Source organism: Micromys minutus (assembly GCF_963924665.1).
Source record: "Micromys minutus genome assembly, chromosome: 10".
NCBI classification, from domain to species: Eukaryota; Metazoa; Chordata; class Mammalia; order Rodentia; family Muridae; genus Micromys; species Micromys minutus.
This window is the reverse complement of record NC_137979.1, coordinates 52,643,175-52,931,532: the sequence shown is the minus strand read 5'-3', so window position 1 is coordinate 52,931,532 and position 288,358 is coordinate 52,643,175. Positions and strand designations below refer to the sequence as shown.

The 288,358-nt window shown below is 42.7% G+C and overlaps 8 protein-coding genes across 11 annotated transcripts; 4 read left to right on the top strand and 4 right to left on the bottom strand.

Annotated features, from left to right (window-relative positions):
• The first annotated feature begins 19,111 nt into the window (after window positions 1-19,111).
• KPNA2 (karyopherin subunit alpha 2) lies at window positions 19,112-29,982 on the top strand. The gene is made up of 11 exons (XM_080924259.1): window positions 19,112-19,250; window positions 20,694-20,791; window positions 21,345-21,482; window positions 24,269-24,357; window positions 24,812-25,080; window positions 25,432-25,526; window positions 25,611-25,874; window positions 26,013-26,246; window positions 26,615-26,797; window positions 28,813-28,962; window positions 29,645-29,982. Exons 2-11 carry the CDS (start codon window positions 20,717-20,719, stop codon window positions 29,735-29,737), a joined length of 1,590 nt encoding a protein of 529 aa, XP_080780385.1. The 5' UTR covers window positions 19,112-19,250; window positions 20,694-20,716; the 3' UTR covers window positions 29,738-29,982.
• A 22,281-nt stretch (window positions 29,983-52,263) lies between these two features.
• LOC308425245 (NADH dehydrogenase [ubiquinone] 1 alpha subcomplex subunit 11-like) lies at window positions 52,264-52,684 on the bottom strand (the record flags this gene model as incomplete). Its single annotated transcript, XM_080922466.1, is given in 3 exon segments — window positions 52,264-52,446; window positions 52,450-52,471; window positions 52,473-52,684. Coding segments are annotated over 3 exon segments (417 nt in total).
• Window positions 52,685-77,328: 24,644 nt separating this feature from the next.
• LOC308426639 (cAMP-dependent protein kinase catalytic subunit PRKX) lies at window positions 77,329-79,045 on the bottom strand. Its single transcript, XM_080924497.1, has one exon. It carries the CDS (start codon window positions 78,750-78,752, stop codon window positions 77,718-77,720), a length of 1,035 nt encoding a protein of 344 aa, XP_080780623.1. The 5' UTR covers window positions 78,753-79,045; the 3' UTR covers window positions 77,329-77,717.
• Window positions 79,046-92,676: 13,631 nt separating this feature from the next.
• Window positions 92,677-191,331, top strand: SMURF2 (SMAD specific E3 ubiquitin protein ligase 2). 4 transcript variants are annotated; one of them, XM_080923525.1, is made up of 19 exons: window positions 92,677-93,181; window positions 137,554-137,592; window positions 142,178-142,286; window positions 144,946-145,079; window positions 147,914-147,979; window positions 152,163-152,247; window positions 154,526-154,609; window positions 157,471-157,673; window positions 159,931-160,015; window positions 164,542-164,700; window positions 167,100-167,295; window positions 169,830-169,933; window positions 174,542-174,656; window positions 177,396-177,574; window positions 180,255-180,392; window positions 180,818-180,938; window positions 184,395-184,596; window positions 185,916-185,991; window positions 191,196-191,331. In XM_080923525.1, the coding sequence occupies exons 1-19, from the start codon at window positions 93,130-93,132 to the stop codon at window positions 191,206-191,208; spliced, it is 2,160 nt and encodes a 719-aa protein (XP_080779651.1). In that variant the 5' UTR covers window positions 92,677-93,129; the 3' UTR covers window positions 191,209-191,331. The 4 variants fall into 4 exon arrangements, with proteins under 4 accessions (XP_080779651.1, XP_080779650.1, XP_080779652.1 ...); XM_080923524.1 differs by lacking the exon at window positions 191,196-191,331 and adding an exon at window positions 186,234-188,885; XM_080923527.1 differs by lacking the exons at window positions 92,677-93,181; window positions 137,554-137,592; window positions 191,196-191,331 and adding exons at window positions 144,475-144,584; window positions 186,234-188,885 and having other exon boundaries at window positions 142,181-142,286; window positions 147,919-147,979.
• CEP95 (centrosomal protein 95) lies at window positions 190,717-216,566 on the bottom strand. Its single transcript, XM_080923528.1, has 20 exons — window positions 216,474-216,566; window positions 214,945-215,073; window positions 213,079-213,186; window positions 210,695-210,805; window positions 207,189-207,294; window positions 205,456-205,571; window positions 203,311-203,436; window positions 202,184-202,377; window positions 199,278-199,387; window positions 198,836-198,965; window positions 197,711-197,864; window positions 196,869-197,008; window positions 195,667-195,762; window positions 194,761-194,890; window positions 193,934-194,103; window positions 193,774-193,848; window positions 192,875-193,027; window positions 191,528-191,674; window positions 191,231-191,302; window positions 190,717-190,962 (listed from the first exon to the last, which is right to left on the bottom strand). Exons 1-20 carry the CDS (start codon window positions 216,490-216,492, stop codon window positions 190,771-190,773), a joined length of 2,478 nt encoding a protein of 825 aa, XP_080779654.1. The 5' UTR covers window positions 216,493-216,566; the 3' UTR covers window positions 190,717-190,770.
• Window positions 216,567-216,714: 148 nt separating this feature from the next.
• Window positions 216,715-223,994, top strand: DDX5 (DEAD-box helicase 5). The gene is made up of 14 exons (XM_080922375.1): window positions 216,715-216,836; window positions 217,374-217,558; window positions 218,705-218,870; window positions 219,064-219,160; window positions 219,249-219,382; window positions 219,483-219,548; window positions 220,004-220,145; window positions 220,242-220,402; window positions 220,476-220,648; window positions 221,030-221,140; window positions 221,365-221,426; window positions 221,526-221,585; window positions 222,848-223,072; window positions 223,284-223,994. The coding sequence occupies exons 2-14, from the start codon at window positions 217,515-217,517 to the stop codon at window positions 223,688-223,690; spliced, it is 1,848 nt and encodes a 615-aa protein (XP_080778501.1). The 5' UTR covers window positions 216,715-216,836; window positions 217,374-217,514; the 3' UTR covers window positions 223,691-223,994.
• A 1,972-nt stretch (window positions 223,995-225,966) lies between these two features.
• On the top strand, window positions 225,967-234,162 carry POLG2 (DNA polymerase gamma 2, accessory subunit; the record flags this gene model as incomplete). The annotated part of the gene is made up of 8 exons (XM_080924097.1): window positions 225,967-226,450; window positions 227,704-227,830; window positions 227,949-228,054; window positions 229,700-229,873; window positions 231,687-231,827; window positions 231,958-232,038; window positions 232,187-232,287; window positions 233,889-234,162. The coding sequence occupies 8 exons, from the start codon at window positions 225,967-225,969 to the stop codon at window positions 234,052-234,054; spliced, it is 1,380 nt and encodes a 459-aa protein (XP_080780223.1). The 3' UTR covers window positions 234,055-234,162.
• A 7,438-nt stretch (window positions 234,163-241,600) lies between these two features.
• Window positions 241,601-257,765, bottom strand: MILR1 (mast cell immunoglobulin like receptor 1; the record flags this gene model as incomplete). The annotated part of the gene is made up of 7 exons (XM_080922465.1): window positions 241,601-241,706; window positions 242,978-243,046; window positions 244,339-244,428; window positions 247,594-247,707; window positions 253,469-253,738; window positions 256,954-256,995; window positions 257,684-257,765. The coding sequence occupies 7 exons, from the start codon at window positions 257,763-257,765 to the stop codon at window positions 241,654-241,656; spliced, it is 720 nt and encodes a 239-aa protein (XP_080778591.1). The 3' UTR covers window positions 241,601-241,653.
• Between the last annotated feature and the right edge of the window lie 30,593 nt (window positions 257,766-288,358).

The following is a 288,358-nucleotide window of genomic DNA, read 5'->3' as shown; positions in this document are numbered from 1 at the left end:
GAGCCCCGTGGAGGGCTGTGAAGCCCAAAGGGCAGACGAGGAATCTAAACGTGCCATTTCTGAGCACAACCTTGCACTTGTGTGACTAGGACACAGTGTTACTATTGTCCCCAGTGCTATCTACCAGCTGTTTTTCAAGTTATTTATATGAGACTATCATATCTTCAGACACACCAGAAGAGGGCATCAGATCCCATCACAGATGGTTGTGAGCCACCATGTGGTTGCTGGGAATTGAACTCAGGACCTCAGGAAGAGCCAGTGCTCTTAACCGTTGAGCCATCTCTTCAGCTCCGTTGTCACAGTGTGTGTGTGTGTGTGTGTGCATGTGCGTGTGCGTGTGCGCGCACGCAGTGGTAAGCTGCCCCACGGGTGCTAAGAACTGAACTCTAGCCCTCTAGACCAGCAGCTTCTCCTAACCATTGAGCCATCTCTCCAGTCCCCGGTGTTGTTTTGTTTCCTCTTTTAAAGTAACTACTGTCATGTCTTAAGACTTGATGGTGTCACCAGCTCTCAAGAATACCGGTGGCAACTGTCCCTTTTCAGTGTTTATGTTTAATGTATGTAAGCAATAGATTTACCTTATTTTTATCAATCTTTCATTTTATCAGTTTTGTCTTTATTTTTTATTGTTTTGGTTTTTTGAGACAGAATTTCTCTGTGTAGCTCTAACTGTCCTGTAACTAGCTCTGTAAATTAGGCTGGTCGAAAACGCGGAGAGATCTGCCTGCCCCTGCCTCCCGTGTGCTGGGATTAAAGTTGTGTGCCACCACCCACCGCCACAGCTTTACTAATTGTGTGTGTGTGTGTACGTGAGTCCAGATGCTGGCAAAGTCCAGAGAGAGCGTTGGATCCCTTTAGAGCATGAATTACAGACAGTGGTATGCTGGTGGAGGTGGGTTCTGGAAGCCATACCCAGCCCTCTTAAGAGCAGCATAAATTCCTGACCTCTGAGCCATCTCTCTAGCCTGTACAGTTTTTTTTGTTTGTTTGTTTATTTCTAAATTGGAATCATAACGGACGGTGCTGAAGAAATGGCTCAGAGGTTAAGAGCACTGACTGCTCTTCCAGAGGTCCTGAGTTCAATTCCCAGCAACCACATGGTGGCTCACAACCATCTGTGATGAGATCCCATGCCTTCTTCTGGTGTGTCTGAAGACAGCTACAGTGTACTTACATATAACAAATAAATCTCTAAAAAAAAAATTTGTGATATGCAAGGCAATGAGATGGCGTCTGGGAACATAGTAAAGAAATGTGTATATATATATATATACATATACATACATATAAATATATATATATATGTATATATATATATATATATGAACAGACATACAGAGTCGGTGCAAAGCAGTTTACTGTTTACATCACACCTTGCCACGGTCATACGTCATGGCCAAGAAGTCAGCCTTGTACACGGAAGAATAACTTTACACTGTCTTCGGTTTTATTATTTTCTACTCTAGGGACTTCTTTTTTGTTCCAGATCCAAATCCAAAGTCAGGTAGGGTGGCACTCACCTGAAATCCTAGGACTTAGGAGTGAAAGAGGATCAGGCGTTCATTGGTCAGCCTGGGCTACGTAAGACCCTGTTGGGGAAGGGGGAGAGTAAACGAACAGAGACTGGGATCCAGGTGATCACATCTGCATTCAGAATACAAATAAGTTTTCCTTTTGGACAGGAGAGTGCAAGAGTTTATAGTTTTTCTGGATAATGGTGAACAAATCTTAAAAGTTTGAATTTGGCGCTGGAGAGATGGCTTAGCACCAACTGCTCTTCCAGAGGACTCGGGTTCAAGTCCCGTCTCCTACATGTGCTGCTCACGACCACCTGAAAAATCCAGTTCTGGAAATCCTGCGCGCCCTCTTCTGCCTTCCAAGAGCCCTGTGCACAGGAGGTGGCGCACACAAAAATAAATCTTTTTGTTTTTACTTGAGACAGGGTTTCTCTGTAGGTCTGGCTGGAGTCAGGATGAAAAAGGAGGGTTATGAACATAGATGTCTATAGGAAGCTCCAAGTGAAAAGGTCTACTTGTCAGTTTGTGTTAGGTTGTGTGTGTGTGTGTGTGTGTGTGTGTGTGTGTGTGTGTGTTTGCGTGTGCAGTAGTGAATTTGCTTTGTTTTTGAGCTGTCTCTCTGTGTAGCCTTGAAACTGGCTTTTTAGATCAGGCTGGTCTTGAACTCACAGAGATGAGTCTACTTCTGCATCTCTGAGTGCCGGGATTAAAGGCACGCGCGACCGTGCCAAGTTTGTTTTCTTTTTTTTTTTTTTTCCAAGTTTGTTTTCTATTTAAGCCTCAGGAATGAGAGAAAATAAAATAAATAAAAATCAGTATCAAGAAGAAAAAAAATGAATAAAATCTCTATATTATATACACATTATATATAATATATACATTATAAACGCTATATATAATATACACGATATATACACATTATGTATATGTTATATAATTTATATACATATTTGTGTATATATATATATACATTATACAGAGTTTTTGTTAATTATACCTCAAAGTTAGTCATAATTTTTAAAAGAACGGCCGTGCTACTAAAGGACAGTTTTCTTATTTAGAAGCTGTGAGTACTTTTTAAATACTCAGCAGCGCCTCCTAATTAAGATAGATTTCGAAACAATGGGCTTTTGTCGCTCTTCTTTTGTTTTAACAAAAGAGACTACCGTGCGACCCAGATGGGACTCGAACCCACAATCCCCAGCTCCGGAGGCTGATGCCTTATCCATTAGGCCACTGGGTCACCACGGGATCTGAGTTCTTACTCTCTCTTCTTACGTGATTTGCTCATCGTAGCCCCACCCTCCGCTCAGTAGCTTTGCGTTCTTAAGCGAGCGATGCCGAATGCGCTTGCGCATTCCCTCACAACACCGCCCCCTGGCTGGGGTCTCACTGCGCCTGCGCCACAGCTCAGGTTCACAGTCTGTTGGGATAGACTGACTTCGCCGCCTGGTCCAGCTTTGGAGCAGAGTGTGTCTGGCTTCCTCAGAGGGTTTTTTTTGGGGGACAAGCTTTCGATGTTAGCTCGTAGGGGGCCCCAGGGAAACCTTAAGACATCCCCGGCTGTGCCCTTCTCCATTCGAATTCGCTGGCCTTGGGCAGGACGCAGCGTCTGCGCTTGGCAAAGTCCTGGGTTCTTTCTGTCTCAGCCACCTTAAACTCCCTGGGCTTTCCAGTCTCTTTCCCCTTTCAGCAAACATTGACTTGGTTACCTATTATGTGCTGTGGACTCTTGGCATATTCAAGGGTAAACAGGCTCTTCCAGCCCAACGGAATTTCTAATCTGCCCTCTTTCCCAACACCCATCTCCACAGCCCTCCCCCTTCCCCTTAGACTAAAAGGGGGAAGTGAAGACAAGGTCTCTAAATACAAAAGAATACTTTTTATTTTTTTCGCCCTATAGCTACGTCTCGGATGACTATAAACTTTCTGGTTTTATGAAATTTGTTTGCTGCATGTAAAATGCCGCGTTGTAGATTTTAGAAATAACAGTCTCAGAGGTTTTTATTCATGGGTAGGAAATCCCTGTTCTCGGCAGTGTAAGAATATAAAGGTAATTCAAACGTGCTGGTTAGCTTTGTCGACTCAGAATCATTTGGGAGATGTGCCTCCGAGAATGTCTACAAGGGTTGCCTTGATTAAATACGTGTGGGAAGACTCCCAGGTCCGCAGTGGGCAGGAACAACCCAGCAAGCGGATCAAGAGAAGAGCAGCTCATAGATTCATCTCTGGTTACTGGATGTGGACGCCATCGCTTCCCCATGGTGATGGACTGACTGTACCTTGAACTGTGAGCTAAAACAAACACAGACCCGTTCTCCCTGAACTGCTTCTCTCCGGGTATTTCATCACGACAAATAGAAAATCAAAAGTGTTGTTAATTTTACCGCTTGAAGTTAGTGATGGTCATTCCCTCTTTTACTTCCTGTAGCCTGTGAGCCCCTATGCATCAGGGAAAGGGTCTTCTTACACACCAAGTTATTATTTGGTGGTTGCTTTTTTTGCCTTGATGATGGTGTGTGAACAGTAGTGGGTGGGACTGTCACCTCTGTTTCTGTGCTGGTCCTCTATCCGAAAGCAAGGCTTCACTTCAAGCCTTGGTACTTTTTTTCTTCCTTGTCTTCTATGCAGCCCTAGATATCCTGGTGATCGCTGTGTAGACCAGACTGCCCTCAAAGTGGCTTCAAACTCAACAATCCTACTCTGTGCTGTGTTTTATGAAAAGATAAAGAGAGGAAGAATATGTTTGGTGAATGTGCAGTTAGGTGTGGGGGAAGGGGGCGCCTCCACAGGCCCATGCTGAAGAATCCCTTCCCCCTGAGGGACCAGCCTCATACGTGATGGTATAGTACAGAATAGAGTGTATTCAGGGCATGGGGAAGGGAGTTGAGGGAATAGAGACAGAAAGACTGACAGAGAGAGAGAGAGAGAGGCCAGTCATGAGCATGTGGAGAGAGGGGGGAGGGGAATGGAGAGAGAGGGTTAAGGGACTAGAGGACAGAGCAAGAAGGCAAGAAAGAGAGGAAGGGGCAAGCAGCCACTTTTATAGTGAGTCAGGCACACCTGGCTGTTGCCAGGTAACTGTAAAACGGAGCCTAGACTAAATGCCAACAGTCCCCCAGTTTGGTTTAATTATAAAGGGAAAAAATTAGAGGTGATGGTGGAACAGAAATGGGGTCATTGTGATCTTTAGCTACTCCCTGCTGACTTTGAGGTGGCTATGTGTCTCTAGGAGAACCTAGGAGAATGAGAGTGGGGATGTTGGTTCAGTCTTAGGAGAGTTGACTGTTTCCTTGTTGTCCGGGAACCATCTAGGTCAGAAGGAACAGGTCCAGCCAGCTGTCCTGGATGTAGTAAGCACCAGGATGGCAATGACAAGATGCTCACTTAGGTCTTGGTGGTTGTGGGAGAGGCGAGTCCCAGTCCCAGGAGCAGAAGAGAAACCCAGCCGTCTATAGTAGGTAGTAAGTGGAACTTTAGGCTATTGATTAGTCGAAATACTCAGCCTTCCAGTGCTTAGATTTTAAGCCTGTCACATCACACTTGGCTAGGTCTCAAGTCTTTATTGTTGGTCTGATTTTAGGTAGAATAGTTGGGATAGCATTCTGCGTGCTTATGTCTCAACTTTTAAGCTAGTATTTTGACAAGGTAGGAAGTATACATAATTTACTTCTACCAAATACCAAAATAAAATGGCTACATGGCTAAGAGCACTTGTTGCTCTTGCAGACAAACTGGATTTGATTTTCAGCATCCACATGGTGGTTTACAACTGTCTGGAACTCTAGTGCCAAGATATCCAACTCCCACTTCTGACCTCTGCAAGCACCAGGCATAGGCAGCCCATGGTACATACTTAGGTAGGTAGGCACTCGTGAATAAACAGACCCTTAAAAAATGAGCAGAGTACAGAATTCTCAGACACATTCTCGGCTTCTGAAAGTTCTTCCAGAAATAATTTGCATTAAGTGGTAAAATTTGTCCCAACAGATAAACTCAAATTAATACATTGTTAACTAAAATTCATAGTTGACATTAGGGTTTGCTCTGTGTACAGTCTATGGTTGTTATAAATGTGCACAGTTATGTAGTTTCTTTTTGCAGAAAGTTTTCATGGCCTTAAAGATGCCATTTTTAGGCAGACAGAGGTGGTTCAGCCATTAAGAGCCCTTGCTGCACATGAGTTCTAGAGTTTTTTTTTTAGTATCCAAATAACAATCAGAATAACTTTGAAAATGACAAGAACCCTAGCTCTAAGGGGAGTGGAGACAGGAGGATTGCTGGGACTCACTGTCTTCCAGCCTAGCTGTAATAATGTGAAGCCCAGATCCAGGAAGACCCTGCCTCAAAGGAATAAGCAGAGGGTGCTTAAAAGGAAGACACCCACTGCCTTCTGGTTTCCACTCATGTGTGCGCGCACACACACACACCCACACCCCCCCCACACACACATGAATAATAAACAATTATTTTTAGACGTACTTATTTCTGTGTATGAGTGTTTTGGCTTCATGAATGTATGTGTAGCGTGTGGGATACACACGGAGGTCAGAAAAAAGCACCGGATTTTCTGAAACTGGAGCTGGGGATGGTTGTGAGCCAAGCCATGTGGGTCCTGGGAACTGAGCCCAAGTGCTCTTAACTACTGAGCCAACTCTCTAACCCAAATAAAACACAGTTTTTAATGCCATGATTTTCAGCGAGTGCATAGATAGCAGTGTTGACTGTGGAGTGACTTATTGGAAACTTAGTTATGCTCCAGTCGAGATTTAGAGTCTCTTCTTGCCTCCTCCGTAATGGTAAGTGTTGTAAATTAGATTTCTCGCCTAGGCCCAGACAGACCACACCAAACACGGTTCCACGTGGAGAGGTTTAATAGAACGGGATAGGGCAGGGGTCAAGGCCGGGCGAAGAGAGGAAGAGGAGAGAGAGGAGGAAGGGTTTCGGTCTTTTGTAGGGGTAGTGACGTCACTTGCTCCCAGGGGGAGATGGGATTTAGAACTGATGTCTTCTGGGAATGCTTTGGCTGTTTCCATGGCAATTGATGTGCTAGGTTCCTGTCACCTGTGGGTGGAGCCATTGCTGGGGGAGGGGGCTATCCTAATGCCAACATTCCTCCCTTTTTTCTTATATAAAGAGAGAGAAAAGGGGAGGGTAGGGAAGCCGATGGTGAAAAGGGAATAGGGGCGTCGGGTCTCTTAAACTGCTTCCTGCTGTCTTGGGGCGTCGTAGGGGTGTAGCTGGTTTTCGCCATCGGGTTCCACTTGGTGATCATTAACATCAGGATTTTCTATAGGCAATGGCTTGTAGTCCTGCAACAGGAACTGATTAATGGTTTGGTTAGAAATTTTTTGTATCTGTCGTTGAAGGAATGTAGAGACAAGATTGATAAGGCAGGGAGCAAATAGTAATGCTAGAAAGATGACTAGAAGAGGGGTTACGAAGGGGAGTATCCACTTCCATATAGGGTTTTCGAAGGTCCAGAAACTGGAGGTCTCACGTTCCCTGGAATTTTGTATGTCAGATTGTAGCTCTTGGATCTTATCTCTCACTATCCCAGATTGGTTGACATAGAAGCAGCATTCTTCTTGGAGGAACAGACAAAGGCCACCTTCTTTAGCTGTTAGAAGGTCCAGCCCCCGTCGGTTTTGAAGAACCACAGCTGCCAGGGAATCTATCTGTTTTTGGATGGTGAGCAGAGTTTCAGACACTTCTTGAAACCTGTTGTTGAGGGTGGAAGTGATCTCATTATATTTGGTCATGGAAGTAGTTATTCCTGCTATCCCAGTGCTAGTTCCTACTGCTATTCCTGCAGCTACCAAAAGTGGCACGACCTGAACTGCTCTCTTATGTCGGGCGGCTATCATATTGATGACTGGGATTGGCAGGGGCTCGTTTCCCTGGATTACTCCTAGTTCGGGGAAAAGGAGAACCAAAGTGCAGCTTCCTGACCAGCTGCCAGGTAAACGATGATATGCCTGCGTGCCACAGAGGATTGATGTATTTTGGATCACTGGGCACTGTGGCAGAGATGGGGTATCAAGGGTTGTGGTCATATTGCAGTCTAAGGAGCCTAACATTCCTACAGGATGTGTCCCAGATGCCTTAAAACAGTTTGCCATGCCAAGAAGAGAGATAGAGGAGAGGTAAGGGGTCATGGCAACATCAGAGTCGGGACAGCTGACGAAGGGTGAGGTAAGGTTATTGGGCAACATTACTGGAGAAGCTGTGAGCGGCAATTGTGAGTTTGCTCCAGGAGGAACACATAGCCAGCAGTCTTTAAAACGACCAGGTCGGGTGATATTAAGGAGCTTGTATGCTAATGTCAAAGTCTGAAGCAAAAGGCGGAAGGACAAGCTGGTGCCATTTATGAGGGGGGATGTTAAGGAAGTAAGGACCTCAGAGGAGTGTTTGATTATTTTTCCTACCCCTTCTATATCTAGGGGTTGGGCAACTGAAACATATTTTCTCTGAATTTTGATAGTACTCACTGGGGATCCTGGTTGGTTTTTACGGTAGAGCTTACCGACAACTCCAGTCTCCCACCTGGGATCCCATGGATCTTCTATGTAGAAAAAGAGCTTCTTGTGCTGTTGGTAGAAGAAGTGGTGGGGCCGTGATCCTAGCATGTGTATCTGGCAAGACCAATATGGGCAACCCCCATATTTATCTGGCCATTTCTTACAAACATCTGCTGTCTGGTCAAAGAGAAACAGGTAAAGAGATCATAGTACTTGGATGGGATGACCGACACAGGGACGACAGCGATTTGAATCGGTTCTTGACATCCAGCCATAGAGCAGTTTCCTGAACCTATTTGGAAGGACTGTTTGTTATCTGCAGAAGTCTCTTGAACCTCAAATCTCCAGATATATGGGCTTCCCTGGATAAAGACAAACAGTAAAGGGAAGATAAGAAGCCCATGTCTAATCCAGTGGTGTTGAATGTTGGTGGCAGGATGGGGTTTCATTTTCTGGAAGCGAGGGTAAGGTGGGTTGTCTCGACGTCCTCTGGAGCTTGACAGAGCACGGTCCTGTTAGGGTCGATGTGTATGAAGAATGTTTAGGTGGGGGAATAAAAGGTTTGAGATGGGACAGGTGGACCCAGTGAGGGAGTTCCTCCAGTTTGGCTGCTGTAGGTGTCGCGAGAATCACTTTAAAAGGGCCCTGCCATTTAGGGGAGAGTGATGAGGGCCGGTTGTCTGGAGGAGATAGAAGAACTTGGTCTCCAGTGTTTACAGGCAGTGGGCAAGGTTCAGTGTGTGGTCGGGGTAGATGGTGGTCAGCGAAGTTCCACAAGAGAGAGCGAAGGTGGCAAAGTAACGGGGTGAGTAGATGGTCTGGGAGGGGAGAGCATTTAGGTGAGAGGCCAGGAGTTAGGACCGGACGCCCATACATGAGTTCAAATGGTGAGACCTGAAGAGGTCGCTTGGGAAGAGCTCGTAGTCTGAAAAGAGCCAGAGGTAGGAGTTTTACCCAATCAAGGTGAAGTTCCTGTGACAGCTTGACAAGGGTGGTTTTTAAAGAGCGGTTAGTTCTCTCTACCTTCCCTGAAGATTGAGGGTGGTAGGGGATATGAAAATGCCAGGGGATGTCTAGAGCCTTAGACAGGTTTTGAGAGATTTGAGAGGTAAACTCAGGACCATTGTCTGATTGCAAGGAAGCTGGGACACCAAATCGGGGAATTATCTCTCGGAGGAGGAGATCAGAGACTGTCTGAGCCCTCTTGTTGGTTGTGGGAAATGCCTCTACCCACCCTGAGAAAGTATCTACCAAGACCAGGAGGTATCTGACTCGTTTGACAGTGGGCATGTGGGTAAAATCAAGTTGCCAGTCAGTTCCAGGAAGAGAACCTCGGGCTTGATGGGTAGGAAAAGGAGTACTACGATATTTTGAGCTAGGGTCTGACGCCTGGCAGATTTTGCAAGAAGCAGTGATAGATTTTAAGAAACTTAAGTTTTCAGGGGTAGGCTGCAAGTGGGTCTTAACAAAATAGGACAAGGCCTGGCTGTTAGGATGGAAGAGTTGATGAAGATAGGACAGAGTTTGGCGAATGTCCGGGGGTGAAGGTGGGATTGTGGGCTGCAGTGTAAGAATGTCTTGGGGAGGGTGAGTCGAGCCTAAGCCCCTAAGGGCTGCAGCCCTAGCTGCCTCATCGGCCCGGTTATTTCCCTTGGAAACAATGGAATCATCGGTCTGGTGGGATCTGCAGTGAATAATCCCAATAGCCGTGGGGAGATGGGAAGCCTTTAGCATGGCCATAATTTGATTTGCATTAGTTACTGATCCTCCTTTTGTTGTAAGTAGCCCACGTTCCTTCCAGATGGCAGCGTGGGACAGGAGGATATGAAAAGCATATTTAGAATCTGTGTAGACATTGAGGGATTGTCCCTGTGCCAGTTGAAAAGCACGGGTAAGGGCTATTAATTCAGCCTGTTGATTGGTGGTATGAGCAGGGAGGGCCTGCGCCTCTACCACCTCTGTGTCTGACACTATGGCATAGCCAGCTCTTCTGTGCCCTTCATGTAGAAAGGAGCTGCCATCTGTATACCAGGTGTGGGTAGCCTGAGGCAGTGTGCCCTCCTGTATGTGTGAGGGATGAGGTAATAGTTCATCTAAAGTTTCAGTGCAAGAGTGAGACAGGGAGTAGTTAGTATCTGGCGGAGGAAGAAGGCTGGAAATGTTAAGAGGTGGACATGATTGGAAGGTGAGCGTAGAGTCTTCGATTAGTGCTACCTGGAGAGAAAGAACCCTGGAAGGGGGCAGGGTCTGTAGGCCTTTGTAAGTCAGGAGCTGCGACAGGTTATGAGAAGAGAAAACAGTTATGGGCGAACCAAAGGTTAGCTTTTTTGACTCTCTAATGAGGAGTTCAGCAGCTGCTAAGGTGCGAATACAGGGTGCCCATCCCTGGACGGTTAGATCTAGTCTTTTTGACAAATATGCTACGGGTGCAAAAGATGGCCCCAGTTGGTGACCTAGGACTCCAAGGGCAAATCCCTCCTTTTCAGTTACATAGAGGGAAAAGGGGCGAGTCAGGTCAGGGAGATGTAAGGCCGGAGCCTTAAGGAGGACCTGTTGGAGCCTTCGAAAGGGCCTGGTAACAGGCTTGAGGGGAGGTTCATGGATGGAACCTGATGCTGCTTCATATAGGGGGCGAGAGAGGAGGGAAAAGGAAGGAACCCAGGAGCGTAGAAAGCTAGCTATCCCTAGGAATGATAAAATTTCTTCCTTTGCAGAAGGAACGGTTAGGGACTGAATTAGGTTTTTTCTATCTAAGGTAATAGCTTTGTGGGTTGGGGTAATTGTTAGTCCCAGATAGGTGACCTGAGAAGTGGACAGTTGGACTTTGGAAGGTGTCATCCTGGCTGATCTCTGAGGAAGGACTACAGAGAAGAAGGTCATCTACATAAAGTATGACCTTAGATCTGAGAGGAGGCAGAGATGACAAATCAGAAGCCAGAGCCTGGCCAAACAAGTGTGGGCTGTCTCGGAATCCCTGAGGTAGAACAGTCCAGGTAAGCTGGGTAGAGACATTGAGTTGCCCATTGGGAAGGTACAGGGAGGGGGCTACGGAGCCATCCAATCCAGCGTCCCAGTGGATGAAACTCGGTAGAAAAGTTTCGCCTATGCGCAGGGGTCACGAGTCGTCACTCGGACTCCTGGTGGCTTCGCCAGATCCTGGATCTGGCAGAGAGTGCCCTCGCCAGGCCTGGACTTCGGCTGAGTGAACCGGCTGCTAGAGCCCTGGGGGAAGGGAAAAAGAGTGAAGGGCACTCCCGACGAGCTTCTCAATGGTCAATGTCTGTCTCAAAACTGTGGCTATAGAGAAGTAACCCTCTTTGCCCGAAAAAGCTGGCCAGGCCTTTTTGGGAAATCGGGGATTCTCTCCACCAACTGAAGTGACAATCCCTACCAATTTGCCGATGTTTGTGCGGGAGCCTTAGCCACGATCTGGTATCAGGAAAAGTGAAACCGTGTGGCGTGTGGCTGATCTATCTCAGCAGCCCGCGTGGCAGGAGCTATTGGCACACGTGGCAGAGCAGTGGCCAGCAAGTGTCTAGAGCTTTAGTAATGGCGACAACTCACGTGCTGGAAGTCTGTGAGTCGGGCAGCTGTTGGTAGATCAGCTGTGGTGGCAGACGGGTTGCACGTGGCGGCGGCGGCGGCGGCGGCGGCGGCAGTGGCGGCAGCAGCAGCGGCGGGAGACGGTCACTGCGGCAGTCAGCAGAACAAGAGGCAGTATGGGAACTCGAGGCAGTGGCCTCGGTTAAGAGGAATAGGCAACCACAGTGCCCGCCATGCAGCTGCCGCTATGCCGAGCCCGATGGGGTGGGCCGGGGTGTGCTGGAGTGGCCGGCAAGGACTGGTCGCGAGAAAATCTGGCTCCCCGTACGGGCCACCAATGTTGTAAATTAGATTTCTCGCCTAGGCCCAGACAGACCACACCAAACACGGTTCCACGTGGAGAGGTTTAATAGAACGGGATAGGGCAGGGGTCAAGGCCGGGCGAAGAGAGGAAGAGGAAAGAGAGAGAGGAGGAAGGGTTTCGGTCTTTTGTAGGGGTAGTGACGTCACTTGCTCCCAGGGGGAGATGGGATTTAGAACTGATGTCTTCTGGGAATGCTTTGGCTGTTTCCATGGCAATTGATGTGCTAGGTTCCTGTCACCTGTGGGTGGAGCCATTGCTGGGGGAGGGGGCTATCCTAATGCCAACAGTAAGAATCCAAGCTTAGTGTCCGGATCTCCAGGTGACTGAATGTTCCTCTCAAGATACCAAATCAACAACAGTTGGGCCTCTAGCAGGAGAGGCAGGCAGTCCAACCTCCGTGGCAAGGAGTGCATGTTGTAGAACTTACGCTTCTGCCTGTCACCACGGCCAGGTATTTTATGGTCCTGTTAAGCAAGAGGGTGACGGACATACCACAAGGAGGCCATCCTGGTCACCCGAACCTTAAGCATTTATACCACAGGCTGGAGGGATGGCTCAGTGGTTAAGAGCACTGACTGCTCTTCCTTAGGTCTTGAGTTCAAATCCCAGCAACCACATGGTGGTTCACAACCATCTGTAACGAGATCTGTTGCCCTCTTCTGGTGTGTCTGAAGACAGCTACAGTGTACTTATATATATAACACATAAAAAAAAAAAAAAGAGTTTATACCACTATGGAGGCTTTTGGGTGAACATTCACATGACTCAGTTTTCCTCCAAGAGCCGTGGATTCTGAATCTGACAGAATCCCTAACCAAGTTGGCATCTTACCCCTGCACCCACTTCCCCCTGCCTACATATACTCCGGTTCTCTTGGCTCAAACTAGCCTGTTCATTTGCACCAGATGTGTTCCATGTGGCACTTGCCCCCTTCCCCCGTATCAGAACATTAAATAAAACCAACCTACCTGTCCGCTTTATCTCTACTGCTCAGCTAAACAGTGCAAAGGCTGTTTCCCTGAGTCTACTACCAGCTTCTATGTCCCAACACCGATGTCTTCATTTAGTTTGAGAGGTGGGGTTGTTAGCCACACACATGAAAAAAATCACCACCACCTATTTCTAATAAATTTGGTGGGGTGGTAAATGGAGGTCCCAGCACCCGGAGGTTGAGGCAGGGAGGAGTAGAAATTCAAGGGGATCCTTGGAAACCTCTTCCTTCTGTTTCCACTCAAGTCTAATTTCCAGCTTAGATTCTGAACAGGTGTTATGGATTATGGATATTCACAAATCCCCAGGCTGAAGCCCTAACCCTCCAGTGTGATATTTGGAGACCAACCCTTCGGGAGGTCATTAGGTTTAACTCAGGTCCTCAGGGTGGGGTTCTCACAATGAAATGTTGCCCTAGTGGGAAACACAGCAGAGCCTTTATACGTTTGTTTGCCTTTATTCTGCTCCCACTCAGAAGCCTCAGTCACCTGTCTGGAAGAGGTTGATATCCTCCCCTGGGTTCCTCAGTCGGCCTTCAAGGGACACACACCCATCAATGTATCTTAATTCCTCCACATTGGCAGTGGCCACCAGAGGTTCCACTGTCCAGAACAGGATGTTCAACCTGATGACCAAATGCCAAGTGTCTAGACTGTTGGGGGAGGAGGTGACTCACTCCTTCAACACCTTCCCAGGACAGTGTTTCTAGACCTGGAATCCACAGTTTGCAGTGGCGCCCTCCGCCAGCTCTCTCACCCTGAGCAGCTTCTCACAAACAAGGAAGATGGTGCCAGTCACTTTGCCTGTGCCTACTGTATCGTAGTAATGTGGTTCCCAAGGACAGTGGTGCTCCGTGGCCACCATAAAGACCAGCATGCTCCTCAGAGACTGTGGTCACATGCTTAGACAACAAGCAAACAAACAAACAAACCCCTCCCCCCCCCAAAAAAAAAAAAACAAAAAACAAAAAGTTCAGGCATCAGACTGGCCCTGATAACCCCATCTCAGGAACTAGTCAGGGTTTTACATAAACCGCACCAACTCCTTCAGGAGGCGAGACTCCTGTAACTATTCTCCTCCTCCAGTTAGGCCCCACACTAAGATTTTAGCACCTCTGAACATGGCCACAGTAGGAACTAATGTGCCAGCCCCATGAACCTTTGCAAAGCACATTCAAAACAGAGCAGCCACCAAACAGTTCTCTTCACCTGGCAGATGGATGGACAGGTTGGATTAGACCAGACAAGATCCTTCCATCATCAGCACCTAAAGTATAATAGAGGCAGGATGATTAGGAGTTTAAGGTCCATCTGGGTTTGGCTTGAGACATTGTCTCAAATACTAAAGACCCAAATCCAGAAACTATGATGATTAAGGATGACAGACATGTCTCTTGGTGGTGGTGGTGGCACACAGCTTTAGCCCCTGTACTTGGGATGCAGAGGCAGACAGCCAAAGCTAGCCTAGTCAGTCTACAGAGCAAGTTCTAGGACACCCAAGGCTACACAGAGCAACTGGGCCTCAAAAACCCCAATCTGGGCTGGGGTGAGGTGGGGTAGGGTGGGCTGGGGTGGTGGGAATACCGGTAGAAGTATTGATGTAATAAAACAAGGTTTTGGGGGGCTCTGAGACTTTCCCAAAACACACCATTCTTAGAATGTGAGACCCTAAAGACACAGAAATGGTTAAAGTCAGACTCAGAGATTTTCCAGTCATCCCAAGGCTATGAGATCCTGCTTGTGCCTGACAAATAAAAACAATGGCCCAGAGTAATTCTCAGAAAAAAACCACAGAATATACTGACTGATAGCCACCTGGCTTTCTAGAAAGCCCTAGATATGGTCCTGACACATGTCATAGTTAGCTCATGCTCTAATCACCCAATTCTGAGAAACAAAACAAGGACAAAAACCCCTCAAAGTTTTGAAATATATAAACAAGTTTCTGAAAATATAAAAAAGTTTTAGTGGACAGGTCAGGCTATACTGACCAAGCTGAGTTAAGACAAAACAAAAATGACTGCTTTAGGAACAGCTCCCCTACCCCTCCCTGTACTAAATTTCAAGGAAAATGCAAATTGTCAACAACTTTACTACCTAAATTTCTTCCGCCTTTCCTCCACCCTTCCTCTCCTCTTTCTGAAAATTATACTGCTGACCAATAATAAAATAGTAGTTCACCCCCTCTCACAAAAAAGTATAAAAGATGTATGCTTTTTGAGTTCGGGGTTGACTCTCCCTGTGAGGATGAGCAACCCCATGTACATGGAATAAAAACCTCTTGTTATTACAGCGGACTATCGTCTAATTGTGTTCTTAGGGTTGGCTCCTGAGCTAAGACTCCTCTGGGAGCAATAAGTACCCTTAACCACTAAACCATCTCTCCAGCCCAATCGGCGAATTCGATCTATAGGCCAGAACTCCAAGATCCACCAGGCTCTGCCTCCATTGTGCTGGGATTGAAGGTGTGCGCCACTGCTGTTTACGTGTTTAGAGTGGGGTGGGTAATAAGCCACATGTTTGCAAGTTCTCTTGGGCACCAGAACGGAGCATCAGTGTCTGGAGCTGGAGTTACAGTTGGTGTTTTGAGGCACCCCATGCTGACGCTGAGATCTGGATGCAGGCTGTGGCCTGTTCGTTACCAGATGTCATGCCGCTGCCACAGGCTGTGTTAACTACGGTCTGTGCTGCTACCGAAGGCCAGCTTGATGTTCCTGATCTCCAGAGCTGCTTCCTGCTGCTGTGGGCAAGGAAGCTCCCTTTGTAGGAACATCAGTGACTGTAGACTCACAGCTGAGAAAGAGAAATATTGAAGGCTTCTGTGACAAGCAAGACAACCGCCGTCGCCTCCAAAGAAACCAGTCAGACAGGAAGCTAATGAAGAGCGTCCTTAAACACTGATAGAGTTGGCTGAGGCGTTGCCCACATTTAATCCCAGTACTTAGAGGGCAGACAAGCAGATCTCTGAGTTTGAGGCCAGACTGGTTTACAGAGTGAGTCCCAGGACAGCCAGGACTACACAGAGAAACCCTGTCTTGAAAAACAAACAAACAAACCCAAACGCAAAAGTGTGATAAAGTTGCTGACACATGGCTCTTAGTTGTTGGCTTCTGGCTGTAGGTTGGGGAAGGATGCAGTTATCTCTAACAGACTAGCCACTCACTCGGACTTTGACCATGCTTCAATGAGTATTTGGGTAACACAAATTGGACTTGGTGTATTTTTGGGCGGGTATGAGGGCCCAAGGGTGGGAGGGTGGACCTGGGAGGAATGGAAAGGGAGTATGATATACAAAATTCCCAAGAAACTAATAAAAATATCATGTTTTGGGGAAAGATTTTTTTATTTGTCTATGCGGGGGAGGGTCACGTATGCCATAGGTACGCAGGTTCCTCAGGCATAAGAAGGGCACTGGAGTCACAGGCGCTGGTTATGAACCATTAATACAGATGCTGAGAGCTTAACTCAGGCCCTCTGTAAGAGCAGCCTGTAAGCCTAACTGCTGAGCCATCTCTCCGGCTCCTCCAGAGGCTCGCTATAAAGCGTGGGCTTGCCTGGAGCACACGGAGATTCACTTGTCTAGAGGCTGAAGCCTCTAGATTGCTTGGGGTTAATTACCCCACCACTCTCCGTTGTCAAGGCTACTTTTGACGTCATTCTTGTGTTTCAGATTCTTCCCAAGGGTTAGTTAGGGCTTGGTTCCCATTTGCCATTTGTTGTCTCTGTAAACCTGGGACAAATCACTTAAGACTCCATCCTATCTGTGACAATGGATACATGCTTAGCACTGAAACACTTTCGGGAACACAGTACTCACTGTTCTCAAGGGGAAGGAAGCTCAATTTAACTACAAAGCTAACATGCACCGGCTCACTAAACATGAACTTCAGAGATACACTGGCGGATTTGGCAGGGTATCGGTCAGAGTCCTCAATGTTTTTCTACAAGTTCCTTATTCAGAGTTGTAAGATTCATTCTCCTTTCAGAAGTTGTTCCCACCTCAAACTACTAAACAAAGGACATAGACTTCCCAAGTGGATGAATTTGGGTCATGTGTCTGCCCCTGAACCATTCACAGTAGCCAAGAGACTGCCTGGCAGTGATTGGCTGAGAATAGATTTCTTCCACATTCTTGCATTTAGCAGGTCAGATTGGGAGCAACTGCCTGTGAACTTCTCGGCCACACAAGAGCATTGGCACAAATGCCCTCGGGGACAGACAAAGCTTACTACTTGCATTTATTTGTACAAAATAAATGACCACAACTTTCCTAAAACATTCCTGTAAAGAACCCAGAAAAATTGTTAAAAAAAAAAAAAAGTGTAAAAAATGGCTCTCAATCCTCAATCCTGATGTTTAAAAAATAATAATTTTAAGAAATAATAATTAGACCCAAACATAAATATGCACTGATACTAAAATGAAAGTTGAATTTTTTTTTAAATTTGAGGGTTTGCAATGTGCTTATATAAGAGAATTTTTTTCTTTGCCTCCCCACATTCCCAACACACACACACACACACACACACACACACACACACACACACACACACACACACAGGGTTTCTCTGCATAGCTCTGGCTCTCTTGGAACTGGCTCTGTAGACCATGCTTACCTTGAACTCACAGAGATCTGACTCTCTCTGCCTCCCTAGCACTGGGATAAAAGGTGTGTGACAATGCTGTTCAATGTCTTCTTGTTCTCAGCAGATATACTATGAAATATTTAGGACTAAAGAGATAATTCTGAAACTATCAAAAGGAAAAAAAAAAGCCAGGGTTGGTGGCACATGCCTTTAATACTACAAATGCCTTTAATACAAGTACTTGGGAGGTTTTGGATCTCTGAATTAGAGGCTAGCCTGGTCTACGAAGGGAGTTCTAGGACAGCCAGGGCTACACAGAGAAACCATGTCTTGAAAAAAATAAAAAAATTAGAGAAAAGGCTAATGTGTGTGTGTGTGCGCACTATATACACATTACATAAAAAATGTGACAAAATATTAACATTTGGTAAGTCTAGGTAAAGGTTTGTGATTCTGTGTCCAGATACTTAAGTTTTTAAGAGTGTTTGAAGCTGGGCAGTGGTAGCATATGCCTTCAGTCCCAGCACTCCAAGGTATGTGGAGTTCAGCCAGGTCTACAGAGTTCCAGGATAGCCAAGGCTACATAGAGACACCCAGTACAGGGATTGGGGTGTCAGAGGTGGGGACGAAAAGCCAAAGTACAAATAACTAACTAAATAATGGTTTGGAGAAAGTTGGCATTGATAAGTCATTTGTTACCATATTTGCTGTTCCCACTGTCTTTATTTTCCAAGTAATCTAAAAAATGTAACACACAACCGGACAAAGTGGGGCATGTCAGTAACGCCAGAACTCACACTGAGGAAGGATTGCAACAGGTCCAAGGCTAGCCTGGGCTCTATTTCGAGACCCTGCCTCAATCCCACTTCCCATAATAGAAGTTAAACCATCAATAGATAGCATAAATAATAAGCGATACAACTAATGATTATCAACAGATTAAACAATCAACAAATACTACAAGCAATACAGTAATACGAGTAATGATTAAGAGCCACACAGATCCACTTTACTCTCTCCCAGTGACTAGTTCCTGCCGTAAACATTTTAAAATCAATATGTTTAATGGTAAGCTCTTTTATTATTTATTTATTTATTTATTTATTTAGAGACAGGGTCTTACCATATAGCTCTGGCTGGCCTAGCTAATATAGACCAGGTTGGCCTTGAACTCAGTAATCCCTCTGCCTACCTAGTGCTGGGATTAAAAGCCTGCGCCCAAACCGGCAGGCTGTCTTTCTTTTTTTGATAGCAAGTGTAATAATAATTTCGTTTATTTGCTTAAGTTCAGGCCCAGAGAAAGCAAACAGGGAACTGCCCCGTGCCCTGACTAAGTAGAGACGAAACTCAATCCTCACTGCTGTGTGAGGTTATCTGGAATCACCCTTCTGCAAGGCACTCTGGGATTGCCCGGCCGCTCCCTCATCTCGCGATGCTTCCCTTCTTACCGCCCTACCCCCATCTTTTTTTCCTAAGCCCTGCGTCCGCGTCCCACCCCCCACCTCCGCCTAACGTGTTTTTCAAACCTACCAATGAACGCACATCTTAGGCTCAAACCAGCCAATCGGAACGCGGCGTCACCGGGAAATTTAAATCGCGCCGGCCGGCCGGCAGCACGAGGCACAAAGTCTGAGGGCTGAGGGCTGGTGGACGTTTCGACAGCCGCCGACCCGCAGTTTGAGAACCCCCCGCACCGACTTTCGTGGAAGTCTGAGCCGGCTGTGCAGGTGGGAACGTAGGCCGGTCCTGAGCGGTAACGGCCGGACGGAGGGCTGAGTGGCGGAGGGCGGGAGCAGGCCGCGCCCGGGCGGGAGCTGAGGCTCCCTACTCAGAACAGGCCTCGGGGCGGGTTGGTTTCGCCATGCTGGGGTCAGGGCTGGCAGCACCGAGCGCTGCGGAGGGCAGCGAAGGCCGGGCGCGGTGCAGCGCGGCCCTGAGGGTCGGCGTGGGGGACCGGAGGGCGGCCGCAGTCGAGCGGACCTGGCATGCCTCCGCTTTCCTGATGCTTCTGCCCAGGGAGGAGATGAAGGTGGCAGTTAGACACCTAGTTAAGATCTGTGTCAGGGTCGAGGACGGACGTATATCAGATTGTCAGGGGATTTATCTGTCACTTCACGAGAATCACACCTGTGATACAGTCGAGCCCCAGAGATCACAGCTGATGGCATTCTGGTTGAATGCATTCGCTGGAAGTGTGCAAGATGCGGCGTTAATGGCATTGCTGACAGCGATGGTGATGGGAGGTCCTATAATGTAACGAACCGACTCTTTATGTAACTTGCTAGAAGGTAGTGTGGATCCGTTTTGGCCATCAATCAACAGAAAACCAGAGCTGCATTTATTGCCTTAAGGAGGTAGATTGTTAACTATAAGGCAGCCCGGGTTCTCCCACTTGGTGTTTTATTAACTAATGGAGTCTAGAATGTAGATCCCTGACTTAATACCGTGCTGGCCAGAGGCTTAAGAGTGTTTGAAAAGCCGCTAATCTGAGTTGAGATGTCCTGTGTGCTTAAACTACACGTAGGATTTTGAGATGCAGTATAGATGACATCCTGAGAGGGTAGTTTAACTATATTGGACAAATGTCTTAAAAATTAATTTCATTCGTTTCTTTTTACCTAGGGAGGGTTATTTTGTATTTTTTGAGACGGTTTTTCTGAGTAGTTCTCCTGGAACTCACTCTGTAGACCGACTAGGTTGGCAACTGACAAACTCAGATCTGCCCACCTCTGCCTGTTGGGTGCCTTTGCCAGGCTATGTGTGTTGTCTTTGTACTGACTTGATTATAACATTCTATTGCGTATTTCTGTTTCTTTTTTTTTTTTTAAGATTTATTTATTATATATGAGTACACTGTAGCTGCCTTCAGACACCCCAGAAGAGAGGGCATCTGATCTCATCACAGATGGTTGTGAGCCACCATGTGGTTGCTGGGATTTGAATTCAGGACCTCTGTAAGAGCAGCCAGTGAGTGCTCTTGACCACAGAGCCATCTCGGCACCCATGTTTGTTTTTTAAGATAGGGTTTTTCTCTGTAGACCTAGCTGGCCTGGAACTCAGAGATCTGTTTCTACCTCCCAGGTGCTATGATTAAAGCCATACATTACTATACCCAGCTTCTGTTGTATTCTTACTAAAAATTCTTTATTCTTATCCTCCCTTTCTACTAGTTTTCCTCCTTGTTCCTGCAACCATGTCCACCAACGAGAATGCTAATTCAACAGCTGCCCGACTCAACAGATTCAAGAACAAGGGGAAAGACAGTACAGTGAGTACCTTCTGTTGATTCCTGTTTGTACTTCTAAATGGAAAGGAGAGACGTTTATATAACACATTTTGAGGTATTGGGGATTGAATCTAGAGCTTCACACTCATGCTAGGTGGGTTTTTCTGTGCCCAAGCTTCATCTCTAGTCTTAGGTATTTAAGCTCTTAAAATGCATTTATTTATTATTTACTTTTGTGTAGGGGAGATTTTGACACCTGGTGCACATGCAGACAGTTTATAGACATTAGCTCCCTCTACGTGGTTCTGAAAGATTGAAAGCCTCAACGCTTAGTGGCAAGTGCCTTTATTGGATGAGTCATTTCTTGCTGGCCTTAGAGGGATTTAAAAAGAAATCAAAGCCGGGTGGAGTGGTGAAATGCCTTTAATTTCAGCACTTAGGACGCAGAGGCAGGTGGATCTCTGTGAGTTTGAGGCCAACCTCATCTACAAAATGAGTTACAGGACAGAGCTATGTAGAGAAATCGGGAGAAAAAGAGATGACTTGGCAGTAAAAGCTTGATGGGATAGATAAAATGAGGTGTTCTTTTCTCCAGGAAATGCGGCGCCGCCGGATAGAAGTTAATGTGGAACTTAGGAAAGCAAAAAAAGATGACCAGATGCTGAAAAGGAGGAACGTCAGCTCATTTCCTGATGATGCTACTTCTCCACTACAGGAAAACCGAAACAATCAGGTGAATTATATTTGAGCTCATGTCAACCTAGAAAATATGGATGAATGTCTCTTGGAAACACTTTTTCTTTCTACACTCCACTGGTAGTTTTCTTTTAGTTCTATCTTTCTTTCAAACGTCCCTGAACTTCTGGACACTAGCTAAGTACCTTGACTTGTCAGTTCCAATTGAAGAATTTTTTTTGAAATTATTTTTTTAATACTAACTAAGGTTCACAGCCTGTGTGTGATAGGCAAATAATTCTGTCATTGACCTATATCTCTGGTTCCGTTTTTATTTATTTAATTTTGAGATAAATCTTGCCGTGTAACCCTATTTGTTCTCTGGTCTCGTATTTTCTATATAGTCTATCCTGGTTTGGAACTTTAGTCCTCTCTCAACCTCAGGTGTATCCAGTCATTATACCATGTTGTACAGTATAAAAGTGGTTCTCAGTCTTCTTGAGAACTCTTTAAAAGTGACCCTTTAAAACACAACTTGTATCTTTGGATGTTTATACATGTATATAATGAATATAGTCCTTTTCACCTTGATTCCTGGTGTCATTCCAACTTTTCTGCTGAATCCCTTCTTCCCAGTGTTTTTTTTTTTTTTTCCTTCTTCCTGTCTTGTACTGCGTGAGAGTGGGTGGAAGCTTGTTTACCAGACCATGGATAGCTTGTCAGTAGCTGTACCCCTCCCTGATGGAAGTTCGCCTTTTTCCTCTGCCATTAACTATCTGTAGTTTCCCAGGAAGGAGTGAGCCTTATGAGCCCTTCCCCCCTTTCAGGGTGAAGTATTTAAATGCCTTATCTTCCACATGAGTGTCTATTTAAGTTTCTCTGTGATAAAACTCTGCAAACAAACTTGGGTGGAGGGTTTACAGGTTACAGTCAATTATCCAAGGAAGCCGAAGTAAAAACAACATTGCTTATTGGCTTAATCTCTGGCTTGCTCAGTTTAAGAGTCATAAATGTGTAAACTTGGCAGTGTGGAACTCACTATGTAGACCAGACTAGCTTCCCTAGTGCTTGCCACTGTACCTGAATCTGTAACCTTTCCTGCCTGTCCTACCTGCCAAGATGGCACCACCTACAGTGTGCTGGGCCTCCTATATCAATTAGCAGTCAAGAACTGTCTTACATTCTCATCTGGTAAAGACTTTCTCAATTGTCACAGTGAGTACAATTAATTGCTGTGTCATATCTGGATCTTAACTTTTTTTTTCCACTTCCCCTTCCACAATATTTCTTGAGGCTGTGTGTATGATGTAGATGTCTCTTACAGCTGAGCTCTTTAGTCTTCATTGACCATTGCCAAAAGAAGCTTCTTTGAGTGAGGCAGAGAGCTGCACTAATCTGTAGGTAGATATTTAAAAGGCAATATACCATGTCTGTTATTAGCAGCAAAAAATAGTTGGTTTTCTAATGGGGCTTATGACCCTAGGGGTCAGGTGTGCAGGAACAGGCATAAGATCCCTCCTGTGGAGCAGGTTTTCAATACTCTGTGCTGGGCAGGATGATATACAGTTATGGTTAACTTTACCCTCTAGAAGCCTGTATAGTATCTTCCAATGAAGGAAAGCTTTCAGGTCAGTTCCAATTAGATTTTTTTCCTTTTATGGCCTATAGCCAAAGTATGTAGGGAGTTTTCAGCAATGGGGTCTTAGCTTAAAGTTCTGGTGAGCAGCTAATAGCGATAACAGTAGTTTGATGTTTCTAGGGCTGCAACCTTCCCTTCTGTAGTGAATATAACATATTTACCATGGAAATTTATAGGTTTTTAAATACAAACCCAAGAAATTAAGCCCCGTGTGGTGGCACATGATTTTAATACTTTGCACTCCAGATCTCTTAAGTTTTAGGTTAGCTTGGTCTACATAATGAGCTCCAGGACAGCCAGGGTTACATGGATCCTGTATAAAATCAAAACAAAAGCCAAGAAATTGTCTTTAGCTGCATATAATTTGTTAAAGGTATATTTGAGTTCAAGTGATTGCAGCTAAGAATAATCTTTAGTTTGCCTTAAACCATTCTTAAGATGGTTCATGGCTACTCCTTTTTTGTGAAAAAGCTTAAGTGTTCTGACTTGAGAATCCAATGGCATGGTACAAAGTTTGAGAACTATTGTACATATAAAGCAGGATTTAGTAGTCCAAATTAAATGTAAAGCTTAACTTTTAGTAACAGACTGTACTGATTTGCTTTCTATTACTGTGGAAAATGACTAAAAACACTAGTGGCAGGAAAAGGTCTGTTTGGCTTATACCTTCAGGTCATAATTTAATTAATTATTTTAAAGATTTATTTATTTTATGTAGATGAGTACACTATCACTGTCTTCAGGCACTCCAGAAGAGGGCATCAGATCCCATTACAGATGGTTGTGAGTCACCATGTGGTTGCTGGGAATTGAACTCAGGACCTCTGAAAGAGCAGTCAGTGTTCCTAACCACTGAGCCATCTCTCCAGCCCAAGGACATAATTTATTAATGAGGGAAATCCAGCAGAAACATGAGGCAGTGGGCAGGGTGTTGCTACTTACTGACTGGCCCTCTGCTTGGGCTAGCTTTCCTATACAACATAGATCCACCTGCCTGGGGATGGTGTTGTCCACATTAAGCTGGACTCCCCCTAATCATGAAGGTAATTTCAATCATGACCACAGGTTAATCTTCATGTAGATTCTATCTTCCCTGGTGTCTAGGTTGTATCAAGTTGACAACTAAACAGCATAGCTATAAGGTATATCATTTGTATTTAATAAAAATAATAATTTGTGAAATACTGCTTTGTTTGTTTGTTTAGGGTACTGTAAATTGGTCTGTTGAGGACATTGTTAAAGGCATAAACAGTAACAATTTGGAAAGCCAGCTCCAAGCTACTCAAGCTGCTCGGTAAGTCTGTAGGCTCTGGCATGGCCAACCTAAGAAATTATTAGCCCTTTTAGATTGAGGGAGGTGTGGTGGAGAAACAGATAAGGGTGGATAAAGTAAGCCATACATTTCTGTTTTCATTAATTTTTACTTTATCTTAAAATTGTGTGTGTGTGTGTGTGTGTGTGTGAATCAGAATAACTTGTATTTGAATTCTGGGGATTAAACTCAGGTTTTCAGCTTGGTGGCAAGCACTTTTATCCACTAAACCATCTCACCATCTCCTTCCCCCTTTAAACAACATCTGATGTAGCCTAGGCTGACTCAAGTGCACAGTCCTTTTGTCTCATCATTCCCCATATTGAGACCATACATGAATCAACCACTGGCCAGATTTTTAGACACCTTTTCAGGGCAACATGAAAATCAACTTCAACTTTTGATTTTTCTCTCTCTCTTTTTTTTTTACTCTTAGGAAACTGCTTTCTAGAGAGAAACAGCCTCCTATAGACAGCATCATCCGGGCTGGTTTGATCCCAAAGTTTGTGTCCTTCTTGGGCAAAACTGATTGTAGTCCCATTCAGTTTGAATCTGCTTGGGCACTTACCAACATTGCTTCTGGAACATCTGAACAGACCAAAGCTGTGGTGGATGGAGGTGCTATCCCAGCATTCATTTCTCTCTTGGCATCTCCCCATGCTCACATCAGCGAGCAAGCTGTATGGGCTCTTGGAAACATTGCAGGTACTTACACTTAAAATTCCTTGGATTTGAATATGTAGTGACTAAAGAAGGTCCTTGACTTTTGTGTCAAGCTTTGCGCTTACTTTAGGCCCTTATTAGGAATGGAAGAGACATTTAAGAATGCTACTGGAGAAATACTTAGAGTAGGTCTGACAGTGCATTCAGTAGCTAACTATAAACATGAATGTTTGGGATAGTAGATTCATTATTCTTGCTTTTTTTTATCTTTTTGAGACAGTCTCTATGTAGCAGTGGCTATAGACCAGGCTAGCTTGAAACTCACAGAAATAGATCTTGGGATTAATAAAGGTGTTCACTACTGTGCTCATCCAACTTTGTCTTCTGTTCCAGGGGATGGTTCAGCTTTCAGAGACTTAGTTATCAAACATGGTGCAATTGACCCACTGTTGGCACTTCTTGCAGTTCCTGATCTCTCATCCTTGGCAGTAAGTATAGTTACTTAATAGTGGTTCTTATTTTCCCCATCTATTCAAAAACATGCCTTCTCAATAATTTTTCTTTTCCCTCAGTGTGGTTACTTACGTAATCTTACCTGGACGCTTTCAAACCTTTGTCGAAACAAAAATCCTGCACCTCCCTTAGATGCTGTTGAGCAAATTCTTCCTACTTTAGTTAGACTCCTGCACCACAATGATCCAGAAGTATTAGCAGATTCCTGCTGGGCTATTTCCTACCTGACTGATGGTCCAAATGAACGCATTGAGATGGTTGTGAAGAAAGGAGTTGTTCCTCAACTTGTGAAGCTTCTAGGAGCCACTGAATTGCCCATTGTGGTACGTGTTAGCCTTTTGATTAATGAGCTTTATGAGTACAGGAACATAATCAGTTAAGATACTGCCTGTTACTTTTGCAGAACTTTTTAGCAGCACTGGAAACTAATTAATCAGCACTACCTTTTATTTCCTTTTTAGACTCCGGCACTAAGAGCCATAGGGAATATTGTCACTGGAACAGATGAACAGACTCAGAAAGTGATAGATGCAGGAGCACTCACAGTCTTTCCCAGCCTGCTGACAAACCCCAAAACTAATATTCAGAAGGAAGCCACATGGACAATGTCGAACATTACAGCCGGACGCCAGGACCAGATACAGCAAGTTGTGAATCACGGCCTAGTCCCGTTTCTTGTTGGTGTCCTCTCTAAGGTAATGAGAGTTCAGTCAGGGTTTGATCAGATGTTAGCACTTGGTAAGAGTCTTAGGGTGACCTGGCACATGCTTTTAATTCCTGAGCTTGTGAGGGAAAAAAGCAGGAGGCCTGAGTTTGAGACCAACCTGATCTGAATAGTGATTGTCAGGACAGCCAGTGAAACAGCGAAGCAGAGGGATCTTGTTTCAAAAACCAACAGTAACAACTATTAGTCTAAACACCAACGTGAACTCCCTAAACCTTTTGTTAGGTAGTGGACAGTACTTCCTAATATTGGGTAGAACCAGTAGGTGGTTGACAATGATCTTTTGGTTTCTTGTTGTTAGGACTTCTAGATTAAAACCATTTTCTTCTTGTTTATCAGGCAGACTTTAAGACACAGAAGGAGGCTGCATGGGCTATAACCAACTATACCAGTGGTGGGACTGTTGAACAGATTGTGTATCTTGTTCATTGTGGGATAATAGAACCTTTGATGAACCTCTTGAGTGCAAAAGATACCAAAATTATTCAGGTTATTCTTGATGCCATTTCAAATATCTTTCAGGTAAGTTCTAACAAGGCTATGTTTGCTTAAACTTAAGGTTGATAGTTACTATTTGGGACTGGGAAGAGGACAGGCAAATTTGGTCACTAATAGAATCACAATTGTTTATGTGAGCCTCACTTTTAAGATTTTCTAGTGAATTCTTAGTCTGGCCATGCACACCTTTAATCCCAGCACTTGGGAAGCAGAGGCAGGCTGAGCTCTTGAGTTTGAGACCAGCCAGGGATACAAAGAGAAACTCTGTATTGGACCTCACTTTAGTTCTTTTGGTATATATGGGTGAGAACTGGAGTTGTGTATGGTTTGAGCAACCTATGTATACTGGGAATCAAACCCAGATTCTCTGCAAGAACAAGTGCTCTTAAATATTGAGCCACTAGTTTGGCTTTCTTTAAGGATAGTTTTTGTGGGTGTTGGTGGAGCAAGCCTCTCCAAGATTATGGTAGAGGCAGGCAGATCTCTGAGTTCTAGGCCAGCTTTGTTCCAGGACAGGCACAGCTACCCAATTTATTGATTTTATTTTTAATGACAGGGTGTCAGGTAGCCTAGGCTGGCTTGAACTTAGTTATGTAGTTGAGGGTATCTTTGAACTTTTTTTCCTGATGGTATTGCTTCTGCCTCAGATGTTTTCTACCTCACCAGTCCCACAGTTTGTTGTGTGTGTGTGTGTGTGTGTGTGTGTGTTATAAGAGATGGATCTGTGAAGCCTTGGTTCCTTTTAAAGTACTAGGCTCCTCTAGTGGTTGTTCTAACTCAATTGTATATTGAGATTTAGTTAAAATAACTTTTTCTAGCTCTGTCTCTACTTGATTCAAGTATGGTATTCTGTGATAGTAGTTAGTGATAGGCAAGCCCAGGTCATCAACTAATGCATTTCTGATTTTGCAACTTTACAAGTTGAATCTAAGCTGGAATTGGAAGCTCATTTCTATAATCCTAGCTAACATGTAGGGGCTGCCTTGAATTGAAGGCCAGTCTGGACCTCATACTGACTTCCAAGCCAGTCTAGAATACAGATTAAGATCCATCACAAAATAACTGAGTAAGGAACAGTAACCTTTTTATACCTGCATATAAATCTATTATCATGTGGCCAGGTTTCCTGCCCATCTTCAGCTGAATCCCTAAGTTGTTTGAGGCAAATTAGTTATTCAACCTCTTAAAAGTTAAGGATTTTTAAGGAATACTACTTTAAATGTAATTCATAGAATAATGGGATTTTTCTTTTTCTCTGTATAAATCTTGTATGTATGTAAGGGCACCACCTGCGTGCATAGCCTGGTCTGGTTCCTGAGGAGTTCAGGAGAGGACATTGAATCTGAGAGATTAGAGTTGTGTTAGGTATTTCCCAGTGTGTGTTCCCAGGTCCTCTGCAAGAACAAGTGCTCTTAACTGCTGAGCTATTTATAGAGATCTACCTAGTTTAACCACTGGGATTAAAGGAGAGTGTTCTCTTGCTGGCTGCTTTTAAAATAAGTTATTTCATGTTTCCATTGAGCAGTTTTTGAGTATGATGAACTTTGTGGATAACAATGGGAATTTTACGGTGTCATAAAGTTGGCCATCTTTGCATAGTTCACCTTGACTACTCTGGTCTGAGGTGTGTTTATATTACAGACCAATGAACTAGACAGTAGTGCTGCTTAGAAGTACTTGGAAATTAAGGTGAAGAGTTTGAGGCTATCCTGGGCTGCAATGGTCTTACTACAGAGAAACCTTGTCCCAAACAAAAATAGCAACCATAGTAGGTGGTGGCACATGTCTTTAATCCCATCACTCAGGAGGAAGAGGCAGGTGGATCTCTTGAGTTTGAAACCAGCCTGGTTCTACATGGCAAGTTCCAGGATAGCCATAAACTCAGAAATCAAAACCAGACAAAAATAGATCAAAATAAATAAAACAACTAAAGCGCCTTTCATAAAAATTGGTATTTGTATCTTAGAGATTAACACTAGATGTTTTATTAAAATAGATTGAAGTTACAGTAATAAACTTGAATTGTGTTTTGTTTTAAGGCTGCTGAGAAACTAGGTGAGACAGAAAAACTCAGTATAATGATTGAAGAGTGTGGAGGCTTGGATAAAATTGAAGCACTACAGAGCCATGAAAACGAGTCTGTATACAAGGCCTCATTAAACTTAATTGAGAAGTACTTCTCAGTGGAGGTGAGTAGTGGCCACATTCACAACTTGTGAAGTATGTAAGAAATCACAAGTATCTTCAAGCCCATAAGATTTTTTTTTAAAAAAAGGATTTATTTATCTTATATATATGAGTACACTGTCACTGTCTTCAGATACACCAGAAGAGGGCATCAGATCCCATTACAGATGGTTGTGAGCCACCATGTGGTTGCTGGGAATTGGACTCTACCTCTGGAAAAACAGTCAGTGTTTTTAACCACTGAGCCATTTCTCCAGCTCGAGCTCATTAGATTTTGATCCTTTGTATATGGTTCTTATATTACCCCATCACAAGGAACAAGCATCAGTGCAGCCTATACTTGCTGTGCGTGCGTGCGTGCTCCTATGGTATTGGCTTGATGATGGTGTATGAACAGCCTGGGGTACCTGAATATCCTGAGACTTAAGTTTATGAATATTCTTGTGGAAGTTTTTGGAGAAGAGGACCAACACTTTAACTCTTCCTGATTGATCTATTATGTAGTTGATAGGTGCACAGATGTCAGTTTTTATTGGTTATTGTGCCTCAGCCCATCCAGAACCTTCTCCCAGCACTTATGAATTATCTAAGCTTTGGCAGCCAGTTTTATTCTGCTAACTGCAGGCTTTGAGACAGGTTTCTGCTAGAGGTGTACCACATTTATGGTTATATCTTGTTTTCCAGGAAGAGGAAGATCAAAATGTGGTACCAGAAACTACCTCTGAAGGCTTTGCCTTCCAAGTTCAGGATGGAGCTCCCGGGACCTTTAACTTCTAATGTCCAGCCAAGGCACAAAGTTGTTAGCTATGTGCTGTGCTATGCCGTATTCACATAAATTTGTCTTACTGTTTCTCTACTAAGAACTCTTTTTAAATGTGGTTTGTTATTGTAGCACTTTTTACAAAAGAAACTATACTTGAACAGTTATAAACTGTACATAACTCTATGAAGCTGTCCTCTGAGTTTATTTCTATGTGGAATTTCGTACCCTGTCATGTCCTGTAAATAAAGATTAAGTTCCATTCTTTGCTCTGCTGTTTTCTTGAGATTACTGTTGCAAATGAAGGGTGACAAGAGATGGCCCTGCTTGTAGACACTTGAATGTGAGGCTGATATCACCAAGGAGAGCACTGGAGGCTCTGAGCTGGGCCCTCACACCCCCCCCTCCCACTGTGCACTGTTTCTCTCTGGTAGATGAGTTCTGATGGAAAGCCCACATTCACCCAGGAATCTGAGTGGAATTTACTCTTCTCAGCTTCAGCCTTACTACATGTTCACCCTGGGCAAGTTACCAAAGTCTTTTCAGAAACTTGTATGAGTTACTGGTCATTCTAAGCATAAGTCAATGTTAATTTTGAGTCTGCAAAATGCGCATCTTTTATTAGCTTAATCCATTTCTTTAGGATCTTTTTTTGTGGGTGTTTTGCCTGCATGTATAGTGTTCTCTGAGGCCAGAAGAGGAAGCCAGTTCCCTGAATTTGGAGTTATAAACCACCATTTAAGTACTAGAACTCAAACCTAGGGTTTCTGGGAGAGTAGGTAGTGCTGAACCATCTCTCCAGGCTCCCCACTTTCTGTCCTTTTCACCATGTGAGTTCCCAATGTTGCAACTTAAATCCTAAGTCTTGGTAGCACCTTGCGAACAATGAGTCTTTGAAGTACTATAGTCAGTTTTGCTCATTTGAGTGAAAAATTATAGACTTGCTTATGATAGTAGTCCCTTCCAAACTAGAATGGTACGGAACTGGAGAACTCAGGCTGACGTTTGAAGTACTCCAGTCAAGTGCCCAACATGAAACACCGCCTGAGCCAAGGGCACTTTGCTTGGAGCCTTGGATCACTAGGCTTTTTCTGTGAGGAGGCTTAGGAGATGGGGGTGTAACTTCTACAAGGACTGCTTTCCCTGCCCCTCTTTTTGGCCTTACTTTATGCAATACTGGGTCCGAAAGTTCTCACCTGGAGATTTGTACTTGACACTAGGTTTTTGCTGTAAGGTGGGCATTTAATGCCTTTAGAGGGATGAGATGTTGATTAAAGTGAGAGGCCTGGATGTGTTATAGGCATGACTCCAGAGTGAGGTCAGAACATAGCTGATATCTAAAACATTGTATACAAATAAATTAGCAGGGACTTTCCTCAGAAGTCCAAAAAGCATGTTGGCCCTCTGGGCCAAGCTCTGTAACATCGAATGGGTGTTACTGAAGCGCTGCACAGCCCCTGCCTCTGTCAGTGTCTGTGTCTAAGGTACAGATTAATTGATGTGCCAAAATGTCTTTGGTGACCATTTCTAGTTTATGCATGTGTTTTGTTTGGATGTGTGTATCACATGCATGCCTGGTACTACAGAGGGCAGAAGAGGGTTGTTAGAGCCTCTGGAACTGCCAGATGGAGGTGATTGGAATGAACTCTGTCCTTCTGTAAGAATAGCACGTATCAACCACTGAGCCATCTCTCCAGCCCTGGTTTCTTGTAAAGTCTTTTGGTTTTTTGAGACAAGATCTCTGTATTGTCCTGTCTTAGGTTTTAATATGCAGACCAAGACGGTCTCAAACTTATCATCCTGCCTCTGCCTCTCAAGTGCTAAGATTAAAAAATAAATAAGCTTTATTTTTATTATTTGTGAGTATGGTGTTCTGCCAGTATGTATGTCTGTGTACAAGTGTTCTTAGCCAATGAGCCACCTCTCCAGCCCTGTACATCTTGTTACATAAAAAGGATATTGCTTCCAGCACTTGGGAGGTGGAGACAAGTGGATTTATGAATTCTAGGTTACACAAAGCTACATGGCAAGCTGGAACATAGCTCAGTTGATTAGCATGGATAAAGCCTTGTGTTTGATTACCAGTACCATGCAAACTGGGCATGGTGGCTGTCCTAGTTGCTGAGATAAAACATCGTAACCAAAGGAATTTGGGGAGGGGTTTATTAAGCTTATAGGTTATAGAGAAGCCAGGCCAGGAACCTGGGGAGACAAAGCCTGAAGCAGATACAAGAACCATTTCCTGCCTTGTATCCTCTGGTTTGCTGGACAGTGGCCTTCCTCACACAGACCACAGGAGGCTGGCCTACCTGTGACAATGAGCAGTCAAGAAAATGTCCCACAGACACAATCTGATGCAAGCAGGCAACTGCTCAGTTGAAGTTTCCTCTTCCAACTTGTGTCAGGTTGACAACCATGATTAACTATGGTTCACACATAGGATTGGAGGAAGGAGGCAGGGCTCGTAGTCATCCTCCATTCTGTAGGAAGCTTAAGGTCAGCCTCACTGGATGAGACTCTCAAAATTTGACTTTTCTTAGCTTTTTTTTTTTTTTTTTTTTCTTGAGTTCCCAGAACCAAGTAATTTAAAAACCAAGCTCTTCACTGAGATGGTATTGTCTCTCTCCATCTCACCAAGCTCTTGGGTTTTGTTTATACGAAAGCCTGGGAACCCAGTGAGGCCATTAGGGACTATGACAACTGGTTATTTCCCTCACTTAGCCCTTGCTTGTATGAGCTCACCCAAACCCGGTGGACTGATGTGGGGAAACTTTTGGGTCATATCATTGCTGGGGCCTTATTTTGAAATTGGGTTGTTGACCTAATTGGTGACGTACAAAAACCTGACCAAATGATGTCATCTTCCTTCCCAATATCCCCCCAAAGTGTTAGTGAAAAGTGTTCTAGAACATCAAGGGGCTTAATCATGTTTTTTTGTAACCTCAGTCATTAAAATTAAAGTGACAAAAACCACCCAGCTTATCAAGTTAGGGCGTTAAGGGAGCAGCAGTACAGTTGAGTTCCAAGCATTTGTGTGTTAAATGCTGAGTTGTTGGCATAGTGTGGAAGTATCATTCTGATGTCTGCAAGCCCCTAGTTCCTTCTACATATTTGGGACAATGTCCTAGGACTGTGTGTGAATTGCATGCACTAAGTCCTCTGAACGGATGAGTTCTTACATTGCTCACAGTCTGCCCCAAGCCAGAGCTGGGAAGCACTGTGGTATTGTGGGATGGACTGCTGTTTGGCAGCTGTGTCTGCCTAAGGTTACGTTCGGCAATGGAATATAAATATAAGGAAGAAAGTAAGAGAACCTATGGCTGTAAAACAAATACCTCACCAGGTGTGGTAGTTTATAATCTCAAGGCTTGGGAGGCAGAGGCAGGCAGATCTCTGAGTTGGAGGCCAGCCTGGTCTACATGAGTTCTGGGCTATTCAGGGCTACCACCTAAGTCTGGTAAGATGTTTCCAACCCTTTACTGAGAAGGGCTTCCTTCTGTTCTTCCAGAGACCCCCATGCTGATGCATTTTGTATACTAACCTAAGTTTACGGTTTTTCCTGTTGTTTATTGTTAGACAGGTTAGCCTCAAACCTAGGATTACCCTGTCTCCAAATTCTGGGTTTACAGGTATATGTCACTTTGTCAAGTCCCTTCTTGTCAATCAATCATAGGTAAAAATTACAGCCCAGTGGCTGTGACACACACCTTTAATCCCAGCACTTGGGAGGCCAAAGCAGGAGCTTTGTACTTTTGAGGCCAGCCTGATCTGCAGAGAGTTCTAGAACAGCTAGGGCTACACTGAGAAACCCTGCCTCAGGGGTCAGGAAACTCAGTGGTAAGGGATTTTCCTGGTATTCTGGAGACCCTAAGTTTGACTCTCACGGAACACACACTAAATACTCCAGATTGTTTGTACACTCAATAATAGTATTTTATCCAAATGGTGAGTGTTTTTCAACCTCCTGTCCTTTACTTCTTAGCTCTCTATCCCTACCCTGGAGTGGGGGATTATAGGTGAGCCGCCTGTAATCCTGGCTCAGCACAGCTTCCTTAACTGAGCTATTTGAAGCTACTAGTTTGAGCACCATGGACCCCTTCCCCAGGCTCTGAATCGCTGTAGGGATCACAGCAGGGACCAGAGAAACCAGCTCAACTTTGGCTTAGTGCCATAACATGGCCAACAGGAATTTATGGCAGAGTAGTGGTCACCAGACATTACTCACAAACTGACCCTGAATGGTTGGCTGTCCCAGGTGAGTTCAATGTCTTCCTGAATCATTGTTTAATTCTGTTTCAACTGGACTGAATAATTGGAGTATTTCTTTATCTTGCTGGCCCTTAGAATCGTTGCTTGAGATACCCAGGTCCAGTTTGCTGATGATTTGTCTAGAAACTTCTTAGACCCCGATTTCTTCTCTGCTCGCTGCCTATGATGTGAACAGTTTTCTCTGCCACATAATCTCTTTCATTCCCATCCTGCCCAACCAGAGGCCCCAAACCACGAGCCAAAATCAACCCCTTAGAACTTAATCTCTGGTGTTTTGATAGTGACAGCTGACATTCATTCCAAAACTTTGATGAAACTCTAAAACTTGGAGCTGCCTCTGTTTCCTCAGAAAGAGGAGGTGTAGGGATTGGCTTCAGGCTCAGTTTCCCTGTAGGTCCCTGGGGGACAGTGTCTGGTTTCTCATCCTCCTGCCAGACAGCCAGGTCCCTCCTGGGCTGGAGAGATGGCTCAGCTCGCTGGCTGCTCTTTCCAGAGATCCTGAGTTCAATTCCCAGCAACCACATGGTGGCTCACAACCATCTGTAATGGGAACCGATGCCCTCTTCTGGTGTGCAGGTATATATCAGGTAGAGTACTCATGTACATTAAATAAATACATACTTCTTTTTTTTTTTTTTAAATAAGAGTTTACTCAAGCGTTACTGTGGGGTGGGAAGAATTCCTTCCTAACCATGTAAGAATTACAGAGCCAGCCTAGCTCAGGAACTCTCTCTCTCCTGAGGAAGTACTGCTTTTCTAGACCTGGTCTTTCCCCTGGAAGGTCCTCCGCTGGCTTTGCTGTGTTTTCTCATTGAAGGATTTATTAGCTAAGGTTACAGTTGGCTTCTGGGTATCTTAATCTTGTGACCCCCAACAATACCCTGGTACAGTTTTGCTTGGGAGACTCAAATTTGCTAGGGCACAATGCTTGCGAACCCACCCCCTGGAAGATTTATAGGCAGGCATGGAGAGAACAGACCTCTAGACATAGGAATGGGCCTCGAAGTTTCTTCTTGTGATATGTTTTAGAATGCCTAAAATGGAAGGGGTTAACTTCATTTTATGCCACTTAAAGTTAGCTCTGGCTGTCTTGGGACCAGGATGGTCTCGAACTCACAGATATCCACCTGCCTCTGTCTCTGGGAGAGACACGGGATCAGAAGTTCAAGGTCATGCGTGACTACAGAGCAAGTTTAAGCCAGTTGGGGGCTTTTTGACACTCTGTTCACCCCTCCCAACAAAACCTCCCATAAAACAAACAAACAAACCAAACCAATGAAACAAAAGTCTTCAGAGTGTGTTTTACACTTTCCACATTGACAATCTAAGCCTGCCCCTTTCAGGAAAAAATAGGGAAACATTTTCCTTTCCTTGTGGAAAGAAATTACTCATCATCTACTTCCTGGAGCTAATGCGGAAAGAGCTAGCAAGTTTCTAACATACTTCAGCTGTTCAGGAAATACTTTAAATAATTTTCTCCTGCAGAGGCTAGGAGGAAGGCCAGTCAACTGGAAAGGAGTGTGCATGCTCTCTGTCTGTCTGTCTGTCTCTGTCATTGTCTAGCTCTGTCTCTTTCTACCTCTGCCTCTGTCTGGCCTCAAGTGCAGTTCAGAAGGGTCTTTCACTGTTCACAGACACACTCTGCACAGTAATCCTTTTCATGTGGGATTTGTTTGTTTGGTTTGAGGCAGTGCTTCTCACTCTAGTCTTGGCTGACCTGGAACTCACTCTGTAGTCCAGGCTGGCCTTGAACTCAAGAGATCCACCTGCCTCTGCCTCCTGAGTACTGGCATTAAAAGCATGTGTCACCACCACCTGGAGGAATTGTTATTTTTAAGAGTGTGGCTGTGAGAATCCCAGTATCTTGGACTTCCGTTGTATTCTGGGTTTCCTGAGGAACCTTACAAATCTGAGTTAATTAAGCCAGGTAAATCCTCCCCACCATTACTGAAAGGCAGCCAGATCTAAGATAGACTGGCTACCCTGCACAACTATTCAAACAGTGGCCAGAAGGGAAGAAGGAGGCCCAAAGCAATGGCCAGGAAGAATGGAGTTAGACAATATGTAATTAATTACCTCCCTTCTTTGCTTCAGCCTGCAGCAGGCTTCAAATGGCTGGCATTTCCGGGTCATTGAAACTTTAGAGCAAACTTTCAGGTAAGTAATAGCTTAAGGAAAAAGAAAAAGAAACAAATCTAAGATTCTAGTCTATTTAAATTGTTGGTTCTAAAGGCAAATTTTATAATTCCCTTTCCCTTAGGAGAGACATGTCACAGTGTGGAGACATTTTTGGTTGTCACATGTGAGACAGGGCCATTTTACTGCCACTAAACATCTGTAATGCACAGGAGAGCCCTCAGTAAGGAGCCGTCCAGCCTAGGAGTGTCAACAGCTTGGAGGTTACAAACCCTTTGTTGTTGTTGTTTGCTGATGAGTGTAAACCCTCCCTCTGTAACCTGGTCTTGCCAAGATAGTACAGTAATGGCCCCTCCTTAGCTTCCCAGATGCTGGGGGATACAGTGTGTGTCTTCACAAGTGGCTGAGACCCTAGTTTAAAGATTCAAGAGACACTGCTTTCCTGACCCTTTAGGTACCCCAGGCTAAGCCAGAGTCAACCACTAGGGAACCCCCCGCTCGGGGGGATTTATTTGTTTATTTACTTATGAATTTAGTCTATTTTGAGGCAGGGTCTCGTAGACCCAGGCTGGCTGTTCGTCCTCCGCCTAAGAAAAGGTTTAAAAGCCTGGAAGTTCCTTCGATACTAGAAAAATGGCCACAGGGAGGCAGTAGAGCTTAGGGTGTCAGAGCCCAGCTCTTGACTTCCATTTGAGGTGCCATCCCGGCTCGACACCTGTGTGGCCTTCCGGAAATGCTTTAACTGCGATGGGCGCCACAGCTCAGTGAGATAGAGATAAAACTAGTATCTACTTCCTAATGAAATTATAAGTGTTCGGGTTAAAAATTAAAAGCAAATAGGGATGGACACAACTTGGTTTTGAATTCACTACAGCTGAGGATACCACTGGATTCCTGACCTTTGTGCCTCTGCCTCCAAGATACTGAGATTACAGTGTTAAGTGCTGAGTCAGTCCTTTTCCCCTCCCTCTCCCTCCCTCCTTCCTTCCCTCCCCTTTCCTTATCTCTCCCAACAAATCCATTTCTATTAGATTAAGTGCACTGCGGTACTGAATCACACTGGGTCTGTGTCCAGTGGCCTTTGAAGGGAGGTTTCTCAAGAATTTGGTCCAGAGCATGCATGCCATTGTTCCCACGGGCCCAAATTGCCTTTTTCCAGATTGTAAACTGGCCTTGAACTCAGAGATCCACCCGTCTCCGCCTCTGGATGCTAGGATTCAAGGTGTCTGCCCCCACTCTCGGCAAATAAATGAAACTTTTATTTATTTAATGCACTTTAAAGCGTTGAGGGTTTACCTGCATGTATGTATGTGGGTATGTATGTATACTGTGCTTTCTGTCAACAGAGGCCAGAAGAGGGCACTGGTTCCCTCTTGAACCAAAGTCACAGATGCTTGTGAACCGCCATATGTGTGTTGGCTTTGCTCAGTTTGCCACCAGGAGTCACTGTGGGGCTTCTTTTTAAAAATTTGTTTTTAAAAGTATGTGTATGCTTGTGTGTACATATGTACACGCGTGTGCAGGGACCTGAGGAGGTCAGAGGCACCAGATTGGAGTTACAGTGTAGCTGTTGGGAACCTAGTTCAGGTTCTCTGGAAGAACACAAAGTAACTGGACCAAGGCATCTCTCCAACTGCTATTTTGTTTGTTTTGCTTCATGTATGCAAGTACACCTCTGTCCGATGGCATGAATATCTGGATATCTTCAGTTTTAAGGAGCCTTGTGTTTTCTGTGATTTGGGACCTACTAAAAGCCTGTAGAAGTGGTCCTATCCTGCACCACAATCTTCTCGAGGAATTTTGTCCTTTTATAGTCAGACCTGCTTCCAGCAGGCTAGCCCAGGTGCAGAAAGAGATGTTTATCTTTTGCATACAATTTTAAATATATATATTTATTTATTTTGGCTAGGCATAGCTTTAACTCTAGCACTCGGAAGGCAGAATCAGGCATATCTCTATGAATTTGAGATCATTCTGATCTACATAATGAGACCCTGCCAAACAACTGTATTTTAAAATGTTTATGCGTGTGCCCCACATGCTTGTCTGATGCCTGTGGATGCCAGGAGACAGTGTTAGACTCCCTGGAACTGGTAATACAGAGGTCCTGGGTTTGGATCCCTAAAATCTATATAAAAATTGGGAATGGGACTGAGGGGGAGACAGAGGCCAGCTTGGTGTATAGAGCAAGTTCCAGGACAGCCAGGGCTACACAGAGAAAAACAAAAACCACTAGCAGCTGAATCATAAGAACCTAAGTTGAGATTCCAGCACCCACGTAACAAACTTGAGTGGATGCAAATCCCTGTGACTCCAGTTCTGAGGGATCTTCCTCTGGCCTCTGGTGTGCACAGGCACAACACTTGTACCTACACATGTGTACACACACACACACACACACACACACACACACACACACAACCAGACCACTACGGAGCTAGATGATTTGCTGAAGTATAACCAACTCATTTTCAAACTCCCAGGGGAGGGGCATCCCAGATCCTATCTATAAGGGATTCCTACTTCCTAACGTTTGATAAAGAATAGTTGCATCCGCAGAAACAGCCTCCCCCAACCCCCAAACAATCAGCAGAGCCCAGGGGGAGCAAGCTGGCTTCACCAAGCCAAAGTGTAGGGCATTGCTGTAGATCTGATGATAGCCAAAGGAGAAAGAACATGGGGAACCTAAAGGCACTGAAGAGTGCCTGCCGGTGAGAACCCAGGTCTGTCTCGCTTGGTTCTGTCTGCTCCCCATTTACTGAAGGGCCAATGGTGGTTTTAAGGTACAGCTTGACGTGCTTCCTTTCAGAATAGAGTCTTCAATGTGAAGCTGGGAAGGAGAGTAGTGTTTACCCCGAACCATGCCACTCTCTGCTGTGTAAACCCCGCTTCATTACCATGAGCACCCGAAAGCAGGAGCAAGAAGAAACAGGGTCAGAGAGATTAACAAAGCCTCCTACAACCACACAGTCAGACTGTCAAGGTGAGCTCCACACCCTTACTCCATCCTGTCAGGATGGTGCTGACTGCCAGGGTATAAAGTTTGGAAGACAAGGTTCTTCTTCGGGCTAGAGAGATGGCTCAGTGGTTAGAGCACTGACTGCTCTTCCAGAGGTCCTGAATTCAATTCCCAGCAGCCACATGGTGGCTCACAACCATCTGTGATGAGATCTGATGCCCTCTTCTGGTGTGTCTGAAGAGAGGGACAGTGTACTCTCATCTTTAACAAAAAAACAAACAAACAAACAAAAAAAAAAACAGGTTTTTCTTCTGTGTTACTTTTTAGATGTTTTCTGAGCCAATAGAAGACATGGGACTGGTCCCCCCAGTGACCAGTAGGAATGGCAGATGTGCCTGAGAGCTTTCTGATTCATAGCTGTGCCTTGTGCTTAGTCCCTCACAGATTTCCATGGCCTTGTAAAGAAGGAATCATACCCTGGACTGCTGGGGAAAAGGGTTCAGAGACGTTCAGATAGCTACCCAAGACCACACATGCTGCCCTGCCTCACCAAATGAGGAGCTCTGGGTAGACAAGGGTGGATGGGCTGCGTGTCGCTCCAGCCTCATGCTGAAATGAGTCACCCGAAAGTCCAAGAACCAGCCCCTCTGGACAATGACACAGGAAGCTGTTTTGTACATTAGGTGGAGCTGGGTCCAGATAATGTCGGCCTACTCAGAAAAGCAGCCTCTTTTCCAGTTGCTTTCCCTCTGCAAAACCCTTGGGAGCCGGCCAGGCCTGGTGACCTATGGAGGAGGTGACACTGTGTCCTGCTGTCCTGGCTACATGGCTTGGCCAAGTCTACTGGGCCTTTTCCAGCTGAGACACCCGTTTGTTTTTACCCTGCAATGTGAACCAGATGTGGGGGGGGGACCTCGCTCTGCAGGAGGCCCCCTGCCCAACCCTCAGCACTGGCCACAGGCTCATGGGAGGCAGCCGTGGCCAACCAGCCTCTCCTGGCCCTCTGCCTGCCTCGCCCTCATAGCCGGTCCTCAGACCCTGGACAAATGTCCAAAGTCCATATGTCCTGGAGGGTCTGTCTAGGAATTTTTTTGGGATGCTAGCTTGCTCCATGCGTCGTGTCCTTTCTACTCAAGACATGGGGGAGGGGAGACAATAAGTGAGGGCTGAGTATTCTTCATCTGTGGCACCACCTCACCCCAAGCTCTCGGACAGGAGACTTAAGTCTGAGCAGCCTCGTGGATTCCAAGGGCTCCAGCCCTGTAACTTCCACTGTTTACTTTAGCAATTGAATTCTTCCCGTTTTGGCCAGTGGAAACCTGTTCAAGCTGGTTGCTAGGTCTATTTTGCCACGATCCATCATTTCTGGAGCTTTCTAACACAAACTGTTCCAGGCTCCTCTGTCTTTTTTCCTGTTCTGGCCACAGAAGCAACCAGTTCTCTCCAAGGACCCTGGTTCTGTTTGGTGAAAATGATGTTTGGAAGTCAAGTTTCTGGTCACTGCATGTGCTCACTGATGCTGGGGTGAACTGTCCCCTGTCCTTAGCAGCCCAGGTTAGGGCCAACTGAGCATATGTGCACACACACTGTCCTTTATAACTATGTCGTTATTTTATTTTGTTATAATTTTTTATTTAGAATCTTCATTTTTATGTTTATGAGTACGCTGTCGCTGTCTTCAGACACACAGAAGAGGGCATCGGATCCCATTACAGATGGTTGTGAGCCACCATGTGGTTGCTGGGAATTGAACTCAGGACCTCTGGAGGAGCAGTCAGTGCTCTTAACCGCTGAGTCATCTCTCCAGACTGTTGTTATTTTATTTTTAACAGTTGTAGGGGGGAAGCTGGATGTTAAGGTTAAGTCACTGCCCTTTACCTCTGAGGCATCCCTCCAGCCCCAGCCAAGGCAACCCTTATAAAGGAAAACATTTAATTGGGGCTGGCTTACAGTTTCAGAGGGTTAGTCCATTATCATTATGGTGGGAAGCATGGCAGCATCTAGGCAGACATGGTGCTGGAGGAGCCAAGAGTTTTACATCTTGATCTGCAGGCAGCTAGGAGACTGTGAACCACACTGGGCACAGCTTGGGCATATGAGACATCAAATCCCGCCCCCACAGTGACACACTTCCTCCAACAAGGCCACACCTCCTAATAGTGCCTTTCCCTATGGGACAATGGGGCCATTTCATTCAAATTATCACACATGCCTTTTAAAAAACAAATCTAGGTTTTGCATGTGTGAGGAAGAAAATGATGTCTATAGCCTGTAGAATGTCAAAAAAAATGGAGTGTGTGTGTCTGTGTGTGGTCGTCTTAACTCTTCACAATATTTAGTGTTTGTGAAGTTGTTTATTAGTGATATATGTTTGTGAGTGGTTTTGTGTGTGTGTGTGTGTGTGTGTGTGTATGTGTGTGTGTGTGTGTGTGTGTGTGTGTGCGAGCGCTTATGCAGCATCATGTGAACTTAGAGGCTAAAGGACAACTTTTGAGAAAAGTCAGTTTTTTGGCCCTATGGGGGCCATTTCATTCAAACCACCACACATGCCTTTTAAAAAAATTAGATACTGCATAAGTGAGAAAAAAAATGTCTTTCTGAATCTGGATTATTTTGCTTAACATAGTGAACACTAGTTCCATTTTCCTCCCCCTCCTTTCTCCACCTCCTGCTTTCTCTCTTTCTCTCCCTCTCTCCCTCTTCCTCTGGCTGGCCTCAGCTTATTATGTAGCTAAGAGTGATCTTGATCTCCAGATCCTCCTGCCTCCACTTCACAAGGTCTGGATTATAGGTGAGTGCTGCAGGCTGGCTCCCCACAATGTATGAACTGCACCTCAGACTGTACTTAGGTCCCCCAGGGTCCTCCTTTTCCACCCCAGTATCTGAGCTAGGACGTGGTCACTGTGTTTCGTGGAGTGCTTAGGTCTCCTCAGCCTGTGAGTCAGGGATACTATTCTGTTCTGGTATCCATGATTAGACCAGAGAGACAGATTCTTGGGCAGAAAAACTGAGACGACCCCCCTCCTTCTCATTGCACAATAGCGTCCACTATCCGTGCCTGATGCCAGGGCTCTTGGGATTCCAAAGCCAGGACCAGACTGAGGTCACAGCAAAGGGAGGAATTAGATTTGGACCTGGGCCACTCTGAACTCTGCACCAGTTTCTTCAGTTGGAGACAGACAACCTGCTAGGGAGGGATGTGACGAAAGGTCTTTGCTATTAGATTGGAGGATGAAAGGTAGGAACTTTTTTTTTTTTTGAGACAGGGTTTCTCTGTGTAGCCCTGGCTGTCCTGGAACCCACTCTGTAGGACACGCTGGCCTCGAACTCACAGAAAACTTCCTGCCTCTTTCTTCCAAGTGCTGGGACTAAAGACATGCACCACCACTGGGTGAAAGGCTGGGCCTTTTCAGCCTTCATATTAGGATGCTATCTAAGCCTAGTCTTCAATTCTTTTAGTCTGACACATGCAGCAATGAGGCTTCTCCGTAAGAAAAGCCAGCAGGACCATTTTTTGCCCATTAGGGGTTGTCTGGTCTTCATGCTTCTAGCACCAGCATGAAAGATGGTCACACCAGGGTCTGATAATTCAAAAAGAGACCCGTTTTTCCTGAGATCTGGAAGTCACATCACCATCCCAGCCAGTGACCCCCACTCTTTGGACACCACTGGATGAGATCTCTCCAAAGGTACCATCCAGATGGAGTTGGCTCGTGGCTGCCAGAGAACCTGGGTCTCGTCCACTCGCTGTGGACTTCCCTGTCTAGCCATCCCACGGCTTTAGAGTTGACAATCCTTGTCCTCTGAGTGACACTTGTCCAGCATGTGTGCTTCATTAGACCCTCACTTAATTCAAAGAACTTAAAAAAAATTATCTTACAACATGAAGAAAAAAAAAAATCAAGAGCTCCTCATAAAGAGTCCAGATTTGGGGCTGGAGAGATGGCTCTCAACCATCTGTAATGGGATCTGACGCCCTCTTCTGGTGTGTCTGAAGAGTGCAACAGTGTACTCACAAACATAAAAGAAATAAATCTTAAAAATAAAAGAGTCCAGATTTTGGCTTCTCTGGAAAAATCAGATGCAGCAATAGGTGGTCGGATCTCACCCAGCCAGAGCTGAATGGTGGCCGTCCCCTTAGCTAGGACATATGTACTCCTTCTGCTCCGGTCTGAGTTGCACCCTAATATATTGTCCCCAGTTTCCCATTGCTTCTGTGTGCCTGGCATTTTAAAATGTTCACATCCACAGCTTGACGTATATTTATTCACTCAATAAACACTATAAGCTCTTCCCTGGCCAAGTTCTTCTTTTGGCTCCAGATCAACTCCACATTAATCTAGCATCTACAGTTGACCTTAGGCCTATATGTAAAGGTCATGGGAAAGTTGGCCCTGCTAATATGGGAATGTTGAAGAATGGTCCCAAACCTCTGGCCCTGATTGAACTACCTGTCAGCCATTTTCTCTTCAAGACTTTGTCTCTCTAGCTTTTTTTTCCATACTGAAGGTCAGCTTGGGACCTTGTGTATAGTAGGCAAACATTCTACCACCAAGTTATATGCCCACCTCGCCTTCCTATTTTTATCTTTTATTTTAAATTATATGCATGAGTGTGAGTCTATGTACACATGAATGCAGGTACCCATGGAGACCAGAGGCAAAGGATGTCCCTGGAGCTGGAATTATGGGTATGTGAGCCAACTAATGTGTGTGCTGGGAACTGAACTGTGCAGATCTGAACTCCTGAGCCATCTCTGCAGTCCCTAATCCCTTTATCATTTCTTAAATCCTGTTTTTTTTTTGTTTTGTTTAGTCCCTCCTGGCCTGGAACTCACTACCTTTCTTGCCACTTCTTGAGACACGGTCTCATGGCATCCAGGGTGGGTGTTCTGTAGACAAAGCTGACCTTGAAAACCTGGTCCTCCTGCTTCTAAGTGCTGGCATTTCGAGTGTGCACTACCATATTGGGTAATCTACCACCTCTTCCAAGAGCAGATCTTTGTGTCTGTCTTGGACTCTGGGCAGCTGTGTGTGGGTCAGGACGTAGTGGAAGGACCAAGTGGAGGAGGCTCGGCTGTGATATGAGATGTCATCAGGGCCTCGGGTGATCTCTGTCAGGAAGCCTGGAGCTTCCCTTCTTCAACGCTGGTGGCTGCAGTAGAAGGTGAGGTGACAAAAGGCCAAAATCTTGGGGTCAGAAGGCAGTGAAGTTCTTTACCGATTACCAGTTTAACCATCTTTGCTTGTTCTGTTCTCTGAGCATTTCTTTGTCTATAAAATGGGGACAAAATTGTGTATTCACAAGACCACCGTCAATACCCTGTGTGATATGTATGTTGCTTTCTGTTGCTTTGATAAAACTCTCACAGGCAGGGTGGTGGTAGCTCATGCCTCCCAGCAGTTGGGAGGCAGAGATGGGGGTGGTGGTATCTGTGAGTTCAAGCCCGGCCTGGTCTACAGAGAGAGTTCCAGGAGAGCCAGGGCTTCATGGAGAAACCCTGTCTCAGAAAACTAAGAGGAGGAAGAAGAAGGAGAAGGAGAAGAAACAAAAAGAAACCAACTGTTTTCTAGGACAGATGTTTCACTGGATGTAGTGGTGCTTGCTTGAAATCTCAGCACGTAGGAGGCTGAAGGAAGAGAATTAGGAACTCAAGGTCCTTATCAGTTATATGACAAGCTCGGGGCCAGCCTAGGCTACAGGAGACCCCCATCTTAAAAACCAAGTCAGGGATAGAGGATGGCTACTCCATTTTACATTCCCGGCACTTGCCTTCGTTGTTGGTTGGTTTGTTATTTGTGTTGATTATTCTGCCTGGTTAACTTAAAATGGACTGTCATCTGAAATATGGAAGTTGAAGGGGCTCTCCCTGCTTGTCACACACATGTTTATTATTAACTCTCACACGTAGAAGCCAAGTACTCGTCTGTTGGTTTGGAGATCTGAAGTAAACCTGGCTGCCTCTGATTTTTCAGGTTGGCATTGGGTCCTGCCAGGCCTTTGAATCAGCTGGGTGCAGGGAAGGGTCACCAGGAAATCCAGGCTGCTTGGACCCGACAGGAAGCGTGGGATGAAGCTGACTCTGGCTCCTGGTCAGCCAGGCTGGGGCCTGAGGCTTCCAGGCCGGCTAAGTGTGCAACGCCAGGAAACAGCCCAAGCTCCTGAAGTCTCTCCACCCCTCAAACAGAAATTCATAAGCGAGATAGATCCAAGCTCCTTCCTGTGTGAAATAGCATCTGAAAGCCTGGAATAAGATTACTTGTAGAGTACCGGTGACAGTGTGTCCTTCTGGCTCCTACAGTTGTGTTGGCGGCTTTGGGGTAGTTACCTGTAGAAGACCACTGTAGGTTCATTTTTCTTTTCTTTTTCATTTTTTTTTTAATAAAGGTTCACCTATGTGTATCAGTTTTTTTTTTTTTTTTTTTTGTGGTGTGTGTATTTATATGTGTACGGCATGCATACCTGATGTCCCTTGAGGCCAAAAGACGGCGTTGAACCCTCTGGAACTGGAGTTACAGGTGGTTGTGAGTTGTCATGTGGGTTCTGGGAACTGAACCCTGCAGGTCCTCTGCAGGATCAGCCAGGGCTTATAACCACTGAGCTATCTCTCCAGCTCCTACCGTGGGGTTTTCTACTGATGCTTGGATGCTTGCTGTAGTGACGGCCTTCTTACCCTTCCCCACAAAGGTGACATGTGCAGAACTGTTCTTTTCCATTTGTTTATTTGTTTTTGATAGTGTTGGAATTGGGTCTTGGGTCTCATACACAGTGTGCTGCTAGTACTCTCATGGGGGCTACAGAACTGTTTGTTTGTTTGTTTTTTCGACATTGCCTCTGGCTTTATTATTGTTGTTGTTTGGTTTAGGACAGGATCTTGTTCTGTATCCCTGATTGACCTGGAACTTGCAATCTTCTTGCTTCTGAGCTCTGGAATTTGAAGCAGTGTTCCGTATCTTCATTTATTAATATACTATAGTTTGTGGCTGTTGTTGCCTTTTCTGAGTCAGGACCTCACATATTTCAGGATGGCCCTTGAACTTACTGTAGAGCTGAAACAACCTTGAACTTCTGGTCCCCCTTCCTCTACTTCCCTGGGGCTGGGGTTACAGCTTATGTGAGCAGTCAGTGCTCTTAACTGCTAAGCCATCTCTCCAGTCCTGTATTTTAGCCTTTGAAGGTTTCTCTGTGTGTTTGACTGTGAATGTGTGCCTATATGGAGGTCAGAGGGCAACCCTAGGCTTTGAGTCTTGCACTCCACCCTGTTTGAGACAGGGCCTTTGGTTATTTATTGTTGTGCACATCGGGCTGACTGGAGTTCTCATGTTTCTACCTCCCATCTCACTGTAGGAGCTCTGGGATTAGAAACTAGTTTTATGTGGTTATGGGGAATCTGAACTCAGGTCTGCAAGCTTTTGCGGCAAGCATTTCACCCTCACCTTATTTAAAACCATTGCTATTGCCCATCTCTAGAGCCTTTTCGTCATTCCAGATAGCAACTCTGTACTTAATAATCTATGACTGAGGCCCTACGACCCTCTTCCTGGTTTCTATTAGATTCTTATGTCCCTATGATTTTTCTAGTTCCTCATCTGAACAGAGTCACACAAGAAATGTTCTTTCAAAGCTGGCTCATTTCACTTAGCATGATGCTTGCCCAATTCATTTTGTGGTGGTCTGTGTCAAATGCTCATTCCTTAGCTGGGGAGACAACTCAGCAGGGAGAGTACTTGCTGTGTAAGCATGAGGTCCTGAGTTCAAATCCCCAGCTGGCATGTAAAAAGCTGGGTGTAATTGTGTGGATACCTGTAGTCTTGGGGTGAACACAGCAGTGTTCCTGCCAGTCTAGCTCCAGGTTCAGGGAATAAGGTTGAATGGAGACAGTGAAGGACAGTTGATATCCTTCTCTGGTCTCCACATACATGGACATTCACATCTGTACACGTAGTTGTGCATACAACACACATGTACAGCAATTTCACAATACATGTGTGTGTGTGTGTGTGTGTGTATACAATTAAGTGACTAAATAAAAAATTATTTCTCTTAAAGCTTAAATAATATTCTAGTGCATGTTTAGATCTCATACACTTGGGTCGATGGGAAAATGCTGCTGTGAATATGAATGTATAGATCCCTCTGCGTTCTTTCAACTCTTTTTTAAAATTTTTTGTTTTTATGAAACAGGGTTTCCCTGTGCAGCACTGGATGTCCTGGAACTCACTCTGTGGATCAGGATGGCCTTGAACTCAGAGATCTACCTGCCTCTGCCTCCCAAACGCTGGGTTTAAAGGAGTAAACAACCATAGCTTACTCCTTTTGACTTCTTAAAAAGATTTATTTATTTTATGTATATGAGTACACTGTAGCTGTCTTCAGACACACCAGAAGAGGGCATCAGATCCTAGTACAGGTGGTTATGAATCACCATGTGGTTGTTGGGATTTGAACTGAGGACCACTGGAAGAGCAGTCAGTGCTCTTAACCACTGAGCCATCCCTCCAGCCCTCCTTGTGTGTCAAGCACTTTTACTTGCTGAGCCATCTTGGCTGCTCCATCTTTCAATTCCCTGGGGTTTACTGTATCCAGCCACAGTGAGCCATCTTGGCTGCTCCATCTTTCAATCCCCTGGGGTTTACTGTATCCAGCCACAGAGCTGCTGGATCATATGATGATTCTGTGCCTTACTTTGGAGAACAGGAGTGCCTGGACCACTTGACATGCCTCCTGGCGGTGCACATGGGTCCCAAATGATCAGTTATCTTTGGAAACATCCGAGTCCAGAGCGAATGCATACCCATTACAACAAACTCAAGTGGTACCAAAGAATCTAACGTTGGTTCAGGGCAACTCCATTGGACAATTGCTGTCTCTTCTACACACAATTTGTATGTTCCAGACGTCATTCTTGTTGCTATGCCCCATCCTCTGCACAGTCACAGTGGGCTTCTTAATACAAAGCAGAATTCTGCTCCCTTGGTTGGGGCCATCTATAGACCTCACTTCTTTCCCCCAGCGTCAATGCCAAGTTCAGACAGTAGACTTCATGCCTCTTCCTGACCCACATCCCCTCCTCACCTGTTCTTACACACGCTTCTTTGTTCAAACCAACCATATGGCTTAGTTGGTGGAGTTCCTTCTTATTATACATGAGGCTCCAGTTTCAACACCCAGCACTCACTGCATGAACCTGGGCGTGGCAGAACATGCCTTTAATACCAGCCATGTTCTGGCCTCTGGTCTTTGTAGATGCCCATACATGTGTGTCACAGCTGAGAGCAATAGAGGAAGGCACACAATGTTGACCTCTGGTCTTCATATGCACATGTACATACGTGCATATGCTCACGAATACATACATACTTATACACACAGACATGCAGACTCTATACCTATTACAGGCCATTTTCCTCACCTTTTCCTCCAGCTGTAGTCACTCACTCACTGTCTAGTGCTCTACATAAGATTTACCTGTCCCGACATTTCCCCCGCCAAGACAGGGTTTCTCTGTATAGCCCTAGCTGTCCTGAAGTTTGCATGCTGGTCTCCAGCTCACAGAGATCTGCCTTCCTCTATCTCCCAAGTGCTGGGATTAAAGGCACCTGTCTAGACATCTTAAACACACATGGTCCTTGTGTCTGGTTTCATTTCTCTTAGCACAATGTTTTTTTTTTTTTTTTTTTTTTTTTTTTTTTTTAGGGCCTTCCCTAGAAATATATCTCAAATGGGATGCCCTAGAATTAATTAATTAGAGATAGGATTTCTCTGTGTAGCCACTGACTGCCTGGAACTCATTCTTTAGCCTCTGTGCCTGGCTGGTTTGCTGTTTGTTTCCTTAATGGGGGCCTGAGGAATTAATTCTTTTGTTTCTTCTCAACCATTCCTATCATTTCATTACACCCTGGTTCAGAACTCTAATGTGGAGTGTATTATTATTTTTTGGACCCCTGTCACACATTGCCACAAACTTAGTAGCTTTAAAGAACACATTTATAACGGACAGGCTTGATGGTATATGCTGTAAATTCAGCATCCTAGGAGAGGCAGAGGCAGAAGAATTTCAGCAAGTACTGGTCTATATTGTGGGTTCTAGATCTCTCTCTCTCTCTCTCTCTCTCTCTCTCTCTCTCTCTCTCACACACACACAGGTTATCTTACATCTTATATTAAGGCAATTTGAAATGGGACTCAATAAGCTATTCAAAGAATCCATAGGGTTGTGTCCCTTCCTGGGGCTCTGGGGAGAAGGGGATTTCTTCTTCAGTTCTTAGGAGCTGTATGTGTTCCTTGGCTCATGGCCTCTTCCTCTCCAAGCCAGACATAATTTTGTGAATCTCTCTTGTATCTCTGCTGGGACACTGGACTTGATGCTTTGTCTGTGTTTAAGGATACTTAAGGCACTAAACAACCCAGGTTAATCTTTTTATTTAAAGCAATCTCATCAGCAAACCTAATCTAAAAAACTTGACTACTCTTTGCCATACAATATAATGTAGGCACAGGTCCTGGGGGTCAGGATGTGAACACCTTTGTGTGTGATGGGCTAGCCTATGCCCACACACACCAGTGAGCTCCAGGTTCAGTCAGTAACAGACCCTCCCTCCAAAACTAAGTTACAGAGCCAGCCAGATCTGAATTCAAATCCTGGGTCAACATGGTTGAAAGCAAGAACTAACTTCCAAAAGTCCTCTGAGTCATCATGCATGTTATGGTCCCTGCCAGCTCTGTCCCCAACACACACACACACACACACACACACACACAAAGTAAAAAATATATGCCATAAAACAAACAAACAAACAGAAGGGCAGAGAGTCATGGTGGAGGGCATCTGACATCAACCTCTAGTCTCCACACACACAAACACTTGTACACTTACACTCCCCTGACACTAACACTCATACATGTGCACTACACACATACACATGAAAAAAAATAACAAGAACCCCAAACATCCCTGCAGCATCCATGACCTCATCTCTAACTCACAGCAACAGTCATGACTGAGATGAGGACCAATTCTGATGCTCTCACCACAGTGCATGTCTCAAAGTGTTTCTTTGTTTTATTTTGTTTTGTTTGTCTTTTTTGTTTTTCAAACACAGGATCTCACTCTGTAGTTCCAGTTGTCCTGGGACTCACTATGTAGACCAGGCCGGCCTTGAACTCACAGAGATTCACCTGCCTCTGATCTCAAGGACTAGGATTAAAGTCTTGTGCCACTATGCTAGACTTTCTCAAGGCCTTAGTAAGATAATATCCCCTAGGCTTCTGGGGCAGGGGAAAAACCAGGAGAGATGGTTTTGATTGGCTGAGAGGTCATATATAAGAGATCTATTTAAACATTTCTATTTCTTTGAGTTCTCAGACGCCTCCCTCTATAGGTAATATACCAGATTTTCAGCAGCTCAACCTGAACATCCTGGCAGGATATTCAGGGAAGCTATTTTACTGTTATCGTTTTAACACTGGGTATTGACAGTCCTTGAATTTCTGAGATCAACCTTTATCAAGTATTTTATTGTTTTATTCCCACATGAATTCACTTGTCACATAGTCATTGGGAGTTCTTGGGGTGATTGCATGTTTGGACCTTGAAATTCTTTGTAGCTGAGGTCAGAGAGGTAGCCCAATGGTTAAGAACAAATGCTGCTCTTGCAGAGGACCTGAGTTCTCAGTATCTGTAGCAGGCAGCTTACAACCACTAGCAACTTCAGCACCAGAGGAGCTGACACCCTCTTCTGGCCTCCAAGGGCACCTGCACTCAGATGCACACATACACACACACACACATACACACACACAATGAGACACACATTCACAATAAAACACACACACACACACACATAATAAAACAATCTACAAGACTATACTTATCTCTCTTTATATACATATACACTATCTAAATTTTTATGTTCTTATATTTTAGCTAGCCCAAGAAGAATTTCCCAATTCCTAATTAGTTTTAAGGAAAATGTCATGACAACCATTTTGTTTTATTTTTAAAAAGTGTATGTGTGTTCTAATTTTCTTGGCCTTAATATCAATCTTTTTTTCTTTCCTTTTTTCCCCTTTTCTCTGTCTCTGTCTCTCTGTTTCTTTTTTGGTTTTTTAAGACAAGGTTTCTTTCTGTAGCCCTAGCTTTCCTGGAACTCTCTCTGTAGACCAGGCTGGCTTTGAACTCAGAGACCTGCCTGCTTCTGCCTCCTAAATACTGGGATTTTTGCTTTTAAAAAACAGTGTGTCCAGTTGTTTTTTTAAAGACAAGATCTCACGTAGCCCAGGCTGGCCTCAAATTCCCTATGTAACCAGGGATAACCTTGAACTTTTCATCTTCCTGGCTCCACTTCCAAAGTGTTGGGGTTACAGGTGTATACCATCAAATCTGGCCGCAGTACCCCTCTTTTCTAACCTCTAGGTCAGCTGGTCAGTCTTGGGTGCATTGTAGCACACAGAGAACTGGCTGCTTAACATGGTGCACAGGAGAAGTGGGTCAGGCTGTCAAGGCCGGGAATTGAAGTTTAGAGTCACCCACTGCCTGAAAAGCCGCCTGCTCACCTTCTCTGGCTCACTTATAATCTATTTGCCTCTAGTTGTGGCTATTGTTCTATAACTTGTAATATTCAAGGGGAAAAGAGGTTGTTCTCTTCCAGGCCTTGCAATTAAAGGATAGTCCCCGCCCCCTCCCAGCCCCCCCACCTCGATTTCATCTCCTTCCTTCCGGCTGAAATGGATCCTACAGGCCTGACCTATGTGAGCCAGACTGTAGGGATAAATGAGCAACAAAGGAGAAAGAGCTGGTGTTGCCAGGAACTAAGGAATGACGACAGAGAGAGACAACCTATTTTGTTTAAGCCAGTTTTAATTCAGTTCTGTTTACCAGTCAAAACCATTGCCTCATGTCACCACAGATTGACTTAGCTTCTTTCTTTCTCTCCCCCACCCCACCCTCTCACTATGCAGCCCTGGCTGTCCTGGAACACACTCTGTAAACCAGGTTGGCCTTGGACTCACCTGCCTCTGCTTCTCAAGGGCTAGGATTAAAGACCTGTACCACCACCGTCCTGTGTCCTGTTTAGCTTCCTTCCTTTCTTTTTTCCTCCTTCTTCTTTTTTTTAAAATTTTATTTTTATTTTTTACTTTTTGGGGGCATACAGCATTTATTTGCCACAGGGTTTTGGTTCACACTTTGTGGGTGGGAAACAACTCCCAGCCTTCCAGCTTTCCAATCTTGAACAGGGCAGCCGCGGTGCCCGTGGAGACACAGCTGATGGCTGCACATCCGTAGCTGTGAGTGTGCGCTCCGTATGTCAGGCCTCCTGCACAGCCTCCAGGGAAGGAGTTCAGGGGGTCGTATGGCTTCTCTCAGACCTGGGCACTCACACAGGTGGCCAAACACAGCTCTGTCAGCGGCTGCAGTGAGTGTGAGCCGGCCAACTCTGGCCACTGCTTCCAGGGTGGAATCCGCTGGGTTGAGTGTGACGCTGTAAGCAGAATCTATTAGGCCCCAAAGGCCGCCTAAAGCAGTGGTGATGTAGGCCTTGTGATGACACTGGCTGCCATCAGGGGCCTCATTGTAGGATTCGAGGAACCAATTGGTCATGCCTGTCCCTAATCGGGCCTGCTCTGCAGACCCTACGGCGTCTTGGGGAGCTCCTTCTTCTTTTAAGATTTATTTATTTAAGTACACTGTAGCTGTCTTCAGACACACCAGAAGAGGGCATCAGATCCCATTACAGATGGTTGTAAGCCACCATGTGGGTGCTGGGAATAGAACCAGAGTTCTCTGGGAGAATAGCCAGTGCGCTAACCACTGACCCATCTCTCCAGCCCTCAGCTTTATTTCTTGAAACCGTATCATTTCTTTTTTTTAATGATGTATTTGTTTTATGTATACTTGTGTTTAGCCTGCCTGTACGTCTGTATAACTGTGTTGGGTCCTCTGGAAGCAGAGTTACAGAATGTTATGAGCTGCCATGTGGATATTGGGAATTGAACCTGGGTCCTTTGGAAGATTAGGCAGTGCTCATAACTGCTGATTCATCTCTCCAATACGTATTATTTTATGTTTATGGGTGTTTCTGTCTGCTTGTATATCTGTTGTGCATCATATGAGAGCCTGGTAGTGCCCGTGGAGGCCAGGAAGGACATCAGGTCTCCTGGGAGTACAGTTAGAGATGGAGATGAGCTGCCATGTGGATGCTGGGAATTGAATCGTTAGTCCCAGCAATGGGAAGGCAGAGGCAGATCTCTGTGAGTTCAAGACCAGTCTAGACTAAAGAGTGAGTTCCAGCCCCCATCACCAAAAAAAAAAAAAAAAACCAAACCAAGCCTAGCAAAAATACCAAAACCCCAAAAACAACAACAGCAACAAAAACCCCAAACCAAAACCAACACCAAAACAAAACAAAAACAAGAGACCCTGCGTGTTGGGGCTACAGAGATGGCTCAGTGATCAAGCAAAGTAGCTGCTCCGCCTGAGGACCTGGGTTCAGTTCCCAGCTCCAATGTGGATGCTCACAGCTCTGAGTAAACCCAGTCCTAACGCCCTCTTCTGTTCTCTGAGGGCACTGCACACATGTGGTGCACAGATGGACGGACAGGCAAAACACCCATACACATAAAATCCAAAGAAAATGGAGTTAGAAGTGGCAAAACAAAAGCAATAAGGACAACATAAAAACCTTTGATGGGTGGATCTGGCTGCCCTGGGTTCTGGTCCTGGTTTATAAGGATTAGTTAGGGTGGGCTGCGAGCTTCCCTCACTGTGGGAGGTGGTACAAGTTAGCATCATAACTAAGTCTTCTAGAAGGCCCCAAGCAGGCCTTGCAAACAGGAGCTGGCATGCCACCTCCCTCTGTCCGTCTGCCCCTCCCCCCTCCATCTACTATTTCTTACACTCTCCTCTTTACTTTCGACTCTGCTGGGCCTTTCAGCGGGACTTGTCTCTCCCTCCTCTTACCCCTCAGTCGTTCATTGGCCTCCAGTCGTCTTCACCTTTTCTCTCCTTTGGGGCCAGTGGCTGCAGAGACATCTCTATGTCAGACATCTGTGACATCCGGGATATGGAGATGGCACCCTTGGTCACTGAGCTAGCCAGGACTATTGAGAGCTTTGATAAATGGGATCTTTGAAGGCCACCGACTCTTCTCGATGTTTCTCTAGGGTCTTATCTTAGGATTTGCAGTACACACTTAGTATTTCTTTGGGGGAATGTATAGGAAAACAAACAAACGAACAAACAGGAAAGGAAGTAGGAATTCAAATACCACTTATCCCATGAGGGAGCCCAGCCACAAGCTACCAGCCTCTCTGAGCAGTCGGGACCCAGGCTTCCTGGGGTGGGGAGCTCAGGTCTCGATTCTCAGGTCTAGTTCCTCAGGCTTGGGCTCCACCCTGGCTGCGAAGGCCCCAGACCACCTCGCCCCACCCTGAGAACTCGACCTCTTGTTCAGCCACATGAAGGTAACCAGCGTCTGGTGGCTTATGGGACAGACTTGTCAGGGACTTCCTGCCTTTGATGCATGCAATTCCCATGCTCTGTGTGCTGGGCTGGGCCTCTGAAGACGAGAGGACCCTTAGACATCCTGCGTGTCTCAGTGCTGAGACTCTTGGGGTTTGTGGTTAGAGGCACTGCTGTGAACATTGTGTTCTAAGAATGTGCCCTCTGGGCTGCAAAAAGCTGACAGAGTCAAGTTGACCAAGAAGGCCTGAAAGGCCCCTGAATTGACTGTTTTTAGCAGAGTGCAGGGCTATGGTGGGGGAGGGAGAAGGGAGTTGCCCAATCGCAGAGAATTGACCCCTAGACTCCTCCTGCTGGACTATTCTGTCTTTCACTCCAGATTCTCTCAAATGCAGGGGATTTCTCCAGCACTCACTACTACTACTGAGGCCTGAGACATGGCACTGTATTCCGAGTGTTCTCACAGATGGAGACACGGAGGCTCCATGAAGTTCAAGTGACTGTCCCAAGAACACACAGAGGTAGCACTGGAAACATGATGTGGCTGACCCCCTTTTCTTTGCCCTCCTGCAGGGCTTCGACAAAGCCTGGAGACATGGGACAAATGGGAGTGTGTGTGTGTGTGTGTGTGTGTGAGAGAGAGAGAGAGAGAGAGAGAGAGAGAGAGAGAGAGAGAGAGAGAGAAGGGGAGACGTTTTATGGGTGTTCTCTCTTTCTGCCTGTGGGTTTTGGGGATGGAACCCACTCAGATCATCCAGATTGGGGCAAACATCTTTATCTGCTGAGCCATCTGGTTCGTCTGTCTCTCTAGACAAGACCTGGCTACGATGGTGTTTGGCAGGTTTCTCCACCAGAAGATGAGTCCTTTCTGGGTCGTGTCCACCAAACGGATGACATTACACAGCACCCACAGTGAAGCTTTCTTGGTTCTGAGCCAAGGGAAGCACATTTACAGAGATGGCTCAGAATTCTTTCACTTTGTCCTCTGCCTCTACCTCCATTTCTTTCTTTTTTTCCTCGATCTTGTCTCAATCTTTTGTAGGAACTGGGGATCAGATCTCGAGCACGCTAAGCCCTCTACCCTTGAGCTACATCCCCAGACCCTCCATCCTTTATTGTCTTAACATGTATACTTTGGGGAGCTAGAGGGCTAGAGAGACGTCTCAGTGGTTAAGAGCACTGAATATTCTTGCAGAGGATCCAGGTTCAGTTCCCAGCACCCACACGGTGGCTCACAATGATCTCAGGAACCATAACATCTTCAGACTTCGGAAAGCGCTAGGCACACAGGCGGCACATAGACATACAGAAAATTATCCACACACAGTGTGCTGGCTGCTTTGTGTCAACTTGACACAAGCTGGAGTTATCCCAGAGAAAGGAGCCTCCCCTGAGGAAATGCCTCCATGAGATCCAGCTGTAAGGCATTTTCTCAATTAGTGATCAAGGGGGGAGGGCCCAGCCCATTGTGGGTGGTGCCATCCCTGGGTTGGTACTTGTGGGTTCTATAAGAAAGCAGGCTGAGCAAGCCAGGGGAAGCAAGCCAGTAAGCAGCACGCATGGTCTCTGCATCAGCTCCTGCTTCCAAGTTCCTGCCCTGTTTGAGTTAGTTGTTTTGTTGTGACTTCCTTTGGTGATGAATAGCAATGTGGAAGTGTAAGCTGAATAAACCCTTTCCTCCCCAACTTGCTTCTTGGTCGTGATGTTTGCGCAGGAATAGAAACCCTAACCAAGACACATAGAAACTAAAACTAAATACATCTTTAAAAAATGGTATGATGGCACAAGCTTGTGACTGCAGTTGTCCCCAGAGACTATAGATGTCAGATCCTCTGGAGCTGTAGTTACAGGTGACTGTGAACTGCCTGACATATGTGCTGGAAATGTCCTCTGCAAACGCAGATGTGATCTGAGCTTCTGAGTTCTAGGGCCAAGTATGTGAAGATGTCACTGATCCTGGTTGGCTGTGTCTCAGGCCCCTCCCACAGCAGTGGACTGAGCTTTGTGGCTTTTGTCTCTGCCAGCCTGGGCATCAGCCATGGCTCCTCTTTAAGTGGCTGTCTTCTTTCCATATGAATCCTCTGAGGATACTGGGCCTCAGGTGGGAATAAAAGTGACCTTCCCTCTGACCCCCAGAGAAGGGCCTGGGAATGTCTTTATTTGAATAAACTAGAGGTCTTGGGAAAGGTTGAGGCTGCCCTGGTGTTTGGAATGGCTTTGCAGAGTGGGGGTTACTTGCCACTCTCAGCTGGCTGTTTTTTTGGACAAATGGGTCTTACCTGCTTCCCAGCTGCCATCTCTTGTCAGGTGGTTGCCTCTGGGGTGGGCATGAGACTTGCGTAAGGCCAGCCAATAGGAGTCTCTGAAGCTACACGTTCTAGAACTTTCTAATCTGAGCACAGTGAAACTGTGAAGATGGGGTGCTCAACAATCCAGTTGGGATTGACGGTTTTCTCCTTATTGGGGTCCCAGGAAAAGGGGGAGCGTTGTTGACTTTCCAAGAGAGAATGGCTGCTTTGCTGTATCTCCAGGTAAGATGTAAGCTGTGGGAGACATGAGGAGAAACTAGAGTAGCTGAGGGAGCTGAAGACATCCAAGGGCTGGCATTCCTTCCCCTACTCGTCTGGACGTCTCACAAAGTGCCTGCCTTCTCCCCTGAGACAGGGTCTGACCTCTAAACCCACTATGTAACTGAGGATGACCTTGAACACATCTTCCTGCCTCTACCTCCCCAAATGCTGGGATTAAGGGGCACAGCTTCACATCCGGTTTATGCAGTGTTGGGGATCGAACCTGGGGCTGCATGCATGCTAGAGGAGCACTCTACCAACTGAGCTGGGCTCTGTGACTGGAAGATGGATCTGTTTGTGCTGACTGTGAAGAGCTAGGCTGATTAGGACAGGCTTGCTCAGTAAATCTAGAGCATGAAGGGTGGGTGCCTGCTTTGGCCCTAGGGGTCTCCATGGCTGATCTACTCTGTGCTACTTCCATTGCAGAGGAGCCCCTAATTCCCTGGTACACACAGGGTCTGTAGAGATAGAGTGACCACTGCAAAGATATTCAAGGCCAAATGTTTAGCCAACTCCCCTTTTTAATTTATGATTTATATTTTTAACATGCTTTGGTGTTTTGCCTGCATGTATGTTTGTGTGAGGGTGTCAGATCTCCTGGAACTAGAATTATAGATGGTTTTGAGCTGCCATGTGGGTGCTGGGAATTGAATTTAGGTCCTCTGGAAGAGCAGCCAGAGGTCTCAACTGCTGAACCATCTCTCCAGCCCCAAGACTCAGACAGTTATGAGCTCTGCTCTGTCAATAAACAAGCTAAAAGCCACATGTGAAAATGACACTTCCTGCTATCTTTATACTCTTATCAAAGGGCAGGCGTTAAGATGGCTTGCTTTGGATTTCAGGAAGGGATTCGAAACAACTGCAGCTTTTATTAGCATGATTTAAATGCTCATGAAAACATCCTCGGCTTTGAGCTGCCCACTGTGCTTCATCATAAACATAAAGCCCAGGGCCTGTAGGTAGATTTGTGTGGTTACACAGGGTGGTTTTCTGCTCTTCTGGAAATGAATTGATGTCTCTGCCTGTTTCCACTTGAGCACTGTGTTTTCAGTGCTGTCCTTAAGTGACCAACTTATTTTTCACCACAGGTTTCCTGGTATGTGTTTTATGACCTTACTGCCCTTTGGTCAACAACCAGAGTTTAAGCTTCAGAGCCCAGCAAGGCAGAGCTACAGCAGATCCCCTGGAAATGGAGCAGAGAGCCACTGTATGGGTGCTAGGAATCAAACCTGGGTCCTCTTTAAGAGTGTCAAGTGCCCTTACTAGCTGAGCTCTCACTAGCCCCTTGATAATATTAATTGAGGCAAGAAGATCCACTGTGGGTGGAACCATTCCCTAGACAGGGTATCCTGAACTGTATAAGAGGAAGCAAGCTGAGTATAGGCCTGCTTGCATTTACTACTCTTCTGACTACAGATCTGTGGGCTGATTTCCCCAAACTCCTGCAGCTGTGCCTTCCTGCTATGATGGCGGGCAACCTGGACCTGTGAGCTAAAACGAACTCTTCCTCTCCCAACTTGTTTTTACCAGGGTGTTTTTTTATCCTGTCTCAAAACACATCCCTGAACAAATAGAAAGGTTTTTCAAAGAGGTAATGGCTTTTGTAGGCTGTTTACCTCTGACCTCAAGCCAAGGAAGACAAGATGGCTCCGTAGATCTTAATCTCAGGAATACTTTCTTGCATCGCTGTTTCAAGCAGTTATGGTCCATGCCACACCAATTCCTACTGTCTTCTCGAGGGGCACACTTCCCACTCTGGGAGATGCTGGCACAGAAGCAGGACAATGGCACCACCCACCTTCTTCATTCAGCATCCAGTCACCCCAGCTGGGGACCCCAGAGGAGGAAGCACCTGCTCGCCCTGACTTGAAGCTGCAGACTGCCATCCAAAATGAGTCATGGAGGCAACTGTGGAGCGGGTTTAACTCATCCCCCAGGAATGGACTCTTGGAAGGCTCCAGAGGGACTAGCTTCAAGTGTTCTGTCTCAGGCACAGGCATTTCATCCTTCTCTATGTCTACAGTCACTTCCCCTCTGGATACTTCCTGTTTCTGGGAGCAGGCAGCCTGCCAGGCAGGGCTCAGTCTCAGAGCAGACGGGCGGAGACATCCTTCCTCTTATTTCTAGTACCGAATCTCATCTTCCTTCCCTGGCAGAGATATCCATCACAGCTCTCCACCCTTCCCAGGTCCCCGCACCCACCGTGGGATAGCACGGAGGATCGTGATTTTCATCTGCAACTCTGACCTTTGGCAGGTGCTTAGCAACCATTATTGATCACTGGCCTCTTGGGCACAGGTAATCAGGAAAAGATCTAGGGCAAGGGTCCATTCATTCACTGACTTAATAAATATTTGTTGAATGCCTACTATGTGCCAGACCCTGTTCAAGATGCTGGGCTATGGCAGTAAACTAGCCTAGACACCAATGTCTTCATAGCAACAACATTCCACTGGGAGGGACAACTGGGAATCTAAACAGAAATATAAAAACATCATGGCATGCAAAACAGCGATAAATGCCAAGCAGAGAGAATGAAGCTTAGAAGGCAAATATGAATTCTGGGTATAAGGAAAGTATAAATTATTGAATGGGAGAGGTTTGGGGAAGCTCTTGCTGCAGAGGGAATTTTGAGCCAACATTTGGAGGAGGAGAGAGGGAGCCAGGGTTGGGGGAGGTCAAGAGTCTTCTGGGAAAAGGGAAGAGAACATGCAAAGGTCCTGAGGTCGGAAATGTTCATGGGTGGACAGGTTGGTGAAAAAGAGGACAGGGAGATGCAGGAATTAAAACCAGAGAGCCTTCCAAATGGCTTTGGTTTCTACACTGCACGGAAGGCACCTGCTTTCAATAGAGATGTTGTTAAAGAGATTCTTGGAGAGCTGTAGTGACAGTTATCCGAAGAGGGTGAGAACAGGGTGTGGAATCAGGGAGACCACTTAGGAGGGGACTTTAGTAGTCTAGTGCCAGATTGGTGGCTTGGGCTGATGGTGGCAGCTGGAGTGATAGGCAGGGGATAGTAGGAGAGGTCGTAGGACCTGCTGATGGGCTGAAATGTGAGGTGTGTGGAAACACACAGAGACGAAGATGTAGGGACACTTGGGAGGCTGAGGCAGGAGGATCACATATTTAAAGCTATTCTAAACTACATGGTGAGTCCCAGACCAGCTCCGATTATAGAGTGAGACCCTATCTCTAAAAACAATACATAAGGGCAGGTGATCTGGCTCAGTGGGTAAAGTACTTGCTGCCAAGCCTGATGACCTAAATTTGAGCCCCCAGGGCCCACATGGTTAGAGGAGAGAACCAAGTCCCCACAGTATATATGCACTCTTCCCAACCCCCACCCCTCAATTTATATAAATAAAAAACCCCAATCAACAGCTAATATAAAAATAAGAAGAGGGCTGGGGATGAAGCTCAGGAGTAGAGCGTTTGCCTACCCTGTGTGAGTCCCTGGCTCATATCCCAAGACCCAAACCAGTAAGAACAATGCTAATTAGTGGTCACCTTTCATCACTAGAACAAAATACACGAGGTTGGGGCCTTAGGAGGCAGCTCAGTGGGCACACACAGAGTCCTAGGTTCAATCCCTGCCACCACATAAGTTAGGTGTGGTGGTGCACACCTGGAATCTCAGGACTTGAGAAGTAGAGGCAGGAGGATCAGAAATTACAGGCCACCTTCAGCTGCATTATGAATCCGAGACCAGCCTGGACTAGGTGAAGCTCGATCTCGAAAACCAAAAGGAAGCCTGAAGGCCAGTCAAAGAAAAGCACCCATGGGCTTGAGAGATGGCTCAGCGGTTAAGAACACTGGCTGCTCTTCCAGAGGTCCTGAGTTCAATTCCCAGCAACCACATGGTGACTCACAACCATCTGCAATGGGATCCGATGCCCTCTTGTGGTGTGTCTGAAGACAGCAACAGTGTACTCACATATATAAAATAAATAAATAGATCTTTTTCTAAAAAAGCACCCATTAGATCAGGTGAGACTGTGGAAGGAAGAGCAGCTCTGCATCTTGGGAAGCCTTTTATTCATTCAAGCAGGACTGAAGGGCTCTGGTGCTTCCTTCTCTATTGCATCAGGACGTGTAGGAGCAAGATGGAGTAGGGAAGGATGCTAGGCAGACACTTCAGATAGGGCTTCAGAACTAAGAAAAAAATGGAGTTAGTGAGTGGGGACCAAGGAGGCCATACCAGCAGCTTTTAGAGGAAGTAGCTGCCTAGTCTGGGGGTCTCCCCCAATCCTGTCTACACAGCGGGCCAGCACTGCTCCAGTTAAAAATAATAACAACTTCGTCTTCTTTTTTAAATTCGAAGATAATTTTTATTGTGGAAATTCATGGGCGTGCCGGAAACATAAACAATGAAGCAAGAAGAAATTTTACAGCTAGAATCTTATATAATTTCATTTTCTCGAAGAGATTAAACAGCACTTTATACATTTTTTTAAATTTTCTCAGAGAAAATAAAACATTATTTAATCAACAGTCAATTTTAGTTTTCTTATAGTCTTTAGACAATCAAATATTCAAGATGACTTTCTTTTTTTTTAAATTGGATATATCTTTATTATAATTCAAATGTCACCCCCCTTTTCTCAGTTTCCCCTCCACAACCCCCTAACTCATCCCCCTCCCTTCTTCTTCTCCGTCTTCTTCTTCATTGTCTTCTTCTCTGTCTTTTCCTGCCTCTTCCTCTCCTCTTTCTCTTGTAATATCAGAGATGACACTACACCTCCACTGCCCTCTCTGTGGATTGGGGGTAGGGACAGGAGCATTTGGCCCACATCTGCCTTAGGCTGCACTTCCCGGATGCTTTAAAGGGTTTCTTAAGCATGGATGACCCTCCTCCAGTCTGGTGTATCTTTTATTCCAACTGTTCACATACCTTGCCAAACAGCAATCAGCTTTCTGGCCTCTCCAAAGTAAATGCAAGCGATGTTAAACAGAGTGGCCCTTGTGTAGTTGGGAGAAGAGACTAGGGCACTTTTAGGTGTCTCAGCCTGAGGGCACACACAGTGAGTCAGCCTTGTCTCCCAGAAGAGGAGTCTCCTGTCCTGTCCACAAGTGACATACTTCTTTAATCACCACTTTGCCTAGGCTTTCTGGTCTTTCCCTTCACAGCTCTGTGGTGTCTGTAACCATCCCTCCACCGGCTCCTTCCCTCCCAAAACATTCTGGAATTTTCCAACCATGAGATCTTTTTCTCTGCCCCCCGCCCCATATTTGTGGGTTTACAAGCTTTTCTTTCTTGACTATCATTTTCATAAAGTCTCCCGAGGCAGAAAAGAAAAAAAAAAAACCCATGAGCAAAACACCGTTATTAAAAAGCAAAACTTTGAAAATTATGCTGATGTCACCGCTTCATGGAGAAGTTGGGGGGGGGAAGGTGGGAGGAATCAGTCATCCCACATTCCAGCAGAATCACCCTCCCTTCTGGGGTATGGCCATGTGACTCTCCTCGGTGCGTGTTTGCCGAATGTAGTCATAGTCTTGGTTTTTGTGAAGTTCATCTCCTTCCTGTTTCACTTGGCAAATTTTGTTGGAAGCATTTCCTCCCATGTTTTGACAGATTCTTTTAAAAAAAGAGGAATTTTTAGGCTTATTTATTTTATGTCTGTGAGCGTTTTGCCTCCGTGTGTGTGTGTGTGTGTGTGTGCTGTATGTGGATATCTAGGACTGGAGTAAGTGGATCCCCTGGAACTGGACTCATGGATGGTGGTAAACCACCATGTGGGTGCTGGGAATGGAACCTCAGTCCTCTACAAGAGCAGCCAGTGCTCTTAATGGCTGAGCCATCTCTCCAATCCTGACATGTTCTTCATAAATTTAGCTTGACATTCTTTTTTTATTGCATTTCTTTCTTTACTCGCTGTGTTGTGTGAACTACTGTGCCTGTGCGGAGGTCAGAGAAAAACTTGCAGGGATGGCTTGTTGCTTTCTATCTAACCCAGGTCCTGAAGCTTGGTAGCAAGCATCTTTACCGGCTGGACTGTCTCGCTGGCCCTCTAACTGTAGTGTGTGATATTCATCAAGGGAAATCATGAGAATGGGCTTTAATCAGACCTGTATAGTTGGCCTCTCTTACCAAATATTCAAAATATTCCTGGTATTGGCTCATAAATGCAGTTCGGAAAGGGAATGAGATAGAATGACTACATTCAGTCTGTTTTGTTGTTTGAAAGAAATATCATTTGAACGTTGACAGTGGAATTTTAACATATGATAAGTTAATGGACAATATTGATAATTAAAAACAGTGTAGGAGCAACTGAGTAACTATGGGGAGGGGGACTCAAATTCTTATCTTTGACGTGAATTCTAAATGAATTGGATATCAAAAGAGGGAAAAGAAAAAGGAAGCCTATAAAAACACTTGGAAAATTCATTGCTGAATAAATGTAAATTTCATCCAAGTGTGTAGCTAAGGCCAGAATCCATAAAATAGAAATGGTTAAATAATGATTACATACAAATATAATTTCTTCATAGTGGAAATCACAGTAAGTGAAGTCAGAAGACAGTCTTGGCAAATGTTTTTAAATCGAAAGACAGAAGGGACATTTTCCCCTAATGTACCCAAGGCTGCTATAAGTTGAGAAGGAATTTAGCTGATCACTTAGTGGGAAGTGGGCAGACTACATCAGACCACCCCTGAATGGGGACACAAACCTCTGTCAACACAAGAGAAGTGCTCCCTGCTGTCCTAAGAAGTGGCGCTCAGAGGAAAACTACTGGTGTTAGCTATCATGGCTCTGACTAGCAACGTTTAAAAAGCAGTTTAAACCTAAAATTCTAGTCCCTGTGAGGTAGAGGGAGAAGGATTGCCCTAATTCAGAGGCCAGCCTGGTCTATATATCTAGCACCAGGCCAAGTCTACATAGCAAGACCCTGTGTCAAAACAAACAAAACAAATCCACAAAATTGAGTGGTCTGGAGTCTGGACTTGGGCCTGGAAGACCTGTAGGAATTTGAATCCCAGATCCACTGCCTATACTTTGGGTGAATCCCTAAGGTCTAAGTCTCTGTGGAAACCAAACTATCCAAGGGTAAAGTGTAAGCCATTTAATTCAATATACCTTGTGTCTTCAAATACACATGAAATGTGTATATATTACATTCTTGATGAAGCGACAAAAGGCTTAAAAAGAAAGACTGACTAGGCCACCCAGATATGAGCAGTCCTCAGGAGGAGAGCTGGGCCTTGTTGTGAAGTTCAGCGGGAAGGGGGGCGGGGGAAGCTGGAGAAGTGGAGTGACATCCCTCAGGCCCCGCTGGAGCTGGAGGTGAACTTAGACCTCTGCAGCCGCTGCCACTCAGGATCCCCACCGGGCCCGAGGAGATTGAGGCAGGGGGTGGTCGGAACCCTGGCGTTATGTTTTATACCAGTTCCTCAGCTGAAAATTTCCCAGAAAATCCAAACCTGGCAAGCTGAATTGGAGGCGAAGTTTAGCGGGATGCGTGTAGTGTTCATAAGGAGGAGGATTCTGCGTAAGCCAACTGGAAAGACCTGTGTAAGACATTGGCAGACGAGCGCTAGACACACCGTGACTGACTGCAGATGCGCGCCTGCCATCCTCAAGGAATTAAGTGGTGGCTGGCGCATCAAGGTTCATCTGGACAGAGTGCAGCAGCAATGGTACCCACAAGATGGGGAAGGGTGTTAGTTTTTAATTCCCCGAGATCCAGTCGTAAACAAAATGACGACGTAAAGTGTGATGCACAGGTTGTTATCCTGGGCCAACAAGATTGCTCAGTGGGCAGAGCCTTGCTGCACAAGCCTGAGGAATCCCTGGGACTCACACAGTGGGAGGAGAAAACTGATTCTCAGAAGTTATCCTCTGACCTCCAGATACGTGGCATGGCATGTACATGTATGTACACAAATAAACGAATAAATAAATAAATGTTATCCTGTACCCCCAACTATATGTTGATGCTTGGATAGATGTGACCAGGTGCCTGACAGCCTCCTTCCAATGTGACCTTATGGGATAGCCACCCAGCAACTGTCACCAGGTTGGCCCCTTTGGAGACTGGCTGCTTTTCCCTTTAGAGAAAAGGAAGGTAGTGATGTGTCTCTAGAGAAATTTTAATGATTAAAGAACCTGGTCCTTACTTGGTCTCTTTCACTGAAGTAGCTGGGGGTGAGTGTGCTTAAATTATATGATCAGCAACTGTCTGCTTAATGATTTCTTGCATTGTATATTATTTATTTATTTATTTGAGTAAGATTTTAAGAAATGGGATGATAGAGTTAAAAAAAAATGAGGCTTGATGAAAATTGCACATAGCAATGGATGCCTGTAATCTCAGCATTCGGCAGGTGGTAGCTGGAGGATCGGATGTCAAGGCCATCCTAATTTACATAATGAGATTAGGGCCATTCTGGGCTAGAGACCTTGTCTCAAAAACCAATGCTCCAAGAACTGGAGAGACAGGTCAAGCTGTTTTTGAGTCGTTTCTGCTTAAAAGCATTGGCTGTTCTTCCAGAGAACCTGAGTTTGATTACTAGCACCCATATGGTGGCTTACAACTGGCTGTAATTCCAGGCCCAAAGGAGCTGATACCCTCTCAGGCCTCCGCTGGCACCAGCCACACACATACATGCATAGGCAAAGCATCCATATACATACAAATAAAACTAAATGCATGTATGTATGTGTATTGTGTCTTGCATTGTTGTATAGCTGTTTTCTCTGAGACTGAAACATTCCAATCTTCAGGGAAGCTTCTTAAATAGGAAAATGAACAACAAAAGAGTTTCAGGAAATCCCTGAAACTAACTAGACTCACTAGGCTCCTCCCTGCCACAGTAAGCAATAAAAACTGAGAGTCCCACTTAAAAGAGTGAAATCAAGCTGCAAAAAAAGAGACTCAAACCAGACCAACTACCTGAAAGAAGCAGAAACCAGCTGAGCTACCTAGAAGAGGTTTAGGCATCTGGAAAGGGTACATCCAACCTGTTGAACTGCCTGTAGGTTATGCAGTTTGCTCCAGGTTTCCAGCTTTGTGAGCTGTTAATCTATGACTTTGGTGATGCAGCTGTCTCTGAGTCATTTTTGCTATTGTGATCAAGACCTCAATCCACATTTCTGTAAGTAACCTCAATAAAAACTGTTTCACCAAGTTTAACTTTGGTGGTATCTACACTTTAGACTGCCATCGGTTCTCTGTCTGGGGTGAGTAGATGAGTGTTTTGCATCTTCCAGGAAAAGTTTTGCCACAGGCAAGTTGGAAGTAAGAAGGCTCAATGCTCAGTGCAACAACAACCTTCAACTCACAAGGTATGCCTGTCTCTGCCTCCTGCGGGCTGAGATTAAAGATGTACACCCACCACACCTCTGTGTGTGTGTGTGTGTGTGTGTGTGTGTGTGTGTGTGTGTGTATTACATATATAATGAAATATAAAAAAAATTTTAGACAAGATTTCTCTGTGTAGCCTTGGCTTATATCTACCTGCCTCTGCCTCCTGAGTGCTTAGATTAAAGGCATACGCCAGTACCTCCTGACTAGTATTAGATTTTAAAAATAATTTATTTAGTTTATATATGTATACTGTAGCTGTCTTCAGACACACCAGAAGAGGGCATCAAATCCCAGATGGTTGTGAGCCACCATGTGGTTGCTGGGAATTGAACTCAGGACCTCTGGAAGAGCAGTCAGTGCTCTTAACCGCTGAACCATCTCTCCAACATCAGATGTTTTATCAACCCAGAAAGAGCCCTTACATTAATTGGCAAGTCAACCATCCCAACCCAGCTGTAATCACTCACCTCCCTTCTGCCTCTATAAATTCACTGATTCTGAGCAATCCACATACATGGAGCCATGCAGTCTATGACTTTTTTTGTTTGTAGGCACATTTGTTTGGCCTAGACCTGTAATCCCTTTGCCTCAGCCTCCTAAATGCTGAGATTATGGCCATACATCACCACATCCAGCCAAGTGTGGGCTTTCATTAATGGCTTCTTACATTTAGCATCTTGTCTTCACGGTCCTTCCATAATGTAGTACATATTGGTATTTCTCTGCTTCTTGTGGTGGAGGAGGACAGTCTCTTTCCTGTCTATCAGCTCATCAGTTAGTGGGTTTGTGAGATGTTTTGATTGTCAGCTATTTGGGATGCCGCTGCCATGAGCGTTGTGAGGTAAGTGCTCTATTATACCAGGAGGCTTGGTCCACACACCGAGTTCCATGCTACACAGTGAGAGTTGTCTCAAAAATAAATAAGCAAAGAAACAAGCAATTAAATAAATAGATAAATAACCCACACAGATATAAAATTGGAGAGTGGTATGGCTGTATAAGTACTAAAACTATGGAATTCTGTACATTTTAGCTTATTTTTTTATGTATGGGTATTTGCCTGACGAATGTCTGTGGACCACATGTGAGCCAGAGACTGATACCTATGGAGGCCAGAAGAAGGCATCAGATCACCTGGAGCTGGGGTTACACACCCAGGTCGTAACTGGGAATTGAACCTGTGACCTCTGGAAAAGCAGCTTGTGCTCTTAACTGCTGAGCCATCTCCCCAGCCCCTTGTCTACTTTATTTATTAGTGTGTGTGTGTGTGTGTGTGTGTGTGATCTGTTCTGTCCTCACCCCATGGGCTCCAGGTATTGCGCTAGAGTCATCAGACCTGGATAGCAAGTGAACCCCCTCTCGGTCATCTTGCTGATTTCTATTTATTTGCTTTTAATGCTACCTGGAATTGAACCTAGAATCTCACACGTGTTAAACAAGTCCTGTACCATCCAGTCATATCCGCAGCCCCAAAACGCACACTTTCAAAGGATGTATGAAGATGTGTGGCATACAGCTCAATAAAACTATTACTTTTCCTTTTTAAAATAAAAGGTAGCTAATTCTATCAAACTCTGGCATACAGAAAACAGAGGCTGGAGGATTGCCTGAGTCCAGCAATGTTGTGAGAGCTTGGCTTAAATTAAATAAATAAGCATAAAATAGCAGCATATAAGATAAATTAAATATAAATTAAATATAAAGTAATGGCATATAAAATAAATTATCTTCCAGTGAATGGCAGATTTTTTTTTTTTTTTTTTTTTTTGAAAAATGGAAAATTCCTGAAGAAATGGAAAATTTATCTGGGAAAATCTAAATTACCAATGTTTGTCCACCCCCCAAAAAATATGAAAGAAACTGAAGGTGTCTTTCGAAAAATTAGTTCAGAAAAAAAAAAATCTGCTTCTGGAGAATTTTCCATTCTGTTCTGACTGCTTTTGAGACAGACACCGGGAAGGGACAGGGAGCGCGAGGAGGGGCAGGAATCTTTCTTCTGAAAAACTTTGACAGAGTTTGTTATACTTTGGTAAAGCCTTTACCCTGTGACCTCAGGCTAGCCCCAGGACCAGTGCTCAGTGTAACAAAGTGACCAGTGATTCTGAGCAATCCTTATAGACATATGCTGGTGAAGACTCACCTACAGCTTAAATGTATTAATAGAATGAACTTCTATAGAATACGATTCTGCTCTTTCAAGTACTGCTTAAGGGTAGGAAAGGGTCTTGTGCTAAAAGAGAAAAGCCCTGGATGTTGAACTGACTTTACAGGATAATCGTGAATTATGTAATTTTCTACATGTGACATCAAAACAAGTTGGACCTAGAGCATGTTGTAAGTGGTCGCATGTGAGCGTTTCAGAATTTCTTTGTGCTCTCCTGGGTTCCCATTTTTTTCTACATCAGGTGTGTATTACTCATTAATCAGAAAAAAATATTACTTAAAAGATATGTTTGTGTGGCATAAGGTTCAAAAGGAAACGTATTAAAATCATAAGCATGATTGTCATTGGGAATGGTAAAAAAAAATACACTGTGTTTGTTTTGTTTTTGTGTTTTGAGACAGGGTTTCTCCGTGCAGCCCTGGCTATCCTGGAACTTGACCAGGCTGGCCTCGAATTCAGAGATCCGCTTGTCTCTGCCTTCCAAGTGCACCATCAATGCCTGGCTAGAAAGATGTATTTTTAATGCATTTTTATTTTTCAGGTTTATTTATTTTCTGTGTATGAGGGTTTTGCTTGCATGTGTGTATGTGTACCGTGTGCCACAGAGGTCGGAAGAGAGCCTTGAATTCCCTGGAAATGAAGCTACAGATGGTTGTGAGCCACCATGTGGGTGCTGGGAATTGAACCCAGGTCCTCTAGAAGAGCAGCCAGTGCTTTAACCACTGAGCCATCTCTCTAACCCCCTTTTTCTGATTTTATAATGAACAGTTATTACTTTATGTAGTTCTGTTTTATTTTTGAGACACAATTTTACTGTGTAGCCCTCCTTGACTGACGTGAAATTTGCTGTATAGACCAGGTTGGCCTTGAACTCACAGAGATCCACCTGCCTCTCTGCCATGGGAGTGCTGGGATTAAAGGCATGCTCTACAATAACCAGCCATATTTATGATCATTTATAAAAACAATATCCGTAAGCTAGATAACACTTGATATTTTCATTGGTATTATCACTTTTTAATTTACAAATAAGAGTGTTTGTTTTGGTTTGGTTTTTATTTTTATTTTTTTGAGACAATGTCTTTCCTTCGGAGCTTTCCAATGAGTCTAGGATGGCCAGTCAGTAAGCCCCGGGGATCTGTCTCGATCAACTCCCCTAGTACGGATGTTACAAGTTCACATCTCCAACCATTTTCCCATGGGACTGGGGACTGACCTCGGGTCCTCCTGCTTACACAACAAACAGTTTACTGAGGAAGCTACCTCCACCTTTTTCATTTATGTGTCTTTGTCTGAGTCTGCCTGTGTCTGTGTCTACCACACAAGTATGGGTTCCTTTCCTAGAAGGCAGAAGATGTCAGATCCTATTGGAGCTAGGGTTTTATAGGTGGTTGTGAGCTGCCTGATACGGGAGCTGGGAAGCCAGCTTCTATCTTGTGCAAGAGCAGCAAGGACTCTTTACCACTGAGCCGTTTCTTCATCCCCTCCACCTTTTTTAAATTCAAGTTTTCATCTCAGTGGGAACTGGCTGTGTAACTAACGATTAGACTAACCCTGACCTCCAGATCCTCCTGTCTCCACCTCCCAGGCTCTGGGATGGCGGGCATGAAGCATCACTTCCAAGCCTTCATTGCACCAGGAACTCAAGTCCCTTAGCCACTCTGAGGCCTTTCTCCTGTACAGCACCCAGGCGTGCAACTGTTTTCATGTTTCTAGGACCCCGACTGCCCTGGGTTGAATCTGCGTAGAACATGTGAACTCAGGGGTGCTGTCCGGTCCCGTATATGCCATGGAATCCTCTGGCTTCACCCAGGAGTCTATTCCCACTTCAGTGATTCAGACTTGAGCCTGCTGTCAACTAAACGCCTAACATCATGTCCACTGCGGCCACGGTTAACTCATGTCTTCCTCGCTTCTACCGAAGCAGCAGATTTTCTGGACCCCGTTGACCTTGCTCTTGCTCTTGCTTTGCCACGGTGAGGGGCAGGAGGGAGGTCTGTGCACCTTGACTCGGAGAGAGGAACAGGGATTGATTGTGTGTGTGTGTGCGTGTGCGTGCGTGCGTGCGTGCGTGCGTGCGTGCGTGCGTGTGTGTGTGTGTGTGTGTGTGTGTGTGTGTGTGTGTGGTTTGTGGGCGCATGCGCATTCGCCATTCGGATCTCGTAGGAAGATTTCTCTGCTTTATTTAGGATCCTTCCACTGGCCTTCCCGTCCCCCCCCTCCCCCCCCCCCCCGGTTCTAGAATCTATAGCAGTTGATGATAATGTATGTGAATGGTTAGTTCTCACCTCATTCTGGATATCTAACTCAGGATCCTGTGCATTCTAGGCAGCTGAGGATAAAGCTTTGTGAGCAGAATGCTTTGCCTAGCAAGTAGGAAGCCTTGTGTTCCATTTTCCCTATATAGGCCAGGCATGAGGGCCATACATGGATTTGGCAGTCTTCAGGAGGTGGAAGCCAGAGGAGCTGATTTCACATCTCCAGCACCTATATATATGTCCTTGCCTGCTCTGAGCACCTTGGTGGGGTCCTTTCTCCATTTCCTGTCTCTGTCTCTGGGTTTAAGTTGCCCAGGTTGACCTTGATATTGGAGGGTGACCTTAACTCACAGTCCTCTCATGTGGACCTTCCAAGCAAGTGCTAGGACGACGGTGCTAATTATTATTATTATTTAAAACAGTCTCATGCAGTTCAGGCTGGTTTTGGACTTGCTGGGTAGCCAAGTCTGATCATAAGCTTCTGATTGTCCCGCTTCCGCCTCCAGACTGCTGAGGTTATAGGTGTTCGTCATGCTTGGGTTCATGGAGTGCATGTTAGGCAAGCCATTTACCAACCAAGATAATACCCCAGCCCTTGTCATTAATTGTGTGTGTGTGTTATTTGTAATCATTTGAGTAGGTGTGTACAGTTTTACGCACATGTATATAGAGACCAGAGGTCCATGTCAAATATCTTACTTAATTGCTGGGCCTTATTTTTTAGAACCTGGACCATACAGACTGGCTAGAATGGTTGGCCAGTGAGCTCAAGAAACCCATGTATCTTCAGTACCCCCCCCCCCAACAATTACAGCTGTGTGCTATCTAGCACTTTACTGTGCTGGGGAATTGAACTCAGGTCCTCTGCAGCAGACTCAGACCAACTGAGCATGTTGGCAATCTGCTAATGCAAAACAGGGTTTCTCTGTGTAGCCCTGGCCATCCTGGAATTCCCTCTGTAGACCAGGCTGGCCTCAAACTCAGAGATCCACCTGCCTCTACCGACCAATGCTAATTCTTAGTAGTTCACCTGTGTGGTTAATAGTTCCCCATTTTATGTTGTATATTTCAAATATGTGTGTGTGTGTGTGTGTGTGTGTGTGTGTTTCCCATGCATGCATGTCTGTGCACCACCTGCATTCCTGGTCCCTCAGAGGCCAAAAGAGTGTGTCAGATGCCCTAGAACTGGTGTTGCAGACAGTGGTCAGCTGCCATATAGATCCTTTTAACTTCTGAGCCGTCTCTCCAGCTTCTACAGTCTCTATATTTTCCACATTCATATCCATGCGTGGTCTTTATACCTGTGGCTCTCCCCAAGAACAAGCCAAGAAAAACCAAAGAACCTCTGCTTTTGGTGGATACTCTGTCCTTGGAGTGGACACTCACTTTGGTTTATCCAGAAACACGGAGTCCTTGCCCAACTTGGCAAGAGAAGAATGCCCTCCATATTCTTGACTGGATGTGGAAAGTGCTCTTTGAGAACACAGGGTGGACTAACTCTGTATGTTTTCCTGTTGCGAGGGTTTGCTCGGCAAGACTATTATTTCACCTGTATTTGGAGGGAGTTGCTTATTTTGGCAACCTTCCTTTGTTATGAGAATTCACAGGAACCAGATTCCACATTCAGAAGTGCTCTGGGCCAGGCTTCGTACTGTGCAGACCCACAGTCTGTAGGTTTCTGAATGGGCCCACCAGCTGGAACGGGGCACAGCTGTGCTCGACGGCTTTCCTTAGACATCAGATCCCAAATGTTTTAAACATCTAACCGCAGAGATGTGAGCGATAACATTGAATGATCTGAGAGGAATGCAGAAGAAAAAAAGCTTGATCAGTTTTTCTCGGATTTATTAAAATATATATCATTTAAAATATTTTCATTTATTGCATTAATTAATTTATATTTTGAATGGCTCACTATGGGGTACTGGCTGGACTGGAACTCACTATGTAGACTGTTCTCAGACTCACCTGCCTTTGCCTCCAGAATTCAGGCTTTATTTTTAACTATGTGTGTGTGTGTGTAGGGAATGTTTGTGCACATAAGCGTTGTACCCTTGGAGACCAGAGGAGCTTGTTAAATTTCCTTAGAGCTGGTCTCCAAGGGTACAGTGCTTATGTGCACAAACACCTCTTATACACACACACTTTTTTTTTCTTTTCTTTTTTTTTCTTCTTCTTCTTTTTTTTTTTTTTTTTTTTTTTTTGGAGACAGGTTCTCATACACCCCAAGCTCACTATATAGTTGAAGATAATCTTGAACCAATCCTTCTGCCTCCTCTAGAGGAATGGAATTACACAAGTGTCTCACAATACTTAGTCTATGGGGTTGGTACTGAGCATAAAACTCAGGGCTTCTTCAAGTGTGCTAGGCAACCACCCTACCAACTGATCCAATCTTCACGCTATTGTTTTAACAAGTACATAAGAATTATGATATTAAAAGGAAACTTCTCTTGGCCCCTATAAAGGTATAAATCATTCTGAAGATTTTTTTGTTTTGTTTGTTTGTTTGTTTGGTTTTTGAACCAGGTATCTTGTGTAGCCCAGGCTGGCCTCCAACTTGCTAGGTAGCCCAGGATGTCCTTAAATTTCTGGTCTTCTGGGCACACTCCCCCGAAAGTGGTTACATTATAGGATTATACTGCTATGCTCAGTTTCCATAGTTCTAAGAATGAAACCCAAGGCTTCCTGTATCCTGGGAGGCATTCTACTGAGCCACATCCCCAGACCCTCTGAAGAGCATTTTAACAGTGACCAACTTGATAATTAAGAGGAAATTCAATTTCTTTGAAGTTTATAGGGTTTGGCCAGTAAATATTTGTTGAATGAATGTAGACCTTATGTTTATTTTGCCAGCACAGTGGAAAGGGTGTCCCTGGTTGATTGCTATATGGAGTATGTTTTGGGGCAGGGCACAAATAGAGTGGGTGGAATTTTGTCTTTGGTCTTAAATATGTGGTTTTTAGATGTTCTCCTCTTGGTGGTCTTGTCCCAGCCTCAGTGTGTTGACCATGGAACTGTTTTTTTTTTTTTTTTTAAACTCTGTGGATTGAATCCATGCCCTTACCCCTACTTTGCACCATCTGCTGCTCTGGCTAAGTGTCCTTGTTCTTGTCAGGAACCTAGGTGATGTTGGCCATGCATTAGGTTAGCTCATATACCCCTTGAGCTGCAGATGTAGGAATACACACACACACACACACACATGTTTAATGTGTGTGCAAGTGTATCTAAACTTTCTGTGTATGTGTATGTACATGTGTGGCAGAATGTGTCAGCGTGTGTGTATGTACATGCGTGGCAGAGACTGATGTAGGTCACCTTCCTTGATGCCTCTCTACTTTGTTTCTTGAGGCAGGGTCTCTCTCTGACCCCAGAAGCTCACTGATTGCTTTTCAGCTTGTCCTAGAGATCTGTTGTCTGTTTTCCCAGAGCTGGGATTCTAGGTGAGCTACCATACCCACCCTGTTCTTTTCTGGGATTGCTGGGGCTCTGTACTCCGGTCATGTTTATATAACAAACACTTTTACCCACTGAGACAGCTTGCTAGCCACCAAGGGAGCAGAATCTTTACTGCTGATCAGTATAGTGTGTCAGAACATTAGGCTTCCTGGGAGGGAGAGTAGAAAATCCTTATTCCGTTTAATCCTTATTCAAAAAGTCCTTTTTTGTAGACCCTAGCTAAGCCCCAAGAGGTCATATGTATTTTCTCCCTCTATTCTTGGTATCCTGCCCAGCTTGCATGTGAAGAAGCCCAGCCTTGCCTGTTAGGAGATGAGGGTCCTTGTAGAACAATAGGTGGACCATTCCAACTGAGGCCCTCTTAGGCCAGGTAGTCCCCAGTTGACCAAAGAGATTTGGATGTTTCCAGCTGAGATGGGAAAGCTCAGCCCAAGTTGCTGACCCACTTAATTGCAAGCTAAATAAATTGTTGTGGCTTTGCTCACTGAATTACGAGTGTGTTTATTGCAAAGTTAAAGCTGAGTGGTATGCACTGATAGGGAGAGCGATTCACATTTGACTGGCTTCATTTGACGTGATGTTAAGACAGGTTTGGAACTCCTCTGTTCTTCCCAAACACGCATAGGTCTCCATCAGAGGTACCACGAGCTGGGTGGCCCTGGGCGAACCACTTTTCTCTCTCCAAATCTTATTTTCTGACTTGTGAAATATGGAAACTAGTATCATTTGAAATAACGTACCTGATATCCATTCTTAGCTCCCAGAGTTCCTAACAGACTGATTTCACTCAGATGATCAGGTCTCCTACATGTCAGTTAATCTTAAGAGACATAATCCATCCCACCATACTTATAATAGCCTTGAAAATAACCTGCCATTGCTAAGTGTTCTGATCTTCCTGCTTCTGTCTCCAAATGCTGAGAAAACCGACCATGTTACCACCAAGCCCTGTTTACAGCCTGGGCATTGAACCTGATGCCCTGTGCACGCCGGACAAGCAGTCTCCCAGTGGGGACACTTCTCTGGTGCCTCCGCTACCACTTCTAGTGCTTGGCTTAAGAAGGGACATATCAAATTCTAACGAAAAGAGATATGTGGGTATGAAGTTGCTTCTGGTAAGAGACGGAGGAAGCCAGCTTTGGAGTGTGTGCTTCTAACTCTAGAATTTGGGAGTTCAAGGAAGGAGGATCAAGATCTCAAGGTTATTCCTGGTTCATAGCAAGTTTGCTATAGGCTAGACATGAATCCCTGTCTCAAAACAAAAGCAGCAGAGACGGAGCTGTTTCTTCTGAGGATAGAGGTTTGTATATGAGGCTTGGTATGGAAGCTACCATCATGTGCTCATGGAGAGAGTTGATGAGGGCAAAGCCCCAAAGGGAGAGAGAGAAATCCATAGAACCTGAGCACTTGAATGAACTTCTGGATCACTGAAACTCCAACCAGGGAAAAACCCTGTCTAAAACCATAAATCAAAAATAAATCTTCTGTTTCCTTGTCCTCACTTGGGAATCCCTTTCCCCCTTCTCTCTCTCTTCTTCTCTCTTCTCTCCCTGGCTGCTCTCCTGTCAGGTCTTCTGTATCCTGAGATTTGCTACAGTTGAGAATGACCTTGAATTCCTCTTGCTTCTAGAACCCAAAGGTTGAATGAAATTACAGATGTGAGCAGCCACCATGCCTTCTGTGTTGCTGAGCATGGAAGCCAGAGTTTTGAGTGTGCTAGGTAAGCAGTCACTCCCCAGGCTACATCCTCAGCCCTAAATGACTTCCCTCCCTCTCTCTGGTTCACTCTGTAGATCAGGCATGGGCCACCACCACCCAGGATGATCTATCTCTTAATAAATACTTCTATAGTTAGCTTGAATTTTTTTCCTTCAAGATTAACTGGCTTCAGATTTTGTAGGTGTTAGAGAAAAAATGATAAACTGAACCTTATTGGCTATTTCTGGTTTGGTGCCTGTGTTTTTCTTTTGGTTGTAGTCCTTGTGTAGGGGTTGGCATGATATCCAGGGAGCCAAATTTAATCTATTGTCTGTTTGTGTGAATAGTTTTATTAGTGGGCTAGGGATGTATCTCAGTGGTAGCATACATGAGGTCCTGGATTAAATCTCCATTAACCCTTTTTCTTAAAAAAAAAAAAAACTATGTATTTATTACCTTTATTAGCATACAGCCATACCCATTCATACAACTACTTTAGCATTTAAAAAAACTAAAATTAAATTTAGTATGTGTACAGAGGCCAAAGGACATTTTGGGAGGGTTTGTTCTATTATTCCTTATTTTAGGATAGAGTCTCTCCTTTTTCTGTTACGGTGTGTATTCCAAGCTAGCTAGCCAGCAAACTTCTTGATGATTCTCCTGTCTCCACCTCTCATCTTGCCACAGGAGAGTAGGGATTACAGAAGCACACACCATTGCATCTGGTTTGTGTGTGTGTGTGTCTGGGGATTGAGCCAGGGGTTGATGCTTTTTGCCACTGAGCCATATTATTAGCCTGCATTTTTCATTGAGTATTTGCAATGGAGATGTTTATGGTGCTCATAATAGCAGGTTTATCACCTGGCTTTTTACAGGAAAAGTTTACAAACCTTGCTTGCTCCGAGCCAATGCTTTACCGCCTCGGTGAGGATTCACCTGGAACCTATTGACTGATGCAGATGCAATTATCTACCAGGGAGGCTGGGCTTTACTGGAGGGGGAGGTCAGGATGCTGTGGACAAGTTACTGAAAACATGACCCACACTTCATGGTGGTTTTCAGAATGGCCCAGAACAGGACCTTACATAGGATAATGGAGACTAGGTTTACTCTTTCTATCTTTTTTCCTTTCCATCTTTTCAATATTCCTTTTTTCTTCTTTTCTTCTTCTTCCTTTATTTTTTATCAAAATGCAGAGAAAGACCTTTAAAAAATGCACATATCTCACCAGGTGTTATTGTTTTTTTTTTTTTTTTTTTTTGCCTGCAAGGTGACAGATTTTTCAGAAAGCTTTGAAAAATGAACATGTTACAGGCACAACAAAGTGTCAAAATTTCCAGTTTGCACAATTCCTGTGCACATACGCACTAACAGTTATAATCACATGTGTCAAAATCAAACTTTAAAAGTTTAGTAGAAAAACAAACAAATAAACAAACAAACAAACCAAATTCACAACACAAACACAAGATACACGAAGAAGGAGAAAATCTACAATTTAGCAGTTTTTTTCGAAGTTTTCACCAGGCAGATTTCCAGTGGTTGAAATGAGGCTGGGTCCCGAGGATGATGATTGTGTGAACCTTGCTGGAACTTGCAGACACACACCAAACCTTCTATTTTCACAGCAAGAAACTGAAACATACAACAATAAAATGGTCCCGATCATCAGTGCAGTACACGCTTCTTGCAGACATGAGTTCTCATCCTCAGAAGTTTTTGAACGTCTCCAGGTCTTTGTCAGACACAGAAGGTGTCTTGTCCAACTCACCCTCTGGGTAAGTTTCAAAGTTGGAGGTGTCGCCATCACCGGATAGCTTAGGCACAATGGGTGGCTTCAGTTTTCTTTGTGGCACAGACTCCCACTCCACACCTCGGAACCACCGGTGCCGCTTGATGTCTTCTGCCCCGTTCTTCATGCTGCCCAGGCGCCGGGTCCTGTCCACCACCAACAGCTTCTTGATGAGGTCCTTGGAGGTGAAATCCAGTTGTCTGGGGAAATCGATTTTGCACGCAAGGATTTTCTGGTAAATCCCAAACGGGTTGTCATCGAAAAACGGGGGGAACCCAGACAGCATCTCGAATATAAGGATGCCCAGTGCCCACCAGTCCACAGCCCTTCCATGCCCTTTGCTCTGAATGACTTCCGGGGCGAGGTATTCTGGTGTCCCGCAGAGAGTCCACGTCCTGTCCACCAGTTTCTTGGCGAAGCCGAAGTCGGTGAGTTTGATATGACCTTCCCTGTCCAGGAGGATGTTCTCCGGTTTCAGGTCCCTGTACACGATGTCCTTGGCGTGCAGGTATTCGATGGCGCACACGATCTCCGCGGCGAAGAAGACGGCCGCAACGGAGGAGAAGCGGCCACGGTTACGCAGGTAGGTGAACAGCTCTCCGCCCGGCACGAACTCCATCAGCATGTACAGGAAGCGGCTGTCGTGGCCGGTCCAGAGCAGCTTAATGAGGAAGGGGTGGCTGACTTCCTGCAGGACGGCTTTCTCATTCTGCACGTGTTGTTCCTGCCTCAGCCGGATGACGTCGGGGATGCTCATCACCTTCAGGGCGCAGTAGCGCCGGCCGCTCTTCTCCTTCACCAGGGTCACGCGGCCGAAGGTGCCCGTGCCCACGGTGGCGACGGTGTCCCAATCCTGTAACGCCGTCCTGGGTTGTGGGTCCGCGGCGGGCGCCGAGATCTTGGCGTCCACGGGGTCCGGGTCTCTGCCCGCGGCGGCAGCGGGCGGCTCCATGGCGCGGGGAACGCACGGGGTGACGGTGGCACCACGGCGGCCTGCGCATCGGCTGCTCACACGCGCGTTCCGGGGCCCGCGGCCGGGAGGACAATGGCTGCTCACACGCGCGATCCGGGGCCCGGGGCCCGCGGCCCGGAGGACAATGGCTGCTCACACGCGCGATCGGGGGCCCGCGACCGGGAGGACAATGGCTGCTTACACGCGCAATCCGGGGCCCGCGACCGGGAGGACAATGGTGGCTCACACGCGCGTTCCGGGGGCCCGCGGTCGGGAGGACAATGGCGGCGACCTCAGCTGGGCTCAGGGCGGTGGGTGTGGCTCCCGGAAGCCGCCCGACGGCTCCACGGAAGCCGCCCGACGGCTCCACGGACGCGGGACCGCAGCCAACGGCGACGATCCTCATCCCAGCCGGAAGCCGGCTGCGCTTCTTTCTAAAATCACTTCAAAATCTTTTACATTTTATATGTATGTGTATTTTGCCTCTATGCATGTGTATGTATCGTGTATGTGTCTGGTGCCTACGGAGTCTAGAAGAGGACTGCAGAGCCCCTGGAAGTCCTAGAACTCTAGTCCCTGGAACTAGAGTTATGAATGATTGTGAGCCACCACGTGAGTTCTAGGGCTTCAACTGGGTTTTCTACAAGAGCAAATGTGTCCTAAACCACTGAGCCATCCCTCTAGCCCCTGTTAGCTAATTTTTTTATTGCTGTAATAAAAAAGAGAGAATTTATTTGTCCTTACGGTTTCAGGGGTTAGAATCTATGGTAGTGGGAGCAGGAAGTAGGCTTGGAGGCTGGGGCAGAAACCAAGATTTATTTTGAACAGCAACATAAAGCAGAGCAAGCAAATCCTCTGGTCTTAACTCTCAAAGCCTGCCTCCGGGAACATATTTTCTCCAACAAGACCCCTCTTCCTAAATGCCCCTAATAGTGCCGTGAGCTGGGGACCAGGCATTAAGATGCCCCAGGTTACGGAGGCTATTCCTCATTCAAAAAAAACGTCTCATTTTCTTTGTTGTTGACGCCAATCTCAGACAAGGTCTGACACCAAGGGCTCTAATGTTTGTTGTCCTAGTTTGTATCCAGTGGGAAAGAAGTTAAAAAAAAAAGTCATTGTTTCAATGTTTGCAGTAAACTAAAACTGGAGAATCACTTTGATAGATACCAGAGGCATTAAAAAGCCATTCTAAGAAGCAATAGATAAATGGACTGTTTTCTTCTTAACCTTTGTATACCAAGTTTGTTTGTTTGTTTCCATTGTGAGCCTAGGTCTTTCTTATGTTTGTTTGTTTGTAGCCCTGGCTGTCCTGGAACTCACTATGTAGACCAGGCTGGCCTTGAACTTAGAGATATGCCTGTCTCTGCCCCCTGAGTACTGGGATTATAGCCTTGTACCACCACCCTGCCTGGCTTGAAACAGGACCTTAAGCAGCTTAGACAGGCCTGACTTGTTAGCTAATGGTGGCCTTGAACATCTGATCCTCTGCCTCTATGTCCAGAATTCAGGGATTCCAAGTTGCACATCACTCGCCTGGTCCTTTGCACATTATTTATAAAAGATACATTAAAAATGTATACATATGTATATATATATATATATATATATATATATATATATATATATATATATATATGTATGTATGTATACATAGAAAAGTTACAGGAGAGATGGCTCAGTGGTTAAGAGCATGTACTGGACGTCCGGGGGTTCCAGATGGCTCACCTATAATCCCATCTCCAGGGAGATCTGATGCTTTTGGCCTTCACAGGCACCTGCCCTCAGGAAGATACTCATACAAAAATCATTGCAAGATAGAAACACTGTGTCTCTTTGGCGTCCTTTTTGGTTATTTAACCTTCTCTACTGATTACACACTCCGGAAACATTGATGAGAATCTCTTGTTCTTAGTAAATATCATTTTGAATGCATGAACAGAAAGTATATTCGATTAATGATGGGGTTTGAGATTGTTTTTCTCACACATTCTCTTTTCATATATTTATATTAGAAAGGCATTCCTTTTTGTCACTAAGGAAAATGAAACATGAAAACCTGCAGAGAAAGACTGCATGCCAAATTCATGATGGCTGTTTCCCCCAGGGAAAGCGAGAAGGGAGGGGAAATTTTCGGGTTTTTTTAAATATAAAAACATCTGAAGAAAAAAAAAATTTTGGGAACACGATTTTCCATGGTTGCATAATAGTTTATCATATGACTATGCCAATTATTTTTAAACCGATCTCCTTTTGTACATGTTTGTGTCTTTTTCAACTTGTTCTCCTATGCAGCTTCCAGATGAATAACCTTGTTTTATGCATACTTCTGATTGTTTCCTTAGACTCCGATTCCTAGACTGGAATTATAGGGTATAACGTGTGTTTTGACATCTATTTGTAGATTCCTTTTTCAATAAGGTCCAAACCAATTCAGTGGGTAGGGTTTTAAAGCCACAATAACAAGTTATAAAAAAAGGAATGGCCGCTGAGGGTTTAATACTGAAAACAATTCCTGAAAAATTCTAAGCTGGGCATGGTGCTCATGCTTGTAATCCCAGTACTTGGGAGACTAAGGCAGGAGGATGATTCCAGCCACCCTGGGGTATGTATCTAGTACTAAGCCAGCCTGGAGTATATAGCATGAGACGTTGTCTCAAAAGACAAACAGACTAAACATCCCTCCCTGAAAAAGCACCTGGACCAAAAAAAAAAAAAAAGAAAAAAGAAAAAAAAAAAAAACACTCCAAAACAACCCATCCCCCCCAAAAAGGTCAAATCAGCCAATCAACTGAAGGGAACCAGTTCAGTTCTAGTCTTGTTCCTTCTTTCTCCCCCTTTCTTTCTTCTCCCTCCCCCACCTGACTTCTTCTCCTCTTGAGGTATACTCTTGCTATGCTGTCTAGGATAGTCTTTAATTCATAGGCTTATACCCCTTTGGAGGTGAGTGACCCTTTTACAAGGCTTGCTTTAGACCATTGGAAAGCACAGACATGGACCTTACGATTCATAACTGTAGCAAAATTACAGTTACAAAGTAGCAACAAAAGTAACTATGTTTGGGGGTCGCCAGGACATGAGGAATTGTATTAAAGGGTTGCAGCATTAGAAAAGTTGCAAACCATTGTTCTAGGGTCTTAATGCCTCTCAGCAGGTAAGAAAACAGCTCCACAGTTACCCTGTCTACTGTTTCAAGAAGTGGATATAGTCTAGCATTTTTCTCTTGTCTTGCAAGAGATGAGATTACATTGTTTTGTAATGATATTAAAGGTCACTGAATCTGTTTTCAGTAGGGCTCTTTGCTTCTGACTCAACTGGATGTCAGGTAATGTGACTGACTGACTTCCGCTTCTAAGGAATTCCGTTTCCCTGGATCCCAGTGACCTTCAGCACACCTACCCTGTTTGCTTCCCATGTTGTCAGTCTTAACTTTCCATGCTGAAGGCACTGCCATTATCCAGCAAAGACAAGCCTAAACTTTTGGCGAGACATTTTAGGGGCGTTACCTTGAAGACCAAGTGTTTGCTATGTAGCCCAGGCTGACCTAGAACTCACCATCCTATGGTCTCATTCTTCTAAGTGTTGGTATTACAGGAGTGTGTCATGATACCAGGCTATGACTGTCTTATAAGATGACAAGGGCTGGGGAGATGGCTCAGTAAAGAGTTTGCAAAACAGGCATGAAGATCCCCCCTCCCCAACAGGCATGTTAAAAAGTCAGACAGGAAGCCTGGCATGGTGGTGCACACCTTTGATCCCAGCACTCAGGAGACAAAGGCAGGTGGATGGCTGACAGTTTGAGGCCTGGTCTACCAGAGTGGCTCCAGGGTCAGTTGAGAAACCTTGTCTCAAAAGTGAGATGAAGAGTAATGGACACCAGGGCTTAACTTCTGGTATACACATAGAAAGACAGGCAGGCACACACACAGACACAGATATAGACAGACAGACAGACACACACACACACAAATATTTGCTATTTTTAAATCTAAGAGAATGCAGATGGAAGAGGCTCTCTTGTGATTATCCCAATTAGCTACAATTAACCAAAATGACATACCTCTAAGAAATACATAAACAGACAAATTCACACTAGAATATTACTATCTATCTAGGAGTCAATTATATTATGTAAAAGATGCACAATCGGACCCTCTTTTCTGCTCTGTCACGGCACACAGACTGAAAGGCAGATATCTGAAGGTAAGAAGAGAAATGAGCCAGGAATCTGAAAGATGTGAGTCTTTAGGTAAAGCCGAGGAGAAGGAAATGGAGCTGAGGAGGCAGGCCAAGTCTAGGTAATGCCAGGAATACCACTCAAAACAGTTTGGGCGGGATCCAGAAGGCAAGAGCAGTCATTGAGGGATTTTTTTTTTTTTTTTTTTTAAAGCAGTGGTTTGACATTGACACATGAGCTTAGGAGTCATGTTGATCTCATTCTGGCCCACAGTCTCTGCATTACCCATAAAGACTGCATCGCACAAATATTTCCCCATCTCCTCCCCTGCCCTTGGAGAATTGTGTTGTAGCTACTACAGAGTGCATTCTGAAGATGATTGGAACCGACTTCCTTTTGGTCTGCTCATGTAGCTTGGTTGTCCAAAGTGGTTGCCTCGGAGTGATGCCCCGCTCCCTTTCCCTGGGGGCAGAGGCTGCTACCTCATCTCGAAAAGACGTGTTGCTTCATGGGATCGGCTTACAGCACAGCACGCACAGATAGCTCTGCAAACATTTCATTGTAATACTTCCATGCTTAAATCACCAAATTGGCTCTGGAAAATATGCAATCTCTTCAAATTACATTTTCTTTTAGCTCGGAATTCACAGCCTAACAAGCTAGCTCGTATACTTGAGACATTTGAAAATGGGTACGCAAAATGGCCTTGGGTTTCGTGATTCTCTGTTTGGGAAAACAAAACAGAATAAAAAGGCACAATATTGGGAATTGAGGAGATGGCTCAGCTGGGATAGGGGTAGCTACGGAGGCAGGAGGATTGGAGTTCAGATCTCTAGTACTCTTGAACAGTTGCACACAGGTAGCACTAACCTGCACTAGGGAGATGGACAGGCAGATCTCATCAGCTTGCTGGCCAGCCAGTCTAGCTGACAATGGGAGGTCTACATCCATCAAGAGTTCTTGTCTGAGAAAACACGGTAGAGAGCAACAGAAGAGGACAATTGATGACCTCTGGCTTCTTCCTGCACATGTACGAAGGTAAGTACATACATGTATACATCAGCTGTGCTGTGTGACCATGCCCTGTCACCTTTCTGGACTGTATCTGAGACAGTACAGAAGGGACTTAGCTTGTGTTGCTCAGTGCTTCCATGATAAAGTATCCAAATTGGATGGCATAAAATAGCTGGGATTTATTCTTCCACAAGTTCTGTCTCCCCCTGGTCCCAGTACTTGTGATTCCACCCAGGGCCCTGAGTATGGGAGGCAACTCCTACAGTTCTGAAGGCAGGAAGTGCAAAGTCAAGGTGCTCTGTGGTGGCTAATCTTGGCTGTCGACCCTGACACGTCTGTAAGAGGGCCCTCCATTAAGGAATTGCCTGCATCCGGTTGGCTGGCCTATGGATGTCTGTGGAGCATTTTGGTTGCTAGTTGTATGCAGGCCCAGTACCCTGTGGGTGGTACCGTCCATAGGCAGTTGGGCCTGGGACATATGAGGAGGGTAAAGAAACATGAACCTGAAAGCAAGCCACTAGGCAGCTTTCCTCCATAATTTCTGCTTCAGATCCTGTTCTGACTTCCCTCCATGATTGACTATGATTGGGAAGCAAAGCTGAAATAAACTGTCTCCTCCTCAATTTGGTTTTCAGAAAGTTGTTTTATTATTATCTTAAAATTTTAAAAACTTCTTTTTGGTTTATGTATATGAGTGTTTTGTCTGAATGTCTGTCTGTACAACACACATGCAGTGCCTGTGGAAGCCAGAAGAGGGTGTCAGGTCCTTTTGAAATGGAGTTACAAACAGTTATAAGAAACCATGTGGGTGCTGGGAATCAAATCCAGGTCCTCTTCAAGAACAAGAGGACTTGTTTTTTTTGTTTGTTTTTGTTTGTTTTTTGTTTTTTTGTTTTTTGTTTTTGTTTGTTTTTTTGTTTTTTGTTTTTTTGTTTTTTGTTTTTTTGTTTTTTGTTTTTTTTTGTTTTTTTGTTTTTTTTTGTTTTGGAGATGGGGGTTCACTCTTTATCCCTGTATACCAGATTGGCCACACACTCCCAGAGATCTGCTTGTCTCTGCCTCCAGAGTTCTGAGAACTAATGGCATGTGCCACTATGCTTGGCTAGTAGCCAGTGTTCTTATTAAACACAGAGACATCTCTTTAGTCACTGGACAATGGGATTTTTTTTTCAGGATTTATTTATTTGTGTGTACAGTGCTCTGCCTACATGTATGCTTGCAGGCCAGAAGAGGGCACTAGATTACATTACAGATGGCCGTGAGCAGCCATGTGGTGGCTGGGAATCGAACTCAGGACCTCTAGAAGAGCAGTCAGTGCTCTTAACCACTGAGCCATCTCTCCAGCCCTTTTATTTTGATTTCTTTTAAATCACAGCATCAGAAAGTGAGCTAGAACTTGCCCCCTTATTGAAGGCTCTAGTTTCTGGTGACAGTCAGCAATCCTTAGTGTTCCTTGGCATCCCTCTGTATCACACCGATCACATCATTCTTTCCGTGTGTTTCTAGCATTTTCATCTTTTTAAAGAGGTACCACTTTACAAAAAACAAACAAACAAACAAACAAACAACAACAACAACAACAAAAAACAAACCGAAAAAACAAGGAAACCACCACTCACATCAAAACAGGACCCATTCTGGTGACCTCACCTTAACTTGGTTGGGCTTGCCAAGATCCTAAGGTCATAGTCACAGGAGTCAGGGGTTGGGGCTTTGACACATCACTTCTGGGAACACAGGTCTACCCATGGCAGGGAGTTGTTTAGCTCACTTGACTCTTGGACATGACTCTGAAATACAAGGTCTGCTCAGTTTTAACACTTAGGCAGAGGGCATGATGGTCACTTTAAGGCCGAGCAAATGTAGGTGTGATAGGATTGGTAGTGGGTTCTTTGCAGAAGGTTTCTGTTGTTGTTGGTTTTTGTTTTTTTCCTGTCCTATGGTGAGAATGTTAGAGCTGAATTAAACTAGCTGTAGAAAGTGGTTGGAGAACCAGCTGAATCAGGTAAGGTCTTCTAAAGGGTTATACAGGCAAAGTCCGATGCTGGGAAAAATTTAGTGGGTGATGAACTCTTTTGGAAATCTATGGGTATTTGATTATTACCCCTTGATCAGCATAGTCAAAAATGCACACAAGTGACATTTGCCATCTCAGAAACTTTTAAAGTATTTATTCTGTATGCATGTGTGTGTGTGCATGTGTGTATATGTGTGTATGACACGTCCCAGAGGTCAGAAGAAGGCATTGGCTTCACTGGAGTTAAATGCAGTTGTGAGCCACCTTTTGGGTGTTAGGAACTGAACTCAAGTTCTCTGCAAGACCACCTCTCCAACCTCTCAGCTAGTTTTCTTATTCAGCCCAGGCCCACCTGTGTAGGGATGCTGCCTCCCACAGTGGTCTGAACACACCCCCATGATTCATCAACCAAGACAATGACTTACAGACTTTCCTACAGGCCACTGTGATGGAGGCAATTCTTTACTTGCCATCCTCCCTTCCCAGGTGGCTCTAGGATGTGTCAAGCTGAAAACAAAACAAAACCAACAACAAAAACAAAAACCCAGAAATCCAAGCAAGCAAACAAACAAAACCCCCAACCAAACAAAAAACCAACTAACCAGGACAGATATTTGGGGGATGAAATATAAGCAATACCTGGTTAGAAGTATTGGCAGGAAAGCTATCACCCTCTCCATCTCCTTCATAAGAGTTTAGAAGCCTGAGAGCTCCTCCCTGTCTGCCAGTCTGACCTACCTTCTCTTATCTATTTGAAAGGCCTATGGTTTTACAGTTGGCTTCATCAGCTGCCAACCCTATGATCTCTCAAGTCAGCTCCCCACAGCTAGCTCAGTCGGCTAGTGGCCAGCGTCCTCATCCCACAGTCCCAAGGGCAGAAAACCAGACTGGCTTCTTGCATACCATTTCCAAATCTGCTGATGCCCCACTCACCTACTGTAACCATGGCTACCTGGGATCTTTCCTTATGTTCTCATATTGTGTCCTCTGCTCCAGTAGCACTGAAAATGCAAATTCATGGCCTTCAACCCAGCGACTGAATTAGGATCTCAGGAGTAAAGCCCAGAGTACTGTCCTCCAGCCATCAGCTGGGTCGATTTTCTCAGAGGGGATTGTTTAGGGACTGTCAGTGAATATATCAAGTTAGAGGATAAGAAACAAATGCTGGGCATAGGGTCAGGGTGGGGGGATACACAGATCTAGAGAGATATTAGAAGGAGACCTGAACTGGTGACTTCAGTTTCCATCTTGGAGACCAGATTTGCTGGAAGAAGAGGCCATAAAAGAGTTCAGAATGTGGATTAACCATAGACCCTGTAGGAACAGGACTAGCCACGAATATTCCAAAGGCTGAAGCAAAGACCAGAGCACAGTGATGGGAGAAGGAGGCTCATGTTGACAGGGATAACTTCCTGGGGGCTGTTTTACCAGTGCTGAGCAAATCTGGACGCAGCCAGACTAGCCACGGATTGATTCACTAATAGCCTAGGTTGGGCATGATCTTGAGGTAATTCTCTACTCCAGTCTCATGACTGCTGCGAACTATTAGGTGGGTATTGTCCTGTCCTGTGACCACCTAACATTAAGTTGAATTCATAAAATTTTAAAAATGAAGGAAGCTAATTTTTAAAGCTTTTAAAGCTGACTACCTGATGCCTGCTTTTCTTCATGGCACAGATGCTGTAGGAAATTAGAAACTCACAGTATGAAAAAAGCTTTGCAGGAGTACCATTCTTAACATAACCATACTCCAGACAGTTTTTTTTTTAAAGTGGTGGAGACAATACCTCCATGTAAAAATATATTAATGGCTGGAACAGAAGAAATTCCAAGTCCAGATGGTAAGCATTTTCTTGCAAAGTCATATTAAATTTAATGTTAGCCCAGGAAAACAGAAACACGTTTTAAGCAAAGGATTTTAAATATTCTTATGACTGTGTGTAGATTTTTACCACTGGCCTAGGATATCGTTATAAAGGGTACCATGCGAAGTGATTAGTAAATATCCAATAAAAAGTACAAATCTTTTGGTTAAAAATGCTCTTCAGAACATGCTGTTATAATATCTCCATCTTTAAAACTTACATTTATTCTTATGTGTGGGTGTATATGTGTGTATGTTTGTGCATGCCAGAGGATACTTTCTGCCCCTCTTTCTGTTGTTTGGGGCCCCACGGTTCAAACTATGGTCCTAAAACTTGGACACAGTGCTATAATCTGCTGCTCCATCTCTCCCGCCATGTCATGGCGTTTCTGTTGAAATGTTCTGTTAAGTGATACTTATGGGAAAAGAATTTTTCGCATGTGTGTATTTGTGGTATGCACACATGTGGCTATATGTGATGTAGTACATGTGTATGCGTTCATGTGCTTATGAAAGCCAGAAGAGAATGCTGGGTGTCTTTTTGAAGCAGGATCTCTTGACGAACCCAGAGCTTGTGGACTTGGATCCCTAGCTAGCCAGCTTGCTCTAGGGATCCCTTGTCTCTGCCACCTGAGCTCTGGGATTGTAGGTGAGCATCAGACCCTCCTGGCTTTTATGTGGGCTCTAGGAATTAAAATTCTGGTCCTCACACTGGTATGCTAAGTGCTTTGGCTTCTGAGTCATCTCCTCAAACCAAAGATTGGTTTTATTGGTATGAAATTGGTGTTATTTTACTTGAGACAAATGCTTAAATCAATGATTCTATAAAAGGTTCACAGTACAATCCTACAGAGAGCAAATTAGAAGTCACAAGGGGACACAGTAGCTTTGGAAAGCTTTTTGCAGTTCCCACACGTGTCAAAGGTATGTGCTGATACAATTTGTATTGGAAATGGTTTCCAACTTCAGGGAGGAAGCAAAGGATGATTTGCTCAAGAATTGTTTTTTTTCTTTGTTTGCCCTCAAAACTGTTGTCTAAATTGTTGCTGTAAGGAACCCTGAGGCACATCTGATGATGATACTGAATCTAATGAGACTCAAGCTTCTCTTAGTGTAATTTAGATGGGGCAGGTGTTCTCAAAGCACTGTGCTGTGTTGAGCAGACCTGCATCACCTGGGCAACTGTCACCCAGGTTGACCAGATGGGTGGCTTGCATCTTCAAACCCAGTGATTTGAAGGCTGAAGCAGGAGGATTGCTGTGAGTTTGAGGTCTGCCTGGGTTCCTAGCAGAGTGAATTACAGAGTGAAACCTATTGCAATGAAACAGGGCTGGATATACTTCAGCAGTGGAGTGCCTGCCTAGTAGGCCTAGGGCCTTAGGTTCCTTCTCTAGCAAGGGGACTGGGTAGAGGGAAGGAAGGAAATAATGGGTCCCTTGGAAAGAGGCTCAGTAGGTAAAAGCATTTGTCTTGCAAACCAGATGCATTCAGTTTGACATAAAGGTAAAAGGAGAAAGAGCCAATTCTACTAAGTTATCATTTCTCTCTCACACACACTTCTGCTGCCCCCATACACACTAACAACGGACGAATAAATAAAGAGTAAATACCAGAGTTCTACTCTAGACTGACCCCCATAAGTTCCACCCCTAGGTGTGGGATGCAGCCATCTGTGTTTAGCAAGTCCTCCAGGTAATGCTGATGCATACTCAAGTTCCAGAAGCAATGGGCTGGTAGTTTCTAAGCTTGCTTTGGATCTGAGTGCCCTTGGAGCTTTTACAAACCACCCTCATTCTGACTGCAGGAAATTCTGATTCAGTGGACTAGGGAAGGATTTTAGCAATCAAAGTTAACAAGTCTTCTCCTCCCTTTCCTTTCTTACCTTTAGTAGTAGTACTACTACTAAACCTACTACTGATGCTATGACTTCTACTACTACGAATCGTATGTAGCCCAGGTTGACCTTGAATTCACCATATGATCAATGGTGTTCTGGATTATAAGGACATGCTGTATTGGTTTTCTTCAAGCTGAGAATTGAACCCAGGTCTGTGTGCATTTGAGATACCCATTCTAGCAACTGAGCCATATCCCCAGACTTCCTTTTCTCCTTACTATAACAGTTTTCTGCCATGAGACTGATCTTTTAGTATTATTATTATTTTTCTATCTCAGTCCAAGCCTATTACTGTGTATATACAAAGTTCAAAAATCATTGGCTGGATGAATGAATCTCATAGTAATATTTTGCTGTGGGGAGAACGGTCATTTCTTCCTGTTCAATGTTATTTTCTTTTTCTGAGAGTGTTTTTGGTTTTGTTTTGTTTACATTTAGATACATATAATTGATGTGAGCCTTAATCCCTACCTTTCATCTTTGTCCTTACCGATTTCTAGGTATCAGATGATAGTCCCCTGAATAGTTTACATATAATGTGTACTTTTGAAATAGCCAAGGGGGAGTGTGTATAAAAACTCTTTTTTACTTAAAGTTTTCTGGCTTGAACATTTCTGATTTGGGCCTACACTGGTAAGGCATCTTAGTCAAGAGATGCATTGGAAGTGACTTTCCTATTAACATTAGTCCTTCTCATTTTATTATTTTTATGTCTTTTAAAATCTTTATTTCATATATTAATTAAAGTCAATACTAAACATTTAAAGGTGTTAAGGAAAACAACAACAATAAAACAAATATCCATGTACCCAACTTTAAAAAGACTATTACTGGGATAATAATGGGTGGGGTGGTACGTTCGGATGGATCTCTGTGCATTTTCAGCCATTCTGATCTATGTAGTAAGTTACAGGCCAGAAAGGCTTATACAGTGAGACCATGTCTGTAAAGTGACAAAGTATTATTCTAAGGACTTCAGATGTTGCTCAGTGGTAGTATGCTTGCCCATCATGTGTAAGACATTGGGTTTGATTCCTAACATTACACAAACAGAGGAGGCTATCAACACATTGAATGCTTTTGTGTATTTTTTTTGTATTTTGAGCTTTTTTCATTTGTGTGTATGAGTGTTTTTGCTAAATGTATCTGTGCATATCGCATGCATGCTTGGTGTCCACGGAAGTTAGAAAAGGGGCATCATATCCCTTGGAACTGGAATTATAGATGGTTGTGAGCTACCATGTGGGTGCTGGAAACTGAGTCCAGATCATCTGCAAGAGCAACAGATACTCTTAACCACCAAACCATCTCTCCAGCCCCTGGTTTAAAAACATTATGCTTTGGGAAGTCTAAAGAAAATTGTCCGAAGATTATGTCTATACCCCCTTTTCTGAGCTGCCACATATTTGAAAGTATTGCTTAAAATTCACAAGTTTCTGCCCCCCAACCTCTGCTAGGTTTCCCAGCATTTTCTGAAATCTTAACTTCCATTTCCCATTTCAAAGCTACAAATTATGCTAGTGGGTGGTTGGCAACAAAGTGTGTGCCGTAAGAAGCAGGAGAATATGAATTGCATACATTGGCTTGCTCAGTTTAATGTCACAACCTAGCATTTGAAATAGTGATGTAGCAATTGTTCTCTACCCGCAGTTAACTTTTGTGTGACTCCTTTCCTGAGCCTTTCAGATCTTATATAACACACGGAGGTGTTTCTTAAGGGCCCTGTTCATTGCTTTGTGAATAATGGGAATAATAAACACTTAGCATTTCTTGATTGACTTTCTAGAGCTGTCCCTTGTATATTAAATCATACGGCTAGAACTTATGATTTTGGGATCACTTTAATCCGTAGGAGTGAGTTTAAGCAGATGGAATGCTTTTGGATTTCATCTGGAGAATGAAGTGTCTTAACTGATAGATTTAAGTAACAATTTACAATGTTTAGGATTAAAATGTATTAGACTTCAACGAACAGTTTTTAACGGCATTAATGTTACAATAGTCCTCAAGCAAAGCCAACATGGATACAAATCCACACTCTTATCCTTAGTTTTCATTGTGCGCACATACAACTTGTATTCTCCATTTAAACCCTGCATTACATATAGTCTTCCATGTTACATGGTTACCACAATTGCCATTTAGATGGCTGCATAAAAGTGTGTTGCCGTTGATGTAATACAATTCACTACAATTCACTACTGGGCTGCACTCTTACCCCAACCTTGTAAAACAAAACCCCCAAACACCTGTATTAATTGTTTTCCAGAATAAGTTCCAATTAGGGTAAGTTACCGCGTCAGGGTGACAGTCTTACTCGTTTTGTTTTTTCCTCCTAGGCAAAATACAGTACTGCGTGAGCTTTAAACACAGTATCCACCTATATTGTTCACAGTCCTTGGAGGGTGTTTGTATCGTCTCCCTTTGCTTGTCCTGCTGGAGGGAGAAAAAAGAGCAGGTAGGTAACCGGATCTGGAGCACCAGGTGAGCCTGTGGAGGTGGCAATTACAAAACTAAGAGCTAAGCACTCCTGGGAATTTGCTGGAACGTTCGATGTGGGAATAGCGCCTTGTCGAATTAATTCTTTGGACTCGGATCTAACTTTACTCTCGCCAGTCTCTCAGGGCGCGCAGTGGGAGTATTACTCGGGCATTCTGCCCTGTGGGGACACAGGCTGTCTTTCAGTGAGCTAGCCGGTCAGCAGGCCTCTCTGGTGCCACCGAGCCGGCGCCGCCGGGCGGTGGAGTTCCGAGCAGGGTCTGGGCCGGGGCGCACGCGCTCCCCGCAGCCTGCGCGGAGTCCGACCTTCCTCCGGCACCCCAGGCAAGGAGACCTCGCCTACAACCCCGCCCCCGAGACGGCCCCGCCCACCACAGCCCCGCCCCGCCAGTAGGCCCCGCCCCCGTCTCCTCTCCGCCCCCAGGAGCCGACGAGTGGCGGCGGCGGCGGCGGCGGCGGCCCCAGGACCCGGTTCCCTCAGACAAGAGGGCGGGCGGAGGAGGAAGCGGCCGAGCACCCGCCCGCCTCAGCAGACTTCGCACCGTCGGCTCCCAGGCCTCGCGGCACCGAGAAGGGGAGACCGAGGCGGGCCGCGAGGACAGGAGGCGGCGGGGCCGCGGGGCGGAGGCGGCGCGGCCGGCCGCGGCTGCCGCTTTGTTGTGCGGCCCGGGCCGAGGAAGCAGAAGTGGGAGGAGGGGGGAGCTCTGCGTCCCGCTCCCTCCGCGGCTCATGGCGGCGGCGTTCGGCACATCCGGGACCCTCCGGCCCTGGCGGCCGCGGCGCGGGCTGTTCGGACCCCGGCCCCGGCCGCTGTAGTGACTCCTCCGCGCCTCGCCGTCTGCCCAGCCCAGCCCGCCCGCCCTCCCGCCGGCCGCGAGCGCCGCCGCCGCCTCCTCCCCCGCCGCTGGGGACATGTCTAACCCCGGAGGCCGGAGGAACGGGCCGGTCAAGCTGCGCCTGACAGGTGAGCAGGGCGGGCGGCTGCGGCGCCTGTGGGCAGGCGGAAGGCCGGGGTCGCGGTAGGTGGTGGCGTTGGACGGGAATCCGGGCGTGGGAAGGCCTAGTTCAGGGAGTCATTGGAGAGCCACTTAGCTGGGGTTGGGAAATTCTTCAGAATGCCAAGTGTGTGGCCCGTGGGTCTCCCGTGGAGGGCGGATTTGAGGTCCCGAAGTCTCGTTTCCTGGGGTCACGGGAGCAGCCCCTGGGCTACTGCCCAGGTGGGGTAGTGAAGGGGATTACTGAATCCAGTTGCTGACTTCGCGCAGTAAACACTCCTTAAATATGGAGTGAGTGCTTAACGGGAGAGTGCGTGTGTTCCCGGGTTGTTAACTTGGACACCTACCTATGCCCCGGGTGTGAAACCTTTACTCTCCAGCTGCCAACCTCTGTGGCCAGTGCCACACACCTTTAACGCACGTCTCTGGGAGGGACTGAGACTGTGGTTGGCTTTTCCGGCGTGTCTGCCTGATCCCACGACTCCCGGCTCATTGTACACTCTGTGTTTTGGAAGTTGTTTGATTGTAGGGTAGCGTGTTTGGGGTTGTTCCTTGTAGGCCGCAGAACTAGTGGCTCACGTCTTAACTCCAGACCTGGTTTAGAATCACTTGGCTTTGAAATGTGTTTCTAAGTCTGGACTCATACAAACTTTTAAGCGAACTTTCACTGGTTCTCCTCACACTTCTCACTCCTTTCTACATGGAAAGGAATGCTCAGAGGGATTTGTTAAAGACCATTTATGTTCCCAGATGCAGCGAGTTGTTAACATATTACAAGTATAATTTGCTTACGATGCCGCTTCTAATATTCTTCCATGGTCACATCTTCCACCTTTAAAGAAAAAAATTGCGTTTGGTTTAAAAAGTGTAATTGAAACTACCCTCTGCTAGCTAGTCATGCCATTCACAGTAAGTAAATTGTCCACATTTATATTCAGATGTGTGGTGAAAAAGATGGCATTTTGTAGTTAGTTGGTTCATATGTATTTGCGCCAGCGAAGGATAAGCTTTAATTATGTTTGCCTAATTAACAAACACTAAACTTTGAGATTTATGTGGACAGATGTAGTTGAATGCTTGTGTTAAATGCCTGTCCATTGGCTGTACTTTCTAGGTATCTTTAAGTGAATTTGGTATTTGAGAATTTAGTTTGAATGTATGTTGGTTACAGCTTAAAATACTTTACGTTTGAGGTTGAAGTTAAGTATCCTGTTCTCTAAGAGGACCTGAGTTCTATTCCCAGCGCCCCCTACCCAGGTCCTTGGTTCACTACCACCTGTAACTCTAGCTGCAGGGAACCTGATACATCTGGCTTTCCACAAACACCTGCACTTATGTACACATACCACTTCTATCTCTAGTAATTAAAAAATATATACATAGTACTGACCTGAAAGGTTTCCCCTAAGGAAAATTACAAGATATTATTAATGCTAGGTTGGGGGGGGCATGCTTTGATTTTCATCTTTATTGTGTTCTTTTGGGGGGAGTCAGTGGAACACAGTGATAAAGGATCTTTGGTGTTGGTACTTTATATATTGATGTTCTTATTAGGCAGGACTGTATCAATAATTATAGAAAGAAATTGTGGGTGTAGGTGTGCCAAAGCCATCAGAAATGGGCTGTTATTTCCTTCTGGGATATATACATGGGAGAGAAAAGAGAGGTTTGGGTTTTCTTTAGATGAAATGAGTTCTGAGGTGGGCTGAAGAGATGGCTTAGTAGTTAAGAGCACTGTCTGTTCTTCCAAAGGACCCAGGTTCAGTTCACAGCACCCACATTCCAGTTCACAACTGTTTAACTCTAGATCTGACACACTTATACCGATGCACATAAAACTAAAACAAATGATTAAAAATGAGTTCTGAGGTTTTGTTACACTCATGTACTCTCTGTGTGTAGGTGTCTCATGGCCATGGGACGTGTGTGGTGGACAAAACAAGGTGGGATTGCCTTTTCCACCTTGTGAGTCTTCCCACTCAGGTCATCAGGCTTGAGAGAAAATACCTTCTTCACCCCTTCAGCCATCTTCCTGTTCTGAGGGTTAGTGTGATTGAGTTGATCTTATATTTATCTTTTTTTTTCTTTTTGCTGCATATGATAGTTTATAAAGATTTATGAGTGACATTTGTTAGGTGAACATGATAACAACCTCACTATGGAAACTTCCCCTGAGTGAAGTTTGAGAGGAAAAAGATCACACTGTTTCTGAGGAAGAGGATACATTAGACAGAATTTATAGAGTGATTTTGTACACTTAGCTTTTTCTGAAGAATTTTAAATATCTGTCCTCTCCTCTTAATTGTAAAAACAGTTTGTTACTTTCAATTTCCTAAAACTATCGGGAATTTGCCTGTGAATAGCTTTCACAAAGTCTAACAAATATTAAAACCATTGTTGTCTCTTTGATTATATATGGTGGAATCTCCTTTTTTGCAAGGAACATTAACTTACATTTTTTCATTTTTGTTCATCATTTACAAATTAAATAGTATAAATTTTAACAAATAGATCTTAAGAGCTGGATTCAATTAGCAGCTTTTTAGGACACAAACATAAAAGGGTTAGATGGAAAAGATTGTTTTGACTGACTGGATAAATGACAGGGCTGTGTTTGATGTGCGTCCAGGTCTTGGTCTGGAGCTGGTGCCCAACTTCTCAGTCCATCTTGAGAAGCCAAATAAAATATTTAACCTAGGACTCTCTTTGTTTAAAAAAAAAAGTTGATTCTTTGTTAAGACCTTAAGAAATGTTTGGCATACCTTTAGATTAAGTGTTTAACAGTTCATTTAGATCTGGATTCCCTAATAGAAGAAAAAAACTTAGCTTAAAAAGAAAATCCCACAGTGAACTTTTATTTGGTTTATAATACACTTGGGCTATAAGATGTTTTAAGATTACTGTTTTTTACTCTTAAGTTAAAGCTATTTAGAAATTTACACATATGGAAATACCTTTGATTCCACGGTACTTTATGAACTGTAGTTAATTCCTTAATGGAGAATCACCCAATGTTGAAAGGTGTTAACAATTCTTTCGTAGCCAGTCAGTCAGTCTTTGCCTGTCTCTATCTCAGCCACCGGTTCCTGTCCTCCTTTTCTGCCCACTATGGATATTTTCCACAGATTATTACTAAAATCCACCCATTAGTAAATTGTGATATTGTTGAAGAAGGTGAGACGAATTTATTATTAAATTGAGATTTCTTAAGCTATTGGTGAATATATATATGGTATGCTTTACCAAGTTACTTCTTTTAGTTTTTATGGCACATTAACATATGGTCATTAAAATGGGGTATCTGGGAATACTGTTAACTTTAGTTTGTGTATTTATAGTGGAGAAGGGATTGATTATATAAGTGTAATTTGTAGTGTGACACATAGGCTTTCCTACAACATTCAGAAAGGATTTAGGTTGAAAATATTCTATATATTTGGTTATAGTAAAAAAATTAGGTAATTTTTTATACTTTTATTGTTTTTGGAAATCAAATCTAGAAAATGCAACTTAATGTAGTTTCTAATATTTTAAATTCTTAGATATGGAGTAATAACAGAGTATTTATCCAGAACCTTTATTTTAGGCCTTTTTGTAAATGTAGTGGTTTGTATGCTGTTTCTCATTAATTTAAAAAATCCTTGGCAGTACAGAAGTTGACCTATATTTAAGGGAAATTAATTTTAAAATCTCACTTTAAATGTACTTCTATTTTAAATATTATTTCACTGAGTGCTTTATTTAACTCAAGACTTGAGAATTTTAAACTTCATTGCATCTTTCAGGTTCCCAAGCATGAATAACGCCAGTGGACCATAATGACTTCTTGAGGGCTTTGCTATTGAATGAAACTAATTCATTTTGTTGGTTTCTGAGAAGGAAACTAAGACGTCATAACTCTCTTTTAAGTGCTTTGTTGTTGCATTCTAGGTTTCTTTCAGACAGGCAGTAGTTTGGTTTTCTTGAGGTATGTGTTTTAAATCATGGCTTCTGTCTTCTTCATACCAACCTATTTTTATAATAATGTGTGCTTGCTAGTTTTATGTTAACTTGACTCAAACTAGAGTTAGCAGAGAGGAGGAATGTCAATTGAGAAAATGCCTCCATAAGATCAGGCTGCAGGCAAACCTGTAGGACATTTTCTTAGTGATTGATGGGGAGCCCAGCCTGTTGTGAGTGGTGGCATCCCATTGTAAGTAGGGGTATCCTTGGGCTGGTCCTGGATTCTATAAGCCGGCTGAGCAAGCTATGAGGAGCAGGCTAGTAAACAGCAAACCCAAACACCCCCAACCCCCAGTCAGCTCCTTTCTCCAGGTTTCTGCCTTGTTTGAGTTTCTGTCTAGACTTCCTTCACTGATGGACTGTGGTGTGGAAGTGTAAGCTAAATAAATACTTCCTTCCCAATTTGCTTTTGGTCATCATAGTAGTAGTAATAATCCTGACTAAGGTAACATTCTAACATCTTATTCAGCATGTTAAAATATCACACATTTAGGATATAACTCAATTTTCTTTTTTCATTTTTTAATAGACTGATTATGTAGTTTACTGATTTCAAACTTACTGTGTAGCTGAGGGTGACCTTGACATTCTGAAATTTCTGTCTTTATTTTCCAAGTCCTGGGATTACAGGTGTGTGCCACCATTCCCAACAAACTCAAATTTTAAGGTAAAATGAAGGTCAAACTTAAGGCACACAAAATTTTTATTTTTATTTATTTTGTGTGGATTGAGCCTAGCATCCTGTGCATGCCAAGCAATCACTCTTAACACTGAGCTATATGTCTGGCCCTACTATAGCTTACTTTAAAAAATAGATCATATCTTATAGAGTATAAAGGTCTATGATTCTGTGTAATTTTGAATGTAAGTTATTGTATTACTGTAATGTGTCCCTGGATAAATGATAGGTTGTTTATCTTTGTTCATGTATTTTTTTCCATTGGTCCTCTGTTATTTTCATATTTAAGACTGCTAAAGTCAGTGGGCGTGGTGGTGGAATACCTTTAATCACAGCACTTGGGATGTATAGACAGGCTGGTCTTTGTGAGTTTGAGGTGTGTCTGGTCTATATAGTGAGTTGCAGGCTACACATTGAGACTTTATTTTTTAAAAAAGTCTGAACCTTTAGGATTTACTGTTTTAATCAACATTAAAAATATTTGTGTGTGGATGTTTTGCTTGTGTGTTGTGTGTACATGGTTCTTTCTAAGGTCAGAAGAGAGATCAAATTTCCTGGAACTGGAGTTACAGATGGTTGTGAGCCACCATGTTGGTGCTTGGAGCCAATTATGGGTCCTTTGCAAGATCAACAAATGCTCTTAATAGCTGAGCCATCTCTCCAGCCCCATAATCAACATTTTCAAAAATTGTTTGGTTTTGTGAGACAAAACAGTCTTAACAGTGTAGATCAGACTGGCCTTGAACTTTAGTGATACTCTTGCTTTATAGGTGTATGACACTAATCCTTGTAATCAGCATTATTACATGTTTTGTATAATTGACGTGTATTAATTACTGGACACTGGAGCTAATGAGATGGCTCAGCAAGTGAAGTTTGCTACCAAGCCTGATGACCTGAGTTTAATCACTGAACTGCACAAGATAGAAGTCAGGAACTGTCTCTCAAAAGTTATCCTCTGATTTTACACTCATGACCTGGCATATTGTATACATTTGTGTGTACACACAAACACAAAGATAAAAAATTAAACACTCTCAAGTTTCCATTTGTTGTCACTTTTTGTTTGTACAACAGTTGTATGAAGTAGGAGGCTGAGTGTGTTTCAGAACTCAAGTTACCTGACTAGGGTGTGATAAAACTCAGTGTGAGTTATGTGGAAAACAATCATTTGGAGTTACTCTTACACTTTGTAATCCTAGCTTTTTTTTTTTTTTCCCCCTCAAAGATCACTGTTATTCTCAGAACATTCCCTGACCTATATTGGTTTCCTGTGACTCTAAGAGACCCTTTCTGTAGTTTAGAATAGGATCTAACACATAGAAGGCAATTGCTGCTATGATGTAAATTCCACAAGGACATGATCCCTGTGTCAGCATAAATTGGGAGCTTTGGACACTTGGCTGAATGAATGTTGGAGACCTATATATATAAAATTCTTTATGGTCCCACAGGTATTTGTTATGATTGCTGCATTGGGTATGAGTTAGCAAGAGATAGGAACCACTCCAATTAGGACCTTGATGTTCTATAGTGTTTAAAGATGATGAGAGCCACTGAAACACTTTATACTTGCCATTTAAAGTAGCCTGGCAGCAATAGGGAAGGAAGCTAGGGCTGTAACTGAAGCTATAAGGATTGAGTTTAGGAAAACCAGCTAAGAGGATTCGGTAGCAACCATTGTCAAGTTTCTTCTTGCTATTTGAGCCTCCCCCAAATTTTTATTATTGCAGATAATTACTGTAAGCATCTTAGTATAGATTACTTTTTTTTTTTTTTTTTTTTTTTGGTTTTCATTTGTTTGTTTGGTTTTGAGAATCATATTACCCAGGATGGTCTTGAACTCTGTGTAGTTGAGAATGACCTTGGACTTCCATTGTTCCTGCTTTTCCGAATGTTAGGATTGTAGGTATGTTTCATTATGACCGGCTTTTTGGTAGTTCTGGGGATTGAACCTAGAGCATCATGAATGCTAATGAAGCATCCTACCAAATGAACTACATATCAATCTTGAACTAAAAATGATTTTCTTGCCATATTTCAGGGTATGTATGGTGATACACACCAACCTATATCTGAGCATGTTTGAAGTTGTAGCAGGAAGATCATAAGTTTGAAGCCAGCCTACATAGTGAATTCTAGCTAGCCTGGGTTATAGGAGGAGACTATGGTTTTTTGGGGGGGGGGGCGGGGAGTATTATTGTGTTCGAATGTATTGAACCTTTTAAGATTTAAAAAAAAAAAAAAACGTTTTTTTTATTGGTTTTAAAACTTTTTTCATACAGCCTATTTTCTCCCAACTCTTTCTAGATCTTTCTCTCTCCACTTCCCTACCCACCCAACTTCACGTTCTTTTTCCTCAAACATAAATCAAAACAAATAAAAACCCCTCAAAAGACAAAACAAAACAATCACAAAAGAAGTACACAAAAACCATGGAGTCTTTTGTGTTGGCCAACCATTCCTGAGCATAGGCGTGCCCTGGTTGATGTACCTGGTACTCTTTCCACTGGAGAAAACCGATGTTCTCCTTCCTAGTAGATTATCAGTTGCAAGTAGCTTCTTGGTTAGGGGTGGAACTTTGTGTCCTCTTCTATTTCTCTGTGTTTAGATTTTTGTTTGTGCAGGTCCTGTGCATGCTGCCACAGTCTTTGTGAATGCATGCATGCACCAGATGTTTCCCTGAAGTCATGCACCACCACTGGATCTTTAAATCTTTCCATCTCTTCTTCCATATAGATCATCCCTGAGCCTTCAGTGAGGTGAGGTGTTTGATAGACATGGATTTCATTTAGGACTGAGCTCTCTAGAGTCTTTTCCTTTTTGCACATTGTCCAGTTGTGGGTCTCTGTATTAATCTACTGTGAGAAGCTGCTTTTTTGGTGAGGGTTCAGTGATACATTGATGTATGTGTAGAGCAGTATGTTATTAGGAGTCATTTTATATTTTCTTGCTGTGTTTATTTAGCAGAATAATTGTTAGTAGATTTTCTCCTACCAGTAGATGGAGCTCTTTCTATGTGGGTAGGTAGCTGTCAAGCTGAAGGCTTGTAAACCAAAGTCAAAATGAGTGTACTTGGAATAAATGGGATTAAAGAACTAGACACTGGGAAAAGCAACTCCAGCCTACAGTAAAACTCTACACATAATTTGGTTTATAAATATAAATTTAAATGCTGCATGTTGTAGAACAGGTAAAACTCCATTAAATTAGGACTGTTAACATGAATTTATTTTGTGTGATATTATAGGATCAGACTCTAATAACTGTCTATTGTTTTTTTTTTTTTTTTTTTTTTTTTTTTTTTGCCCTCTTTCCCCCCTTTTTGAGACAGGGTTTCTCTGTGAAACCCTGACTGTCCTAGAACTCACTATGTTGATCAGGCTGGCCTTGAACTCAGAGATCCACCTGTCTCTGCTTCCCAAGTTCTGGGATTAAAAGCATGTGCCACCATACCTGGCTTTTTAAACAACTTCCTTAGAAAGAAAGTTTGTAAAGAAAAAAAATGGATTGGTAAAATTGATCATGTTAAGTATAAAATATTTTAAATTTCTGAAAAAGTCATGAAGCATTTGATACATTCAGAATGCTATATCTGACAATACTTAATACATAGTTCATCAGTGAATTAAAGAAGGGTGGAATTGAAAAAGGTACAAATGTTCTTTAGGACTTCATTGGAAACAAGGATTTCTTTCCATGGTTTCACTATTGAATTAACTGGCATCTCAGGAATTTTGACATTAAGCTATGAAGGTATAGGACTGATGAGCTCTTTTGCTAATTTTTGACTTGATTGATAGGACTATTAACATCTTTGTTGCATGCATGTGACCCTGGTGGGTCAGAGGATAACTCTTGGGAATCAGTCTTCTTTCACCATGAGGGCCTGGGGATTGAGTTTAGGTCCTTAGGCTTGGTGGCAAGTGCCTTTGGATGCTGAGTTGTCTCTTTGATCCAGTTGTTCTGTTACCACTCTGCAAATTTTGCTCCATAGAAAAATAAAGATCTAGCTGATATTTACTAAAAACTAATTTGTGGAGTATCACTTAAGAAAATTTGCGTACATAGTCTCTCTGTAACAGGAAGATAATATCTGTTTCAGAGTTTTGTTAACTGAATGAGTAAAAATGTTTAAAAAGGTTATGTGACAAGCATACTTAAAAGGTCTGAGCTCCAGGGTCAAGAGCACTGCTTGCTAACCTGGGTTCAGTTCCCAACATCTACGTGACTGAAGCATCTGTGATTCCAGTTTTAGGGAATCTAACATTCTTTCTGACCTCAAGAGTACCAGACATACATGTGGTACATAGACATGTATGCAGGGAAAACATTCATATACATAAAAATCTTTTCTTAAAAGTCTGAGCTGGTACATTGACATACACTTGTAATCACAGCTACTTGGGAGGCTGAGGTGGTAGGATCTTACTTTTAGATCCAGACTAGGCAAAACAAACTTTTAAAAAAATGGGGACAGGGAATGGGAAAGGGCTTGGGTCAAAGTGCAAGCAGTGCAGACCTGGTGTCCCTTGGACCCTGTAAAAAGTCGACAGGTGTAATCCCAGCATTCCTATAGGAAATAGAAGGCAGAGACTGGAGAATCTCTTGGAAACTTGTGGACCAGCTAGTCTGGCATACAAAGCAACAAACAAAACAAAGCAAGGAAACAAATAAATACAGCAACAATGCTAGGCAGTGACAGTGCAGGCCTTCAGTCTCAGCACTCAGGAGGCAGGTGGATCTCTGAGTTTGAGGCCAGCCTGGTCTACAGAGTGAGTTCTAAGATGGCCAAGGCTACACAGAGAAACCCTGTATCAAAAAACAACAATAGAGAGACCATACTTCAAAAATGAGGAGGAAAGGTGAGGGCATGAACCTGCCCATGTTCACACATGTCATTCACACACATATATTCTGCATACACACACCATTGCATAAAGAAAGAAACCTCTTTTTTCCTCTGATACAGGATTTCACAGTCCTGGCTGTGCTAGAACTTACTTTGTAGACCAGGCAGGCCTTGAACTCACAGAGATCCACCTGCCTTGGCTTACAAGTGCTGGGACTATTCCTTGCTGGGAAAAAATTTTTTTTAACTCAATCATTCTTGGGAGCAATGTAATGATATATTAGTTCCAAAGAAAGTAAGTTTAGTAATTTTTCTTTGCTTAGTAGTTGATGCTCTGGCAATAAATGGCAAGCTTGTTTTGATAGAAGAAAGGTCCAGGGATTACATTAAAGGCTATAATAGAAAACCATGTTTAGAAGGATTATAACACTAGGCTCTGGATTATCTAGCTGTTCAGTGGTCAGGGTGAGAATATTCATTCCTCTTCCCTTTAGAAGAACCATGGTGCAAAGAAACCATATGTAGAGGGTGTAGGCTATTTGTGTGGATTCCGCAAAATGTATGCATCTCGATCTGTTCTTCCCTTTCCTCCCTCTTCCTTTCCTCCTCCCCCCCATAGGGTTTGTTTTGAAATACTGAAACTTTTAAAGATTAAGCTTGTAATTAAAAGATAAAATGAGGTGACCATTCCTGAGGGCAGCACATATCAGTGTATCTGCTATGCTAGTTCAACTTGAAATACTGAAAATTGTCCTGATTTCATAAGAAATCCTAGCTTTATAACCAGTACCTGCTTGTTGGACAAGTCATTTAAAATAAACCCAATGTCTTCTAAAAATAAGTTTTTGTTTGCTCTGCTGTCTTTCTTTTTGTATGTTCATTTTTAAGTTAGCATGTAAAGTGACAGGTTCCATTATGGCATTTTCACAAGTACATTACTCTGCTTTGTTCTAATTTATCCTCTTTGCCAGTACATTTAAAAAAAGATTTATTATATATAAATACACTGTTGCTGTCTTCAGACACCAGAAGAGGGCATCGGATCCCATTCCAGATGGTTGTGAGCCACCATGTAGTTGCTGGGATTTGAACTCAGGACCTCTGGAAGAACAGTCACTGCTCTTAACCACTGAGCCATCTCTCCAGCTCCCCATTTTGTTTTTTATTAAAATCATTTTAAATTCTGTATTGTGTGTGGGTATGTGTATGTCAGGGCACGTGCTTGTTGAGGTGGAGGCATTGCATCCCTCTAGAGCTACAGGTTGTTGTGACCCACCTGACATGGGTGCTGAATTCAGGTCCCTGCATGAGCAGTATACAAAACCTGTCCCTAACATGTTTTTCAAATTTCTTAACTATATAACAACTAATTTCTATCTGGAAAAATCACCCTATTGCTAGCCAAATAAATTCTTCTCCCAAATATTTGGAACAAAAGAGAAAAGAAAAAAAAAAAAAATCCTGTGATTTATATAATATGAAGAAAAATATATTTGAAAAAATTATATTTGTTATAGAAAAGGTTTTTGGTTTTTCTTTATAAAAAGTAACTCTGAAACTTGCTCTCCTCCCAACAATTTTATTATCTCATGGCTTTTGTGGGTCTGGAACTTGGGAAGAGGATCCATTGGGCACTTTTAGTTCAGTTTAGCATCTGTCATGTGTTTATTCAGAGGGCAGCTGGAACTGGAATAGCTGAAGGGTTCCCAGGCATTTCTTTCTCTACAGGTCATCTCCTAGCTTCCATATGATCTCTTCACAGACAAGTCATACTGCCAGGTAGCTTCAGGGCAGTTCCATTGCTAAGGAGGGACTGTTCAGGGAACAAAGTGAAAGTTGCATTTCTTCTTCTGCCCAGCCTGGAAAAGCCTTGCTGTAATCTATTGGTCATAAACAAGTGTGTTACAAGTTTTCCTAAATTCATGGGGAGGGAATGCAAATTTCCCTGTCTCTGGATAGAAGAAATGTGAATTTGCAGCCATTTTATCAATTGGATGTGATGGCAGTGGCAGCAGCTGCTGCTGTTGTTTGGATTTTTAGGTGTTATTTATGTTTGAATATTTATTTAAGTTGCTGGCATGTATGTATGTATCATGTGTATACCATGGAAGTCAGAACAGGATGTTGGATCCCCTGGAGTTACATTACAGGCAAGTGTGAACCACCATGTATGTGCTAGGAGTTGAACCTGTATGCTCTCCAGTAAGTGCTCTTAACTGCTGAGTCATCTCCTCAGCTTCTATATATGTTTCTGCATATATGTATACCAATCTAACACACCATTTTACAGCTTCTTTTTTCCCCATTTCTGTGACAGGGTTTTTCTGAGTGATCTGTGTGGCCTTTGCTATCCTGGAACTTGCCTTGAGAGTACTCCAGTCTTGAACTTAAGATCCAACTGCCTCTGCCTCCAGAGTGCTGAAGTTAAGGCATGGGTCACCATTCCCGGCTCATTTTTTCCAGCCTTCTTTGTCTGTGTTCTACCTCTGAAGTGTCCAGGAGTTTTACTATATCACCTGATGTCAATAGCCTCAAGAATTTATTATAATTTTTTATTGACTATAGTCCAAGGTTATTTTGTAAAGGACTAAAAAGATAAACAATGGAAAAAGTAACAGATTGGCAAAGAAGGAAGACAGACACATCTGAATGGAACAACTTATATAATGTGAATTTCTTTAGTTTTCTGTTGATTTTTATATTGAAAAAGCTTATACTACAGAGTTAAGAATCAAAGGATGGAGCTGAACGTTGGGCACACCTTTAATCTCAGCACTCAGGGGACAGAGGCAGGTAGATCACTATGAGTTTGAGGCCAGACTGGTCTATAGAACCAGTTCAGGACACCAAGGCTACACAGAGAAACCCTGTCTTGAAACACACACACACACACACACACACACACACACACACACACACACACAAGAGAGAAAGAGATGGGGGAAGAATCACAGAATGGGACTGGAGCTCAGGGGTAGGAGGAGCACTGGCTGTTCTTCAAGAGAACCTGGGCTTTATCCCCAGCACCCACACAATGACTCACAACTGTCTGTAATGGTTATGGGCATCCATGGGCACCAGGCACACATGGTTCACAGACATGCATACATGTAAAAACACCCATACATGTAAAATAAAAATAATTAAAGAATCAAAGAATGTTAGTGTTCTCCTAGAGTGTACTTTGTTTTTATCAGCCATTCCATGAAACATTTCTTTAGAGCAGCTTCATAAATTAGAAGAAAAAAGAGATTGAATTATTTCTACTATTGCTTTCTATTGTCTTAAGAATGAACTGTAGGAGTTGGATGGATAACTCAATGGTTAAGAGCACTGGCTCCTCTCCTAGAGAGGTTCAATTCCTAGGACCCACATGACTGCCCACAGCTATCTATATCTCAGGTCCCAGGAATCTGACACCCTCTTCTGACCCAGGCACTTCTGACATGGTTACTGCATGTGCATACATGTGGGCAAGACACCTATGTATACATATATACATAAATACATATGCACATATATAATTAAAAATGAGCTTAAATTATGAAGTTTTAAACTTACAGAAAAATTATGACATTAAGTTCCTATATTTCTTAAACTCTCTTCCTTATGTGTCAACTATTTTATTGTAGTATTACATATTTGTTAAAAGTGATGAATCAATATAGATAAAGTATTAATTGAATTCTGAAATCCACGCTATAATAATCAAGGTTCTCTAGAGTCACAGAAGTTATGAAATATCTGTGTATATTAAGGGAATTGGTTGTAAGCAGTTGAGTGCAAGCAGTTGAAGAAGAGAGGGTCTTCCATTTCTTGAACATAGGCTTCCAGTGGAAGGTGTGGCCCAGATTGAAGGTGTGTACACCACCCCTGGATTTGGAACTTGCTCTGTCCCAGGTTGGTCTTGAATGCAGAGATATACTTGCCTCAGTCTCCTGGGATTAAAGGCATGTACTACCTTGCCTGGGCATAAAGTTATTCAGAGCCACTGTGCCTAAATATGTGGGTCAAAAGCATGTGTCATTCCATGTCAAGATCTGGGTAAAGAAACCTGTGTCTTCCAGCCTCAAGATCTGGCTTACAGGTGTGCACAGTTGACAACCAAGAGTAGCCATCACACATACTTTATCCAGATTTAGATGGTGCAAAGGAAAATAGCAAGTCAGTACAGAATCCAGCCATGACACATCGCTACAAAGACAGGAGGCAGAGGCAACAGACTGTTCCTGTTGGTGAGAGGAAATCTTGGAAAGGTTCTACATTTCCTCTGCGTTGGGCTGGTGATTTTTTTTTCTCACCCTGAACAAAGTTTAAGTCTTACTTTTGAGAAAAGTTAACCCAGCTGGCTCCAGACCCATTGCCTGGTGAGAGTAAAAGAGAAATGCTTGTCTGAAAAGTGAGGGCTCTGACTGCAGCCTAAGTGATACATTTTCAGCCCCTTTCACTGCTCAGCTTCCAGAACAGTAGCAGCTAATTATGTATTTTATACTTTATGGACAAGGTTTTTCTGTCAGAATTGGACAGCCCCAGAGAAAACACTTGTGAATTTTGGAGTCCCCCAATGAAGTGGCTGTGTCACCTTGCCAGATGCTGTGTAAAGAGAGCCATCAGTTGCCAAGTTGGGGAGGAAGGACCTTTCATTCATTCACTTTTACATAAGAGAAGAATCAGAACTTCTAACAGCAATATCTTCAGCAAGAAGATGTGAGGAGGATGCCTTTAGAATTCTGAAGGAAGATGGTTTCTAGCTCAGAACCCAGTGATGCCCACAACTGAGAAGGCTGACAACTATGGGCATTCTGGAACTGCCAACTCTCAGAAAAAAATATTTTAATTCCTTACTATCTTAGAAAGCTACTGAAAAGGTATGCCCCACAAGTGCTCATACTACTGAAAGAAGAGTGGAAGGGTGGTTGTAATTCCACACGCAAAGAGAGAAGCAGAGAGAGGCAGAGTGGAGGAAAGTCCTGGAATAATGTGCAAGAGAGCAGACTGAAAGGGTGGGGCACTGACGTTCTGTGCAGCCTTGAGTTTTTTGTTTTCCCGTTGGTAGAGGGTCTGTTGTAAACTTGCTCACAAATGACCAAAACCCAAACTGGTAAAAATGTGTTATGCAAATATTTATGCATTTGTTCAGCAAAAAAAATTATAAATTTTTTAGTGTTTGACAGTTTTGTAGATCATAGAAACAGTATTTTTAAAAACTGTCAACTTTATTTTGCAGTAATTTTCACACTCAATAAACCTGTGTAAAAACACATACTCCAGTTATTAATAAGCTATAAGCCTATACTGGGCAGCTCTATCACCCCACCAACCTTGCTGTCACCCCCAGCTATGATACCTTGCCACGTGCAACTTTTCTGGCCACATGGTTCTGTAACATCTTTTCTTCTGCCTCCTGTTTTCTCTTCCCTCTCTTCCTCTCTTCTCTCCTGTCCCAGCCTTTTCTTCCTCTGCCCAATCACAGGCTCTAGCCTTTATTTGACTAGTGAAAACAGCAGAAGATTCACATGATGTCACCTGAGTACTTGTGTAACTGCTAGTCGGAGGGCAGCCCCTCCTGAGGAGGCAAAATTAGCATCAGAAAACAGCATGGGGCAACCCATAACTCGGGCTGGTATGATGGTGTGTGCCTTGAATCCCAGCACTAAGGTGGCAGAGGCAGGAGGATCTCTGAGTTCAAGGCCATCCTGGTCTACACAGTGAACTCCACAACAGCTAGGACTACATAGACCCTGTTTAAAAAAAAAAAAAAAGCATTATTTTGTTTTGTTGTAGTATTGTATTGAACCCAGGGCCTTTTCCTCTAGGTGAGTACTGTGCCACTGGGCTACACCCAGTCTTAGAAAAATTTAAATGATTTTACATTTATTTCTGTTTATGCACAAGAATGTGTGTAAGTCAGGACCGACTGAGGGTGTTGATTCTTCCCTGTGTGGGTTCCAGGATCAAACTCAGGTTTTCAGTCTCGGCTGCAAGGCACCTTGACCCACCTAGTCATGTCATCTGCCTTGGAAGAAATGATTTCTCTTACACATACAAATAGTTTTTGAATTTACTGAAAATGAGTGCCAGGGACATTTTTATTTATTGGATTGAATATTTGTTCTAAAATGTAAACTTTTCTTGTCTTAGTAACATACTTACTTTCAGAATCTTATGGTGTTACCATTTGTTATTGAATGGATTTTAGCATTAAAGCCTTATTAACATATAGGTTGGATATGTACTATAAATGTATAATCTTTAAATATGGAGATAAAAGTTTTTTATGACCCATCCTTTTAATAACTATTTTTTAAAAAGATTTGTTTACTTATTTCATGTATGTGAATACATTGTCATTGTTGTCAGACACACCAGAAGAGGGCATCAGATCCCATTACAGATGGTTGTGAGCTACCATGTGGTTGCTGGGAATTGAACTCAGTACCTCTGGAAGAGCAGTCAGTGCTCTTAACCGCTGAGCCATCTCTCCAGCCCTTAATAACTATTTTTAAATGTTATGTTTTGATTTCTTGGACTGAAACTTTGGGAACAGAGATTTATCTTCTGTTATTTGTACCAGTTGTATCAAGGTAATTCAGTGCTTTTTACTGAGTAATGAAGCCTGAGTTTGAGATGTCACTGTTTGTAACCCCAGTGCTTATAGGGAAGATATAGGAGCTTCAGGAGGCCAAGGTCACATTCAGTCATACAGTGAGTTTGAGGCCAGTCTTGGCTACACAAGACCTTGCCTCAAAACAAACAAGAATCCAGCCATCCAGGCAAACAATAAAATCTGAGTTTGATTCTATTCAGATGAACAGTTGTCCTTTAGTGTTTGTGAAAGACAGAGTTGCAGGAACCTTCACTTCAATGAGTGTTCAAGCCCTTCACATAAAATTTTGAATAATGTAATACTTCATAAACCACACATATACCCTCTCATATCATAAACTGTCTATACATAGTTTCTAATACAGTGTAAATGAATTAGTTAAATGATTAATGCACGAATTATTGATTTTTTATGTAAATAAATCAAGTAGTTGATGATGGTTTGAACAGGTATGGCCCCACATTCTCATATGTTTGAATGCTTAGTCCACAGGGAGTAGCACTATTAGAAAGTGTTGCCTTGTTGGAGGAAGTGTGTCACTGTGGAGGCGGGCCTTGATGTCTCATATGCTCAGGCTGTGCCCAGTGTGGCACATAGTCTACTGCTGCCTAGGGATCAAGATGTAGAACTCTCAACTCCTCTAGTACCATGTCTACCTGCACACTGCAATGCTTCCCACCGTGATGATAATGGAATAAACTTCTGAAACTGTATGCTAGCCCCAATTAAACATTTTTCTTTTGTAAGAGTTGTCATGGTCACGATTTCTCTTCAGCAGTAGAAGCCCTAAGACGGGAGTCAGAGGACAACTTGTGAGAGTTGGTTTTCTCCTTCCACCATATGGGTCCAGGGGATCAAAGTTTGGTTGTCAGGTTAAGTGGCAAGTACCTTTTCCTACCAAGCCATGAAAATTATCAGTAAATACTAGAAAAATTACTACCCAGACAGAAAATACCTTACATCTTACAATGTATTGTCACCTTTTTCTTTGAAAAAATTCATGGCCTAGAAATATGTTTTAATAGGGAGACTACTGAATTTAAAAGTAAAATTTTATTTATCTGCAATCAAGGAACCATCCCCCCTGTCCTTTTTTATTTGAAAGTATTTAGCTTTGTTGTTCAGTAAGTTGTTTTGGGATAGTGTTTGTCTTAAACTATGGAAGACTTATCATTTGAGTCGTGTTCTGTTAGGGTGATTTTAAAATGACTTCAGAAGAACGTTACTCAGTTTTTATGTCCTAGCTTTTAAAGAATTGAATAAGCTAAATATAAGTATGTATGGCTAGTTTAGTCTGTAGGAAAGATTGTACAATGTAAAGGTTAATTTGTCCTTTTTCCATTTTCATTTGTGTGGTGTACATGTGTGTATGCATTTTACACATATGTGGACACATCTATGTGTGGGTGCTTATGCATGCGGAGGCTTAAGGTTCATGTTGGGATCAACCACTATCATCTTGGATCATTATTTCACTTTGTCCATGGGGCAGGGTCTCAGTCAGCCCAGAGCTTGCTGACATGTCTAGCCTCACTAGCAAGCTTGCTCTGGTGATCCTTTGCATTTTCTTTTCTGAGGCTAGAAGTACAGGATGGCCTCTAAGCTGATGATCCAAAAACCCAGGGCAAATGTATTATCCACTGAGCAATTTCTTCAGACCTTTTTCTCTACTTTTTTTCCTGTCTTTTTTGTTGTTTGTCTAACTATGAAGCCTTGACTATTCTGGAATTTTCTAGAGTAGACTGACCTTGAGCCTGTAGAAATCAGTCTGTCTTTGCTACCCAAAGGCCATGATTAAAGGTGTACATTAGCACACCTGCTCTGCTCACTACTTTTCTAATTTGGCCTTCACATATAATAAATTACCAGCTTCTTCCTTACATTGTAAATTGCTAGGTGCTTACATACAAACTGCTTTTGTTCTTATTGGTCTATTCATTCCCTCCTCTTCTGGTCACTATTTTCTTTTGGGAGCCTCTCCTGTTCTTAGTTCAAGTAATGCTTGTGGGTCTATGATGACTCTCTAGACTTGAACTTTTCGAATTCACAAGTGGAGAGAGAAGCATGGGAAAGATTTAAGTATATAAGGTTCAGAGTTAAGTTGTGAAGGGGGAAGAAAAGGAACACCTGAGGTGAGGTTCTACTTGAATGGTAGACTGGGGCGTCTGGACTTTATCCAATGAGTAGTGTTGTATAACTGAGTCACCATTCTGTACATCCTAATTGCTAGGACCTACCTACTATTTGTTCTTTTTCTTGACCCATCCCTTCTTTGCTAGTCTGCTCATTCTTCTACCACAATTCAATCTTTTGATCTCAGACAGAGTGCTCCTGTCCTTCACAGATACGGTTTTTCCTTTTTCCAATAGCTCATTCTTGATGTCCGCTGTCAGATTATTTCTTCCAGAGCATCACTGGTCATGTCTCCTCCCTTCATGAAAACTGTTAATCTTTTGTGGATAGGATGGATTCATGCTCCTTAGCTTGTCAATAAAGACACTAAAAATTAGCACAGTTCATTCCTTAACCCTCTCACCTCTCAGATATCTTATCCTTCTCATCTTTCCTTATTTGTTTTTCTCAGAACATTCTTTCTGGGTAATTCTTTAGTTTCATTTGTGCTGGTTAAATCACAACCATTCTTATCATTAGAGTTTAGTTAAAATTCTACCTCCCCTATGCAATATCCAAATATAATTTAGGTTTTACCTTTTCAGTGCTGGGATTACAGACCTGCACCATCACACCAGTTTTGTGTGGTGCTAAGAATTTGAACCCAGGGCTTTTGATATGTCAGGCAAGTTTTCTACTAATTGAGCTACGTTCCTAGCCGCAAGCATACATAGTCATGTGAAGAATAAGTACAAATATAGCATTTCTAGAACTTATATTCTAGAAATTTATAGAAGTTATGTTTTGAAGAAATACAGATTCAAGAAGTCTTTTTTTTCCATTTGTACAAATACATAATATGAGCTTCTATCCCTTTTTTGTTTTGGTTATGATACTAAGGATTAGACCAGGGACCTTGTGCATGCTCTTCAGTTGCTCTGCCACTGAGTTATAGCTCCAGTTCTTTTTGTGTTTTTAAAGATAGACTCTCACTAAGTTGTCCAGGCAGCCCTTGAATTTGTGGTGCTCCTACATTAGCCTCCCAAATAGTTGTACCACCTCACATGACTAAGTTTTTGAGTTATGGTCTTGCTGTGGTGCCTAGGCTGGCACTGAACTCCTGTGCTTAGGAGTTTTATATTATCAATGTAGAGAGCCCACATATTAAGCAGCTTTCTAAGTAGTCCTGCTTAATATGAGGGCTTTTTATATTGATAATATAAAACTCCTGTTTTTTTAATTGCCTATGTTCTTAAGATTTGTTTGGCCTCTTGGGATCTTATTGTCTCTGGCATATTAAGCATATTAGGCATATTGAAGCCTCAGAATTGTAGGATAAGAATCTTAATGTCATCCACAATGCCTCTAATTAATTGAATTGTAAAATCATTCTCTTTTTTTCCTTTTTTAAATTATTCTTTCTTTTCTTTTTCTTTTTTGAGATGGGTTTTACTATGTAGCCCATCACACTTAGAGAAATTATTCATGTTATGTGCATAATAAATCAATGAAGGTAGTAGAGTCCAGAATTTAAGCTTTCATTAAAGTGACTATAACACATTTATTAGTTATTCTGTTGTATGGTAAATATTTGTTTAATATTATTTTTATTGAGCTAATGCAAACTTTTTTGGAATTTAAAATGATATTGGAGTAAGTAACAATGAAGATGCTAGTAAAAAGAATTTCATTTTTCTGCTTTTGTTTTTACACTTTATAGAAGCTTTGTCTACTTTTTAAATATAATTTTATTTTTTTGATATCTCATGTGCCCTGGTCTGGCTTTGAACTACATAGCTGAGATGGCATTGCACTCCTGATTCTCTGCTTCCCATGTGCTGAGATTATAGGTGTGCACCATCACTCAGGATTCTGATATCTGTATTAAGGGGCCCAATCAACTCTGAGTACCTGTAGAGAAATTTGCCATGAGCAATGATGCCTTTTATTCTAATAATTACCCTGTGGGCTGGAGAGATGTCTTAGCACACCAGTTCTCAACCTGTAGATTGCTACTGCTTTGGGTGTTAAACAACCCTACCATAGGGGCCAAATATATCAGATATTTATATTGTGATTCATAACAGTAGCAATATTGCAGTTATTAAGTAGTAATGAAATAATTTTATGGTTGGAGATCACAACATGAGGAACTGTACTCTAAAGACTTGCAGCATTAAAGAGGTTGAGCACTATTATTTTAGCAGGAAAAAACACTGGCCGCCAAGTCTGCAGACTTGAGTTTGATACTTACGTGGTAGAAATAGAGGGCTGACTCCCTTGAGTTGCTCTCTGACAGTCCAGTGCTTTTCCAGGTGCTGCCACCCCTCAGCTCCCCCTCTGTGTATTTTGTGCTTTCTATATTTTAAGTTCTTTAGCTAAAGCATTGCACTTAATCTTCAAGTCCATACTGCAAAGTAGATGAGTAAAAACATTACAGAAGAAAACACTTGATATCACAGTAATTTGTACACAGGCTCAAGCTAGGTAAGGCTTGGAGAGCTGAAAATTTGAATGGAGACAGACAGTCCTTACTCTAAGTTATGTTAGTCTTTCCAAATTGTTAGGTCTCCTGATAATACCCCCCACCCCCAGCAATTTGTTGGTTGGTTTTCTGTAAGAAGTTACTTTTGAGTTCATTTTCCCAGCTTAGTGGGGGGGGGGGGGGACAGGTAAAGTAGTTGTAGTTTCCTTTTGACTCAGGTTTTAAGTCAAACAGGTTGAGTGTATGTTTTGAGTTAATCAAGTTTCCCCCTCTTGCCTGCTCCTCTTGGCAGCTGCCTGAGTACAAGTCAGTTGGATGCATTTGGATGAACTGGCACACACTCCCTGGGTAGGCTATGGTTAGGAATATCATGGGGTGTGGGCAGTTCTTACCCATATGGTGTAGCTTACACAGGACTGTTTGGCTAGTCTAGTTTCAGACATCAGAGCTAATGGAGACATTTGGGATTAATGTGCCAACAGTTGAAGCTTCTGGAGATTAAAAGCTTTGTCTTTTTCCCATTTTTTTTTTTTTAAGACAGGCTTAGAATAATCCTGGAGTGATAGGGGTGGTTAACAGATAAGAGGCAGTGTGTGATGGTGAAGTGTGGATCCTCTCATCTTTAATTTCCTTCTGTAGAGTGGCTTTTAATGCTGTGAATTCAGAGATGGGAATGAACTAATCTACAGCGTGCTCTGTCTGGTGCCTGGGAAGTTCATGCACTTAATGAGAGTTGTTGCTGTTCACTTTCTTATTATAGTGTGTACACAGAAGGGCAGAAGTAGACCACAGAGTGCTGTCCATTGTTGTTAATTCCATAAGGAGGTGGTTAAGTACATTTTGTGTTCTGAAAGAGTGCATCCTTGGAGTCAAGTTGACTTTCAAAGACCAGTCAAGATGTGTTCATCTGTCAGAATCAGTTACTTTCCTCATCTGGACCCTTGCATACCCCTTTCCTCTTTTGTTGTCTCTCTGTCTCTCACTTTGAGTCCTGATATAGCCAATTTCTGTTAACGCCTTCTTGCATTTGTTTTCTAAAAACATTTCTGCCTTGTTTTTGTTTATGTGCAAATTCAGGCTTTGTTCAGACTCTGCTAAAGCCAAGGGTGCCATAATAGAGACTTTCTTGTTTACTTGTATCTCTAAATAAATGATTTATTTGTGTGTGTGGGGTACTGTGTAAAGTGTGCTTGTGGAGGTCAGTGGATGAGTTTTGGGAGTTGGTTTTCTTCTTTTACCATGTGCATTTCTCAGTCTTGGAGACGAGCACCTTTACCCCACTGAGTAATCTCACTGGCCCTGGTTCACCTGTCTTTACCTCACTACATTGTTTGACTTTGTTTTTTGTTTTTTTGTTTTTTTGAAGATTTATTTATTATATATAAGTACACTGTAGCTGTCTTCAAACACACCAGAAGAGGCCATCAGAGCTCATTACAGATGGTTGTGAGCCACCATGTGGTTGCTGGGATTTGAACTAAGGATCTCTGGAAGAACAGTCTACTTGGTTTGACTTATAGATGCTTCCTAGAGACACCTAAGAGCTTTTGAGTGCAGGTAAAAAGTATATACTAAAAAGGTTTCTCAACACTCATGTACAGAAAGTCCTTAACCAGGGCCTTCAAGAAGCATGTAAAATGCACTTGCCCAGCTCAGCTAATGGTAGGTAAACTCTGGGTAGTACTTAAAGTTTTCTAATACCCCACCCATGTTCAGAGTTGAGTAAGAACAGTTTAGAACCTCTTCGTTCAGTTCGTTTCAACACTGCATGAGTTGTCATTTATCCTCCCTCTTGCCATACCCATTCTTTAAAAAGAGTTTTAGGCTTGACAGTATTAACACAGTTCTCTAGCTGTTTGTACCCATCCTGTTGGACCAGTTTGGGTGGGGCAGCAGGAACTATTTGCATTTTGGTAGGTAAGCGCTCTTTATACTTTTAGAGCTGCTGGCTCCCTTCTGTGGAATTTAGTTTGAATAGGATCACATATTGATAGAAATTTCCAGTTGGTTGATAACCTCTCAAAATTATTTTCTTCTTCATCCAGGCATGAAGACTTTAGAAAACAAACAACACAACCTCTGGGAGGATTTTACTACTTCATGTGCTTTTACTATATACCTCACCTCTGCATCGGGGCAAAACCAGACGACATCTCCAGTCTCCTCAAGTGACTAATCTATTACTGATTGTTGTCTTGTAAGGCCATTTGTTACTTAGATGTAACTGGCAATACATTTCATAAATTTAAAATATATATATGATGTATATAATGTGCATGTGTCTGTAATATATACATGTACAAAATATATATACATGCATTCAAAAAATATTTATACATGCATCTCCTTCCATGATATTTGCTATTTGAGGGTGGGATTTACAGATAGTCTTGAGAGGGGCTCTAAGTACAGTTGCAATGCATAGTTTCAGGACTCTTAGCTTTAAGCACTTCTTTTTTTTTTTTTTAAAGGTTTGTTTATTTATTATATATGAGTACAGTGTTACTGTCTTCAGACACACCAGAAGAGGGCACCAGATCCCACCACAGATGGTTGTGAGTCACCATGTGGTTGCTGGGATTTGAACTCGGGGTCTCTGGAAGAGCAGTCAGTGCTCTTAACCACTGAGCCATCTCTCCAGCCCCTAAGCACTTCTTTAAAAACATTTTTTTTTTTTTTTCTGAGTTTTTCTGTGTAGCCCTGGTTGTTTTGGAACTTGATCTGTAAACCAGGCTGACCTCAAACTCAAACTGCCTGTCTCTGCCTACCAGGCTCTGGGACTAAAGATGTGCACCACCACACCTGACACCTGTTTAAAATAGTAAACAGTTCTTTCCAGGCACTTTTGTTACCTCTTTAGTGATTTCCAAAGTGTTCTAGACTCAGCTCATACTTGTTTTTTAGAGTTTTCTGTTTTTTTCTTTAGACCTAAGTAAACCTTTTTCTTTCAGTCTATGATCACATTAACTTCTTACAGAGTAGTTTCCTTTAAACTCTTGTAGTTTAAGTAGGCTTTTTTTGATGTTGGAAAGTTATCTTGCCTTTTCATTATGAGTGCTAGTCCTTGGTTCTCTTAGTTCCGCTGTCCTGTTTGCTTTGCATGGATATGTATGTATACATATCCACCCACACAGTACTGCATTGTGAGTATGTAAGTCAGAGAACCTTGGTACCAGTCCTTGTCTTCTATCTTGTTTGAGACAGGATCTCAAAAAGCTAGCTAGTCTATGACAGCTGGTCTGCAAGCTCTCAGGGATTCTCTCATGGAAGTACTGGGATTGCAGATATACTGTGCCTGCCTTTGTGCAAGTTTTGGAGGTTTGAACTCAGATCCTCAGTCTTGTATGGCAAGTTAGTTACCCATTGAGCCATCTTCCAATCCTGCTTTCTGTCTTTCTTCACTGTGCTACTCTTTAGATTGTTTTAGCATTCTCTGTCTGCTTTTTGGTATCAGTTTATTTTCTTGAGGCTTTCTTTCAACCACAGTGTTACTAGGAAGCAATCTTCTTTCTGAGGTTGTCAGGAATCTTTCTTTGTCAGTCCCTCTGGAAATTTAATCTCTTTAGAAGTTTGTGACTTACCCTGGGCTGGTTGTCTTTATAATTTTAGTGCAGTGATACTTGCTTTGCTGTAAGTGTTCTTCTGTATATATCTTTATAATCATGTTTTGGGGATAGATGAAACTACTATGGCAGATGAGGAAAGATACTTTCTTTGTTGCCCTTTAAGTAAGTAAACAGCAAAATACCATGAAACTGCATTTTTTTAATGCTGTGTACATATTTTGTATATGTGTACATTATAGACTCACAGTATATAGATCATATACATATTTGCATATTTAAAATTTATGAAATGTGTTGCCAGTTACAGCTAAATATGATTGCATAAATATAGTAGGGACTATGGATTCTGAAGTGAGAAATTTTATTTTAATCCTCCCTACAATCAGTTTTGATATTTTGAGTTTTAGTTTTCTTATGAACGACTTTGTCTTTAAAATTAAGAACAATTTATATGGAAAATATAAAGCAATAAAGATCTTGTTTTCCTCTTAAGAAATAGATGTAGCCCATTAAAGCAATACAAGTCCAAAATACTTCATTCATTCTGTAAAAGTATATTTGCTGAGTTACTTGATATGTGTCAGCACTGAGGTAGGATAAGAGGTACTTGGATATTGCCTTTGTTGTTAAGATGGCTTACAATGTGGTATTTCAGTATGCATTGGTAAGTCTATGGTAGAGATACACATCATATCTAGAGAAGACTAAGAAATGCAAACCTAATTTGACCAGGTCATCTGAACAGATGGCAAGGATCACTCTGAGTGCTACCCATTGATGTTTGTGTTTCTTTTATAAGGATTTATGCAGATAAATAAGCTGAGGAATAACGAAGGAGGCATTCTGTGTTTGAAGGAGACTGGTAGACAAAAGGTAGGGATTGTGAAAGATGAGGCTGGAGAAGATGGTGGTCAGGGACCAAGTCATAAAATACCCTGTGTGTTTAGGTGAGTTGGTGAGCCTCAAGGCCTTTATGCAAGCAAGTGATACAGTCTGGTTTTCATTTTAGAAAGCTGACTGTAAGAAGTACATGGATAATGGGTAGATGCTTTTTGCTTGTTTGGATTTTAGGGGATTTTATTTATTTGTTTTGGTAACTGTGTGGATTGGTGATGCTGTTAAATTTGAGGAGAGAGAAAAATAGTTAGAATTCAATACTGGGGACACCCCTTGAAACAGTTACAAGAAAAAGACTAAGACCAAAAATTGAGCACTGAAAAAAGTTTTACTGCCCTGCAGGGAACTTGATCCAACACAGAGTTTAATAGGCTCTGGGGAAGGAAAAATAGAGTAAGTCTTTTAAAGCTAAACAACCACAGAATGTCTCTTGTTTCCTCTTGGAGAAGCAAGGTCTCTGTGATCTGTTAGAGAGACAGAGAAACAGAGGTTTAGCCGGTAAGTGGACTGTGTATGTGACTTGAAATCGTGGTGTATAAGTCAGGGCCAGAGTCCAAACTGTTGTGTAAGGTGAGTGTACATGTTTTCGAACTGTACCATGTACCAGGAACCTAAAAGAAACAAAAACCATACCATGTTTGAACTAAATCAGCAGAAGAATGCTGTAACATTATTTTAAAGGAACACATTAGTCTGTTTTACAGTACTGTCTTGTGCAGGAACTATCTGTAGTCATCGGCTTGATCTGGAGTTCTAGGACAAGTTGTATGTTTCTCTGCTTCTGAATACTGTTGTTGGATTCAGTTTAAGATTAAGGACATAGACATCCATTGGTTAGAACTGGCAGTATGTTTCACATAAACCTTATGCACCAGTGCCTTGAAACTTGACTGTGGTAGCTGGTAGGAGGACTTGATATGGCCTTTTAGGTGCATTTCTTTTCTGTGGGGGAAGTTAATGTACCCTTTGGACATAAAACTGAATCAGCTGAAGAGTGATTACATGGCTTTTAATGCTACTACCAAAACCCGAGGTTAGAAAAACCTAGAATTTTCTGAAACTTCAAGTATAATATGAATGGTAGTTTCTATCTTGAGGATATTAGAGAAATTCTGTTAAACTCCTCAGTGAAAAAGTTTCTTGATATGATTTAACAAGTGCAGCGAGCAGAGTGCACACTTGAGTGCTACATGTGGAATGGGAGCTGCAGGGCTTTCATGGGTAATGCCTTTTCTTGTCTAATCTGCCTACCCACCTGCGCCCTTCTGCCCTTTCTTCCTTCTCTTCGTTCCTCTCTTTCATTTTCTTTTCTTTTTTCCCCCTTTCTTCTGCCTTTGACTCCTTAGTACTGGGGTTGTTCTAGTTGGTTTCAAACTTTCAATCTTCCTGCCTCAACTTCTAGGTTATAGCTGTGTGCTACCATGCCAGGAGCATTGTCATTTAAAAAATAAACCATTCAGTATTTAATCAGAGTTGACCAAAGGGGGAGTCTGTATGATCAGAGCCTGGAGATCAATTTGAACTCTTGATTGTGGTCAGCTTAATACATTTTTCCATGATGTTAGAAGCTTCAGGCCAAAGAGTACTGCAGTCTGATCTGTGTTGAGTTCAGTAAGCACAGGAAGCAAAATGTTTATTTGGTATAATTTAATCTTGTATATACCTTTCTGAGGTCACTGAGAATGTACCTTCTGTAGAACATTCAATTTGATAAAGTATCACAAAACCAGATACAACCCAGTAAAAGCTAGCAGAGGTACTTATGTTCTTTTCTGTTGAACTAATTAAAACTGGCAAAAGTTGTGAGACTGGAAGAGTTATAGGTATGTTAGAAAAACTGTTGTTATTTTGTTAGCACTTAGTGCACAGTTGGAAGGGATTTAAAGTAGAAATAGAAGTCTCTGTATCCATAACTAACTGGCCCCTTAACAGAAGATCAAATGTATATTGACTAATAAGAGCACAGCACACAAGACTTGCTACCAAAGTGCTGCTCTGCGTCTGCCATTCCTGTGTTTCTACCTGGCCAGAAGAGCTCACTCAGTTTTTAAAGACAGACTTCTAGTACTTTCTTTGTGTTTTCACTATTTTCTCTTATTATTCTTGCCTTCAGAGATAGAGATAGTGAGTAGTTGAGTAAAGTTGTTTAATTTGATGTGACATGATGATTTTTGAGATTTTATTGTTGTACTTTGACAATATTTTGTTATATTCCATCTGAATAACCTACTTGCCAGTTCACTGACATTTTGCTCACCAATATGGCTATTTCTGGTTTTGATTTACGATAGGGGACTGAAATGGTCCTTAGTGGTATTATCTAACATTTACCAAATTTTGTGTTTATGAATGATTTTGTTTGAAATTTGGACTTTTGTGCAGACTATTTTGGTAAGAAAATCTCTGGGGCCTTTTGCCCTTTGCCACCTGGAACATCAGAGATCCGGGGACACAGGCCTGGTGAGATTGCACTGTGAGTAATCAAAGTGCAGAGAGGGCAAGGGGGAGCTCGAGGAAAAGGTGCCCCTCCGGCACACAGTAGGGCTGGGCCTCTGGCTGAAGGACTCGGGATCAACCCAGAAAGCCCATGCTTTCGGACTAAATGCACAGGCCCACAGTAAGGCACAGATCTTTGCCAGTGAGAACCGGGGTCTGCCCGTGAAAGGCAGTGCTTGAAGTTCAGCTCTACAGGCCCTCATATGGCACATTGGCCCAGGGAGAGCACACCAGGAGTTCTCAGAGAGCAGAAAGTACTGTGCTATCTGGAAAAGGGTCCGTTTTGGCCTAGAGAAAGAGCCAGGTCCCTGCTAGTAGTACTCAGGACTTGTGGGCAGAGGGCTGAGCTCCCAGAACAGCCTCACAAGAGCTCCCACACCTGAGCCCACAAAGACAGAGCTGAGTCACTGCTACCAGAACTCACTGCTTGCCCACTAAAAGCCGAACACTCAAAAGCAATTTTCTTCCGGAGCCCACAGGCCCTCAGATCCACAGGAGAGACAGGTGCCAGTCACAGATAACAAGATGGCAATAGGAAAATGAAAGAACTTAAGCAACAGAAAGTTCCCAGCAACCACATGGTGGCTCACAACCATCTGTAATGGGATCCAATGCCCTCTTCCAGTGTGTCTGAAGACAACAACAACACACTCATATTCATGAAATATATAAATAAATAAATAAACCTTAATTAAAAAAAAAAGAAACTAGAGAGAGCACACACTAGCAACTTGACAGCACAGTTGAAAGCTCTAGAACAAAAAGAAGCAGATACATCCAAGAGGAGTAGACGGCAAGAAGTAAACTCAGAGCAGAAATTGACCAAATAGAACCATTTAAAGAATCAACAAAATCAAGAGCTAGTTCTTTGAGAAAATTAACAAGATTGATAAACCTTAGCCAGACTAACTAGAGGGCAAAGAGAGAGTATCCAAATTAACAAAATCAGAAATGAAAGTGGAGACACAACAACTGAAACTAAGGAAATTCAAGAAATCATCAGATCCTACTACAAAAGCCTATTCTCAACAAAACTGGAAAAACTGGAGAAAATGAACGAATTCCTAGACAGATACCAGATACCAAAGTTAAACCAGGATCGGATAAACCATCTAAATAATCCCACAACACCTAAAGAAATAGAAGCAGTCATCAAAAGCCTCCCAACCAAAAAAAGCCCAGGACCAAATGGGTTCAGTGCAGAATTCTATCAGACATTTATTGATGACCTAATAACCAATACTCTCCAAACTATTCCACAAAATAGTCAGATGGAACTACCCAACTCATTCTTCGAAGCCACAATAACCCTCGTTCCTAAACCACACAAAGACCCTACAAGGAAAGAGAACTTCAGACCAATCTCCCTTATGAACATTGATGCAAAAATACTCAACAAAATCCTTGGAAACCAAATCCAAGAACACACCAAAACGATCATTCACCATGATCAAGTAGGCTTCATCCCTGGGATGCAGGGATGGTTTAATATACAGAGATCCATCAACATAATTCACTAGATAAACAAACTCAAAGAAAGAAACCACATGGTTATCTCACTAGATACTGAGAAAGCATTTGACAAAATTCAACATTCCTTCATGTTAAAAGTCTTGGAAAGAGCAGGAATCCAAGGCCCATACCTAAACATAATAAAACCAATATACAGCAAACCAATAGCCAACATCAAACTAAACAGTGAGAAACTTGAAGCAATCCCACTAAAATCAGGGACTAGACAAGGCTGCCCATTCTCCCCCTACCTATTCAACATAGTACTGGAAGTCTTGGCCGGAGCAATTAGACAGCAGAAGGAAATCAAAGGGATACAAATCAGAAAGGAAGAAGTAAAAATATGACTGTTTGCAGATGACATGATAGTATACTTAAGTGACCCCAAAAATTCCACCAGAAAACTTTTACAGCTGATAAACAACTTCAGTAAAGTGGCTGGATATAAAATTAAACAAATCAGTAGCCTTCCTCTACTCAAAAGACAAACATGCTGAGAAAGAAATTAGGAAAAAGATACCCTTCACAATAGTCACAAATGATATGAAATACCTTGGTGTGACTGTAACTAAGCAAGTGAAGGACCTGTATGACAAGAACTTAAAATCTTTGAAGAAGGAAATTGAAGAAGATCTCAGAAGATGGAAAGATCTCCCATGCTTATGGATTGGAAGGATCAACATTGTAAAAATGGCCATCTTACCAAAAGCAATCTACAGATTCAATGCAATTCCCATCAAAATTCCAACTCAATTCTTGATAGAGTTGGAAAGAGCAATTTGCAATCTGAAATAACAAAAAATTTAGAATATCGAAATCTATTCTCAACAACAAGAAAACATCTGCAGGAATCACCATCCCTGACCTCAACCTATATTACAAGGCAATTGTGTTAAAAACTACATGGTACTGGTACAGAGATAGGCAGGTAGATCAGTGGAGCAGAAGATCCAGAAATCTCACACATATATGGTCACTTGATCTTAGACAAAGGAACTAAAAACATTCAATGGAATAAGGACAGCCTCTTCAACAAATGATGTTGGCTCAGCTGACATTCAGCATGCAGAAGAATGAAAATAGACTCTTTCTTATCTCCTTGTATAAAGCTCAAGTGCAAGTGGATCAAAGATCTCCACATCAAACCAGGTACACTGAAACTATTAGAAGAGAAAGTAGGGAAAACCTTAGAACACATAGGCACAGGGGAAAATTTCTTGAACAGAACACCAATGGCTTGTGCTCTAAGACCAAGGATTGAGAAATGGGACTTAATGAGATTGCACAGTTTCTAAGGCTAAGGATACTGTCAAGAAAAAAAAAAAAAAAAAAAAAAAAAAAAACAAAACGGCAGCCAACAGATTGGGAAAAGATCTTTACCAATCCCACATCTGATAGAGGTCTAATATCTAATATATACAAAGAACTCAAGAAATTAGACTCTAGAGAATCAAACAATCTTATTAAAAATGAGGTACAGAGCAATAAAAAATTCTCAGTTGAGGAATATCGAAGGGCTGAGAAGCATCTAAGGAAGTGTTCGACATCCCTAGTCATTAGGGAAATGCAAATCAAAACAACCCTTGAGATTCCACCTCACACCAGTCAGAATGGCTAAGATCAAAAACTCAGGAACACTCCTCTACTGTTGGTGAGGTTGTAAACTGGTACAACCACTCTGGAAATCAGTCTGGTGGTTCCTCAGAAAATTGGACATTGTCCTACCTAAAGACCCAGTTATTCATTCCACTTCTGAGCATATACCCCAGAAATGCTCCAACATACAATATGGACACATGCACCACCATGTTCATAGCAACCCTATTTATAGTAGCCAGAAGCTGGAAAGAACCCAGATGTCCTTTAGTAGATGATGGATACAAAAAATGTATATTTACACAGTGGAGTACTACTCAGCTATTAGAAACAATGACTTTATGAAATTACTAGGAAAATGGATCCATCTAGAGAATATCATCCTGAGTGAGGTAACCCAGTCACAAAATGAACAGACATAATATGCAGTCACTGATAATTGGATACTAGCCCCAGAAAGCTCTGAATATCCCACAAACAACTCACAGGCCATATGAAGCTAAAAAAAACCCCCAAAACAAACAAACAAACAAACAAACAAAAACCCCCAAAGGCCAAGAAGTGAAAGCCTCAGTCCTTCTTAAGAAAAAAAAAGTATATCACCCTCTCAGAGTGGGGTACACCTAGACCTTAAATTATTAATAATTCAAGAACTAAGAATATAGCTTTGTGGCAATTTTTGGTAATTAAAAATCATATGTTTAACCTTTACACACCAAGAAAACTTTGACTATTTCCATGTTACGTTTTGTTCTACACGAACTTTATGATTATGGTAACTAGTAAGATTTCAATGCATACTATCAAACCTTTAAAAGAATTAAGTACTGACAAAAATATGTTCATATAGTTTTATGCCAAAATGCTTTTAAAAAATCTGTATGTGTATCTCTCCTTTTAAAATAAAGTTGTAAGGAAGAAAAAAAAAGAAAATCTCTGGGGTTGCCCTAAGTGAGCTTGTCCCTTTTCTTTAGCTTAAATCAACAACTTCCTTTTCAGTAATGATAATTGATCTGTATTAGAGTCCTGATCTGGTGAAGGCTTTTGTAGTTGTCTTTTGAAACAAGATCTCACATGGTCCAGGCTGTCTTCAAACTTACGCAGTCAAAGCTGGTGTTGAATACTTGATCATCCTTCCTCTGCCTCTCACATGCAGGAATTACAAACATGTATTAGCATGCCCAGCTCCAGCCTGATTCTTGGAAACCATATTTAGCGAAACTGGTGGTTTATAAGTTTGTGATGTTCTGCCTGACCTACGTATATAAATGTCTATAAGTATTCTAAGCTCAGGAAACTTGAGTCTGCAGTCACTTAGGGCTAGAGTTTACAGACAGTAATGATGAGGCTTTAAGAGGACTTGTAATATTCCCAGCACCCCATAGATGGTGACACATGCCTGGAATACCAACATTTGGGAGATGGAGGCAGGATGATTAGAGATGACTCAGAGGTTAAGAGGTTCTGAGTTCAATTTCCAGCAACTACATGGTGGCTCATAACCATCTATAATGCTATCCAGTGCCCTCTTCTGGCCTGCAGGCATACATGCAGACAGAACACATAGTATACATAATAAATAAATAAATCTTAAGAAAGGCTCAATATCATATTTTATCTACATGGTGAGTTTGAGTTCAGCCTGGCTACACTAGACCTGTCTCAAAAAACAGCCAACTAAACCAAAATGACTTTGGTCTCTAATTGATAACTGTGAGGCTGTCTATCCTGAATTCGCTTTGCTCAACAACAGGAGAGGAGATAGTAACTTTAACTAAGGCAGGAAGATACAAGGAAAGGCTATTATGGAAGAAACGTCATGTGTTTATATGATGAGTTAGAATATTAGGATTCCAGAAGATGGACTAAAGGATGAACTTTGAAGGCAGGAAGTCAGGACAGAGAGCTGGCTCATCCAAGAAATACAGTATTCATGAGGCAGTTTAAGAAGGCAGAGTTTTGTTTTCTGGGTGTTATCTCCTTTTGTTCTGTGACACTATGTGGGGAAGGAGGGATAAAGGGCTTCACTGGAATTGCAAGTTCTTCCGAAGTACCCTCTGATTATTATGCCCTTGTTTATGGTATTAATATAGTATTAGACACACGTATAAATTTGGACATAATAGCACAGAAGTTATTTATAAAGGACTCCAGTAGGTAGTAGGGCTAAAAGAGATGGCGAAACAAATACAAATAATTTTGGGGCCATCTTGATTGGGATAAAAAAGTTTATTAGGTTAAGATTATGGAGTGAATTTCATTATTTACAACTTGTTTTTTTAAGGGGTGGGTTTATTTCAGCTTACACTTCCAGATGACAGTCGATTATTGAGGGAAATCAGGGCAGGAACCTGGAGGCAGAAGGTGATGCAGAAGCTGTTGAGTGCTGCTTACAGACTGGCTCCACTGACTAGTTTCCTAATGCTAATGCTTTGTTAGTGATTTTCTTAGGATTTTATTGATTTGATAAAATCAATTTGAGTGCATATTATATTTAAAATTATGTAACAACCTGTAGGTGATACATAAGTAAGCCACATTAAAGAAAAACAGTCTTCTGGGATAGAAGAAGGTAAGATAAAAGTGTCATATGGACTCCTAATGTATCACTGTGAGAAGGAACGTGGAAACAAATGGAGTTAATGTGTGTTCTTAGAGGCTCACAGGAAAGGAAAAACCAGAACCTGAAAAAGAATAGAGTCAGCAATAATTTGGCAGAGGATCTGGGTTTGGTTCCCTGCACCTGTGTCAGGCATTTCATAACCAGCTGTAATTCCAGCTCTCCTTGCTTCTGTGAGCATCTGCACTCACACGCACAAACCCACACACAGATATGTAAATAAAAATAAAATATTAAAAAGAAGAGAATTAGCTTTCCTAGAAGAGTTGTACACTTTCAAAATAGATGTATTTGGTTAGCTTGCCTGGGACAGTCTTGGATCACCCATGCGTTCCTTGGGATACGTCTTTGTAGGATTAAGGAAGTCACTATGACTTTTGATTAAAAGTTGAAAATTGAATCTAGAATTTGAGGGTAGAGGGAGGGGCAGACAGACAGTCACATACACATATGTATATACACATATACCAGAGAGACAGCCAGCCAGAACAGGTCTTACATTGAATTATAGTTTAATAAAGTAGATATAGTTTTTGGAGTTAGTTGGGATAATCACATTTGAGGTGGTAGGAATATTATGGATAAAGCTAAAGTAGAAAGGTCTTATTGTCTTATTTAGAAGAGACAAATAAGGGCTGGAGAGATGGCTCAGTGGTTAAGAGCAGGACTGCTCTTCCAGAGGTCTTGAGTTCAAATCCCAGCAACCACATGGTGGCTCACAACCATCTGTAATGAGATCTCGTGCCCTCTTCTGGTGTGTCTGAATATAGCTACAGTATACTTATATATAATAAATAAACAAATCTTTAAAAAAAAAAAAAAGAAGAGACAAATAAGACTGTGTAGTTGAAGAACTAAAAGGAGAACGAAAGATGGAATCACCGACATTTTAAAAGGAAAAAACGATTTACAGTTCTAATTATTTATGAGGTGACAGAAGGATGAGTTAAAACTATTATTTCTTTTTTATCACATATATTTGTGGGGTTTGTTTGGTGCATTTGTGCATGCCTGTGTATGTGTCTCAGGGCACATGTGTGCCACTTCTTATGTGTTGGTTAGAGGACAACATGTGGGAGTCAGTTTTGTCCATCCACCTCATAAACTCTGTGGCTTCTGGAGATTGAATTCATGTTACCAGGTCTGGTGACAAGTGCTTTTACCTTCTGAACCATCTTTCTGGCCTACAAATCTTGTTTCCATTTGTGTGCATATGTGAATGTAACTTACATGTTTGTAGCGTTCAGTCAGTATACTCTGTGGGGAAGTTTTTTTTGACACATTATAAAATATGCTAGTTATACATAAGTGAACACTGAAAATGAAAACACTAAATAGAGAGTTAGATATGGGTGTTTGAAAACATGTCATGCAGTTTGTAGAACTAGAGTGGTCCTAAGGAAAAAGGGAACTAGGGAAACTGATCTTGAATAAGTAAAATTTGAAGGGTTGGTGAAGTTCATAAGGAGTGTGTGTTCGGCAGTTGAAATTGGCTTGGAGATTGGTTGAGAAGTGAAGCTAGACATACAGATGGGTTTACTTGTCAGTATTTACTGGAAATGCAATAGAGTGCCCCTCCCCCATGCCAGTTCGTGTGTCAAGGCTTAATTGCTAAGGAATGCTATCTGTAGATAGAGCCTTTGGAAAGGAATTAGGTCAATGAAGATAGAACTTTCATGAATAGGATTAGTAGTAGATGCAAGAGAAAATTTCCTTCTTTGCTTTGCCAGGGATACAGCAAGAACATGCCTGTCTACACTCCAGAAAGAAGGTTCTCATCGGACACTCAGTCTGCTGGCACTTGATCTTGGACTTTACATCTTCCAGAACTTGAGAAATAGTATTTGTTGTTTAAGCCACCCAGGCTACAGTATTTATTTTGGCAGCCTAAGCCAAGATAAACCTCTTGTCAGATTATGAGAAGATTCCTTTCCTGCTAGTAAACAGATCTCTCTGGACATTTTAGAGGAAAAGAATAAAATAGCTAATATGTACTAAGCATTTGCTAAATTAAATATTAGTATTTTAAATATTTCATATATTATAGATCGCTTAGTTTTTTTCACAAAATATTAATATTTTATTTTGCTTTTGTAACAAGTACATGCTTTATTTGGTTACAATATGTGAAATTCATCCTTCTGGAAGGTTGTGCCTAAAATTTGTCAGTCATTAGGAAGCAGATTTATCAATGTACTAAATATCAATACTTCATGTTTTATTTAAAAGAGGTTGTTTTCATTGAACACAACCATCAGCATATACAAGAGAGCCCACTTAACCAGAACGTAAAATTACAGACTCAAAATACATGTTGTATTTACATTGGAAACATAAGTAATAACTAACTTTAGTGTTAACTTTTAAAAAAATTTTTATTAGATACTCTGTATTTATATTTGAGATGTTATCCCCCCCCAGCCCTGCTCCTATTCCCCTTCCCCCTCTATTTGCCTTCACAAAGGTGCACTCCCTCCTTATCACCCTCTCCGCCCCATTGCCTTGGCATTCCCCTGCATTGGGAAACCATGCCCTCCCTGAGCCAAAAGCCTCTTCTCACATTGATGCCAGACACTGCTATCTTTAGCTACATATACAACTGGATCAATAGGTCTCTCAAAGTGCGCACAAAGGTTGGTGTTTTACTCCATGGGAGTTTTGGAGGGTTTGGTTGGTTGATAATGTTCTTCCCATGAGGTTGCAATCCCTTTCGGCTCCTTAGGTGTTTTTTTTTTTTAAACAACCTAATTGGGGTCCCTGAGTTTAGACTGATTGTTAGCTGCAGGCATGCTCAGCTGTATCTGTATGACTCTAACATGGTCCCTGAGGAGGCATCTCTATCTTGTTTCTTCCAGTAAGTACTTCTTGGGATCAGCTATAGTGCTTGGATTTAGTGGCTGCATATGAGGTGGATACCAGGGTGAGGCGGCTTCTGAGTGATCTTTTCTTCAATCCCTGTTCCTCTCTCTATTTGACCTTGTATTTCCTCCCATGAGAATTTGTTCTCCCTTCTAAGAAGGACTGAGGCATCCCCATTTTGGCCTTTCTTCTTTTTGAGCTTCATGTCTGTGAATTGTTTCCTAGGTATTGGGTATTCAGAGCTTTCTGGGGCTACTATCCCCTTATCAGTGAGTGCATACCATGTGTGTTCTTTTGTGACTGGGTTACCTCACCCAGGATGATAGTCTCTAATTCCATCCCTTTGCCTACGAATTTCATCAAGTCATGGTTTCTAATAGCTGAGTACTACTCCATTGTGTAAATGTAACACACTTTCTGTATCCATTCTTCTGTTGATGGACATCTGGGTTTTTTCCATCTTCTGGCTATTATATAATAAGGCTGCTATAAATATGGTGGAGCATCTTTGAGGTTTATGCCCAGGAGTGGAATAGCTGGGTTTTCAGGTAGTACTATGTATAATTTTCTGAGGAACCACCAGACTGATTTCTAGAGTAGTTGTACCAGCTTATAACCCCACCAACAGTGGAGGAGTGTTCCTCTTTCTGCACATCCTCACCAGCATCTGCTGTCACTTGAGTTTTGGATCTTAGCCATTCTAACTGCTGTGAGGTGGTTGTTTTGATTTGTATTTCCCTGAAGACTAGGGATGTTGAGCATTTCTTTAGGTGCTTCTCAGCCATTCGCTATTCCGCAGCTGAGAATTCTTTGTTTAGCTCTGTACCCTGATTGTTTAGTCTTTAAAACAACATCATGAGGTAATTTATAGTTACCTCATGGGGCTGGAGAAATGGCTCAGCAGTTAAGAGCACTGAACTCTTCCAGAGGTCCTGAGTTCAAACACATGGTGGCTCACAACCGTTTGTAATGAGATCTGACACCCTCTTCTGGTATGTCTGAAGACAGCTACAGTGTATTTACATATAATAAATAAATCTTTAAAAAAGTTTCATTTTCAAATGAAGTCCTCTGGAGCATAGCTTCATTAAATATAGTGTTCAGGATCACACAGCAGTAAAATAGTAGCACCAGGCTCAAAGGCAGGCATTCTGACCTTGTTTAACTCTTGTGTGGTACTTGAAGCTTAAACTAAACCACACTCTTTATAGTGTTGCTAGAAATAAAGGTAAAGAACATTTGGGAGTGCCTAGGAAATGATGCAGACCTGTCTATATATAATGTTTAATTACAAATTACAAATAAGTTACAAGTACTATATACTTTAACTGTACAATGACACATCCACCTTGGTATTCTGAGGAAGAATAAATTATTGTGCAGTGTAGTTTAGGTATACTCTTCTATTTAAAATATTTTAGATTTAAAATTTTTTATTCTATGTATGTATATATGTTTGTGTACCAAGTGTGTGTCTGGTGTCTGAGTAGACAAGAGGAAAAAATTGGGTCTTCTGGAACTGGAGTTTCAAAATGGTTGTTAACTGGCATGTTGGTGCTAGGCACAAAATCCAGGACCTCTGGAAGAACGGCTAGTGTTCTTAGTCACTGAGCCAACCTCTCCAGCCCGTAAGTATACTCTTCCAACTTCTGGGACAGCCATCAGTTATGAGTTGGTCTGTTGGAAAGAATACATCTAGCAGTGGAAGTGGTAGTTCAGTTTTGAAGTGTCTTAGTTAGTGTTACTATTGTTGTGATGAAACACAATGACCAAAGCAACTTGGGGAGGAAAGTATATATTTGGCTTAAGTTCCTGACTCATAGTTCATCATCACAGTTCTTTATTAAAGGAAGTCAGGACAGGAATAAGGAGGGGAGAAACCTGGAAGCAGGAGCTGATGCAGGCCGTGGAGGAGTGCTTCTGACTGGCTTGTTCTTTATGGTTTACTGAGCCTGTCTTCTTGTAGAACCCAAGACCACCAGCACAGGGATAGCACCACTCACAATGGACTGGGCCCAGTAATCACTAATTAAGAAAATACCCTTCAGGCTTGCCTACAGTCTTTTCTCCTGGAGGAATATTTTTAATTGAGGTTTCTTCCTCTCTGATAATTTTAGCTTGTGTCAAGTTGACATAAATCTATCCAGCATAATAGTAACAGATGGAATAGTGTTTGGCCTGCAAACAGAATGCTCTTCCAGAGATCCTGAGTTCAATACCCAGCAACCACATGGTGACTCACTACCATCTGTAATGGGATCTGATGCCCTCTTCTGGTGTGCCTGGAGACGGCTATAGTGTATTCACATACATAAAATAAAATCCTTTTTGAACAGATAGCTTTGATAACTAAGTTACAGGAACAGAATTGTAAAAATTAGTTTGTTTTTGGTGGGTGAGCAAAGAAAAGTAGGGATATCTATTTTTTTCTCCTTTTCAAGCAGTTTCATTCCTCTGAGCATCATAATTGGAATGCAACTGTAATCTGAGGAACAAGAAATGTCAAGGATTTAACAGTTGAGAGAGCATTACTGAAGTTAAGCATAGACAACTATTCATTATGAGTACAATGGGGAAGAACAGCAGGGCACTCTGTTACTACAGCTGGGCATTGCATTGAGACTGTTAGAGATGTTTGCTTTATATAGGCAACTCCTTTTTAATCAGAAAAGGAAATGATTGACAACACCAGAGTATGATAGCAGCCCTTCTAGGAGTGGTTTTTCCAATTACTACTTCAAATACAATATAGAAAGGATTTGGGCACTTCTTTATAGAAGAGGTAGGTAGACTAGTTAGAACAACTTTGGGAAGTATAGATTTAAGAATACAAAATGCCCTCTTTTACCGAGACCCATCAACTGTTTGCACCAAGACTGAGAAGAAGGGGGCCTGGGTCATCACTGGGGGGTACTACATTCGCCTGGGCAATGACTTCCACACCAAGTGTGTGTGTGTGTGAGGAGATTGCCATTAGCTCCAACAAAAAAACTTGAGAACACGATAACTTGCTGTGTCACGTATCTGATGAAGCAGATTCAGAGAGGTCCCATGAGAAGTCCTCTGTCAAGTTGTAGGAAGAAGAGAGAGAGGAGATTATTGAGGTAGATCCTGACACCAAGGAAATGTTGACATTTCTGAGCTTTGGTAGTCTCTTTAACTTTCAGGTCACTGAGCCTACAATTGGGATGCATTTCAAAACACCATGTGAAGCTGTTTAATTTGTTATGCCATATTTTCAGTAAACTTGAAAACAAACAAAAAACCCAAAATGCTTGGAGAAATTCAAGATGAATATTAACATGATCAAAGTAGCATACCAGACAATCTATGCATCTCTAGCTCATTTAAGACATTGTCCCTAATGGACTGTATAGAAATAGCACTGTAGCATTAAAAGGCTACATTTGTAGTTGTCATTGGTCAAAATTAGCACCTAATTGGTTAATATCTGAAGCTAGTATAATGTGTTAATAAAAATTGGTGAAAATTTAATCAATAAGCATTTCTACCTTTCTGTATATATTAATTCCCATAAGAAGCTTACTAAATGTTAAAAGGGTTGAGGTACAGATGGATGGATGGAAAAAGTCTGACCTCTTCACCCTTTGTTCCATGTGGCACATTTACTTTACAAGTGCTCTCTCCTGCTCTTTTACTCTCAACATTGTATATACATGTCTCTTAAGAAACACTTAGAAAACCAGAATGAAACAATCTTGCTTATACTTTCCATAGTTTCTGTTACCAAAAATGAGATTTAAAAACATATAGACACATTCTCAGAAGTCCTTGATATATACCTCCTTAGGGGTAGGTTTGTTATAGTGGCATACTTATGAGTTTGTCATACTGAAATTAATGAATTCTTTGAAGATTTATGGAGTAATTCTCCCATAACTGATACTGAGGATGGAAAAAAAAAAAAAAAAAAAAAAAAAAAAGCAGAGAGCTGTGGTTCTAATCTCTGAAGCAGATTTCCAAGAAATAGAGCAGCACAGTGAAGGCTAGAGTATATGAAAATTATTTGTGCAAGTGAATAAAATTACCATTTTTTCAGATCATATATTGACACTCTTCAAAATTATGAATATAACTTATTGCTTTGAGAGCATTTATATATATATTATATATATATTAATATATATATTAAGCAATATATATAAAAACTGCTTTCACCATGTATACTTAATGCCATGAATACTAAGAATTGAGGAAGAATGTATTATTTATGCTGTGTGGTGTTTGCAACCTATGTAGTCACATTGTAAACGTTTATAGTAAAATGTGGTAATTCTTCATGGTAAGTCTTCTGTGAAAATGGAAGAGTTAAAAGAAACGTTCTAAAAAGCTTTCTTTCCTTTTCAGTTTGCAGAAATGAGTAGGTAAAGAAGCTTGGGTGGAGAGAGGGATGTTAAGTCTGTGGTCAGGTGAGAGGTGAAGCATCTTTAGGGCAGTGTGGCCAGATCTTACACTGGGGAACCTAAATGAGTGTTGTGATGATGAAAAATGAAGTCTGGGAGATAGACAAGCACTAGCTGTCTCTTTGAAGAGACAAAAGTTTGATTCGGAAGGTCTTTAAAGTCAGAGAAGGGAAATGAGAGGATGTAATCAGGGACCTGAAAAGATCTCTGTGGGTCTCTGTTGGCCCTGGAGCTGGTAAGGCTTGAGATAGTGATTCAGAAGGCTGTAGTAATTGCTGGTGCTGAACTGGCTGAAGAGAAGTAGACAGATGAGGACATCCAAGAGGTTTTCATGGAGCTGATGTTGGTTGAAAATATCCACCACCTTCAGCTGCTTTTTCTTTTCTGGGCAGGGGAGTACACCTAGGATCTTGTGTATGCTAATAAGCACTCTACTTCTGAACTTTACTGAGCCTTGCTTACAGTAAACTGGTAAGAAATAGTTTGGTAGGGGTGGGCGTGGGGGCGACAGAGGAAGAGTGATTTATTTGGGAGCATACTTAGTTTTGTAGAACTGAGACTTAGGAGAGTTTTAAAGGGTTTAGATGTTATCAGAATTGTAGAATGACAAAGACCTGAGAGAATATATGAAAAGTGGCTTTATATTTTTTTGAGATGGAAGAGTTTTATTCTGATAAACTAAGAATTCTTTTAGAGATGTAAGCTCTTTCTACAGAAAAATAATATTATTATAGCAGTTTATATACAATTTCAAGGTCAATCAAGATATGCAGCTTTTTTGAGAAAGGGTTTCTTTGTTAGCCTTGGCTGTCCTGGAGCGCTCTATGTGGACCTTGCTTACTTTTCATTCACTGGAGGGAAACTTGGATAGTCAGAGGAGACACAGGCCAGTGTGTCTGTCTATGGTGGCTTTCAAAATCCATGAGTGTGTGTTAGAAGCAGGATCTAAAGCACAAGCAGACACATCATCTCAGACCAAAGAGTAGATGGTAGGTCCAGGGATGAAATGTTAGGTCTGTGACAGGAAGTTAGAGATTCTCAGACTGTTTCTCTCAAGTCAGGTGTGGGCTTATTTCACTACATGAATCATAACACGAATGACAGTTTAAAAACCATTGCTTTATTACTGTTAAAGACTATAATTTGAAATGTGCATGTGTTGTACATGTGTTGATCCTAATGGCTTGGTTTCTGTACTGATAAGAGTTAGTGGGAAATATTTCTAAATCCATTTCATGATTTAGTACTTTTAGTTATGGTCTTAGTTTTCATGATTGAATTTTCATTTTTATAAACAAAATGGCCAGGTGTGGTAACACACACCTTTTATCCCTGTGAGTTCAAAGTCAGCCTGATCTACATAACAAGTTATAGGCCAACTAGGCCTACATAGTGAGGCCTTGTCTCAAAAATCCACAAATAATTTTTTTCTTGTAAGATGTTGCCTAAGGGGGACAAAGGGTCTTATGATTGTTAATATCTTTATTCCTATACTGATAATGTTTGTTTAATTTATTCAAAGTGATTAGTTAGGCTTCTTAAATGTATATTAAATGAATTTTATATGCTAAGCATCAATAATTTTAATAAACCTCAAAGACTGAGAAGTATGGAGAGATTTAGTCAAATATTATATTCATATCTTATATATTTAATTAAAAGCATATGAAAATTTGTAATTTTAAGTTTGAATTAAAGAAATTTATGAAGGCTGGAGAGATAGATGGCTCATTGGTTAAAAACACTGGCTATCTGGGTTCAGTTCCAAGTACCCACATAATGGCTTGCAACAATCCATAAATCCATTTCCAGGTATTCTGTGCTACCTTCTGGCCTCCATGGGCACCAGGCACAGATGTATATTCATACATTCATGCATGGAAACATACACACATAAAATTAAATGTAGTTTTAAAGTATTCAATTCATTGATGGGGGGTAGGTTCTGAAGAAGGTTGTACATGTATTCACATTACTTAGATACACAGATTTGAGATATTTAGTTTTTAATTTAATTTTTAAAAAATTATATTTATTTTCTGGTGTGTGTGTGTGTGTCTGTGTGTGTCTGTGTGTGTCTGTGTGTGTCTGTGTGTGTCTGTGTAGGTATGGAGGTCAAAGGAGACAACTTTCAGGTCCTTTCCTACCATGTTGGGCCTGGGAATCAAACTAAGGTTGTGAGGCTGGCAGCAAGCATTTTACCCATTGAGCTGTCTAACCAGCACATGGGAGATCCATCTTGTCACTGAACTGTTGATGATTTAGGGGAAGGCAGAAGTCTCCTGTAAGGTTTCTGTGTCATTTAGATAAGAGCACAGAATGTTAGTTTTTAAATATTGCATTATGTCAGGAAACTTTTACTTATGATCTGTAGAAAATTATTTCATCCTTAAATAGATATGCCAACCTGAATTTATGTTTATCTTCTCCTTAGAGTCATTTTTCTCATTACCACTGGGTTTCTTCAAACAAACAAACAAACCTTTTAGCTGGGTAGTGGTAGCATATGTCTTTAATTCCAACACTCAGGAGGCAGAAATAGGTATATTTCTGTAATTTGAAGCCATCTGTCTTAGGGTTTTACTGCTGTTTACAGACACCATGACCATGGCACGTCTTTTAAAGGACAATATTTAATTGGGGCTGGCTTACAGGTTCAGAGGTTCAGTCCATCACCATCAAGGCAGGAACATGGCAGCATCCAGGCAGACATAGTGCAGGAGGAGCTGAGAGTTCTTCATCTTCATTTGAAGGCTGCTAGTGAAAGATTGACTTCCAGGCAGCTAGGATGAGGGTTTTAAGCTGATGCCCACAGTGACACACCTACTCCAACAAGGTCACAATTCCTAATAGAGCCACTGCCTGAGCCAAGCATATACAAACCATCACACCATTCTAGTCTACAGAGCAAGTGCCAGACAGCCAGGGTTACAAAAAGAAACTGTCTTGAAATAACGGACCCCCCCAAAATAAAACCCCAAAGCCAAAAATAGATCTTTTAATTAGTTTCTTTGTCTCTCTCTCCTCCTCCCTCTCCCTACCTTTCTCTCTCTCTCTCTCTCTCTCTCTCTCTCTCTCTCTCTCTCTCTCTCTGTGTGTGTGTGTGTGTGTGTGTGAGAGAGAGAGAGAGAGAGAGAGAGAGTATGCACATGTGTTCACACACTCACTTCTGGAGGCTATTGGAACCCCTAGAACTAAAGTTGCAGTTATGAGCAGTCTGACCTGGGTGCTGGGAATTGAACTGTGGTCCTCTGAAAGTGCAACTGTTCTTAAGCGCTGAGCCATCTCTCATCATCTCCTTGATTAAAAATTTCCCCTCTAAGAATAGATCTTGATGGAAGATAGAATTAGGTCCTGATTAAAATGATCAGATTTGTAATCTCCTTCCTCTACTCTTACTGGTGATCGTTGCTAAGGTTACAGTCATTGATTGATGTAAAGCTGAAGGTTACTCAGCTGCTTCTGTAGTTTATGATCATATTTCGTACCTTACTGTAGTTAGGGTTTAATTATCTACATTTGGCTTATAAAATTCATTTAATATTTTTAAACATTTAAGTGTTTAAAAAGGAAGCAATGCAGTCTTACTATTTTAATTTAATTTTCCCATGTATTTGTTTTTGTTTTTTTACAGTACTCTGTGCAAAAAACTTGGTGAAAAAGGATTTTTTCCGTAAGTAAATGAACTTTAATACAAGTCTTGTATATCCTGTGTAGGTTTGGGGGAGAATTGTATTTTCAGAACTGCCTGGTTTAGAAGTTTGAGGCAGACTGCTTTGTGAATGCTACAGTTCCAGGTCAGTTGCTTCACACTTATCTAGAGGGCTCTGAGGTTTGTAAATACAAGTGTTAGAAATGTTTCTGAAAAAGTTTAAGAAGAAATTTAATATGCTTTTACTTTAACATTTTAAGGACAATTCACTCATGCATTCAGGATTCATTGGGAGAGAGTTGAGCCTGCTTGGAGAGTTTTCAGAGTCGTAGGAAAGAGACACTGCCAGTCTCAGAGAAGGGTTGACTGTGCCCTGTAGTCTTGCTTGTCAGTTGGGTGTAGTTTCTTGTTTTGTTTTGGGACAGGTTTTTGTTGTGTGGCCTAAGCTGGTCTTGAACTTACAGTTCTCTGTCTCTGCCTTCTGAGTGTCAGGATTACAGGCATTAACAATGCCCAGACACTGAAAAACTTGGTAGTTTCATTTAGGATTAAGTTTTGTGAGAGCAGATTGGGATGTTTCCTTGTATTTACTAAAAATTTTAACCTGTAATCTCTTTCCCTCTTCTCACTTTGTATTTTTTTGTTGTTTTGAGGTAGGGTTTCATGTAGCCCCGTCTGGCCTTGAGTTCTTGAGTTTTCTGTGTAGTCTTTGCCAGCAAATTGCTAGTATGAATTTTAACCTTATAATTTCATACTTTATATTAGCTATAAGTGTTTCAGTAACAGTCATAAGGTTTTAAGTAAAAACCTTTAGCCAAAAATTTTACATATAAAATATTTGAAATTAGAAATAACTTATCTTAAGTCCTGTCAGCTTACAAAAACAATGTGTTGAGTGTTTAATATGATGTTAGGTAATTAGATTGTTTAAAAGAGAGAGAAATTCTTAGGGCTGGAGAGATGGCTTAGCAATTAAGAGCACTGACTGATTATCCAGAAGACCCAGGTTTGATTTTTCTCCACAACCACATGGAGGCTCAGTACCATTTGTAACTCCAGTTCCCGGGGATCTGACCCCCTTTCTGACCTCTGAAGGCACTGCATGCAAGTGGTGCACGGGCATACCTGCAAGCAAAGCATTCACGTATGTGACCACAATACATTTTTAAAGGAATCAGTTTGACACATTTTAAATCCATAGTGAATTTCAATTACTTTCTATATTTCTACAGTAGAACTTTATTTTAAAGAACATTAGTTTGGGCTGAAGAGATGGTTCAGTGGTTAGGAGCACTGACTGTTCTTCCAGAGGTCCTGAGTTCAATTCCCAGCAACCACATGTGGATGGCTCACAACCATCTGTAATGGGATTTGATGCCTTCTTCTGGGAAGACAGCTACAGTGTATTTTATAATAAATAAATAAGTATTTTAAAACCATAATTTTTATAAAACTCTAGTTATGGAAGTTTATGGTATCGTGGTGTTTATATGGGTAAGTGTGAATAGGGTAACTTGAAGCAGAGGTGGGCAGTTGGAAGCAGCTTCTGCTTCTGTCCATATTCTGTTTACCCTACAAGCATTTCACAGGAGAGGGCCGTGGAACTCCCCAACTGTATCTGCTAACACCAATTTTATTCTTTACTAGGCTGCTGCCTAATTATACTTTCCTATCACTAATAACCTAAAGGCCCCGGGAATTTTTTGAAAAAAACGTTATTTAAGTTCGAGCTTTGTGATTTGTCTTGGTGAAGCTGCAGAGTATCAGGGAGGCTTGGATGTGGTGCTGACCAGAACAAAGCTGAGGCTCACTTTCAAGACATTTGCTCACATTTGGAAGATAAAATCTTCAGTTTTATCTTTCAGTTTTCTTTCCTTTTCAAATTCTTTCCTCAGAGCTCCATTTACAGCTTCTCTCATAAAACATCCAGATAGTCTTGTCTCTGTGTACCTCAGAAGTTGTTATTTCTTTGTAAGCCTCTAAGAATTGTCAGTGACACTTTGTAGAGTCTTTTTGTGCTTGAATAGTAGGTGAAAGAAAGAAATCCTATTTCATTGGTGTAGGCAGTAAAAACTTGAAGAATAATTTGAGTAATTAATAGTGTGAGCTTGCTTCAGGCATAAGGTTTAGAGGCAGCATAATTATTTTTAAAACTTAAAATGGAAGATACCTGGCAGATTAGATAGGGGAGAAACAAAAAGTCAACCTTAGGCCTTCCAGAGGAGCCAGCCAAGGATGGCAGTGACTTGAGGTTTACCTTTCCCCAGTGTTCCAGACTTCTGTAGGTTCATACCTGCACTTCAGGGTGTCTTTGACCTGTTTATAATAATTTTGTCTGTCCACATTTATCTTAGAGGAAGCCAGTAGATCTTAAATTCTATTATTGAGTATGTTTATTGATCAAAGTGGAGTTTAAAAAAAGATTTATTATTTTAATTTTATTTGCATGAGTGTTTTGCTCAGATGTAAGTGTACTGACTGAATCCCTGGTGCCCCTGGAGACTAGGAGAGGGTGCTAGGTTCCTGGAAGTGTATTTATAGACAGTTGTAAGCTATTATGCTAGGAAGTGAACCTGGTTTCTCTGCAAGACTAACAAATGCTTTGAACTGCTGAGGCATCTCACTAGTCCCTAGAATACAATTATTAGTGGTAAATATAGTTAAGTTTTTGTTTGTAATTTAAATTGTGTTAGGTGATTAAAGTCCATTTTAAGATGGTATATGGGTGCATGTGCCACTGAACATGTGAAGGTCAGGGCTCTGCTGCTTGTAGGAAAATTCTTCGTGCCTGTGTGTGCTCTGTATTCATCGCTCTTTCTTCCTGTTGACAGTCAGTCTGTTCTGGCTTTATGAGCTTTTCCTTCACTCACTCTTGAACCAAATAGTAAATGAGTGGTGTGTCAGTTTTTCATCACTGACAGAATACTTGAAAGAAGCATCTTAAGGAGAACCAAGTTTTTTTTGGTTTGGTGGGTTCTTTTTGTGTTTTTGGGCTTTGGCTCACTGTTGCAGTTCCTGTGGGCCTGTGATAAGGCAGAACACTGTGGCAGGGAGGACATGGTAAAGCTGCTTACTTCACTATGGCTGGAAAGCAGAGATGGTAGGGATGAGATGGAGTAGGGCAGGAATGAGATCTAGCACCAGAGTGATACCTCAAGGATTCAGTTCCTTCAATAGGGTCTCATCACCTCCCAGAATCGCCGTCATGTTTATGAATGCATCAGTGGGTTATTCTTGAGAAGGTCAGAGTCCTTATAAACCAGCCCTTTCCCAACTACCTTTGGGTTTTGCTGTAGTAGGGACCAATCTAACACAGCCTTTGGGGTACATTCCAAATATAATATAATATAATATAATTAATATAACATAACATAGCATAGTTGTAATCCTTAAATACAGTTCCTCTTGTTTTAGTAACCTCTAGCCATAAAATTATTTTCATTATTTTTCATGACTATAATGTTGCTATCCTTATGAATCATAATGTAAGTACTGTATTTTCTGATGGTTTTAATTAACCCTGTGAAAGGGTCCTTTGATTCCCCCCAAGGGGTCACAACTCACAGGTTGAGAACCATTGCTTTAGACTCTGTTCATACTTCTCACTGCTATGTGTACATTGAGCAAGTTATGATTTGACATTTAAATCTTTTTATTCTTTATTTGTAAAATAGGGATTGTCTTAGGGTTTCTATACCTGCATAAAACATCATGACCAAAAAGCAAGTTGGGGAGGAAAGGGTTTATTCATCTATACTTCCCACATTGCTGTTCATCACCAAAGGAAGTCAGGACTGGAACCCAAGCAGGTCAGGAAGCAGGAGCTGATGCAGAAGCCATGGAGGGATGTTACTTACTGGCTTGCTTCCCCTGGCTTGCTCAGCCTGCTTTCTTATAGAACCTAGGTCTACCAGCCCAGGGATGGCACCGCCCACAATGGGCTGGGCCCTCCCCCCTTGATCACTAGTTGAGAAAATGCCTTACAGCTGGATCTCATGGAGGCATTTCCTCAACTGAGGTTTCTTTCTGTGTGATAACTCCAGCTTGTGTCAAGTTGACACAAAACTAGTCAGTACAGGAATATCAACATTCATTTTTAGAGGATTATTGTAAAGATTTAAGACAAAGCATTTTGAATAATGTGTTTGCTGTTTTAGTCAGATAGCCAAGCATTTCCTTACTGTCGATTTCCTTTCCTTGTTTGATATTTTCATTTTCTTTTTGTGAAGTCTCTTATTACTTGTAGTCATTACTTGATAGCAGTTTTTAAGCTAGTTTGATTTTTCTGAAATTAATGTTCTATGTGACAACTATGTTTAACAAGCCCTTCAAATGGGCTACTAAGACAGTTGTATGGAAGAAAAGATGGGAATGTTTGAGCATTCACCTTCTGAGTTTAATGGCTGCTTACAGTCTTCAAGTACCCAGGCACCATCTAGATCATGATAGTGTTTAAAAGAATGCTCCAAGTTGGGAACCAGAAAATACATACAGTTTTGATATCCTCTGTGTGTGTGTGTGTGTGTGTGTGTGTGTGTGTGTGTCTGAGTCTGAATGTTAGAATGGAGAAATTTTTTAGTTTAAAATACTTCCCTTTTTTCCACAGGACTTCCCGATCCATTTGCTAAGGTGGTAGTTGATGGTTCTGGGCAGTGCCATTCAACAGATACTGTGAAGAACACGCTTGACCCAAAGTGGAATCAGCATTATGACCTGTAGGTATAAATGATTAATTTGAAATGAAACACAGAATTAATGTAATATAATCTTTGAAAATAATCGTGGAAAATGGTTTCAGCTTATATATAATATAGTTTCTTTTTCTTTTTCAAAATAGTACTAAAGATTGAGCCTTGGGTCTCAAACATGGTAGACAAACTCTGTCCTGGAACTATCCCCTGACCTCCTTTTTTTACTTGTATGTATTTTATCTGAGATAAGTTTTACTAAGTCACTCAGGCAGATCTTGAACCTGAAGACTTCATACTTCACCCTTCTAAATGAAGCTAGGATTGCAGGCATGCCAACACACATGCTCAGCCTTACAATTTGACATTTATAAAAGAGGAGCCAAACCCAGTGGAAAAGTGCTTTGAATTATTGATAAATAAGACAGGCAGGTAGACATCACAACACACACACACACACACACACACACACACACACACACACACACACACACAGTTAAAAGAAAGAAAACATATCTTGAGAAAGTTACAGCCATACTTCTTGGTAGGCTGAGTTTACCTTTTTCTGAGGACTAGTGGTGTTGACTATGTTTTCATGTGCTTGATGGTTCTTATTTTATGGTTGATATTAACTGGCTACCTAGGGAGGTCTTTCTTACATGTGGAGGGAACAAGATCTGAGTAACACTTGTTAAAACTTTTCATTATGTTGGGTAGGCATAGAAAGAATAACAAGTATGCTTTGGCCAAAATCTTGACTACATATATAATATTGTATTCTACATGATAATATTGTATTCCCTTAAAGAGACATTTTTGTTATGTTAGACCCTCTTAAGTTTTGTTTATAAATCTTATACTTGTTGGGGAAGTTGAGGTTCCAATAAAATAGAGATTTCTATTTAAGTTTAAAGCTGGGTGCAGTGGTGTGTGCCTATAGAACTACCTATTCAGGAGGATCATAAGTTCTCAGTCCCTTTGGACAACACAGCAAGACTTTTTCTTAAAAACAACACCACCAACAAAAAGCTTACAGGTTTAAAAGAATTCATTTTTCTTCTAACCATGTGTATTAAATTATACAAGTTTTCTTTAAAATGAAAATAGAGACTGGCCAAATGTGATTGCCAGTTAGTTTCTGACCTTGAAATATTTTGACAGGATGTTTTGACTTGTAAAACTTAAGTGCTTATAGTTATTTCAGAAGACCTATAATTAGGAAATTATTACCATTTACAATTTCAGATCTTTTTGTATCATAGTAAAAATAAAGAATATGTTAGTACATGTACTAAATAGAGTTCCTTAGACCAGTAGTGGGCCACTTAGGCCTCAAGAGTCACTATTTTAGAATAGCTGCAAACCAGTTAGAAAGCATTAGTAATTTGTGTGTGTGACGTGTTTGCTTTGCAGTATTACTTGTTACTATATGATATAACATGCACTAGTTACATACCAGTGTGTATCTGGTAGATGTTTTTGAAAGCTGATGAATGCCTCCTCTACGACAGTTTAGAACATCTCTTTTATAAGCAATAAACCCAATACAAACCAGCTTCATTTTAGAACCAGGTTTGATGGCCCACACCTGTAATCCACCACTTGAAGCAGAGGTGCAGGAGGCAGGCAGGTTGAAAGCCAATCTGGTCTAAACAAAGAATAGCAAAACAGGCCTAGGCATGTAACTTAGTTGTTAGAGTACTTGCCAAGCATGTATAGAGCCCTGGATTTGGTCCTATCATTACCTAAAACTGGTTATAGTAACACATGCCTATAATCCCAGCACTTGTTAGTTGAAAGCAATATCACATAGTTCAAGGCCAGCCTGGGCTATATTAGACCACGCCTCAAAGCAACAAAGCAAAGGGAGAAAAAAAACTCTTAGTTTTTATAATGCCAATGTATTGACTTGTGTCACAAGAATGTCAGGTATACAGACCACTCTGTAGACACACTGGACTTAAGCACATCTTTCACATTCCTTGTTTTTGTTTTATTGAATGATAGTATAAGATCAAGGTTGCTGGACCAAAAATGTGACCTCTTAGAATCACTGGAAGAAAGTTAGGTTCTGATCACATGATTATGTTATTAACCGTGTTTTTGCATGACTTGATGCCATGTTAATAATTGGCCATTTTAGAGTTTTTACATACTTGCAGGCACATACACAGACAAGTATAGTAACGCTTTTCCCTGCTCTGCTTGTCTGCAGGCAGTGAAGTGAGATCTACAAGAGTCCTGCTTGCTCAAGGCCTGCATATAGGAAAGAAGCAGGGGAAAAGCGTTACAACTTTTGTTCTGCAGCATTTAAAAATATAACAGGTAGGTCAGATTTTTTGGTCTATCAGCCTTGACAGTGCCTCTTGAAGGTGAACTAAGTATCTGAGGTAATAATTAAAGTATGAGTGTTCTTTCTACATCTGAATAACATTCCCAAACCCTAAAATAGAATTAAAAAAAAAAAAGTTTACCAACATGAGACTGGAAAAAAAGGGATTATATTAAAATTATTTTAAATGTTTTTAAAGTTTAAGTTCAGTACTTTGTATTTATTAAATTCAAAATACAGTTTGCTTCTTTTAGCCATATTCAGAAATATACTTAGGATGTTAGGATATTAAAAAGTTAAATTGTATACTATTTATAATTACCAAGTTACTCATGTAGCTGTTTTGTCTTTTAGGTATATTGGAAAGTCTGATTCAGTTACGATCAGCGTATGGAATCATAAGAAGATTCATAAGAAGCAAGGTGCTGGATTTCTTGGTTGTGTTCGTCTTCTTTCTAATGCCATCAACCGCCTCAAAGACACTGGTTGTGAGTATATTTATTTTAATTAGAATATATATGTGAGAACTTTTATATAGTAGGTGTCCAAAACGTGTGTTCCCATGTATATCTGAAACACTGATAAAAATTCCTGCTCTATATTTAAAAAAAAAAAAAAAAAAAAAGAAACATTTTGGGCAGGCAAAATGGTTTGGTGGATCAGCCAGCTGCCAAGGTGATAGCTCACTCTCTCCATTTCCTCTTACCCCCAGCACATGTTAAATTTTTTTTTCAGAAGTGGAAATCACATTTAAGGATGTGACTCTAAAGGTGAATCAGAGAGGACTGATATTTGGGGTTGTCTTAGACCAGATAAAGGCATCTCATCTTATGGGTGAGTGCAAAGACCCGAGGCAGCACAAGATGCTGAAAATAAAGGATGGTGAAGTCTTGACATCTATACAGGGTATTTGCACCATCCATTTAGGGTTCAGGAAACATTGAGGAAGAAGGTAAAATAAATGTATAAGGCACAGGATGGGGAGAGGGCCTCTAAAATGCCATCTGCTAAGCACAACATGGCCATAGCAACAATGAACTCACACTAGCTGTGTATAATGCACTGGAGGTCCAGAGGTTCAGTCGTCCTAACATTCAGTTGTGGAAGGAGAAGAGATTCCCAGGCCTAACACCCAGTGCTGATCTGTTTGGAAAAGAAGAGATCCTGAGAGAGGAGAGTAGACCCCAGTCACCTACACTGGTAAAACCACCAGACTCTCTTGGGTAACTCCAAACTTGTCAGCTTTGAACTGTGTGAAACACTTAAAAATCAACAAAGCAAAACTAGACCACAAAGTTGGTTAATAGGCAAAAGAGATTTGAGGGAAGAGAGAAGTGGGTGGTAGAACTGGGAAGGAAACAGGAGGGGAGAGTGGCCAGGATATATCACATAAGTGTATGAAATTAAGAGAGGTGGGGTGGGGGAGGTGACTGATATCCAGAAGGTTAGAAAGAAAGGTACCAATATACATGCCTTTAAACATTTTTAGCACCTCTTTTGGTAGACTTTTTAAAGTAGAAGTAAATTCTTATTTGGTGATAGTGATCAGGAAAAAAAAAAGACATTTGAGAATAAAAATAGTTATACCGACTATTTGACTATATAGTCTTTCTGTCCATCCTATATATTAGAAAACAGGCATTTGAAATAGTTTTTATAGTGGATTGGTGAGTGACTTACCATGTCTATCTCATGTAACCCTGGGACAATATAAAGTGAGGTCATGACTGCTCTAAGGTATGATTGAAGGGAAGGTTTGAGAAGGGAAGTTTTTGTTTGTGAAACAGGGTTTCTTTGTGTAGTTTTGGTTGTCCTAGAACTTAACTACCTCTGTAGACCAGGCTGGCCTCAAACTCAGAGATTGATCCACCTGCCTCTGCTTCAGTACTGGGATCAAGGTATGTGCGCTAACACCCAACTTGAGAAGGTTTTTATTGTAGGTAGGAAGGAGAGTACAGCCAGAGATATCTGGAAGAATCCAGAGTAGGAAGAGAAAGTAGTAGACTAAGAATTTCTAGTAGATTAAAATGGGCCATAAAAGGAGAAAAGGGGTGGTAGGCAAGAATAGAGCGCCACTAAGACAGGAAGAAAGAGAGGAGAGAGGATATTGCTTAATAGTGGTGTTATATAGGAAGGAGAAGCTGGGGAAAGGGAAGCCCTCAAGCTGGAGAAATTTAGGGTAGGAGATGGATTCAAAGAAATAAAAATCAGGGTGCCAGCATAGATTGTATGACAGGTATATGCTATGCTTAGAAAACCTGATGGCCAGCATGTGCTTTGGTATGCTAATAGGCAACATAGTAGTCATTTGTCTCTTTACTTTTGGACTGTCAGGGTTATCTTGCCATTGGAACACAGTTAATACTTTTTCAGCAAATGTTTTGTTTGTATATTTCTGTAGAAAATTTTAATATAAAAAATCAGTTTTGCTATGAATGCCTAAGCTAGTTAAGAAACATTTTATCTAAGGAAATTAGAAACAAAACCACTATAAGTTTAGCTTTGAATGCAAGATGTATTAAGAAATGTACAATGAGATGTATAAATATTGGCCTGTTACGGAAAAGGGTGATAACTATGTTACGCGTTCTGAATCAGAGGAATTTAAGCACCTAAGCCACTGAGAAAGTCTTAGCTCCTAGGTTGGCAGGGTAATAGGAGAGAGAGCTGGGTAGACAAGATTCTATATATGGACAGAAACTGCTGAACTGTCCAGTTCAGCGGGAAGATGTAATTTATAAGCTCAGCCAACATGTTGTAGGGACATTGTGCCTTATAACTTTAGGGACACGACAGTGTTGTTTTCTTCCTTCTCTTCCTCCTCTTCCTCTTCTTCCTCTTCCTCTTCTTCCTCTTTTTCCTCTTATTCTTCATCATCTTCCTCTTTCTTTTTCCTTCTTTCTCTTTTTTCTCTTCCTCCTCTTCTTCCTATTCCTCTTTTTCACTACCACCATAGGTTCTGTTACATATTAGAAAGCCAGGACTTGGGTTTAAGTTGCTTAGGACCAACAACTATTGAGAGGTAAGGTAAGCCAAGGCTCAGACTGAAGTGATCTGAAAGTTTTGGGGAGAACCATCCATTACCAATGTAGTTTACCAGCACTTCACGTTTTTGAAATCTGAATTTGTCAAAACTTGCTAAGTTGTTTAAATATGCTACATATGTAGTCATGGAATTTTAAACATTCATTTTATAATTAGGATGATTATAAAATGATTTAAAAAGAGAGGTCTAGTTTTCAGTGATCTGTGAAAATGTATCATTCATAGATTATAGATGTTAGAATTTCTGATACTAGCTTTTTTGTTTTCATTTGAATAGATCAGAGGTTGGATTTATGCAAACTGGGGCCAAATGACAATGATACAGTTCGAGGACAAATTGTAGGTAAGTGTGAAATTTAAAGTTTTGAACTTTAGCTTCTTTTAAACTGCCATAGGTCTGAGTACCTTTTTTTTTTTTTTTTTTTTTTTTTTTTTAAAGAGAGAGTGTCATATAGCCCAGGCTATCCTTGAACTTGCTGTCTAGCCAAGTTGACCTTAAGTTTTTGATCTTCATCCTGCTTTTGTCTCCTGAGTGCAGGTTTTGTGATGTGTTGGGAATCAAATCGAGGACTTTGATATGGTAGGAAAGTACTCTACCAACTGAGCCCCATTCTTAGTTGTCTAAATAACCTCTGAATACCTTGGTATTGGCATGAATTAAACATGAATCATATAAGATGTTACAGTGGGTTCAGGATACAGTCTAACTTAATTTAAATAAATAAGTGAATAAATAAAAAATGTAGGGATGAAGAGATGGCACCGCCTTGCTGTGCAAGCATGAGAGCCAGAGTTCAGATCCTGGTATTTATGTAACAGAAGTAAGCCCAGCATGGTACCAGCCCGCCCGTAACTCTAGTGTTGAGAGGAGCAGAGACAGGAGGGTCTCGGGGGTTTGTTGGCTGCCAGGCTTGTTGAGAAGCTGAGCTCCATGTTCAGGAAGAGACCCTGCTTTGAAGAAACAGTGTGAAGAGTGAGAGGGGAAGACACAGTGCCCATGTGTACACCCCATACCACAACTCTAGAATCAGACATACACACAGCCCACAGTCAAATACAAATAAAACACATACAAAATGTAATGTCAAAAGAGAAAAAAGCAGCATTTGTTATTGTAAAGAATTATTGAGACTTTAGGAGGAAATTCTCTTAGAAGTATTCAAATATAGTAGAGTACTTGATGATGTTACTAATTTTATGAAAATAATTTTGAAATTAATTTTTAAATAAGACAATATTTTGTTAAAAGTCATGCATAGCATGCATACATACACACACACACACACACACACACACACACACACACACACACACACACACACACATACTGACCATCTTCAGCTGACCTTGAGGGATTGGCTCCATTTTAGATTGACGGAGAGGCATGGTGAGGTAGGCTCTTTGGCAGATGGCTCTGGAGCTTCTTAAACTAAAATAAGTTACTGTTTCCCTACTTGAGGTAGAGCAGGATTTAGATTAAAATAATTCTAACTCTTTCAGAAAAGCATTAGTTCCCCAAAGTACAGCAAGAGTTTGGATCTGTGGATGGAAAGCTGCCGAGTAGCCACATAACAAATCCTGTGACACTTACTCTTGGAAGCATCTGTAGTACAAGACTACTGATAATTTCTGTGTTTCACCTGAGAAAGGGTAAAATACTTCAAATATAAATCCCTTCACACAAACCTTTTGAGTGTAATTTGCCTGCTCATTTGGTATTCTATGTGATGCTTGCTAGTTAGTAGTTTGGGGTAACAAAAGTAGTTTCACTAGCTATAAATTTGCATTTATAAAAATCTCAAACTAGGCACAGTGCTACATACTTATAATTCCAGCACTTGGGAGGCTGAGGCAGGTAGAACATAGGTTTGAGACCAGCTTAGACTTTCAAATACTTACCACCACATAGCAAACGTGACTTCATCACATATTGAAAATGTACTTATTAGGACAAGTGTTTTACTTTATGCCTATATATTTAATGTAAAGATTGTGTTAAACTGGATTTTATAGTATAACCATTATTAAGAACAATATTAGCTGTGTTTTAAAATCCTGTTATGTCATTCTAAAACATGGACATAGGGACTTAGACACACACACACACACCTATATACATCTGTACATATACATACACACAAATATATGTACATATACATGGATATGATTTTATATATATGATGTCTGTACAGTTTATTTGAAACAGGATTTTATTCTGTAACCCAGGTTGGTCTTGCACTCACAGTGAGTCAGCTGTCTCAGCCATCTCTGAGTGCTAGGATTATAGGCATGAGCTCTCATATCTAGCTAACGATAGCATTTGGGAAAAATGAAAAAAAAGCACTGTAAAAAGCTAACTTTTTTAGTTGGATGATGGTACACAGCTGTTACTGCAACATTCAGGAGGAAGAGAGAAGAGGCTCTCAAGTTGAGGATAGTCTGGTTTGTGGAGCAAAAGTTTTTCTTCTGGGGCTAGAGAGACAGCTTAGCAGTTAAGAGCACTTGGTGCTCTTTCAGAGAAGACCCAAGTTTGGTTCCCACTATCCACATCAGGCAGCTCTTAGAACCACCTATAACATTAGTTACAGAGAATTCCAGGCTTTCTTTTGGCCTCTATAGGCAGAAGTCCACACAAAGACATTTAAAAAAAATCATAAACTTATAGGCAAAAATAAATAATTAAATACCTAACCAACCCAAGCACAGTGGTACATACATGTGATCCTGGCACTTGAGAGGTAGAGGCAGGAAGATCAGGTGTACAGGATCCTCTTAAGCAACATTGTGAATTTGAGGCTAGCCTGAGCTACATGAAACCCTGTGTTTTAAAAACATTGTGGTAGGTTGTTGGTGCATACTGGCATCCCAATACTCAGAATGCCAGAGGCAGGGACATCTCTTAGTTCAAGGCCAGCTTGGTCTATGGAGAGATTTTTAGGACATCCAGGGCTATATAGAGAAACCCTCTTGAAAAAAAAAAAAAAAAAAAAAAACTAAACAAATAAATAAGCAGGCAAGCAAGACTCATTCTGGAAATCTCACTTTATTTTTCTTATATTTGAAAACTAAATAACTTCATTATTTTTTATAAAACATTTACATTTACTGAGGTGTATAGTATATTACCGTTCTCTCCTTTAAATTAAACTTAATATAAAGGAGATCTATCTTGAAATAATTTTTTCAAAATTTTAGCCAGGTGTAGTGGTTCATGTATATAATTCCAACATTAAAAAGGCTAAAGAAATAGGATTCCCATGAGTTTGAGGGCTGAGTGGGCAACATGATTAGTTCAAGGCCACTCTTTCCACACAATGAGACCTTTTGTCACACAGTGCCACAGAATGTCAAAAATGAGAGATGGCTCAGTGACTAAGAGGACTTGCTGCTCTAGCCCAGGACCCACTAGGTTTAGTTCTCAGCACTCACACGGTGACTCACAACCATCCATTATGTTCTAGGGACTTCTGACTTCCGACTAGGCCTTTAATGTGGTGCACATGTACACATGTGGGTAAAATACTTAGACACATAAAATAAATGCATCTTTTTTAGGAAACCTAAAAAATAGCACTCCCTCCAAATTTAAAGAGCAAAATTTTGAGAACTTTCTTTGAAAAAAAGTCCTCAGATATCATATTTTATGTTGTAACTTGGGAATTTTATAAAAAGAAATTTGGCTGTATCTCTTCTATCTTTGGAAAAGATGCCAAAAATAGAATTAAGAAAAAGTAGAATAAGGAAGATCTTCAGAGCTATCATGTAACCTAGCGTCCTTATTATTTAGTCTGGGATTATGAAAACTGGCACTGATTTAGGGGTTCTGGTGCAGCCTGCTTTATAGCTGCTCAGTAGTAGTTTCATACTGTCATGCTGTTAATACTCCTGGGACCCGACGTTTGTCTTATTGCTGGATCCAGTGTAATTTTTATAGCTGCTCAGTTTTTCAGGAATACAACCTAAGTTCATGGGAAGTTTCAGACTGTTTTCAGACTTTCTTAATGTCCTGTCTCTTTAAGTGCAGTGACTGACAGACTTTACATTGTCCCATTTTGATGTTGGAAAAGGCACTAGACTCTCTCCCAAAAGCAAGACAAAAATTGAGAAGACATTGATTTTTTTTTTAAAAAACATTACATTAAAAAAATTTATGGAAAAAGAAGTTACAGGTTTTAGTAGAAACCAAGAAATTCATTCTAAACTCTTACTTTGGTTTTTGCAGTGCTGGGAGCCTTATGCATGCTAGGCAAGAATACGCTCACTGAATTATATCTTCAGCTCAATTATTCTACAGTAGAAAAATAATCTAGATTTTATGTTACTTGGTTTTCTGAGACAAGGGCTGCACTTAAACTTGCTGTGCTCCCAGGCTGACATCCAACTTCCAGCGGTTCTTGTGCCTCATCCTTCCTTCTGAGTCCTGGGATTACAAACGCCACCACACTTGGCTTAAGATGGGCTTTATTTAGCTTGACAGAACTGGAAAGCACTGTCAAAATCTTAATTATGATTTTGTTTTTTAATAGTAAGTCTTCAATCTAGAGACCGAATAGGCACAGGAGGACAAGTTGTGGACTGCAGTCGTTTGTTTGATAACGATTTACCAGACGGGTAAGTGGACATCATCAGAGTCTTAGAGACATGCAACAGTGCTGCCCCCAACCTAGTGATAGAGGAGTTGCTGTTGATGATGCACCTGGAATTTCTATGAGTATAGAAATAGAACATAGATTTCTGTTTTACTTGGAAACTTTTAAGGACTTGCCATAAGTGGTGTTAAATTTTATTTAAAAAGAGTTTTGAAAAGGAAGAGAAGGAAATTTTTTTTTTCAAAAAATTACTCTGTACATTTATTTTTTTAAACAAAAAGATTTTTCATTAATTATCTAGAACAGAGTATACAAGTTAATTTAATTTAAATATTGCTTTTTTTTTAAGAAGGAAAAGAAAATTGAGTAATAATAATTGCAACATTATAACATTTGGTGAAGTATAATTGTGAATAACTGTGTCAAGCAGTTGAGCATATAATGTTATTTCATTACTGTGGCAGCAAAGGCAGTGTATAGTGACCACCTGGGTTCTGGTCCTTATTCTTCTGCTCAGTGGCACAACTCCTGCTTACCAAGCACAGCACCTCTGCAATTCTGGGGGCCTGGAACTCACCTGTACATTGGCATTAGATCCCATTACAGATGGTCATGAGCCACCATGTGGTTGCTGGGATTTGAACTCAGGACCTCTGGAAGAGCAGTCAGTATCGTAACCATTGAGCCATTTCTCCAGCCCATAAAAATAAACCTTAAAGACAAATCAGTGAGTGTTGCAGAAGTAGACCAGTGGTTAAGAACATGAGCTGCTCTTGGAGAGAATGTGAATTCAGTCCTCAGCGCCCTTGTCAGGCAGCCATGTGTAACTGCAGCTCCAGGTGATCTGATGCCCTCTTCTGGGGCACTACACATAAATAAAAGTAGATTGTAAAATCAGTTTAAAAAATTAATATAGGGGCTAGTGGAGATATGGCTTAGGAGATAAAGTGCTTGCCACCAAGCCTGACAATGGGCACCCCAGACCTACAAAGTGGAAGGATAGAACAGTTTCTACAAATTGCCCTCAGACCCATATACCTGTACTATGGCATATGCACTCCCACATATATTCAGGTAAATATAAACATATAAGTAAACATACATTTTTAATTAGTAAAAATAACTATAGATTGTTTTGGCTTTTAAAAATGTTTAAATTATGTGTAGATGTGTATGTCTGTGCATGTGTTTATGTGCCTATTGGACTCACACAGATAGTTGTGAGCTACCTGATGCGGGTGCTGGGAACTGAACTTGGGCCCTCTAAAAGAACAGCAAGTGTTCTAAACCACTGGGCCACTTCTCTAGCCCTTTGTTTTAACTGCTGGATTAAGTCTGTTAATTCTTTTTTGAAAACGAGGAAGTCTGTGGTGTTTTTCACAATGAAGTTAAAGATGAAGTAATAACTATATTAAGACAATATACCAATGTGAAACATAACCTGTCTTTTCTTGCTGATTATTGTTGTATTATAATTGTAGCCACAGGAGGGATATAGCTACATTTCTCTTGTCATTTGGGTATTTCATTAGATGAAATGGCATAAAGAGTTTAGGGACAAATGGCATTTTTATTTTTAAAAATTAGTTTAGAGGACTAAAGAGATGGCTCAGAAGTTAAGAGCACTGGCTGCTCTTCCAGAGGACCTAGCTTCAATTCTCAGCACCCACATGGTGGCTCACAACCATCTGTACCTCTAGTTCCAGGTGATGGGATGCTCTCTTCTAGCTTCTGAAGGCACCAGGCATGAACATGATGCACAGACAGACAGACAGACAGACAGAGAAGACATCCATGCATGTAGAATAGGAGATAACATTTAAATTTGAGTTTCAACAGCTCAGCTACTTTCCAGAACTTTTAGATCCTTTCCCAGGAGTTTAATTTTTTAATTATAAGGGATTAAAAATTTTTAGACTGGATTCTAATCCTTGATCATTTGCTTAATTGGTGTAAAATTTGATAAATTTTATGATTAATGTGTCAGTTCAGGCATATGCCACAAAATTCTTAGAAAATTATTGTCACCTTAAGTGTTACTAAGGTTTTTAAAGATTCTCATTTTGGCTGATAAGAAAAAATATGACCCCAGCAAAAATAGCTTGACGTTCTGTCAACACCGTGGTATAGTTCTAATACACGTTGAAAATAAAATAGCGGCTCTTTATGAATTGATCACCTGGGTTGTCTTCTAAGGTTTGTGATAGAAAAGCCTTTCTGATTTAGTGGTTGCAGACATTCCAAGTCTCACTTCTGACTGACACTTATTAATGAACTATTTCTCAATACTTTAATCGCAGTTGGGAAGAAAGGCGGACTGCCTCTGGAAGAATCCAGTATTTAAACCACATAACAAGAACTACACAGTGGGAACGCCCAACACGGTAAAGTCATTTTTTAAGTATTTTCTATGGTTCATGCTAGCCTTTTCTGGATTCCTCTTCATTCTCTGATTTTCCCATTGCTTTATGCTGGTACAAACCATTAGGTCTTAGAGTGAGTTAGATCATTGCTAAGTAAGGTATGATCAAAAAAACCATATGGAAGGTGAGTATCTGAGAGTGAGTGGTAGGGAGATGGTGGCCTTGCAAAGGAAAACTCTGAAGTAGATCTTGACAGGTGGTAGGTAGAGCCCTGTCTGTGGTGCTTCCTGTGTAGAGACATCAGGATGCAAAGCAGTTGCTGGAAACTGAAAAGGAGTGCTGTTAAAGCAGCTGCAAATGAGTAAGGTGCATGCTTCACCTCTTCTGTACTCCCGTTTACAAGTAAGACTCGAGCAGAAATGACATCTCTGCTAGTGTTTTATTGGCTCCCCTGGTGATTACTGCACAGGCCTGACACTCAGAATAAATTATTAAATGGTTTTCATTTGCTGAATCTGCTTTTGTTTATTGAGGATTGTTTTATTGAAATGAAGCTTGCTTGTTTGCTTTTCTCCCTCCCTCCCTCCCTCCCTCCCTCCCTCCCTCCCTCCCTCCCTCCCTCCTTCCCTCCTTCCCTTCCTCCCTTTTTTCCTTTGTTGTTGTCTTGCTCTCTGGTTCATGCTGGTCTAGAGCTTGAAATATAGTCCATCCTACCCTTAAACTCAAGGTCCTCCTGCTTCATCCTCCCAAGTGCGTGCCACCACACCCAGCTTAGAAAATGTTTTATTACATTTTGGATGTCTGATTAAAGCCTTGCCATTTTAAAACTTTTAAACAATTATTTATAATTTCTTATTTCCCTTTCTTTCCCCCAAACCCTCCCATGTGCTACTCCCACACTCTTCTTTCAAATTCACCACCTTAAAAAATGTTGATTTATATATATGTATATATATATATAATGTGTGTGTGTGTGTGTATAAAGATTCCCAAATAGAAAAATATGACCTACTCAGGCCATATACTGCTACTTGTACGTATGTTTTTAGGACTGACCATTTGGTAATAAATAGCCAGCTGATGTGCTTCCCTAGGGAAGACTATTTCTTCTGATATCAGCATTCCTTAGTTGCTTCGAGTTTTTTGTTTAAGCTGAAGTGAGTGAACTATCTTGTCATTTTAAGAAACATGCTGAGCTCAAAGTTATATTTATTTCTAAAACAAGCTGCCTAGGGTATCAGTTAAACCGAAGAACCTATTTTTTTAAAAAAAAAATAGCATAAATGAATTTATATCTATGTCAGTGTTAAAGTAAAGCCTGCTTTCTTCTAACTCACCTTTGATTTTCACATGTATGTTAATTTGAAAATGAGCTTTTGGGGCTGGAGAGATGTTTTTGATAGCATTCAGATCTGATTCCCAGTTACCTACATAGTAGCTCATGATTGTTTATCTCTAGTCCCAGGGACTCTGATGTCCTCTCCTGGCACTCATATGATACACACATGCTGACAAAATACCTACACACGTAAAATAATTTTTAAAAAGAGCTTTTAATTCAGGTGTGATGGCTTACAGTTCTAATTCCACTGCCCAGGAGTCTGAAGCAGGAGAATTACTATGAAGTGAGACCCTGCCTCAATAAAATAAATGAATTTTTGGGCTGGAAATACAGCTCAGTGGTAGAGAACTTGCCTAGCCTGAGTGATGCCCTCGGTTTTCTTCCTACTGCTAACAGATGAACTCTTCCATTACCTGTTGTTTCTGAAGGCTGCTTTATAGAATAGAAATTCCTTGATGAGACAGATTAGTTTCTTTATTTGATGACATTTATTAAGGTACTGTTATTCCTCACATGTTAGTAACAGGGTGTCATGGCTATTTACAATAGGGATAAGCCACCTAACCTTCCTGTAATATTGTAGCAGACAGTGAGCAAAGATGCAGGTGTGAATAAATAAGAAATACAAGAGATAACTGACTGCTGCATTGAGAAACTAAGGCAGTCAACTAATTCTTGACCTGATGATTGGGATTCTGTCCAATGAAGTTAAAAGTCAAAAGGTTATGTTTAATACGCATACTGTATTTCATGTAGTTTAGCCATGAGGTATGCTATAGAGCAGCCATTACTTACCTCCTGATGAGTAGCTGACTGGGAGCTGGACTTCGCTACTGTTATGTAGTTTGAAGATCTCTATACCATGTATATCACTCACTAGCCCTGGAAAAGATAAGTTTAAAGTGCACTTTTGACTCACTGCTGATGACTTTTGACTATTATAAGGTCAGGAAATGACAGGTTGAGAGCTGTGTGTGGTGGCTCATCATGCCTGCAGGCCTGGCTTGCAGGAGGCCGAGGCAATGGATTGTTGTGAATCACAGCCCGCCTGGACTACAGTGAGGTCTTTTCCCAATAAACAAAACCAACAAAACTTCTAAGTTGTACCATAAGTTGGGAACTATGTTTGCTATCAAATTGTAGGGTGAGTTCTTTACATTAGAACCTCTCCAAAGAGGTGATGTTTAAGTATAAACTGTGTTTTGAGTGACAAAGAACCATACCTAGCAAGAGTTACTGTTTCCAAGAACTAAAGGTCACATGACTTGGACAAATTAATATTGTGAAGGAACACCTACTTGTCAGAAGCCCTGTGGGAGGGAAAATAGTAGAAATCAGGTCTAAGTCCTTGTGCTTGGTGACCCAGTAGCACACATACATGTATGGATATTATAAAAAGTTAATTGAAATTGTGTTTCCTTTAGTCATCTCATTTTTTGCTTGATTTACTTACTGTATTTTCACTATAGTGTATATGTTGTCTAGAGACCTAGTTTTACTGTCTAAATTGGTGCCTTTTCCCCTTGTCACTTTTCAATAGACCGGCGTCAGAATATTGTAGTCCTGGCAGACCTCTTAGCTGCTTTGTGGATGAGAATACTCCAATTACTGGAACAAATGGTGCAACGTGTGGACAGTCTTCAGACCCCAGACTAGCAGAGAGAAGAGTCCGGTCTCAGCGACATAGAAATTACATGAGCAGGACACACTTACACACTCCCCCAGACCTCCCAGAAGGCTACGGTATGAGAACAGCAAAGGGAACATTCGTTTTGCTTTAAGAGCGTCAGAACTATTTGGGTTTGTTCTATTGAGACAGGGTTTCTCTGTGTCACCTTGGCTGTCCTGGAGCTCTCTCTCTGTGCACCAGGCTGACCTCCAACTCAGAGATCTGCCTGCCTCTGCTTCCTGGGTGCTGGGATTAAAGGTGTGAGTCACCACCACTTAACCAGAGAACTAACTTTTAAAAAGTTGTTATTGTCTGTTTTGAGATAGGGTCTCATACAGCCCAGGCTGGCCTCAAGCTCCCAGTATAGGCAGACAGTCCTTGAACTCCTGATACTCCTTTCTCTGCCCACTCACCACACTGGGGTTATAAGTATGCACCACCACACTGTACTTTAGAAAGTACGTCTGAAAGTTAATATGGCCTGGGGGTGCTAACATGATTAAGGCCCTGTGATCTGTGGAATGGTCATAGCAGAAACATACTACACTAGACAGTTTTGGGGGTGGGTAATCAGGGTTTAGGGATTCTGTGTTAGAGTAAATATAATCTCCAAATTTAAAAAGTCTGTAATGGTTAGAAGGCTGTCTAACCAACAGTTGGCCATAGGTATTTAGCTTGTATGCTCATTTATAATAAAATGTAGATACAAGTCACACAGTTATTATAGGAAGCTTATGGAATGAAACAAGACCCCCCCCCCCCAATACTATAGATGTTGTGATAGTGACACCTAATGACCAAAATTTGGAATTACATATTTTAAGTAATTTTATTTTTACTGTAGAATTTATATAAAAACTATTTTGCGAACAAATGATTATAGTTTTATTTTAAAATAAATTTCAGCCTCTTATTTTGAAAAAAAACGTTTCATTTAACTTCTATGCCCCATCAGTTGGCTTGCCCTGCAGTGAGTGATTCCAGTATGGAAAACAGACCTGGCTTTGCCTTGACACCGATCATATTGTAAACCCTGAGACACCCTATATTTATCTTCTGTAAAATGAGAGGAATAATAGTAACAGCTATGTAGGTTTGTTGCAAGAAATGACATATAGTCTCCAGTGAAGTGTCTTATGTTTGGTGTAAAAAGCAAGTTAGGAAAATGTGTCTATTGTTACATCATATGTTAGAGATAATTCCCATGGAGCTTATCAGCCAGGTTATTTGGAGTAAAGGTGAAATGTATTTTTACAGTGTGTGTGATTTGAGTTCTTTTGTAAGAATAAAAAGGGACTAAAATAGCTACCAGGGATGAAATTATTGTAGCTGTTGTCAGTGTTGGGTTTTTTCCTAAGTGTGAGATTGAAGGCAGGCACATAGTCAGTGAGCTTCTTCGGGTCCTTGGAGCCAGTCCTTAGGTGGAAGTTGTTCATTGACTTCATGGCAGATTTATAGATACAGTGTGCTCTGATGTCAGCAATAGCTTTACATCTTACACAGTGGCATTCTCACTGTATTTTGTGAATGTGTTTCCATTCAGAAGACAACTGAAACACAACACATTCTTTTCCTGTCTTTTCACCTTTCAGGCTTTTTTCTCTCCCCACAGTACATGAATTTCCATTATGCTTTAAAAATTAGTTTTATGACTATGTGATATGTTTCGTTTACATTAGGATCTCTTTATACCCTATATGGCCAGGAGTTTTGACAGGTAGCCCAGGCTAGACTTGGACTTGTTGTCACTGCCTCTGCCTCCTGAATGCTGGGATTGCAGGTTTGTGACACCTTGTTTTTGCAGTCCAGAAAAAAAATCTTGATATATCTTTCTTAGGAAAAGAGAAATCACAAAATTGGGTATAAAATTGCCATAGTGAAAAACATCATTAGCCTAGAAGTCTTTTTAAATTTTTAAAAAGCTCTGTTGAAACATTTTTAAAGTAGCTAGCCTTTCTTGTGAGTGGTCTGATCGATTTTGGGGTACTGGCTTCACCTCATCGCCATTTATGGAATTGTTTCCAGAGATTGAAGAAATGATTTGTTTTGTTTTGAGACAGGTCTCACCAAGTAGCTTAGATTGGCATAGAACTCACTATGTAAACCAGGTTTGGCTCAAAACTCATAGAGATCCGCTTTGCCTCTGCCTTCTGAGTGTTGGAATCTACTATGCCTAACCAAATAAATAATTTGTCAAACTTTTGTAGGGGTGGTAAGAAATTAAACGGGCAATTGGGAGATTGGGAGATTATTATCCTGTTAGAGTATCATCCAGTATAATGGTGTTTGATTGAATATGAAAAACTGAGTATGTTTTTATTGTCTTTACAGAACAGAGGACAACACAGCAGGGTCAGGTATATTTCTTACATACTCAGACTGGTGTGAGCACGTGGCATGATCCGCGAGTGCCTAGGTAAGAACATATCTTACATACTATTGTATTGTATTGTTTTATTGAGACAAGGTCTTACTATATAGCTTTGACTGGCCTCAAACTCATAATGATCCACCTCCTGAGTGCTGAGATTAAAGGTGTGAGCTACTACTGTTCTTGGCCTTTAAGTATTCTTCACAGCAACCATGACTATCCATTTCACCCAGGATTTTCTCATTAAAAAAAAATTAACTTCTAGTGGGAAGGGTCTATAAACAAAAGAAACAAACAAATAAAAATTAACTGCTAAAACCAGTTTATATAAAAGCTTGGTTCTTCCTGGCAGTGTTTCAGCTTATACTTAGTAGAAAGTCTAGATATTGTCTTCGGTCTCACCTTAGCTTTCTGCTAGTCTTAGACTTCTTTCCCGTTAGCACCCTTGCTAAAATATGTGGGCAAAATACATGTCTGTGGGAGACTGAAAAGTAATTTCATGAACAACGTGCAAGCTTACCCATTAAAAAAAAAAAAAAAAAAAAGCAGTAGGGGAAAGTGTTAGAAGCTGCACACCCTCAGACACAGTATAACACTAGCACTTAAAAGGCTGAGACCAGGAAGAAGAGGAAAGGAGGATCATGGGTAAGTCACTGCCATTTACCACCTTAACTGTTGTTTGTTCTGAGATGTGGTCCTTGGTTCTGCTTAGGCTAGTCATGAGTTCCTCTAATAATTCTCCCTCAGCCTGCTGAGTGACCACACTTCCCAGTGAGCTATTAATTTTGAGTACCTTTTTATTGCACATAATGAGGTTTTCACACATTAGTTATTTTGTTATTTTCTAGTGAGCCATATACTAAGTACCAAGTAATCTAATCTAGTTGAACCTACAAAAAAAAAAAAAAAAAAAAAAAGACCTGAATTTTAATTGGAATCAGCTCTGTGGTGTACAAACACATTTATGTAATGAGGTTTTATATATGATATACCAGTCAGATCCAAAAAACAAGGCAAAGCATTTGTGGGGGAAGTGGGGAGACGAAGAGCTCTTTCTTCCTAAAGCTTACATCCAAACCTCTATTATGTAGTTGAATCAAAAACAGATGGGACTGACTGGACTGGGGTTGCTTTGATCCTGTGTCTTATAAATAAAGTGGTTAAATAATGAAAACATTTTTCTTTGTTACACAGTTTAGAATTAGAAGTGTGACAACCCAGAAAATGTGCTGTCATTAATTATTCTACCAAGTTTGCCATTTCTGTGTCTCCACAATATAGTAGTGTTCTCTCTTCCTCCTCTCTTTTAATAAAATGAATAAATTTTAGAAAGCAGTAGTCGAGGGAGAGTTTTATATTTAAGTTCACTGACAGAAACCTAAGGACTTTAGAACTTAGGCTTTTGTGAAATTGTGAGCTCTTCTCCCCAAAAATATAAAATGTAGACAAAAGTCGAGCATGATAGGGTATGCCTTTAATTGCAGACCCAGATATCTATAAGTTTAAGGCTTGCCTGGTTTACATAGCTACATTGCAAGGTCCAGACTAGGCAGCTTTATAATGAGACTCTATCTCCAAAAACAAAACAAAAAAAAGCTGATCTTTTGTATTGAAGACCCAATGGAGTTATGATATGTATACATAATTCTAGCACTCAGGAAACAGAAGTAGCAAGATCACAAGCTTTAGGCCAGCCTAACATATATAGTGAGATTCTGCCTCAAATAACAGCATAAGTTTTATGAGGAGTAATGACACCTATATTTGAATAAGACCTTAAATTAACAACGCCCTGTTTTGTTTTGTTTTGTTTTTTTGTCTATATGCCCCAATTATCCTAAAAGTTGTATTTTGTCTTTTGTTTTGGAGTATCATTTAGCAAATGTGTCTCTTTTATGGGAGGTTATATTCCTTTTATATGCTTAAATCAGGCATTAAAAAGCCTAGACAAGTCTGCTGAGTCTCTTTAAACACCAGTAAAGAAGTATAGTGGGTTTCTTTAAAGAGCTTGTCTGTGGTGGATCTCCTAAATTCAAAGGCAGCTTGGTCTACAGAGTGAGTGAGTTCCTGAACAGCCAGGACTACACACTGTCTCAACAAAACCAAACCATAACAGAACAAACAAAAGAGCTTGTCTATGTAGTGTCTCCAGCTTAGCTCTGCTTAAAGATGCCCACAGTAGTCCAGGAGCCAGTGTCTTAGAAGTCCTGTGTGGCAGTGGTTTGCATATCTCTTTAATTCCTGTCATTCTTTCTCTTACACTGAAGTCTTGAAATGCAGACTTGAATTGTTTTTATGATGCTGTCTAACTTTTCATATTTTGTTAATTATTCTCCATTTTAGCATAATAATCATTTCTGGGGTTTTACCTTTTTAATTTATACTTTTAATTGTCACTACTTTTAATTTCCCACTACTAAAAGTTTGATCTAAGTAAAGGCACCTGTTCCTTTTAAATCTTTCCTCAATAACTCATCTTTGAAATTGTATGCCTCTTTTGTTATTTGTATTATTTTTTGTTTTTTAAATCTGCAGTGCCAGAGTTCAAACCCAGGGCTTGTACATCCAAAGCAAACCATTTTCTGTTTAGCTTTTATCTTCTGTTCTTTTTACATAATTTTTATGCTGTAGTTTAAAATTTTTCATTCATTTTGTGTATATGGATTGTTTTTTTGCCTGCATGTATATCTGTGTACCATATACATGTCTGGTGCCCATGGAAGGCAGAAAAGGGCACTGATTCCCATAGAACTGGCATTTCAGGTGGTTGTGAGGTACCTACCATGTAGGTGCTGGGGATCAAACCCAGGTTCATTGGGGGAGCCACCAGTGTCCTTAATCACTAAGCCACCTCTCCAGCCCTTGTTTAAACATCTTAAACATCACACCCTACATTCTCTTTATGGTCTCTTTTAGTTGAAGCTTTAATTTTTTTGCTTACCGTTTATACTAGCTGTCACATGTGGTCACTTCTAAAATCTTCATTGACCTTAGGTTGTGTGAAGTTCTTTCTTGGATTTGATGTGTTGTGTTGTATTGTTTTGTTTGATTTTGAGGTAGTTTCATTATGTAGCTCTAGCTGACATAGAATATACAGAAATTCACCTGCTGCTGGTGGTTTTAAAGGGTGTGTGTATGTGTGTGTGTGTGTGTGTGTGTGTGTGTGAGAGAGAGAGAGAGAGAGAGAGAGAGAGAGAGAGAGAGAGAGAGAGAGATGACACAGTCTTGGTCTATAGTCAGGCTAGGCTTGAACTTGCAGTCTATTTCCTCAGCCTCTGAGTGCTGGGATTACTGTCATATGCCACTGTGCCTGTTGTGTTACTTGATCTTTATTAGCTGGCATTCTCTGAACCTAAGATGGGCATTTGGGAAGGTCTAGAATTACTTCACCCTTTTGAGCTCTCAGCTTGAGAAGTTCAGTGCTTCTTTCCCAATCTAGGTGCTGACCTCCACCTACTCAGCTGCCTCTCAAGTCCCACTTGAGCTTGCCTCAGCAGGGAGTCATTTCTTCCTGGTTGTTGTGAACTGAATGTTCTCAGAGCTTTGCTTTGCCTCTTCTGTAGTGGTTTTTCAAGCTTTAGTTGTTCTGCAGCAGAGGAGTGTTCAGAATCAATCTTAAGCAGAAATTAGAATCACTATTTGAAGAAATCTCCAAGAGTTGGAAATGGCCTCCATGGATACTGTATATCCTCACTTGCAGCTTCCAGTAACCTGAACACTCTGGGATGGTCCCTCTTTGTGGAAGGTGTTGATCTAGCAGGACAGAGGATGAAAGTTTACAATGCTGTTGCTGGTTTGTAAGCCAGAAGGAAGCAGTACACATAGGACGAGGTTGAGGAGGGCTAAGATCTTCTGTCTCTCTGGGCACCCCACCCTACTAGCCACCTCAGTGTCTCCCCCTGTGTTCTGTGTGGTCCTTATGTATGTGATACAGTAGCAATGGTTCTTGTCTGTTAAAAATACTTGAGCTTTTTTTTGTTGCTGCAATAAGCCTTAAAGCATTCCTCTTAAGTATCCTTACCAGGTTTTTCTTCATGAAGTTTATAGACTTCAAAATTTAAAACAGCATAGTTTGTTTAAAAAAAAAATTATTTCCAGGATCAGGATTTTAGTAATGTTTCCAGTTTTGCTTTGTTGGAGAACATACAATCACTCCTTGTATGCACGTTTGTTTATACCAACTTTATATGATATAGTAAAGAAAGAAAATATTGAATAGAAATTTCTTATATCATTGATGCTGTAAAACAATATTTTCTGTCAAACAAATATTAAAGTGTAGTTTATGTTGGCAAGTAATGTGATTGCTCTGTATGAATTTAAAGTATTACATTAAAGCCCAGGAACTTTCTAAAAGCCAGAGTCTGTGATAAGTTCTGAGCCATTTAGGGATTGGGTGTTGAATGTGCAAGTTTGGGAAACCATTGGGAATTAAAGATTCCAACTGAGCATCTCAAGTTTCTGAAACAATACATTTTCTCAGACTTCATGGAATTGTTCTGTGTCACATACAATTGCTTGGCTCAGCAAGCCCAGTAATGAGGTATTTCTGTTGTATATTTGTTTTGCAGGGATCTTAGCAACATCAATTGTGAGGAGCTTGGTCCTTTGCCTCCTGGATGGGAGATCCGCAATACCGCAACAGGAAGAGTTTATTTCGTTGACCATAACAACAGAACAACACAATTTACAGATCCCCGGCTCTCTGCTAACTTGCATTTAGTTTTAAAGTAAGTTTCGAAGCAGCACATATAAAAATATTGTTCTAAACAAGAGGATATATATGTGCTTTTTATAATAAATGTGAAAGAATATGTGCTCTCTTAAATTTACAGTATTGATGTATATTTATGAGTTCTCAAGGGACAGTCCAGGCTGGCCTTGAATTACTGGTGTAGCCTGGCAGACCTTCCTGCCTCTGCTTCCTCAGTGTCGGGATTGTAGACACAACCACCATGCCTAGCTATAATTTACTTTTACTGACCAGAGTATATGAAAGAAAATGAGATGTTTTACTCTGAAGTAGTACGTATCTTACTTTCACTCTGCTCAAACAGGAAGTAGTACTAAAAATGTCAGGATAGGTATACATGAGAAGTGCTCAGGCAAGAAGGCTGTTTACAGAGGCTATAGCTTGACCAGAAGTTGGAACCGAGCAGGCTAATTCTTTCATTTCTAACTATTTCATAACTTATTCTCGTGTGTGTTATCACTGAGTTGCCTAGGCTGGTCCTGAACTCACTCTGTGGCTTTAGCAGTCCTTGAACTTGGGATCCTGTGCCTTAGGTAGCCTACATACACCACCAGGCCTAACTTGAATCATTGTTACCTTATTTGATAGCACTAATAGACAAGGTCTTAGAGGAGCCCACTGTGGTCTTAAACTTACTATGTAGCAGAGGATGACCTGGCTTCTAATATGGGGTACCATGCCTGGCTTATAATGTGGTTTTTAATTCCTTTGTATAATTTTTTTAAACCCCATATAGTCAGGGAGAGAAGAAGGGTGGGTGTCTCTGTGGCAAAAAAAAAAAAAAAAAGTTCTTGGAGTAAATGCTTTGACTGTTATCCGAATAGTAAAGTCTTGAAGTTAGTTTAACTATTATTTTTAGTTTTGGGGAGCTATTATGTATGGATTATGTATAAATTTAACAAGCATTTGTAGATAGATTACTTTGAATCTAAGTTTTTTTTTTTCCTGTTTCAACATTTTAGGAAGCGATGGGGGAATGTAGAGTGCTATACAAACCATGTGGAGGGCAATTAAGACAGGAAAATAGAGTAGGCAAGTTAAACTCTAGAGTGCAGTCTTTAAACTAAAAGAGTTGGAAAGGGAGAAGTTGTCTGTTAGAAGTCTGCAGTAGGCTTGTGTGTAGTGTACACATTGAGGGCAGCCTGCAGTTGTATTGTGGGTACCTGAACCTCCCTCAGTGCTCTCCTTCAGAGTTTCTCCTGAGATTCTGTAGTTATTCCCTGTAAAGGGATGTTTTTGATGTTATGCAGTTAAATTGTTCTGTGTTTAAAGCCTCACCATATAAACTATAAATGTCAGGATACAATATTATTAAACTATTGCAAAATATTGTCATTAGGACTCAGTAAATCACCTAGCCAAGGACACATATCCTTCGCCCAAACCCCCTGTTTGAAAAAGAAATAGCTTTTTGGGGAAAGAAATAGGGGATGGAGAAATAGCTCAGTGGTTTAGAGCACTAACTGCTCTTCCAGAGATTCTGAGTTAAATTCCCAGCAACCACTGTAATGGGATCTGATGCTTTCTTCTGGTGTTCCTGAAGACAGCTACTTATATACATAAAATAAATACATCTTAAAAGAAAAAAGAAAAAAAAATCCCGCTTGAAAAGCATACTTTATACATTCAGTCCTCTGTTTTTTTATCAGTGAGGAAAATGAAGCCTCAGGTAGTTTTACAGCTTTTCCAGAGGTGTATAAAAGGTGCTGCAGCTGGGCTTTGAACTCAGCCTGACTATGGAGGGTCTTTTTCCACCTTCCTCTTCCTGTTTTCACTGTTTAACACTATGCCTATTGTTTTTAATGCTATGACAGAAATTCTACCTTGTAATTAAAGGAAACTTTTCAAAGTAACCATGAACAAAGATTACAACTTGAATCTTTTCTGTTTGTCAGGCTTACTTATTTTAAGAAAATTATTTACTTGATAAGGACTCTGGACATTGTCAGAGGCCTTACAGGCAGCAGATTGGCATCCCCACTGTGTCCTGACTAGTGCTGACATCATTGCTTATATAACCGCCCCTTACATGCCCTAGCATAGCTGAGGAGACAGGCTGCTTCAAGGTCTCCACTGAGCTGCCAGTTTAAGCTTCTGTTTGGTTCTTCAGAAAAACAGACTCTAGATGACAGGGTGCTTGGCACCTGCCGAGCTTTAGGTGATGGATGATGTGGAGGAAATGGTATCTGATCAGTTCTTAGCATCTGCACAAGGCTTTATGAATAGAGCCTCAGTAACCAGTGTGTCAGGCTGATGATCTGCCTCATAAGGCTTAGACATTGATAGGTTTCTTTTAGAGACTGATGCCGATTTAAATGTAGAATTGCAATCTCTTATGTTGTAAAGTAGTTTGATAACATTTCTGTTTATTTCCAGTCGTCAGAACCAGTTGAAAGATCAACAGCAACAGCAAGTGGTGTCATTGTGTCCCGATGACACTGAGTGTCTGACAGTGCCAAGGTACAAGCGAGACTTGGTTCAAAAACTAAAAATCTTGCGGCAAGAACTTTCCCAACAGCAGCCTCAAGCTGGCCACTGCCGCATTGAGGTGTCTAGGGAAGAAATTTTTGAGGTAAATATATAAACCTTAATTTCAATTAGAATAAAATTAAATTTAGTAATTTGTTCTTTTTTTTTTTTTTTTTTTTTGTTTTGAGACAGTCTCACTGTGTAGCTCTGGCTAGCCTGGAACTGTCTATATTGACCAGACTGTTCTCAAACATCTTCCTCTCACTCCCTCCTTAAAGACTGAAATTAAAGGCATATATTGTCACTCTTTTTTATTATTTTATTTATTTATTTATGTGTGTGTGTGTATACACATATATACATATATATACACATATATGCGCACGCACACACATACACACACACATATATATTTAAATGTATGAGTGCTCTGTATATACAGAAGAGGGCATCAGATCCCATTACAGAAGGTTGTGAGCCACCATGTTGTTGCTGGAAATCGAACTCAGGACCTCTGGAAGATCAGGCAGTGCTTTTAACTGCTGAGCTGTCTGTCTCTCAAGCCCGTTCTACTCTAAGAATATCTAAGAATACACTTTTGGAACTCATCTGATTAGAGTAAAAGTATTCTCATTAATTTTCTCTTTCTCTCTCTCTCTCTCTCTCTCTCTCTCTCTCTCTCTCTCTCTCTCTCTCTCCCCTCCCCCCCCCCCCCCCCGTGTGTGTGTGGGTACGTGTGTTTCAGTCTCAGGTTTCCCTGTGTAGCCCTAGCTGTCCTGAAATTCACTCTGTAGACCAGGCTGATCTGAAACTCACAGAGATCTGCCTCCTGATGATCTGTCATTTACATTTCAAAATGATAAAAAAGCTTCTTCCCAACTGAAAACACTAAATAATAGTAGGTGATGCTTGTGCACTGGAAAGGTCCAGAGGTCCCTAGCTGTCCTGAAATTCACTCTGTAGACCAGGCTGATCTGAAACTCACAGAGATCTGCCTCCTGATGATCTGTCATTTACATTTCAAAATGATAAAAAAGCTTCTTCCCAACTGAAAACACTAAATAATAGTAGGTGATGCTTGTGCACTGGAAAGGTCCAGAGGTCCCAAGTTCCTGGTCTTGGGAGGCAAGTGCACTCGGGCCAGGATTATGGTCATGGTCACGGCTGCAGTCTTGGAGCTCGTGCAGGAAAGTAAGGCTTGAGCCAGTAGTCGATCCTGTCACCATTCCGGGCTTTGTGGTCAAGAACATAAAGATTGGGAGCTGGAGAAACAGCTCAACTGTTACAAATACGTGTTCTTCCAGAGGACTTGAGTTCAGTTACAGCATTTATGTCAGATGGCTCACACCCACCTGTATCTCAAGATCCAAAGGGTACAATGGCCTCAGTGGACACCAACACATGCACCTGAGTAAAGATAAAAATAAATCTTTAATAAGGGATTAGGCGGGGGTGGGGGAGATGAGGGAAGCTGGAGAGGCAGTTAAGAGCACTGACTGCTCTTCCAGAGGTCCTGAGTTCAATTCCCAGCACCCACATGGTGGCTCACAACCATCTGTAATGGGATCCTATTCCCTCTTCTGGTGTGTCTGAAGACAGCTACAGTGTACTCATATGCATAAAATAAATATTTCTTTAAAACAAAAAAAAAAATCAGTTCTGTAGCCGGAGATTCTTCCTCCCTGACCATCACCCTCTAAAAATAAATTCTTGGGGGTGTTCTGTATGATTAAGGTTTTAAAGATTAATAAGGCAGTTTTAGAAATAATTTTACACTGGCTAGTGGACAGATTCAAGGCATTTGTTGGCCATTGGAAACTACAGTGGTCACACTGATTTTAGTGCTAGATACACCAGTAAGATAGCCACCAGCATTTAAGCACTCATCATCTTAGATAAACTCCACTGTCTTGGTACACAGAACCTACCAAGGGAGAGAGATAATCAAATCCCATACTGTCCCAAGCAAGTTAACAGACCATGGGCTCAGAGTCACTGGTATTATCTAAGCACCTGAGTCCAAGAAGTTGTTATTGATGACCAGTATTGACCGTGGCCATCCTGGTCTGACTTTGATGACATCTCCAAGATCTACAGCTACCCCAGACCTCGAGAAACAAACTTGCTCACCAAGTCTTCCTATCAGAAACTATCTGATTATCTTATAATATTCATACTAGGGTCTTTGTACAGAAGAGCCAGGATTCAGCTGTTGGCTACCTTAAAGGGATTTTTATACAAGAAAAAGAAAATGAAGTAAACCCATTTTAAAAAGATAAAGGCATGTGACACCACATCTAACTATAGAATGGCAGCACTCAGAAACAGGTGGGTCGCTGCAAGATCAAGGGCAGCTTAGTCTACATAGCAAAGTCCAGGCCACCCAGAGGCCAATATTGTCTACATCGGGAATTCCAGGCCAGTCTGGGTTTTGTGAGAGTCTCTTGACCCTGTCCCCAATATAAATATGTGGTTAATATATGATTTTACTTATGTTCTTTTAGAACCATGCTTATTTTACTTTTAGTTTCTACTGGTACCTCTGACTTAGATTAGTTTTGTGAATTAGAAGAGTTGAAAAATCTTAAATTTGAGGCTAAAGTACCTTGATGATAGCATATTGAAATTATTTTTCAGGAATCATATCGACAGGTCATGAAAATGAGACCAAAAGATCTGTGGAAGCGGTTAATGATAAAATTTCGTGGAGAAGAAGGCCTTGACTATGGAGGGGTTGCCAGGTAAATACATGGATATCTATTTATTATTCATTCATTTAATCAATCATTTGTTACTTATTTATTTCTAGTTAATCTGTGTGAATATTTTGCCTGTGTGTCTGAATGTGTATCATGTGCATGTAGTGCCCAAGGAGGCCAGAAAAAGAAAATTGGATTCTTTGGAACTTGAGTAACAGACTGTTGTGAACCGCTCTGTGGAAGCTGGGAGCACAGCCCAGGTCCTCTGCAAGGGCAGACAGTGCTCTTAACTACCAAGTAATCTGTTTAGCCCTCATATGCATCTTTGTACTAGACCAAATTAAGATATGCCTATAACTTGTAACTGTTAAGAATGTTGAAGTATAAAACTCCCCACTGTTTGCAATACAGTTACAATCCCAGTGGATTTATTCACGAGATGAAAATAGCAGAAGTGTAGTTAATACTCAGAATCATGGAAGCCTTGCAGGACTGACTGGCCTGCATTTTTCCATCTTCAACATATCTTATTTTCTCTGCCTCACACTGTCAGGTTTAAATTGAATGCTGCTTTCCTCGCTAAACAAGGATGTATTCTGTTTGCTTACTCATACGCATGTTTCACAATGGTCCTTAAGACTATTTTAATAGAGAAGGTATTGTGTGCAGTTTCTGCTCTGTTCTTCATCATACATTGAATCCAAATTATTTTTGGTGGCGTGTATGCTGTTAGAATTTTTTCAGTTGTGATATTTACTTTACATAAATGTAGGAGAACCACAGCCCTGGACAGAACTATTGTAAGAGCTGTTACATAGTTCTGGGTCTCCTGTTCTAAACCCAACCTAAGTAAACTGTGTTTTTACCAAGTCTTGTAATTGTTAATGACACTTGGGTTTACCAGGCTTTACCTAAAAGTGTGCGTTTTCTACACTTCCTTTAGTCTGTAGTTCTTTCATAACTATTCTTTGTGTTTTTATAGAATTTCAATGTTTGTGTCTGTTTAAGTTATTTCTTTATTAAAACTTATAATTTAAAATATAATTACATTCCTTTTCTCCTCCTTTCTTCTCTCTAGCCCTTTTCATGTCCCCTCAAATTAATACCCTCTTTTTATTATTGTAATACATATTTATAAAAATGTATAACTATATAAGTCCAACACAGTGACACTGTTTAGTGTGGCTTGGGTGTATATGATTTCAGGCCTGACGAGTTTGTATCAGATAACCAGTTAGGCTCATCCCTAGAGAAGCCAGTTCTCCATCTCGGCCTTCATTAGTCACCTTTAGTACTTTGTGTGGGGTTAGACTTCCCTGAGATTTCCTCCTATGTCTTTTGATACTGTCATTCAGGTTTTATTTAGGCAGCCCTGTTGTAGTATCGTGGGTGTAGCTCCCCTGTCTTCTGGTCCTCTTCCTCTTGCAGTCTTCCTGACACCTCTTCTGAAATCTGCCTTGGACCTTAGGCGTAGAAGTTGTATTGTAAATGTATCTGTCCGTTGGGGTTGGGTTCCCTATGATCCTTTTATCTCTGCATTATGACCACTTGTGGTTTTCTGTAAGTCTCCATTTCTGTAAAGAAAAGTTTCTTTGAAGAAGGATGAGAGAGTTACACATATCTCTGGATAAAAAGGTAGATTTTAGAATAAAATTAGGAATTATGCGGATCTAGCAGAATGGTGGTAATAGGCACTCTTCTAAGATTTGTGACTTCTTTAGCCTCTGGTAGTTGGCTAGGCGTTTAGTACCACGCATGATTTTCCTCCTGTTGAGTGGTCCTGGTGTTTAATTAAGCAGCTGTTAGTTATCACTAAGACAGGCATGCCACTAGTGCATCTTATGCATATCTGGCTCTGCTGGTCATTGTTATAGTTCATGGTGTCACAGCTGGATTGTGACCATTGATTGCTTCCCTTCCTTGACCTTGCATAGTACTTTATGGGAACATGAAAGCAAGACTGTAAGACAACCACTTTTGGGTTAGATCTTCTGAATCCTTTGTCTTAGGAGTACAGTGTCTTCAGCTGTAGCTATAGGGGGCTTACCTTCAACCTCTTGAGAGGCAACCAAAGGCAACAACAATAGCTTCTATTATTTTGGAATTCACTTAGAGTACACTGACCAACAACTACAAGAGACGTTTGAGTGCCTGGTATTAGAGTTTTGATAAGGTACTCGAATGGCTTTTCTGAGAAACATTGTCAGCCCAAGGACATAACTTTATCTGCCTACTCCTGTGCTTATATTATTACATTTAATTTTAGGTAAATATAAAATATGATTTCTTGAAGTTGTATCAAGAATCTTTGGTGTTATTTATTCCACCTTCCTTTCCAATTACATCCCACTGAATTTTCCTTTTCATGTCACCTGTATCTTGCCTCACTCTCAAACCCTCCCCCACCCCTCGTGGCCCTTTTTCCTTTCCCAGTTTCTGCAATTACTCCAGGTTAAATATTTATATCTGAAGATTTGCAGCTAGGAATGACAGAACATGCAGTGCTTGTCTTTCTGGGTTTGGGTCACCTCATTCTATACAATCTTTTCTAGTTCCTATGGTTTTATTTACTCAGAAATAGAATTTGAATGTCAGGAAAACATTTATCTCCTAGTGACAGCTATTATACACAGCAGGTGAGTTGTCTCTTTGAAATTACCTCATCACTATAGGTGTAGGCAGGACAAATGGCATGTGAAAATGAATGAGTGAACTGTGCTGTCTGACCTTTAGTTTGTAGTAGATCTAAAATGGTCAGTTTAAATAGGTATAATATAAACACTTGGGGAAAAGAGCATACAGCACACCACACAGTACACAGCACAAAACAGTACACAACACAGCACATAGTACACATCCCACAGCACAGTTCACAGCACACAGCACAGCACATTCACCAGGTCTGTGCTGTGTAGTAGAGCTATGTGTGGAGACGCATATTCTAGTTTTGCTCTTCAGTCCATTTTCACTACCACATAATAGTAATTTGATCCACCTTTGTCATATCATTGAATTGCGAGACATTTTCTTTAAATTTGTTGTTAACAGTATTAAGTCCTAGAATAATTCTTTCATTGTCACCAAAATGACAAGTCATCTTTTATTGAAAAATACGAAGAACTTGATAAGTTGGCAGTAGTGCTGTTTATATTGAGGTTTTAAAAGCATCGATGTAGACCGGGTATGGTGGGAGGCAGAAGCAGGTGGGTCTCTTAAGTTTGAGGCCAGCCTGGTCTACAGAGTGAGTTCCAGAACAGCCAGTATTGTACAGAGAAACCCTGTCTCAAACAAACCAAACTAATCAAACAAACAAAAGCATTGACAAGAAAGGTTAGAAAAAGGGGTTAGGTTTAGAACAGGCTTTAGTGGCATCCTGACACTGCTTGAGAAGCCAAAGTAGGAGAACCACAAAGTCAAGACTTGCCTAGACTACAGAGTAAATCAAGACCAGCTTAGGCAAACAAGACTTATCCTAAAGAAACAGAAGGGGACTGGGGTATAGCTCAGTGGTAGAGCACATGCCTAGCATGTTCAGAGAGCTCTGTGTTCTATCTCCAGTATGACAGTGAGGAAGAGAAGTTGTGTGGGGCATGCCCAAAGAATGCCAGTGTCTACTTGCACCCATAGCTTTGGGATCTGGGTGTGCATCAGACATTATACAGGAAACGAGATGATGATTGACTTCTTACTGAAACAGTACCACAGAGTACCCACTGCCCAAAAAAGAAAAAATAAACTCATGTTGTGTTATGTGTCTTTGAGACAAGATCTCTCTCTATATCCTGACCTTCTTAGAATTTGATAGGTAGACCAGGCTGGCCTTGAACTCACAGGGATCTGCCTTCCTTTTTTATTTATTTTTTAATTTACATTTCTTTCTTTTTTATTACCATTTTTATTGATTAATCTCTGTATTTATATTTCAAATGTTATCCCTTTTCCCCAGGATCTGCCTTCCTAGTGTTTTATGTAACATTATGACTCTAGTATGAATCTGTCCTGATAGACAGTAGATGATTTATTATGGGTTATAAATCTTATATAACATTTAAAGTGATCAGACTAGAGGGCTACAGCATCTCATGAGCACCTGAACTTCTAAGCAGCAGTATCTTTATACTCACTGATGCAAAAGTATAATAAAGTTGTCCAAATTATGAAGAATAACTATGTAATAAGAAGTATTTGCTCTTTAAACACTCATTTTCTGTTGTGACTTCTATAGAACCACAGTAGTGTATTTTCTTCTAACTGAAAAGAACTGTGGAGACTGGACATAATGCAGCTCGCCTTCCCAGCACTTGAGGGACAGAAGCAGGTGGATCTCTGAGTTTGAGTCCAGCCTAGGTAAAGACCAGCAGGTTAAAGTGTTGGCCATGCAGTCAGAGTTAAGTCCTCAAACCACGTAACTGAAAGGAGAAAATCAACTCCATGAAGTTGTCCTCCCACTTCCATATGTGTTCCATGATGCAGCAGATTGAGACACATCGTGCCTACCCATAATAATAATAATAATAATAATAATAATAATAATAATAATAATAATAATAATAATAATAATAATAATAAAATTTAAAAACTAAAAAAGTCATTTATTAGTGTGACTAATGGCATACCTTAATTAACAAATTACTTTATCTTGTTTTCTAGGGAATGGTTGTATCTCCTGTCACATGAGATGTTGAATCCTTACTATGGTCTCTTCCAATATTCTAGAGATGATATCTACACGTTACAGATCAATCCTGATTCTGCAGTTAATCCGGTACGAGCTATGGTCACAGTAGTGTGAATGTGCTGTCATCTGCATTGTCAGTGTGATTCTCACAAGGGAGTCACTTGGCTTATCCTGGCCATACCCTCTGAGTCAGCAATTCCTCTTGAAAGTTGTCCCAGCAGTAAATAACTATAGCGGTGTGCAGCATTGGGACACCAGGCTATCTGCTGTTGATTATCCCCACTGTACACAGCACAGTTGTCCATGCAGAGGATTGATTAAATTATGACATAAAATGGTGTAAATAGTTGTTCTTGATCTGGATCTAGTAGTGTGTGCTTGGAAGCTGAGACTAGACTGGACTGCACAGTGAGACCTGTTTCAAAGTAAAAAAGAAAAGAAACCAACACAGATTATGAAATTAGACATGGAGTCTCTGGGTGTGCAGGCTTACACCTGATCCCAGGGCTTTCTAGGCTAAGGCAGCAGATCACAGAAGTTCTAGGCCAACCTGGCTCTTAACAAGTTATAGGGCAGCTTGGATTGTGGTATAAGACCCTGTTTTTGAAAACAAAAAAGATGTAGTATCATATTTGTATTATATAAGTTACTATCTTTGTGACTGTGGTATAGCTTGTTGCCTTAAACCTCAATTATTTTACTGTTAAAAATTAATAGGAAGAATTTGCACCTTAGAAAGGGGTTTTGAACCACTCTGGAAATCAGTCTGGTGGTTCCTCAGAAAATTAGGCATAGTCCTACCTGAAGACACAGTTATTCCACTTCTGGGCATATACCCCAAAGATGCTCCAACATACAATAAGGACACTTGTACCACAATGTTCATAGCAGCTTTATTTATAATAGCCAGAAGCTAGAAAGAACCCAGATGTCCTTCGGTAGATGAATGGATACAAAAATTGTGGTATATTTACACAATGGATTACTACTCAGCTACTACAATGACTTTATGAAATTCCTAGGATAGAGAATATCATCCTGAGCGAGGTAACTCAGTCACAAAAGAACAGACATAATATGAAGTCACTGATAATTGGATACTAGCCCCAGAAAGCTCTGAATACCCAAGAAACAACAGATCATATGAAGCTCAAAAAAAGAAAGACCAAAAAGTGGAAGCCTCAGTCCTTCTTAGAGAAAAAAAAAAGAAAAAGAAAAGCAACAAGTGTATAGCACCCACTCAGAGTGGGGTACACCTAGACCTTAAATCATTAATAACTCAAGAGCTAAGGAGATAGCCTTGTGGAAATTTTTGATATTTAAAAATCATTATGTTCAATCTATGCACACCAAGAAAACTTTGACTATTTCCATGTTAACGTTTTGTTTTACACGTACTTTATGCTTATGGTAACTAGTAAGATTTCAATGCATACTATCAAACCTTTAAAAGAATCAAGTACTGACAAAATTTATTTATATAGCTTTATGCCAAAATGCTTTTAAAAATCTGTACAGGTACCTCTCTTTTTTTTAAAAAAATAAAGTTGTAAGGGGGGGGGGGAGGGGAGAAAGGCATTGTGAGAATTACGAGACCCTGCATATAAAACATATAATTCTATAATACATTATTAAATACTTAAAAGTTAAGGTTGGGGCTGTTGCTAAGTGGTTGTGTTATTGACTAGTATCTGTGAGACCCTAGGTTTGATCCCTAGCACTAGCTTTCTGTCCAAATAGTAGTAGTTACTACTATTTTGTTACTTTCTAATTATCGCTGTTCTGTTTTCATATAAGGCCATACTATGAGATGAAGATGATGTGTGATCCAGATGTGTGTTTATTATATGTTAAGTGATGTTAAATGAAAAGTTATATAATAATGTGATACAGGTGTGGTAGATATTTATAAGAGAAAACATTAAGATCTACACCATAGATAATCATTTTGTCTGGGTGTTTGATGATGGGTAATATTTAATGTCCTCTTTACTTGTATTAGTTTTATCTAAATATTTTAAAGTAAGCATGTATTTCTTAAAATAGATATTTTAAAGATAAAACAAGTTTTGAAATTAAAGATTACTTATTAAATGGAAAAGCAAAAGAATTAAAACTACAGATATCTAACCAACCAAGCGATATGGTAAAAGAAGATTTGTATCTACCTGTGGTGACCAAGGTGCACTACAAAGTTATTTGTTAAGGTAGCTGCTGCTGGAGCAGCTCATTACTGTCCATCTGCCTGTCATCTGACCTTTGCTGGGTGCTTCCAGGAGTAGACCCAGTCCCTGGGCTTCATCACCTTGCTGTTCTCCTCACGAGTATTCTCTCTAGATACTGTCTTAATTCCTTGTGTGTTCAAATGTGGACTAGTCCCACAGGGACTAATTAATTTTTGTATAAACAGTAGTCAGTGGACTAATCCAAGTGTGATACCAAATCCATGTCTTAAATTCATGGTGTTCTGAACTTCAGTCTCTGGCTGGTCAAGGAAGCAATTAAATGATTAACAGCTTTATTTGATAATGCATTCAGAAAACCAGATGTGCAAGTAGCTTTGCAAAGGTTTGTCAAGGATCATTTCCTAAAGGGCCTTTGCCCTGAGAGAGATGTGGGCATGATGGCTCATCCCTGTAATCCCAGCAGTGGGGAAAGTGACTGGGCTGCAAGTAAAGCCTGTCTCAGAAACAAACAAAACCAGAAGGGAGGGAGGGAGATGAAGAAAAAAAATGGTGCTTAAATATTTTCTTTTTATTAAAACAATTTATTGAAGAGTTTCTAACATGAGTTTTTATGTCTTTTTTTTTTTTTTTTTAATTTCAGGAACATTTATCGTATTTCCACTTTGTTGGGAGAATAATGGGAATGGCCGTATTCCATGGACATTACATTGATGGTGGCTTCACATTACCTTTTTATAAACAGTTGCTTGGGAAGTCAATTACTTTGGATGACATGGAACTAGTTGATCCAGATCTTCATAATAGTTTGGTGTGGATACTGTACGTATTGTGTCTTATATCTGTTTATCGTCGTTATAGTTAGCATCTGAGCTTTTAAAAAGACACAAGCTAGGAGCTGGAGAGATGGCTCAGTAGCTAACAGTCCTTATTGCCCTGTAGAAGACCCAGTTCTGTTCCCAGGACTCTTCATCAGGCAAATCATGGAGTTCCAGGGGATCTCATTTTTCCTTTAGCCTTCACAGTCACCGGCACACACAACACACACTCTACATAGTCACACAGGCACACGCACACACACACACACACACACACACACACACACGCTTTTTTTTTTTTTTTAAATATCAAAACAAAGACTGCTGAGGTGGCTCAGCAGTTAAGAGTATGTACTGACTTGAGTTTGATTCTCAGCACCCGTGTCAGATAGCTCACAACTTCCTGAGCTCTAGTTCCAGGGCATCTAACCTGGTCTTTTTGGACACTTGTACCCATACATAGACACTTATGTACAATTAATAATGAAAGTAAATCTTTAAAATACAAGCTATATCTGATAGTCCATCCCTATAAAACCTGCTCTTGGGAGGTCTAGGAGAATCATGGCGTCAAAGACAGCCTCCACAGCACACTGAAAAATGAAACCTGGAGAGATGGCTCAGTGGCTAGAGCATGACTGCTCTTCCAGAGGACCTGGGTTCAATTCTCAGCATTCGTGTAGTGGCTCACAGTTGTCTGTAACTTTACTTTCAGGGCATCTGTTTTCTTTTTCTGATCTCAGGCAGTAGACACACACATGGTGCTAACACATACATGTAGACAAAACCCCCATACATGCAAAGATAAAATAATACTTTCTTAAAAAGCAAATAATAAAACAAGATACATTTAAAAACTAATGCGCTTATTTTTTTAATTTGAAATATGCACAGAAAATGTTAAGTGTGGCTTATGATAAAACCATGCCAGATTCCCTCTACCCCACATCCAGTCTACTGTTCTCTGCACATTTAAAATTCCTGAAAAGGAGACGAGTGTGCTAAGGATTTTACTACTGAGATATATCTCCAGCCCATGATATTACTTTAAAAGGTTTTAAAAATATTTAATGTGTGTGAGTGTTATGTCTGCATACATATATGTGTGCCATGTGTGTGCAGTATCTGAGGGTGCCAAAATAGGGCGTTACATCCCCTCAAACTTCAGTTACGTGTGTGTGTGTGTGTGTGCGCGTGCGAGTGTGCGTGCACACACACACGTATATATTACTAGTATGTATCTGTGTAGGATGGATTACTTTCGATTAGATAGGATTCCTCATCCCTGGAGAAAACCAGTTCTCCTCTCAGCAGTCATGGACTGTAGCTCTCTGTCTAGATGGAGAGCCTTGAGATAGTCCCCATCCTTGTTGAAATCACAACTGGTGTTGTCATTATACAGGTCTTGTTTATGAAACTATATTGTGGAATTGTTCTGTCATGAGACACTGTATCATGACAGGTCTTCTGGTCTCTGGCTCTTGGGATCTTTCTGATCTCTTCTGACATCTTCCTGGGCCTTGTGTGTAGGGGTTACACTGTAGGTTATCAAGTTGGGTTGGGCAACCCATGGTCTGCATTATGACTAGTGTAGATCTCTATAATAATTTCCATTTGCTGCAAAAAGAAGCTTCTTTGGTGAAACACTTACCAGGCTTGTCTGGTACACAGGCTTTGAGACCTGATCTAGGCCTTTCTGGGAGTCTCATGTTATTACTTTGAATAGGAAAGTTAATGTAGTAGAGACTCATCATCCTTATCTGAAGTCCTTGGGACTAGAAGTATTTCTAATTTTGATCCCCTTACTGGTTTTAGAATGTTTGCTTATCCTTGATATTTGGAGGGTGGGACCCAAGTTTAAACACAATTTATTTCATACACAATTTACATACATACCCTGATGGTAATTCCTAACGTGTTTTATTTTGAATTTCAGATTTCCAGGCTAAGAGTGCTTAACCTGTGCACTGTTTTAAACTAAAGCATTATATGTAATAGTATCCTAAGACTAAGGTGGATTCTGTCTCAGCCAGCATGGGACAGAACAGTAAATTGTAAATGCTAGTTCATGGTAGAACAGTAAATTGTAAATGCTAGTACACGGCAGTGGAGTTGCTGCAGGTAGGTTTCAGGACTGAGCTCAGGCTGTAGTCATGCAGTGAGCACTTTCCACACTGAGTGTGAAATAAACTCAGGTGCTCTGGAAGAGCAACCAGTGCTCTTCCCACATCTGGCCTGTCCTATTATTTCATTTTAATGAAGGCAGTGCTTATTGGATCCATACTTTTCAAGGTAAAAACTGCTAGCTGATTCTGCCTGGGAAGGTGCTGAGTTTCCTGGAAGTCACCGATCACTTTCTCACTGAAGGCATTCAAATGCTAGTTCTCTTGGGGGTGCTCATGATCAGAAGAACCTTTCATCTGGATACCAAAAAGAGTCTCTCTTTGACAAAATGCATTCTTGTTGCTCAGGAATTAAAATGCTGTCTGTATCTATAAGGAGAAATCTCTTTGATTTTCTGTGCAGGAAAAGATGGCAGGATAGCATGAGCACAGGTGGAGGAGTTTGGTCCTGTAACTGCTCCACTGCAGCACTGTCCTGGCCGAACGCCTCCCCTGTGCACACACTGCAGGAGATGTGAAGTAGGCTCCCCTGTTCATGTGTCTTTTTTGTTTCTTACCTAGTGAAAACGATATCACAGGTGTTCTGGACCACACCTTCTGTGTTGAACATAATGCATATGGTGAAATTATTCAGCATGAACTCAAACCAAATGGCAAAAGTATCCCAGTTACTGAAGAAAATAAAAAGGAATATGTCAGGTAAATGCTTAAAAATAAAAATAAAAAGCTCCAGGATATCATGAAAACATTTAAGTGTTTAGGAAGTGTTACTTACTGCTGGGACAAACCTCTGTGGGATTTTTTTTCATAACTCCCGGGATTGGAAGTTGGACAGAGAAGAACAGGCATGGTGTACTGAGTCCATTTGCCCCATTTGAAACCTTTTTTAGTCATTAGACTGTTGTTTTACCTTTTTTAGTGTCCTTTTTCTTTCAGGCCAGAAATTGAACCCAGGGCCTTGTGCCTATGAGCAGGACTTTCCAGCTTACCTGTATCTCAGCTCTCTTAGACTATATTTCTGATGATAGACACTTTAAAATGTAAAGTAGCCAAAGTCGATATTTATAGCAATTTCCAAATCTGAATTCATGCGGTCACATGACGCCCCTGACCAATTTTTGCAGACTTTACGTAAACTGGAGATTTCTCCGAGGCATTGAAGCTCAGTTCCTGGCACTGCAGAAGGGATTTAATGAAGTCATTCCACAGCATCTGCTGAAGACATTTGATGAGAAGGAGCTGGAGGTCAGTGTGTTACTATTCTGATCTGTGGTAGAACAAGTCTGGCAGCTCTTCTGTCTGTAGAGGGAAGTGGTGCTTTCTAATGCTTTCAGATTTTCATGACTCAGTCCTCTGAGAATTCTTACAGGAAATATTTTGGGCTTTGGAGTTTCTGTGGGTAAGCAATCTCTTATTTATGAGTATATGAGTGCATGCGTGTCTGTGTATGTGTACAGGGGGTCATGCACATTGCCACAGGTGCCCTCAGAGACCAGAGAGGTCAGATCCCTTGGAGCTGTAGTTACAGGTGAGTGTTAGCTGCCTGCCATGTATACTAGGAATCAAACTTGACTTTTCTGAAAGTACAGCAAGCCGAGCCACCTCCCCAGCCCCATATGGATACTCTTAATCTATATATCCTTTTCTTTCTTTTTGACTAGTCTGGGACTGTTAGATGAGGATGACCTTTAACTTCTGGTTTTCTGCTCCCCTCTGAGTACTAGGATTAAGCCCAGGGATTTATGCACTCCACCATCTAAGCTACCTCTCAAGTCACACAGACATTCTTCCCAATTAAATTTCTTCCCATGGTGCACATGTAGAGGTCAGAGGGGACAGCTTTATGATGTCAACTCTCTTTACGGATGTGGGTTCTGAAAGTTGAATTCAGGTTGCCATACTTGCTTGGCAAGTATTTTTACCCACTGAGCCATCCTACAGTATGGGCCCATTTCTTGACTTAACCGGCTTATTTAAATATATTACTTTGTCTCTAACATACCAAATTTATTTGAATAAAATGCTTAGCTCAACTAGTTGCTCATCTTTGCTAAAATGCATTTAGAAGAAATGAAACGAGATAAATTGTGTGTTTAATCATTCCTGGGCTTTTGCAAACACCCATATAAGAACAGTAATCAGCTCTGTATTGAACAGTTAACACTCCCTTCTGTATGAACCTGACCCTTAGAGTGCACAGTAAACACATCCAACTTAAAACTGAACTACTAGGAAAGGAGTTGTGAGGTTTGTTAGGTGTGGTGGAGCATGACTGCAATACAGCACTTGGGCTGAGACACAAAGATTGAAAATTTAAGGCCAGCCTGAGCTACATAGCAAGTCCTTGTCTCAAGAAAGGTAAGTACATAAAAAAAGTTTTATTCTACCAATGTATCCAGTGGTTAGGAAATAACAAGTATTTGAAGAATATAGATCATTTCTAAATTATTTTCTTTATTAGTATTACTGGCTTTTTCTTGCTTGTCTTTTTTTTAATCTGTTTTTATTATTTTAAATTATGTATAATTGCCTGTGTCTGCATGTGGATATGTGTGCAGGTGAGTACAGGTACCCAGGGAGGCCAGAGATTTTAGATCCCTGGACCTGGAGTTACATGGTAAACTCAGTTCCCTTGGAAGAGCAGCAAGTGCTCTTAACCACTGAGCCACCCATCTCTCCAGGCTTGCTGGTCTCTTTAATAGATGCTTACAGTCTCAGGGCTATCCCCCATTCCTTATGTGACTGAATAATGAAATGGCCAAAGGCAAGTCAGGAGGAGGAACACAGTGTTAAGTGGCTAGAGTGGAGTGGATCTGAGATGTGACCTTCTCTGCTTGTGTTGTGAATCAAGAGTTTCTGACAGATGGGATTTAGAAGGCACCTTTGGTGATCTGAATTCATTAATTCCGAGACACACTGTCTTAGTTAGGGTTCTCATTGCCATAAAAGACATCATGGCCAAGGCAACTCTTATAAAGGACATTTAATTGGGGATGGCTTACATGTCCATTATCATCAAGGTGGGAAACATGGTCCAGGCAGGCATGGTGCTGGAGTTGCTGAGAGTTCTACATCTTCACCCAAAGGAAGCCAGGAGCAGACTGATCCTTCCACTCTAGGTGGAAGCCCAGCCCCACAATAACACGCTTTCTTCAACACGGCCACTTCTAACAGTACCACTCCCTATGTGTCAAACATATTCAAACCACCTTTTTGGGAGGTAAATTTTATTTGGTTGGGGAAAGATTTACAGTGTAGTTTTATCACTATTGAAATAATTAAATCTTTAGAAAACAGGTAATTTTAATGTTATTCTTCATTTTCAAATTAAGTATGTGAAATCTAGAGTTACACACTGTCATAATTCACTGATAAACACTTGATTTGGGGGTCTGTCAAGATGATTTAACAGGTGAGGGCACATGTCAACAAATCTGATGACCTGAGTTCAATTCTCAGGCCCTAGATGGTAGGAGAAAAATGACTCCTGAGTGTTGTCCTCTGAATTCTGCCTGTATACTGTGGCATGTGTTCATGTGTACATACATACATGCACACAATTAAATGAATAAAGCAAACATGTTATATATATATATATACACTATATATACATACATATATAGGTTAGTATTGGACTCTGTAGAGATGTATTACTAGTATCAGAGTGACTTTGGTATAGTCCTTATGCATTGATTTTATCAGGATGTCAACTGGAATACTATACAGCAGAATTCATGCATTTTTTTTTTTTTATTTTATTTTTCAAGACAAAGGTTTCTTTATGTAGCATTGGCTGTTCTGGAACTTACTTTGTGTAGACCAGGTTAGCCTTCAACTCAACAGATCTGCCTCTGCCTCCTGAATGCTAGCCTTAAAAGTGTGTGCCACCATGCCTGGCCTTTGAGTATTTACATTTTAATGTAATTTCAAAGTTGATAAGTGAATTATATTACATACCCCACGTTTCTTGCTGTACACTCTGGGTCATTTTCACGGGTAAAATTAGGTAGTGGTGACTGTGGTATTAAAACCAAGAACACTGCAGGCTGATGATGAAATTGAATTGCCTCGGACTGCAAAGCTCACAGTGATAGAACTAATTTAAATCAACGCAGGCCCTACAAAGGCACAGATAAACCTGTAGTATTATTTCTTCTCATCCTCTTTTTGAGACAGAGTCGTAGCTCAGACTAGCCTCAAACTCAAGTTGATCCTCCTGCCTCAGCCTCTGAAGTGCTGGGATTATAGGCATGGGGTGTTAACACCCAGCTTGTGTTTACTGAGTCTTGATTTCTGTCTAATGTTTTAAAATTTTAGAATGCTGTCTTGAAAGTAGAATTTTTAGAAATCTTTGATCCTGTCAGGGTCTATTACAGTGCTTGTCAGACACTGTGCCCAGGATCTACAGTGAGTAGATGCTTTTGGAGGGTTAAAGATACAGACCTTTGCCTTTAATGCCGGTACTTGGGAGACAGAGGAAGGCAGGTCTCTGAGTTTGAGGCCAGCCTGGTAAAGATTCAGACCTGACTGCCAGCAGACACAGACTCTCTGCAGCATAGGTCTGTTGGGTCTTTTTTTGCAAAGCTTTCCAGATAATTCAGCTGTGTACCACTTGTGGGAATGCTCACTGCAAAGCTAAGAAGACTTGGGAGGCCCAGCTTTGATGTCCACTGGCTGACCACTCTGCAAATTTTTCAACAGCTCATTATTTGTGGACTTGGCAAAATTGATGTGAGCGACTGGAAGGTCAACACCCGGTTAAAACACTGTACCCCAGACAGCAACGTCGTCAAGTGGTTCTGGAAAGCTGTGGAGTTTTTCGATGAAGAGAGACGTGCACGGTTACTCCAGTTTGTGACAGGGTCCTCTCGAGTGCCTCTGCAGGGCTTCAAAGCACTACAAGGTGAGGTGTCATGGGATAGGCACACAGGTACCTGGCATACACTCATGGAGGGGTAGGGTAGGATGGGATGGGATGGAGTGGATTACAGTGTTTGGGGTATAGTGCTATTTTATAAGCCCTGTGCTTATAAAGATCTTCTTTGACCAGCTTACATGTGACTCCTTTCACAGCTCCTGGAGAGGCTTTTCTAACAGGCTTTTCGCTGACTGCAGTGGGTGTAGGTAGGAGCTATGAGCTGGTACTCTGTTTTGCACTTTCTGCTCACCTTGCTTTTGATTTTGTAGGGAAGGTCATCCACCTCCATGTTCATATCTCATGAACCTTTACCCACCTTCTTTTAACAGAGGGAGGCAGTGTGAATTTTGAAAGCCAACCATTTGGTCAGAGCACTTTTTTTATCACATGACTTCAGACCATTGACTTACAACCATCTTCAATTCTTTATAGTTGTTTTTCTATGGAATAAGCTGTTTGAGTTTTGGCTGAGTTGGTAACATTGCTGTGATGCATCATTCGGTGGCCATTGCCTCCTTCACCTTTAGCTCTTTGTGTTCAAAGCTGCTGGTGAGGAGGGAGAATCCGCAAAGTGAGACTAGTACAGAATTCATCTGCAGTTGCCCACAGCGCTCAGAAAGCCTGGGTAAAGCTACCTAAAGTTGTGTCCCCTTCCGTATTTGGGGAGTGTGGTGGTGTCTTCTCTTCTGGGCTTGTTTGGGGCATGTGTGCTAACTGAAAGTATATCCTGTAGACTGTTAATCTTTGCTAAGCTCAGTTTAAGTCATAAGCCTAAATTTGCATTAGGTTGTCATCTTCTTAAATATCATTCAAATGTGCATTTTAAGCATAATAACGTGCTTGTAATCATAGTCCTCTGGAAACTGAGGCAGGAGGATCTTCAGTTGATCTATCTTGAACTACACAGCAAGATCCTATTTTAAAATTTAAAACGAAAAAGAAAAAAGGTGAGGCAGGCAGTGGTGGCACAGGCTTTTTAATCTTGGCACTTGGAAGGCAGAAGCCAGTCTGGTCTATGGAGAGAGTCCCAAGACAGCCAAGGCTACAGAGAGAAACGAGGGGAAAAGCAAATCAAATGAGTTCCCAGTTAAGCCTTTCTCAGACAGTGATGCTGACGTTACACACCTTACTCCACACATCACTTACAATATCAAAATCAGGCCACTTTTCTTAGAAGCCCTCAAGTCAGTGTGTGTGGATACAAGGTGTTCCTCAGTTCCTGTGGATTATGTTCCAACTTATTCTGAGGCTTTGGAAATGGATGTGTACCTGCTGTGATCTGACCCACATTCCTTCACTGGCAGGTGCTGCAGGCCCACGGCTCTTTACCATACACCAGATTGATGCCTGCACGAACAACTTGCCAAAAGCCCACACTTGGTGAGTTATTTTTGTAGCTTTTCCTCTGTCATTGTAAGTAGGTTTTAGTTTAAAAGAAATGAGTGCTTCCTTTAAGTGACTTACAAACTAAAGTTATTCAAAAATCAGTAGGCAATCTCAAGGTGGTGATCTCTGCTGTAGAGGATCACCAGTGTCTAACTTTCTGTGTGAGACAGACCGTGTAATGCTCGCTTGCTGCACGTGTTGTGAGCAAATGATCAAGTCTGATTTGTTGTTCACAGCTTCAATCGAATAGACATTCCCCCCTATGAAAGCTATGAGAAGCTCTATGAGAAGCTGCTGACAGCTATTGAGGAGACCTGTGGCTTTGCTGTGGAATGATGGGCGGGCGCCAAGGACTCACAGACAGCGCTTATTTATCCTCTGGCCGGCAGCCTCCTTCAGCGCTTCAGAGAACGCTGGATATGGATACAGGACAGCCTCCTCCCCTGCTCCTTAGATTATAGGACACTGAGGGGAAGGGACAATGTTGAAATTCCTTTTCAAGGAAAAATAAAGGTCTTTATGCTTTGCCATGAGGACACACTCAGCTGCTATTTAAAAATTAATACCTTGAACCTAAAGAATGCTGACCCCTGCATCTCCAGAGTTAGGCAGTATTCTATACTTAAAAGACTACTACTATTTTTATACAAGGTTATCTATCCAAATCGCTTCTCAGACTCGTGTCTCTCTCGCACAGCAAGACAACTCCAGCAGTCGGTACAAGTCACATTTCATTTTGATTGAACACATGATTTTTGAACAGCTCCTATACTTGCTCTTTGTAAGAAAGTAAAGTTATTTTGGATTGTTCCACCTTTGTAAACAATCGGCTGAAGGGATCATTACCTTTATGAAATTAAGCCATTTACATGTTTAGTTGTGTTTTTCTATAGCAGAGTGTTATATTTTGCATTATGTGGGTCACTGTAGCTTAAGTGGGGTTTTATATTTCTCAAGTGTGACTTTCGTGGAAATTCCTAACGCAACCATTTAAACTGAGTTTATTTGCTACCCTCCCTGTTTTTAAGAAGACTTAAAAAGAAAAAAAAAGAAAAAAACAGAACCTCATGTTCTTGAATCAAGAAGATCAGGTATTTTGGATTTACTTTCATCTTAAATTGAAATACTGCATTTTTATAGCTTCTCAGTATGTGATGGGGTGGGATTTTCATTATTTGCTGGGTCAGCTTGTCTTTTATATGCTATTTCTATAAACCAAAGTCTCTAATAAGTACATCTAACTTATATTTTAATTAAGTTTCTAAAAGGAAAATTTGTGCTCTAAAGATCATTTAGCAAGCTTAAAAGAGCCCTGCTTTTACCTCATTGGATGAACTGGAGATGGTAGTGGGCATGGTAGACCAGGAATGTCATACATGAGTGAAGTCAGTGTGGTCCCCCATTCCTAGGAAGCTAGGGTGGGGTGTGGGGGGGCAGTTCAAGTTTGAGGCCAGCCTGAGTTACATAGCAGATCTTGCCTCAAGTAAGAGTGACTCTTAAGTCAGTCATACAATTTACTCTGAAGCTGAAGAATCCATTAGAAGTAAGGGAGTGGAGGCCAGGCTGCCACACTGCTGACTTCAAGTGTTGAGGTTAAGCTTTCAAGGTGTGTAGCTCACCTGTGATCTAGAAGGTAACAAAAATTCTGGGGTGAAAGGTTGCAACCATTAAAAAAATCACATTGGATTTTAAAATTCAACCATCAGAACAATGCACTATTATTTTTAAACACTGATGTGAAATAAGAATAGCAAATTTTGCTGAGCTTGGCACAAGGTCTCGAGGAACACTTGACAAAAAGTATAACTGAGCCTGGGGCTGACACTGTGGAGGCAGAGGCTGAAGGATCAGCATGTTAAGGCCAGCCTCACCTACACAGTGGGTTTGAGGCTGCTTGAGACCATGTCTCAGAGGGGCGAGGACCATAACTGACAGGGATGCAGCAATAGTGAGATGCTGCTTTCAGTGGTTTTCCATGCAGTGTAACGCAGGCAAATCCCACCGCCTTTTGAGTGCCTTTTAACTTTATTACAGTGACTTGACAGAGCTTTAAAGGAAATTGCCCTATGTAAGTCTACAATAGCACATGACATCCTAAAACATGACTTGGATTCCAATTTCAAAATTACATTACCTGATTACTTCCAAATAGGTGCTAAGCAAACAAAAATCTCCAGTGTCACAGAACCTTGACTTGCCTTGTGTTTAATGTGAATATTTACCTGTCCCCACATATCCTTCCTCCAGTCACTCTGTTCCATCAGAAAAGCTAAATTCTGACCAATGGTTACTTTGTGCTCATGTGCAGTAAGAGGCCACTATTTCCTGGCACACAGTTTTAAAGTAGTGCTATGTATCCTGTGCATTTAGTTTGCAGTTGGTTGCTCTGTATTTACAGTGTTCCCCACCCCACCCCCACATTTACAGGCCAGAGCACAGGTGTCTCTTCTCCAAAATCCACTGTAATTTGCTTTCTTTGACAACACTAAATCTGCTCTGAACTTGCAATGCATTGGACAGACGGCACTGATGGGTGTTAGACACTTCCAGTGCCTGCAGGGTCAGCAGCACAGCGCCTTGCCCTTCAGCTGCAGCTTACTGTCAGGGCCACGTGTGGTGGTTAATATTCTCACACTAGGATGATGATTGTACCAAATGCTGAGTTGCTTATTCTAGATGTAATTAGTTCACTTTATGTAATATTCTTCCTTTCTCTAAACTGACTTTAAAAGCAAAGTTTTATCATTTCCATTGTATTTATTACAGAATGTTTTAGCCTTGATATTCTTTGTAATTTCACTCATTTGTTACATGAGCTTTATCAATAACATCTGTATAAATGGTTTTTAAAAATTAACTATGTATGTATGTATGTGCCCATGCCGAAGTTGAGCAATAAAATGAATGCTGTTTGCACTGTAACAGCAGCCAAGTTTTTAAGAATATTGAGTTTTTACTTGTTTTGAAAAACACGATTGGATTTTCACACGTGATAGCCTTGAGTAGAAAAGAGGACTGCTTTTCTCCAGGGCTTAGAGGCTAGAGCAGGAGTTTCCAGTGGTTGTGGGGGAGGATTGTGAGGTGGTGGGACTTCTGAGAGAAAGACACTTCTCTACAACCAGGTGTGTCTGGGTTCTGGAGGGCAGCGCTGTGGTTGGTAGATGGCCTAGCCTTTGCCAGCATACCTTGGTGCTAAACAGCAAAGTCTTACAAATAAAGAGATGACTTAAAGCTCTGAATGCCAGTTGACTGAGTACAGTGGGTCCATTTTTCACTCTAGTGTGGTCTGTGACTGCAGCAGAGGCTGCACAAACAGAAGAGCTGTAAACATGACAGGTCTAGACAGTGTTCTGTAGCTAGTTCTATTCTTTCCTAGAGGACGAGGGAAGCCCACAAACTCTCCAAGGCATGCTCGTTCAGTCTGGAAAGGTTACTGCAGTGGTGCAGAGCTGCCCTCCAGTGATACCTCATGTCAGCACCTATTGGAGGGCTTCTCAGTAGCATGCCCCTACACACAGCCCCAGGAAACTCTGGCTCATCTAATTAGGTTGATTTGCTTGTTGCCAGTGTCCTGAGATGAAGAAATGTTTGTTCATGTCTCTCCAGCAGGTGGACATTCTGCTTCATGTGTCTGTTTACTGGCTGTATCAAAAACAAAGTTACAGCACATAAAGATCTTTGGTATTTAATAGTATATAAATCAAACCACTTTGATTGGATGCTTTGTTTTGAAAGTAGTTCTGCTTTGTGGTAACCAGTAGGTTGTGGGTAAACATGTTCTGATGTTTGGGTTTTCTACCCAGATAATCATAGCAGGATACATAAAGTCAAGAGACTGGTTACAGGATAGATGGAAGCAATTACACTAGAGGGTTATTATTACCCTTTTACGTTAATACTCTAAACTGGTCTGTCTAGTTAGGTAATTTCCCTGACAGGTATGATGGTACAAGCCTGTGATCCTGCACTCAGGAGCCTGCTAAAGAAGTTTGAGGCCAGCCTCAATTACAATAGGAATACAGGCCTGTCTCAGAACAAAACCTTTTTTCTTGCTTTTTTCGAGTAGTGCAATGTCCCAGTGGGCTGTGCTGAGCTGATGGCTTTCACTTGTGCTGGGATAAAGGCATGTGCTGTTACACTCAGTTCACCACCAGCCTCTCAGCGCCAACTCTAGTCAAGCAGGAAGAAGACAGTCATCCTGAAGAGATGACCTCTTCTGGCCAGGAAGTAGATAAGGCTAAGGAAATGGAAGTCAGCTCCCGCCTAGCAGACGATGACTTAGCTCGTGAACCCCAAAACAGCAGCCATTATTGGCTTTATCCACAGCCCGTTAGATCCTAGTCCTAGTCCTGGGTTTCCTTAGCAGTCAGTAACTTGTTGACCTTTATCCACAGACTTTACAAGTGGCCTTTATCCCTGTTTTAGGTTATAAATTCAAAAGCAGTAGGCTTTAAGAAAAAGTTTTTATGGGACTGGAGAGATGGCTCAGCGGTTAAGAGCACCAACTGTTCTTCCAGAGGTCCTGAGTTCAATTCCCAGCAACCACATGGTGGTTCACAACCATCTGTAATGGGATCTGATGCTCTTTTCTGGTGTGTCTGAGGACAACTACAGTGTACTCATATGAATAAAAGATATAAATCTTTTTTTAAAGTTTTTATTTCAAAAAAATCTAAGTTTTAACATGAATGCATAAATAAGGCATATTCTGGTTTAGACTGTTTACTGGCTCAGGTCTAGCTCTGTTCATATTAAGGTGTCTAGAAACTTCACCTATGAAGTTTGGCCTCTTGGGGAAGGGTTTTTACTGTACTGGAAGGAAGCCAACTGCAGTCGAGCTTTGAAGCGCTCGGCTTCCAGTTCCCGGAAGAAAGCATCGTCGTCATTCTGTGTTACCATGTGCTGCAGTTGCTCGATTTCCTTCTCCATCTTAGCTCTCAGCTCCCTCTTCACCTTGTGTAACATCTGAAAGAGAACCCAGTCAGTCTGAAGCTGCGACTCATATCCAGGCTCCTCTGTTCTCATCCTCTAACCCCCATTGGCCTGTTCCTAGCAGGTTCCTCCACAAAATTTAGTAATTTTATTGGCTCCCTTCCAAGACCAGAGCTGGCAATATTAGAATTGGGAGCAGAGAGGGATTCTCTTTGTGCTCTCTCCATGCTTTTCAAGTTATAATACTATTTTCTCTTTCCTTTTAGGAATAATTCCTAATTCCTGTCCTGTTTATTATTACCTGAGCCTGGAATTTCTGTCTTGCTTTGAGTTCCTGACGTTCCTGTGAGATGGCTTCTGCCAGCAATGAAAACTAGGGGAGAAAAAGAAACCAAATCTTTCATCACAATGCAATTATTAATACTCCATCTTAAATCAAAATGGAAATAGGGCAACACACACTGTACAGTTTTAAATACTGTCTTAAATTTGCTTTAGAAACAGTCTGGCCTGTTCCCTGCTGCAGAGCTCCGTGCTGTTTTGCATACTAGCCAGCACCGAGCTACGCCGCGCTGACAGGTGTTGGGATCGAGCCCACCTGGTCCTTATAGTAGTTTTCCATCGAGTCCAGCTCATTCTGGTGCTGTCTCTTTTCTTCATTGCGTTTCTCTTTGGCGTAGTCTCTCAGGTCTCGTAGTCTTTGTTTCTGAATTTGTAAACCTTCTTCAAACAGTTTCTTAAAGATCTGTTGGTTATTTAATCATAAGTCATATCGCATTCACAGAGGCTTTTCAAAATAACAGCTTTCCTCATTCACACACAAAAAATTAACTCTTAGTAGACTCAGAATTGTGTAACCCACGGTCAGCACTACTGTCCTCCTCCCTTCCTGTTCTGTGTCTGTTCTGAACACAGCCTTAACCCGGCACACTTCGGAGGTCAGATCCCATGCAGACAGCTGTCACTTTGTCACGCTACTGTGGGAATATAAATTTTTACACATTCTTAAACGGAGAGGCATGGATCCTTTTTAGCTGTTTTGGCTGTTATGTGGGTACACATACACACACACACAATTATCCCTATCCAGCATTCCAGTAACCTTCAGAGAAGTTCTGCCAGACATTACAAAAGCAATCAGACCACCCTACAAGCCCACCAGCCCTGCAAGAGTGTCCCATCCCCGTGGGTGTGAGTAGTGTTGGCTGTGATTTTCATTTGTACCTTCCTACTGATAAAAGGTGCTCAGCACCCTCTCGTGTACCAGTACTTTTTACTGCCCTCAGGAAAGATCTCTGAAGCATCTACGTATGTGAGACAGTGAGACAAGACGCAAACAAGCATTTCTGCTCCTCACTGAGCACTCAGTTGAAGGAGAGGGTCAGCATACATAAAACAACTGCTACAGGTCTTCCTTCATAAGGTGGAATTCTGGATAAAAGACTGCTGTTCACAGCGTGCATTTGTTACCTCTTAGGCAAGTTGCTTGACTTCCTAAAGCCATAGCAGTATCTTCCTTAATCCAGTTTAACTAAGATCAAATTTTAACTGTACAAATAAATTATGAGTAATTTGGGGGTTCTCAAATTTGGACTAGGCTAGGACAATCAGTGTATCTTTGGGAACGGCTCACAGCATGGTAATCCCTTGCATGTCCTTCTGCATCATGGCATCATGCAAGCACACCTTAATGTCTGCTGTCTGAGGTGCGCTCCCAAGCCCTTAGAGCAGCTGTGCTGCCGAGCGTGTGTAGGTCGGACCGTGCGGACTCGCCGGGGTGCACACTGGGCATCATGGATGTGAATCACCATAAGCACAATCTGATTGCATGTGGGACTTGGATTTGGATTTTGGATCCAAACTGAGGTAAGAGTTGTAGACAAAGAAACTAGTATAAAACACAATTCCCCTGAGCAGAGCTCGACAGATGGACGGGTACGCATACCATTTCTTCCCGGGTTCTCATCCTCAGCATTTTTGCACGTAACTGAACTCTGTAATCATCGTAGTATTTTCGGGCACGAACACTTTGATGATGGTGTTCTTTTATCTTTGATTGGGTCAACCTTTGTTTGTGAATTCGGTCCTTGAAGTCTTGCTAGGAGAGGGGAAGAAGGCAAACAGAAGGCCAGCTTGAGCATTCATTCTCCCCTCAGCTCCCCACCATGAATGATGTCACTGGCCCACACAGTTTCTTCAGCCTTTGCAGCTCTATCACCACAATCTGGAGAGCAGCACTGCTGGTCCCACTGTGCAGAGTAAACGGGGCCCTGAGTACTAATGAGCCAAGGTTCCATCTCCTGTCTTGTCAGGCCAGACATTCTTGACTCAGTGAAGAGCCACAGGCAATTTTGGAAATGGTTTTTTAGAAACTATTACAAATTAGTATTTCCATAACATAGCCCTATTTCCAACTAAGGATTTTTAAGTAACTTTGACAGACTGACTTCTGCCATTTCCTATAACTATATTAACTGGGGTAATAGGGTCTGAGACGACAACACTAAGCTCCTATTCCAGGCACCCACATGGGCTGTGGGGAGACAGATACGGGGTAAAATTTCAACTCTGCCTTTTGCTCACCAAAGAGAAAGCCAGGCAATTCACATTACATCTGAAAGCTTAGGTTTTCATCTCAGAAAATAACATCTCTAATTTGTTACTATAGAGCAGGGATTAAAAAGAGTTCCGAAGCCAATTGCTGGGTGTGTTTTTAGGTCTGTGTCCGTGTAGTGTGTGATACGTATTCTCCATCGGTTGAGTTAAAGCTCAGATACCCTCTCCCACAGGCTGCTTCGTTGGTACCAATAAAGAAAACTGTACTACTATTTGCTCTTGACATACCAGTCTCTTGTTGTGGTCATACTCCTTCTTGACAAGGGCAGTAAGGAGGTCATGCCTTCTCAGGGCTTCTTCTATCTTTTCGGGGAACACAGAGCAAGGATGTTAGTCATGCTGTTGAGGGACACGCACTCTGTGTGTATATTCACACGCTCATGCTTACTTCATCCTCAAGTCTCTTCTTGGATCGGTTCTCTCTCTGAGCTTCCCTTTTGAGCTGGTCAACCTGTGCCATCTGCTGCTTCCACATTTTGGTCAGTGTTGGGTCAGAAACATAGAGAAATGGAAGCTGTTCCAGCATCAGGGGCAGCAGACTGTGTTCATTTATTTTCACTGTGAGGAAATGAAAGATGCTGTTAATCTGACCAACCCTCTGAATTCTCATCCTCACCTGCCTACTAAACTAAGCTAAGCTCAGGGCTGTGGTGCTGGTCCTAATGGAGTGCACTTGCTAGTTCTGTATTCCTACTAGTGAGGGTGAAAAGCTGAAAGTTCCCACTGTAGTCCTGAGGAGCCCATCCACACTCCTTAGCAGTCTCAGGGCCTGCAGGCAGATGCTTCCTGTGTGTGAAAATGGACGCCACCTCAGCTTGCTTGCAGGCATATGGTTAGTCGAGAAAGGTCCCTGATGGGTAATGGTTGGGAGCCTGGCATTTCACCTGACCTTGTTTCCTTGCAACAAGGCTCTACCTCAGGAGGACCAACTGTCAGCATGGAGGGGCTGAGCAGGCCATCTGCTTGCTTGGAGCATCACTTGCCTTCTACCAGCTTTCCAAAAACAAATGGAGCAACCAACAAAAAAAGGGTGACTAGAATGAGTGGAGAGAGGCTTCAGTCAGAGCAGCAGAGTCCTGGCCATTCTTTTGACTATAGGACGACTGGTTTATAGTCTGGCTCTGGTTACAGAAACCCAGCCTATGGGAATAACACAAGAAGGGCTTTTTTGCCCAGAGGCTGCCTGCTGGCACCACGGACATCAGAGGCTCTTACTTGGAGATGTCTTGCTTGACTTCAGGAGACCACCTTTGAGACTTGGAGCTGCAGTTTTTCTGGAGTAAGTCTTCTGGACCTGACTCTGTTTTGAAGTTCCTTTAGAAGAGGCTTCTCTGTATGACTTTTCCTTAGAGGCAGATGAAAAGGACAGAGGAAAGAAAGGCGCTTTTATACAATCGTCTCAGACAACATACTGACAGAACAGCTGACTACCAACCACCTTCTCAATCTTTGTTTTTTCTCTCCTCCACAAACTGGCCTTTTCTCCAGCTTTAGTAGCCATAGTCCTATATCCTAGATACAACTGCTAGTGAAGTTTTTATGTGCTGGTTTCTTTGACAACCTTTTCTAAGTATTTTAAAAGAAACTCAAGCAATTCAAAGCATGCTCTTACATCTCCTGCACCTCTGCCCTGCTTTCGTTAGAGCATCAGCATTTCCCACTTCCAGTTTGGAAACCACTTGTTTTTGGTTGTTTTTCTGTTTATTTGAGACAGGGTCTATTTAGTCCTGGTTATCCTGGGACTCAATATATAGACCAGGCTGGACTCAAGCTATAGATATCCTCTGGCTTCTGCCTATCAAGTCCTGGGATTAAGGAAATGCACCACCACACCCAGATGGCAACCATGGTGCGGTGCAGAAAGCAAGGACTTGGGTTTCCACAATCAGTCACACAATGCATGGGATCCTGCCTCCTCTTCAACAACTAAATCTAATTTAACTCTTTGTGAACCAGTATGCAAGAACCTTTAAGGCTAAAGTTTAGGACTTAAACTTTAGTCCTCTTGTATGTGAGCTGGAGGAAATCTTGTATCATGAAATGAAGCCCTGCCTTCTCCTAAGAGCCAATGGCTATCCTTCTCACTCTTGGCTTTCATTGCAGATGGAGACTTTTACCCACTGTTTCCTCTTCCTCCTCCTCCCTTATCCCTCGAAGTCCAACGTTCTCTTGAACTTTCTTTTTCCTTAGTTCCCGTTCAAATGCTTCAGCTAATGCCTGCAGAGAATAAGGTCACACATATAACACCACTGTCAGGAACATTCCTCCAGATTCCAGTTCTAAAAATACCAAGTTCATTCACATTTTCCTAAGTTCCTTTCAGGCTGCTTCATAAAAACACATTGTGCTAGCAGACCCACAATTGGTATGTAAATGAAGCTGAAAGCAGTGGAAGTCACAGGCTGAGAATAACTGTCTGTGGGTGTGTTCCTCGGTCTCTCCCCACCTCATGGTCTGACACAGGGTCTCTGACTGAACTGGGGATCAGACTCACACTTGTGCTACCAGCCCTCGCCGCCTCCCTGGCCCCTGGGATATAACTGCTTTACGTCCTCTGAACTAACTCTAGTTTTCACCATTTGAAATACATTAGAAAAACCCATCATGCCAGGCAGGAGTAGTGCTCACCTTTAATCCCAGCACTCAGGAAGCAGAGGCAGGCAGATCTCTGAAACCTAGGCCAGCCTGGTTTTCAGATCAAGTTCAAGGACAGGGCTACAGAGAAAACCATCTCAAAACAAACTAACAACAACAAAAGATAAAAACACTACTACAGCAAACAAGTTTCCTAAACTAATGCATTTAAAATCTGTTCTATAAGACATTTCCCTGGTAATGATACCAGGTTTCTTGCCTGTGTGTATATCTGCGTACTGTGTGTCTGTCTGCCTGGTACCTGCGTAGACCACCGGAGGGTGCTGGGCCCACTGGAACTGCAGTTACAGACAGTTGTGAGCCACCATGAGTGCTGGGAATCAGCTGAGTCCTCTGGAAGAGCAGCGAGTGCTCTTAAAAGCTGAGCTCCCAGCCACCTCCTCTAATAAGTAACTGCCTCGTCCCATTGTATCTTTACTGATTTTCTTTACCTCTGACCTCTGTCTGAAAAGAGCAGGCCACACTGACCTCTTTTTCTTCATCCACTGGACACTAGCAGGTGATTTCCTGATGATTGCACAACTGTACCTTGTAAGGACGTGCACTATGTTTTACAATCCCTGTGAATGCACTTTAGACTTTTGGTCAGTGGTGTGTGTGTTGGCTGTAACGTCCAGCTGAGAGAAAGGGTGTCTGTCTGAAGCGGAACAGTCAAGGGATGGGTGTACCTTGGCTTGGAAATGGCGTGTGTCCGTCCCTTTAGATTTGTGCTGCTTTTTTCTCTCTTTCTCTAATTGTCTGTGTTTGTTCACTGAAGATGGAGACAGCGAATGGGACCTGTGAGGAGCCTTTCTGTAGGTAAAAAACCCTGCAACACAGAAAAGTCATTCACCATTAGTTCCTGACAGCCAGAAATGTTAAGCTGGGAGCTATTAAATCTTTAAAAAAAAAAAAAGGGTGGTGAGCTCCTGTGCTAAGTGTATCTTCCCTCACGTGCTGTACTGTGTGGTAGAAGGTAAACACTGAGTCCTCTCTACTGGGTAGTAATACTCATGCTATGCTAATGGGGCCACTGTGGATTCAGCTATACAACCGTTCAAATGAGTGAACTGGATCTTTAAATATCAATAAACATTTCCTAATAAGGTTAGTATGTTAAAGTTACAGTATACACACACACACACACACACACACACATATCATACATTTTAAAAAGAAAATAATGCATATTTAAATAAGTAAAACATAAGCTGTAACATACAAAAATTTCAGTAAGAAACAATACTAGGGCTGGAGAGCTGGCTCAGTGGTTAAGGGCACTGACTGCTCTTTCAGAGGATCCTGAGTTCAATTCCCAGCAACCACATGGTGGCTCACAACCATCTGTAATGGGATTCAATGCCCTCTTCTGGTGTGTCTGAAGACAGCTAAATAAGTAAATCTTAAAAAAAAAAAATACTAATTTGAGTTTGCTATTATTTTTTATCGTTCTATAAAGTGAAGATTAGCACATGGAACTCCCTGAAAAGTTGTCATAGGCGCCTCATTCTAGGCCTGTCTGGGTTTGTACCTGGCCTAGGCTTCCTTGGTCCACACTCCATGACGCTGTCACTGTGCTGCGATAGCATCTCCTCGTCCCCACTGTGCGCCTCTTCATCTCTAGCTGCGTCATCTTTACCTTCAGTCTCATCTGTTGCTCCATCACCCAGTGCACTTTTTAACATCTATGGAGAAATCCTTTCACTGTCTGTCCTTGACTTCAGCAGAAGTCTAGTGTACACAGTGGAGAGCAGGCCTTCTAAAGTTCTTTGGAGAGACTTAGGTGTGTATCCTACACGCCAACAGCGTTACTTCATTTACTTTATGTAATGAGATTGGATTTCTCTGTGCCAACCAAGCAGGCCTGGAACTCACGATGTTCCTACCTCTGTGTCCTCAGTGCTGGGAGAAGAGCACAGTGACAGCCAGCTTTGTATTTAATATTTACAGCATGGGTAGACACACTTGATCTCAGAGGCAGGAGAATCATAGCAAGTCCAAGGCCAGCCTGGCCTACGTAGGAAGTTCTAGACCATCTAGTGAAGCTCGGACCTCACTTTTGTTTTGTTTGTCTTTTGAGCAATCAATGCTATAGACACACTCAACCTCAATAAATTTTCCAGAAAGTCACACAGACTTAATGTAGTCATTCAATGTAGTTTACCTCACTATGAGATTCCATTCACCAGTCTTTGGGAACAAAGGTGTATAGATGTAACTAAAAATAAATGGCTTAATAGAATTACATTAGGTGATTCCATTTTTATCAGGACTTGATCAAATTTAGATAAATCTATGCCATGTTTGGTTATATAAGGAAGGCAGGGTGTCATTGTTTATGTCCTTCCTGCTTGACTTGTGAAACGTGTTTGGTTTTGAGGGGGGATTGCTCTATGTGGCCCGGGCTGTCCTGGAACTCAATCTGAAGACCAGGCTTGCCTTGAATTCAAAAGATCTGCCTGTCTCCCAAGTACTGGGATTACAAAGCATCCTCTACTACCACCAACCTGACTTGTGGAACTTTTTAATGGAGCCCAGAACACAACTTATCTCCTAACACCGAAGCCTAGAATTCATTTTCTGCTGGAAGAGCAGTACCTTCCCCTGAAGGGCTAACCACAGAAAATCTCAACCAAGATGAAAAGACAAGCCTTGCCCAGTCTAGTTCAGAGAGCCGCTGAGAGAGTTTCTCCGACACAGCATGCAGTTCTTGTTCGGTTAACCGCTTCCTGGCCTTCTGAAGGAAAGGTGGACCCTCTGAGGGGGTCACAGCTCTGTTTTCATATCTATAAGAAAGTGGTCATATGGTGATTAACTTGACAAATATACACTACTTATTCAAAATGACTAATGAACACTTTAATAAATATTTCATTATGGCTCCCAAAAGCTAAAAATGATTTGATATTCTTTATTTTTAAAAACGTTATTGGGGAGAATGACTTGCCACAAGTTACCTTTACATGGATTCCAGGGATCCTTGCCAAGTTACCAGGCTTGGGCAGCAAGTACTTTACCATAAGTGATCTTACCAGATCCTTCACTTTTCAGATCCCTTTACAACAGACTGTAAGCACTGAAACCCACAGCAACATTACCTTTCTCCTTTAGAAAGCTTCCTTGTCCTGGGGCTTTCAGTCTGAGTCAGACATGTTTCCTGATCATCATCTTTAGAGAAGGTGGAAGTTAAGAAAACATCATCTGGTTCCTATAAACAGAGAAAAAAAGTTGTTTGAGAAATCAATGAGATGGTTCAGGCAGTGAAGTGCTTGGCACACAGTATGGGGCCTGAGTTCAGTCTCTAGCACCAAGAAGCCAACAGAAACTGTCCAGAAACACTCTGGGACGAAGCCCTTCGAAACAGAGATGCTTAAAATTTCTAATAGCTTATTTCTTAACTTTAGAGGGACCCACCTAGAAAATACTTTGGTTTTTTTTCCCCGTTTGGAGATTGGGTGTCATAGCTGGCCCTACACAGACCCCTCAAGCACTGGAAGAAGGATGCTTGTTACCATACCCAGGCTTTTTTTTAAAAAACTGGATATTCTCTGTATCTATATTTCAGATGTTATCCCCTTTCCCCCAGTCCCATCCCTCCTTGCCCTCCCATTGCCTCCATGAAGGTGCTCCCTCTCCACCTCAACGCTTTGGCATTCCCCTACACTGGGAAAACAAGCCTTCGCTGGACCAAAGTCCTCTCCTCTCGTTGATACCCAGGCTTTATACTCCCATTTTTTGCAAACCTTTTTAAAGTAAAATGTGTGTCTCCCATTCACCATCACCCAAGGGAAGAAACAGCATGTTACCAGAACCTCAGGATTCATCCCATCAACCCCCAAGTCTCAGATAAAGCTAAGTTTCCTAGCCCCATCCTTCCTCCTCCCTGAGCAGAAGCAAGTGTAGACACAAAGAGCACACAGGGCTAGTTCTCTTTGTACTTTTCCTGCAGTGTTGGCCTCTCCCTCCCCTTCTGTGAGCCAGACTCTGTGTCTCTACTTAGCCCAGGCTGGCCTAGAGCTCACTATGTACGCCCCAGTGGTCTTAAACTAACAGACCTAGTTTATGTACCCCTGAACACTGTGACCATATATACCCCTGAACACTGTGATCATATATACCCCCTGAACACTGTGATCATATATACCCCCTGAACACTGTGATCATATATACCCCTGAACACTGTGACCATATATACCCCCTGAACACTGTGATCATATATACCCCTGAACACTGTGACCATATATACCCCTGAACACTGTAATCATATATACCCCCTGAACACTGTGACCATATATACCCCCTGAACACTGTGATCATATATACCCCTGAACACTGTGACCATATATACTCCCTGAACACTGTGACCAAAGGTGTGCGACCCCACACCCAGCATGGCGATTTGCATTTCTTCATAATGAGGTCATTCCTTATAGCTCTACCTCAGCACACATGTCTGTGTTTTCCAGAAAGTTTAGGGACAAGATGACAACATGAAAAAAAATTTTTTAAGCAAAGAAGAAACAAATAGGCCAAGTTATATTAAGTCCTTTTATGCAAAATAGTGAGACTAAGTGATTGTTCGTTTCTTTATAATTTGTAAGTATTTAATTAGGAATATGCAGCTTAGGGCCAGACATTTACACTTGAGTTTAAATTCTGATTCTACAATTGCAGTATAGCTTCTAACAAGGCATTGACTTCTCTGGATTAGCTTTCCCTCAGGATTCAGTATCTACTCCACAACTGACTGAGAATTAATTATCCAACACCTATAGAGCACCTAGAACTGTGCTTGCCAAAGACCAACCGTCCTGTATGTGCTGGTTCCAGTCTTCCTTGAGCGATTCTCATCCCTGTCTGACTAGAATAAGAGGATACAAGGAGATACAAGGTTCAACTTTTTTTTCTTTTAATTTAAAAAGTATTTTACTGCTGGAAGGTGGTGGTGTCTACTGTTAATCTCAGCACTGTGGAGGCAGTGGCAAGTGGATCTCTGAGTTTGGGGCCAGCCTGGTCTATAGAATGAATTCTAAGACAGTCAAGGCTACACAAATTCCATCTTGACAAATCAAAATAAGTTACTTATTTAGTTTATTATTTTTACTTAGTTTATTATTTTGTTTATACAAGTGCTTTGCTATTGTGTATGACTATACACACATATCTTTACACAGAAGAGGGTGTCTGATCCCCCGAGACTCAAGTTAACAGAAGTTGTAAGTTGCCACATGGGTGCTTGGAATCAAATCTGGGTCCCCTGGAAGAGAAACCAGTGCTCTTAACCACTGACCCATCTCTCCAACATTAACTTGTTTTAAAGACAGGGTTTCTTATAGCTGAGGATGAATGCAGTTTTCTAATCTTCTTGCCTCTGCACCCTGAGGATTGGGTTTACAAAAGGTTGGGGATTTGTGTATTATTGGTGAGCATTCTATCAATTAAGATACATATCCAGTCTACTGAGGTAAATTTTAAGTTGGATGCAACATTATTCCCAGCACTGGAGAGGCTGAAATGGGCAGATCTCTATGAGTTGAATGAAGGCCAGCGTAATCTACAACACAAGTTCCTGGCTGGCTGGCCAGGACTACACACACAGGAAGATCATGTCTCAAAAAAACGAGTAAGATACTTTGATTATTTATTTGAATTGTTTGTTTAATTTATATTTATTTAGTTTACATTTGTTTTCTGTTTATGAATGAGAGCAAGGGTCTCAGTGTATATCCCACTTGGCCTCAAATTCCCAATGACCTCATCTTAGCTTCCAGAGTGCTATGATTTTGAGTATGTGTCACTGTGCCTGGCTCAGGCTTTGATTAATATACCTGACAACCATTCCAGCAGAGGCCTCTGAAGCCCCACATGGGCTTCTGGGCTGGGGGTACAGATCAGTTGGATTGTGTATGCTCAGCATATTTATTCAAGGCTCTAGGTTCAATCACCAGCAGCAAAAATAACTATATGAGCTTCTAACCAATTATAAGAAAACCTTTCCACTTACCACAGAAGGTGCCGTGTGCTCTCCAGAAGTCAGTGTAGACAAGTAGTGACTTGACCAGAGGTATTCTTTGCCTATGGGACAAGGTGCTCTAGGCTCAGAAGGATGGTAGGGAGGATGTAAAGGAATGGCAGCTCGGATCGGCTCGCCTAGTTTCCTGGCACTTGGAACCATGCTCATAGGAGGAGTTTCGGCTGCTAAGAGAAATTCAAGTGGGTCTTACAATGGAATTCCTGAAAACGAATGGTTTTACAAACACGCACATACAAGCATATTCACACATGCTAGGGGAATTCATGTGTGAAGCACAGAAGATAGAGCCCAGGCCTCATGTGCTCTTCCACTGAGCTATAGCCCCAGACCACAAATGACTATATAAATATATAGTTTTGGTTTCACTCTGTATTTCAGGCCGTCCTGAAACTTTGCACATCAATCCACCTGCCTCAGCTTCCCAAGTGCTGGAATTATACTATCAGCCACCAGGCTCAGTTTAGGAATTGTGGTAGTTTGAATTTTCATGGCCCAAAGAGTGGCACTATTTGGAGGTGTGGCCTTGCTGGAGTAGGTGTGGCCTTGCTGGAGTAGGTGTGGCCTTGCTGGAGTAGGTGTGGCCTTGCTGGAGTAGGTGTGGCCTTTTTGGAGTAAGTGTTTCACTGTGGGCACGGGGGCTTTAAGGCCCTTGTCCTAGCTGCTTAGAAGCCAGTCTTCTCCTAGCAGCCTTCAGATGAAAAAGTAGAATTCTCAGCTCCTCCTGCACCATGCCCGCCTGGATGCTGCCATGCTCCCCCCTTGATGATAATGGACTGAACCTCTGAACCTGTAAGCCCAGGCCCAATCAAATGTTGTCTTATAAGAGTTCCCTTGGTCATGATGTCTGTTCACAGCATAAAACTCCAACTAAGACAGGAATATATTTTTAATTTCATTAAAACAGGCTGGCAAGATGGTTCAGCAGGTAAAGGTACTTGCTGCCAATCCAGACGGTCTGAGTTCAACCCCCAAGACCTACAGTAGAGAGAGACACCTAACTTGTGCCAGCTGCCCTCTGACCTACATATGGGCACTGCAACATGTATACACACAGTGCTGCAGGTTGTATGAAGAACCAAAATCCCAGCACAACTCACCTTCTTCACAGCTTGGCCCATTCTTGGGGAGAAAACCTGACGAGCCAGGGTCCAACATTTCCTCAGGTGGCTTAATGCCTGAAGTCGAGGCTTTTCTAGACCATAAGTCCATAGAATTTTTAGCACCTTAGAAAGAGATTATTAAAGCTAAAGTTGGTTAAATATATTAGAAGCTAAGAGGAATAACATGTTCAACGAATATAATATCCCAAATGCTCATGATACCAATTACCTATAACAACTGTGCTGTAGTAAGGGGCAATGCTCCACAGCCTAAATGCAGTCTTGGTCAGTGTTGTGTACTTTGCTTTAGGAAAACAGGTGCCAGAGATGCAGAAATGCTGTTTCAAACTGGGTTGTGGCCAGTGCCATTACCTAAAACAGGGTTTGGGACCGAAGCCCAAATCATGTCTGTGAGGATGTATGACTATTATCTGATATATTCAGAAAAATTATCATAGTACCCCGGCAACTCCCTACCTTTTTATGTTTCATTCATTTTTGTGCATAGGATACCATGGTGGCCATATGAAGGTCCGAGGATAACTCAGGAGTTCTGCCCTGCTGTATGGGTCCTTGGATTAGAAGTAGGGTGGTCAGACTTGGTGGGAAGGTGCCTTTAGTGGATGAGCCATTTGACTGACCCAGGCTGAAACTTACCACTTACAGATGTCAGTCCTCACAGTGTCAGGTTTTGCAGTTACACATTTTTCCTGGCACAACCCATCCTGCACTTCAGCCCTTCCCTCCTGTCTTTGGTCTGCTGCTGGAATGTAAGACTTCCCTCCAATCAGAGTGTGAACGCTGACAGAGACTATAGAGATGGCTTAGTCCATGTGTCTCATTTCATACCAATAAAAATCGAACTCAAAAGAGGGCCTTGTCCAAAGTCACAAAGCCAATAGTTATGGAATGAAGCCTCTTGATTCTCAGTTTATTGTGCCTATTTCCACAATAGCCTTTCATTGTTCCATCCAAAAACATCCTTATTGTGGCCTTGAATTTTGCCAGGTTTTTAGACTAAAATAAACCAGTTTTACTGTCCATTTTACAGTCCGTCCTCACACACAGGCTGAGCACCGTAAAGGTGGCTCTGTGGCTTCTCATTTCCCATTGTATCACTAGTGCCCAGATGGGCAAGTGCAACCTGTCTCCTTTTCTAGAGCTCAGAGTTTACCTGAGAGACTGTAATTTTCCATGCTGTGTATGAATGCTGTTACAGAAATACAGAGAAGGCACGGCACAGGTAAGGAGGCTGGGCGCTGGAACATGAGCTTGCCAGTAATAGATGGGGCAATGTGCTGGCTGAGGAGTTCCAACTGAGAGCAGGGGTGGAACCGGGTAGAAGAGCTGGATGAGGACCCAATGGGAGCACAACGGGAGTCTGAAAGCACTCTGTCTATAAGCAATAGACTGGACACAGGCCTGAAGCATACTCCCAGGGACACGAACTTTGTTAGTACCCACCATGAACAAAGTGAATGAGCTAGTTCAGAAAATTAAATACTCCGAGGGGTAACCAAGCTCAAGGCTGCATCAATATTTTGTACGTCATTTGTCTAACAGATTAGATGACAGCTCTGCATGCACTGACTTGCTTTCATTTACCTGTCTTAATTAGGGTTTTACTGCTGTGAACAGACACCATGACTAAGGCAAGTCTTATAAAGGACAACATTTAATTGGGGCTGGCTTATAGGTTCAGAGGTTTAGTCCATCATCATCAAGGTGGGGGCAGGGCAGCATTTAGATAGGCATGGTGCAGGCAGAGCTGAGAGTTCTACATCTTCATCTGAAGGCTGCTAGTGGACTGACTTCCAGGTCCAGAATGCTAGGACAAAGCCCACACCCACAGTGCCACACCTACTCCAACAGGCCACACAACTCCAACAGGGCCACACCCTCTAAAAGTGCCACTCCCTGTGCCGGGCATATACAAACCATCACACCTACATACAGCCCTTGCTTCTCACACAGCTAGAATGTCAGATAGCTGTTCATATATTAGTGGGCAATGGTGATATTCTGTGACGTCATTGAGAATGCGTAACTGAAGCTCTATTTATCTTACCTTAAATTGTATGAGTCTATATTTTTGTACTTATATGTTAAATGACAGTTGATATTTAAGGTTTGTCTACTCACCGTTACTTCTCAGGGAAAAGGTATGTGCAGTGTCTCCAAGCCTAATAATCTCTCCTGTGGATTCAGCTTCGTCTTCATCCCAGGTGGGGCCCAAAGTCTCAGATGATAAGGAACACCTGAAAAAGGTCTCACTCTCTATGGCCTGGTTTGACTACAGAGAGAGCTAGTCAAACAGGGGCTTACAGGTATTCAGGCTGCTCATTCTTAGGTGCATAAAGACCAAGGCTTTGGTGTAACCCAGTAGTTCAGCACTTGCCTATCATCCTTAAAGCCCTTGGTTTATGCCAGCACAGAAAGGGAGTGGGGTGGGGACATGAAAGGAAAATTTCCTTTTGCTGTTTTTCCATTTGGTTTTGACTGCTACATGCAAGGTGGAAACAGCTTCATGTGTCAAGAATTAAAAAACAGCAAACCTGGGGGCTGGGGAGATGGTTCAAAAGTGAGCACTGACTGCTCTTCCAGAGGTCCTGAGTTCAATTCCCAGCAACCACATGGTGGCTCACAACCATCTGTAATGAGATCTGATACCCTCTTCTGGCCTGCAGACTTACATGCAGGCAAAACAGTATATATTTTACACAATAAATCTTTTTAATAAATAAATAAATAAAAACCTCAATGAGTCTAAGACTTTCATAGCAAATATTCTTAAAGGCTGAAGATAGAGTTAGTGGAGTACTAGTATCTATCTCTCTTTCCTTCCTTCCTTCCTTCCTTCCTTCCTTCCTTCCTTCCTTCCTTCCTTCAGGGTTTCTCTGTGTAGCCCTCCCTGTCCTGAAACTCACTCTGTTGACCAGGCTGGCCTCAAACTCAGAAATCTCCCTGCCTCTGTCTCCTAAGTACTGGGATCAAAGGTGCATACCTTTGATCTGTGAGTTCCAGGCTAGCCAAAGCTACATGGTGAAACCCTGCACAGACAAATAGATAAGGAAAAGATTTAAATGTTGGTGTGTTACCACATGTCTTTAATCCCAACAGCTGAAAGGCAAAGGCAAGAAAACTGGAAATTCAAGGCAGCCAGGGGCACTTAGGAACATCAACAGTCTAGTGTGAAAAGGGAGTGAAAGCAGAGATGGGAAGACAGGGGATTCAAGGGCTCAGAGGGCAGATGTTGGCTGAACGTGGATGAGACCCTTGTGTTTGACCCAATACCACCATAAAGAAAAGGAAAAAGAACAAAGCATCAGCAGTAAAGACTAAACTGCTAACAGAAGCTAATGGCATTTACCTCTGAACACTCAAGCTCATCTCTCTAAAGATCTTTCAAACATTTCTAGGCCAGGCAGCAGTGGTGCAGACCTTTAGTCCCAGCACTTGGGAGGCAGAGGCAAGGTTATTTCTGAGTTCAAGGCCAGCCTGGTCTACAGAGGGAGTTAACAGGACAGCAAAGGCTAGGAACCCATCCCTCAAGCACCCCCTAGAAAGCATTTCTGTAACATTCTGTGTCCAGCTAAGTTGTACTCAGTTACACACTGAGTTCGAGGCCAGCCCAGGCTACATAAGACCTGTCTCAATTAGAAAAGTTGATGATCAAGGGAAAATTAAAAATCAATAGGTAGTTAACATTGAGAATTAGCTTTAAATTATTAGAATATAGTTCAATGTTCTAAAAAGTCCCTCAGAAGGTATAAAATGTTCACATTAGCTTTTGGAGGACATTGGAGTATGCTGGACTTAATCTCTCTTAGTGAAAAGCATAACTTGTCTGATGAAATTCAAGTATTGCACACTACCTCATAAAAGAAACTTTTCTCCATGATGACTTGGAGCCCTTCATACTTTCTAGCTCTTCCACAGGTTCTTCTCCACGAGAGTCTTTACAACACTGTTCAGTTTCACCTGTTTAAAAGATAAATATGATGGCTAAGTTGATACCCAGTCTGTCCTGAGCCAGTGTGATGACGAAGAAGCAAACCAACCACACCTGCAAGTGAGCCCCCGGAAAACAAGAGACAGTCACAGGCTCTCAGGCACTGGTTCATGATTTCCCTGTGTCTGCACACTGGGGGATGGGGAAGGCGGCGGGATACCTGTACAGGACCCAAGTGTGGAGGTCAGGGGACAGCTTCGGGGAGTTGTTTCCCTCCTTCTCTGTGGGTTCTGGGAATGGATTCAGGTTGTCAAGCTTATGAGGCAAATGCTTTTATTCACCAAGGCTCTTGCAGTCCCATCAGCACAAAAGCATGATTGTGCCAACATACCTCAGGTTCCAAGACAACCATGCCTTACACTAGAAGACCACACCATGGCTTAGATAAAAATCTCCAGCTTTTACTATTCACTGTCATCAGTGTCAGGATGAATCCAGGAGACAGGAGGCCTCTACCACCAGATCTCTCTCACCTCTGTATTCTGCATGTTCCCTGTGGAAGCATTCAGCCCACTTCTGTCTGCCTGCACATTCCCAGAGGGGTGTTTCAGGACCATTGTTGACACTCCTGTGCACTTGTTCTTCCCTAACTACTCCCACTTCACAACCTTCAGAAAATACAGGCTGAGAGCTAGGTGTAACGGGGCACACCTATAATCATGGGCAGACCAAGGACTATCAGGAGCTGAAGGCCAGCACTGGCCATTCAAGGCTCTGCCTCAAAGAACAAAGAACAAAAGCTTAGAGAACGTTGGCAATACAGCAAGAAGTAGAACCAAGTACTACTGATCTTCAGTGGTTAACAATAATGCTAGGTCCCAGGTGGAAGCTGCCCTATACAGATCATGTGATTAATGACAATAGACATTTGTTTCCTGTTACTGTTAACTGGAACTTTGAAGAATACGATCAGCTCCAGGTAAAAGTAACAAATAAATACACTTTGGAACTGTAGAAGTGAAAATCGAACCTTAGAAATTGTCTAAGGTGTTTTCACAGAGAGGGGCTCAACTCCACAACTCAACTCACTACAAACTTCCCCTGGGAATATTTGTATTTCCATTATTACACACTCACATGAAATTCTCAGTTCTCTCCTGCTCCCTCCATCCCTGCAGTGGGATGAGTAAGAATGGCCCCAGAGACTCATATAGCCGAATGCTTAGTCACCACTGAGCGGTGCTATTTGAAAGGATTAGAAGGATAAAGAGATGTGTTCTTGGGGGGGGGGGGGGGCTGGAGAGATGGCTCAGTGGTTAAGAGCATTGACTGCTCTTCCAGAGGTCCTGAGTTCAATTCCCAGCAACCACATGGTGGCTCACAACCATCTGTAATGGGATCTGATGCCCTCTTCTGGTGTGTCTGAAGACAGCTACAGTGTACTCATAAAATAAATAAAAATAAACAGATCTTTAAAAAATATACTTGTTTAAAAGAAAGAGAGAGAGAGAAAGACAGAGATGTGGCCTTGTTGGAGAAAGTGTCACTAGAGGTGGCCTTAAGGTTTCAGAAGTTCATGCCAAGCCTAGAATCAGTGTCTGCCTGTCTGTCTGTCTGTCTGTCTGTCTGTCTCTCTCTCTGCTTATGGATGAGGATGTAGCTCTCAGCTACATCTCCAGTACCTCCTGCTGCCATGGTAATAACAGAATAAGCTTCTCTAAAGCAAGTCCCTAGTTAAATGCTTTCGTTTGTAAGAGTTTCTGTGGTCATGGTATCTCTTCACAGCAACAGAGTAGTTATTAAGAAAAGTCCTCACTGCCCTCATCCCTACTCCCTTCGATCAAGCATTAAATTGTAAAAGTGCTTCCAACATTTGCCTCACACTCAGAGACCGCCCTGCCACTACTTCCAAGTGATGGGACTAAAGGTGGGCCATGCCTGACTACTCTTACCATTTAACTTATCTCAATCTCTTTACTTAAGAGTTTCTACCTCTAACCTTGTTACTTTTTAGAAAAGAAAAAAAAAAAAAAAAAAAGACCACAGTGGGTCAAGGTACCTCCTGCCAAACCTGCCAACCAGAATTTGGTCCTTGAGACCCACATGGTGGGAGAAGAGAACCCACTGCACTGTGGTAAAGATGCCCATACACATATGCACCTGTACATATGTGAAAAATAAGTAAAAAAGGATGTGGTGAAAACAATTGAAAAAGATACAGCACACTCAAGTACCTCCTGTTAGCCCTGGGTCAGTGAGCTCCACCTGCCATTCACTTTCAGCATTCTTCCCAACTCCTTTTCTGTTTTACACATTTAGAGCGCTTTCCCTGATTAAGTACAGGATTCTTTGAAACAGAAAACATGACACGCAGCTCTCAACTTCCTGAAGTACACGAGTAGCATTTCACAGGATTCAAATCCCTGAAATAAAGGCACTTCCGGCGTGCCACCCCTTTCCAGGCTCCAACAGCTTTTCACCTTGTTAGCCACTGAAAAGGAGAGTAGGACCCTCTAGCCAGACTAGAACACTGCCTGCAAGGGCCACTCAGGTCTCACTGGAGCAGCTGCAGAATGTGGAAGGATGAATGGATCCAGGCATTTTGTTTTAACATGTATTAGAATTCATGTTTATTACTATTTCTCCTAAAACTTTCTGTTTAATTTTGCAGGTTATGCACTATTCTACCCAATGTCAACAGAATAGTTTACTCTTAAATTGTTAAGCAACAGCTTCTTGCAGGATGTGGTGGTACATGCCTGTAATCCCAGCACTAGGGCAGAGGCAGGTGGATCTCTGCGACCAGCCTGGTCTACAGAGTGAGTTCCAGGAGAGCCAGGACTACACAAAGACACTCTGTCACAACAAAATTAAGTTTAAGATTAGTTTGGATTACATAAAACCCTGTTTATCCAGCTCTCACATACACACAAAAAAAATATAACTTCCTTTTCCATAATTACTTCCTTAGGGTAAGTTCCTAGACACAGAATTTATCAAAGGTGAAAAAAATGAATTTAAGCATGACAGTAATTTCTTCACTAAAAAAATTGGGTTACTTAAAGAGTAACATTGTAAACATTCAGGCTGTCATAAAATGCCAATTGAGGTCAGAACCAATGATGTACCAGATTCTCCCCGCTGATGCCTCAGTGACATCCACTCTTAACATGTGATGGCAGGTCTGACAGGAAATCTGGAACAAGAGATTTTGTGTAATAGGACAATAAATAATTCAGCTAGAAACATAACTTTCTGTTATTGATTGGTTGTAATTTAAGAGCCACATCCAAGTTGGCTAAGAGTATAATGGGAGTCTAGGATAGAGTTTCTAACCACTGAGAACAGAAAGAACTAGAACTTTACCCTTACATGCACCAGCTGTTTTGTATTAGAGATTCTGAGCTGGCTGTCCAAATTTAAACTTACTTTTGTTGTGAGACGATTCACTGACGTGTTCTGTCAGATACTCCAGCAATCCATCAAATATTTCTAGGAGATTCTTGATAGATTCCTTATCCCCTTTCACTATGTTTTCTCCTGAACACAGAAGACACAGACTTTAAGACATATAATGAAGAAACCGGAAGGCTTCATAAACCTTGATATGAATATATATGGGTGTTGTTTGGGAACACAGGTATAAACTAACCAAGGAAAAGTAATAATAAACTACCAAAAACATCCATTTCCTGTTGTCTGATTGTATCTGAAGAAACAAGGGGTAGGGGAACCTGAGTGTGTTATTTAATCACTGGCTGGCATGGTCCTTTTTCTAGCAGTTGAGTAAGTGTCCCCAAGGAACATCCTCTGGGAGAGCCCCACCAAAACAGGAAAGAGCAGGAACTTTAGAGTAGCTACTCAAAGAGTGGTAGGACTGAGACTCCTGCTTCTCCAGGCTAGCTGGGAAAAGTTACAGCAAGACAAAATGAACAACTATTTACTTTGTAAAGGTCAAACCATTTTTTTCCTTTCTTGAGATAGGATCCCAAGTATCTCAAACTGGCCTCAAACTTTCTATGCAGTAAGGGGTGACCATAAATCCTTCCTCCTCTTCCTCCACCTCCTAAGTGCTGGAATTTCAGTCATGTATCAGCAGCATACCTGGTTTAAGATGGTACTGGAGAGCAAAGGCCTGCTTCCTGCATGCTAGGCAAGCACTCTCCCCATTGATTTATGCCTCTAGCTCTCAGAAGTTAATCTTTGGAAAGGCTCTAGCACATTACCTGGCCATAAGAGACCACAGATAAGCGTCAGGTTGGAATGCTGAATAGAGGTGGGCTGGTAAAACATGTATGCTTGGTTTGTTTACTATCACCTAAAACGGACTCTATTAAGTCGGAACTTATCTTCCTGTACAGTCTGCCCTTGGGAAAATCATGCCTATCATTCCAAAAAAATACAGCAAAAGCAGACTTGAAACCTTGTCTTTGAGAATCCAGCCCATCCACTTTAACCATGACATAAAACAAACCTCTGCTGCTGGTAAAAACAGACTGGCGTTTGACAGGCTTTTTAATTTTTAAAATAACACACCAGGAACCATGTTTTCAAGTGCTGTGTTTTTCTGGCTTAAAATATGTAATTGTGTCCCAGGGGCACACTCAGACTTCTTGGTTTCCAGGACGGGGAGCACAAGATACCAACCAGCCAACCAGCGACTGATGTCAGTAGAGTGTAGGGCTCTGTGGTGGGAGACAGTGCTTTAAAGGAGTGGATAAGAGCTGCTCTGCGGTCAGCCTGAAGAGGTAAGCAGACCTTCAACTTTTCACTGCTGTGCTATCAGGGCAGCTCTATACTAAAGACCCTTACAAACAGGTGTTTTTATAACTTTGCTCTGGGACGTTTAGTGAGCACAAATACCAAGCCATTCACAGCAACGTGGATCTACAACCCCCACACTAGAGAATGGGATAGGAGGACTGCTAGGAGTTTGAGGCCAGCCTGGGCTAATTAGTTAGACCAGGCTACAATTTGGGAATCTGGCTTTAAAAGAAAGAAAGAAAAGAAAGAAAAAGGAAGAGCAAGCAACCTGGATGTGGTCACGCACAGCCTTAATCTCAGCAGTAGGGAGGCAACTGGATCTCTGTGCTATGTATTGTCACCAGAAAGACAGCTTTTCCTACTGAAGTATACACTGGAGATTGTTTTCTGTATTGTGAAAATTGTATATTAAGAGTATCCTCAGGTCGGAGAGGTGGCTCTGTGGTTAGCAGCACTGGCTGCTCTTCCAGAGTATCCAGGTTCAATTCCCAGCAACCACAGGCAGCTCACAGCTGTTCATAATCCAGTTCCACATGACCTGATGTCCTCACACAAACACACAGGCAAAACACCAATGTACATTTATAAATCAACAGTAATTTAATTAGTCCCTAACTGTGGACATTTAGGTGTCTCTTTAGCTACAATATTCAGCATGATGCTTTAAAAGAAGCATGGTGGCTCATACCTTTTTGGGGGGTGGAGGGGCAGATTTTTTTCAACACGGGGTTTCTCTGTGTAGCACTCAGGCAATCTGAGTTCTAGGCCAGCCTGGTCTACAGAGGGAGTTCCAGGACAGCCAAGGCTACACAGAGAAACCCTGTCTCAAGGAAAAAAAAAAAAAACAAAAAAAAACAAGCAACACATACAACACATCATTTCCAACTCCATGTTCAGTTTTCCACGGCTCTCATGGTGTCATGGTGGCCTAACACATTGATTGTTGTGGCTCAGTCTTACGGTTCTCTGCTTGGACTTGACTAAACAGCACCTCAGATTCTAACATTTAATAAAACATGTCATTATCTGATGGGTAAATATATACTAACCTGTTATATGAGACAGGCTGACCTGAAGGTAATCCAAAGCTAGTGAATCAATTACTGCTTGCACATTGTGAGCGTCATCTTCTTGATTCCTGGGAATAACTATGAGGTCTGTGGGGTGGGAGGGAAAGTCACACTGTTTTAGATCTTTGAGGAGCCAAGTTTTGAAATATAAATACATAAATTTATATTTGTCGTAAATAATCTGTGGCTAAGTTTCTGACTAAACTCTACTGCTATAAAAGCAACTCAAACAAACAAACAAAAAAGAACTTAAGGAGCCTAAGTACTGTGCACTAGAGTCTGTTGATTTGAACTTGTTTTTTCAACACTCTATATATATTAGTGAGATTTTTTTTCACTCACTGTATATTTATAGAAGCACCATGAAAAGAAATAAAGAGATCCTTATAATCAAGGCAATAAGATGGTCTAATAATAAAAAAAAGGATGTGCCTGATGACATATGTCTATAATCTCAGCACCAGAGGGGCTGTGATAGTATTATGAGTTTGCAACTATACTTGTCAATAAAACAATACCTGTCTCTAAAACTTAACAATCAAAAAGATACTTAACTCCCTAACTATGATTTACTTTCCTTGACAAAGTAAAGCAAAAAACTAAATCCCAAATCAGCTAGACATGGTGACACATGCCTTTAATTCCAGCACTCAGATGGCAAAGTATAGCCTGGTCCACATAGCAAGTTCTAGGCCAACTGAGGCTACACAGTGATACTGTCTCAAGAATCAAGAGCACCAGACCACAGCAGGTACTCAAGTTGGCCTCTTCAATGCCATTACAAGCATCTTCTGGGAATCGCTGGCATAAAAGCGAAAAGAGACATGAGAGAATGTGGAAGCAAGCCACGTCTCTCTCTGGTTGTGAATGTGGGCCCTGTGTGAGTGGTATATGCCTTTGATCCTGGTGTTCTGGAGGCAGAGGCAGGTAGATTCTCTTGAATTCAAGTCTGGTCTACAGAGTGAGTTCCAGGATAGCCAGGGATATATAGTGAGAAAGACCTTGTCTTAAGTATTAACAACAAAAAGATGAGCTCTAGACGGTTGAAACTAATATCAAGCTACCACAACTCCAGGCCACACCATTATTCTAGAAAACGTGGAGGACACTCATTCAAGCTAATGGTGGGCAGGTCAGAGGATATGCATTTTATAGTAACTCATGTTTATCAGTTAGAGCCAAAGGAAGGAACAGTAAGGATAAGGAGTCTGTGACATTTAATAGAGTAAATATGCAAATCATCTGGCACCTAAAAGAAAATAAGCAGTCACAGTAAAATCACATTTATTGGCACTTTTCATTTACTCGATCTGTGGACCAGGCTGGCCTTATCTCTGTGGAGACATCTAACTCCCTTCTAGCTCCCCAGTGCTGGGATTCAAAGCATGCATCACTACAGCATGAGTTAGCCGTCTTCCTGGTAAATTAGGTTAACCAAATACAAACAGCACTTTTTTTTCTTTTTTGGAAACAAGGTCTATGTAACTCTAGAATTCACTATGTAGACCAGCCCAGCCAACACACCCCACTGTAATGTTAATTCTTATCTATAATCAGCAGTTAAATAAGTTCCAACAAATTTCTAAGACCCATTCAAATTTAGAATCCTAAAGGTAGTAACAGAAAGGCATGAATGAACTGTATGAGATTGAATTAAATGGGAATTAACTCAAATAACTGCCAAACTATTTAATCATGGCTAGTGTTATGAAGTCCATAATGTACTCATTAAAGCAACTTGTGCTGTATCTGAATAGAAATAAGATGTTGAAAGGGAAACAAAATTCTATATCAAAAGAAACCTGTGACCTGCATAAAATTATTCTCACTTTTCAGTACCCTTACCTGGTACCTTTTCTCCCAAAATGGATTGATAAAGGGCAATAAAAACATTAGCATCACAGTCTTGAAGTTCGTGTATCCTCAGGTGTATGTGACATTTAAAAAGAAGGTTATTGGCAATTGTTACCCATTCTGTTGGGGAAGAAGCAGGGGAGAGTCTTCAGTAGCAATAAAGTCATACGTACATTTAAAAACCACTGCTGCACAAGAATATAGATTGATAACTGTAGGACTTCATCATGAAATTTCAAAGATTCAACCAGGCAAGTTTTCAAAAGATGCATTTAATTTTGGGGATGATTTCCAGTGCTAGCTAGCTCCTATACAGTCAAAACTATTCTGCCAACCCAACTCCTACTCTTGCAACCTAAAACCCTATTTACCAGTACTTTTATACTCACATGGGGGTTTTTAGTTGCAATAGATGTATAGGTAAACAGGAATATCCTAAGACAGCTGTAATGACAATCTAAAAGTTGCTAGAAACTAATGGAGGTGGCGCTGAATTCCCAATAGTTTTAGACAGGTTTTTACCCAATTATCTTGTGTAAGTTATGATCTCTCAGGTGCCCAAACAAGTGATTAATTTAGGCTGTTAGGAACTTGAATAATGACAACACCGACACTAATGCTTTTGTTAGTTTTCCTTTTTATTATGTTTGATGTACACTAATGCTTTTGTTAGTTTTCTTTTTTATTACGTTTGATGTATACGAAGGTAAAAATGAAAGAAAAAAAGACCAACTCTCTAAGCTCTAAATTAGCACATTAGTAATACTAATCAAACTCCCAGTAGTTCTTTTCCAAAACAGCTCTTGCCCTCCCCTAGATGGTGCAGGACTGAAGGTTTCATCAACAATTCTGAAAGCTTCAAACACCTGTATCCTGAAATGACTGGGCATTAGAAAGTATTTTATTACTGGCCACATTTCCAGTATGGACAGACCTTTTCTGAGACAACATTTTGAATATGTCATGCCCATTATGCCCTCCTCCGGATGCCCTTTTCGCACAACTGACCAAGCCATGACAACCATTTTGTATGCTGTCTTGGAAAGAAAGAGGAAAGCGTCCTAGACAACCGAATCAACTGGCTTTTCAAAGGCAGTACTAGACAAAGCCAGTTACTCTAGAGGACATCAAAAGATCATGAGTGCTGTCTCAAAGGGGAAAAAAAATCAATATAAAGATAGGTTCCGCCTTAGTACACACAAAGCTAGGGGATGGAGAGACAGTCTGTGGCTAGATATCCCACAGAAATTCGGATCCTAGAAGGATCCTGACTGCTCTGTAAAAGAGGATTCGGGTGTCCCAGCCTGGTCAAAGAGCTCCTGTCTCATTCCAAGTCTCAGTTCCACGCCTGGAAACCGCAAGAGGCTGCGACCCTAAATTCAGAGACCCCCTGCGACTGCCAACTAGTGTCCGACAGTCACGAGCTTCTCCAGCAGCCCAGACACGGTTCAGATTCAGCCCGAGGCCTGCAGAAAGCTGCAGTACAAAAAAAACCACTAGGGCTCCAGGCCGAGACTCACCAGCCTCTGAGCTGGCCATAGTGCCAAGAGAGATCGCGGACAGACTCCAAGACGAGAGCGCGGGCGACGGTGTCCTGGAGGGGTCGAACTCGGTAGAGCCTAAGGGAGTAGGAGGGGGTAAAAACCAGAGAGCGGAGAAGGAGGGGTGGAAGAGGGAGGGACGTTAAAACGGCTTCTCGCCGCTGATTGGTCATCAGAGAAGCACTTCCTTTCGCAGCACGCGCTTAGGCGGCAGTTTGCGGGCTCCAGATACCATTCCCCGCGGTCAAGATCCCGCTTAAGGGTTCTCAGATCGGCGGGCAGGGCAGCCAGGTCACCCAGCAGCCCGGCCGATCTCCCGGGGGCGTGGGAGCCGCGCTTCCGGTGAGTTTGTGGTTTTGTATTCCTCCGCCGATACCAGGCGAGAAAGTAGTGCGATACGCCTTGCCCAGGGTACAATCACGTGACAACGCCAAGCTCCGCCTCCCCGTCTTCTTTGGTTATGGGCGTGGGGGAGTCTGTGGAGACGTAAACATCTTCAAGTAGGGACTGTGGGATGGCTGGTGCTGGCCATTTTAATGACCGGCTGGCCACAGAGAAGCAGCTTGTTTGAGGTGTAGCAAGACGGGAAGGTGGTGTAGCCAAAAGGGTGTGGGACGAGGCATGCTAGTGGTGTCACCCAGTCGTGAAGCGAGTAATAAACGGGCCCCTGTGAGGGCGCACCCGCGGGGGGAGGGGCGAGAACATGGCGGATTCCGGAACGCCAGCGGGCGTTGAGGCCTCGGAGCCAGGGGGCGGGGTGATTAGGTCATAGAGCGGCTCCCAGCACCCTTTGCGGCGAGGAGGCGGTCCAGACTATAAAACCGGCTGCCCGGACGTAGCCGGCACCTCATTCATTTCCATCGGTCCTTGGGTGTACAGCTCCGGCCCTCGTCACCGCCGTCCCTCCGCTGGTGACGCCCCCGCAAAGGCTTCGCCGTCGCCGAGGCCTCCTCTCAGCGACTCGTCGCAACTGGATTCTCTTTCACTGGGTTCCTCCCGCACACCGCAACCATTGACGCCATGTCGAGTTATTCTAGTGACCGAGACCGCGGCCGGGATCGAGGGTGAGTAAAACAAGGGACCTGTCAGGGCGGGGTGGGGGATGGGAGAGCGGCGCGGCAGACTCTCCTTTCCAACCGACCTTAAATATTTTTTTATCTGGAAGGAGGTCTTGCATTTTCTCTCATACGGTTAAAAGCCGTTAAAGACGACGATTCTGGCAATTGGGTTCAACCTTGGTTTTTGTTTGGGAGGACCGGGACCCGTGGCGGCCCGAACGACCTCGCGGCTGTTCTGGAAAGCCCGGAGGAGTGTTTTAGGTAGGGAAGCGCCGCGCCTTTAAGGCGTCTCCAGGCGTTGTTTGCACAGCTTTCTGCTGGGGATTTTAGGGGCCCACGGTATCCTCCGGAAATAGAAGGGGCGCTTTCGAGGCCGTCTGTGCCCGGTAATGTGGCCTACGCCAGCAGATTCAGCCATGTGGCTGAGCCGCAGCCACAAAATGCCGGCCTCGGACATGGCGGCGGCGCCTTTGTTACCCCGCCCGGCGGAGGAGCTCAAAATGGCAGCGTCGAGAAAATGTGGCGCAGAGAGAAATGCGAGACAAAGAAGGAAGCGCCGCCCCAGCGGGAACGCCGCCCGGGCCGGGACTCCTCCCCCGGTTGCTGTCGACTCCTCCTCTTTTTCTCCCTCGCGTTATATAATTTTGTTACCTTGATTTGCAGCCGTTCGCGGCGTTTCCCTAAATGCGTCTCGCTGGCGCGTATGCCCCTTTTACCGTGCCCGCGGTGCCATCCTCGGCTGCTCGCGTTGCCTGCGCGGTCCCCTTATTTAAGATCAGGTCCTTTGAGGAAAACAGTGGCGAAAATAACCTTGTTAAGCTCCTCCCTTCTTGTTCAGCTCCTAGACACTAATTCCTAAGCTCTGTGGGAAGAGAAAGAAGATGGAGCCTCTAGCTGTTGTCCTTGTAATCTGAACTTCCGAGGTTTGGGCAGTTTGCGACCTGATAAATCCTCGCTATTTATTTGGCCTCAATAGAGTGTTCTTAGGACTTGAGAAAAGAAACGCTGCCAGTTGTGGCTGTCGGCAGAATGACAGTTGGGAAGGATTCCAGAAGCACACTTTGGCTCATATCAAGAGACCTTAAGTGAAATGTGGAGACAAACCTGTTCATGTAGAGCTCTTTTTACAACGTACCTAACATCTATTTGTAGGTTTGGTGCACCTCGATTTGGAGGGAGTAGAACTGGACCCCTCTCTGGAAAGAAGTTTGGAAATCCTGGGGAGAAACTAGTTAAAAAGAAGTGGAATCTTGATGAACTGCCCAAATTTGAGAAGAATTTTTATCAGGAACACCCTGATTTGGCAAGGCGCACGGCAGTGAGTACTTAAATGTGGCTTCCTCATAGTGTAACTCAGTAATTGTATCTAGTCAGTTACTTACTTGTGGTACGACTTCCAGAGATTTCATTATGGATCCAAGTTTTTAGAAATGAGTGTTGCTGAGCTATAGGGAACTTGCTTGTCAGTATAGCTGGCCAAGGTCTGAGACTGGGATCTTTTTGTTTTTCAGCAAGAGGTAGATACATACAGAAGAAGCAAGGAAATTACAGTTAGAGGTCACAACTGTCCAAAACCAGTTCTGAATTTTTATGAAGCAAACTTTCCTGGTAAGGCCTAATTTTCATCTTTACCCCTTCTATCCCCCCCCCCTTTTTTTTAACCTATAAATTTGTTAAATGGTATTGTTGGTTGCAGCGAATGTCATGGATGTGATTGCAAGGCAGAACTTCACTGAACCCACTGCTATTCAAGCTCAGGGCTGGCCAGTTGCTCTCAGTGGATTGGATATGGTTGGAGTAGCTCAGACTGGATCTGGGAAAACATTATCTGTAAGTTTAGGAAAACTTGATAAATTGTGGGAGAGGTGACTCATAGGTCACTGTTTAAAACTATTTTAATCCAATTTCTATTGTTTTCATACTTCAATAGTATTTGCTGCCTGCCATTGTACACATAAACCACCAGCCATTCCTAGAGAGAGGTGATGGACCTATTGTAAGTATTACATTAAGTTTCTACCCTATTTGCTAGAACTCCTTTGACTGTTCTATATAGCTGGAAAATGGGGCTGCCATTTTAAATTAGCTATTTAAAAGTAGTGTCCAAAGACAGTAAGTTGGATCAGCCAATAATAGATAGTTGTCATGAAGCCTGATGTCCTACCAAGACAAGCTTCCAAAAGTTGCCCTCTGGTTTCTACATATGCTTCCACACACAAAAAGTATTATCAAAGACTTTTTTTCTTAAACCGGTGTTTCTTTATCCTAAACAGTAGTCTATGCTTATAAATTCCAGTACCTGGGAGGTTGAAGCTGGGGGATACGGGAGTGGAGGGCAGTTTCAAAGACAGGAGACCCTATCTCAAAGGGGGTGAGGGATCTCCTGGCCATCTAATTCCCAACACACAAAAGTAAACTGGTTTATACTAAACACTATTTTTTCCAACTTAGTGCTTGGTGCTGGCACCAACTCGAGAACTGGCACAGCAGGTGCAGCAAGTCGCTGCTGAATATTGTAGAGCTTGTCGCTTGAAGTCTACTTGCATCTATGGTGGTGCTCCCAAAGGACCACAGATTCGTGATCTGGAAAGAGGTATGTGGCCATAAAGGGAGCTCTTTGTCACTGGTGGAGATAAAAGTTTTACATATTACAGTTACATTTACTCCTTTTTTACTTATTTTATTAAAGGTGTGGAAATCTGTATTGCAACACCTGGAAGACTGATTGACTTTTTAGAGTGTGGGAAAACCAATCTGAGAAGAACAACTTACCTTGTCCTTGATGAAGCTGATAGGATGCTTGATATGGGATTTGAACCCCAAATAAGGAAAATTGTGGATCAAATAAGAGTAAGTGTCATTATATTATACGATTAATTAAGATTGCTCTTAGGGTTGAAATCTAACTTCCCCAAATCTTCAGCCTGATAGGCAAACCCTAATGTGGAGTGCAACTTGGCCAAAAGAAGTAAGACAGCTGGCTGAAGATTTCCTGAAAGACTATATTCATATCAACATTGGTGCGCTGGAACTGAGTGCAAACCATAACATTCTTCAGATTGTGGATGTATGTCATGATGTCGAAAAGGATGAAAAGTAAGTTTTAAGTTTTTAACAATTTGGGGAAATTTTGCTTATATAAGAATGGTCAGTTTTGAAAATTGTCTCAAAGAAAAATAAGGTATTGTGCTATATGTTCTTTTTTAAATCGGGTTGTGGGGATATGGCTTACTGGTATAAAGAACTTGCTTGGCTTGCATGAAGAGAAAAACAAGTTTTTTAACTTAGCCACTGCACATGCATTCACAAGGTGGTACACCAATCTTTATGAAAATCTGTGCTTTGAATGTTGTGTATCTGGTAGTTTAGTGGGTTTGTCATTTTGACTTAGGTTGTTTACATATGTAAGCACAAAAGTGGGGTCATTTGTGGTTTGGTTTTTGTTTTATCCTTTTAAAATTTTCTCTTCACCTTTAGACTTATTCGTCTGATGGAAGAGATCATGAGTGAGAAGGAGAATAAAACTATTGTTTTTGTTGAAACCAAAAGAAGATGTGATGAACTTACCAGAAAAATGAGGAGAGATGGGTATGTGGTTTCCTGAATCAAAGCAGACTTGAGGGAAAGTACTTGGGTCAGAATTGGGGAATCATGTGCTATGATACAGGCTTACTTATATGGGTCATTTCCCATAACAGTATTGTAGGCTCGGGGTTGTAATGCTTAGTGGGAGAGTACTTGTGCAGTGGGGATAAATATTGGTAGATTTTGACTAGAGTTTTAAGTTACTGATAATTTAATTCTTAATACAGGTGGCCTGCCATGGGCATCCATGGTGACAAGAGTCAACAGGAACGTGACTGGGTTCTAAATGGTATGTATTCCAAACAAGATGTGATTAGTTTGTAACTTAATAACATGTGCTTGCATTATTAATAATGACAATAAACATTATTCCTGTGTGTCTTTATAGAATTCAAACATGGAAAAGCTCCTATTCTGATTGCTACCGATGTGGCCTCCAGAGGGCTAGGTTAGTACAAACTCGAATTCATGGCTTGGTTTCCCAGAAGATCTCCATGTAGTTTTTTTAAAGAAAGTTTATTGCTTTCTTTAACCTCTGCATTTTTTCTAAGTTTTTTTCACATAAAGGTGCAGTCTTTGTGGCAAGGCCTAGGCATGACAATCGGAGGACTCGAGGGGGATGGAGGACTAGTGATCGGCTGGCTGCTTCCAGTCGATTAGAGAGGTGAAAAGCTGAAAGTGTGCCAGTAATCTTCAAAGGGCAGAACATACCACCTCTGCCCCATAAACTGTTCTCTCCGGGGGAAAAAAATGGAAGTTACCTCACAGTTCACTGCCGTGGTATTTCATCTGTCCCATGCTTTGCATGATTGCCATGGTACAGTATTGTTTGAAACTGTTCACTGTGATCTGTGGGTCTTTGAGTTTCAGTGAGTTTGCTGAAATGTCGAAGAAATATTTCCAAACTTCAATGTTCAATGAAATTTTTGTTCAAGTTTGAAATGGAGAGATCAGCTTTAAAAGGTACTAAGCCTTTTACAAATTGGTGAGTACTGGCACATGAGACCTAGAGCAGGACCAACTTCTCACACATAGTCAGTGGGAAAAGAAAGTGCCTTGAAAGTTCCTCCCTCACCTACACAGTAGTCGTCATGTCGAGACCTGCCAGAGAGAGACACATTCTCAAGTGAATCCTGGCTTCTTGGAAGCGCTTGCCTAGACGAGACACAGTGCATTAAAACCACTTTTGGGGGACAGGTATGTTTTTCTTGCAGCTGCAGTTGTAAGGTCTTGGCAAGACAAGCAGTGTGGCCAGAATTTTGAACTTCTGATGAGTGTAAAGCAAAAGGACCTTTACCTTTTTGTTAAAAGGTCCTCAAAAATGAGCACATGAAGAGATTGCTGTGAAACTTTTAATTGGCCCTACTGCGCAGAAGCATTCAGATGTCACTTGATGATCTGTAAGGGGACTGTCAATTTGGGAATGTGCTAAGGAGAACACACATTCCCTTGATAGGCTGTCAGTGGGTGGGTGTTGAGACAGCTGACATGTGCAATTTTTTTGTTTTTTGGCTTTTTTTTTTTTTTTTGTCCTGCCCTTTTTCTACCTCAATGGTGTTCCTACAGGAAATGGATAACCATTTTAACTGTATTTTTTTCAGCCCGTACCTTCTTGGGAATACAATTGTCTAACTTTTTATTTTTGGTCTGGCTGTTGTGGTGTGCAAAACTCCGTACATTGCTATTTTGCCACACTGCAACACCTTACAGATGTGGAAGATGTGAAATTTGTCATCAATTATGACTACCCTAACTCCTCAGAGGATTATATTCATCGAATTGGAAGAACTGCTCGCAGTACCAAAACAGGCACAGCATACACTTTCTTTACACCTAATAACATAAAGCAAGTGAGCGACCTTATCTCTGTGCTTCGGGAAGCTAATCAAGCAATTAATCCCAAGTTGCTTCAGTTGGTCGAAGACAGAGGTTCAGGTAAGAATCTCCTGTAAGTTAGGGGTTGTTGGCGGTCACCTCTTGTCTTACAAAAATTGTCTACAAAGTGGATTGGAGGAATGAGTAGTTTTTATTTTGAAACCATTAGAAATCTAAAAGCACTTAAGCTCTAGCATAAATAGAGCTAACTTTCCTATCTTAGCACATTTATGCCATAGATTAAAATGATTTCCACTTATTTTCTTGACAGGTCGTTCCAGGGGTAGAGGAGGCATGAAGGATGATCGTCGTGACAGATACTCTGCAGGCAAAAGGGGTGGATTTAATACCTTTAGAGACAGGGAAAACTATGACAGAGGCTACTCTAGCCTGCTTAAGAGAGATTTTGGGGCTAAAACTCAGAATGGTGTTTACAGTGCTGCAAATTACACCAATGGGAGCTTTGGAAGTAATTTTGTGTCTGCTGGTATACAGACCAGTTTTAGGACTGGTAATCCAACAGGGACTTACCAGAACGGTTATGATAGCACTCAGCAATATGGAAGTAACGTTGCAAATATGCACAATGGTATGAACCAACAGGCATATGCATATCCTGCTACCGCAGCTGCTGCGCCTATGATTGGCTATCCAATGCCAACAGGGTATTCTCAATAAGACTTTAGAAGTATATGTAAATGTCTGTTTTTCATAATTGCTCTTTATATTGTGTGTTATCAGACAAGATAGTTATTTAAGAAACATGGGAAATGCAGAAATGACTGCAGTGCAGCAGTAATTATGGTGCACTTTTTTCGCTATTTAAGTTGGATATTTCTCTACATTCCTGAAACAATTTTTAGGTTTTTTTTGTACTAGAAAATGCAGGCAGTGTTTTCACAAAAGTAACTGTACAGTGATTTCAAATACAATAAATGAAGGCAATGCATGGCCTTCCAATAAAAGATATTTGAAGACTGAATTAAGTGGAAATTGTACTTTATTTTACATATATAATGTCATGTAAAACTTGGCTTAGATAGTATGTTTTTGGGGGGATTTTTGTTTTGGTGTTTTGTTTTTACACAAACAACTAAAGTTGACTACTTCCCATTCCTTGATTTAGGGAGAGGAACTCAGAAGGCCCTTAGGATGATATCTTTGTATGGGAAGAATTAGAGACAATGGATTTTATAATTCTAGATTAATTGCATAAAAGCTTTTGTCAGTTTTCCGCATCAGGGAAGTAAGTCACTTAATAGCCTATTCCTTAAGAGTGAACTACAGTACAGGAACTATACATAAATAACGTGACTTCTTTTACAAAAGTTTTAAGTTTGCTTTATCAAAATTTTACTCCATTTCTTGGCTTTATTGTCAACTGCCAAAATGCACAAAGCTGAAAGACTGTTAGCCCAAGATTTGTGCACTGTGTCCTTAGTGCAGGTTACCTTATAGGTTCCTGGTTCTCACAGACTTCCTAGAATGCTTATAGCCACAACTGGAAGTCAGGGTCTTGAAACTGTAGGAAGAAAACCTCAAAATTAACCATTAGTCAGGCAACATAACCAAAAGCACAGTAAAAAGTTTCTTGGTTAGGTTCAGTGTGGGCTTACAGCTAGAAAGATGGGAAAAGCTTTAGGTTTAAGTGGGATCACCAACAAACAGCTTTATTTCACAGTGGCTAGAATGTCTTCCCAGAACATAGTTTGGTTTTGCCCAGGACAAAAGTCTTAAGTTCGTTTAATTTTTGTTTTCTAAAAGTGGGCTTTGTTGTTAATTGCCTTATTTATAATTGTTAAGAACAAATTAAGAATGTGCTGGGGGTGGGAGCTGGGCGTGTTTTCCAGGGCTGATAACATTGAAAACTGGTTCATCCACTAGTACTTGAGTGGTTTTCAATGGCATGGCTAGTCAAATTCATGATTTTTAAGTATAGGTGTAGATTGGAGCATTTATTACATATTTTACTGTTCATTGTCTTAATGTGGACCTTTTATTTTGTAAATAATTATGGAAATGATTGTGGGGCTTGGAGAAAATTACCTTTGAAGTTTTAAAAGACAGTCCACTTTTTAGCATGTGTGTTGTGTCCAGCCTGTGGTTGTCTTAACTAATAAATGTGATTTTTCTCCCCACTCTCTTCATTCATTTATTTGCGTAGAAGCCTCTTAACCTGGGATTTCACACCATCCTCACCTTCCCCACTCCAGCTATCCTGGAATCTGATACATAGGCCAGGCTAGCCTTGGAGTCAGAACTTGTCCTTTTTCAGTGCTCTAAGTGATCTTACCACAACAATCTGCACCTACCTCATAATCCCTAATACCATTAGCTTGACCTTGTTTAAATAGGTTAAGATGTTAAACTAAGTTTATAAACAAACCACCCCTTTGTCCTAGTCAAGTATTTATTGCCTACTTCCCACTAGATTTACCGATCTTTCTAAAAGAAGGAAATTGTTTTAAGGAGGTGGTTATTACATCGAATTCTGGGAAGCCCTTTTCAAGACCTAGACCAAAGCCACACCCTATCTGTCCGGCCACACGGAGTTGAAATGGCCACCGCCGGCAGTGTTTGCCACCATTAGAGACTGTCCAGTTAAAACAATTTTTTAAAAACGGCATACAAAAGTGGAGATAAACCCATTTCCCATGGGCACTGAAAGCTTAGGTTGGGGCGGGCAGATGGGAAAAGCATGTTTCTCTCCATAGTAACAGGGTGGTGGTAAAAATTGAACTAGCCCGAACGGAAAATCCCCAAGATAGTAAACAAGCTCGGAGGCTGGGATCCGCCCAAGGCGACTGCGCCTCAGCAGTGGGTGACGCTTTTTCCGGGGGCGTGGTCTGCAGCATGTTCATTTCCGCCGCGCCTGCGCCCTAGGCTCTGGTGCTAGTCTAGATTTGAGGCAGGCCTTCCCACGTGAGGCGCTGCTGTTCCCAACTCCGGAAGCGATGTACTCGGGTGGCTCTTCTAGGGCCTGCCGCAGGGCCTGCAGGCGCTGGCTGTCCGTGTATGCGGGTCCCACAGATGGGACGCAGCAGCCTGCCGACCCCGAACGCGAAGTGGCCCGCGAGGCGCTGGTAGACCTCTGCCGGAGGAGGCACTTTCTCAGCGGAACGCCACAGCAGCTCAGCACAGCTGCTCTCCTGAGCGGATGCTGTTCAGGCTTTGGACCCTTGGGTGTAGAGTTACGAAAGAACCTAGCCTCTCAATGGTGGTCCTCTATGGTGGTGTTCAAGGAGCAGGTCTTCGCGGTGGACTCCCTCCACCACGAACCGGGCTCTTCGCAGACCAGGGACAGTGCCTTCAGGTTAGTTTCTCCAGAATGTATACGCGAAATCTTGCAAGACAAAGAGCTGAGTAAGGAACAGCTAGTGGCATTTCTTGAGAACTTATTAAAAACTTCTGGGAAACTACGGGAGACTCTTCTTCACGGTATGGCTCTTCGCATTTCGTGCTTCTGAACAGATTTGGGGTGGAAAGGCAGTCTTGCTGCAGGAGTTTGGAGACAGCAACGGCCCTAGGCTTCCATCAGTGATCCACCTTCAGGCAAAGGTCCGTGGCATCTTTCCTGGGGAAACGGGTAAAGCATTCAGTTTAACCAGCAAACCTAAAACTATAGAGGTGTAGGACCTCAATTCAGTCACATGCTTGAACTTCGGTTGACACTGAGGCATTTTCAAAGACTTCCTCTACTCCAGTTTTGTATACAATTATTGACTCATGGCTTTTTTTCCCCCTTTTGGCTAGATGAGGTACACATCTTTATAGTCAAATATAACATGATACAGAAATTCTAAAAGTAAATAAATATGAGCAAAAATCCCACAGACTTGTTTTTCGAGACAGGGTTTCTTTGTTTAACTCTGGCTGTCCCGGAGCTCACTGTGTAGACCAGGCTGGCCTCGCCTCGAACTCTTTAAGAGATATGCCTGCCTGTACCTCCAGGTTTAAGGAAATAATGACTGAAGATGTGGAATCAAAAATCAAGTCCATGAACCTTACTTATGAGCAAGAAAAATAAAAACTGGTTGGGGTGAGGATTAAAACAAAAAATACATCAGGCATGTGTTGGATGGTAGTCTTAAATTTATACTTTAATAATGGTTACAGGGAATATTCCTAGGAAACATGTTTAGTGTTTAGAGTGAATGAGGGAGAAAAGAACCATGGCAAAATGATAATTGACAAGTCTAGGTGAAGAGCATCTAGATCCTTTTGGTGGCTTGGGAGTGGGGCTTTCTTGGCTTTGTTATTTGAGACAGTGTCTCCTGCCTCAGAAACTGACCTCAAACCTACAGTGTAAATGAGGATGACTTTGAACTCTTGATCCTCTCGTCTCTACCTCGAAAGTGCTGGAGTTAAAGGTATATTGCCCTGCACCTGGCTTTTTTTTTTAAAAAGTGATGGACTATTCTTTTGTCTCTGCTTTTGAGACTGGATTTCTTTATCTCAAGTTGCCTTTGAAATCATTGTGTAGTCTTGACTTCCTTCAAAGTGTCAAGAGTCCCATTTTATTTTTTTTCTTCTTTTTCTTTTCTTTTTATATATTCTAGGAAAGATTAAAAATTTTTCAGTGTCAGAGGCCTCTTTCCTCAGCCCCTGAGGACCAGGATGCTAGGCTCAGAGTTCACTGACGTTACCTATGTGAAATAGGTTCGTATGATGATTGGTTTGTTTCTTGGCAGGTGCCTTGGAGCACTATGTTCATTGCCTGGATCTGGTAAACAGAAAGCTCCCTTATGGTCTTGCTCAGATTGGAGTGTGTTTCCATCCTGTTTTGGACACTAAGCGGGTATCCAACAGTGTTACAAGGTACAGAATGTGACACATAACCTGGTTTGCTACTTAAATAATCAAATACTCATTTCCACTTTGTGATACATTATATAATCTCCATTAACTTTCCAATTTTTTTTTTTTTTTTATAAAGAGTTGGTGAAAAAACAGAAGCTTCGTTGGTATGGTTTGCTCCCACAAGGACTTCGAGCCAGTGGCTTGATTTCTGGTTGCGTCATCGACTTCTGTGGTGGAGAAAGGTAATCCAATAATAATTTCAATAGTTAATAATTGAACCCTTACTTTGGTTTTAGTTTCTGAAGCTGGGCATCATGTAACCCAGGCTAGTCTCAAGCTCCATAAGTAGCCTAGGGTGACCTTGAACTTGCTGCCTGTCTGAGCTCTGAGATTATGAAGAGAGCTATCAGCCCCACAGTTTGGGGATTTCCTTGCCTAAGGCTCCTAAGTGCCAAGCTTACTAGCAGACATTCTCCACCACACTGGGCTTATAAATAGAATTGATTTAACTGTGGTTTTTGTGTTTGTTTTAGTTTTACGGTTTTTTTTTTTTTTCTTAATTCCACGTTCCATCTATTATTTACCCTTATCTCTGAGCCCTTTTTTAAAAAAAAAAATTTATTTTATGCATGTAAGTACACTTCAGACACACCAGATGAGGACGTCAGATCCCATTACAGATGGTTATGAGCCACCATGTGGTTGCTGGGAATTGAACTCAGGACCTCTGGAAGAGCAGTCAGTGCTCTTAACTGCTGAGCTATATCTCCAGCCCTAGTTTTAGTTTCTTTGAGGGAAAAAAAAAAGATTGTGTAGCTGGAAGAATGGTTCAGTGATCTTCCAGAGGAGAGATTTGGTTCCCAGCACCCAAGTTAGGCAGCTAACAACTGCCTGTAACTTTAGCTATAAGGGGTTTGACTCTCTTCTTCTGGCCTCTGAAGGCATCTGTAAATATACAGCACATAGACAGGTAGATGTAAATAAAATAACACCCCCTCCAGGTTTTCTCTAGGCCTGGTTGTCCTTGAACTCACTTTGTAGACCAGGATTGAATTTACAGAGATCTGCCTGCCTCACAAGTGCTGGGATTAAAGCATGTACCACCACCACCTGGCAAAAATAAATCATTTTAAAAAATGTTAACTGCAGTGGGGGATCTGGGGGATTGAGCCTGACATGAACTGCCGAACACAGTTCTTGAACAGGCAGATGTGTGGAGAACAGAGAGCAACTTTAGGGAGTTAGTCTTTCTTTCCACTATGTGGGTTCTGGGATGCAACTCAGATATTCAGGGCTTAGCAACAAGTCCTCTTACTGAACCATCTCAGAGGCCCTAATTTTATCTTTTTGAGACAAAGCATCCTTCTAACCCAAGCTGACCTGGAATTCACTTTCAGCTCAGTGTGACCTACAGTGGCTTGTGGCAATCTGCTTAGTGTAGACGGGATTAAAGGTGTGAATCTCCAGCCAGTTTATTGCGGTCCTGGATATAAAATAGAAAGCCTTAATTGTGTTGGGCAAGCACTCTGTCCTGAGCTACACTCTCATGATGCTACACTTGTGATAGATACAGACAGAGCTCTTGAATGGTGCTTATTGTTCCCGCAGATGTCAGTGTTCTCCTGGTACAGATGTGCTGAGCACTGATACCATTTATCTGGGACTTACCTGCTTCCAACCTGTTGCTGGATAAAAGTCTCAGGCAACCTTAAACCTCAGAGAGAACTGTGGGATTAGAAGTAAATGAATCCCAGCATTCAGGAAGCAGAAGCAGGTGGATCTTTGGCCAGAAGAAGCTCCAGGACTACATAGAGACCCCCCCCCCTTCTCAGGGAAGAAAAACTAAATTAGCATTTCACTAAATCAACAAGACACTTTGTTTTTCAGTTCGCTATGAGTCCCTCTAACTTCAGCAGCACCGACTGTGAGGATGATTCTGGACGAAAGGGAAGCAAGCTTTATTACAGCTTTCCCTGGGGCAAGGAGCCAATAGAAACCCTGTGGAATCTAGGAGATCAAGAACTCCTGCACATGTATCCTGGAAATGTGTCTATGATACAGGTGTGTGTTACCCTGAGCTCCCATATGTTCTTCACCCAGATTCTCCGTTTTCAGAGCCACTGAAGGATAATTATGGGGTGTCCTGGGAACCCCTAACCTTATGTCCATTTTATTTAGGCACTGCCCAACTACATAACTCATGACTACAGCCATCCAAGTCAGGAAATTAACAGTGACCCGCTGTGATCGTCCCTCCCACAAGGCACGGGAGATGTAATTGAATATCCAAGTAATAGGCCTCATAGGCCCAGAATTCAGCCCAGACCACGGTGTTCCATGGACCTGTCCTATCTCTCTTCTCTAGCTGAAAAGTTTCTCTTATCTTTCCTAGTCTTATGTCCCTGACACTTGAAAAAGTTAGTTCCTTTGCAGAATTAGCCTGTGAGCAGTTCTTTCTGAAGTTTCATGATTTTTATATTTGTGCCATGCCAGGAATATGACAAAGTGGATGTGCCATCTCTGGCTGTTAGTATGTTACCTTATATCTCATGGTTAAGATGGTGTCCAATAGGTTTCTCCAGTGTACATCCATTTATTTTTTAATTTATTTTATTCTGTGTGTGGGTGTTTTGCCCGCATGTATCTCTGTGGCCCATATGCATATAGTGTGGAAGAGGTCAGATATAACCCACCATGTGAGTGCTCAGACTAGAACCCAGGTCCTCTGCGAGAGAACAATTTCTCTTAACCCTGAGCCATCTTGCCAGCCCTGTGCAGTGTACTTTTATTTATATCTTGGGATAAAACCCAAGTCTTAGTGAACGTAAATCCAGGAACCAGTCAAGTAATTCGTGCCTTTAATCTCAGAACACCTGAGGTTGAAACAGGAGATTTTTAAGGTGAGACTGACTTAAAAAATAAAGCAGGAGGCTGGAGAGATGGCTCAGTGGTTAAGAGCACTGACTGCTCTTCCAGAGGTCCTGAGTTCAATTCCCAGCAACCACACAGTGGCTCACAACCATCTGTAATGGGATCTGATGCCCTCTTCTGGTGTGTCTGAAGACAGCTACAGTGTACTCTCACACACACACACATACATATATGTGTATATATATATATAAAAGTCTTTAAAAAAAAGCAAAAATAAAACGGGTTTTTGACAAGGGTTGGCTGGTAAAAGCACTTGCTGTGGAACATAACAACTGAGTTCAGTTCCCGAGGCCCCTGTGGTGAAACTAACAGATGGTTCTGTGAGTCAGATGCACTTGTAACACCCCCCTCCAGTAACACACACAATAATAGTAAAGGAACTGTTGAAACAAATGTTCCCTTTCCAGCCGGGTAGTAGTGGTGTCAACATTGATCCAGCTGGCGGGGTCGGGGTTGGGTAACAGCCAGGTGGATCTCTGAGTTGGAGACCAGCCTGGTCCACCGATCAAGTTCCAGGACAGCCAGAACTACACAGAAAAACTCCTCAAAAAACTAAAACAACAATTGGGGGGGTGGTGTTCCCTTTTCAAACTGTAGGCTTCCCGCTAGGTTTGATATTTTCAGATGAATGAACTCCCTTGAGAACTGAAGACAGTGTTATTTTTGGACCCAGTGCTCAGCATAGTCCTGTCATGGAGTAGGTGCTTTATAAGATGAATCTGGTTTATTCTGATTGCCTGAGTCTAAACTATATAACTTTTCTAAGAAAAAGTTCTGCTAGCTAGTCACAGGGGCACATTAAAATCCCGGCCCTTGAGAGGCAGAGGCAGGTGGATCTCTTGAGTTCAAGGACAGACATAGCTACACAGTGAGACCCTGTCTCAAGTCACAAAAAATAAAAGGTTCTGCTAAATGGTACTTTATGTTGTTGTTTTCTATGAAGGGTCGAGATGGGCGGAAAAACGTGGTTCCTTGCGTTCTGTCTGTAAACGGGGACCTAGACCTGGGCACACTGGCTTATCTCTACGATTCCTTCCAGCTCGCAGAGAACTCCTTTGCAAGGAAGAAGAGCCTCCAGAGAAAGGTGCTTTTGCTATTTCACACAGAGTCAGAAAACTAAAGTTATGTGGGGTTTTCTGTTGGTTTTGTTTTGTTTTTTATTCTAATATATTAACTGTGCTTTTCATCTTCCTCTTGTCTCTTAATTGCCTCAGGTGCTTAAACTTCACCCTTGTTTAGCCCCAATTAAGATCGCTTTGGATGTGGGGAAAGGCCCAACAGTGGAACTACGACAGGTGGGTTGCCATGACTTTTTACAACTCTGTGTGTGCACATGTATAACGAGTAAAGTGTTCAGTGTGTAAACTATAACATTGTATAACCAGTTTACAAGTTTCACAAGCAGTTTCCTTTCATATTTGAAATCTCTTTTGTTTCCTCTAGATTTGTCAAGGGCTACTTAATGAATTATTAGAAAATGGAATTTCTGTGTGGCCTGGTTATTTGGAAACTGTGCATTCCTCACTAGAGCAACTCTATTCAAAGTAAGAATTACCGTTCTTCTCATTGTTTACTTTGATCATATGTTTCATCATACAGAAACAAATCTCTCCTAAATGTAATCTGGAAAGTAAGGCAGGAGAGGGACTTACTGAGTGTTTGCTGTTCTTCCAGAGAGCTCAAGTCTGGTTCCCAGCATCCATGTGAGGCATCTCATAATCACTCATAACTGCAGATCCTCAGGGATTCAGCAACCCACACGAGGCATGCACACACATACACACGTAAAACATAAATCCGTAAAAATAGTAAATAATGGAGGAGCCCAGAAGATCAGAATGTGGCTCTCAGAACAAGAAGCTGGGTCTGGAGAGATGGCTCAGTGGTTAAGAGCACTGACTGCTCTTCCAGAGGTCCTGAGTTCAATTCCCAGCAACCACATGATGGCTCACAACCATCTGTAATGAGATCTGATGCCCTCTTCTGGTGTGTCTGAAGACAGCTACAGTGTACTCTCAAAATAAATAAATAAATCTTTTAAAAGAAACAAGAAGCTGTAGCATTGAAGTTGCCTTGGAGACCCCTAGTTGTACCACAAAGCTTAAGAAGTATTTACATTCTAACTCTTTATAAAGTACATATACTTCTCCCATAGAGATGGGTTCTGCTGACTTACAAACAATGCTCTAGATAAGGGTCTAGGAGAAAGACTGAGGGAGTCAGGATTGGCCTGGCCCTAAGAGAACAGATTGCAAGGCATCACCAATGCGCCCTTTTTCTCATTCCGGAAGGAAGACATGTAAACATGTTCCTCCTGGTTCTCTAGTGCTTATCTGTATGTACAAGGATCACACCCTGGGCTGGCCTCAAACTCAATACTTAGCTGAGGACTACCTTGAACTTAGATCGTCCTGCCTTTCTGGATGTTGGAATCATAGGCATATAATGCACAGTGCCTAGTTTTTAAAAATTGAATGTTTGGGGCTAGAGAGATGGCTCAGTAGTTAAGAGCACTGGCTGTTTTACCAGAGAACACACATTTGGTTACACATTTGTGGCAGCTCACAACTGTTCACTAACTCCAATTTCAGAGGATCCAGTGCCCTCTTCTGGCCTCCACAGGCACCAGGCACATGCATGGTACAGGAATTATGTATTCACATGTATAAAATGAAAATAAGTAAAATGTTTAAAAATTCATGGTTAGTCAAATTTGGAAAGCAGGAAGGCCAGTATTTTATTCAATGATTAATGAATTAGGGAAGTAAGTAGTAGCATATGGAGTCATAAGTGGAGTATGAATTTGTTATGATCTGTTGTATACCAAATCCTTATTTTAATATGGTTTATTTTAAGAGACTTTAGTGTGCAGATATTCTTTCTATTATTAAGTTAACTTCAAAACCTGAGATCATCAAGAGATTCATCTATAGTACCCCTTCAGGTGCCTTAAGTCTTAGTTTTTCTTCTGACTTATACCCAGCACAGTAAGTCCAAACCTTCACTTTGAGTATGCTTCAGAACTGGGAGTGGGGTTGGGGCATATTGGTCCCTTTGTAAAGGGACCTGTGGGAGGTGAGAGTGACAGGCTCTGGGGTGTCGGATGAGGAGAGCTAAAGTCTGCATTTCGTGTAACTGCCTTCAGGTACGATGAGATGAGTATCCTCTTCACAGCCCTCGTCACTGAGACGACACTGGAGAACGGACTGATCCAGCTGCGAAGCAGAGACACCACGATGAAGGAAATGATGCACATATCCAAACTGAGAGACTTCCTACTCAAGTACCTAGCCTCAGCCAGGAATGTGTAGGTCTCCATATTCTGTAATGAGTGTTCTCTATTGATTTCATGAACTGACATTAATACGGTTTGGGCCTTTTTGTATTTATAAAGTAGACATTTTTGGTTCTTTCTTTGATTCATTCTTTATTATCCTTTTGATATGGTCCATTTATACAAATCTAGCCAGGGGTAGTGGCGTGTACCTTTAATCCCAGCTGGGGGTGTGTTGGGAAATCAGGCAGATCTCTTGAGTCTGAGGCCAGCCTGGTGTACAGAGTGCATTCCATGGCAGCCAGGGCTACACAGAAAAATTCTGTCTTAAAAGAAAATGCAAATCCTGATGGGGTGTGTGTATAAATATACACAAGCAAAGTTCACATACAGCAGGTGTACATACGTGGGTGTGTGTTTGTGTGCATGCCCCAGGGCATTCCAAGGAACCTTCTGTTTTGCTTTCCTGGTGCTAAGATTACAGCTTGTGGCACAGAGCTTGGCTTTCAGTGGGTGCTGGGGGTCTAATTCAGTAGTCCTTGCCTGCTCGACAAGCATTTACCAGCTGTTGGGCCTCCCTAGCCCAGTCTCAACCTTGTGGCTTTCCCGCCTCTTGGTGCAGGAATCATATAGGCCTGTGCCACCACCTTTGTGTGTGTCATGCACTGCTAAGCAAGCAGTCTGTCCACTGAGTTACACCCTGGTCCTCAGCTCTGTCTTTCGATTTTTGTTCTTGTTTTGTTCATCTTCCCTTCTGTAGTAGCAGAAAGGGAACAATACTGATGAAGACATGGTTTTGGAAAAGAAAAAGTGGACTTTTGCATGTATATCTGACAGTCCACTTACGTGCTTTTATAAATACTGTAAAACCTGGGGCCACAGATGCTTTGCCACGAAACAGTGTGAAAGGATCCTTTGGGGAACAGAAAGAAACTAAAAATAGGCAGTCCTGGGTCGTACTGCTCAGGCAGAGATCTTCAGGAGAGTTCACAAGGAGATAGATTTCCCTTTTTCTAGCTGCCAGACTTTCACGCAGCCTCAGCCACAGGCTGACTAGCACGCCCTTTAGTGATGGGTCATTTCCTAGCAAAGCCTGTTCCTGCCTGTCAGGACCTAGTTCTCTTTCTCAATACTGGAATTTGTGGACAAAATAAAATGTAACCTAGTACATGCTTTTCTCAATAATCTTCCTGGGCTGGGCTTTTACCTCAGAGGCAGAGGGATCAAATAGCTTGCACAGTGCCCTGGGTTTGATCCCCTGTGACACACTGGGTACACTCAAAAACAGCACAATTGCTTCTCTATTCATGACATATACAGAGTGAGTGACCTTGAACATTTACCATTATGTGTGTGAGTGCTTCAGATTTCCTCTGGCAAGTCAGCCTTCTGCTACCAAAAAGTTTGACCACTCGATCCCACTAGTCACTGAGGGGTACCCTGTAGTCCTAAGCTTTCTCACGCAGTCTAGCTGTGCAGGGGGTTAGAGCACTTTACAGAGGACCTGGTTCAGTTCCCAGCCTCCACATCAGGAGGCTCACAGCTGCCTTTAACTCAAGTTGCAGGAGATCCAACACCTTCTGGCCTCTGTGGGCACCTGCATAAATGTGGGGTACATACAAGCTTACACACACACAAATACACATACAAACAAATTTAAAAAACAACTTGTTTTTATGAGAAATAATCTGGGAACCAAGAGAAAGTGCTGACTGGCTTTTGTCAACAAAGTAGAACCTCTTGAGGTCCATCAGATTGGCCCATGAACAAGTCTACGGGTATTTTCCTGATTAATGGTTTATTGGAGGGCCCAGCACACTGGGTGGTACCACCCCTGGGCCGGTGGTCCTGTATTGTATAGAAAAGCAGGCTGAGCAAGCTGGCCATTAAACTGTGCTTTGCTTCAGTTCCTGCCTTGAGCTTCCCCCTGCCCCCAGCTTCCCTCTGTGATGATGGATTGTATAACCTGTAAGTCACATACCCCAAGTTGTTTTGGTCAGCAGAAGCTGATACAGGAGATCGAGGTATTGTGATGGACCGGCAGTGTTAGTTTGGGGGAAGATTGTGGAAGTGTTGGAACTTTGTTCTGGAAAAGCTGTCTGGAGGAACTTGGAAGCTAATGTTGAGAGAGAGGCCTGGCTTGAGGCTTCTGAGGGATTATAGGTGTGCACAGTCACAGACAGTGTATAACTCACCAGTCATTTTAGATGACAACCTGCTGCAGTCCCATCCCCCGTCTCAGAGAGAACCCCACAGGCTCTGTTTCAAGTCCTTCCTTTGGAAAGCCTCGGTGAAAGGATATACCCTTACACTTCTCGATGGTTTGAGTCTTACATGAAGTTGACCCCTATAGCTGCCACCCCTCGGTGCTGTTTCTGGAGAACACTGTCAGGAGGAAAACAGAACTCAGAGATGTAATAACGTGTGTTTGATTTTACTTACCTTGGGCCAGCATTTCATTGTACTGTGTTTGGTGATACTTTGTGTAGACAGCTGTGTGACCCTGACATTGCTGGTCAACAGCTGTGTGACCCTGACATTGCTGGTCAACAGCTGTGTGACCCTGACATTGCTGGTCAACAGCTGTGTGACCCTGACATTGCTGGTCAACAGCTGTGTGACCCTGACATTGCTGGTCAACAGCTTTGTGATCCTGACATTGCTGGTCAACAGCTATGTGATCCTGAGCAAAGGTGCAACCTTTCCCTCTTAAAAAGAAAGACCCAGGGACAGGAGAGATGGCTTAGTGGTTAAGAGCACTGGCTGCTCTTCCAGAGGTTCTAAGTTTAATTCCCAGCAACCACATGGCTCACAACCTTCTGGAATGGGATCTGATGTCCTCTTCGGGTGTGTCTGAAGACAGCTACAGTGTACTTATAAAATAATAAATCTTTTTAAAAAAAGACCAAATCCCCACCCCCAACAAAGTTGAATCCCCTATATTTGGATTTCATTTTTCTTTCTTTGCTGTTATTATTAAATTCTGGTTGTCCTAGAACTCCCTTGTATACCAGGCTGGCTTTGAACTCAGAAATCTACCTGCCTCTACCTTCCAAGTGCCGGGACTAAAGGCGTGTGCCACCACTGCCCAGCTAATTTTCTTTTTAAAAATTGCACTTAATTAGCACGTGCATGTGTCTGGTCACTGGCATTGGCTTACATCAGTGCTGTGGAGGTTTTGCCCAGCCTGAATGAACTGGTGCTTACTGGTCCTGCCATCCAAAGTGAGCACAGGTCCTCATGGCTGACTTAAGTCAAGAGAACTTATGATGGCCTAATGGTCAAGCTTCTGCCTGGGAGTGCCCTTTCCTTCCCAGCCACGTCGGCCTGGGCCCTGGGAAATGAGGGACTGCTGGGACTTTGTTTTTGTTTTTTGTGTATTTATTTTATATTTTTATTTTCATTTCTTTATGTGTGTATCTGAACTTGAGTGAGTGTATCTAGAAGAGGAACTTGGATCCTCTGGAACTGGACTTACAGGCAGCTGTTGGCCACATGATGTCAGTGCTGGAACTACATACCAATGTAGGAAAATAGAGACCCAGCACAAGTATATGTACAAACCTTCACCTGAGAGCTGGACTTTGACAGGGTTTCAAAACAAAACCATTGGAGCAAGGGACACAGCCAGAACCCAGTCCTGGTTTCTAAATACAGGGCTCCTTGAGACAAATGCTAGATAAACCTAAGGCACACAGTTACACCAGGTCAGGACCCGTCCAAAGAATGACAGCTACGTGTCACAAGAAGAGGATCAAGGTTGGAGGAGACCCTGGTGGTCAGTCTAAGGCAGCTTAAACACCATAATAAATTATACTAGTCATGGATTATAGCATCCATGAAATAGGGATATAGTCTCATATTGATAAAAATGATAGAGAAAAGTGATGTCATACTCCAAACTGATAAACAGTGTAGTTATATAATTTCGGGAGCAGAGAGATGGCTCAGTGGGTAACACACTTGCCTCACCAGCCTGAGGACCTCCGAGTTCAAGCCCCCAGACCTAAACAGAGATGGCAGAAGAAAACTAAGTCTCAGGTTTCAATTAGAGCTCCTATACACAAAATAGCAGTTATACTAGGGAAACCTGTAGTCAGGGAATCACCAGGTATAGGAGCAACTGAAATTACTCACTGCTTGGCAGGATACACCAAGAGCCAGGCACACTCCGTGATATTCCTGCCACTAGCGTGGGCTGGAGCCCATTTATTTGTTTCTTCATGCTGAGTCTTAATCCTGGGACACATTGGGGACGCTCAAAGTGCAGGATATTAAGACATGAGTGGCCTGTTATCACTGAAATTTGTCACCGAGAAGGGAGGACTTAGCATGTATCTCAGACTGAAATATGAAACAGCGAATGTGTCCAGGTGCTAGGAGAAGGGTGCTCCTCAAATCCATGGGGACAGAACCTGTCATTTCTGGCTCAGTCTTCTACTACGCATACTAGAGTGGTCAAGAACCTACTGTGTACACCAGGCTAGCCTACAGCTCTATCCACCTCTGCCATGTGAGTACTAGAATTAAAGACATGCACCACCACAACCAGCCACAGAAACGCCTTGGAGAGTTTGGGCTTCTAGCAGAATAGTTACTCCTGCATCCTTGATGAAAACCAGACTGTCTCTGCCAGGGGAGATCTTTGACCAAGTATACAGCTTTGGGAGGGAAGAGAGATGGTGAAGGTGACTCCTGCCTGCCCAGCCAGATCAACATATTTGAGGACAGAAACTCGCACATTCAGGACCCTCTAGCCTTTTTGGATTGACTCTACTGTAACTCAGGCTGTCCTTGCACTCCCTTTGCAGCTGAGGAGAACCTTGAACACATGATCCTTCTGCCTCCACTTCCCACACAAGTGTAATGACCCAGCTGAGGCAGAGGCTCCTTTTGTGCTTCAAAAGGTTCCAGTGAGATCGAACCCCAATTGTCACAGCACAGGGACAGCTCTGGTTCACCCATTGTGTAGCCTTTTCCTCATGCTTGCTCCCTGAGGGCACTGCCACTGTATGTAGTAAACTCAGAAGTGGGTATCTCGGCTTCTGCTTTCAGATCTAATCTAGGGTAAGTCGGGAGTGCATCCTCGGGGGGTGGGATTGCTCCTGTAGAAGAAAGAGCAACAGGACTCAATAGCCAGTGACCAGCAAGCTGTGAGGACACTTGCCATGTCTTGGCTTCCTAGGTACTAAGGCGCTCCTTTTGGGGGGAAGGGAAGCAGTGGCATACTCACTGGTGACATCACTTGAAAGACTGGAAGCAGGGGTATTTAACTGTAGCATTGCTTGGCCTCTATTACCTGCATTAGAACCCATTGATTAAGGACAAGCTGGGAAAACCGCAGGCTTCCTCAGCTCCGTTTACACATAGCCATACTTCTCTAGCCAAGGGGTGGGGGAGCACTGTGCTGAGAACCAAGCCTGGGACTTCATCACAGTGTAGTGCAGACACTAAAGGACAGAAAGGTACACCCAGTTGGGAAGAATATACCTAGGGATGTGCACCTTTTTTTTTTTTAAGATTTATTTATTTATTATATATAAGTAGGCTGTAGCTGTCTTCAGACACACCAGAAGAGGGCATCTGATCCCATTACAGATGGTTGTGAGCCACCATGTGGTTGCTGGGAATTGAACTCAGGTCCTCTGGAAGAGCAGTCAGTGCTCTTAACCACTGAGCCATCCCTCCAGCCCCGGAGAGATGTGGGCATGCTTAGGTCTCTTGGTCCCTCTGGATAGGTAAAACCCATTTCCTACCCTTGCTTGGAGGCAGCGTCCTCCCTTTGTACCTGTAACATCCCGCAAGCATGGTGCACGAGGCTGATGCTTTACTGTGCTTGTGTTACAATGAAAATCAGTACAGTTTTAAAAGATTTGTTTTCTTTTTAATCAGGCGCCTGTGTGTTTCTGTGTATGTGCACAGCGTGAGTGCAGGTTCCTGAAGAATTCAGAGAGAATGTCAGATCCCCTGGATTGAAGCTATAGGCAGTTGTGAGCTGCCTGACTTGGGTATAGGAGCCACCTGAGGTCTTCTGTCAAAGCCGTATGGGCTTTTAACCAGCCACTGGGGCATCTTTCAACCCCAATACTAACTTTCTGAAGCATTATAATATCTCCTCCTCACGAGTGCGCACACGCAAACTCACACATTCACAGGTCTGCTCCTCCATACCGCAGGGACCCCAGGTGTGTGTAGCCACCCCTGGCTTTTTACCTGGGTGCTGTCTTTGGCACTCAGGTCCCTGTGTTTGCAGAGCGAGTACCCTCTTGACGAACCATCTCCTCAGGCCCTCAGACACATCTTCAAGGTCACCTATATTTAGACATGGATTGTGCCTTGTGCCTCTATTGTTGTTTATTTGTGGTGGCTTTTTCTTGTTTGTGTGTTGAGACAGGGTCTCCTTATGTACCTCTGGCTGTCCTGGAACTCACAGAGTTTAATTGTGCTTGGAGGGTTTTGTGTTTGAAACGTTGATGGACGTGAAAAGGGAACGTGAGTGAACGACACTCATTGTAATACCTTTACATCCACTCACAAACAGCACTGCTACCTAGGATTAACTTTTTTTATTATTTACTTCTAGATGAGCTTGGGCACGTTCACAGGTTCTGATTGGTTGTTTGTTAGAGTTGTGCCTGTTAGAGCCCTGTCGCTTGCCAAAGGGTTGAGCTGTTGGGAGGGCTTATCTAGAATACTTGTTCTTAGGGTAAAACACTTTTTTAAAAAAAAACTTAGAACCTTTTTTTTCCTTACAACTTTATTTTAAAAAAACAAAGATGCATGTACAGATTTTTAAAAGCATTTTGGCATAAAACTCTATGAGTATATTTTTGTCAATACTTGATTTTTTTAAAGGTTTGATAGTATGCATTGAAATCTTACTAGTTACAATAAGCATAAAGTAAAAAAACACCTTTTTTATTATTTATTTTACATATTTTACACTGTCTTCAGACACACCAGAAGAGGGCATCAGATCCCATTACAGATGGTTGTGAGCCACCATGTGGTTGCTGGGAATTGAACACAAGACCTCTGGAAGAGCAGTCAGTGCTCTTAACCGCCGAGCCTTCTCTCCAACCCCAGCGTAATTAATTAATTATGTGTTTAGGTGTGTCCTTGCACATGAGTGTAGTGCCTGCAGGTGCCAGAAGAGAGTGAAAGATCCTTTAGAAACATTATTATTGGCAACTGTGAGCTGTGGGGTGTAGAATCTGGACTCAAACTCCCATCCTTTGGAAGAGCAGTGTCTGCTGAGCCACCTCCTCTGCCCCCAAATAATTCCTTTTAAAATTGTGTTGGAAAGGGAAAATGGTGGAAGGCCATAAAACCTAAGTATTTTTTAACTTTATCAAACCTGGCTACTTTGATGGCAAGATCAGATGCCTAAATTAGCCAAAGGACTAGTGTCCAGATGTGAAAAATACATCCACTTTAGGTGACCAGGTTAAATCTTATTTGATTTTGTGTTTTAAGACAGGGTCTTGCTATGTAGTCCCAGCTTGCCTCGAACTCAGGATCCTTTGCCACAGCCTAGGGTGAAACTTTGAAGTGCCAGGTGAACTTCCTGTCTCTCCATACACATCAGCTTACTGGAAAATCTTTTACACTGGGATATAGTCAGTTTCTTCACACTTTAGTAGGTGAGTTCAGAGTAGACGTAATCAGCTTTTCTATCCACAAGTCCTTCTGAAATTGAAGGGGGTTAATAACTCAGTAATCTGCAGCAATGAAAAAAGAGTCCCCATTTCAGGTGTGTTGGCTTAGGGGCCAATAGTCCTGGCCACCAAGCTCAATGACCTTAGTTCTGTGTCAGCGTCCCATCTGGTGGAAGGAGAAAGCTGACTCCCCAACTAGTCCTCTGACCCCCAACCTCACCATCTCAGAGGCCCAAGCACAGCCACACACAGCCTTTTGCACAAGAGCTCAGAATCCAAACTCAAAACCTCATGCAAGTGAGGCAGACAAGTAAATGCTTTTAGCCCCAGAACCATCTCCCCAGCATTGATTTCTTCTTGAAAATGTTTTAGCAGTGACCCTGCATCCTCTGTTAGAGATTTTTTTTTCTTTTTTTTTCCATGGTGGTAGTGGTGATGGTTTGTTGTTATTGTTGAGATTTTATTATCTGTTTGTTTATGTTTTCAAGACAGGATTTCTTTGGGTAGCCCTGGCTGTCCTAGAACTCTCTCTGTAGACCAGGCTGCAGAGATCTGCCTGCCTCTGACTCCCAGAGTGTTGGTATTAAGGATGTGTGCCACCACCATCTTTCTGAGTTGGAGGCCAGCCTTGTCTACCAGGGCTACACACAGAAAACCCTGCCTTGAAAACCTCAGAAGAGGGCTGGAGAGATGGCTCAGAGGTTGAGAGCACTGACTGCTCTTCCAGAGGTCCTGAGTTCAATTCAGCAACCACATGGTGGCTCACAACCCTCTGTAATGGGATCCGGTATGTCTGAAGACAGCTACAGTGAACTCAGACATAAATAAATAATAAATCTTTTTTTTAAAAAAAGAAAACCCCAGAAGAAGAAAAAAGATTTTATTTTAATTTTAATTAATGTGTTAATTTATAGGGAAGGCATGTGAGCATAGGCACCAAGGACACAAATGCCTCTGGTGCCTAAGTTACAAGTGGTTGTAAGCCAGACTTGAGTGCTGGGATGTGACCTCGGGTCCTCTGGAGCATAGAACATGCTCATAAATGCCAAGCCATTTCTCAGCCTGTCTTGGAAGTATTTAGAGACTAGGCCCCACCTTGCTCTCCCTTCCACCCACTTCTACATTTGTCATTGTGACTACATTACAGTTACATTAACCACATTAGCGGGAACTGTGATTGGTTACTGTTGACTTGCTGGGAGCCTGAAGCCCGAAAACTCCATCCTCAGATACAAAACCCCTACTCACAGTGATGTCGCAGGGACTCTTATGTACCACCGTCTCTTGTCCCACACAACTTACCTTGTTCCTTGGGAGCCACCTCCTTGAAGACAGGAATGGTATAGTGTACTTCCTGGGGTTGTTCTGCCCCTGGGCAAAAGACAGTGCATATGTGTTACTGAGCCAGGTCTTGGATCCTCTGACCATGGGAGGGTGGTGGGCTAGGGCCTAGACTGAGCACTTGCCCTTTGGGGTTGTGGAAACGTTGCTGTCATTTCCAGTCTGACCCAGGCTCCCTCTTGGCAAGATGGAAGTGGCAGAAACTAGGAGCTGGTGCTGGCGTATCAGAGCTTACACAGTGCTCAGAGTGTGCCTAGGGCTCCGAGGAGCTGAGTAGATTGGAGTCGCTTGTTATCTGGGCCCTTCTACCTCGAAGCATCTGACACACAATGTCTGCTTTGAAAAGTGACTGTGTTATACAGTTAGGTGACTCTAGCTAATCAGGAAGTACTGCAGCCTTGCAAAGTGCTGAGGGAGCACTTTGATGGATTCTCGTTTCCTCCAGCACTTGGCTGGCATGGGTGGAGCCCTGGGTTTGATCCCAAGCATTGCAGAAAACAAACCAGCAAACAAGGATTAGATGGCTCGATTCTGCAGCGTACAGACTAAAATGAAAGGACAGAAGATGTTCATATGTCCTCCATGCAAAGATGACATGCAAATTAAGTCACACTGATAATCCCAAGACATGGGAGGATTGTTAGGATTCTGAGGTCATCCTGGGCTACACAGTGAGTACAAAGCTAGCCTAGGCTAGATGCTAATATAGTTTTTATTTTATTGTCAAAGTAGATAGTTTTAAAGAGTGTTTTGTTGGACATAAGTATAGGTCTGTGATCCCAGCACTCAAGAGGCTGAGGCAGGAGGATTGCAAGTTTGAAGCCAGGCTGGGTGGGCTAGCTAGCATGACTCTGTCTGAAAAGAAAACAAATGGACAATATAAACTCCTCTAAAAGGTGATGGTGAGAGACTTCAGGATAGAGCGTGGGTCATCCCAAACTGAAAGACAATCGTCTCTAAAATACGATACATGAAATTAAAAAAATCAAAGGATAGAACGGCCCACTGGTGGCAAGTTATGTCTGGGAGGGGCTCTGAACACTGGCCCCAGACCTTGGACTAAAAGATGGGATGGGGGGGTAAGAGGGGGAGGGGTGAGAGGGGGAGGGGATTCCCTATTATTTTGCTTCCTCTTTTTTTTTTTTTAAGCCTGTGTCTCTAGAGAATTTTGTTTTGTTTTAAATTACCAGCGCTGTGTAGAGTACTTGTCTATCATATGTGAATACCTCGGGGTCAAGCCCAGCACCACAGCATATACATACATGTGTATGTATTCACCCCCAACCCAACCAACCAAACTGCTCAGCCAGCAAACCCTTTACCTGTTCGAGTTTCACAGATGTTTTCGTACAGTTCACCTTGTGTGGGTGCATCTCCAGAACCCTTGGATTCGTTCTTTCTCAGAGTCTTCCCTGCCCCCCACAAAAAAAAAAAAAAAAAAGAACCCAAGACATATAATCGTCATATTGAACCAGTTTAGACATGTTTTCCCTGTCTTCTCTGCCAAGGAGAAGAAGCTCTCATAATTCTAAGTGACATACCAGTGGCCTCAGCTAAAGAGAGGAAAGATCACAGGCTTGCATACAGCACTGGCTGCTCTGGTCCAGGGTCCTCCTGACCAGGCCCTGGGAGGCCTTAGCCTATGTATCAGAGTGGAAATGGATACATTTTCTTTCTTCTTGAAAAAGGAACAGTTGGTAGAAAGCCTTGAGTTATCTTCAAGAGATGAGTAATACAACCAAGTTCTATGTTGGCAGGAATCAAAAAATCACTTTTTGTTTGTTAGGTTGTTTTCATTTTTTTCTGAGACCGGGTTTCTCTGTGTAGCCCCTGGTTGTCCTGAAACGCACTCAGCTAACAAGGCTGGCCTTGAAATCTCAGAGATCGGCCTGCCTCTGCCTCCCAAGTGCTGGGATTAGCAGCAAGTTCCATCATTGCCTATCTGAAATCAAACATCTTAGTGCCACTTTGACATTTTGATTTCATTGTTGAGATGTTTGAGAAGCTGGGTTAAGTAGGGCGTCTGTTTTCAAGGGGTTTTTAGGGTATGGGTTTGTCCTGGAGTCTGTTCTGGGTGTGAAAGCTAAGCAGAGACTAGACCACAACTGTGTCAGCTGAGGGCTACCCTCTGTGACCTTCATCGTGTAGAGACAGGGAGCACAGGGACATCTGTGAATGAGTCTCACTGATTCAGACAGTATCTCCAGTCATATTGTTGACTAGGCTCCACCCCACAGTTACCTGGCAACAGTCAGGTGTGCCTGACTCACTATAAAAGGGGCTGCCTGCTCTCTCTGCTCTTGCCTTCTTGCTCTCACTCTGTCCTCTCCCCCCTTTCCCCATTCCTCTCCTCCTCCTCCTCCTCCTCCTCCTTCTTCTTCTTCTCTCTCTCTCTCTCTCTCTCTCTCTCTCTCTCTCTCTCTCTCTCTCTCTCTCTCCCCTACCCTCCCAACTCCCCTCCCCATGCCCTGAATAAACTCTATTCTAGGCTGGTCCCTCAAGGGGAAGGGATGCCTCATGCCTCAGCATGGGCCCGTGGAGGTACCCCCTCCCCCCACACCTGACTATACCTCCTCCAAACATATTCCTCCTCTCTTTGTCTTTTTATAAAACACAACACCTGTTCCAGAGGCCAGAAGGCAGACAGAGCCCCAAAGAAACAAAGGCACCAGGTACCCAACAGCCCTTGCTTGGCACAACTGAGATCTACGCTGGCAGGAAATCAAAAATCACTTTTTGTTTGTTAGGTTGGTTTCTTTTCTTTCTCTCTCTCTCTTTTTTTTTTTTTTTTTTTTTTTTTTTTTTTTTTTCTTTCTCTGAGACTGGGTTTCTCTGTGTAGCCCTAGTTGTGCTGAGACACAAATGGTATTTTGTGCAAATCTAGATATCTCTCCACACCTGTGTGCCCAGTGAAATCTTTACCAGAGAAGGGCTTAGAGTTGAGCAGGGAAAGCCTTCTACCCAGACAGTGAAGGGTTTGTTGTCGCTATGGTAAGTCAAGTGGGAAGACAGAGACATTCGCACTCAACTTCACACACCAAACTCCCAGAGGGTAGCTGAGAAGTGGAAGTCTCTGCCCTCTGAAGGGGCTTCTGCTTTGGACCAACCACAGGCAATGCAGTGAACTTCAGAAGCCTCTTATTATAGATGCTGTTATCTTATTATAGACACAGTGGCACTGTTTACAGCAGTTGGAAGCAACCCAAGCATGGGGTCCCGGGGTGGGGAAATGACATGAGGCTTTCATGCAGGTCAGATGGTTCCCCAGCATAAAAAGGAAAGATATTCTGATATGCAGAGGAAACCAAACACCAAAGGACAGCCCCTGGGAGTGGAGCACAACAGGCAGAGCCCCTGCCTAGCAAGCAGGGGTCCTGAGTTCATTCTGCAAGACTGTATTCCAACCCCTCAGGAGGACCAGAAGTTCAAGGTCATCCCCAGCTACCTAGTGAACTGAAGACCCGCCTGAGATACAGGAGACCCTGTCACAAAATAAGACAGACACTGCAGGCTTTCACCCAAATGAAATCCTAGAATAGTTCTGTCTGTAGAGACAGAAAGCAGAATATGGCTGCAGAGCAAGAGAAACAATGAGGAACTGTTTCCCCGGCTTTGGGTTTCAGTCCTGGAAGCTGACAAAGGGTGGGTCCCGCCTTACTAATACAGAGATAAGGACTGAATGTCAAACACACAAAGGAACTAGCTGAACTGAGTGTGAACTGAGCTCTCGATTAGCACAGGACAGGGCCTCAAGCAGTAAAAGAAAACACAAAGTTGGGGGAATAGAATAGCAAATGTCACTGTGTGTATATTTTAGACAGTCTGGGGCTCAGTTGGTAGAGTCCTGCCTGCACGGGACTCTAGGTTTTGTCCCTACTGACACATACATTAGATGTAGGAACATGTGCTTGTGATCCTGGCCCTGGGTATGTGAAGGTGGGAGGACCAGAATTCAAAGCTATTCTCAAGTTCATGGTGAAGTCTGAGGCCATCCCTGGCTACAAGAGGCCCAGACTCAAAAAAAAAAGAAAAAAGTATAAGCTGGAAATAGTGGTGCACACCTGTAAGCTCAGCATTCTCGTGTTGAGAGGGGAACATCTGTGAATTCAAAGTCAGCCTGGCAAGACTCAATCACAAAATTATCAATGACTTTCAGATGGCAGCTACAGAATTCTAATCCAGTCGTGGGGTTGGGGGCCGTGGGGCTGCGTGTATAAGTCAGTCCCTGTGAGGCTGGCTCTCCAGACAACCAACTGTACATCAGAAGGAACCTGAAAGCAGTGCCCATGAGATTCATGAAGTCTGTCTTTTTACCTCTTAAATTCTCTCTTCTCTCTCTCTCTCTCTCTCTCTCTCTCTGGTTTTGATCTTGTGAGACAGGGAGACAGGGTCTCTCTGTGTAGCCCTGGCTGTCCTGGAACTTGCTCTGTAGGGTAGGCAGGCCTCCAACTCAGAGGTCCACGGACCCCTGCCTCTGAGTGCTAGGATTAAAGGTGTGCTCCACCACCACCAGGCTTCCCCTCCCCCTCTGCCCTGCCGAGTCTGAACCGCACAGGAACATACCAGAGAGAACCTACCTTTTTTATATTTTAGATGAATCAAAAAAGCCAGAACTAGGAATATTACCAGTAGCCCCAGCAACACCCCAGGGAGCAACAGTGACAGCAGACATGAAGGACAGTTCTCATCTTCTTCTGTAAGAAAACAGGGTTCACAGGTCACCACTGGCTTCCTTTTTCTAGGACACTGACCTAAGCTCTCTAGGAAAGGCATGGCTGTCACCTGTGTTCACTGTGTACCTGGTTCTTCAAGTCATACCCTTGTGCCTCCCTTCCCCATGGGCACCACAGAGCAATCCAGCACTTCATGGTTGGATCTCTCACAGCACGGCTAGGACCCCGTAAGACAGGCACTGGTGCTTACCGTGCAATTCCTAGTCACCGCCTCTTGATACCATCCCACCGGGTCCTCAAACTCCCAAACAATACCAACCACTGCCCAACCCCTTACTGCGGCTCATTAGCCTCAAGGTGAATGACCTGAGGAGCCACATGCACAGCAGCAGGCCAGGCAAATAGCTAACCTGACTAGCCCTGTGCAGTGTGGCACAAGCCAAGTGCTGAGAAAGCAAGGGTTGGCGGTGGAGAGGCTGTATCTTTGCATTAGGGAACTGATGGGCAGGCTTCATGGTCTATTATCTTTTCTTGAAGTAGTAGCTGAGGCTAGCCTTAAACTTCGGATCCTCCTTTTTCCAATGCTGGGACTACAGATGTCTGTTTATATTTATTTATTTATATTTTTTGAGACAGGGTCTCTCTCTCTATGTAGCCCTGGCTATCCTAAAACTCACTCTGTAGACCAGGCTAGCCTTGAATTCAGAGATGCACCTGTCTCTGCCTCCCAAGTATTAGGATTAAAGGCATTCACCACCACCACCACCAGGCCAGTTTGTTTATTATTAAGAACGACTACTATCAAACATGCATTTAGTGTGTATTCATATGCCCACTGCATTGGTCGGGGTTCTCCAGAGTCTCTGTATTAGGAGAATTGATTGTAACAACTTAAAGTCTGTACTCCAACTAACCCAACTATGAGTAGCTGTGGACGGGAAGTCCAAGAATCTAGGAGTTGCTCAGTCCCACGAGGCTAGTTGTTTAAGCTGGTCTTCTATAGAAGAAGGTTCTAACAGATGTGCTGGCGAGTAAGTGCAAGCAGCCAAAGAGTGAGTCTCCCTTCTCTCAGTGTCCTTACGTAGGCCTTCAGCAGAAGATGTCGTCCAAATTAAACCAAATTAAAGATGTGTACCACCATGCCTAGATCCGGGACTTGCTGCGGCCCAAGCTGTCCTTGAACTCAGAGATCTCCTTGCCTCAATCTCCTGTGATTAAAGGCATGTACTATCTTGCCTGGGCCTAAGTTTTTCATGGCCATTGTGCCTCAAGATCTCCATGCCAAGATCCAGGTCAGAAGCTGTGTCAGAAGCCTCAACCTGGATCCTCTAGAAGGTGAGAAAGTATTCTGGATCACAGGTGAGCCCTCCAATTCTGGATTGTAGTTCATTTCACATATAGTCAAGTTGACAACCAAGAATAGCCATCACACCCACTTATATGCATGTAAAGACTATATAAATGGTACCCACGTAGAAATCAGAAGGCAATTTATGGGGGTTGATTCTTCCCACCACGTGGGTCCCAGGGGACAAACTCAGATCTTCAGATTTGGTGACAATCGCCGCCAGTCACTGAGCCATGAGTGTGACTTAGAACTATCCAGTCCTGAGTGTGCAATGAAGAACTGGCTCATTCTCAGCTCCCAAGTATCATATTCCTGTCACCCTGTGTTCATTTATAGAATTCAGTTGCACAAGTACATTGACTTCCTGTGAAAAGCAGAAGCGGCCTTGCTAAATTGATTTAAGGGAAACTCAGAACAGGAAATACTGGGCTCTGGTCTACCGTCATGTTCTACTCTTTTTCTACAATTTGGTTTCTTATAGACTTATTTAGTTTTATTTATTTTTATTTTAATTTTTTGAGACAGGGTCTCTAGACTTGGCTGTCTTCAAAATCCGTGGGCCAGGCTGGCCTCAGACTCACAGAGATCCACCTGCCTCTGCCTCCCAAATGCTTTTATTTATTTTATTGTGTGGGTTTGACACATTTATGTGTTTAAATAAATTTTTGATAGGAGTCTTAAGAATAAACAAACTGGCCAGGTGGTGGTGGTGAACGCCTTTAATCCCAACACTTGGGGGGCAGAGGCAGGTGCATCTCTGAGTTCAAGCTGGTCTGCATGTATGTGTGTTCACCATGGAGGCTAGAAGAAGGCTTTGGAGTCCCTGGACCTGGAGTCAAAGATGACTGTGATCCATTATGTGGGTGCTGGGAATTGAACCTGGAGCCTCTAGAAGATGAGTACGTATTCTTACCCATCTCCCGAGCTCCCCTACTCTATTTTTTGGAAGAATCCAGCAATATGATATATTCTATGGTTTGTTAACAAAAATATTACAAGGAAGGAAGATCGCCATCCATCACGTTACCTGATGGTTTTACACGACTCTTAGAACAGTCTCTAGGGTCTGAAGATTGGCCAACTATGCTTCAAAATGTTATAAATTGCCCCAAGGCTGGAAGGGGTGGCACATACTTGTAATCCCAGAACTTGGAAAATAGAACTAGGAGAATCAGGAATCAGGGTTATCCTTGGCCAAATGTGTGAGTATAAAGCCAGCCTAGGCTACTTGAGAAGCTACTTCCAAAGGGGGAAGAGGGAGAGCTGGCAAATATCAGACTAACTGCAGATGGAGACCCCCAGCCCTGCTATGTAGTCTCCTGTAGTCCAGGTTAGCCTCAAACTCACTCCTCCCACTACTCCAGGCCCCTCTAAACTTGACACCCTCTGTCTCCCCTGGACTCACATGCTTCTTCTCTGACCTTCAACCTAGAAGCAGCCCAGCTTCTACTGCAAGCTGGAGCTCTGGACACGCCAAGGACCTCAACCAGTCTCCCCACATAGCTCCCTCTCGCTCTTCTAGCACCTTGGACAAGCCCAGATGGTGCCTTCATGCCTTAGGTTTCTCCACACTGTGTCCCGTTTCCTTTATGACAACCGGCACAGCTTGTGAGCCATTTGTTTGGGTTTTGTGTCCAGAGGCAACAACCGATCAGTATAAGCCAGGGTGTGGTGCACCCAGGACCTCAAAGCTTAGCTGATCAGTGAAGCCATGGTTGAGGAACCCGTGCTTATGGCAGCAACCATCTGTCCTGATGGAGCTGGGGATGTGACCACATCCTAGGTGTCACCGAGGTCCTGGAAGCACCACAGCTCGCAACAAGCCACCGCACTAGGTAGAGATGTATCTCTGAGACTTCACTAAGGATGACTGTGTCTGATAGGATGGCATGTCACTTGAACAAACTGCAGGAAGGTCGCATGCTTGGCGGCCTCATCTCATGGGGGTAGAGGAGTATGTGGAAAGCCACTAGTCTGCATTGTGCACACACCCCAGCTCCAGGTCCCTGTCGGCTTTGCTTTCTCCACTAATTCCTATGACAGCCACAGTCGACACTTAGTTCATGCCCTGAGCTCTGCCTCTCACCTGGAGCCCATAACATAAAACTCCTGCAAAAACCTGTACTTGTAGCTTCGCTGGTTACTAGTGGTTTCAACTTGATCAGAGCTAGAACCCCCTAGGACTCAAATGTCTGGGCAAGTAATGAGACGTATAGCTTGGGTGAGCTGAGGTGGACAAACCTGCCCCAAGTGTGGCCAGTATCATCCCATGGGACAAATTCCAGATTGAATAGAAGAATGTAGCCTGTTGATATGCTCCTTTAAACCTACAAGAGGCAGATGGATGCCTGTGAGTCCAAGGCCAGCCTGGTTTACATAATAAGTTCCAGGCTAGCCAAAGCTACATAATCAGACTGTGTCTAAAAAAATAGTAATAATTATTAACTTTTAAAAATAAGAGAAAAGTAAGTACAAGAATTCATCTCTCTCTCTCTCTCTCTCTCTCTCTCTCTCTCTCTCTCTCTCTGCTCCTATATGTGGATGAAACGTGAGACCTGCTGCCTCCTGTTCCTGCTGCTGTACCATCCCCGTCAGGATGGGCTGTGTTATTGGAAACTGTGAGCCAAGTCCGCCCACCTTTCCTCAGGTGATTTGGTTACAGCAACAAACAAGTAGTCTTCTGAGCACACCTCTGGGGAGATTACCTGCTGCTGTGTTAGATTAGAACGAGACATTTGCACCCTAAAATTGAGAGCTATTGTCCTAGATTTCCATCTAACAAAACTTTTCGTGGTGGTAGACATGTTCTGTGTCTGTGTCGTCCTATATGGTAGGCACCAGTCATCTCTGGCTCTTGCACACTAGAAATGTGACAAGACTGTGGTCTTGAAGTTTTTAATTTTTTATTTATTTATCTTGTGACAATGCCTCAGTATGTAGCTCTGGCTAGCCTGGATGTAGCTCAATAGATCAGGCTGGTCTTAAACTCAGAGATCCACCTATCTCTGTCTCTCAAGTGCTAGGATTAAAGGTGTGCCCAACCCTGTAGAATTGAAAATTTTTATATTTTATGTGTATGAGTACACTGTAAGTATCTCCAAACTCCAGAAGAGGGCATCAGGTCCCTTTACAGACGGTTGTGAGCCACCATGTGGTTGCTGGGAATTGAACTCAGGACCTCTGGAAGAGCAGCCAGTGCTCTTAACCACTGAGTCATCTCTCCAGCCCCCTGTGTTGAATATTTTTAAATATATCTACTAATTATTAGTGCGTGTGCATGCACATGTGCAGTGCATATGTGTGTGTGTGCACAAATGTGTTTGAGCCCTCAAGCAAACACAAACTGATGCACATACCACAGTATGTATGTGGAGGTCAGAGAACAACTCTGTAGGATCTGCTCTCTCCTTCCGCTTGAGTTCCAGGGGTCAAACTCAGACTTGTACAATAAGCATCTTTACCTGGTTGTGCCATCTTGCCAGCCCTAGAATTTTTACTATCACTTTGACTAGTTTGGATTTAACTTTGCATAGAGACATATGGCTTGTGGCCTCCACTGCTGGAAGACCTGGAGAGCCAGTGGTTCCTTGTGAGGTCTGACGAGACGGCAGGTATAATGTGTTTAGATCCCTTTCTACCTCTCCCAGGGACTCATTATCAAGGTAGCCACAGCTGAGGGTACTGATGTGTGTCCATGGGGTGGAAATGCCACCCATAGAGAGAAAACCAGAACTAATGAGGCATGGCTGGACTGGAAGAGCTTTGAGCTTCTGAACGTGATGAAGATTAGTATGCTGTCTGATCCTGATTAGCTTAGGGAAGGACTAGGAAACCAGTGAATTGGCTGCATAGAGGATTAGCTAAGCCTTTCTGCAGTGGGAGTACGTCTTTGAAACTGATGACCCAGATAAAGGGATAAAAAGTAGGAAAAAAATTTTTTTAATGTAACCAAACCCACCACAGCTCCCAGAGACTAAAACACCAACCAATGAGCACACATGGAGAGACCCATGGCCCCAGGTGCAATATGCAGAAGAGGATAGCATTCTCTGGCATCAGTGGGAGGAGAGGACTATGGTCCAGTGAAGGTGTGTTTTCTCAATGTAGGGGAATGCCAAGGTGCTGAGGTGGAGAGGGTGGTTGGGAGAGGGAGCACCTTCATGGAGGCAATGAGAGGGGGAGGGGAGATGGGATTGGGGGAAAGGGGATAACATCTGAAATGTAAATACAGAGATTACCCAATAAAAATGTAAATACATAAAATATCTAATAAAAAAAGAACATTAAAGAAAATGGAGAAAGCCTGCCACAGGTGCATAAAACGGATGAGCTATGTTCTTCCCAGACTCTGGACTGAATGCTTTCAACCTCCAAGAGCCCTTCACACCACAGGAGAGAATCCCATTGGCCATTGTATACAGATGTACTTACTGGCGATCGTGAAGTTGAAATCCTGACTGTACTTCCACAAGTTGGAAACACCGGCTTTGCATTTGTAGGGGCCTGTCTCATTGGCACTGGAGATCCTCAGGTGGAAATCTACAGTTCCCCCTCTTCTCCTCTTGCTTTCTAGGTGTCTCTTACCCAAAAAGAGCGAATAAGTGATGTTTCCTGATGTGTTCTTGCTGGAACAAGACAGAGATACATTTTGGCCCATCCTGACCAGATTTATACTTGAGTTCAGATGTGGAGAAGGTAATCCTGGGAAGACAAAGTGACACAGCAGGTGTCGTTAAAACTGCTGGACAGGGCTAGAACTGCAGCTAGGGTGGAGAGCACTTGCCTAGCTAGGACAACAAAGTCCCGGACCCCACCCTGAACTCGGCTTCCATCAGGCATGCTGCCTGTAATTCCAGCTCTTGGGAGATGGAAGCAAGAAGGACCGGGAGGATGTGGGCCTATCCTTAGCTGTACAAAGAGTTCAAAGCCAGACAGGGCGGCGTGAGATCCAGTGTATAGTCAGTACTGTACACTTGACAGGATCTAGAATCACTTAGAGATTGCCTCTGGGCATGTCTGCAGGGAAATTTCTAGACTGGGTTAACTGGGGTGGCCCTGCATGTGTGTGGCCCATCAGTGATCTGGGTTTCCAGACAGAATCAAAAGACACAAGAGAGACAATGAGCCAAGAATCTACTGCAGAGAAACCCAGCAACATGGCTGCTCTGGCAAGGGATCACATCCTAAGACCTTCTAGCTCTGTGTGATCTGGCTGAAAGGCAGACACACCTTTAATTCCAGGAGACAAAGGCAAGAAGATTTCTGAGTTCAAAGCCAGCTTGTTCTAGATCATGTTTCAGGTAAACAAAAGCTTAGGTCCAGGCACGGCAGTCCAGGCCTTTACTCTAACACTCAGGACACAGGTGTGCAGATCTTTGAGTTCAAGTCCATTTGGTTGAGACCTTGAGTTGAGAAGCAGTACAATGCAGTTCGAGGCAGTTTTACCAGAACAGTTATAGTGAGACAGGTTACAGAGAACAAGCTAGACACCGGTGCAGACAGAACAAGCCAGAGAATGAGAAGGAGCCTGAAAATTAGAACATATAGCCAAAGTTAGTATGAGACCAAGCAGAGCAATGCAGTAAGAAACTGTGAGAAGCCAGATTGAAACAGTCAGGTTGGAGAGAAATTTGAGCCAGAACAGCTGAGTTATTCAGTCAACCAGAGTTAGAAAGAGCTAGAAAGAGGGATCTTATTCAGCAGTACGTCTCAGAGGTAGAAAACATTCTAGACCTCGATAAGATTGTACAGAGGCAGGCTGGAGAGATGGTTCAGGGTTTAAGGGCTCTGACTGCTCTCCCAGAGGTCCTGGGTTCAATTCCCAACAATCACATGGTGTCTCACAACCATCAGTAATGGGATCTGATGCCCTCTTCTGGTGTGTCTGAAGACAGGTACAGTGTACTCATATACATAAACTAAGTAAGTCTTTAAAAAAAAAAAAAAAAAGATTGTTCAGAGGCTAGAAGCTTCCAGGACTAGGCCTAGGTTAGCCGACTGAAGCAGGAAGCCTCAGAGTGGACAATTAAATCAGGCAAAAGAAGATACTTTAACAATCCACAGTCCCCTTTCTCTGTTTCCTGACTGTAACCAGCTGCCTCAGGTCTCTCCCATCATGACTTCCCAGCCATCGTGGGCCATATCTCCCCTTGAACAGTGAGCCCAGGCTGACCCTTCCTTCCTCCAGTTGCTTCCTGTCCGATATTTGGTTAAATGGCTCATTTCTCACAGAAGTAAGAAAAGCAATACACCCCTTTTCGAGGTAGAAGCAAACACCTTAGGGGAATTGTGTTTCCCCCAGTCCATCCCAATCTTTTCCTTGTTCTTCCGGTTTGCCAGAGACCACCTGTGTTCTGTATTGCAATCTCATTTGCTTTCCCCACTCCCCCGAAAAAAAATTCCTTGTTGTACATCTGCCTCTGTGTGTTTGTTTGACTTTGACAGGGGATTTAACTTCCGACTTGTTACTGCTTTTCAGGTCAGACCTGGCAACTTTTCTTACCATAGATTACATTTCCTATAAACCAGGGCAGACCTGCAGCTTTGAATCTTTCATTAAATAAGCCACCATAATTCAGATCCCACAGCTGGCACAACCTTTTCCAATTGACTGCTGGGCTGCCCCCAGCTTTCCAGGACCATTCTTTCTCCTGTGATTTCAGGACCCGGGGGATGGAGGCAGATGCATGGAGAATTCAAGGTCAGTTTATGCTGACCTAGTGAGTTCTAGGCTAGCTTGGGCTACATGAGACTGCCTTCACTACGGCCTCGTGGAACACCTCAAACCCTGTCTGCTGTCTCTTTTGGTAGCCAGTCTGTAAGCTGGTCTATACACATACTCATGTATATATTTACTGTATGATGTGTAATATATACTCTGAGAGTTAATATTAACTTTAACATTGGGATAAAAGAACTTGTGTTGGCTAACTGCCAGCGATAAGGGAAATCAGGACTGCTTGGAAAATGACAGCCGACAGAAGCAACATAGCTTGTGAATGTACTGCTCTTCAATAAATTCTGATACCATAGACAGACACAAAGATGTCCATCCTAGGCTGCTACATTGTGTGCTTTCCCACACTCAGGACTTAACAGGCTGAAGCAGGAGGATTCCTGTGAGTTCAACATTGGCCTCGGTTAATTAGCAAGTGCCAGGTTATGTAGCAAGATCTTATCACAGTCCGAAGAAAGCAACTTCGTGCTTCTGGCAGGGGAAGGAAGACAGGCTGTGACTCACACAATGGCACTTGCAACTTTATGTGATTAGCTTGCACCAAAGGACCGATATATGGCAGAGACTACAGAGGAACCAGGATTAGGGCATTTCTGTTCACCCATGAAAGAAACCACACTCAAAAGTCATCCGTTCGTGTGCCCGGGTTGGCAGCTGGGCGGCACCATGCCAGACTGAGCAGCAAAGAACTTCACTGTAGAGTTCTTCCTCGGCATAGTACTAGTTGCCTGGACTAATTTTAAATGTGTTTTTGAGTGGGCATGGTGGATTGGATCCCAGCATTTGGGAGTTTAGGAGTTCTAGTCTAGCCTTGGCCACATAATGGAATTTGAGGCCAACCTGAACTACATGAGACTCACCCTCAAAAGTAAGTAAGTAAATAAGTAAAAAAGTTAGGAAGATTACATGAGGGTTTTCTAGCTAAACAAAGTGAAACAAAGGAAATTTGGAGATTGTCACAGTATAAAAACAGTCTCAGGATTTTTCCCCCAAGTTTCAGGTGCAGGGGAAAAAATGCTACAATTAACTCCCTCTCTAAAACTCAGCTCATTTCCCTCCTGGCAGATAACGGAAAGGCTTTGCTCTTGGTTGCCGATCTAAAAACACAGAATTACTCTCGTGTTCCAAAGTCAGCTGTCGGACCATTTTGCCCCACACACTTTCAGGAAATGAAACTTACCATTTATTTCCATGTTCCTACAATCCACTGCAGCATTCTGAACTGAAAGAGAAGAGGGGAGATTAGACAAAAGCTCATTTCTCATGTGATATTTTTTGTTTGTTCGTTCATCTTCGTTTTTTTTGTTTGTTTGTTTGTTTTTTGCCAAGACAGGGTCTCTCTAGGTAACCCTGGCTGGCCAGGAACTCTCTGTGTAGACCAGGTTGGCTTCACAGAGATCCACCTGCCTTTGCATCCCAAGTGCTGGCCCAAGAGTAGGTTCTTAGAATCAGGCTTACGTGCAGTAGGGAGAATAAGAGTCCAGAGGAACAGTTTGTTCATCCAGCTCCTCAGTCCCTCAAATGAGATGACAGAGAGGCACATGGGAGTGTCACCACAGCCCATGGTTAGTTGAGCCACTACAGAGTGAGGTGTTGTCTTCTAAGATTCCTCTTCCCAACCACATGCAGGAAATGAGAGGATTTAGACATGTTTACTCAACAAGACGCGTGATTCGTTGGTTTAACTGTCTTTCGAGTTACTGGAACAAACTCTCAGCAGCCGCCCAGACCGAAAGGCCTCTATTTTACTTGGATCTGTTTAGTGATAACAGATTTTTTATTCTCTACCTCCGTCTCTCAGATTCCCTCATACTGTGATGCTAAAGTTGTGTTTTATGTTTAAATTACAGTGATTAAGAGATCTTTAAAAGGAAAATGAAAAATGCCACTAACAGGTAAGTCCCACTTGCCGGAAGACAGCTGTCCGCTGTTGTTCATGTAAAATAACAAGTCCTGTGTTTTTGCTTCTTCAGACAAGCTTGGCTGCCCCATCTGCACAGGATGTGCTTGTAGGCTGGAGGTACATAAACAGAGAGTGTGTCAGGATGTATGCTTGCCCCCAATGCACACCAGTGGAAAGTATGTGTAGCCTTGTGGGGTTTGCCTCTCTGACTAATGTAATTTGGTGGCACACTTGGGAACCCCAAGGATGGCTCTGACCAGGGCTCATTGTCTTAGCCAGCACTGCTTGCTTCAAATTTGGCTCAAAAATTGTAGTAATGTTCTTACTCTCACTTGATGGGATTAACACATACACCACACACCACACCACTGACACACAGACAGACACACACAGATACACACACACACACACATACACACACACTTTCTAGCTGCCTATGAGGTGAGTCACAGGTTCCAGATGTATACGGTATATCTTCTCTATACACGAGGCCTGAAGGTAATTGGGGGAGGGGTTCAGAGAGTGCTTTTGTTCAGTATTCTCAGGCTGGTGTGTTCAGACCAGAACCTCAGCAACATCACTTTCAGTTCCTCACAGCACCTCTGGAGGTAAGTCCCATCGGGCTGCTCTGTAAGACCCTCCGGCCACCCTGCTGCTCCCCCAAACCCCCACCACCCTCCTGCTCCCCCCAACATTTCACCTTATGTGTCCTCTCCATGACACACAAGGAAACCTGAGGGCCACCTTAACCAGGGCAGGCTGGTGTCACACCAGCCCCCACACTGGTAATATTAACACCCTAATGGGGGAGTCTGGCTGTGCAGATATGGATGGCTTGAGTTGCGGTTTGTTTGCTTTTTTAAGTCAACTTGACACAAATGAGAGTTACCTGGGAGGAAGGGACCTCAACCATCCGATTGACGAACGGGCTTGTCTGTGTGACATTTTCTTAATTAATGTTGGTGATTGATACAGGAGGGCCCAGTGACTGTGGGTGGTGCCACCCCTGAGCAGACGATCCAGGGTGATATAAAAAAGCAATAATGAGTCATAGACATTGCAAGCAGCAACTCCTCCATGGCCTGTGCCTGAGTCCCTGCCTCCAGGTTCCTGCCTCCAGGTTCCTGCCTCCAGGTTCCTGCCTCCAGGTTCCTGCCTCCAGGTTCCTGCCATGGCTTCCCAAACCTGGAGGTGTAAAGTGAATGACCCCCTTCCTTCCCCCAAGTTGTTTTCACTTTGTGTTTTATCAGAGCGACGGACAGAAAATAAGATGGGAAAGATATATCATAGCTGTGGGTACAAAGTGTGTCTGTAATAGCAGAATGTAAGAGGATGATGCAGGAGGATGACTCTGTGTTCCAGGCAAGTGTAGCCTATATAAGAAATTCCAGGCCAACTTAAGCTGCATAGCAAGACCCTGTCTTAAAAAAGAAGAGAGACCAAACATGGTGACTCAGACCTTTAAATCCAGCACTTAGGAAGCAAAGGCAAATGGTTCTCTTTGAGTTCGAGGCCTCCCTGGTTACATACAGATTTTACAGGACAGCCGGGACTACACAGCGAGACCCTGTCTCAAAACAAATATGTTTTCCTATATTATAATTTATTTTGTGTTGGGGGATGCGAATGCCATTTTATACATGTGGAGGTCAGAGATTGTAAGATTCAGTTCCCCTTTCATGCAGGATCTGAGCCCCAGCACTAGGTGCTAGGTGCTAGGTTTAGCAGTAAGCCCTGTGCAGTTGAGTTACCGTGCTGGCCTGGTGCCTGCCTTCTGGAGTGAAATCTCTCCCTTGTTGTGTGAGTGTTGAGGACATCGTGGATTGTGAACATTTTGGATGCTGAGTTTTTCCGACTAGGGATGCTTGGCTCATGCTGTGATGGCTGTTTCCTTCACTAAAGCCAGAGATCATGAGTTGGCTGCAGTGGCACATGCCTGTAATGCCAAAGATCAGGAGGCAGAGGTAAGAGGGTCAAGAGTTCAAGACCAACCTCAGCTATATATTGAGTCTGAGGCCAGCCTGGGGTACATGAGACTGTCTGACAAAAAGAAAAGGAGAGAGGAAAGGGGGGAGAGGGAGGATGGTACAGCCAAACGAGGTGGCAAAGACCTATAATTCCAGTGCTAGAAAGGTGGGACAGGAAGGTGGAAGTTCAAGACTAGTCTAGCTTCTGGCCAGCATGGGCTACATAGCAAGATCCTGTCTAAAATCTAGATAGACCCACAGATGATCGACTGTTCTTTGAATTACAAAAAGAAAAAGTCTGACTGAAGAGCCCTGTGAGTTTGATTATTTTTTTAATAAATTTTTTGCAACCTCCTTTTTAAAAAAAGATTTATTTATTTCCTGTATGTGAGTACACTGTAGCTGTCTTCATACACATCAGAAGAGGGCATCTGATCCCATTACAGATGGCTGTGAGCCACCATGTGGTTGCTGGGATTTGAACTCAGGACCTCTGGGAGAGCAGCCAGTGCTCTTAACCACTGAGCCATCTCTCCAGCCTATGAGTTTGATTTTTATGGGATGATCCTCATCTATAAACGGAGCTGGAGGTTTGAAGACATTACTATGTAAATGTATTTATTTAAGTGTTTTATTATTTATATATATATATGGGTGGTCTGCCTGGATGTAGGTCTGTGCACCATATGTATGCATGCTAGTACCTTAAGGCTTCAGATCTCCTGGGACAGCAGTTATAAACAGTTTTAAACTGTCATTTGGGTGCTGTGGATCAAACTCCTGGAAGAGCATCTGATACTCTTAACCCCTGAGCTGTCTCTCCAGCCCTGTTTTATTGTTGCTTGTCTGTTTTGTTTTGAGACTGAGTCTCACTATGTAGCTCTGGCTGGCTTGGAACCTGATATGTAGACAAGGCTGGTCTTGAACTCACAGAGATCCACCTGCCTCCACCTCCTGAGTGCTAAAGGCATGAGCCAGCACTCCTGGTAGAATTTCATTTGCCTCTTTCCCACAGGTTGACCTCTGTCTTGCCTGGGCAGAGAGAAATGCTGGGTCTGGAACTTTGTACAAAAAGATGCCATTTTGAGGTATTCGAAATTTTGGAGGCCAGCAGGAAGTTTGCTGACTGATGATGACACACTGAGACCGCAGATGTTGACAAACAGTTGCCAGGGTGCCTCAGCCAGGCCCCACTGAAAAGCAGATGCTTGTCAGGGATGACATAGGCAAATGAAGAAGCGCTCTGAGGAGGAGAAGTTCATCCTCGGACCTGACACAGCCCCTTAGGCCAGAACTCATGCCAAGTGCAATGGTTCATGGCTCATGACGCTGTACCATACAGATATGTCCGACAGCAATAAACATAACAGGATGCAACCGAGGGGTCCTCTCTGCTGAGTGACAGAGCCTATATTGATGGCTTCATTCAGTCTAAGGGAAGTCTTTAGTTACTCTGCAGAAGCATTATGTGAAGACCAATTTCCCTTATGACACACTCTCCTCTCCTACTTTTTCTCCCTTCTCCATTGTATAGCTTTGGCTTCTTTGTCAAGAATTAGGTTTCTGTAAGTACATGGGTCTATATTTTTTGTGCCTATTGTAAAAGGTATTGTCTCCCTAACTTTTTTCTTAGCCTGTTTATCCTTTGTATAAAGGAAGGATACTGATTTCTTTGAGTTAATTTTGTATCCAGCCACTTGGCTGAAGGTGTTTATCAACTGTAGGTGTTCTCTAGTAGATTTTTGGGGGTCATTTATGTATATCATATCATCTATAAATAGCAATACTTTTCCAGCACCTAATGAGATAATCATGTTTTTTTTTTTTCAGTTTACTTATATGTTGGGTCACATTGATAGATTTTTGTATATTGAACCACCCCTGTATCCCTGGGATGGAGCCTACTTGATCATGTTGGATGATGTCTTTGATGTGTTCTTGGGTTTTGTTTGCAAGAATTTTATTGGGTAATTTTGTATCAATGTCATAAAGGGAAATTGGTCTGAATTTCTCTTTCTTTGTTGAGTCTTTGTGTGGTTTAGGGTGACTCTGGCCTCATAGAATGAGTTTGGTAGTGTTCCTTCTGTTTTTATTTCATGGAATAGTTTGAGGAGTATTGGCATTAGGTCTTCTGGTAGAATGGAAGAATGGTAGAATGCTTGGCTAAAACCATCTGGTCCTGGGCTGGTTTTGGTTGGGAGAGAGACTTTTAATGACTACATCTATTTCCTTAGGGATTATAGGACTTTTTAGATAGTTTTCCTGATCTTGATTTAACTTTGATAATTAATATCTGTCTAGAAAATCATCCATTTTATTTAGATTTTCCACTTTTGTGGAGTACAGGCTTTTGAAGTAAGACCTAGTGATTCTTTGAATGTCCTCAGTGTCTGTTGTTACGTCTCCCTTTTTATTTCTGATTGTCTTAATTTGGGTACTGTCTCTCTGTCTTTTAGTTAGTATGGCTAAGCATTTGTCTATCTTTTTTATTTTCTCAAAGAACCAGCTATTGGTTCTGTTGATTATTTGTGTTGTTCTCTTTGTTTCTAATTAAACAATTTCAGCCTTGAGTTTCACTATATTATCTCCTGCCATCTACTCCTTTTGGGTGTGTTTGCTTTTTTTTTTTTTTTTTTTTTTTTTTTTTGAAGAGCTCTCAGGTGTACTTTTAATTCATTAGTATGAGAATTCTCCAATTTCTTTGTGAAGGCATTTAGTGCTATGAATTTTCCTCTTAACACTGCTTTCATTATGTTCCATAACTTTGAGTATGTTGTGTCCTTATTTTCACTGAATCCTATAAAGTCCTTAATTTCTTTCTTTCTTTATTCCCTGAACCAGTGATCACTGAGTAGAGAGTTGTTCAGTTTCCATGAGTGTGTAGGTTTCCTGTTGTTTCCGTTGTTGTTGAAGTCCATCTTTAATCCATGGTGATCTAAAAAGATACAAGGGGTTATTTCAATCTTTGTGTATCTGTTGTGGCTTGCTTTGTGACTGGATTATATGGCCAGTTTTGGAGAAGGTTCCGTGAGGTGCTGAGAAGAAGGTATATTCTTTTGTGTTTGGGTGAAATGTTCTATAGATGTTCTATAGGTCCATTTAATTCATAACCTCTTTTAGTTTCATTATTTCTCTGTTTAGTTTTTGTCTCAATGACCTATCCATTGGAGAGTATGGGGTGTTGAAGTCTCTTTTGATTACTTTTGGTTGAGAACCTATTTTATTAGCTATAAGAATAGCAACTCCAGTTTGCTTTTTGGGTCCATTTGCTTGGAAACCCTTTTTCCAGCCTTTTACTCTGAGATAATATCTATCTTTGTTGATGAGATGTGTTTTTAAAAAAGATTTATTTATTTATTATATGTAAGTACACTATAGCTGTCTGCAGACATACCAGAAGAGGGCATCAGGTCTCATTACAGATGGTTGTGAGCCACCATGTGGTTGCTGGAATTTGAACTCAGAATCTCTGGAAGAGCAATCAGTGCTCTTAATCACTAAGCCATCTCTCCAGCCCCCAAAGATTTTTAAAAAAGATTTATTTATTGAGATGTGTTTCTTGTATACAGAAGAATGATGGGTCCTATTTTTGTATCCATTCTGTTAGGCTGTGTCTTTTTATTGGGGAATTGAGTCCATTGATGTTGAGAGATATTAATAACCAATGACTGTTAGTGTCTGTTATTTTAATATTGGTGGTGGTGGTTTGTGTGTGTGTGTGTGTGTGTGTGTTTCTCTTCTTTGGGTTTTTGCTATGAGATGATTAATTAATTTCTTGTGTTTTCTTGGGTGTAGTTACCCTCCTTGAGTTTCCCTTCTAATATTCTTGATAAGACTGGATTAGTAGAAAGATATTGTTTGGATTTGGTTTTGTCATGGAATATCTAGGTTTTTCCATCTATGGGGATTGAAAGTTTTTCTGTGTGCAATACTTGAGGCTGACATCTGTGGTTTCTTAGTGACTGCAAGACAGCTGCCCAGACCCTTCTAGCTTTTAGAGTCTCTGTTGAGAAGTTGGATATAAGTCTGATAGATCTGCTTTATTCGTTAGTCAGTCTTTTCCCCTTTTAACATCCTTTTATTTTGTTCTGTACATTTAATGTTTTGATTATTATGTGGCAGGAGGGTTTTCTTTCCTGGTCCAGTCTGTCTGGTGTTCCATACGCTTCGTGTACATTTATAGGCATCTCTTTCTTTAGGTTAGGAAATTTTCTTGTTGAAGATGTTTCCTGGGCCTTTGAACTGGGAATACTCTTCTTCTATTTCTCTTATTTTTAGGTTTGGTCGTTTTATAGTATACCCAAATTTACTGGATGTTTTGTGTCATGGACTTTTAAACTTTTAAACATTTTCTTTAACCGAGGTACCAATTTCTTCTGTGGTATCTTCTGCATCTGAGACTTTCTTCCATCTCTTGTATTCTGTTGGTGATGCTTGAGTCTGTTGTTCCTGCTCTCTTCCCTGGGTTTTCCGTCTCCAAGGTTGTCCCCTTTTGTTTTCTTTACTGCTTCTATCTCCATTTTCAGATCTTGGACAATTTTATTCATATCCTTCACCTGTTTGATTGTATTTTCCTGTGTTTCTTTATATTTGCTTCCTCTTTTAATGCCTCTACCTGTTTGCATGTCTTTCCCCATAATTCTTTAAAAAATGTATTCACTACCCCTTTAAAGACCCCTATTATTTTTATAAGATTAGATTTAAGATCATCTCATTTTTATTTGAATGTCCACGGCTTTCTATCACAGGATAGCTGGACTCTGGTGGTGCCATATTGTGCTCTGGGTCTTGTTGATTGTGTGTATGTGTGTGTGTGCGTGCATATGTGTGTGTGTGTGTTTTGTTTGTTTTAAGATTTGTTTAATTTTATGTGAATACACTGTCACTGTCTTCAGACACACCAGAAGAGGGCATCAGATCCTAGTACAGATGATTGTGAACCACCATGTGGTTGCTGGGATTTGAACTCAGGACCTCTGGAAGAGAAGTCAGTGCTCTTAACCACTGAGCCATCTCTCCAGCCCTGATTGTGTTCTTACGCTTTCCTTTAAGCATCTGGTTTTCCCTGGCGTTGGCTGGATGATCCTGATAGCAGCAGGACTTCTCGGGAAGGTGGGTGGGAGAGCCATGGTCCAGACAATGAAGGTCAGGGGACCTGACTTTGCTGGCTGTGCCTCAGGTAGACCCTACCAGCAAGGGATTGGTGGGGCAGTGTTCCAAGCTAGTAGTCCTTCACAGGGAAGCAGGATGCTCTTGGGGTCCCACGAGGCTCCTCGGAACTGAAGGGTGAGTCCAGAGCCAGACAGTGGAGGTCAGGAGACCATGCTCATAACTCACCTCTTCTGGTTATGCTCTAGGCTGACCAGACTGGAAAGAGATTGGTGGGGTAGGATTCCAAGCTGGTAGCTCTTGGCCCAGAGACCTCCACAGACCATCAAATAAAATAAAATTAAATTAAATTAAAGAAAAAACACTGGCTTTAATGTTTAAATGGAGAGATGCCTTAATGAATAAAGGCCCTGACTGCTCTTCAAAAGACTTAGATTCAGTTCCTAGCACTCACATCTCAAAACCATCCATAACTCCAAAGCCAGGAACTCTCATGCCCTCTTCTGGCCCCCATAGGTACTGCATGCATGTGATGCATAAACACACATGCAGGCAAAACACCAATACACATAAAGTAAAAGTAAGTAAACCTTCTTGAAGAAAAAAGCTTATCAAGAAAACACTTTCAGAGATGTGTAATTCACATCTTTAACTACATCATCAGAGGATGAAGATGTCACATCTGCATGCAGAGTTCACCTCCAGATGTTTGAGGTCAGGCTCCTGGGCAGCTTGCAATGTATTCTTCAGAAAGTGACTTATTGAAGGAGTGACCAAGGCAGAGACTAGGAAGTCAGACAGGCTGAAACAGGACTTAAGCAAAGACAGGGATTTCAGCTGAGTTCCACACTTTTTGATATCAGGGGCCCTGGGTTTGTGTCCTTCTGCAGCATAAGAGCTGGCTTTATTCCTGTCCCACCCCTCACTGTTCAGTCACAGGCCTTGGTGGGGATGTGTATGAACGTCCCAGGCACATGGCCTCAACCCAACCTAGACCAAGTAGCCTCCGACGGTGTCAGCCCCAACAACAATTGGGAGTCTAGACACTGGAGATGTAGCCAAATTGGCAAATTGCTTGCCTAGCATGTGCAAAGCCCAGTTTAATGTCTAACACTGTATAGAACAGTCACGGAGGGCACATGCTTATAGTCTCTGCACTCAGGAGATGGAGGCAGGGGGATCAGAGGTTCATAATCATCCTTGGCTATATAGTGAGTTTGAGCCAGCCTGGGCTTTGTGAGTCCCTGGAGTGTGTGTGTGCATGTGTATGTGTGTGTATGTGAGAGAGACAGAGACAGAAAGAAAGAGAGAACACCTTTAATCCCAGTACTTGGGAGGCAGAGGCAAGCAGGTCTCTGTGAGTTCAAGGTCAGCCTCGGCTACACCAGAAACCCCATCTTAAGAAACAACAACAAAAAGGGCTGGAGAGATGGCTCAGTGATTAAGAGCACTGACTGCTCTTCCAGAAGTCCTGAGTTCAAATCCCAACAACCACAAGGTGGCTCCCAGCAATCTATAATGAGATCTGATGCCCTCTTCTGGTGTGTCTGAAGACAGCTACAATGTACTCATATATAATAAATAAATAAATCCTAAAAAAGAAAAAGAAAACAAAACCCACACTTATATATAATAGATAAATAAATATTTTTTAAAAGACCTATCTAATTAAAGCTACACAATTCTCACCACAATCTAATTTTAGAATATTTGCATAACTTCCTAACGAAACCCAGCTCAATGAGATATTTTAAAATCACTTAAAAAAAAGAAAAAGTCAGTGGTGGTACACATGCCTATAATTAACAGTTCAGCTGTGAACTTGAGGCCAGCCAGGGCTACACAGTAAATATGAGCTATGCCTACATCACATAGCAAAAACCTCAGGCTCTAAGAGGGCGAGAGCCCAAGAGCTGCATCTCGGTTGGCAGAGTGCTTGCCTAGCATGCACGAAGCCCTGGGTTCAATCCCTACCACTGTAAAAAGCTGTGAGTGCTATGAGTGCTAGGGCACTCTAGGGATGTAGAGGCAAGAGGGTCAGATGTTTAAGTTCATCTTCAGTTACATAATGAGTTTGAGACCAGCCTGGGCTACACAAGGCCATATCCAAAAAAAAAAAAAAAAAAAAAAAAATCAAATAAATAAATAAATAAAAGCCAGAGTACTATCTCCCTATGTCTTAGCTGTTGGGAAATGAAAACGGAAGGATCAGGAGTTCAAGACCTGCTTCAGCTGTGTAACAAGTTTGAGATTGAGACTACCCTGGATTATATGAGATCCTATCTAAGATAAAATAAAACAATCACAACACCCCCTCCAAGAAAACCGAAACCCTGAAAAGATAACTAAATGTGTCAAAAATAGAGAAGTATTTAAGACACGGTGCAGTGTGCATATTTGTGTGTGCGTGTGTGCCTCTCTGTGTGTGTGTGAGGAGAGAGAGACTGGGATTGAACCTAGGGCCTTATAACATACTAGACAAACACCCCAACCTTTATCTATTTTTGTTTTAAGACATTACCTTGCTAAATTGCTGAGGCTGGCCTTGAACTCACAATATGTGCAAGGCAAGACTTGAATTTTTTTGTTTTTGTTTTTGTCCTTATGCCTCAGCCTCCTAAAAAATTCGAAACACAGGCTAAGGCTCTCACATCCTACTAAACCACAGTTTATAGCTGTAAGAAATGTTTCCAATTTAGGGAGGGCTGTGGGTCCAATTTTCTAACCTTCCATTAGATGGCACCATTGTCAAATTTCTGTAATTTTAAAAGTTCCGCGACGGAACTATGCCACTCACCTTTGCCTTTTATTGTTTTGACTTTTTCTTGTTTTTCTCGGGAGTCACTGGGAAGGGTGGGGGGAAAGGATAAGCTAAAGCCACTTAGTCCTGGACTGAAGAGTACCCAGAATGTACATGAAAACTGACTGCCACATAGAGCAGGCTCCGGATTGTCTCCAGAGGAAAGGCTGTCAGCTACTCTTGGGCCATCTAGAATCTGGAGCAAGCTGAGATCTTTCTTACTTCTCCATCGGCAACTCCTCTATAATCTTTATTTCATAAACCTCACTATTAGAAGATTTTCTCCAAAATGTCATTGGCATAGTAGTAGATGACTGTGACCCCAGCATTTGGGGGACAGATATGGGAGAATCCTGAATGCAAGACCAGCCTAGGCTACATAGAAAGACTTTAAAGGTCTGGAGGCCTGATGATTTTGTGTAAGCCACACTGGCCTTGAACTCACAAAGGTCCACTTGCCTCAGCCTCCTGAGTTCTAGGATTAGGTCCTGTACCACCATCCCAGCTCTATCTTCCTCCCTCCCTTCCTCCTTTCTTTTCTCCCTCTTTCTCTCCCCTCCCCTTTCTTTCTTCCTTCCTTCCTTCCTTCCTTTCTTTCTTTCTTTCTTTCTTCCTTCCTTCCTTCCTTCCTTCCTTTCTTTCTTTCTTTCTTTCTTCCTTCCTTCCTTCCTTTCTTTCTTTCTTTCTTTTCAAGATAGGGTTTTGCTGTGTAGCTTTGGCTGTCCTGGAACTCACTCTGCAGACCACGCTTGCTAGTTAGAAGGCACCTCGTTTCCAGACAGATCACGCCAGTCCCACAAGATGAGATTTTTTAAAAAATTGGATTGGGGGTGGGAGTTCAAGCAAAGAAGAGAAAAAAAGAGGAGGAAAAGATTGCCTCTGTCTTTTATTCTGGCTGGCCACGATAATAACTTGCACAGGTGAAGTATATAAAGAGAATGTGTGGCGGTTGCCATGGCAACAGATGCAAGAGGGATGACATCATCGCTGGATGGGGGGTGGGGGGGCTGTCAAGTCACTTCTAATGCTAACAAAGCTCTCCTCAAACTCAGAGATTAGAGGTGTGCCGCCACTGCCTGGCTTGTAATTTTCTATTTTTTTTTTTTAAGCGTGCATCTTTGTTTTAATGTGGAGTACCTGTAAGTGCACCACATGTGTACATGTGCCTTGGAGACCAGAAGAGGGTGTTGGATGCCCTGGAGTTGGAATTGCAGGCTCTGCACATAGGTACTGGGAACTGATAAAAAGCAGCAAGCACGCTTAACCACCCACCCAGCTCTCCAAATTTGAGTTTCCTATTCTGGGGTACACTTAGAAAAATATTTCCTGTCCCTCCCCCTCCAGAACTGAAGGTTGAGCTTAGATCCTCAAGAATGCCAGGCAAGTCCAGCACCACTACACCTCAGTTCTGATTTCAGTTTTGACTTGAAACAGGGTCTCAGCATGTTACCTATGATTGCTTTGGACTCTGCAGCCATCAACCCCCGACGTGGGCTCTTCCCCTATCAGCCACTCAAGTAGCCTGGATAATAGGCTGTGTCTACAGCTGTGGCTTAAAACTACATCTTATTATCTGAAGTTCAAGTTTAGCATCTTCTATTTTTATTAACTAAGTCTAAGGACTCTAAATGTTGTAAATATTTGCAGCTTGTGACCATCACCCCAATTTGGTCTCAGAAACTTTCTGTCACTCCACAAGTCCCCTCTTGCTCATTTGCCACTGCTCTCTAAGCCCAGGTTTGCTTTGGTTTGAAGGGCTTGGAGGGTTTTTATTTACTTGTTTGTTTGTTTGTTTTGGAGGCAGTGCTTCTCTGTGTAGCTCTGGCTGTCCTGGAACTCATTCTGTAGAGCAGGCTGACCTGGAACTCACAGAGATCCTCCTGCCTATTCCTCCCGAGTGCCACCATGCCCAGGGGAGAGAGCTCTCCTTCTTCTTCTCCTTCTCCTTCTTCTAAGATTTATTCATTTTATGTATATGAGTACACTGTAGCTGTCTTCAGACACACCAGAAGAGGGCATCAGATCTCATTACAGATGGTTGTGAGCCACCATGTGGTTGCTGGAAATTGAACTCAGGACCTCTGGAAAGGCAGCCAGTGCTCTTAACTGCTGAGCCATCTCTCCAGCCTGGAGATAACTGTTTGTTGAAAACCGATGGTTGCACAATTGAGTAAATGCTAAATCATTTGCATGTGGGATTTGATTTCATTTTCAAGTGAGGCCACAGGGGAAGCTGTCCTGGGTGAAGTTTGCCTGCTGGCCTCTGGGTTGCTCGTGGTGGGTTATTTTGATCTCTTGGTGTTTCATAGCTGTAGACAGGCTGAGCCTGGTGGCCTAGAACTGAAGGTGGGATCTCTCCAGCCAGGGCAGGCAGCAAGGGAGGGGATGGCGGACATTCAGAAGAGTCCTTTGAGCCCACCACATGCTACTCTGACGAAATGTTGATCCTTCGTTGCCTGGACCAGTCTTAAAGAGACATAAAACCAAGGGAAATATTAGGGATAATGTGCCTAGCACTGTGCTCAGGGGCCAGAGCATAATCAGCCATGGGACACCTTTGCTAAACACCCATGAAGAGTCAAGGTGTGGCAGCCTGGTCAAACAACTGTCAAAGCATTTTGACCAGGTAGTACTCATAAAGATGGCCCCTTTAGTATTTATCCACTTATTTCACCTGTGTGTTATTTTGCCTGCATGTATGTCCATGGACCATGCACAGGCCAGATGTCCCATGAAGTCACAGGCCCAGGCCCTCTGGGAGAGCAGAAGTGTTCCTAACAGCTGAGCTGTCTCTCCAGCCCTCCTGCCGCAGCCTCTCAAGTAGTAAGATTATGAACAAGCACCACTACCCACAGCTGACTCTTGCTTTTTATCTTTTAAAAGTATTGCCCTGTGTGTGAGTGCACGGAGCGTGTATGCAGGCACTTGTGCCGCCGTGTGCAGGTGGAGGTCAGAGGGCAGCTTTGTGGAACTGGTTCTCGATTTCTACCTTGAGTTGGATTCTGGGGTGGAATGCAGGTTACCAGGCACACTTCTACCAGCTGTAGCATCTCTCAGTCCCCTGACTTCTGACAGCAGCAGAAACCAGCAAGCCGGCCACGTGCTACATACACTCCTTCAATCCCATCACTGCGGTTTGTGCAGAGGAAGAACCGGGCCGATCTCTGTGAGTTTGAGGCTAGCCCGGTCTACAGAGTGAGTCCCAGGACAACCAGAGCTATACTAAAAAACCCTGCCTGGAAAAACAAACAAACAAAGAAACCAGAATGTGTGTCCTGTGTGTGCGTATGTGTTCACCTGTCTGTCTGTCTGTGACCCAGTGCCCATCCTGGTGTGGTCTGGATGACTTGATGGCATTGGGTCTCTCCTTCCCACCTCCTACCATGTGGGCACCAGGGACTGAACTCAGGTCATTAGACTTGGCTGCAGCTACTCTTTGTCACTGAGCCATCAGTATTTTTGTTGTTGTTGTTTTGAGATAAGATTTTTTTTGTTTGTTTGTGTTTTTGTTTTTGTTTTTTTTTTTTCCTTGCTCTGTGTAGTCCTGGCTGGACTGGAACTCCTTATGTGACCCAGTCAAACCCGGCTAATTCTCCTGCCTCAGTGTCAGGAATTCTGGGGTTGTAGGTGCTTCTGTGCCAGGCCACGTTGAACTTGCTTGTCTGAAGACCCAGACACACTACTTAGAGGCCCAGGCTTCCACAACCACCCTGGCGCCTGGAGTGGGTTTGCAGGGAACCCAGAGAAGGGAAAAATTCTGGAGCTAGCTCCCTTCCCGGTGATTTATCACTATGGAAACGGAGCTCTCTTCCGCTGTCCCTGCCGCTGCTGCAGGGGACGCATTGTTGATGCCACAGCAGCGCAGGTCATAGTTCCTTCCTCTTTCCTGCTGCAGAAATGCCACAGTAACCTACGTGGCCTCAGCACCGCCACTCACACCTGAAGGACCCGGGCTTGGGAAAAACAATCAGGCTGGATTCCCCTGGGCTCCAGGGACCTTCTGGGTCAGCGAGGACCCGAACAATGCTGGCACAGAACAATACAACCTCAGTGGCCCAGCCTTCTCCTTCCTTCAGGGGCCTCTGGAGTCAGGGGGTTAAAAATGGATCTGCAGTTCTCGGGTAGCTAAGAAATGGAGTGTCAAGGTCTTTTGTGTGGTGAAAGGCTCACTATAGGTGCTACTGGCTTCCTGCTCTGGAGACCCCAGTAGGAGTTCGTTCTCCGATTAAAACTGCCGGATTCGGGGATAAAAGGGCGGGTACTAAGAGGATCCCAGAGACAAGGAAGGCAGCCCCTTAGTTAGGATATTTCAACCCATGGCCAGACTTAGCAGTCGCTGGCCCTCGTTCTAACGAGTACTGACTGGGACGATGCTTGGTGGTAAGGCCTTTAGCACAGCTTACTTTGCCTCTTCTGGCCCGGAGGATGCTCCTCTGATTGCTTAGAGACCAGCGGAAGTAGGGGACTTCCACGGTATGCTCCACAGCCTGAAGGGTCTCACAAAATCCTACAGAGCTGAAGGTCATGGGAGTCCCCAGATGCTGTGATACCCCAACAACACTGGCCTCAGCACTTACATCCTCGAAGGACAGGAGGCTGCCTCCCTCCCCTTTAAAAAAGAAAGTATTTTAAATTCCAGCAATAAAATATTCATGTTTACAGCAGCAAACAGTAAAGAGGGGCTAACCCTTTGTCCTGTCTCCTCAACAGTAATATTCAGTATAGGTAGTCATAGTAACCCATGCTTGCAGAGGCAGAAGGAGGAAAACTGACGTGAACTCAAGACCAGCAAGCCCTACACAGTACCCTGTCTTAAACACTACAAAGTGTGGGCATGCCCATGGATTCCATTCTTGCTGGTGTTACGTGTGTTCTTTGTGTTTGCTTATGGGTGATATTCTATGTGGCTTTGTTACCTGGAGAGTCATGTACCAGACAACCACTCAGTACCCTACACAAGGGCTGGTGAGATGGTTTGATTTCCACAGTGCCGTGAAGGTGGAAGGAGAAAATTATCTCCACAAAGTTGTCCTTGAGCTCCCCATATATGATGTGGGATTCATGTGCCTGAACATCATATGCACACATGAAGCTAAAAAAATCAATTCATATATTTTTGAGGCAGTGTCTCATCATGTAGCCTTGGCTGGCCTGGAGCTTGCTAAGGAGAAGACACTGGCCTTGAACTCACAGAGATTCACATAGCTGTCGCCTGAGTGCTGGGATCAAAGGTATTCACAATCATACCTGGGATAATACTTAAAAAAATACTGAAGGGAAAAAAAAACATTGAACCATTCCAAAGCACAAGAGTTCCCCATCTGTCCCTGGGGATCACCCCACTTCCTCCTGCCTCTAGTCCTAATATCTGCTGCTATTATGGGCTTTACATATCCCATATCCAAGACGCTTAGGACCCAAAGTACTTCAAATTTTCCAATTTATTTTTTTAGATCTTGAATTATTATTTCATGTATGATATATAGTCAAGACAGGACAAATGTCATTCACTCACTCTATAGCTTATACATTTAACCCAAAGATGTTTCTATATTTTGGATTGGGGTGCTCAGCCTGTGGTTTATCCCCTCTCTGCAGGTTTGTTTTTGATGTTTGAAAAATGTTTCACTACTCAGCCACCAGAAACAATGACTTAACCAAGTTCTTAAGAAAATGGCTGCATCTAGAGAATATCATCCTGAGTGAGATAACCCAGTCACAAAAGAACAGACATAATATGCAGTCACTGATAGTGGGATGCTAACCCCAGAGGCTCGCACTGCCTCAGAAACAACTCACAGACTGTATGAAGTCCAAGAAATAAAGAAAACAAAACAAAACAAAAAAAGTTGAATTAGTAAACCTATAATAATTTTGGTCATATGTAGAAATGTGTATTTTTGATTCATTAGTTATAATTTCATTTCTATTTATTTGTTTCTTCTTTGCAATATTCACTCATTAAAGGTTATTATATCATGGTTAAAAAAAAAAGAAAAATGTTTCACAAATGTATCATATCTGAGGCAAGTGATTAGATTTTTTTGTTTGTTCAGGTTTTGTTTTTCTCCGAATAATCCCTGGAAATTCACCCAAGTTGGGTGTATCTAAACTTGGTCCCTTTTTCATCATAGATTAAAATTTTGTAGTCTGAGTGGATTGACATTGATTAGTCATTCTCCCACTGAGGAGCACTCACTTTCTCAAAAAATCTGAAGTTGAAAATCTCCTTGCTGTGACCATTCATTCATGTAGTGTGTTTGTGTGTGTGTGTGTGTGTGTGTGTGTGTGTGTGTGTGTGTGGTGTGGAAGCATATGCCACAGTGAAAGTGGAGATCAAAGTCTGGTTTTCCCCCTTCCACCCTTAGGTGGGGTTCCAGGAATTGAATTCAGAACACTAGGGTGACATCTTTGGTCGACAAGAGCCTCAACCCTCCCAGTCACCTCTTGCTCTCTCTGCTTTGTTTTTGAGACTTGGTCTCGGTAAACCAGGCCGGCCTTAAACTCACAGAGATCAACCTGCTTCTACCTCCAGAGTGATGGAATTAAAGGTCTGCATCACCAAGCCTGGTCCTCTTGGCTATCCCAACTGGTCCTTTTTTTTTTTTTTTTAATTAAAAAAGTCTTAACTGAGTGTGTGTGTGTGTGTGTGTGTGTGTGTGTGTGTGTGTGTGTGTGAGCAAGCATGTGTACACACAAATAGACGTGTAGGACGATGTCATTATTCAACAAGGCAGGTCCAGCCTATCATTGGGTGAGAAGGAAGAGTAGTCTAGGAAGCAGTGAAGAGGAGAGGAAGCAGGGGATCAAGATGGAACTGGAGGAGGAGGTTCTAGATCCACGTGGTCTTAACTGACAATAGGTAGACAGGTTTATTTCTAAGGGTTTCTATGGGTCAATTTGTTTTACCTAGGTGGGCGGTTTACATCTTTGCCAACTGGTTGCAAGCTTATTGTGTAGATGGATTGTGGGTTGAGAATTTAGCATATAAATCTGTTTAATAAATTATTGATTGTTGAGTCATGATTTTACTGGGCTGTGGGGAATGTGAGCAAAGTTCTGGGCTGGCAGGGAGACAGCTGGGTGAGGGCAGCTCTCAGTCTGCCTGGGTCTTAGAGTACTTGGGGGCAGCGTGGAGCCACCGAGATAAAGAAATCCCCCCAGGGCCATGTGGCCCTAATGGTGCGGGTACTAGCTCGGGATAAAAGGTTACCATACTTTTATTTTTACTGCAACAGACATGCACACACACATGGGTCAGAGGAAACCTTATTTGAGTTTGTTTTGTTTGTCTCATGGGTCCCAGGGGTCAAACATAGGTTCTTAGTCTCGGCAGCAGGTGCTGTTACCCACTGAACCATCCTGCCATCCCTATCGACTGTTCTATTTTTAAAGAACTCTAGTTGAGTGGGCACTGAACATCTGGGAGGGTCCTCCCTGAGACCTGGTACACTTTTCCACCCCAGTTTTAGCCGTGTTCACGTGGCTCCTGGCTTCGTCCTGAGTCACATGACTCGCACTGCTGTCCACAAGCACCATTTCCTGTGTATATTCTCAAACCCCAACTTGGCTGCCCTTTAAAAAAATTTTTTTAAGTGTACCTATTTATTTTGATTGTGTTTAATCGGGTAACGAAGCTGTGAAGAAACAGGAAACAGCGAGACAGCTGTATAGAACGGAGTGAAGAATTACATCCTAGGGTAAGCCCGGGAACTAAGTATTTCATATTTAGTGTGTTTGGACATTTTTTTTTTCAGACTTTGACCCTTTCAGAGATGTTCTAGGCCAATGTTTTTCCTATTGTGTGGCATTTCAAGATGTCTGAAATAATTTTCTTCTCCTGGCCCACAGAGGACTCAGGACTGGAGTCAGCCAGTGGGAGGTCCAACCAACTCCACCGTCCAAGACTGTCAACTGTGGGTCAACGGTGGGTGATTCAGCCAAGTGCACTGGTCTCTCTGACAGGTTCTTTTCTCTTGGGGGTGGGGTGGGGAGGACACCCCTGTAATCCCAGAGACAGTAGAGGCAAGGGAGTTGAGAGTCCCAAACAGTTAGGTTTTGGAGATCAGAGGGAGGTTCAGGTTGTTCTCAGCAACCCTGAGAAGGATTGCTGGGGATTAAGTTCATTAGAAGGGTTGGCAACAGCATTTTTAGGTCTCTCAGAGCCTCCACTGCAGAAGTGGCTTCTCATTCTCTTTTCAGGGCATAAGCCTGCAGCCAGAAGGAAGGGGGAGCAGAACAGGGTGTGGCTAGACTGAGGATTACCCTAACTTCAAAGTTATCCTGAGCTACACAGAGAGTTTTGGGTTCACCTGGGCTATAGCGTGAGACCTTGTCTCCAAAACCAAACAAACTGCAAGCTAATATATTTGCGTATCTGATTAGCCAGATGATAGCTCAACAGACTAATTCATTTGGAGATACATATTTTTCACGAACAGCATTGAGATGACTTTGTTTAATGGATGCCAAATCATTCCATATGAGTAGGGCAGCACTAAGCTGTGCCATCCTCTGTGCCATCCTCATCCCGTAGAAGCCATGGTTTTCTGGTCAGTCATCCACATCACTGCCAGACATAAAGTATTCATAGACGAGTGGAAGGCACAGGTAACCTATAGACTCACGTTACCAAAAAGCACTGGAAGGGCTTTGCCACCAAGACCAACAATCTGAGTTCAGTCCCCAGGCCCCACACTATAGGAAGGAACCAACTCTTTCAGGTTGACCTCTGACCTCTACACATACATTGTACATGGCAAGTGCATGCCCCTCCCCTACCCCCCCCCATACTAAGTACTTGATAATGCCCAACTTTTATTGGAGACGACCAAGAATGTTGTTGATCTAATACAATTTTTCCCACAACCCTTTCTAACACTTGTTAATTTGACATAAAATTTAAGTCAAAAGGATAACACTTGAAATTGGCATCCCCCCTACCCCCCCTCGACAGACTCTTGTAGTCTGGGCTAGCCTAGAGTTAATATAATGGAGGATGACCTTGAACTTCTGATCCTCTTACCTCTGCCTCCTGAGTGCCAGAATTACCTGCACGAGTCACTCTTCTCCATTAGTTTGGGGATTGAACCCAGGGCTGCAAGGAATACCAGACACACGCTTGATCGGCTGAGTTACACTCCTGACTTCCCTTGATGACTCTTCTTACCCGTACTGGCCTTGTAGAGAGCAATCTTTCCTCCAGTAAGCTGGGGCATGAGGAAGACTTGGGTCCAGGAGCTTGGCTCCTTTCCATGCTCCTGAGATGGAGGAAGATAAATCTTCAGACTCTAAGTGGCAAGTAGATGTGTAATGTAGGTTATTTCTAGATGCACTTAAGAGGTGGATCTCTTCTGCCTGTTTGTAGCTCCACATCAATCTTGACACAAAAGACCAGGAAATTACTTCTGCCCTGTGCACACAGGGTCTGAGGTTTCCATCTTCCCCCCATGAAGCCTCTGAATGGTACTCGGAACTAAAATGACCCAGCAAAGAGGCATGCACGGATGATGAAGGACCTGGGGCCAGGAGAAGGGTCCACTGTGCACAAGGTTTGCAAACTGCTGCATTTTATAAACCTGTGAGAGTCAGTTGTAAACATGCAAACTGTTCTGGGTGATTTAGGCAGCATTGGGGCAGGGATAGTTGCTGTTTTGAGTTGATTGAAGCATCATGCCATAGTCAATCAGAGGAGAACAGTGTAGCCATTGCTAAAGGTCATGGGTTGGGGGGATGTGAAAAAGAATAGGTCATGTTTTCTGGAGAGATCTCATAGAGAGCCATCAGATCTGTGATTCTTTTCTTTCTGGTGTTGGTGGGAATCAAACCCAGAGCCTTGTAGACATTTCCTGAGCTATAGCAGTCAAAGTCTTCTGTAAGTTGGCATGGAGGTACACGCTTGCAATACCAGCATTTAGAGGCTGAGGCTGGAAAGTTGGTGTGAGACTGAGTCTAGCCTGGACTACATGAGATCATCTCACAAACAGAACAACAATAGCAAAAATTCTTGATGCAAGCCATCAAAAAAAAAAAAAAAATGTTGAATGAAACAGAGACAACAGCTAGTCAGGCTGGGAGCAAGCCCCAAGGCTCTTCCTGTCTGATGTGTAATAGTTTCCATCCACTGAGCTGTTCCTCTATCCTGCAGAGAAGCTCCTTAAGCATAAAGGTAAACAGACACAAAACAACTTCAGGAAGTCCCTGAAACTGACCAGATTTACCTGGGCCCTGCCTGTCAGAATAAACAACGAAGAATGCTGAGAGTCACTCTCAGACAAGCAAAGCTTCAAAGAAGACACTGAGACCAGAGCAGCTGCCCAGAAATAGCAGAAAACAGCCAAGCAGCCTGGAAAAGGTTTAGACCAACTGAATCACTTGGAAGGGACAGTCTCCAACCTCCTGAACCACCTGCAAGCTGTGCACTGTGCTCCAGGTTCCAAACTTTTGTGAGCCGTCACCCATCCTGGAGTGGGCTTTGATCTTGTAGCTGTCTTTGAGTCATTTCTGCTCTTTTAAGTAACCCCTTCATCCATATTTATGTAAACAAATCCAGTTAAACCCATGGTTCATTAAGTTGGACTTTAGTCTGCTGTGGGCTACCTATTTGGAGTGAGCAGATGTGTGTGTCGAAACTCCCTCCCCAGGAGAAGTCACACAACATGTCTCTGCCTCCCCAGCTCTGCTCCATTTTTTTTATGTGGGTGCTGGGAATCAAACTCAAGCTGAATGCTGATGTCACAGGTTGGAAATGTCACTATGCCCGGCCTTATGTTTGGTGACAGTGTATGCTTGTATGTCCCAGGCCAGCCTAACACGTTCCTCAATATATATATATATATATATATATTTTTTAAAGGTTAATTTATTTTATTTATGTGTGAGTACACTGTAGTTGTCTTCCGACACTTTAGAAGAGAGCATCCCATTACAGATGGTTGTGAGCCACCATGTGATTGCTGGGAATTGAACTCAGGACCTCTGGAAGAGCACTCTGTGCTCTTAACCACTGAGCCATCTCTCCAGCCTGTTTCTTGATATTTTAATAGACCATTTTTTTTCCCTCTTAAATCCTCAGAGCTGTTGGCAGAAGCAGGGCTACATTTGGAGAAGGGCAGCAGAAAGCCAACTGTTACGCTGCACCCTGACCTCTTGAATTCTGCTTTCTTCTTTTCCCAGTCTTTATTACAGTTCAGCAATTCAGGTGTCAGAAATGGCTTCCAGCTTTTCCTGGGCCATCAGCAAGACACTAGCCACTGCTAGATGTGTGGTGTGCATGGAGATACGGTGTCAGGCCGGCCTCAAAAGTGCTATGTAGCAGAGGTTGGCCTTCAATTCTTGATCCTCCTGCCCTTACCTTAAGTAAAAGTTGCAGATTTGGAACTTAGTCCTGTGCACAAAGCAGCTGCTGGGGCTTACTTGCTTGGAAGGAAGACTCCTCAGCTTTCTCAAGCCCTACTCCCCCGAGGCCAAAGGTTCAAAGCCAGATGCTTCTGAAGACACTCTGTGCTTAGGCTAAAGGTTCAATTTCTTTTTTTTTTTTCTTTTCTTTCTTCTTTCTTCCTTCATCTCTTCCTTTCTTTTACTTTCCCTTTCCCGTCTTTTTTTTTTCCTCTCCCAGGAGGGGACTTAGGTCCTTATATCTTCCATGCAAGAGCCTTTGGCTCTGAGCTACCTCCCTGCCCAGAACCCTGTAAATTTCCTTTCATCTTCCTTCTGAAAGAGAGCTTGTGGGGAGGGGAGGCGTGGCTAGAGAGAACTTAATCTGTGTTTGTCAGCTTGTCTTTCTTGGTAGATGTAGCAATTGCTCAGCGGCCAACTTCAACATCTGGATCAAAACCAGGTGATAAGCTAGTGACGGCCTGTTTGTACCCAAGGATCTCTGGCCGACCTCTAGATAACAGCCGCCATTTTCTCCCATGCCGTTCCTGGCAGGGTAAATTACTCTCTAAACTTGAGATAAACAAATTAGAGGCTTATTTTGTATGAGATAGAAAGGTGAGAAAGAAGGGAGGCAGAGGACAAAAAAAAAAAAAACAGTTGGTTTGACTGTTAATAGCTTTGTAGTTGCTATGGTAGCAAGAGTAGCCTCCACTTACTGCATTTAAGCATCAAGACTCTCAGGCTGGGAGATAGTTCAGCGGGTGATGCTGGGGTCATGGGAGTTATGCAAATAAATGGGGAAAGGACCACCAAAGTCAGAAACAAACCAAAAGCAGCTTTATCCACCACAGGGGGAAATGCTAACCAGTTAGGGTCGAGGTCAGGCTCATAGCAACAACCCTGAAGAAGTGAGATCAAGTCTTCCTTTGAAGCATAAAACTACAAGCAGATGTTCAGGGGACAATAAAGAAGAAATTCATAAACTGAGGCTTGGTCCTGGGATGGGACTTTTTACAATATAGGCCCAAGGCTACTGTAAGGTCCGACCGATCTGATCTCAACCTTTATGGGGTTAACACAGGCCAGGTGGTTTTACTGTTAAGTGAAATGGGTATAGGGCTCCAGGGTTAACAGTAAAATGGGGGAGGCAGGCAGAGCGAGGCTTGGAGTTACTCTGGGCTTAGCAGGCAAACTGCTTGCTTCAGGATCTGAGTTCAGATCCTCAGAACTAAGGTAAAAGCTGATATGGTGTCCTGTTGAGGTCTGATGCGTTGCTAGGATTGCTAAATTCTGTGCCCAAAGGTCTGGGCCTGTGAGTAAATTCGCACCTTTACAGGTTTTAATTGTGCGAACCTTGTTCCTTGATGTAAAACTGCTGGCTAAATAAAATTAGCTACTGCCAATTACTAGAGGGATTAAGAGGTAGGTGGGCTTTTGAGTTACCTGGTTGGGGGTGGAAAAGCAAGGAGAAGAGGAAGGGAGACCATGAGGAGGAAAAGGCACGTGAGAGAAGAGGTACCACTAGTACATGGCCAGGAAAAACAGCAAGTGTTTGGGGAAGACCCTGGGAGATGTAGCCAGGCCAGCAGAGTTAGGAAGGTAGGTTAGGGGAGACCCTCCAGTAATTGTCACGGACAAACAAAGTAACCGGAGTCCGAGTCTCGTTCATAAGCTAGTCAGGGATAGATGTAAACTGGTTGTTCTGCAGCTTCTCCTGTCTGCAATTCCAGGGCGTGTGAAGCATAGACAGGCAAACCCCAGGGGTCCCCTAGCCAGACAATGGAGCCAACATGTCAAGAACATGTCACGATTCAGGTTCAGTGAGAGACCTTGTCTCAAAACATAAGGGTGGAGAAAGGCATCCTACAGTCAAGATCTGGACTACACACACACACACACACACACACACACACACACAATGTAGCACACCCTCCTGAGGAATTCTATTCTGGAGAAGTGGGTGGAGATGGAAGCAATGCCACAGTTGAACTTTGTTTCAAAAGCGTTTGACAAAGGAGCTGGGGATGTAGCTCAGTTGATCCTGACTATCATGTATGAAGCTCCAAGCATGCACAAAACCCCTAGCATGCACAGAAATGGCCTGTAAACTGGCTTGGCGTTTCACCCGTGTAATCTCAGCTCTTGTGGAGCCAGGAGGCTCAGATCTTTAAGATCTTCTTCCTCTGCATAGTGAGTTTGAGACCAGCCCAGTGTACACGAGGCACTGTCTTTAGATACCTAGGGGGACAAAAGAATTGTTTAAGTTTAGTCGGGGACGAGTCTCTGGTAGAGAGAGTGTCACTGAGGTCTCTTTATGCTTCCGTTGAATAGTTTAGTAACGAGGGTTCTGATGAGTTTGAGATTAGATCCAAGGATGATTTAAAGTCGGAAGGAAAAATACAGAGATAGAATCAGTTGTTAAAAAAAAAAGTTACTAAGAGCCAGGCACGACATAGGAAGTGTGGGCAGGAGGACCAGAAGATGCTCTGTAGTGGCATCAAGGAATCAAGGAAACCCTGCCGAAGTCAATACAAATATCACAACTGACCAAACAGGGCAAGAGTGGAGAGGGAGAGAGGGAGAGAGGGAGAGAGAACACCCCCTAGAAAATGAACCTCTCACATGGGCCTCCCTATTTTGGGCCTCCCAGCAGGAACTCAGTCTGTTAGCCATGACTCAGCATGGAAAGATCTACTGATGAACCAACCTCCCACAAAGCTCTGGAGGGCAGGGCAGCCACTTGTCTCTTTCCCAGGACCCAGCCCAGAGCCACTCCATGTCCCCTGGCTTCCCCCCTACACCTCTGGCTCCAGGCGTGTCATGAAGAAGCATCCTGGCCCCTTGAAGTCTCCAGCCTCACCCAGTGCCGTCGGAGCTGAGAGAGAAATGATATTTGGAAACAGATTACTTCAGCCCCGGGAAGGTCTGGTATTTCTGTGTAAGGGTGTTCCAGAGACAGGATTCATCCCTGAGAGATGTTCAGTTGCTATTGAGTTTCAAATTAGTCAGCTTTTATAAGACAGGGATGAGGAACCATTTGCAATCAATCACCCTCTGGCCCTCGACAGCCCCATTTTTGAAAGACACTCTGTGGGAGCCTCAGAGTTACCCATGAAGTCCTGGTTCCCATCCTGTGGGATGCTACCCTATGTGTAACGTGGAGGGGAGCAGTTAGTCCCTTGGGCTACCATATGGAATACCATACAGTTATTGAGAACAGAAATGTTGGTGTGAGGGCCTAGAGAGTGGTTAAGAATATTTGCTGTCCCAACAGAGGAGCTAGAGAAAGAACTGAAAGAGCCAAAGGGGTTTGCAACCCCATAGGAAGAACAACAATATCAACCAACCAGACCCCCCAGAGCTCCCAGGGACAAAACCATCAACCAAAGAGTACACATGGAGACACCCATGGCTCCAGCCACATATGTAGCAGAGGATGGCCTTGTCTGACATCAGTGGTAGGAGAAACCCTTGGTCCTGTGAAGGACCAATACCCCAGTGTTGAATGCCAGGGTGGTGAGGTAGGAGTGGGTGGGAGGGTGAGTATCCTCATAGAAACAGGGGGTGAAGGATGGGAAAGGAGATAGCATTTGAAATGCAGATACTTGAAATATCTTAAAAAACCAAAAGAGTATTTGCTGTGAGTCTAGAGAGATGCCTCAGTGGTTAAGAGCACTGACTGCTCTTCCAGAGGCCCTAAGTTCAATTCCCAGCAACCACATGGTGGCTCACAACCATCTGTAATGGGATTCAATGCCCTCCTCTGGTGTGTCTGAAGACAGCAACAGTGTACTCACATACATAAAATAAATAAATAAATCTTATAAAAATAATTTTTCCTGAGGATCTGGCTCCCACAGGGCAAGTCATATCTGTAATTTCGATATAGGGACTCCAGTACCCTCTTCTGGCTTCTTCAGGCACAAGGGCATGTATGTGATGCACATATTACATAAAGGCAAAACACATACATGTAACATAAAAATAAATACGTCTTTAAAAAAGAAGAAATGTTGGATGTCCTGGTGCACACCTGTAATCCCAGCACTTTGGAAAAGGAGTTCAAAGTTATTTTATTACATGACAAGTTCAAGGCCAACTTGAGATAGATGAATCCCTATTTTTAAAAAAGAAAGCCAGGCTGGAGAGATGGTTCAGTGGTTAAGAGCACTGACTGCTCTTTCAGAGGTCCTGAGTTCAAATCCCAGCAACCACATGGTGGCTCAGAACCATCTGTAATGAGATCTGATACCCTCTTCTGGTGTGTCTGAGGACAGCTACAGGATACTTAAATATAATAATAAATTAATAATTAAAAAAAAAGCCAACACCCGGGGCAGATTGGATGATACTAGCTTATCTGTGTAGTGTGACCCTGTCTCAAAAACATTAAAAAAAAAAATCCACTCTTCCTCTTCCCCTATTTTAAAAATTAATTTGTTTTTATTTTATATTTACTGGTGCTTTGCCTGGATGTATGTCTGTGTGGGGGTATTGGATCCTTTAGAACTGAAGTTCCAGACAGTTATGTGCAGCCATGTGGGAGCTGGGAATTGAACCTAAGTTCTCTGAAGAGCAGCCAGCCTCTTAACCATTGAGCCATCTCTCTTTATCCGTTATCCCTCCTCCCCCCTCCCCATCCCCTCACCATCATCTGGCTGCCTTCACCTATTTAAAGCCTAACTTATAGCAGTTATTTGCTTTATTGCCGAGACTGTCTCTCCCTCTAAGCCTAAGCTAATATAGACAGAACTCACTATGCGGATGGCCTTGAACTCATGACGGCCTCCTCCTTCTGCCTCCCAGTGCTGGGTTTAAAGGTGTGCACCACCACCACCTGGCTCTTTTACACTTACCTAACTTAAAAACAAAAACAAAACAAAACAAAAAAAAACAACAACAACTGTGTATGAGTGTTTGCCTGCATATATGTATACCCAGCATGTGGTCATGGAAGTCCAAAGATGGCATAGGATTCCCTGGAACTGAAGTTACAGACAGTCGTGAGCCCGCTGTGGTCCTCTGAAAGAACAAGTAAGTACTCTTTAACTGCAGAACCGTCTCTCCAGCCGCCATCTTTGTAAGGAAGGTGTAGCCAGATTTATTAAGAGAAAGTGGGATAGACAGTGAGAAGAGGCCCCCAGCTGACTGACAGTGTCCTCTGAGGGGTTAAATACAGGCCCCTGGCTCCTATATTTATTACTGTCAAAATAAGAGGGCAAACTGTAGGATAAATGTTTGCAGAGGAGGCCAGAAGCCATTAGGAAGCAGAACACCCATCCTCTGAAGATGAACTTTGCTTCCCTGGACCCTCTGACCGCAGACATCTGCAGTAGATAATTACAGTGCGTCCGAGCCCTCCACTCAACCCTAGAGTGAGCAGATGCCTGCCTCTGGGCATTTTTAACCAGATCAGATAACCTCTCCTCGCCCTCTACGTCACAGGGCACCTGTTCTTTCTCAGTCTGCGATTTCCACAGAGGAAGTCTCACTTCTTTTTTTTTTTTTAAAACAAAAACCAAAAAAAAAAAAAAAAAAAAAAAAAAACTTGTGTCAATTTGAATGGCCTTAAGTACCTCTGCCCACTTCCCCTGCCTTCTTTGGGTCATTGCATGGAAGCCATTCTGAGTCATGTCTACCGATTTCAACTCTTGAAATCCTTCCATGATTTCCGGTATCCAGCTGACTGACAGTGTCCTCTGAGGGGTTAAGTGGCTTGTGAATGCTAGTGCTCATTGGAGCTTGCTGACACAACCACGCAATGGGTAGATGATCATGTTAACTCCATTCTAGGTGAGGAGGGAGCTCATCCTTAAACCTCAGACGAGAGACTAGAATTCTCTGTACTGCACACTCTTGAGAGCATAAACCCTGGCTAGGCTGTGTCTGATGCCTGTGGATAGGCAATTAGTCCTCCACAGCCTCATTCCAAGGTTCAGGAGAGCCTTTGACACAGGCTGGGGGCACATGGCTTTGAGTCATATTTCCTGTCACCACAGCCTGGAAGTAGATGAAGATCTGCTAGGCCTGGTTCCTGTACAAGAGGTCTGCCACCTGCCCCGTCTTCTTTCCCCCAGCCTACCCACTGCAGCTCCTCAGAAAGGCTGCCTTCAGAAGTTTAGGCCAGTAGGTAGCTTTCTAGGTGTGACATGGGTCTGAGTCAACTTGTAGGCAACACACAGAGATGACCATGTGTATTTCTTCAGGTGAATGAGGAAGGAGAGGGAGGAGGAAGAGGAAGAAAAAAAGAGAAAGAAGAGGAAGAAAATTTAGAGGAAGAGGAAGAAGGAGGAGGAGGAAGAAGAAGGAGGAGGAGGAAGGAGGAGGAGGAGGGAAAAGGAGGAGGAGGAGGGAGAAGGAGGAGGAGGAGGGAGAAGGAGGAGGAGGAGGAGGAGGAGGAGGAGGAAGAAGAAGAAGAAGAAGAAGAAGAAGAAGAAGAAGAAGAAGAAGAAGAAGAAGAAGAAGAAGAAGAAGAAGAAGAAGAAGAAGAAGAAGAAACAACAACCCAGGATAAAACGGGGGCCTGATGGGATCTGGTCCAGTCTAGTGGACACACCAGGGCACACATTCTTGGCAGCGCAGCAGTCAGACCCTTGATCTGTTACCAAGGCCGTCAGCACAGTTGTAAGCAGCCTTCCCTGCCTGCCTTCCCATCAAGGGCTTCAGTAAGAACAGGGGAGGGAAAGAAGGTAGAGGAAGATTACACACAAACAAAAAGCAACTCAGTTAATTACTGGTTTAAACCTTTTAGTTGCTCATTGTTTCTTGTGGAAGGGGAGTGCACATCACTGCACTTGTGGAAATCAGGGAACAGCTGTGGGGGTCAGTTTTCTCCTGTTGAGTACTCAGACTCTGGCTACTAGGCTTGATGGCAAGCACCTCTACTGACTGTCCCTCTGGCCCTTAGTTAAGTAGTTAACTAATTAGTTTTTAAAAGAATTATTTATTTTATGTAAGTGACCTCTGGAAGAGCAGTCAGTGCTCTTAACCACTGAGACATCTCGCCATCCTCCTAATTAATTACTCTTTAAAGATTTATTTCTTTCATGTATGTGAATAAATACACTGTTGCTGTCTTCAGACACACCAGAAGAGGGCATCAGATCCCATTACAGATGGTCATGAGCCACCATGTGGTTGCTGGGAATTGAACTCAGGACCTCTGGAAGAACAGTCAGTGCTCTTAACCTCTGAGCCATCTCTCCAGCTTCCCTTAATTTATTATTTTTAATGTTTTTATTTTTAATATGTATGAGTATGCTGCCTGCATGTCTGGTGACCCCAGAAATCAGAGAGAGTGTCAGTTCCTGGTTGTGAACCACTGTGTAGGTGTTAGAGGTCAAACCAGGGTTTTGTCTGCAAGAGCAACAAAGGTTCTAACCCTCTGAGCCCTCTTCAATTTATTACTTTTCAACATGTGGCTACAGCGAGTCATGGTGTTGGTTATGATAGAACAGGATTTAATCTCAGCACTCGGGAGGCAGAGGCAGGCAGATCTCTGAGTTTGAGACCAGCCTGATCTACAGAGTGAGTTCCAGGACAGCCAGGGCTACACAGAGAGACCCTGTCTCTAAAACAAAACAAAGAAAACCCCACACAAACAGAATGAAGGAAAGAAAAGGAGGAAACAAAAAGAGAGAAGAGGAAGGAAGGAGGGAGGAAGGGAGAGATGGTAGGAGGGACGGAGGGAGAGAAGGAAGGACTCATTTAATAGCTCTTTTAACCACTGGCCTTTGCCTCCTGAGTGTTAGGATTAAAGGCATCTACCACCATGCATGACAGTTTTTATTATTATTATTATCATTTATGTGTACAAGTGTGTGTGTGTGTGTGTGTGTGTGTATGTGGTGTGTGTATGAGTGTCTGCCATGTATGGTGGTACTCTTAGAGGCCACTAGGGGGCACTGGCTCCCCTGAGTTACTGGCAGTATGAACAATCTGCTGTGGGTGCCAGGAAGCAAGCTCTGGTCCTCAAGATAGGCAGAAATGCTCTAACCACTGAGAAATCTTTCCAGTTCCCTGACTAACGCTTCTTGGTCTACGAAGAACCAACCACTTCCTATGCCATCAGGGAGGTCTGACAGGGAGAAGCCAAGGGAGGTAAAGGAATGTGGAGAAAGTCAGCTCAGTCTGAGGAAGAGTGGGGGCATTTCTTGAGAAATTGGTGGGCAAGGAGAAACTGAGTAACGATGAGTCAGAAAAGGAGAGAGGAAGGCAAACAGCAATGAGAAAGGCATGTGATGCATTCTGGGAACTTTACCTGTTAGCAACCAAAGCTCAGGACAGAGAAGATAGTGGTACAATTCCAACGTAGAGGGGTAAGGCACAGGGATGAGCAAGGGTTGAGTAATGGAGGCCTAGGGTCTGCCTTTCCCCAGAACATGTTACAACCTCTCAAACATCAAAGAGAAAGAAACCAATTTACAGTCTAGAAAATTCTTTAGGAGGCAAGGCTACACACATCTGTAATCTCGGTTGTTTGTCTGTGATGGGAGGGTTGTGTTCAGAGGCAGCCTGAAATTTAGCAACCCCCTGGGTCAGAACAAAGAAGAAAGAGATGAAGGGAAGGAGGAAGGAATGTTAGCTTAATGGCAGAGCATGTGCCAGGAAACCCTGGGTTCAGTCCCTATGACCGCTAAGAAGAGTAGGGGAGGAGGGTGTCAGGAGGTAGGGAGGAGTGGTGAGCAGGGGACTGGAAAGATGACTCAGCAGTTAAGATCAAAAGCTGAGCTCAGGACTGGAGTTCAGATCACATCTCAGGAGGACCCGCAGCCTCTTCAGGCTTCCAAGCGCACACAGACAGACAGACACTCAAAACACATGTTCACACTCTCATGAAGATACGTAAGCATTTGAAAGGGGGACAGGACAGTTCACTGGGTAAAGGTGCCAGCTGCCAAACTTGGTGCTCTAACTTTGATCTTGGGACTCACATAGTGGAAGGAGAGAATTCCAGTAAGTTGACCTCTGACCCCCCCCCCCCCAGACACATAGTGGTATACATGCATTCTACCCTACTTCCATATAAACAAATAAATAAGTGTTTAAAAAACCAAAAAAAGGTTGGGAGTTTGGTGGGGAGAGAAAAAACTCCCTGTAGTCTATTGTGGACTATATATACATATACACGCATACACACACACACATATACATATATATATACATACATATACATACACACACACACACACATATATATGTATATATACATACATATACATACACACACACACACACACACACACACACACATATATACATATATATATATATGGCCAAAGGGCTCCTTTGGTGACTAAGTCAGTGATCAGGGCCTGCTGCAGAGGTTTAAGAAAATCACTGTTTCAACTGAGTCACCAGTGGTGATGGGGAGGGGGTGGGGGTTAGGGGGAGGGGAGTGGATAGAGCTCTTCACAAGAACTGCACA

What these genes read in the sequence shown, in the direction of transcription:
- KPNA2 (XM_080924259.1), top strand. Translation starts at nt 20,717, where the DNA reads ATGTCCACCAACGAGAATGCTAATTCAACAGCTGCCCGACTCAACAGA. An exon ending in AGGAAAACCGAAACAATCAG is followed by an intron (nt 21,483 to 24,268) that starts GTGAATTATATT and finishes TTGTTTGTTTAG; the next exon opens with GGTACTGTAAATTGGTCTGT. An exon ending in CTGATCTCTCATCCTTGGCA is followed by an intron (nt 25,527 to 25,610) that starts GTAAGTATAGTT and finishes CTTTTCCCTCAG; the next exon opens with TGTGGTTACTTACGTAATCT.
- LOC308426639 (XM_080924497.1), bottom strand. Translation starts at nt 78,752, where the DNA reads ATGGAGCCGCCCGCTGCCGCCGCGGGCAGAGACCCGGACCCCGTGGAC.
- SMURF2 (XM_080923524.1), top strand. Translation starts at nt 93,130, where the DNA reads ATGTCTAACCCCGGAGGCCGGAGGAACGGGCCGGTCAAGCTGCGCCTG. An exon ending in CTAGGGAAGAAATTTTTGAG is followed by an intron (nt 167,296 to 169,829) that starts GTAAATATATAA and finishes ATTATTTTTCAG; the next exon opens with GAATCATATCGACAGGTCAT. An exon ending in GGGCTTCAAAGCACTACAAG is followed by an intron (nt 184,597 to 185,915) that starts GTGAGGTGTCAT and finishes CTTCACTGGCAG; the next exon opens with GTGCTGCAGGCCCACGGCTC.
- CEP95 (XM_080923528.1), bottom strand. An exon ending in GTCAAGCAAGACATCTCCAA is followed by an intron (nt 194,104 to 194,760) that starts GTAAGAGCCTCT and finishes ATTTCCTCACAG; the next exon opens with TGAAAATAAATGAACACAGT. An exon ending in AGAAGAGACTTGAGGATGAA is followed by an intron (nt 193,849 to 193,933) that starts GTAAGCATGAGC and finishes TTCCCCGAAAAG; the next exon opens with ATAGAAGAAGCCCTGAGAAG.
- DDX5 (XM_080922375.1), top strand. Translation starts at nt 217,515, where the DNA reads ATGTCGAGTTATTCTAGTGACCGAGACCGCGGCCGGGATCGAGG. An exon ending in ATTTGGCAAGGCGCACGGCA is followed by an intron (nt 218,871 to 219,063) that starts GTGAGTACTTAA and finishes TTTGTTTTTCAG; the next exon opens with CAAGAGGTAGATACATACAG. An exon ending in GGTCGAAGACAGAGGTTCAG is followed by an intron (nt 223,073 to 223,283) that starts GTAAGAATCTCC and finishes TTTTCTTGACAG; the next exon opens with GTCGTTCCAGGGGTAGAGGA.